Source organism: Oncorhynchus mykiss, chromosome 31 (genome assembly GCF_013265735.2).
Source record: "Oncorhynchus mykiss isolate Arlee chromosome 31, USDA_OmykA_1.1, whole genome shotgun sequence".
NCBI classification, from domain to species: domain Eukaryota; kingdom Metazoa; phylum Chordata; class Actinopteri; order Salmoniformes; family Salmonidae; genus Oncorhynchus; species Oncorhynchus mykiss.
Window position 1 is genome coordinate 33,971,010 of NC_050571.1, and position 288,358 is coordinate 34,259,367.

A 288,358-nucleotide genomic window follows, 5' to 3' on the forward strand; every position below is an offset into this window, starting at 1 on the left:
ATTGCCCAAATTATGATTTGATTATCATAGGAAAAGATCCACATGATGCGAGGAGCTTCTGAACCACTGAAAGTCCAACTGTGAGAAAACATGTCGTCATACCTCCAACAGGATGCCACCATCTCATTAATATCCCATCTCTGCGCTCCATGGAGATTTTAGATATTTAATTTTCCCTCCTCGACGATGTCTGACAGCTGCCAAGGTTTCTCCTGTCACGGTAGGAAAGAATTCCCTGTGCAGGAGCAACACTTTTTGTCTGCAGAAAAGCAAGAGGAGAAAAGTGACATTTTATCCAGATGCCTACTTTGTTACAGGGGAGGAAATGAAAGGAGAAGCCCAACGGAGAACCATGTTGAAACCATCAGGCACATGTGTCTGAAATGAAGCACTCTCAGCGGCATCAAGAGTAATAGTGTACTCTTTTTAAAAAACAATTTGACAGCTAGAACTAGTTGAATTCACTTTGCATAGATTATAGATCGCAGCAAGATTTTTGACATTTTAAAGTAGCGAATGTCGAATTGAATGATCAAAATTGTACTTGTGAATAATAACTTGTTTCAGGTTAGGGTCATGAAATGTTGTGTGGATGAAGGGCGGGTGGGTGGCAGGCAGGTTGAATAAAGAAAAAACAATGCAGATGTACAATTCTTGTACAATTCATACAGGCTACATTAAGTTTTTCCTTCCATTATTTTTATTTTGCGTTATTGCATTAGCATCGGCCTAAGCTTTAGGGCCTAAATGTAAACTCGTCAAATACACAGCAATTCCCAACATCTTTTGAAAAAGGTCAGCGCTGATCCTCTGTGACAAAAAGTTTAATTCTTGAAGAGAAACGTTGCAAAATGGGTGCTGAGGAGTGTTTTTCTTTACTCTGCTGATGATTACTTTTATTCGCTCATACAGGAGTAATAAAGGCCTAGTTCAATAATTTTGTGGAATTTTTTTAATACATTTTTTATTTCATTTTATCAGGGGTGCTGCAGCACCCTCAGCACCCCTATTTCCTGCGGCTATGGAGAGGAGGGCCAGAACAGTAGTCTAATGTTTGGGAAAGATTTGGTGAGTGGTAAAAGAGGATGATAGCAATGTCGGCTATGTTATGTGTGATGATTATGAAGCACTACGCAAAATCGACAGCCTCAAATGGGGACTTTAAAATGGCATGGCAAGGGAACTGTAAACTACTGTTCAGATGGATTAATGGAATAGTAGACTGAAATTTGGAAACTGACTGTAGGTCTATAAACTTTCACATAGCCTAATATATTTACTCCTGCTGAATTAAGCATTTCTTGCAATAAAATTATACACAATGTACATTTTGACTGGGGAACAGGAGTGGAGAAATATGATTTCTTTCTTTCAGCATCTTAAAAGAATGATTGTGCAGTTAGGGACCGTCTGTAAAGGAGCTATCGTTATTAGCATCATAAAAGCTGAAAGTATTTCAACCACATAAAATGTGCATCTAAGCTGAATTCAAATGGTATCAGAAACATGTTGGGTAGTATTTACAGATTTAAATTTCCTTCAAACCGATGTAATTTGGACATTTTGCATGATAAATCTTTCCCGTAATTTTTTTTTTGTGCATTTTCTCCCAGGTCACTAAAATAATTTGCTGTGGGAGAAAAGCACATATGAAAGGAAACTTTACCAATGTTTACTAGATTGAAGCATTCATTCTATCAACATATGACATTATTCTGAGGAAATGTTTATTTAGCCAATTAGCATTCAAGCCCTGAATGCTGATTGGCTGACAGACGTATATTTGTACTGCTCTAATTACTTTGGTAACCAGTTTATAATCGCAATAAGGCACCTCAGGAGTTTGTGGTATATGTCCAATATACCATGACTAAGGGCTGTATGCAGGTACTCCGCATTGCGTCGTGATTAAAGAACAGGCCTTAGCCGTGGTATATACCACACCGCCTCGTGCCTTATTGCTTACCTATAGGGCAACAAGTAATGACAGAAGAAAAGCTGCATGTATCTAATTACAAACAAGTTTACTAACAAAAAATGCACCAAAATGTATGAAAGTAACATAAGTCTATCTAAAAAGGCCTGTTGAAATATAAATAATTGCTCCACCATCTCTGACAGTTCATTTTCTATCTTTGCGGGTTAGGGTCGGGTGCAAGGCAACAGATTTCCACTTTATCACATACAGTCCGTTCAGAAAGTATTAAGACCCCTTCCCTTTTCCACATTTTGTTACTCTAAAATGGATTAAATTCAACATTTTCCTCATCAATCTACACACAATACCCCATAATGACAAAGTGAAAACAGGTTTTTAGAAATGTTTGCAAATAAAAAACAGAAATACATTATTTACATAAGTATTCAGACCCTTTGCTATAACACTCAAAATTGACCTCAGGTACATCCTGTTTCCATTGATTATCCTTGGGATATTTCTACATATTGATTGGGGTCCACCTGTGGTAAATTCAATTAATTGGACATGATTTGGAAAGGCACACCTGTCTATATAAGGTCCCACAGTTGACTGCATGTCAGAGTAAAAAAAAAGTCATGAGGTTAAAGGAATTGTTTGTAGGCCTACTAGACAGGATAGTGTTGAGGCACAGATCTGGGAGGATTGAAGGTCCCAAAGAACACAGTGGCCTCCATCATTCTTAAACAGAAGAAGTTTGGATGCACCGAGACTCTTCCTAGAGCTGGCCGCCCGGTCAAACTGAGCAATCGGGGGAGAAGGGCCTTGGTCAGGGAGGTGACCAAGAACCTGATGGTCACTTTGACAGAGCTGCAGAGTTCTTCTGTGGAGATGGGAGAACCTTGCAGAAAAACAACCATACGACAGCCCACTTGGAGTTGACCAAAAAGCACCTAAAGGACTCTCAGACCATGAATAACAAGATGTTCTGGTCTGACGAACTCTTTGGCCTGAATGCCAAGCATCAAGTCTGGAGGAAAAATGCCACCATCCATACGGTAAAGAATGGTGGTGGCAGCATCATGCTGTTTTTCAGCAGCAGGGACTGGGACACAAGTCAGGATCGAGGGAAATATGAACGGAGCAAAGTACAGAGAGATCCTTGATGAAAACCTGCTGCAGAGTGCTCAGGACCTCAGACTAAGGAAAAGCCAAGACAACACGGGAGTGGCTTCTCTGAATGTCCTTGAGTGGCCCAGCCAGAGCCCGGACTTGAACCCGATCGAATAAGTCTGGAAAGACCTGAAAATAGCTGTGTAGCGACGCTCCCCATCCAACCAGACAGAGCTTGAGAGGATCTGCAGAGAAGAATGAGAGAAACTCCCCAAATGCAGGTGTGCCAAGCTTGTAGGGTCATACCCAAGATGACTCAAGGCTGTAATCGCTGAAAAAAGGGGCTTTAACAAACTATTGATTAAAGGGTCTGAATACTTATGCAAATGTGATAAAGTTTTTTATTTTTAATACATTTGCAAACATTTTAAAAAATCAGTTTTTGCTTTGTCATTATGGGGTAACGTGTGTAGGTTGATGAGGGAATTTTTTTAAACACATTTTAGAAAAAAGCTGTAACATAACAAAATGTCGAAAAAGTCAAGGTCTGAATATTTTCCGAATGCTGTGTATAGTCAAGCGGTTGCGGATGGATTATTAGCAATTGTGGGCGGGTGCAACATATAACTTCCAATTTGAGCATTTGTGAAGTGAATTGATGTCGAGAAACAAGCCCGCAGCCTCAGAATAATTCTACATGCTGTGGAAGACCAAAGACGTCTAGCGTACTCCTGTAGAAGACCTTTGTTTAAAAATGGCAATTTTACTGTTTGTCCCTCTTGAGACGCCGTAGCAACATAGCCAGTAACACTTCCCCAAAATGTTATTAGTCTAAGATAAATCAAGAAATCTGTTATTCAGTTTTACGTTTTTGCCAAGGGGGTCTTAGTCGCACAATTTTAACTAAGATGATTGGTGCAGTATTTCAATTAACAAATGTACAGTAAAAGCTAGTCATCTCTCAAGTAAAAAAAAAAAAAAAAAAAAAAAAGGTATGACAATAAACAGTTAATTGAAGAATCCTGTCCATAGTTCCCAATCCTACTAGGAGTAGTACTGTTGACCAATCACCAATGACGGGGCGTAGACTTTGGCAATATGACTTGCCTCCAGAAAAACATTTGTGTGCACAAACAGCATCATTTTTTTATTGCCGACGACCAAATCGAACAAAAAAACGTCACAAAGTTTCATCATAATATATGCGCAAATTGTTTTGACTGGGAAGCACTAACGCCACACTAACAAGCAGAGAGACACAGAAGGTTCCCTCAATTTCCTGTGACAATATGACAGGCACATCTTGCTGTTGGAGATTGTTCAGGGTCTGCACATGGAATGATTCTTTAATTGAACACTCCATTGAAGCATAGTGTTGGATATATCATTTCATAGCAGTTTTGTGTTCTTCAAAGAACAAAACCACAAACAAAATGTAAAACTCAAAGTTTTGAATGAATTCATATGGCAAGTAAGATATAGTCTAATTCATTGGATAGATTTTCCCAGTGCTATGGAAGGGTATTTCACTGTGTAGTCAGACATGTTGGCCTAGTTACACAAGCTTGACGGGTTGTCATATCCCAGAGGAAAGAGGAAATCAATTATTCACCAGGCCATGCATTCTATGAATCTAAATCCATAAAATGTTCTCTTCTATCAAACCTCCACAGTATTTACTGATCATACATCACTTTGAAAGTCAATATTACCTTGGCGCAAGAGTGATTTGAAAGAAGGGCACCCAAAAAGATGGATGACAGCTGCACAACTCATGCCTTCCCGGCAGAATACCACCCACGCCTGTCCTCTACTACACTCCAAAGGCCAGTACTAAGAACACACTGTCATGCTATACACTAGTCATACAGGTTGTCAGTTCAGCCATTGTTGCTCTGCAGTACTTTTAACATCCTTCTAAATAGAAGGGAAAGGGGGGGTACCTAGTCAGTTGTACAACTGAATGCATTCAACTGAAATGTGTCTTCTGCATTTAACCCCAACCCCCAGAGAGGTGCAGGGGGGCTGCCTCAATCGACATCCACGGCACTGCCTTGCACAGGGGCAAAATGACAGATTTTTACCTTGTCAGCTCGGGTTGCTGGACCAACACTCTAACCACTTTTTTGGGGAACGGCTAACTGTTGCCCCCAAAAAAGTATAGCCAGTGGTGTAAAGTACTTAAGTAAAAATACTTTCAAGTACTACTTTAGTTTTTTTTGGTATCTGTACTTTACTGTCCTACTTTTATTTTTGACAACTTTTACTTTTACTTCACTACATTCCGAAAGAAAATAATGGACTTTTTACTCCATACATTATCCCTGACACCCAAAAGTACCCGTTACATTTTGAATGCTTAGCAGGACAAGGAAAATTGTCAAATTCACGCACTTATCAAGGGAATATCCTGGTCTTCCCTACTGCCTCTGATCTGGCGGACTCACTAAACACAAATGCTTCGCTTGTAAATTATGCCTGACTGTTGGAGTGTACCCCTGGATATCCGTAAATAAAACAAACAAGGAAATGGTGCCATCTGGTTTGCTTAATATAAATTATTTGAAATGATTTATACTTTTACTTTTGATACTTAAGTATATTTAAAACCAAATATTTTTTGACTTTTATTGAAGCAGTATTTTACTGGGTGACTTTCACTTTTACTTGAGTCATTTGCTATGAAGGGATCTTTACTTTTACTCAAGTATGACAATTGGGTACTTTTTCCACCACTGAGCATAACCCTTGTTACTTGTGCATTTTATGTCGTTGGCAAAGAAACGCCTCAAAGTAGCACGAAAGAAGAAGATGCTTTGAAATGTTTTAGTGTGAACTCCTCTGACCAACTGTTTGATCAAAGTTCCTTACCAGAACACCAACAACCCAAACCCTACCAGAGAGCGAAGAAGTCTACTCGCAATAATAAAAGATATGAGGGAATTGATTAAAAACATGATAAAAAGCCACCAATGTTACAAGGGCCCACTTCTGAACCAACAAGGGGCCATGTTGCTTTAGCAGTTGATGACCAACAGTGCCTTAAAGCAGGGGTTCCCACATTCTTTCACTTGGGGGCCCCCCTTCCAGCATTCCTCCTGTGTGTGCGCGCGCACGCCACGTCTCTTTCTATGAGCTCAAGCACTGTTCATGACACAAACTGTTCACACTGTTATTGTGGGTGGAGATCATTTTGCAGGTTTAAAGCTTATTTCTAATGTGTATTCATGCTATATTTGAGTGACTAAAAAATGACAACAATCCATGGGATAAAAAAACGGCATCAAAAACCGTTAACTGACATGGGCTAGTTGATCGGAACATTTCTGACAAGTTATCCCTGTGCCCCCCTGCCGACACCACAGTTTGGGAAGCACTGCCTTAAAGGATTTGCTGAGATGTTTTGGGTGACAGTGACAAAATTGACAGTTTAATTATTCATTTGGATCATAACATGATAATTAAAAGGGGGAAATTAATGAGGGGGATCACCTTTGGTTCGGTGCATCAATTTGTTTCCCGCTTTCAAACCACTGTGAGGAGGATAGGATTGATAAACAGTTGCGCTGTGATAAATGATAGGAACAAGTACCTTGTTCTGAACATTTTCTCATGCAGGCTTTTTGGTAGGTATTGATCTCTCACTCTCTCTCTCTCTCTCTAAGAATGATTGTGCTCTTACTATTCTTGAAAAGCACATTGGTCTCCTGCTGTTTTCCAGGGCCCGGTTTCCCAAAAGCATCTTAAGGCTAAGTTCATCATTAGAACCTTTGTAAGGGGCATCGTTTGAGCTGTTTCCCAAAACCGTCGTTATTAACGTTGCACTTGAAAACGCTCTTGATCTAACGCCTGCCTCAGATCACTCGTTGAACAGCTATGTGTGGCGTTAGATGTTTCATTTTATACACAAAATATCTCCACTAAACATAGAATCACATGGTTTGTCCATGTCTGTGACAGCTGATAACTTCAGAACAAAGTTGACTACAAATACAAAGTTGCCAGTGTCTTTGAAATTGATATAAACAAGGGAAGTATAAAAATGTTTCAAATGAAAACCGAGATGACCGCATTAAAATATAAATACAGTAGGCTATAGGCCTATTTCAATCATATTGAAATACATTTCATGTTCAATGAATTGAGTTCTATTTTGCTAGTAGTAGGCTACTGTCTGTAATTTGTCTCAATATATTTCACATACACTGTATTTCACGTGCAACCTAACGTGCGCAATGATGTGCCAAATCTGTGAGTTTGTGCATTTTTATTGGGAAATGCATTACAATAAGCCGAGTCAATATTTGCAGCTGTAGGTGATAATATCTCTCTAGGAGTTGATCCATCATCAGTATTGTGAAATAATTATGTTAGCGTAAGATTTTAATAGAAAAAGCTGGTCCGATTTCGAAAAAGCTGATTTCTTTCGATCCTATCAGTATTGACACATGATCCAACGAAGGACTTAGCAACCGTTCTATCTGCATGGTGTTTTGGAAAACACATTTTTGGCCGTTGTAGGAAAGATGCATTGTTACAACACCAGTAAGCCTAAATTCCATTGCTACGGGGAAACAGGGCCCAGGTCTGCAAGTCTTGATGGGCAAGATTATCAGCAAGGCAGTGGAACATGAAGGACAGCAGTATCTTTCCTATCTTTTATCCCCTGAAACAACAGTGTGAGGTGGGTACTAAGCAGGTAGTACTCTGACGAGTAGCCAACATTTGACATTCCATCATTAACATCACCCTGACGCCACAAACCTTATTCAACTTTTGATTGGTCAGACATTCACACTTGACCTTTATATATGGCTGCCACCCCTCTCTAACTGTTTGCATATTTATTTTGCCCTAGAATGGTTGCCTCTGTAAAGGTAACGATAACATGAAAGGTCAACGGAGTTCATCGTTCCCATTTGTAGATGGGAGAAAGGTTAATAAACATACATAAACTGCAGGAGGAACACCCACATTAAAAAAGCCCCGAAGGGGGCAAGGCGAAACCGTTCTGCATTCCAATTTGCCAAAGATGACTTTTGACTTCCCCTTGCAATATTAATGGGCAAATGGACAATTAGTTAAATTATGTGATCTTTAAAGTTCACAGCTTACCTTCATTTGTTACCTGAGGCAGACCTTCACGGTTGACTGCCCATTGACTTGCCAGACACTTTTTTAATGATGTTTTGGAATGATGGGGGGGGGGGGGGGGCTGAGGACAGTGCTCTAACATTTGTCCACTGGGTTGATGGGTCCTGATCCTTTTTTGATACATCTAGTTTTATTCCTATTGATTTATCCCACACATCATGTACAATTCCTTCAGAATGTATTCACACCTCTTGACTTTTTCCACATTTTGTTGTGTTACAGCCTGAATTTAAGATGGATTGAATTGAGATGTTGTTTCACTGACCTACCCACAATACCCCCATAATGTCAAAGTGGAATTACGTTTATTTTTACAAATTAAGAATGAAATGCTGAAATGTCTTGAATAAATAATTATTCAACCCCTTTGTTATGGCATTTGCTTAAAAACTCATATAATAAGTTGCATAGACTCACTCTGTGTGCAATAGTAGTGTTAATGTAACGCTTGTCGTCTGGGGAAGGAGAGGAGGACCAAGGTGCAGCGTGGTAAGTGTTCATATTTTAAATATTTTAATGAACACTGAAAACAAAACAATAAACAACCAACGAACAGTCCTGTAAGGTGCAACACAACACTAAACAGAAAATAACCACCCACAAAACACAATGGAAAACAGGCTACCTAAATATGGTACTCAATCAGGGACAACGATTGACAGCTACCTCTGATTGAGAACCATACCAGGCCAAACACAGAAATAGAAAATCATAGACAAACTAACATAGACAACCCACCCAACTCACACCTTGACCATACTAAAACGAAAGACAAAACAAAGGAACTAAGGTCAGAACGTGACAGTACCCCCCCCCCCCCACCACTCTACCATAGTCTTTCTCCGCCTCCTTAACCGCCTCCGTGGCCTCTTAAGAGCGGCAACCTTCGCCGCCGACCTCGGACTGGGGACCCTAGCCACGGGTCCCGAATGGACGGGAGATTCCGGAAGCGCCGGAGTGAAGGACGACTCCGGCAGTGCCGGACAGGCGGGAGACTCCGGCAGCCCAGGACAGGCGGGAGCACCTGTAGAGAGAAGACGGAGAGACAGCCTGGTGCGGGGGGCTGCCACCGGAGGGCTGATGCGTGGAGGTGGCACCGGATAGACCGGACCGTGAAGGCGCACTGAAGCTCTTGAGCACCGAGCCTGCCCAACCTTACCTGGTTGAAAGCTCCCCGTAGCCAGGCCAGTGCGGCGAGGTGGAATAGCCCGCACTGGACTGTGCTGGCGAACCGGGGACACCATGCGTACGGCTGGTGCCATATTGTACACTGGCCCGAGGAGACGCACTGGAGACCAGTTGCGCTGAGCAGGCTTCATGGCACCTGCCTCGATGCCCACTCTAGCCCGGCCGATACAAGGCGCTGCAATGTGCTGCACCGAGCTATGCACACGCACCGGGGACACTGTGCGCCTCACGGCATAACACGGTGCCTGCCCGGTCCCTCTCAGGTAAGCACGGGGAGTTGGCTCAGGTCTCCTACCTAACTTAGCCACACTCCCCGTGTGCCCCCCCCCAATACATTTTTGCCTCTCGGTCTTCCTTGCCAGCAGTGTTCCCTCGAAGCGCTGGCTCCCATTACCTGCTTCCTCCACTCTCCTGGCTGCCTCCACCTGTTCCCATGGGAGGCTATCCCTTCCAGCCAGGATCTCCTCCCATGTGTAGCAACCCTTGCCGTCCAAAACGTCCTCCCATGTCCAGGAGTCCTGAGATCGCTGCTGCCCGATACCACGCTGCTTGGTCCTTTTTTGGTGGGTGGTTCTGTAACGGCTGTCTTGGGAAGAAGGTGAGGACCAAAGGGCAGCGTGGTAAGTGTTCATCTTATTTAATAAATAAACTGAACAACAGCGAAACAACCAAAACAGTTCTGTCTGGTGCAGACACACAAAGACTGAAAATAACCACCCACAAAACACAAACGAAAACAGGCTACCTAAATATGGTTCTCAATCAGGGACAACGATTGACAGCTGCCTCTGATTGAGAACCATACCAGGCCAAAAACAGAAATAGAAAATCATAGAAAAACGAACATAGACAACCCACCCAACTCACGCCCTGACCATACTAAAACAAAAGAGAAAACAAAGGAACTAAGGTCAGAACGTGACAGTTAAACATGATTTTGTTATGACTTCCCCATCTCTGTACCCCACAGATACAACAATATGTAAGGTCCCTCATCGAGAAGTGAATTTCAAACACCCGATTCAACCACAAAGACCAGGGAGGTTTTCCAGTGCCTCGCAAAGGAGGGCGCCTATTGGTAGATGGGTAAAAAAAAAGCAGACATTGAATATTCTTTAAAACATGGTGAAGTTATTAATTACACTTTGGATGGTGTATCAATACACCCAGTCACTACAAAGATACAGATGTCCTTTCTTGCTCAGTTGCTGGAGAGGAAGCAAACCTTTCTGGGATTTCACTATGAGGCCAATGGTGAATTTAAAACAGTTACAGAGTTTAATGGCTGTGATAGGAGAAACCTGAGGATGGATCAACAACATTGTAGTTACTCCACAATACTAACCTAAATGACAGAGTGAAAAGAAGGAAGCCTGTACATAATAGAAATATTCCAAAACATGCATCCTGTTTGCAATAAGGCACTAAAGTAAAACTGCAAAAGCTGCAAAGAAACTGACTTGATGTCCTGAATACAAAGTGTTATGTTTGAGGGAAATCCAACACAACACATCACTTGTCACGCCCTGATCTGTTTCACATTTCCTTGTGATTGTCTCCACCCCCTCCTGGTGTCACTTATTTCCCCTGGTGTATTTATCCCTGTGTTTCCTGTCTATCTGTGACAGTTCGTCTTGTCAAGTCAAGTCAAACAGAGTGTATTTCCCATGCTCCTGCTTTTCTATTCTCTCTTTTGCTAGTCCTCCAAGTTTTGACCCTTGCCTGCCCTGACTCTGAACCCGACTGCCTGACCATACTGCCTGCCCTGACCTCCTGGACTCTGACCTTGTTATGATCTTTTTGCCTGTCCACGACCATTCTCTTCCCTGCCGCTTGGATACTAATAAATATCAGAGACTCAAACCATCTGCCTCCTGTGTCTGCATCTGGGTCTCGCCCTGTGCCCTGTACCACTTTTCAAATTTTCAAGCATACCCATACCCATGCACAGGCAAAGTCCTAGAGGAAAACCTTGTTCAGTCTGCTTCCCAACAGACACTGGGAGATAAATTCATCTTTCAGCAGGACAATAACTTAAAACACAAGGCCAAATCTACTCTGGATTTGCTTACCAAGACGACATTGAATGTTCCTGAGTAGCCTAGTAACAGTTTTGAAATTGGCTTGAACATTTATGGCAAGACATGAAAATGGCTGTCCAACAATGATCAACAACCAACTTGACAGAGCTTAAATAATTATTTTAAAGAATATTATGCAGACATTGTACAATCCAGGTGTGCAAAGCTCTTAGAGACGTACCCCCAAAAGGCTCACAGCTGTAATCACTGCCAAAGGTGATTTTAATTAAGATATAATGCTCGAGAAGGTGGTGTTTGGAGGACATGGGTGTTGTTAGGCCCGAGACGAAACACTGGTTTCGAGGAAATGATCAATTATCACTTTTAACGGATTACCAACATATTCAAATAATGATTGACATGTTTTCAGAAAAAAAACATTATTTTGATTAATTTATTCATACTATTTCATCGTTCCACAAGATACAGTCCCGATACAAATCTATGGTTGCTACCGAAGCTGGCTGGTCGTTCGTTCTATCGGTTGTTAAATCTTTTTGTTCTAAATCTATGGATGACCCAGTTATTAGTTCTAAATGTTCCGTTGCCATGATGGCTGGCAACGTTCTTATCACTTGCTTGCTAGCTAGCCAACCTTGGCTAACACAGTCAGGTGAAACCGTGCACCCAAAAAAAAAAAAAAAAGTAGCTGCACTTGCGTTTGTTGAAGCTGTTTCCTAGTGATTTTGGGGGGAAAGATCCATAATAATAATGTGCAATTTCGCCTGGTATAGAAAATGTGCTCTTTTGCCAGGCCACTGTTCAGAAGAGATAGCCAACTACACAGCTCACACAGTCACTTCAAACTGGAGCTGGAATGACAGCAAACCAGCTGCATTTTGTGTTTTCTATTGACATTTCTTTATATATATCCATACAAATGATTTCGACTAGCTGAGAAAAGCTGCCAGCCTGCCTGTCTCATCCCGACTCCTGACACATTCATTACCATAGGACAGCTGGAGATCGAATTTCAATATTGAAACAATGTTGCAAATGTCGGTGAGACAGACAGCAAGGTTATTACAAATCTCCACTGTTGAAAACCAAATGCTGGTCTAAAATCAATGAGAGATAATGTCTAGATGCTTTTTATAGTGTGTATCTAGTACACTACATGACCAAAAGTATGTAACATGAAGCAAACATTTAACGCCTTTCCTTCAAGCACATGACATCCCTGTTTGGACAGGAAGGGTCAGTGGAAACACGTGTGTTTAGCAGAGAGGAATAACCTATACTACATGGCCAAAAGTATGTAGACACCTGCTCGTCGAACAAGTCATTCACATTAATATGGAGTTTGTCCCCCCTTTGCTGCTATAATAGCCTCCACTCTTCTGGGAAGGCTTTCCTCTAAATGTTGGAACACTGTGGGGACTTGCTTCCATTCAGCCACAAGAGCCATGGTCATTGTATGTCATTGGTATTGTACGCGGCAGGTAGCCTGGCGGATAGGAGCGTTTGGCCAGAAACCAAAAGGTTGCCAGATCGAATCCCTGAGCTGATAAGGTACAAAATCAGTTGTTCTGCCCCTGAGCAAGGCAATTAACCCACTATTCCCCAGATGTGAATGTCAATTAAGGCAGCCCCCTGCACCTCTTTGATTCAGAGGGGTTGGGTTGAATGCATTCAGTTGTACAACTGACTAGGTATCCTCTTTCTTTAATTGCATGCTATAGCTTGAAGATTTCCCTTCACTGGAATTAAGGGGCCTAGCCCGAACCATGAAAAACAGCCCCAGACCATTATTTCTCTTCCAGCAAACTTTACATTTGGCGTTATGCATTCAGGCAGGTAGCGTTCTTCTGACATTCATCAAACCCAGATTTGTCCGTCGGACTGGCAGATGGTGAAGCGTCATTCATCACTCCAGAGAACAAGTTTCCACTAGTCCAATGGTGGTGAGCTTTACACCACTCCAGCCAATGCTTGGCATTGCACATGGTGATTTTAGGCTTATGTGCGGCTTCTCAGCCATGGAAACCCATTTCATGAAGCTCCCGACAAACAGTTATTGTGCTGACTTTGCTTCTAGAGGCAAATTGGAACTCTGGAGTGAGTGTTGCAACCGAGGACAGACCATTTTTAGTTACTACGTGCTTCAGCGCGGTTCTGTGAGCTGTGTGACCTACCACTTCGTGGCTGAGCCTTTGTTGCTCTTAGACGTTTCCACTTCACAATAACAGCACCTACAATTGACCCGGGCAGCTCTAGCAGGGCATAAATCTGACAAACTGACTTGTTGGAAAGGTGGCATCCTATGACGGTGACAAGGTGAAAGTCACTGAGCTCTTCAGTATGGGCCATTCTACTGCCAATGTATGTCTATGGAGATTACACGGCTGTGTGCTCGATATTATACACCTGTCAGCAATGGATGTGGCTCAAATAGTGAAATCCACTAATTTGAAGGGGTGCCCACCTACTTTTGGCCATGTAGTGTATATACAGTGCATTCGGGAAGTATTCAGGCCCCTTCACTTTTATCATATTTTGTAACATTACAGCCTTATTCTAAAATTGATTAAAATGTTTGTTGTTTCTCATCAATGTACACACAGTAACCCATAATGACAAGGCAAAAACTTGTATTTTGTTGTTGCAAAAAAAAAAATTGGAAATATCACATTTCCGTAAGTTTTCAGACCCTGTACTCAGTACTTTGTTGAAACACCTTTCGCAGCGATTACAGCCTTGATTCTTCTTGGGTGTGGCGCTACAAGCCTGGCACACTTGTATTTGAGGATCTGCTCTGGAGATCCTTTCAAGCTCTGTCAGGTTACTTATTTTCCACCATAATTTGCAAATAACTTTATTAAAAATCCTACAGTGTGATTTTCTGGATTTTTTTTCCTCATTTTGTCTGTCATAGTTGAAGTGTATCTATGATGAAAATTACAGGCCTCTCTCATGTTTTTAAGTGGGAGAACTTGCACAATTGGTGGCTGACTAAATACTTTTTTGCCCCACTGTATATGTCTATGGTTGCCTAGATTGGTTCTCAATCAGACGCAGCTGTTTATCATTGTCTCTGATTGGGAACCATATTTAGGTAGCCATATTCCTTGGATAGTTTGTGGGTTGTTATTCTATGTTTAGTTGCCTGTTTGCACTAAACAGCGTGTGTGGGAACTCCTTCAAGACTGTTGGAAAAGCATTCCAGGTGAAACTGGTTGCTAAGAGTGTACAACGCTGTCATCATGGCAAAGGGTGGCTATTTGAAGAATGTAAAATATAAAATATATTTTGATTTGTTTAACACTTTTTTGGTTACTGCATGATTCCATATGTGTTATTTCATAGTTTTGATGTCTTCACTATTACTCTACAATGTAGAAAATCGTAAAAAAATAAAGACAAACGCCTGAATGAGTAGGTGTTCTAAAACTTTTGACCGGTAGTGCAAGATCGTCTTGTCGGCTGTTGCATAAACAAACCCGAAATGTAAAGCTGTCTATTCATAACAGTAACTGTCCAAATTGTACTTTAAATAGGTACTGTGCTCTTACATAACAAATTCTATGCAACAGCAAGGTATAAGTGCAACAATCTGTCCAAACCCAACAGGGCCAGTCTACCAGATGTTCGTCTCACTGCCAACAAGCTGCATCTAGGAAAACAGAGAAGGCCTACATACAGGCCAAATGCTGAGCCGGTACCCAACAGGAACTTGGTGTTTCTTTATTCTACCAGTCTGTCTGCATTTGCAGCTAGCGGAGATCGGTCCATGGGTCCATGGGACAGGGTTCACAACATGCCTCCCTCACTGCTGGTAGGGCCTGTGTGCGCTGGGTGTGTCATTGTGCTTGTCAGGAATGCGGGTGCTGTCAACCCAAGAGATTATCATGTAACGTGCAGCCAGCTTCAGGAGACAACAGGAAGAGATCATGTCAACGCAGGTGGTCTCCTCACACTGAGGCATCTTTGTACTGTACTGGATTTGTGTTGGTGTAACTGCCATAGCCTCTGGAATTATACATCCTGGCAGAAACCTTAACATTTTTGTGATCTGACATTTCTTCTCCTAGAAGAAGGAAAGGAAACAAAAGACAAAGAACAAAACCGCTGAGTGCAAATCGAATTAAATGTCAACAGGAGGTAAACCAAAAGGAATAAATAAAAACACAAGAAGGCTAGGTCTGTATCCTGATGTTTCGCAACAGATTTCTGCAAGGACATCCAAGGCTGTTATGCCAGGACAGATATAAACTTCTCTCCACTATCTGACACCCCAAAAGGGTGAGGAAGACAGCAGGCCACATCACTGGCCATTGGCCCTGTCATCATGTAGCCTGTGGACAGGGTGCCTCACCAATACGGTGTCACGCGGATAAGAAGGGAGGCTATGTGGGGGTGTAGGTGGGGGAAGGATGGGGACGTGGAGAGGACAGGAACAGATGCTGGTCCTGCAGTTGCCAATGCTGTATAAGGAATATGGCAACATAACTTTACTAACAGTAACTGTGATACTACTTACTTCTTATTTTAAACGTTTGTGCTGCTGCTAATGTCGATCACTAGACCTGTATGTGTTTGTATTGATGGCTGTCAGCCCTATGACTAATAAGCTCAATGTACTGTACTGTTTTTTTACGTCTCATGTTGTTTTTTATGCTCCTCTGCCGCAAAACCAATTGTCCTCTGGGACAAATAAATACATCACAAAAGGAGGAAAAGTAGACCATTTTTGTTTTCTCCTCTTTCTTGGGACATTACTTCTTGGGACCTGGCCCCGCAATGCAGGTTACACTTTTTTTTGTCATGAATCTTGTTCTGGAGGCAGCTCTGCAGAGTGGTCACTAGCTGGCTATGCCACAAAGCCATAAAATCTGATTTTAAACGTAACAGTAACTTAAACCCTAACCCAGATCCTTAACGTTAACTGGCTTGCTAGCTGCTGTAAGAATGGCATGTCATTGGAGTGACTGACTTTTTCCCCTTATATAGTTTTTCGATGGCTACAGCTGTGAATCCCTTTGCTAGCTAGCTATGCTGAACTTGAATGACCGTTGTCCACAGATAGCATATATATTAGTTGTCAATCAAATGTATTTGGCATTGATCAAATGGGCAAGCAGGCAGGCAGGCTCCCATGTATTGGCAGGCAAGCTGCAGAAGGGCGAGCAGGCTACTGTTCTCCATCGTTGATTAGTGCTATTTTGACAGCCAACTATCTGAAAATGTTTGAGAGGGTTTATTTAATGTTCCCGCGTTAAATTTGAGCTCCTCCAGCTCTGGCCAGCATTAGTTGTGATCTTGTTGTTGTAGATGTTCTTGGGCAACTGAGGGAAACATAGCCTACCTTTTCATGGATGTTTGATCAATAGGACTGTGAAGTTCTCAAATGTAAGAGGACTCCCGGGGAATTTACATATTTGCAGAAATCCATTCAGGTGTATTTTGTGGCTTTTGGCGAATGTGTTCTAATGATCTAAAGTCGCACTGTTGCTACTGCCTGTAAACACACAGTCCAGTTCAAAGTGAATGATGGCAGGCCCGTGTGGCAAATGTTTTATTTGCATATAGGCCTACTGTAGCTCTGATTGGCTATGGCGCACCGGTCTGCCCAGACTCCGGTCCTGGACAAGACAGATGTTTTAATTCTGTTTTATTTACTGCAGTGTCTATTAATTGTCCAAACCCACTGCCACTTTCCCCACTCTATATGTCAGGGGGAAACAAAAACAAAAAAATGGGTACAATTCTTCCTGGGGTTGTATATGAACAGATTTGAATGAGATTTCACGTTGCCTAAATGCTGTCAGTTCCACTTTAAGTGTTTCAGGTTTTAATGTCACTTGCACATGTACAGTTAAAATTCCTTTCTTGCCAACCCTAAACCCCAAAATGCAGTAATCAATAATAATGTAATACTGAAAATAACATAAGGTTGAATAAAAACACATGAGAAATAAGAAGAACACGAGAAAGTAAGTAAGCTTACAGGGTCAGTCAGTTCCAGTACCATATTCACAGTGTGCAGGGATACTGGAGTGATAGAGGTAGATACAGTATGTCCTGTTATAAGACCGGTTGATGTGCATCCACTGGACAGGTACATCATTATCTTCATAACACTTCAGTAATTGTTCTTTGGGTGGTTTAAAATCAAATGTTTATTTGTCACATCCAGCTTATGAAGAAGATAGAAGTGTAGATACAGTTAATAAGTGTGATGAAATCATACTGTGAATGATAAATATTGGTTTTTAGATTGAGTATGAGGGGTAATGGTAATGAGTATGATATTAATACCATTTTAATCTTCTGTTTTAGCTTGCATGAGATATATTTGCTGATAGACTTTGTGGATTGTGTTAATGAAAAGTGAAAGGATGAAAAGTAAATCCCTATTTTTCTTACTTTGTTATCAGGTAATGTGGTAACATTAACATTGAAGTTCATAATTTAAAGTGCAACTTCCTGTTGTAATAATCTTAATTCAAAAGAGTAATGTCTGCAAAATTCTTACCTGACTGCGTACTATAGATAGTAATGAGTTGCAGTTTTGTGTTACCAAAAAAGAATGTGCCACACTGGGCACAGACAACCGTTAAACATCTACCTTTGATTTACATTTGGTTGAGTTGTCAAGTAACGTGAATTCAATGTCATATCAACAAAACATTTCCATGTCATTGGATTTAGGTGAAAAGTTGAGTGAAAAAAAATCTAAATTCCCTTACATTGATAACTTTAAAAAAAATATCCAATCGGTTTTCCACGTTGATTCAACGTCATCACATTGACATTTTTGGTTGAAATGTTGATTCAACCAGTTTTCAAATTTTTGCCCAGTGGGTACTCAAATACATCCATCCCTGTACTAAAAACACAAGAGGATGTTTCTAGAGAGTGACTGCTATATATATTTTAAGATAGAGCAAAGCTTTTACAAATAGGGTCGTTCAAATGACACAATGTATAGATGTTTGAAGTAGCACTTGCTTTGAATAAATGGCTCGGGGACATACCTCTGATTCATGCAAGAATCCTTAGATATTCAACGAGGATGAAAAACTAAGGGAGAGGTAAAAGAATAAAGGCCTGAAGATGCTTAACAGTTTTTCACCATGTGAACGTTGATACTCTCCCTCCGGCTTCAGAGAGCACAATGTTTACATGCAGGCCTGCCTTTGAATCAGCCCAGATAACAGGGAAAAAAGATCTGCTCTTCTCCCTTTTGAAGCAGAGAGAGAAAATAACCTGAGAGACTTGGAAAGACTGCAGCTGTGTGAGAGCTGAGAGGGAACTCTCCCTGATGACGCCATGCCACCTTTGAAGTCCGGTGATGATTTCATAGCAGCCAGGGAGTCACTGCTGCTCACTGAGCCCAGACAAGGCCTCTGTACTTACCCTTTAAGCTAATGCCAATCATAGCTCACTCGCTCCTCTGCAGAAAGGAGACAGCAATGGTGTGGCAGTGTAATTGCATAAAGGAACGACAGACAAGACTTAGCCATCACCCTGGCCCGTTTTTCAGTGCACTAAAGCCTCACCATCTCAGGGAGGGAACAAAATAATCCAATCAACTCGGTTTCATGGACTTCATTTAGCGTTAATTGACAGAGGTCATTCGGTACGTCAGAGGCTAGACAAGGGCACTACGCTACATCTTCATAATGGCTGGATTCCCAGTGGGCTCGGCAGTGTGACCTCACCTCGCAGTGCACCACCGCCGTTCCACTTCACAGAGTGCAGCCTACAGCATGTCAAAGAGTGTTATCCCGCATCACGCCACCCGTTTAGCACCGCTTGCCATCTGCCATTAGGTATTTGGACATGCATGTTTTTTTTGTGTGTACTGCAGAGCGTTGCCAAACCTGTAACGTGCCTCTGGTTTACCCCCAAAGAGATACCATCTCCTCTGATCCACTCTACTCTGATCAAGGCCGAAGCCGAATGAAAGAATGGGGAGTTGGGAGGAATTCTCAACGCACCTCTTACAACATACAGTATGACTCACCCTTTTGAGACCTCATTTTCTGTTTTATAAGCTTCTATTGGGGCCCTCAGGAGCATTTGAAGTGCTTTAAGTCAGGGGAGGATTAATGAAAACACTTTGCAGGAACTAACTGTATAGCTTAGCATTGATACAACCGCTTTGGTTCTTAGTGGTACTTTTATATATATATATATATTTTTACATTTCACAACTTGTGTGTTGTGTTCTTCTTCTTTCTGCGTCATGCATTTCATCCCAGAAACAGAATATGGTGTTAGAATGTTTAAAGCATATGCTTATTTCCCAGTTTACCCTCCGTGGAGACAGAGAAGAGAGCAAGAGAAGGGGTTGCTCTCTGCAGTGCGTGTACACAGATGAACTAGATTGTTCTGGGGAATACATTACATTACGCATGGAGGAAACACTGAATGAATAGCAAGTCTCCCCTATCCGAGTGATAATACCATATTGTGCAGCTTCTGAGTAGCGAGCAAGGGGATATTATAGTAGATCACAGGCAGGAATAATGCATGTGATGGATTAGACCTGAGAGAGACATGAGAAATAAATAAAACAGATTATTACCTTAACAGTTGCAGTATGTATATTATACACAGACCATTTTAGTCCTTTGAGTTAATAATAGTTTCAGGGAAATGCCATATACAGAACCTAAACTGAACTTACAGTAGGCTACCCAACATAATGCTGCTCGTTACCATCAAGAAATGACCTGGACTCAACAATGGGCTGAGTGTTCTTGTATAAAGCCCACAAAAGTGTGCCACAGAAACTACAACGGTGTGTTTCGACACACTGAATTCTGCCAGAAAAGCGAAGAGGAATCACAGAGCGGATGTGGCCTTCTCGGGGAGTCCAGGGGAAGAGACAGTGTGATCGATAGGACGGTTACAGTTATGAATTCACTGAGGAGTCAACAACAATGGCAAAAGAGAACAATGGAACAAATGGGAGTTGAGACAAAATGGGGGGCCTAAGAATTGTGATGGATGGCGAGGTGTCTTCCTCTCGCCCCCCAGCAGTTGGAAGGAGAATCCGGCGGGGTGGGGGGGGGTGGATGAGTAATGAGAAGGCATTATTTTCTGTTACCAAGGCTTATTTCCCTGGGATTCAAAGGCACACGGTCCTGGAAGAGGAATAAAATTAAGGTGCAATACTTTGTGGGGTAGAATGACCAATAATAGGATGAAATTAGATACTGTGCATGAATGGCAATTATTTCAAGAATTTCTCTCCCCTATATTTGATATGGTATTGCAATATCCTGTTGGTATTTGATCATGTAAAACATGAATTTCTTTATAATGAAATACCAACTTTATTGATGTGATATTTTCACCAAATATGAGACAATACATTATGTGTTTATTTAAACCAATATTTGCTCTTCTATAAAGTAGATTACATGAAGGGTGGGCACAGATTTTCCTTTGGCGCTTTTGAATGTGATTGAGCGTCGGTTTTCTGCTATCCCCTTGACAGGTCTAGACTTGAGACTTGAGACCTTTCGTGTGCCATAGCTGTCAACTTTCACAACGCGCCTTTTCACGTTCACTCTCTGAGATGTTAGGCAACCCTAATAAAGCTACAGTCTGTCTGTGGATTTCCAAAATCTCCTTCAAGGTCAGGGAACATAACATAAGGGAGGTCCAAGAGAATTTAATGATATTGTAGTGAAGCATTGAAATCTCTGACTCCCAAATCAACTCTCAGGCTAGAATCTCTGAATTTGGAATCTCTTCATATCTTCTAGAGCTTTGGGAATGATGGAACACCATTGGAATAATACATGCTGGTACAGAACTGTAGATGTCTGGTTGCCCTCAGAGGCACGGAATGTAAATGTTTGTTTATGTATGTTCTACCTCTCTACCTACAGGCCTAAATGCAGTATTGTTAGCTATTGTGACATGAAAGAGAGCTTTGGGATGAAATGCTAACTTAGCTGATTGACCGGTTGTTTGGATCCTACAAGCAATCCGGGTTGGTGCCAGACTCACTAGATCGGCTTCATCTAGCCATGTCCCGATTACATTGTTACGTTTATTGGTACAACAGTGCACTGAAATCCTTTCCCAACAATGCAGTGATAATAATGATCATAAAATAGATAATAATAGAAAATAGAACTTTAAAAAAACACTTCTTTATTTCTTCATATTGTCTCATTGAGACCGCTTGAGTAATGTGACGCACAACTCTTTTGGACATTAGCTATCGCTAATTCACTTAATTATCTATGCGAGGCAGCTGGGACTCGAGAGCTATGTCGGCTAGCCCCTGCCCTCACTTAGCATACAGCCCAGTGACCCATGCCATGCACCAACTAAACGTCTCCCTGGTTAAGCCCTGCACGTGTTGCCGCACAAGACACGCATCTGCTGTGTACAGCGGCTGTATTTAGATGACGCACAGAGCGCCGACGCTTAACCCTTCCTGTTCTAGAGGCTAACGCAAAAGGGATTCATGCTTTTATCGATATCTTAACCGCTGTTAGCCTTCTTCCAAGGCAAGGTCATCCTAGAGGACAGGAAATGATCGATTGTAATGATGGAAGTCTGACACTTAAGCTCTGCAACTAAAAATATGAAACAAATGGGGAATTATGGCTGTTAATATTCAGCAATACTCTATTGAGTATTGGTGGCCTCTAACAACTTGACCATGGACAGTCGATTGAAAGTTTGCTGAAAAACCTTCATCTTCTTCAGAGCCCACTGTTCTGTCTTCCCATCAAAGCATGACAACCACAGCTAAATGGCTTACTCACTCATATTCAAACATGCAAAGATGAGTAAATAAAAGTTGAATGGCTTGCACAAGCTTTTTTAATCAGTGGCGTTCTTTAAGAGCACTCAAAGCCATTGAAGTGTGTTGCATCTGAAAACTGCAACATGTTTACTTAGGCCTGAGAGAAATGATGAACAGTTCAAGTCCTTAGTCAATACCACACTGGTTGCAAAAGCACTCGCCAGTAGTTACGAAAAGTCAGGAATACTGTAGATCTTTTCATACAGTACGCAAATGCTGTTTACATTTTACTCTTCACTCGGGATCTGTGAAATACAAGGCATTTTCTTCAGAAGAAAGTTACAAATATATTTAAATATTTTAAATGGTAAAGCCCTTTCTATGGTAAAGCCCTAAGTTCAAAAACAAGGCAGGAACTTGTTATACGTGTGATAGTATATGCACCACATTTATGAAAGTATAGTCTTTGTTCCCCATGCAGGTCACGAGCCAACAAAAACACAGTGAGTGGCAGTTCTGCTTTGTCCATGACATTTACTAAGAGCCAGATAAACACTGTGGCATAGCCCACCGGAGCCTGTTTCAAATGGAAAACCGTTTCTATTGAATTACCACAGCGGGAATAGTGCCATACTAATTCGAATTGAATTGCGCTCTTCATTTTTTTGCTCTCTCACTCTATTGCCACGTTTTCAATGGCTTTGGCAGTGTCACATGGACAGAGATCGACAGCCATGACAGCTACAGCTACAGGCACCTGGGTGTCTCTCGTCATTGGCAATCTTAATTTGAGGTAAAAACACATGCGTGGGACTACATCTGGAATAACCTCATCTGGAAGGTATTCTGTCTCTCTCGCAAGTACAGTTTGTTTTACCCATCCTTTTTTTTTTGCAGCATCAATGCCTGCAGTAAGTCTGGGCCGTTTTTTTGTTTCAGGCAAAGACAGATCATGAAGGTCTTGGTAATAATGGCGTCATAACTGTAACTGGCTTTGCTATTCATAAAGAAGAGTATACTGACTATACTATAATGAATGAGAAAGCAGCCATTTTGACTGTTGACGTTCAGAGGCAGGATGATAGGCTAATGGTTAACAGCCCGACTATTTCTACTCACCAATGAATGTTACCCGTGTAGATCGTAGCACATGTGGTTATTGATTCGTTTCTCGGTGCTCTGGAATTGATTCGAATCGCAATGAGGAGAAGACCGTCCAGCAGCACTTAAATGTGACCTTTGTTATAGACTCATCGCATGAGTCAATACTAAGGACAGTTTTTAATTCTGAAGGCAGCAAGTCCTCGCATTAGAAATACAAATAAAATGCAACAAAAATGTGTTCAAGATGAGGGAAAAGATATATGGAGAAGTTTGAAGACTGAGGTAAGTTAACACTCACTTTTGGTAAAAGTTAACTCCGTGTGACAAAAAAAAGAGGTCCTGTTTATTGGGATGTTTTTGTCTGTAGGAGACTGGAACAGGTCATTTGAGGTAACAGCTGCATCTGGACTGGAAAGACATCTGGACTGGAAAGTTTCCTTAGGGAAATGTGATGAGGAAATCATAGGAATGGTGCTGATGAACTTCAAAGCAAAATATCTTTTCAATAATGAATACTTGTTATGGGTACTGAAGCTCTTAACCAGTCGGATCGAAATGTAATTATATTACCCGACAAAATAGTATTAAAACATCGTTCAGCAGATAAATATTTTCTAATTGATACTTTTATCTAAAATGGATAGTTTTGAGCAATAATCTCTCCTGGACAGACATAACATAACTGCTATTGTGGCGTCTGACAACATTGTGGCATACAATGACTAACGATTCATCGCATCCATCACTGATCATTTGGACAAATCACGATTTCGCAGGTGTTTTTGTCTACAGCATTCCTATGAAGGTAGAATAATTTCTGTAGACAGAAAAGTTCAAAGCAATTGAACCTGATGAAGAGAGTAAATTGCAGTTGTGGTTATTTTCTCGGTCTTTAAAGGTGTTTCCATATATGAAAATAACCCAATTGAACAGCATAACACAGTACTGTAACATATTCCAGGTGACTTCACCCCTACCTACATGTACAAATTACTTCAACTAACCTGACTAACCTGTACCCCCGCACACTGACTCGGTACCGGTACCCCCTGTATATAGCCTTGTTATTGTTATTGTGTTACTTTTAATTATTTTTAAAATTATATTTTACTTCAGTTTATTTGGTAAAAATAAAACACTTCTAAAACACTTCTTGCACTGCACTGTTGGTTAAGGGCTTGTAAGTAAGCATTTCACAGTAAGGTTGTACATGGCGCATGTGACAAATAAAGTTTTATGTGATTTGAAGATTGTGCCCAGTGCTTGACTTGGACTAAAATAGGTAGTCATTTTGGGTGCCAGTATTGTTTATATTTAGGTGCAGGAGCGCCACAATACTTTTGAACATACTGTATATTCTGAACATACTGCTTGCTGCATTTTCTAACACGCCTGCCTCCAGAAAGTAATTTAGCATCTGATGCATTAAACGCGTCAGATGCTCAGTTATTCTTTTATTGAATGACGAAAAAACACGAAGAACACTTAAACAAAAACAACAAAACGAATGTGGCGCTATGACAACAAGTGCAGACACAGGCAACTACACATAGACAATAACCCACGAACTACAATACAACACAGGCTACCTAAATATGGTTCCCAATCAGAGACAACGACAAACACCTGCCACTGATTGAGAACCATATCAGGCTAAAACACATAGAAATAGACAAACTAGACATACAACATAGAATGCCCACTCCTCTCACACCCTGACCAAGCAAAACATAGAAACAAACAACGCAAATCATGGTCAGAGTGTGACAATGACAAGATGCCAATAATCTCTGAAAACACGGAATCAAAATCTTAGTCGCTCGCTTAATATCGTAAACCCAGAACTAAAATCTCACGTAAAGAGATTTTAGGCAACTTGTCGGTTCAGGGTTAATTGCCTTGAGTATTTTGACACAATCAGTGCTTGACTTGGGCAGGAGCTCACCGGAGCTGAGTACCAGCATATCACATTTTCTACTGATTGAGCTCCTGTTCCTCTTATAGAACATATTTTCAAAAGCATTGTGGAGCTTCTGCACCTACATATAAACAGTACTGGCACACAAAATGAGTACCGGAACCTATTTCAGTCCAAGTCAAGCACTAGGCACAATATTGCAAGTCACTAGCAACCTGCAATTGTGTTATGATGTGCAATTGGGTTATTTTCATGTGGAAACCCTTTAAAGACAGAAAAAGTAACCTCAACTTCAATTTACTCTCTTTATCAGGTTCAACTGCTTTGAACTTTTCTGTCTACAGAAATTATTCTACCTTCAGAGGAATGCTGTAGATAAAAATTTGAGACTGCATTGGCATATATTAATTCGACTCATTTTAACTTTGTTGGGATGTTGAGCCTTCAGGGAAGCCGTCTTTGTTTGTTTCTATATAAAGCAGCCAGTGAGCGAGCTCTTTGAGAAACCCATCTAGCCGAGAGGTGGTTAGAAAGCCTGCTGAGAGCCTTGGTGCACATGCTTGCCTGATGTGTGTGTGTGTGTGTGTGTGTGTGTGTGTGTGTGTGTGTGTGTGTGTGTGTGTGTGTGTGTGTGTGTGTGTGTGTGTGTGTGTGTGTGTGTGTGTGTGTGGGTGCACGCTCTGGATACCCCGAGCACTTCATTTTCGCAGACTGCATGCCATTTCAGTCAGACACGTTAAACCCCACTTTCATCTCCCCGCTCTGCGGTGCTACACTTCAATCCGAATAGGCCTCTTTTGTTCTAACTTCTAACTTATACTTGCTCTCTGTTTGTGAATGCTGGCTTACTGCGCCCTGAGAAAGAATCTCCTGTTTAATATTTTAGGAGAGTCTCCTCTGACAGCACAGAGGCAGCATCTGGTAAAATGACGGCAACGAATCCAGACTGTCACAAAGTTTCCCATGTAAGTTCAAAGGTTGTTTCAATCCAATCAAATACCCCAACACCATAAAGAATGTACATGCTTGTTATTGTGACACTGATGTGGGAGTAAAAAGTGCTTTGCAAACAGTTCCCAAACTATCGCGTTATGCATGTTCATCTGCTCCTCAGAGCATTGGTCCGACGAAGTTACCTATACATCTGACAACGTGGTGGATTGGAAGTCAAATGGCATTTGTTTAGCGAGCACCTTCCTGTCACGGCATGCATAAAGAACATCTCTAATGTGCGCGGTTAACTTGACCTTTCCCTGGCATGACTGATGTGAACAGTGGGTCTGGAATGTGCAGTCCAGCCCTTCAAAAGAGAGCCAGACCAGGACTAAGAGATTCCGTTCTGTTTGTTGCTCAGTCGCCTGGAAAATAAACACTTACACAACCGATAGAGAAAGAGAGGAGTGTCTGAGCATGGCAATGGATTCATAAGATATCATATTCAGCTCAGCGTGATCCGTTCAATCATATCATCCATTCCATATTCTGTTCCAGGTGACGTAATAGGTTTATAGTAGTTCCTCTACTGGGATAGTTCAGAATTCATACTAACACAAATTGATGCAGATGCCATATCTTAATTTGATCATCCTGTTGTTGCAGGGATTTTCCTGTACAGCAGGAAATGCAATGTGTAGTGTATTCAAGGTTTAAAAAGGCTTCCAAAAGTTTGTCATTTACACTTTACAATTTCAGACTTGATCAACCCCTACACAAAATGACCATTCATTATAATCCGCATAGCAATTCACATGTACTGTTGCTGCAGGATAATTTTCCTGCTGTGTGAAACTGGCTCCAATTAAGATAGGTCATCTGTACTTTTCAATGTCGTTCACCCTTATTCTTTCACACATACTGTATGTTTCAATGAACAATGGACATATCTCAGGTCCTGAGAAGGCAGTGCTCAACAAAGCAAACGTTGGGAATTCATTCATTATTGTAATGTCCAGTTGCTGTACATGGTAAGGTATTGAGTCAATACAAGTCAATACTGCAGTGTCATTGTGTCCTTGCTATGATGCTGAGGCGGGACCAAGTCATTTGGGTCATGAGCAACACACTGGGCAGAGCCATCAGTTTAACATATAGTTTTGATTGATATTTGGTTGAGTTGTAAACTAACTTGAATTCAACTTGAAATCATAAAAACATTTCGCCATGTCATTGGATTTAGGTTCAAAGTTGGATGGGAAAAAAAGACAAAATGCCCTTACATTGATGACTTTTTGACATAGACATAGACATAGTTGATTCAACCAGTTTTTACCCAGTGGGAAGTCTCGAGTCACAAGGTGTCAGGATTTGCCCAGGATTGTTCAGGTTTTGGTCACTAGATGCTCCCATTGTGCTTTTTTGACCCTTTTGTTTTTCCCTTGTTCTAGTTATTAGTTGCACCTGTGCCTCATTTCCCTTGAATGTATTTAAACCCTTAGTGTTCCTCAGTTCTTTGCTCTGTGTTTGTATGTTAGCACCCAGCCATGCTGTGAACTTTTGTTTCTCTAGTTGGATTTTCTTGAGGTACTCTGGTTTTGTTCTTGTTTATTTTGGATTATTCTTTTGAGGTTTGTTTTTTCCCTGCTGTTCTTACCACTTTGTGGATTTTCCTTGTGTCTTGGAGGACATACATTTTTACTTTTGACGTTGTGGATTAATATTTTTGCCTGAAGATCTTTTTCTTTATTAAATCATCGTCTCTAGTACTGCTGTGTCTGCCTCATCACACATTGATGTCAGACATGCACCTACCCCAATGCTCTGTTGCTGATGACTGGGATGAATGCAGGAGCAGGTTTCAGGAACAGGACAAGACACCCTCTTTTGGACTGATGAATGACAGAAGGGCATGTATGTGATAGGCCTATCTGGCTTATAGGATTATGATGGTCATAATGCTTCTTGACAGTGTCATAAAGTGTAGTTTCTTAGTCCAAGTAAAGTGACACAGGATGGTCATAATGCTTTTCTGCAAGTTATTTAAAATATGATGGGGGGGATAAAACATGACTAAAGAATTCATTACAACAACAAAGTTCTGAATAAATAAACTTTCAAACGAAATGAACCTTCTTGGCAATTAAAAAAACATGTGAATAAATGTGGGTTTTGACACTCTTATGTAGGTGTCATAACCAGCCATAAATTAACGCAATATATGTCACAACAGGTGTCAATATAGGGGTCATGACTGTGTTATGACCATATTATGACAGGATAAGTTATGTCAGCAGTTATGACATATTATGACATGATTATGACCGTGTCATAATGTGTTTTGACGCTGGGTGTCAAGTGTTACCATTTTTTTTATTTTTTACAGTAAACAAATACATTAATAATTTATCGAAAAAGCATACACCCTTTAATGCATATTTTATACCGACTGCATCAGCTCTTTGACAGTTCCTTTGTCATCGGTGGCTTGTCATTGTACTATTACAAGGGCGGGCCATAAGGGTTCAGACACACCAATAGCATTTGCTGGCCGAGAGTACTTAGCACCTCTGAACGTAATATGCGAAACAAGTGCGCACATTTTTTACATGTAGAACTGTCTGTCGATCGCTGAACGATTGACAGATGAACGCTAGGTCCACATCCAATGTGACGTGTGCAAGCCTTCAAAGAGGCGTGACTGAGCACTAAGTGAGAATCCATGAAACAGATGACAACAAATCATGAATGAATCATTACGCCTCAGACTGTACCCCACAAAGCAGTTGATGACAAGTGAACATGGAAATAAGCATTAGAACAACTGTTATGGCATTCTCAGCTAATACCACAAGTCCTTTATCCATCTGCATGAAGCTGAAGTTGTGTTTCCTGTGGTTGGAGGTGGATCGTCAGAGGGGCTTTGAGGCATTACTATACAGTAGATCACCTCCAGGATAACCTCCAGTATCAATACCCACATGAGCAGGATTTCATCTCTTTCAGGAGAACAGGTATTATCTATCAGTTTCACTGTGTCTCCTTCCAGTTCCAGGCTAATGTTTGGCTACGCGTGACATTCACCACATTGCAATTCCATGATAGAACCGCTAAGGTTTAGTGTGCGATGGATGAATGGCAATACCACATGTGTTAGCTAGGGAGCTTCACTTGGTTATGAGATTATTCATGTACTAGCATATTAACTAACACTGTAGCCAGGATGACGTGTCAGGTTTTGACGCATAGTCCTGGGGATCGCAGTGTGGCATCTCGATGGCCAGCACAAAGCCAGGGCCATCTACAGTATCACCGATGCCCTACACTCTTCCAAAATGGTTCTGTGGTGACTTTGACTGTCCCCATAGGAGAACCCTTTTTGGTTCCAGGGAGAACCTTTTTTGGTTCCACATAGAATCGTTTTGGGCTCTGTGTAGAACCCTCTGTGGAAAGGATCTTACATTGAACCCAAACGGGATCTACCTGGAACCAAAAAGGGTTCTCCAAAGGGTTCTCCTATGGGGACAGCCAAAGAACCCTTTTAGGTTTAGGAGTCTAGTCTTGACCTCTGCTCCTTATCCTCTCTGCCAAAAGCTTCACTGACAGCTGAAGGCCATTCACCTTCTAAACAGAAACCAGGCTTAATACCATGTGTTCTTTGTCTCTGAGTAATACCCTGTTATTACTACAGTTATACCCTCATAGTGGTGGTGTGTATGGTAGTGGTAAGGAATGACTAATTTACATTCACAATGTGTAAGGCTGCGCAGCGTGCTTTAGGGTGGGCTGCCAGGTTATTGTTTTGAGTCAGTTGGGCTTTGTAGGTTTGGTTTACAGAGAATACCAGTGTTGTATCATTGATAAGCCTGAAATGTATCCTCTGCTGGTGTCAATTCATTCATGCGCTGTTAAACAGTTATTACATTAGGTAAATGTATGGCAATACCTTCGTGGACGACTAGTGTACACTAGTACTCTCTGTTTGCGCTCTCTGTTAATAGTCATCTGCTTAATTTCTGAATCAATGAATAAATTCGGAATGGTTCTTGCCTCAAAATACAAAATAATATTGGCTGAATAAAACGATTGGTGACAATGCAGCATGTTGCAGGGGCTTAGTATTCAAGGACGGCTCCTTTTCAACCGTTGTTGTCTCTAATAAGCTTTTGGGAGTTTTCTCAACTCGTCACTGCATTCTGTCTTAGTGAGCAAGGATTGTTGGGGATGAATCAGAATAAGTTAGGTAACATTGATAAATACGATGTTTTACATAATAATGCTTATGTGAGATATTTGTCATTAGGATGTCTTCTTTTGGATAATACTGTTGGCAGTTTGCAGTTATCCCTTCTCTGCTAGGGCTTAGTCACTTGGGGCCCAGAGAGGGGAGAGGTCAGGCTTGTCTTCATATGTCAATGTATCTGTTAAACCATGTGAAGGGCTCCACGATGTCTGTACACCAGTCACTCCCTACTTTTCCCATTTGGGGGAAGAGTATGGCAGTGTCTGTAACTATTGTATGTCTCCTCTGAGGTTGCCTTTATTCTTGACCTAGTATATGACCTAAGAGGCTCACTGTCTTTTCTGATCTTGTCCAGGAGCGGGTGTATTTGAGATGGGAGTATCTAGAATTGACAATCGATATATGCCATTAGATGAGGTAATGTTTTGGTAATATATTGTACCAAGAACAAGATAAGAACTTCGTTTAGGAGACCAAACTGAACGATAATTTATAGCTAATGCTATCTGGCTATGGGGTACTCCTCTTTCAAGTAAAAGGCACTTTGTGAAGTTCCTATTATCTGTGGTTTGTCATGTCGAATCGGGGGTGGATCTTTGCTATAAAAGATCTCAGTTGCCATTTTGTAAACACTCTCAGAGAATTCATTTATAGACACTGAATTGATCTGAGAGTCACAGGGCTATGGTGAGGCTCATATATAATTAAAGATGGACTTTAAAATATAACTCTGACTTGTGTGTGGTTTGCTCTCTCAATGTTTAGTAATACAGGAAATTACCACGACATGATCTCTGAGTGAACACATTTGCCGTAATTAAAACAGTGACTTGTTGAGCGTTGGATTGTTTTGAGATTTAACCCTCAGACAATGTTCATCATAATTGTGATGAGGAGTTGTTTTTGTCTTTTCAAATAGGATTTAGATGTGCTTCAGTTGGTTTAAACCTACACTTTTAATCTGGTTTACTCATGTACTGTGATACAGGGTTCTCTATCTGTGCCCCTCTTTGTTATGTTGTAATCATTTGGTCTGAATGAAAACTTCTGCATCTTGGCATTTGAATTGGGGGTAGGCCTCATGGGGTATCCAGCCTTCATGATATTATGCAGCTTTCATTATATTTTGATGTGTGTCTAAAAAAAAAGGCCAGATGGCTCTTAATATTGCTCCCTCCCGACCCTTTCAGCCTGACACAGGCTTGGGATCAATCTATGGAATAAGATCTTCCCTTTCTCCAACAATATCTCTTATCTTCTGATGCATCACTGCAAAGCCAGCCGGTGACTGGAAAGGAGCCTGTGGTGGAAATAATCACCACTGCGAGCTTCTTCCTGTTTACGTGGACACCATCTAATCCGACATGTTATCTGGCACGGGGAGTGATTAGTTTCCCTTTCATCTGGACAGCATCCATCACAGAACCTATCTACTATACGTTTCTCAAAACACACCAGAACATTTCCATTAGGTTTTTTTCTCCATCCATTGCTGTATAAGTGCCTCTTAGCCATGTCCTGGGTGATTGATCAGCCACTGGGTTGGTATCGATGTGAGAAGATGTATCGTTTGCAGTTAGCTAGTTGGTTGCCAAGACAGCTGCACGTTCACTACTTAGCAGGTCTGCAGTGAACATTTGCCAAAAATACCAGCTTTCTTTTTCTTCAGCCGATGAAGGCCACTTTGAAGACCTTGCCAGCCAACTTGTTATCTGCACAGGATTGATAGATCATGTACAGTGGGGTTCAAAATGATTGACACCCTTTATTAAAGATGAGCAAAAATGACTGTATAGAATAAATCATTCAAATTATGAGTTATATTGTATGCAATTTTTATTATACGTTATAGTAATGAAATTGCTCAGGGAATTAGAATTAGAATGATTTTTTCTCAAAAAGGTAGGGGTCAAAATGATTGACACCCTTGTTTTTAATACCTTTCAAACTTCAACTGGCGAGGATAACGGCATTGAGCTTTTTTTCTAAAATGTTTATGAGTTGGACATCACATTGGGAGGGATCTTAGACCATTCCAACATGCAGAATCTTTCCAGATCCTTGATATCCTTTGTCTGCGCTTATGGACTGCCCTCTTCAATTCAAACCACAGGTTTTCAATGGGTTTCATATCCATGGAATGAGATAGCCATTGCAAAATGTCGAATTTGTGGACAATTAACCATTTCTTTGTGGATGTTGATGTGTGCTTGGGGTTATTGTCTTGCTGGAAGATCCAGTTGCGGCCAAGTTTCAGCCTCCTGGCAGAGGCAACCAGGTTTTTGGCTAAAATGTCCTGGTACTGGGTAAAGTTCATGATGCCGCTAATCTTAGGGCCCCAGGACTTGCGGGAGCAAAATAGCCCCATAACATCAAAGCTCCACCACCATACTTTACAGTAGGTATGGGGTTATTTTCTGCTCATGCATTCTCATTTCGATGCCAACCCACCACTGGTGTGCCTGGCCAAAGAGCTCTATTTTCATGTCATCAAACAAACGTAAATGCCTGAAGTGTGCTAAAAGGCATTGGCACTTTGATTAGAACCAATGCTTTGGTCAGATAACAACGAATGAAAATTAAGCTCTTGGTCATGCGCACCAGTGATGGGTTTGGCGGCAAAATGAGAATTAGTTATTCAACAAAATCTCTTTCTCTGAGCAATTGAATTAGTGTAAAATAATATAATTGTTTGCTTACAATATAGCCCAGTATTTGAATGATTTATTTTATAGAGTAATTTTTGTTCATCTTTATCACAGTTGACAATAATTTGGAACCCCACTGTAAACATACTGCATATGTAAATACATGTATACATACTGCATATGTAAATACATACCATAAACATACAGCATGATAGTATATTATACACATCTACAATAAACAGTATTACAACAAGTTTAATAAATACATACAGTATATCGTGTATGCATGCATGCATGTAATGTGCCATTAACAGGTCAACAAATAGCATTGTTTAATAAACATTGCTGGAATGCAATGAGTTAAGTCTCAACTGCGACATGTACACCATATAAGTCTAAACTGTGATTTTTACACCATATAAATCTCAACTGCGATATTTACACCATATAAGTCTCATCTATAATATTTACACCATATAAATCTGCAACATTTACACCATATAAGTCTCAACTGCGACATTTACACAATTTTTTTTTTACTGAACCGCCGACCGTCGCCAGAGGCGCCGGACCTGGGACCGTCGCCGGAGGATCCGGACCGGGGACCGTCGCTGGAAGCTCCTTGCCCTGGATTTTCACTGCAGGCTCTGGGCCATGGATCATCACTGGAGGCTTCATGCCATGGATCATCACTACAGGCTCCGGGCCATGAATCATCACTGGAGGCTTCGTGCCATGGATCATTACTAGAGGCTTCATACGTGGAGCCGGAACAGGTCTCACCGGACTGAGGAGACGTACTTGAGGCCTGGTGCGTGGAGCTGCCACAGGGCTTACCAGGCTGGGGAGACATACTGGAGGTCCGGAACAGGTCTCACCGGACTGGGGAGATGCACTGGAAGCCTGGTGCGTGGAAAAGGATACCGGATACACTGGTCCGTGGAGGCGCACTGGAGGTCTCGAGCATAGAGCTGGCACAACCCGTCCTGGCTGGATGCCCACTTCCATCCCTAACTATAACATTTTCCGACAAGATAGAACTGCCAAAGGGGGGGGGGGGGGTTGCAATCTACTGCAGAGATAGCCTGGTAGGGGTATCCACTTGGAAAGCATGGCCAGCCTTAGAAAAATGCTTATTGAAATTCTAAATTTTAGTGGATTTATCGGTGATGACAGTGTTTCCAAGCCTCAGTGCAGTGGGCAGCAGGGAGGAGGTGCTCTTATTCTCCATGGACTTTACAGTGTCCCAGAACTTTTGGGGAGATTGTGCTACAGGATGCAAATTTCTGTTTGAAAAAGCTAGCCTTTGCTTTCCTATCTGCCTGTGTATATTCGTTCCTAACTTCCCTGAAAAGTTGCATATCGCGGGGGCTATTCAATGCTAATGCAGTACACCACAGGATGTTTTTGTGCTTGTCAAGGGCAGTCAGGTCTGGAGTGAACCAAGAGGTATATCTGTTCATGGTTCTACATTTTTTGAATGAGGCATGCTTATTTAAGATGGTGAGGAAAGCACTTTTAAAGAATAACCAGGCATCCTCTACTGACGGAATGAGGTCAATATCCTTCCAGGATACCTGGTCAGGTCGATTAGAAAGGCCTGCTTGCTGTGTTTTAGGGAGCGTTTGACAGTGATGAGGGGTGGTCGTTTGACCGCAGACCCATTACGGACGCAGGCAATGAGGCAGTGATCGCTGAGATCCTGGTTGAAGACAGCAGAGGTGTATTTAGAGGGCAGGTTGGTCAGGATGATATCTATGAGGGTGCCCGTGTTTACGGATTTGGGGTTGTACCTGGTAGGTTCATTGATAATTTGTGTCAGATTGAGGGCATCTAGTTTAGATTGTAGGACGGCCGGGGTGTTAAGCATGTCCCAGTTTAGGTCACCTAACAGTACGAGCTCTGAAGATAGATGGGGGCAATCAATTCCCATACGGTGTCCAGGGCACAGCTGGCGGCAGAAAATGATCTATAACAATCGACAACGGTTAGAGACATTTTTCTGGAAAGGTGGATTTTTTGAAGTAGAAACTCAAATTGTTTGGGCACAGACCTGGATAGTATAACAGAACTCTGCAGGCTATCTCTGCAGTAGATTGCAACTCCCCCTATTTGGCAGTTCTATCTCGTCGGAAAATGTTATAGTTAGGGATGGAAATTTCAGGATTTTTGGTCGCCTTCCTATGCCAGGATTCAGACACGGCTAGGACATCCGGGTTGGCAGAGTGTGCTAAATCAGTGAGTAAAACACATTTAGGGAGGAGGCTTCTAATGTTAACATGCATGAAACCAAGGCTTTTAACAGTTACAGAAGTCAACAAATTAGAGCGCCTGGGGAATGGGAGTGGAGCTAGGTGCTGCAGGGCCTGTATTAACCTCTACATCACCAGATGAACAGAGGAGGAGTAGGATAAGGGTATAGCTAAAGGCTATAAGAACTGGTCACCTAGTGCAATCGGAATAGAGAGTAAAAGAAGCAGGTTTCTGGGCGCAGAAGAGTAGATTCAAGGCATAATGTACAGACAAAGGTATGGTAGGATGTGAATACAGTGGAGGTGAACCAAGGCATTGAGTGACGATGAGAGAGGTTTTGTCTCCGGAGACATCATTTAGACCAGGTGAGGTGTGGGAGGTGCATGTGTGGGAGGTGAAACAAAAGGGCATATTCAGCAGAGCTGGAGGCTCTATAGTGAAATAAGACAATAATCCCGAACCAAAACAGCAATGGACAAGACATATTGACATTAGGGAGAGGCATGCGTAGCCGAGTGATCATAGGGACCAGTGGGTAGCTAGGCAAGCTGGAGACATGGCGATTCAGACAGCTAGCAGACCGGGGCTAGCAGAAGGGCCTTAGGGGGACGTAGCAACGGAAGAAGTCTGTTGTAGCCCCCTCGGACGGTTACGTCGGCAGACCAGTCATGTTGGATTGGCAGGGCTCTGTGTAGGCAGTAAAAGGGTCCAGGCCAATTAGCAAAATAGGTATTTGCAGCTCAAGAAATTGGCTGAGGGTCCTCTTCAGCTAACAGTCCGATATGCTGCGGGCTGCGGCTGGCAGGCTAGTGGATGGGCCTTCAAGGGACATCGCGACGAAGGAGTCTGTTGAAACCCATCGGGCGGATTACGTCGGGAGATCAGTTGTGTTGGAATCGGCGGGACCACCGTGTCAGCAGTAAAAGGGGTCCAGGCCAATTGCAAAATGTGTATTGTAGGAGTGGCTGATGGACCTCTTCAGCTAGCTGGGAGATGGACCTAGCATGAGGCTAGTTCCAGGCTCACTGGTGCTTGCTTCGGGACAGAGACGTTAGCCAGGGTGTAGCCACTCGGATAGCAGCTAGCTAGCTGCGATGATCCAGGTGAAAAGGTTCAGAGCTTGCGGTAGGAAACTGGAGATGTGAAGAAAAAGCTATCTGGTATGCGCTGTTTTGAATCGCGCTGTGCAGACTGGCAGGAGTTGACCGGGCTAAGGTTAGCTGATGACCGCTAGCAGTGGCTAACTGACTACTAGCTAGTAGCTAGTTAGCTGGCTAGCTTCTGTTGGGGGTTCCGGTTCTAAAGTATAGAAAATAGCAGATCCTTACCACATTGGGTGAGGAGGGTTGCAGGTGAGTATGTTGATACTGAGGTTAAAAATAGAAAAATATATATATACAAAGGAAAAAAAGGATATATACACAGGACACGACAAGACAAAGACGTCTGAACTGCTACGCCATCATGAATTATAGGGATTATAAATCTCAACTGCAATATGTTAATGTGATGAAAACAACACATAAAAAACATGCAGCCCATTAGTTTACTGTGTTAACAAGACGGACAATTAAACAGTGATGATGGTAAGTGACCTTTCACACCCGCGTGGAAGCCAAATCAACTTAATGATCTCTGGGATGCCCTGTGGTGGAATAATCACCCAAACAGGGACGTGAAACTGAAGGTAAACATGTCAGAAAGGGGTTGGGAGCTCTGTGGGACACTCAAGGTTGGCTGCTGATTGCTTTCTCTTTCCGCTCTCAAATCAAAATGTCAGCCAGCAGGAAGACAGTGGTCCTGCTGTGTTCTGTAATAATTAAAGTAGTTATTTTCCGTTCTGACATAAGAAAACAAAGCCGCAACCTAAGTTTTTAGAACATTTGTATGCTTAAAAAGACACGCCAGATTATAGTACTTTAAGGCTTAAGAAATTGCTGAATGTTGGCAAGCTTTTCTTTTTTGGTCCATTAAAAGGACCACAATGTGTAGTCTAGTCTTATGGTTTCTAGTCAAGCCGACCATTGTCATTGCTAGTTGCCGCTTGCAGGAAATGGTTCATTCAAAGAAAGAGGCAGGCCATCTGTGTGTCAGTTCCACATTTATTTGAAATCACAAAAAGATATTACAAGAAGAATATGTCCTGCATATGGCAAGCTGGTCAGGTTCACAGTCACAGGGTAGTAATACTCCACACCTGCAGCTCTCTACACTATCCATCACGATACTACATGGAAGAGGAGCCTTTGTAAAGATCAGAGTCAATGGATAGGACCCACAACCACATTTGTAGTTACCTCAGTAGGTCAGAGAAAAAACATGAGCGCAGCATGGATGGATAGATTAAGAACTGCCATGAATCCTAAAGTAGACAATGTTCTCCTCCACGTCATGACGTTCCACCTCAAGACTGCTGAAGATGGATCTGGGCTAAGAAAGGGTAGGAGAAATAGGATTAATCTTCAACTAATTTCCTTCCTGTTTTAATCTCTGTGGTATACCTAGTGAAAGCAGGGCACACATGCATTATTGTGGTTATACTGTAACATGACTGGAGGCTCATGCTCAACAGGTTGTACATGGTCTTTTGGGAACCATGTGTGGTGCTTTCTAAACACTGCTGTTTTGACATTGTGGTTTGCCTATTCTTATTTTTTTGGTCCTCATATAACAAACGTCCATTATCCACCTTTGCAGTTGCAGCTGAGGGAAACCTTGTTTTCTTCTCAGTGCTAAATGGCTCTGATGATTATCGCAAAACACAAGACCTCATTTATCAAACAGTTTGGGTGTAATCTGAATGAAAACATTAAGGTAATTCAGAGCACACATTCCTCAGAACTGCTCCCATCTCATTTCACCAGCCTAGCATTACAACACGCCGTTTTCAGTCTGAAACAGCGGCAGGTGCTCTTAATGAAAGATTGGACAATTTTGGGAAAACGATCATTTGTGTGCTTTTTGGCAGTTACTCTACATCACATGCACTTGGCCACATTCTTGTGGCAACATAGCGATTTCTCGTAGGACAAAAGTGTCCAGTTTAAGGTTTGAGCCCCAACAATTCCCAGTAATCTTCAAAATGCCTCTAGTAGAACTAAATTCATCCTAATGAGAAGCTATTAACATGTGTCACACCCTATTATCATTAACCTACTTGTCTCTAATTATGTTTAGCTCGGCGACACTACTGGGAAATGCTTCCCCTGATCTTTAAACCCACTGTTATTTTCAAAAATAAGAAACAAGGCCTTATCATTAGACTGAGGGAGGGTGTAAACCTGAACAAGATGGATGAGGTGGAATATATAGGAACTAGATAATGGTTGTGGTAATTACACACCGGCTAATCTCCCTTTGTTCCAGCTTTTATTGTGGTTGAAAAATACTAAAGGCTGATCCGGGAGGAGCATGTGCAGTAGCTTCCTAAAGTATTCAAACCACTTGACTTTTTCAACATTTTGTTGTGTTACAGCCTGAATTTAAATTGTGGCCTACACACAATACCCCATAATGTCAAAGTTGACAAATTAATTAAAAATGAAAAGCTGAAATGTCTTGAGTCAATAAGTACTCAAGCCCTTTGTTATGGCAAGCCTAAATAAGTTCAGGAGTACAAATGTGCTAAACAAGTCACATAATAATTTGCAAGGACTCACTCTGTGAGCATAATAGTGTTTAACATGATTTTATAATGACTACCTCATCTCCGTACCCCACGCACACAATTATCTGTAAGAGCCCTCAGTCGAGCAGTGAATTTCAAACACAGATTCAACCACAAAGACCAGTGAGGTTTCCAATGCCTCGTAAAAAAGGGCACCTATTGGTATATGGGGAATAATTCAAAAGCAGACACTTAATATCCCTTTGAGCATGGTGAAGTTACACTTTGGATGGTATATCAATACACCCAGTCACTAAAAAGATACAGGCATATCTTTCTAACTCAGTTGCAGGAGAGGAAGGAAAACAACTCAGGGATTTCACTATGAGGGCAATGGTGACTTTAAAACAGTTACAGAGTTTAATGGCTTTGATAGGAGAAACTGAGGATGGATCAACAATGTTGTAGTTACTCCACAATACTAACCTAATTGACAAAGTGAAAAGAAGGAAGACAGTACAGAATAAAAACCTCCCAAAGCATGCATCCTGTATGGAAAATATATTTATGCCTCTAACTTTCTCACTCATTATTCACGATTCATTTAGGACTATCCATAATCATGATAGCATCCACATTAATGCAGAAGTGTTTATCTAGCTAGCTAACAGTATGCTTTAACTTACAATGAAAACAATTTCCTGACAAAATTAGAAACTTATATCTGAGAATGTAGCTAGACTCTTACTGGCATATGTGGATGAATGCTTCACCCTCTCTGCCATGGTTGCCCTTAGTTTGAAGATGTAAACCGGAGACATGTGTTTTATACAACAGCCTACTGTGTTCTCTTTTCGACTCCAACCACATTTGCAATCATACTCTGCTTTCACAGGGCATTCCACTTATTTCAAAACTCGGTCAACTTCTTCCGTGACACAACACTGTTGATCGTCATTTCTTCCCCATCACAAGACTCTACAATGTCTGGTTCAATGAACATGTTTTTACCTAAATCAGGGATTTCCTCATCGTCTGACAAATTTTCAGTCAGAGAGAGTCAGCACGGCACAGTCGTCCTCCAGAAAGTAATCCATCACAACTTTTTCCGACTGATCTTTGTTGATAGCGGCTGTTAAATTCAGGGCAGCAACTGAGAGCAGTAGCAACACTTCTGCAGTACTTCATGATAGCTTTCAAAAAAGCTGCGGTAGAAAGGACTATCTACACATCAAATCATATCAAATGTTATTGGTCACATACACGTGATTAGCAGATGTTATTGCGGGTGTAGCGAAATGACTGTGCTTCTAGCTCTGAGAGTGCAGTAATATCTAACAAGTAATATCAAACAAATTACACAACATATACCCAATACCCACAAATCACAGTAGGAATGAATTAAGACTATATAAGGCTGAAGTCGGAAGTTTACATTCACTTAGGTGGGAGTCATTAAAACTTGTTTTTCAACCACTCCACAAATGTCTTATTAATAACAAACTATAGTTTTGGCAAGTCGGTTAGGACATCTACATTGTACATGTAAGTTTTCCAACAATTGTTTACAGACAGATTATTTCACTTATAATTCACTGTATTACAATTCCAGTGGATCAGAAGTTTACATAAACACAAGTCGACTGTGCCTTTAAAACCTCTTGAAGCTAGGGGGGCACTATTTTTATGTTTGGAAAAATAACGTCGGGGCACTATGCTATTCAACGTTGCTGATGACAAATATACCGGATCCAGTTAGGAAATTTCCAGAAAATTATGTCATGGCTTTAGAAGCTTCTGATATGATAACTGACATCATTTGAGTCAATTTGAGGTGTACCTGTGGATGTATTTCAAGGCCTACCTTCCATCTCAGTGCCTCTTTGCTCGACATCATGGGAAAATCAAAAGAAATCAGCCAAGACCTCAGAAAAAATTGTTGACCTCCACAAGTCTGGTTCATCCTTGGGAGCAATTTCCAAACTCCTGAAGGTACCACATTCATCTGTACAAACAATTAACAAGTATAAACACCATGGGGACATGCAGCCAGGATACCGCTCAGGAAGGAGACGAGTTCTGTCTCCTAGAGATGAACGTACTTTGGTGCGAAAAGTGCAAATTAATCCCAGAACTACAGCAAAGGACAAAAGTATCTATATCCACAGTAAAACGAGTCCTATATCGACATAAGCTGAAAGACCGCTCAGCAAGGAAGAAGCCACTGCTCCAAAACCGCCATAAAAAAGCCAGAGTTTGCAACTGCACACGGGGACAAAGATCATACTTTTTGGAGAAATGTCCTCTGGTTTGATGAAACAAATATAGAACTGTTTGGCCATAATGACCATCGTTATGCTTGGAGGAAGAAGGGGGAGGCTTACAAGCCAAAGAACACCATCCCAACCGTGAAGCACAGACGTGGCAGCATCATGTTGTGGGGGTGCTTTGCTGCAGGAGGGACTGGTGCACTTTACAAAGTAGATGGCTTCATGAGGATGGAAAATTATGTGGATATATTGAAACGTCATCTCAAGACATCAGTCAGGAAGTTAAAGCTTTGTAGCAAATTAGTTTTCCAAATGGACAATGACCCCAAGCATACTTCCAAAGTTGTGGCAAAATGGCTTAAGGACAACAAAGTCAGGGTATTGGAATGGCCATCACAAAGCCTTGACCTCAATCCTGTAGAAGTTTGTGGGCAGAAATGAAAAAACGTGCGCGAGCAAGGAGGCCTACAAACCTGACTCAGTTACACCAGCTCTGACAGTAGGAACTTATTGTTGGAAGCTTTTGGAAGGCTACCCAAAACATTTGACGTTTGACCCAGTTTTGCACGAATGCTACCATCTATCCACAGTTTCTGGTTAGGGTAGGATTTAATAGTCACAGTGGGTACTACATCTCCAATACAGTTCCTTATAAACTCAGTCACCGTATCCTTGAATGCGTCTAGATTTCTTTCGCAAGCTACTCGGAACATATCCCAGTCCACGTGATCAAAACAATCCTGAAGTGTGGATTCCGATTGGTCAGACCAGCGTTGAATGGTTCTTAGCATGGGTACTTTCCAACGCTTAGTCCAATGTAATATTTTCCTTTCAAATGTTTGTATTTTGATATAATAAAAATCTAAAACGTGCTTATGTATGTGTTTGTGTTATTTTTGGATTAACAAACTGAAATGGAATTTCTGTCTGACCTGTTTGAACTGCAGGAAGGAAGGGATGAGCAAGATAGAGCCTTTGTCAGATTTGCCAAAAGGAAAAGTACAGTCGATATGTTGAACTTCGGCAGCCTAGTCCTCAAATGTGCTTTGTTAAAATCCCCGGCAACAATAAATGCAGCGTCAGGATATGTGGTTTCCAGTTTACATAAAGTCATGTGACGTGATTTGAGGGCCGTCATGGTATTGGCTTGAGGGGGATGTAAACGGCCGTGGCAATGATGGAGGAGTATTCTCTTGGGAGATAATATGGTCGGCATTTGATTGTGAGGTATTGCAGGTCGGGTGAACAAAAGTACTTGAGTTCCTGTATGTTCCTAGAATTACACCATGAGTCGTTTATCATGAAACACACTCCCCCCGCCCTTCTGCTTCCCAGAGAGATATTTATTAATGTCTGTGCTATGTACTGAGAATCCTGCTGGCTTTACCGACTCTGACAGAGTATCCCGAGAGAGCCACGTTTCCGTGAAACAAAGTATGTTACAGGCCCCAATGTCTCTCTGTAAAAAAATCCTTGCTCTAAGCTCATCAACTTTGTTAACCAAAGACTGAACATTAGCGAGTAATATACTTGGAAGCGGTGCGTGGTGTGCGCGCCTCCTAAGTCGAACCAGCACGTCGCCTCAAGTGCCTCCATTCCGTCGGCACTGTTTGGGGTCTGCCTCTGGAATAAGTTAAATTGCTCTGGGGAGAGTGAGAAAAGGATCTGCTCCAGGGAAGTCGTATTCCTGGTCATAATGATGGTAGTTCTGGTGAGTTACCGCCGCTCTATTATCCAATAGTTCTTCCCGGTTGTATGTAATGACACAAAACATTTCCTGAGCTAATAATGTAAAAAATAGTATATAAAAAAACTGCTAAGTTTCCTACGAGCTAGTCGCAATGCTGACATCTCTGTTGGCGCCATCAGTCTCTACATACTAAGCAGCTCATGTTATGAAATCAAATAGGCTCGTAATTTAATAATTATATTCGTATTGTTATTAAGGCACATTAAAGTTTCTACAAAAGGCTAAATACAGAGTGCAGTAGAATGAGACTACCTAAATATTATAAATGTCCTTAATTAAACATAACGGTATGCATGCACAGACAATATGAACAAATATATATAATTACTGAACCAGTCAAAAGTTTGGACACACCTACTCATTCAAGGGTTTTTCTTAATTTTTTAAAATGTTCTACTTTGTAGAATAATAGTGAATACATCAAATCTATGAAATAACATATATGGAATCATGTGTTAAACAAAGATTTTACATTCTTCAAAGTGGCCACCCTTTGCCTTGATGACAGCTTTGCACACTTTTGGCATTCTCTCAACCAGATTCACCTGGAATGCTTTTCCAACAGTCTTGAAAGAGCTCCCACATATAATGAGCACTTGTTGGCTGCTTTTCTTTCACTCGACAGTCCAACGGATCCCAAACCATCTCAAATGGGTTGAGATCGGGTGATTGTGGAGGCCAGGTCATCTGATGCAGCCCTCCATCACTTTCCTTCTTGGTCAAATGACCCTTACATAGCCTGGAGGTGTGTTGGGTCACTGTCCTGTTGAAAACAAATGATAATCCCACTAAGCACAAACCCAAATGGGATGGCATATTTCTGCAGAATGCTGTGGTAGACATGCTGGTTAAGTGTGCCTTGAATTCTAAATCAATCACAGACAGTGTCAATAGCAAAACACCCACAGATCATCACACCTCCTCCTCCATGCTTCACGGTGGGAACCACACATGCAGAGATCATCCGTTAACCTACTTTGCGTCTCACAGAGACACAGTTGTTGAAACCAAAAATCTTAAATTTGGTCTCATCAGACCAAAGGACAGAATTTCACCAGTCTAATGTCCATTGCTCATGTTTCTTGGCCCAAGCAAGTCTCGTCTTCTTATTGGTGTTCTTTAGTGGTGGTTTATTTGCAGCAATTCAACCATGAAGGCCTGATTCACTCAGTCTCCTCTGAACAGTTGATGTTGAGATGTGTCTGTTACTTGAACTCTGTAAAGAATTTATTTGGGCTGCAATTTCTGAAACTGGTAACTCTAATGAACCTATCCTTATGAATTTATCCTCTGCAGCAGAGGTGACTCTGGGTCTTCCTTTCCTGTGGTGTTCCTCATGATAGCCAGTTTCATCATAGCACTTGATGGTTTTTGCGACTGCACTTGAAGAAACACTCAAAGTTCTTGAATGTTTTTGTATTGACTGACCTTCATGTCTTAAAGTAATAATGGACTATCGTTTCGCTTTGCTTATTTGAGCTGTTCTTGCCACAATATGGACTTGGTCTTTTACCAAATAAGGCTATCTTCTGTATACCCCCTTACCATGTCACAACACAACTGATTGGCTCCAACACATTTAGAAGGAAAGGAATTTGTCAAATTAACTTTTAACAAGGAACACCTGTTAATTGAAATGCATTCCAGGTGACTACCTCATGAAGCTGGTTGAGAGAATACCAAGCGTTTGCAAAGCTCTCATCAAGGGAAAGGGTGGCTACTTTGAAGAATCTCAAATGTAAAATATATTTGTATTTGTTTAACACTTTTTTGGTTACTACATGATTCCATACGTGTTATTTCATAGTTTTGATGTCTTCACTATTATTCTATAATGTTGAAAATATTGCAAATAAAGAAAAAACATTGAATGAGTAGGTGTGTCCAAAGTTTTGACTGGTACTGTATAAATAATAGATGCATATACATTTACACTACCGTTCAAAAGTTTGGGGTCACTTAGAATTGTCCTTAATTTTGAAAGAAAAGCGATTTTTTTGTCCAGTAAAATAACATCAAATTATTCAGAAATACAGTTTAGACATTGTTAATGTTGAATATGACTATTGTAGCTGGAATAGAATAGCCTTCGTTTCTCAGAACAAGAATAGACTGAAGAGTTTCAGAAGAAAGTAATTTGTTTCTGGCCATTTTGTGCCTGTAATCGAACCCACAAATGCTGATGCTCCAGATACTCAACTAGTCTAAAGAAGGCCAGTTTTATTGCTTCAGCAAAACAGTTGTCAGCTGTGTTAAAATAATTGCAAAAGGGTTTTCTAATGATCAATTAGCCTTTTAAAATGATAAACTTTGATTAGCTAACACAATGGTCCATTGGAACACAGGAGTGATGGTTGCTGATAATGGGCCTGTACACCTATGTAGATATTCCAAATAAAAAATCTGCCGTTTCCAGCTACAATAGTCATTTACAACATTAATTTACAACATTGTCTACACTGTATTTCTGATCGATTTGACGTTATTTTAATGGACAAAAAATGTGCTTTTTAAAAAACAAGGACATTTCTAAGTGACCCAAAACTTTTGAACAGTAGTGTATATAGACTATCCAAAAACGAGGCATGTGGTACACATCATTACGAGCTAGCATGACTGGCTAACATTTTGGCTAGCTGGCTAGAAGTAGCATGAAGCACATGGAAAAGTAATAACTCTATAAACCTTATTAAGGTGGTAAATACTCTACTGGTTTAGCAACACCCAACTGAAATCCCAGTGACATGTCCGACAGTACTTACAATTAGATGCACACGCTAAACACAGGTCAAATACAATGAACATGAGGATTAGTCCAGCGAGTCCATTCTCTAATGACCGGGATCTCACTCTGACTGCAGGAGTCGGGTTCAGCGAGGTGCACGGGGAATGGTGAACTGTGATTGGCTGCTACAAGTGGGGTGACTTGGAGGTACCACTACAGTGAGAAAATAAGGGGTGTTGGGCAAACACAACAACTACTAGAATATAAGAATTATCAGACTTAGCCCCATAGTTGGTTAAGAAAGTGTACCTTTGACCCCTTGGTGGAAGCATTCATCACCACAAGTTAGAACTACTGTATGGAACAGATGATTACATGGCAACAAAATGAAACAACAGAATTTTACACAAATCATACTATGAAACGTCTGCAAAAATTAAGATAGCTACAAACCCATCCGCTGAATTTAAATAGCACGCTATTCAAATGAAAGGTGTGTGTAGTCAAGCCAGAGTGCTGCAGGCCAGTGATCAACTAGTGCTGAAGTGAGTCATTAAATTGTGTTACGTAAGCTATTCACAGCCACACGGCCATTGTTCGCCTGACCTCTGTTGACTTACTCCTCATGAGGCAACCCTCTGTGTCACGTAGAAGATGACTTGATGAAACAAGACGTGCAGAAAATCTAAAACAGCAGTACCCAATGGAGATTTTCATTTAAATGGCCATTGATGTCAGATGCTGTCAACTCGAGAGGAATTGTTTGTTTTAGTGACTCAAAGAGAGCTCTGAAACTGTCCCTCAGAAAATCATATCACATCTTCACCAGAGAAACATTAACACCACTCAACACTAGCAGGCATGCCATCTGGACTCCTGGACAGTTTCTGCTCTATTATGAAGACAAAAAGCTCTTATTTGTGTACTGTAACCTGTTTGTTCTGGTGTCATCTTCTCCCCACAAACAACATGGACATCAACCCGATTTTCTCCTGCGTTTTTGTTGTTGAAGTTTGAGTCTTTAAGCAAGTACTTGTTGGTTTCTGGTGAAAACTCGCAGCTTAAATGAGAACTGGAACTCTGGGAGCCAAGTCCCGCCGACGCATCGCTCCAAATAGAGTGTTGGATTACCAGTGCTCCCCTACCATCTGTAACCCAACACCCACCAGCAGCAGTAGCACACTCACTGGCGGGGGTGTGGGTTAATTAATGAAGCACCTTGCATGAAAATAATGAGCATATGCATTAATCATCTCATCTATATTTAATAGTCGCAACACTTCCCTAAAGCCTGGGTGTAATGGAACTCGATGACTGCTTTTTTCCTCTCTTCATGATACTCGTCTCAATAGAAGTAAACACTGAATAGGTTGATTATCTCTCCATTGTACTCTCACAGTGTCCTAATCAAGCAATACAAATGCATACACACACATACACACACACACACACACACACGGGCGCACATGCCCGCACACACACGCGCACACACACACACACACACACACACACACACACACACACACACACACACACACACACACAGAGGACAGAGGACAGGGTGCAGATGTGTCCCTCCCTGGGGCTCTTGCGTCTAGCCAAGTCAGCAGCAATATGGTTTCTTTCTGTGTTCTCTCTTCCAGCATCCTCCCCTTCGTTTATGGAGGAGCGAAGAGAAAGACAGATTTAAATGAGTGTCCTCGCCATGCCTTTTATACCAAAATCACCTACAGTACACAATTCATCATAGGAGGTCTCCCAACCACTGTTAATGTCTTGAAATATCTATTAGTCTTGTCTCAACCACCACCTTGGTTAGAGACAGACTGACATATATAAAGGTTTCCTTTCTCTCCATGTCTACAATCTGATTGTGTTTTATCGACAATGTGGCTATTAAAGGCAATGTTCCCACAAACCTAATTAACGTTTAATCCTGCGTATGTCGGCATATGTCGGCTCCAGCAGAAATTACCTTTAAATGCTGCATTGTCGGGCAAAGCATGATTAGATTGAATCCAGGCACTTGTATTTGATATAGTTGTTACCACGCTCAAGATTAAATTATTTATTTGGTTGAACTACTTCATGCCATGGTACAGAGCTTTCCACAATGCTTGACAAGTTTTAAATAAAATTGTTCCAAGCTCCTCCGCTCAGATCAGGTAAAATAGGTGACGTGCCAACAATCCAACACATTGTCTTTCATGGCTATACTGAAGGCTTGCAATCGATTTGGATGTGCATCTTTTCAACCTAAACGATCAATGCTGAATACATGTCGATTACATAGTCTATCCCACAGGTGTGCCGCACGTCAGCATAAATGCCAGAATGGCCCCGCTTCAAGCTTCAAAACATCTGTTTTTCCTGTCATGTAGCATATTATCTGCTACTGCTCTCACAAAAGTCTATAATAAGACTTTTGGGTTCACCAGTTGTAAATATGAGTAGGTTTGCTGTATAGCAACAGCCTAGAAAACGGCATCTTGCCGATGACATTGATATTGTTAGTGCGTTATATGTTACATAATTGTTGCTCACATTCCAAGACCACCCTTTGTCCTCACAATGGCACAAGGTACTAATTACTCAGCAATATATACACGTTGTTACCATACAGTAATTATCTAGCACTGTATAACCTTAGCAAACATACATCAATTACAAGATGTGGCACAGTCGTGCCGGACTTGTTAAATAGGTTGCTGTCAAGTATTATTTGTCATAGTTACTGTTGACGAAATGAACACTGGCATGAAGTGGAACTAGCGAGGTCTCTGAAGCCTTGAGCTCGTTCTGTGTTCCATAGAGGTTGTTCTATGTTCCTAAACCAACAGGATCCTACAAGTATATGTGGTAACACTTTACATTAAGTTGCCTCAATTACTATGTAACTACACAGTAATAACTGTAATAACAACACAATATTTACATATATTTTACTATATTATAATATGGTAATAAGGTTGTAGTGCTATCAGTTATTACACAATTACACATCCACTTGCTACAGGTTATTCAACATGTGTAATTACTGATATTATAACACATTTTCTTGTTTCACGAGGTAACTAATGTTTTGTAATACAAAATATATACAGACCAGTCAAAAGTTTGGACACACTACTCATTCAAAGGCTTTCCTTAATTTGTACTATTTTCTACATTGTAGAATAATAGTTAAGATATCAAAACTATGAAATAACACATACGGAATTATATAGTAACCAAAAAAGTGTTAAACCAATCAAAATATATTTAGATTCTTCAAAGAGGCCACCCTTGATGACAGTTGTTGATGACAACTTTGCACACTCTTGGCATTCTCTCAACCAGATTCACCTGGAATGCTTTTCCAACAGTGATGAAGGAGTTCCCACATATTCTGAGCACTTGTTGGCTGCTTTTCCTTCATTCTGCGGTCCAAATCATCCCAAACCATCTCAATTGGGTTGAGTTCAGGTGATTGTGGAGGCCAGGTCATCTGATGCAGCACTCCGTCACTCTCCTTCTTGGTCAAATAGCCCCACTAAACGCAAACCAGATGGGATGGCGTATCGCTGCAGAATGCTGTGGTAGCCATGCTGGTTAAGTGTGCCTTGAATTCTAAATAAATCACAGACAGTGTCACCAGCAAAGCACCCCCACACCATCACACCTCCTCCTCCATGCTTCACGGTGGGAACCACACATGTGCATGTAACAGTGTTGCTTCCGTCCCTCTCCTCACACCTACCTGGGCTTGAACCAGGGACCCTCTGCACACATCGACAAAAGTCGCCCTTGAAGCATCGTTACCTATCGCTTCACAAAAGCTGCTGCCCTTTCAGAACAAGGGAAACAACTACTTCAAGGTCTCAGAGCAAGAGATGTCACCCATTGAAACGCTATTAGCGCGCACCCCGCTAACTAGCTACCCATTTCACACCGGTTACATAGAGATCATCTGTTCACCTACTCTGCGTCTCACAAAGACACGGCGGTTGGAACCAAAAATCTCACATTTGGACTCCTCAGACAAAAGGACAGATTTCCACTGGTCTAATGTTCATTGCTCGTGTTTCTTGGCCCAAGCAAGTCTCGTCTTCTTATTGTTGTCCTTTAATAGTGGTTTCTTTACAGCCATTGGATCATGAAGGCCTGATTCACACAGTCTCCTCTGAACAGTTGATATTGAGATGTTTCTGTTTCTTGAACTCTGTGGATTTATTTGGGCTCTCTGAAGGATTTATTTTCTGTATTGACTGACCGTCATGTCTTAAAGTAATGATGGACTGTCGTTTCTCTTTGCTTATTTGAGCTGTTCTTGCCATAATATGGACATGGTCTTCTATTAACCTATCCTACCTTGTCACAACACAACAGATTGGCTCAAATGCATTAAGAAGGAAATAAATTCCACAAATGTAAATTTAACAAGGCATATATGTTAATTGAAATGCATTCCAGGTGACTACCTCATGAAGCTGGTTGACAAAATTCCAAGAAAGTGCAAAGCTGTCAACAAGGCAAAGGGGGGCTACTTTGAAGAATCTCAAATATAAAACATATTTTGATTTGTTAAATACTATATGATTCCATATTGGTAATTTCATAGTTTTGATGTCTTCACTATAATTCTACAATGCAGAAAACAGTAAAAAATAAAGAAATACCCTTGAATGAATAGGTGTGTTCAAACTTTTGACTGGGACTGTACACATAAACTCAGCAAAAAAAGAAATGTCCCCTCCCTGTCAACTGCGTTTATTTTCTGCAAACTTAACATGTGAACATAACAAGATTCAACAACTGAGACATAAACTGAACAAGTTCCACTCTTGACATGTGACTAACAGAAATAGAATAACATGGCCTTGAATAAAGGGGGGGATCAAAATCAAAAGTTACAGTCAATATCTGGTGTGGCCACCAGCTGCATTAAGTACTGCAGTGCATCTCCTCCTCACGGACTACACCAGATTTGCCGGTTCTTGCTGTGAGATGTTACCTCACTCTTCCACCAAGGCACCTGCAAGTTCCCAGACATTTCTGGGGGGAATGTCCCTAGCCCTCACCCTCTGATCCAACAGGTCCCAGACGTGCTCAATGGGATTGAGATCCAGGCTCTTCGCTGGCCATGGCAGAACACTGAACGAGCAGTATGGCTGGTGGCGTTGTCATGCTGGAGTGCCATGTCAGGATGAGCCTGCAGGAAGGGTAACACATGAGGGAGGAGGATGTCTTCCCTGTAACCCACAGCGTTGAGATTGCCTGCAATGACAACAAGCTCAGTCCAATGATGCTGTGACACACCGCCTCAGACCATGACAGAGCCTCCACCTCCAAATCGATCCTGCCGTACAGGCCTCGGTGTAACGCTCATTCCTTCGACCGTAAACATGAATCCGACCATCACCCCTGGTGAGACAAAACCGCGACTCGTCAGTGAGTACTTTTTGCCAGTCCTGTCTGGTCCAGCCACAGTGGGTTTGTGCCCATAGGCGACGTTGTTGCCGGTGATGTCTGGTAAGGACCTGCCTTACAGGCCTACAAACCCATAGTACAGCCTCTCTCAGCCTATTGCGGACAGTCTGAGCACTGATGGAGAGATTGTGCGTTCCCGGTGTAACTTGGGCAGTTGTTGTTGCCATCCTGTACCTGTCCCGCAAGTGTGATGTTCGGCTGTACCGATCCTGTGCAGGTGTTGTTACACGTGGTCTGCCACTGTAAGGACGATCAGCTGTCCGTCCTGTCTCTCTGTAGTGCTGTCTTATGCGTCCCACAGTACGGACATTGCAATTTATTGCCCTGGCCACATCTGCAGTCCTCATGCCTCCTTGCACCATGCCTAAGGCACGTTCACGCAGATGAGCAGGAACCTGGACATCTTTCTTTTGGTGTTTTTCAAAGTCAGTAGAAAGGCCTCTTTAGGGTCCTAAGTTTTCATAACTGTGACCTTAATTGCCTACTGTCTGTAAGCTGGTAGTGTCATAACAACAGTTCCACTGGTGCATGTTCATTAATTGTGGGAAACAGTGTTTAAACCCTTTATAATGAAGATCTGTGAAGTTACTTGGATTTTTACGAATGATCTTTTAAAGACATGGTCCTGAAAAAGGGACGTTTCTTTTTTTGCTGAGTTTATATACTGAACAAAAATATCAATGATTTTACTGAGTTGCAGTTCATATAAGGAAATCAGTCAATTGAAATCAAGTCATTAGGCCCTAACCATAGGCGAACTAACAGGGGAGCCAGGCCCAGCCAAAACTGCACATTTTGAGATAAATATGCTTTTTGGGCATATGCATATTTTGTGCATTTCTGGACCTTTTACTTCAGCTCATGAAACATGGGACCAACATTTATGTGTTGTGTTTATATTTTTGTTAAGTATACTGGTCCCATGTTTTATTGTCACATACCCCCTGATAGGTGCAGTGAAATATGTTTTTTTTACAGCTTTTCTGCTACACATAAATACATTTTACATACACATTTTGCAAACATATTTTACATACATACTTTTACATACATGGTCACATAACATTAATACATTACCAAACATAAGTTCTTTAATCCCACCCCTCCGCCACTCTCAGCCCATCCCACCTCTCACCATAGACCTCCCTTGTTTGGTTTCCATGTGCCATATATTTTTAAATTGTGCTGTGATGTTTAACATACATTTTGAACCTTTCTAATCAGATAGTGCCCACAGATTGTGAACTAAAGATGAAAACCTTCCCTATGAGTATTATTATGTTATTTATTGACTGACTATGGCTTTCGAAATCGCCCAACAGTGCTATTTGTAAAGTTAATTTTAAGTGAATGATGTGATTTTTTAACCATTGCTGAACCTGTGTCCAGAAACAAGCTACATAGTGGCAATACCAGAATAAATCATCTAATGATTCTATCTCTTCACAGTGAAATCTACAGAGCTGAGATTGTTCAATGACCCATATATATAGCATTCTGTTGGTGGCAAGAATTGTATATAATAATTTTAATTGAAAAACATGAAGTGTTGAATCAAGTGTTGTTTTTTGTACCAGTTCATAAACCATGTGCCATGGAATCGGTACATCGAAAATCTCTTCCCATTTATTTTGCAACCTGTATGGTGCAGCTGTCAACATTTTTGTCCTCAAATGAAGCTGGTATATTGTTCTAGTTATGCCAATTCCTTTCAGCCACTTTATATATTTAATATTTGGCAGGCAAACAAGTTCCCTACCTTCTCCCTTTTCCACTTGCCTCCTCCATTTTTGTGGTAATGCTGCAATCAGTTGGTTTAAGTTTGGATTGAGCAGACATATTTTCGATAGCTGCATATGTGACATTACTCCTTCGTTTCTATTTATAATATCATTAATAAATATAATACCATCGACAAAAAAAAAATGCATAAGTATATTTGAGTTTAACCATAACTGTCACACTCTGATGTGTTTCACCTGTCCCTGTGCTTGTCTCCACCCCCTCCAGGTGTCGTCCATCTTCCCCACTTATCCTCTGGCTATTTATACCTGTGTTTTCTGTCTGTCTGTGCCAGTTTGTCTTGTTTATCCTGTCAGCTCCTGTCTTTTCCCAGCCTCTCTTTTTCTCGTCCTCAAGGTTTTTGACCCTTGCCTGTCCTGACCCCGTACCCGCCCGCCTGACCACTCTGCCTGTCCCTGAGCCTGCCTGCCATCCTGTAACTTCGCTCCACCTCTAGATTACTGAACTCTGCCTGTCCTTGAGCCTGCCGGCCATCCTGTACCCTTGCACCTACTCTGGATTATCGACCCCTGCCTTGACCTGACGTTTGCCTGCCCCTGTTACAATAAACAGTGTTACTTCACAGTCTTCACTTGGGACTTACCCTGATGCCTGATAATAACATTTGTTGTAGTATTTGTTCTATCTTTTCTGGTGGATAAGACTGAAATTGTAACCAGCTTTGTATGGCTTGTTTAAGAAACTAAATGTAAATGAAAATGAGTAATCTGTATAAGGGCAATTTTTGAACAAAGGATGAGCCTTTCTTAATAATCTACTGGAGAACCATTTTAAGTATAAGTTATGTATGAGTGAAGCTTTTTGTGAGAGGTTTAAAGCTTTAATATTTAATAATGTTATCCCCCAACTCATATTCATAATTAGGTTTTAGTCCAGAGAGACTAGAAAAGTGATCAAGTTCTTCAATGAGACTGTGCAGGGATCCAGATTGCGGACTTAAGAAAACAATTGAGTTTGTTGTTATCCCCTGGATTTCTCACCCCTTGATGTTCTTGTTGGATCTAATTTTAACAGCTAGCATTTCAATGGCCATAATAAATATGAGGACAACGGTCAACCTTGTTTTACTCCTCAAAGTTCAATACTTTCTGAGAAGTAATCATTTTTTACTATTGTACATCTGGGGTTGCTGCACGTCACTTTAACCTATTGTATAAGAGATTCACAAAATTTAAAGTACACCAGGCATTTTATATACATTTTACATGGACGATATATTGGAGATCATATAAGATATAATTACTTGAAACAATTGAACATGATGAAATATCAAAGATACCAGGCCTGGTCTTTATAGCCGAAATCATGATCTCCAATATATCGTCCATGTAAAAAAGCTGTCCGATCAGGATGAACAATATCTGATAAAACCTTTTTTTATGCTACGTGCTATGCATTTCGCAATGATTTTCGTATCACAACATTGAAATGTAAGAAGCCTCCGGTTTTTTAAATGGACCGGATCTTTATACTTACCACCTGGGTCCTGTTTTAGTAGTAATGAAATCAGACCTTGTTGAGTACCTGAATGTCTACCATTTTTATAGAAATAATTCAAACATGTTAGTAATGGATCTTTGAGTACATCAAAAAAAGGTCTGATATACCTCTACTGGTATACCATCAAGCCCAGGTGTTTTTCTAGATTGAAAAAATGTAATTTCCTCAAAAGGTTCCTCTTCTGTAAGTTGGCCTTCACACAGGTCTTTCTGTAAATGTGTTAATTTGACATTATTATAATTAATAGGAAAGAAATCTTTACAGTTAACATCATTCAGTGGAAATGGAGGAGACTGAAAAGAAAACATATGCTTCAGATATTTTGCTTCCTCTTTCAAAATCTAATTTGGTGAATCATGAATGACTCAATCATTTGTAACGAGTTTCTGTAAATAGTTTTTGGAGCATTTCTATGTTGAAGATTTTTTTAAATGTGTGCATTTTTCACCATTTTCAATCCAAGTCGCTTTATTTTTGTGATTACAAGTGATACATCGTTCTTGAATAAGTACCTCCAATTCTTTTTGTTTTTCCACTTAAAATATGTTGTTTTAATGACACATTTGAAAGTCACCTGTAATTTACCATGTTAATAACTCAAACTAAAATCAGACTTGGTGACATGTAACTACTACATGGTGCCACTACCATCGAATCCACATACAAGGCAAACCCTTTCCTTAACTACTGGTCACTTTCAATTTGTTTATTTCTATGTTATGACCTGGCTCCAAGGCTATAAGAACAAAGAAGTTACATAAGATATACTTGTAATTATATACCTACACAGGAGCAAGTAACTTAACATAGCAGGTAATAATGACAATTAAAACAATACTGAATGAACACTTGTTTTAACTTAATTTAATACATCAATAAAATCAAATAAGCCTCAAATAAATAATGAAACATGTTCAATTTGGTTTAATAATGCAAAAACAAAGTGTTGGAGAAGAAAGTAAAACTGCAATATGTGCCATGTAAGAAAGCTAACGTTTAAGTTCCTTGCTCAGAACATGAAAGCTGGTGGTTCCTTTTAACATGAGTCTTCAATATTCCCAGGTAAGATGTTTTAGGTTGTAGTTATTATAGGAATTATAGGACTATTTTTCTCTATACCATTTGTATTTCATTAACCTTTGACTATTGGATGTTCTTATCGGCACTTTAGAATTGCCAGTGTAACAGTATAGCTTCCATCCCTCTCCTCGCTCCTACATGGGCTCGAACCAGGAACACAACGACAACAGCCACCCTCAAAGCAGTGTTACCCATCGCTCCACAAAAGCCGCAGCCCTTGCAGAGCAAGGGGAACAACCACTCCAAGTCTCAGAGCGAGTGACGTTTGAAACGCTATTAGCGGACACCCCGCTAACTAGCTAGCCATTTCACATCGGTTACACGAGCCTAATCTCGGGAGTTGATAGGCTTGAAGTCATAAACAGCTGCTAGCAAACGCACAAAAATGCTGTTTGAATGAATGCTTACGAGCCTGCTGGTGCCTACCATCGCTCAGTCAGACTGCTCTATCTTATCATAGACTTAGTTACAACATGATAACACAGAAATACGAGCCTTAGGTCATTAATATGGTCAAATCCGGAAACTATCATCTCGAAAACAAGACGTTTATTCTTTCAGTGAAATACGGAACCGTTACGTATTTTATCTAACGGGTGGTATCCGTAAGTCTAAATATTCCTGTTAAATTGCACAACCTTCAATGTTATGTCATAATTACATAAAATTCTGGCAAATTAGGTGGCCCAAACTGTTGCATATACACTGACTCTGCGTTCAATGAACGCAAGAGAAGTGACACAATTTCACCTGGTTAATATTGCCTGCTAACCTGGATTTATTTTAGCTAAATATGCAGGTTTAAAAATATATACTTCTGTGTATTGATTTTAAGAAAGGCATTGATGTTTATGGTTAGGTACACATTGGAGCAACGATACGCACCACATCGATTATACGCAATGCAGGACACGCTAGATCAAATAGTAATATCATCAACCATGTGTAGTTAACTAGTGATTATGATTGATTGATTGTTTTTTATAAGATACGTTTAATGCTAGCGAGCAACTTACCTTGGCTTACTGCATTCGCGTAACAGGCAGTCTCCTCGTGTAGTGCAATGAGAGGCAGGTGGTTAGAGCGTTGGACTAGTTAACTGTAAGGTTGCAAGATTGAATCCTCCGAGCTGACAAGGTAAAAATCTGCCCCTGAACGAGGCAGTTAACCCACCGTTCCTAGGCCGTCATTGAAAATAAGAATGTGTTCTTAACTGACTTGCCTAGATAAATAAAGATTAAATATACTTTTCTTTTTTTTAATTGGCCAAATCGGTGTCCAAAAATACCGATTTCCGATTGTTATGAAAACGTGAAATCGGCCCTAAGTAATCGGCCATCCCAATTAATCGGTCGACCTATAGAAACCACGTTTGACTCCGTTCCATTTACTCCATTCCAGCCATTACAACATGTCCATCTCACCAGCCTCCTCTGATATTTATAAACATGCTATATTGTTTAGACAAAACTCAAACACTACAGCTCATCTCTTTCCACATTTCCGCAGTGTCATCTGTGCACGCGCACAATTAGGAACGTCTTCTACTTCCTAAAGAAGCGCATCGTTTTTTTACCATACATATACACTTTCTCCTAAATTCAAGAACAAAAGCCATATCTCATAATTGAATATGTCCCTAATCCAGTGAGCACCCTTTTTGAGACTTTTTTAAAATATATGACTTTACTGTGCACTCCTTATTTTCCCTCTCTACCACAACATGGAGCCCTTTTTACATCATCAAAGTGCTTACACTGAAAACAAGCCTAAAACCCCAGAGAGCAAGCAATGCAGATGTAGAAGCACTTCTTATTTTTGTTTCTCTCTACTAACAACTTCCACAACAGCTTCGAGCAAACACTCCAGTAAACAGCCTTTTATTTCAGTCGCCTTTGTTTCTGTAGGTATTCAATTAATTGCACCTTTTTCAGAGGCCTATAGCTTTGCAGACAAGTTTGCGATCTTCAAGCACTCTATATACTTAGGCTTGTTGACAGTCTTCTGTTTCCATCATTAGGTTTTGAATAACAACTTGTTGTACATTGATTGTTGAAGGAAAGTACTGTATGTATTACAAACTGGACTAAATGGTGTTCCACTACTCATAACAATTCATTTTCTTTATTATTCTAAAGAGCAAAAATTAGATGCAAATGTGTTTTCTGCTAATCAAAAATATGAATTTATTCTCCATCTGTCTGAATAGCAATAGTGCATCTTAAAGGCACTTTATCAATATAACATTTGCTTACTTGTGTCTGTGGAGCATTAGAGCCTCAGGGGGCACTCTTTAAAATGATGATTTAGCTCGACATGTGTACAATGAGTTGAACTCTCCCGAACGCTGCACTGTCAATGATATTGACTCTGATCAAAGTGCTCAATTTACTCAGATGCTATTTCTACCCCATTGGAATGCAATGAGGATGGAAAAGCTAGTTTGCAGAAAGCATCTTTATTAGAATGTTTGTCCATTTGCAAGGGATACAGAGCCTGAGCAATGGACCCATAGTGGGCCCTTGAGGCAGAGAAAAGGGTAAATGGCAAGTGGAGTCCAGAATTATTGACACCCTTGTTAAATATGAGCAAAAATTACTGTAGAAAATAAATAATTAAAATACTGAGCTGTGCTCAAAATGATGGGGGAAATTACATTATTTAATACTAATAACATTGCTCAGAGAAAGAGATTTTGTTTAAGAAGTAATGCTGTTTTCAATACCTTGCAAGGATAACTGCACTGAGCCTTTTTCTCAAATGTTTTATTAGTTGGAGAACACATTGGGAGGGATCATTACACCATTCCTCCATACAGAATCCTTTCAGATCTTTGATATCCTTTTTCTGCACTTATTGACTGCCCTCTTCAATTCAAACCACAGGACTTCAATGGGTTTCCGGAGTCCGGAGAACGGAGAACGAAATGGCCATTGCAAAATGAAATAGCCAATTAACCATTTCTTTGTGGATTTTGATGTGGGCTTGGGGTTATTGTCTTGCTAGAAGATCCACTTGTGGCCAAGTGTCAGCCTCCTGGCAGAGGCAACCAGCTTTTCGGCTAAAATATCCTGATAAAGGGTCAAGTTCCTGATACCGTTTACCTTAACAAGGGCCTCAGGACGAAAGCAAAATAACCTCATAATATCAAAGATCCACCACCATATATTACAGTAGGTACGGGGTTCTTTTCTGTATATGCATTCTCATTTCGATGCCAAACCCACCACTTGTGTGCGTGGCCAAATATCTTTATTTGTCATGTCATCCAACAAATGTAAACACCTGGAGTTTGCTAAACGGTATTGGCACTTGGATTGGAACTGGTGCATTGGCCAAGCACACTAGTCAGGGTTTGGCATCAAAATGAGAATATATTATTAGGGCTGTGGCGGTCACGAAATGTTGCTTTTGCAACAGCTAATGGGGATCCTAATAAAATACCAAAATACCAAACATCTACATTTTAAAAGTCTAAAGTGTAATAAATCCATTGAATTGTCTGTACACCATCACAATATATCCATTATTTATTTTAGGCAAGTCTTTCATATGAAACTTTATAACATGAAGAGGTGCCATTATTTTATATTATATTATTTTACAGTAAGATGAACTTCGCTGAATAAAACACAAAGGATATTTTTTTCAGCGCTAGTGCACACATGGATCGTTTATTCTGTGTTCAGCTTAAAAAGTGATCATTTGAAACAGGTTATATGCTTGATTTTGAGTTATTTGGCAACTTTAGTTGTGAACGACACAAACCGCGGAATGGCTTATGAAATCAAAACATACATGGGCAGCATGATTCCACTATATTAATGATGTAAAAAACTAATTTGGAAAAAAGGCATACACCATTTCTTGTCGCAGTGTAATTGCTTATATGCGTGAAATGATTTGCGATTTCAAATGGCCAATTATCAGCATTATATTATGATTAAGCTGCTATGATTTAGCATACACACAATTTTATTTATGGTCTTTTTAAAAACATTTTTTTACTGAAGGCAACAAAATTAAGCATGGTGACATCAGCATTGTGACAAATAGTGCCTGTAGGCAAATTTGGCATTCATATAGGAATTTTCGTCTTTTTTATTTTTTATTTTAAAAACAAGTTGGTTATAAAGCGCACATGAGGAACAAATAATTAACTTGTAATTATGTAAATCAAAAATAAAGCCAAACGTAAAATAATACATATTTTGCGCTCAAAGTTTAAGCTGCCTGTTGCCGATAACGGCTATTGTTTCAGTACACTATCATAGGCTATAGCACTAGCCAAAGTTAATGTGAGTCTGGAAGGAGAGTTTACAGTCTAACCAGACACCTAGGTATTTGTAATGTGTCCACATATTCTAAGTCAGAACCGTCCAGAGTAATGATGCCGGACGGGCGGGCAGGTGTGGGCAGCGATCGGTTGAAGAGCATGCATTTAGTTTTACTTGCATTTAAGAGCAGTTGGAGGCCATGGAAGGAGAGTTGTATGGCATTGAAGCTCGTCTGGAGGTTAGTTAACACAGTGTTCAAAGAAGGGCCAGAGGTATACAAAATAATCATCAGATGGGGGGGATGAGAGGAGTTATGGGGCCCACATGGGTAACTGGGGGGCCCTGCCTTGGTTAGGTAACTGATTAATGCAAAATACGTTTTGAAAAGAAATGCATAATAAATACATGGGAGTATGCTACTGGTAAATTGTGTGAGATGTGTCGATTCATAATCCAATCAGAAAGCTGTTAACCAAATTTGGCACGTATTTGTACATGTACGCAACGTGTACATGTACACAACGCGGTTTTCGTTGTCTGCCGTGATCATGAGAAAAAAAATATTGCTAACTATGTTGGGAAAAAGTGAGAGTGGCTTGAGTGGGGCCCAGAATAGGAAATTGCTGAAAATAAAAGAACAGCAGGAGCAAGAATTTAGACAAAAAAATACAGAAAAAAACAGACTGAGATCCACGATAGGACAGGAATAAGGTATTTCTGTTTTTTATTTGTAATACATTTGCAAACATTTATAAAAACCTGTTTTCGATTTGTCATTGTAGGGTATTGTGTGTAGATTGCTGACTGATTTTGTTTTATTTAATCAATTTTAGAATAAGTCTGTAACGCAACAAAATGTGGAAAAAGTCAAGGGGTTCCCGAAGGCACTCTATGTGATACATGGTTGGGATACGACTGTGATATATGGTTGTCTTACCTGGCAATCTTAAGATGAATGCACTAACTGGGGGTCGCTCTGGTTTGGAGTATCTGCTGAATGGCTTAATTGTAATATCAATGTAGTGCTATTTATATTTATGGGAATTATGTATTTTATTTCTTATGTTGTTTCCTGTTTTGGACCCCAGGAAGAGTAGCCGCTGCCTTGGCAGCAGCTAATTGGTGATCCTAATAAATACTAAACACTAATCTTCCTTAAGACTGCTGTGTATTAAATTACATGGAAAAGGCTCCCATGGGTCTCCCGCTGATTATAATGTTAGGGAGTGAGACACATATAATGTGCCAACTTGTTGTCCAAAATGTCTCATGTGCTGCTCAATCCTTTCGGGTAATTTTACTGAACTTAAAACAATCATGCTTCGGGTTCTTGTATTGTCGTTGCTGGTCATCTGATTAGACGGAGAGATTATACCTCAGTCTTTCAGATCATCAATATTCAACCCTTGTTCAAGAACTGAAGGGAACGCTACTGACAGCATAACCTTAAAGCTACTTTCAAGGTTGATATCTGTGGGTATCCAAACACTTCAAAGTGCATCATTTACACAATGGGAAACCGCAAAACATGTTCATTTTCCACTTAGCATCCCATCATGGGACCACCTCATCCTCGTTGTGCGCGCATGCTAATGTGAAACCAATGGAGTGTGTCTTCACATTGTTTCGAGCCACAGAAGTCAGCCGACCCTTAGCAGACTCATTAGTTAGTGAAAGAACGCAGGTAATGAGAGGTATGTGCCTGGTGGTACACCACCATGTATAACATTATGACTGTGTGTGTTTTCCCAGTAATGCTATGTATCGTATCCAGCTGCTCTCTAACCTAAAGCAACCAGTCTCTAAAGGTCAAATCGAGGTAAAGGCTCGATTGATATCATTGGTACTCTCAGACTATCATGTGACACTAATACCCATAATCCCCATTACTTGTGGGGCCTAATTAGTGGCTGACCAGGATAAGGGGGAGGCAGACAAGCTGTCACGCCCTGACCATAGTTTACTTTGTATTTTCTATGTTTTGATTGGTCAGGGTGTGATCTGAGTGGGCATTCTATGTTTCATGTCTTGTTTGTCTATTTCTATGTTCAGCCTGATATGGTTCTCAGTCAGAGGCAGGTGTTCGTCATTGTCTCTGATTGGGAACCATATTTAGGTAGCCTGGGGTTCACTGTGTGTTTGTGGGTGATTGTTCCTGTCTATGTGTTTTTCACCAGATAGGCTGTTTTAGGTTTTCGTTACGTTCATCACGTTCTTTATTTTTGTAGTGTTTGCATTGATTCGTGTTTTACGTTTGTTCATTAAAACATGGATCGCAATCTACATGCTGCATTTTGGTCCGACTCTCCTTCACATATAGAAAACCGTTACACAAGCGGCAACCCTGGATGTCTTTATTGCACCACCCAAGAGCCAGATCGATAAGATCATCACCCAGAGTTTGTGCTCATTACAGCGCGGGGGCTCCAGGACTTGGGCTGTGACAGATACTGTACCACTGGGACAAACAGAGTCCACTTGTATTGATTAATATCATGGTGTCAATAACCCTCCTGATTCTTTCTCCTCAGGTCTGGACACAGAGCAGGGGCCACCCAATTGCTGTATGATCTGGGTCGATGTTTTGACATTCAAATCAAGCTTTATTTATACAGCACATTTCAGACATGGAACGCAACACAATGTGCTTCACAGGAAAAAACGAATAAAAACTATTAAAATAAAAACTGAAATATTTACAACACAACAAACATAAGAGGATAAAACAATAAAAACGAAACGATTGAAAAGCAAAGCTAAAAAGTTGTCTTTTAAGATCTCTTTTAAATATGTCCACAGTTTCAGCCCCCCTCAGGTTCTCTGGCAGGCTATTCCAGGCTGGGGGCACAGTAACTAAAGGCTGTTTCTCCATGCCTCTTGGTCCTAGGCTTTGGGATCGTTAAAAGGCCAGTGTCAGAGGACCTGAGAGACCTACTGGGTACATTACTTAAAAACATGTCTGACATGTATTGGGGTGCACAATTGTGGATTGAGAGAATGTATTCTAAAACATTCACCCCTGTGCTGAAGTAATTTTACGTAGCCTATGAAAAATAAGTTTGTTGATGTGTCTAAGTGAAATGATAAATGTATAGTATTGGGTGATATATTATGCATAGTGTTTGTTATTGTTCTTTGTCCACAAAGGCGTTAAATGTCAATGATTATCAACGTGGGCTGTCACGTAGCCTTTTAAGCATACGGCAGTGATTTGGTATTCTCTAAAAATAGAATCATTAATCATTTCCGCTGTCTTTAGACTTTCTTGATTTGATCTAAATAACAAAGCATGCACACAATGTTCTGAAAGACTCGGTAATTACCTATCTGCATATTCCTTAAAAATAACTCCCATGCTATAGAGCACAGAAATGGATAAAGTATTCTTATGAACTTTTCAGATTAAGTGCCGATTAAGGAACACGTGGCTCTTCTGAAAAATACTGCATCCTTTTGACTAATGACGGCTCAGCACTTTTTTACTAGTGCCAAGTGCGCGAACAGATCTCCTTGTGAATGTGTAAGTAGTAAAAATGGACATGGAGATGAATAATGAAAGGTAACGTAAATTAACTCTATTTTAAAAAGCTGGCAAATTTCATGGTATCAAACTAGGTAGCTAGCTAACTGCTGATCTAGCTAATGCTAGCTGGCTAACAATCTAACAACCTATCCGTTAATGGAGTAGTTCCGACTTTGCAATCTGATTGGTTAAGAGTCATTGGTTATTCATGATATACCATACCCTCTTTATGGTAACAAAGAGTTATTGCTTTGTTAAACAGTGTGTTAGCGTTTTAATCAAATTCCGCTTAAATTGTTCTGAAATGTCTGTTACTCTCAACAGAACTGCCAAAATCTTGAAAAAGGATGGGAGAATTGTGGGATGGGGCATCATCATTATATATAAGCGGTCATTTTCACTTTTTGTTTTGTCTGCTTAGATGAAGAAACGTGTACCACTTTACTTTTCTCTGCACACAGTGCACTGACTCCGATGATTTTAACAGGTCGCATTTAATAAATTATTGGAAGTTGAAAGAAAACGGAGACACTTTTGGAAAGCCAACGATCTCTTCATTTCAATAATACTCATGAGCCTTTCTCTTGAAATGACATGATAGGAAAATAATGGAGCAAATCTCATTTCGGGCCACCACTACCAAATAAGTGTGGAGGAATCACTGCGTCTACTTTTAGTAACCTGTTGAAGTCATTTCCAGTTCATTGTACTTTTGTTTCATACACAGCTAAAGACAACTCTACAAAGCTGAGGCTAATTAATGTCACCCCAGACTTCAGGATTAAATATGAAGTAAGTTCGGTGCCCAGACCTTTACTTACTCTTATCTTATGCGAGATACAGTATTGACAACCATATGTCAAGACCAAGTCAACCCTTTTTTTCTGTTATTAAAATAATTCAATTTCATTATACATCTAACAGTTGTAAAGCAATGTGAACAAGACTGCATATTTTAATGCAACCACACTATCTGTGTTGTGTCTGTTTTACAGGAGGGCCAGTATCTGTGGTGGAAAAGCACTTGTGTGTGCCCTGAAAGAAGTAGAGGGGGGGGGTGGAATAGAGAAGGACGAGAGGGGAAGAAATGAGAGAGGGGGGGAAGAGAGGAGGGGGAGAGGGGGAGAAAGTAGAGAGAGAGAGGGGAAGATGAGAGAGCAAGTAATGAGAGTGATGAGGAGAGAGGGGAAGAGAGTAGAGAGCGGGGGAAGAGAGAGGACAAGAAATTGCAGAGATAAAGGAAGAAAGAGGAGAAAACAGAGAGAGAGAGGGTGAGATCAGAGAGAGAGAAGAGACACTTAAAGCAAGCTGTGGGGGGGGCAAGGAAAAGTGGTTGGCAATATGTTGACTACGGACCTCCAAAAGCATTTAAGCCCATTTCAGGGAAGCAGCAAACAGCTTTCACCTGTTAAATAAATTTGAGACTGTAGCTGTGTTCGAATTCTCATACTAACCTCACTAACTGTACCATTGTGACGTGAATTGGGTATATAGTATGCTTATTGGTCATAGTATGCATATAAACTCAGCAAAAAAAGAAACGGCCCTTTTTCAGGACCATGTCCTTAAAAGATCATTCGTAAAAATCTAAATATCTTCACAGATCTTCATTGTAAAGGGTTTAAACACTGTTTCCCATGCTTGTTCAATGAACCATAAACAACGGAACGGTCGTTAAGACACTAACAGCTTACAGAACGGTAGGCCATTAAGTTCACTGTTAGGGAAAATTTTGGACACTAAAGAGGCCTTTCTCATGACTCTGAAAAACACCAAAAGAAAGATGTCCAGGGTTCCTGCTCATCTGCGTGGCTTGAGTGCTTGACTGGGGGTCAGAACGCTCAAATAAACCCTACTCCTCGGCCTGAGCTTCCAGTGTGTGCTCCGAGAGCAAAATGCTCTGAATTTACAAACGGACAATCTGACAACGCGTTGAATTTACGAAAGCACTCTGGCACTCCAGATTGAATTCAACCTCTCTGAACCACCCATCCCGGATCCGGTATAATTGTCATCAGCAACGCTGAATAGCATAGTGCCACAGTCAAATAATATTACTAGAAAATATTCATATTCATGAAATCACAAGTGCAATATTGCATAACACAGTTTAGCCTTTTGTTAATCCACCTGTCGTCTCAGATTTTGAAATTATGCTTTACAGCGAAAGCAATACAAGCGTTTGCGTAAGTTTATCGATCGCTCGACAAAACAATAAGTACACTTAGCATCAGGTAACTTGGTCACGAAAATCAGAAAAGCAATCAAATTAATTGTTTACCTTTGATGATCTTCGGATGTTTTCATTCAAGAGACTCCCAGTTAGACAACAAATGTTCCTTTTGTTCCATAAAGATATTTTTTATATCCAAATACCTCCGTTAGTTTGGTGCGTTATGCCCAGGAATCCACCGGAAAGAGCGGTCACGACAACGCAGACAAAAATTCCAAATTATATCCATAATGTCCACAGAAAAATGTCAAATTTATTTCAGAATCAATCCTCAGGGTGTTTTTCAAATATCTATTCGGTAATATATCAACCGGGACAGTTGGCTTTTCACTAGGACCGGGAGTAACAATGGCCGCCTTTCTCTTTTGCGCACAACTCACTCTGAGAGCCCCCACCTTTTCTCTTACGCAATGTGGTCGTTCACGCTCATTCTTCAAAATAAAAGCCTGAAACTATGTCTAAAGCCTGTTGACACCTTAGGGAAGCCATAGAAAAAGGAATCTGGTTGATATCCCTTTAAATAGGCAATAGGGATGCTAAAGAACAGAGAGGTTTCAAAAACAGGGGCACTTCCTGATTGGATTTTCCTCAGGTTTTAGCCTGCAATATCAGTTCTGTTTAACTCACAGACAGAATTTTGACAGTTTTGGAAACTTTAGAGTGTTTTCTATCCCAATCTATTAATTATATGCATATTATAGCATCTGGTCCTGAGAAATAGGCCGTTTACTTTAGGAACATTATTTTTCCAAACATAAAAATAGTGCTCCCTAGCTTCAAGAGGTTATTAAGAACACACCTGAAGTCGTAAAATGTCTAACTAGTCATTTATTATGCTAACTAGCTAGCAAGAGGTTGCAGAGCAACAGCATCAACTTCCGGTAGACAGGTGAAGAGCTAGTACGCTCAACTGAAAGAATAGAGGTTAATTGGTTTCAATTTTGCAATTAATGAAAATTAAGGTGAAATATGCATGATTTGTAGGGGGTAAAGCATCTGAAAACCCTTACAACAAATCATAATCAGTGTTTACAGGGTTTTTTAAGGGGAAAAACATACCTTAATACCTGTGGTTTCAGAGGCATTTTACCCCTTAAATACCCTGTAAACTCTGTTTAAGGGGTCTTGTAAGGTGTTTTGATACCTTTAAAAAAACACCTGGTTTTGCACAGAATGTACATTCATTTCATAAATTAAGGAAAAGTTAAGACACACATTCAGGAGTACTGAAATTATATTAAGGTTGGTTTAACCCCTGTGTAGTCTTAACATTTTGTATACTCCCCTTGTCCTAAGGGTAAAAAATGTCCCACCTTCACTAAACCCCTAAAATAAAGCAGCTTAATTGAATTTTAAACCCCAAATCTATTTTGCATGAAGAAATAGCCTGTCAGTCAACACACCTGTCATAATGGTTTTATTATTATTATTATTATTATTATTGCTAAATGTACTGCATAGGTGTAAACATTCATTTTTTTTTAGCAAGAGATAGCACTTGTATAGCCTAAAAAAGTGGCAGAAATGTGCAGTAAGTAGTTTTGAATGCATTTTATTGAAGGGAAACAACAACAGTCTTGAACTTTTTTGGCAACATAGTGATACATTGATATATACTGTATAATGAGGAATTCCACTACAAAATACTAGTCTTCTCCCATTTGTTGAACCATTGCCCCCCACCCACAAGCTGTATAAACATCAACAATAAATAAGAATAAAATAAGACAATAGATACAAAACAAAAACGTGAATAACATAAATCAATCAAGTCTAATTAGCACATGTAGGACAGTATGTAAGTGTGTGTGCATGGACTTTGCAGATGTATTTCTCACATCTGCACATAGTATTTGTTTTACAGTCCTACAGTCCTTCTTTGGGGGGCAGAATTGGCATCTCCTCCTCTTGCCTGCTCCAGCTGCAGCTTCAGGTGGATAAGGACAGGATTCAGCACCCCTGAACAGCTTTCACAAGTGCTGCATAGGCTGCTGTGCTTCTTTGAATGTGTGGGGTTACAAGTGCCTTTCCCAGATGCTCCAGGAACACCCTCCTCTTGTTCTGCTTATCAGACATCCAGGTAGGGTTGATCTTGTTCCATATCACGAAGGCATTGCATGAGGACACATCAATGATATTATGGAAGATGACCAGGGGCCAGCGTTGTCCACGCCTCCTTTGTTGTGGTTGCAGTCCAGGATGATGGCTGGCTTCCTGTCCTCACGATCACTGATCACTGCCATTTTGTTCAGTGTGCTCAGGAGGACCACATTCTTGTTCCTCTTTGGGAAGTAAGAAACTAGAGTGGTGGAGGGGGTGAAGTCAAACATTGATGAGAAGGCCTCTCTCCCCTTGTTGCGAGGAGTGCAGGGGGAGCTCAGGCTTGTTCTTTCTAACTGTGCCAACCATGGTGATCTTCCTCTTCAGGAGCTGCTGGTTGAGTTCAATCAGTAGCACACATAATCTCAATTTCTCATTTTGTGTGTGTGTGTGTGTGTGTGTGTGTGTGTGTGTGTGTGTGTGTGTGTGTGTGTGTGTGTGTGTGTGTGTGTGTGTGTGTGTGTGTGTGTGTGTGTGTGTGTGTGTGTGTGTGTGTGTGTGTGTCACCAGATCTCAACCCAATTCAACACTTATGGGAGATTCTGGAGTGGTGCCTGAGACCATCAACAAAACACCAAATTATGGAATTTCTTGTGGAAAAATGGTGTCTCACCCCTCCAAAATCCCTCCACTTGCAGAATCTATGCCAAAGCGCATTGAAGTTGTTCTGTTGGCTCGTCGTGGCCCAATGCCCTATTAAGAAACATTATGTTGGTGTTTCATTTTATCTGTATTTTGCAAGACATTATTTTTTTTTCAACTGTAAGATGCTGATCAGATTCTATTTCACTGACTACTGGATGGATGGAATTGTATGTGCAAGGTGCGAATTTAGCATGCATAATTTTGCATGTTTTATTGCTGATATATTTAAATAGAGAACATGTGAATCGCTTTGAATATTCACATCGCCTTGATGTTGGTCTTTTGATGTTCATGACACCGCCTTGTGAGGAGCTGCCTTTAGGTGTTGTAAGAAGTATGTTTGCCTGATAACTCTGTTCCTGGCATCGGTCATGGAAATGGCGGGAAATTGCGCATGGGGAGGTGGAGGAAGACGCTGAAGGGCTGAATAACTCAGACGATCACCTTTGACCTCACTTTCCTTACAAATGATAATTTATTAACAACTACTAGGACCATTAGGAATTTTATAAATAATTGAACGACTGTGTACATTTGGTGTAGCTCACCAACTGCAGTGCCTTCGTAGTAACTGAAGTGACTTCCTCTGAACTTCGACCTTATACCAGTTGCAATCAGTGTGGTTTAATACGGCACTTGACATTTTCATGAGCGGTCAGGATGAGTGATGAGCCATTGATAGAGTAGTGGCTGTCATTAGTGATGCTATTCATCCGTGCCACCCAGGGGGCTGACATCAGGGAAAAGTTCCGCTCTCGAAATAAGCTTTCATTCCCTCTGCCCAAATACCTCTTCTCATTAGAGAGCAAGAGCTCAGAGATCCTGCCTTTTCAACATTGTGCCAAATTTAAAAAAAAGTTATTTTGAATTATTATGCTTTCTCACGCTCAGTTTCCCTTTGGTATATGGGCCTATAACAGTGCCCTTGGAAAATATAATATACAGCCTGAATTCAATATGAATTAAATATATATTTATCTCACCCATTTGCACACAATACCCAAAAATGTTTTTAGAAACGTTTGCAAATATATTGAAAATGAAATACAGAAATATCTCATTTACATCAGTATTCACACCCTGTTAGAATCACATTTGGCATGGATTACAGCTGTGAGTCTTTCTGAGTAAGTCTCTAAGAGTTTTGCACACCTGCATTGTACAATATTTGCACATTATTCTTTATATTATTTAAGCTCTGTCAAGTTGGTTGTTGATCATTGCTAGACAGCCATTTTCAAGTCTTGCCATAGATTTAAGTCAGAACTGAACATTCAATGTCGTCTAGGATTTTGCCCGTGCTTAGCTCCATTCTGTTTATTTCATACACATAACATGATGCAGCAACCCCTAAGCTTGAAAATATCGAGAGTGGTACTCGGTAATGCGTTGTATTGGATTTGCCCCAAACATAACACTTTGTATTCAGGACAAAATTGCTTTGCCTTATTTTTTTTTCAGTATTACTTTAGTGCCTTGTTGCAAACAGGCATGTTTTGGGATATTTGTATTCTGTTCAGGCTTCCTTTTCGCTCTGTCAATTAGGACAGTATTGTGGAGTAACTACAATGTTGTTGATCCATCCTCAGTTTTCTCCTATCACAAACTGTAACTGTTTTAAAGTTACCATTGACCTCATGGTGAAATCCTGAGAAATGTCCTTCCCCTCTGACAACTGACACCTGTATCTTTGTAGTAACTCTGTGTATTGATACACTGTCCAAAGTGTATTTAATAACTTCACCATGCTCAAAGGGATTCACTGTCTGCTTTTTGTATTATTACCCATCTATCAATAGATACCCTTCATCGCAAGGCATTGGAAAACCTCCCTGGTCTTTGTGGTTGAATCTGTGTTTGAAATTCACTGCTCGACTGAGGGACCTTACATATAATTGTATGTGTGGGGTACAGATAAGAGGTTGTCATACAACAATCATGTTAAACACTATTATTGCACACAGAGAAACGTATTATGTGACTTATTAAGCAAATGTTTCCTCCTGATTTAGGCTTACTATAACAAAGGGGTTGAATACTTGAATAGTCCTGACATTTTAGCTTTTCATTTTTAATTAATTTGTAAAAAATGTTTAAAAACAGAATTCCACTTTGACATTATGGGTTGTTGTACACTGAGCAAAAATATAAATGCAAATTGCTTCCTTGTTCCATGAGCCGAAATAAAAGGTCCCGGAAATGTTCCAAATGCACAAAAAGCTTATTTTCTCTAAAATGTGCACAAATGTGTTTACATCCCTGTTAGTGAGCATTTCTCCAACCAAGATAATCCATCCACCTGTCACGTGTGGCGAAGCTGATTAAACGGCATGATCCTTACACAGGTGCACCTTGTGTTGGGGACAATAAAAGACCACTCTAAAATGTGCAGTTTTGTCACACAACACAATGCCACAGATGTCTAAAATGTTGAGGGAGTGTGCAATTAGTATGCTGACTGCAGGACTGTCCACCAGAGCTGTTGCCAGAGAATGTATTGCTAATTTCTCTGCCATAATCTGCCTTCTACGTCGTTTTAGAGAACTTGGCAGTACGTCCAACCGGGCTCCCAACCACAGACCATGTGTAAGTAACCATGCCAGCCCAGGACCTCCACATCTGGCTTCTTCAACTGCGGGATTGTCTGACACCAGCCACCCGGACAGCTGATGAAACTGTGGGTTTGCACAACCAAATAATTTCTGCACAAACTGTCAGAAGCTGTCTCAGGGAAGCTCATCACCATGCTCGTCATCCTCACCAGGGTCTTGACCTGACTGCAGTTTGGCATCGTAACCGACTTAAGTGAGCAAATGCTTACCTTCGATGGCCACTGGCACATTGGACAAGTGTGCTATTCACGGATTAATCCAGGTTTCAACTGTACCGTCATATGGCTTTTCGCGGGCAAGCGGTTTGCTGATGTCAACGTTGTGAACAGAGTGCCCCATGGTGGCGGTGAGGTTCTGGTATGGTCAGGTCTAAGCGAAAGACAACGAACACAATTGCATTTCATAGATGGCGTTTTGAATGTACAGAGATACCGTGACGAGATCCTGAAGCCCATTGTCGTGCCATTCATCCAGCGCCATCACTTCCTGTTCCAGCACGATAATGCACGGCACCATGTCTCAAGGTTCTGTACACAATTACTGGAAACTGAAAATGTCCCAGTTTTTCCATGGCCTACACAAATTTGTAAAACATTGCACAAATTGGATTTGTAACATATCACACAAATTGCACAATTCGTAACATATCACACGAAATGAATGACGTACAGTAGTACACAATTGGCTGAGCACCACTTTAAAAACTTCTTAGGGATAGGCGTCCCGTCAACGGGACAGTTGTAAATCATGCAGCGCCTTGTGTCAGGATCGCAGATTTTAGAGAAACAAATGTTAATACAACTGCCCTGTCCAAATTATCTCAGAGATAACATGAAGTGTCGTTTTGTTTGATAAAATCATTTTTCCTATCCTAAAAAGGTCCATATAGAACGATCGATTTTGTATTTCCACTCGTTCAATTTGCAAAGAAAGGAACCTGTGAAAATCTAACCCTAAACGTTGTTTCAACCAGTCAAATCACGTCCGTATGTATTCCTCAGAGATCCTAGAACGTAAACAGACTTCACTATATTATTAGGGGTGTAGTATATCCTATAGGACACCAAATTTCGTCAGAGAGCGACGCCTTCATGGCACACAGATGACGCTTGCGGTCTTCACTTGAACGACTCTAACTTTGTCAAATAAGCACCAACCGGGGTCAAACAAAGCTAGCTAGATAGCCAATGAGCTGGGCTTTATGGGAGTATCTGGAAACCCTGTATCTGTCGCCAAATGTACCTGCTAACCTTGTACGACAGCATGCCTTTTCCTTTTGGACAAAAATTATAAGAATATTCAGAGTTATGAAGTTATGATAATTGGTTGTTTTGCAAATGTTGAACTTATAATATGGCTACTAATACTGGAAATGCTAAATCAAAGTCCAAGTATACAGATTAGACGATATTCTTGCAGAAAAATGTCATATGATTGCAAATGTCTCCTTCACGATTGCCCAAATGTACCTGGGTGACTTCACACAAACTGTCATGTAGTTCGCTCATACTTCAAGTTATCCATCTGAAACTTTGCACATACACTGCTGCCATCTTGATTTATATGATGAGTGTAGGGCATAGCATCTGACATAGGCATATTTTAAAATAATATCTACATCGTGACTTACTTCAACTTCAGAGGTTGTGTGCACAGCCATTTCAACTTGCCTATCGCACTGAGGCTTTTTGCACCAATATTAGTAATAATATGCAATAATATGCAAGTAATAATGATATATTGTTCTCTCGTGGTGTACAGTATGTGGACTAAGTAGATAGGGAGCCTTTTGATGTGGTGGAAGGTTTTCCCACAGCTGAGAGAGCGAGGCTTCCCCACGTGGGTGTCTGCTAGAGTCGGAGTAATCCTCAGCCACAGAATCCAAACACCCCACATCAAAGATGCAATTATAAAGCCTTATTTCAGATCAATTGAATTCTACCGCCGATAATTGGAGAATGTGTTCTAGTCTCAGTGTGGTGTTGTCATGTGTGAGCTTAGGACTGTGTCTGTTTGAGAGGACACAGGTGATGAACTAACTATAGCTCAGGAATACAGAGTAGATTTTATTCCTCATCTACTGAAAATCACTGCGCAATTTTCATTTTCCACAGCTCATTTGTCTATTGCAGTAACCTTTCTCGAAACATTGGGAATTAGGTCTATCAGGTGATGAAAGCATGAATTATGCCACTCAATCAAAATGAGATTGCGAGACAGGTTAGTCTTTCCACTTATCCTCAGCCCAGTGAACGAAAAGGTCAGCCCGGTGTTGTAGAATGATAAAGTCCATTTTAAAGACATTACTCATATTATAGAAATAGGTTGGCCACATAGAAATATTTCAATGAAGTGAAGAAATCTAAATCTAGATGCCCTCACAAAATCTGTTAGGAGAGGACTTTGACATATTTTTACTGAAATCAATATTTCACTCTTAAAACTTCCGTGTAAGCAACACCAAAGAAATCATTCTCCCACACTCCACATAATTAGCTCATGACAAATAATCTTGACGCATTGCAAATTCCACTGTCTAACTCCGAGAACCAAAGGCTAGGTGTTTTACTAGTCATCTAAAAGTCCTACTTCAGCTCTAACTGAGCAGTGAATATGTCACGCCTGGTCCCGCTCTCCCTCTCTGGCGCTTGAAGGAGCCAGGCTACCCATCATTACGCACACCTGTCACCATCATTACGCGCAGCTGCGCAATATTGGACTCACCTGGACTCCATTACTTTGTTGATTACCCACTCTATATCTGTATGCTCTTCAGTTTGTTTCCTGTGTCATTGTTGATGTTGTTATTTTGTCCCCTGTCCAGATGCAGTTCCTGTCCTGTTTCTTGTCCACCGTTTATTAAATGTTCTCCGTGTACCTGCTTCCTGTCTCCAGTGTTGATCTTCACAGAATATATAGTTTGCCTTAAGACATTTGCTTCTTTTCCTCTCTCAGATATTAATCAGTGATATCCACACGTATGCATTCATTAAATCTTGGAAATATGCCTCAGCTGCAGGAGGGGAATCGTTAAATTAAAGCATTAGCATCTCTGTTCAGGGTTTAGATTCCACAGCGTATCATTATGCAGACCGCCTTATTTCTCACTGCAAGCACGTATACAGAGGAAATCTAACAATTAATCCAATATGCTTGCATATGATGCAATTCAGTGGACAGCATTGGCAAAGCCTCAGCCCTTCCAGTAAAGACCATGTGTTTCAAGGTAATGGAACCTCTAGAATCACTGCAGGAGTAGTGTGGTTTGTTTAAAATATATGATGATTAAAGATCAACAAATACGCCCATAGCAAAAGGGGAGTGTTTCTCGTGACACGGTTTGGCTACGGAAAGAGGTGTTGCAACGTCAACGACTAATTGAAGCTACCAGATGCACTACAGACTTCAGTAGAGAGCATCCTTAAAGATGAATGGCACCAAAGCCAAACTCCCTCATTCACTCGACATTGTGAGATTAAAGTCTTGTCTTTGAGACTTGGAGCTCTACTTAAATCCTTATTTTACTGCTTTGATTTTACTACTACCTAATACTGTATGTTTCTATGAACTTTGTCATGATTTTGCCATTGTAACTCTGATCGCGGACTGTAGGAAGAGGAGGGTTGAACATGCCCCCATTAACATTGACGGTGTTGAAGTGGAGCGGGTCGAGAGTTTCAAATTCCTTGGTGTCCACAATCCCAACAAACTATCATGGTCCAAACACACCAAGACAGTTGTGAAGAGGGCATGACAACACCTTTTCACCCTCAGGAGTTTGAAAATATTTGGCATGGGTCCCCAAATCCTTAAAGTTATACAGCTGCACCATCGAGAGCATCCTGACCAGTTGCATCACCGCCTGGAATGGCAACTGCTTGAGATCTGACCATAAGGCGCTACAGACGGTAGTGCGTACAGCCCACTGGGGCCAAGCTTCCTGACATCCATGACCTATGTACTAGGAGGTGTCAGAGGAAGGCCCCAAAGAAATGTCAAAGACTCCAGTCACCCAAGTCATAGACTGTTCTCTCTGCTACTGCACGGCAAGCGGTAAGTCTAGGACCAAAAAGATCCTTAACAGCTTCTACCCCAAGCCATAAAACTGCTGAACAATTTAATCCAATGGCCACCAGGACTATTTACATTTAACTATTTATTGAACTGCATTGTTGGTTAAGGGCTTGTAAGTAAGCATTTCACGGTAAGGCTTACACCTGTTGTATTCGGCGCATGTGACAAATACAATTTGATTTGATTTGATTATACGGAGGCTTTCCCCTGAATGTAAAAAATACGGAATAGGATTTGATTTTGTCTAAATGTGTCTTTTAACAAAAGGTAAAGGAACGCCACAGAATAGAATGAGCTATTCATCATTTGAGAGAGAGAAGGAGAAAAAGATTAGAAACATGGTTAAAAAATATCAGCATATTCCAATAGAGCTCTGTGCTGCTGGCTTTCTCTGCTGGGAAACGATTCAGAAGATGATTTGAATAATGACCTTTCTGGAGCTCAATATTCCTCTTCTATTCACCTCACTCTGTGTTAGTTCTTAATGTAAAAGGGTAGTCGTGAAGAACACCTTTATAACCAGTGGGGGAAAAAGTACCCAATTGTCATACTTGAGTAAATGTAAATGTAAATAAGATCATTGTCGCCCTACAATTGCTCAGAGAAAGCATCCTTCTGTCTTTAGGCTGTTGATAAACACTTTCATTTTCCTTCTTTGAAGAATAAGTGCATATTTTAATGATCGGTATTATTTCATTCTTTATTTAAATGAACCCATAACTGTCAATTGAGCAAAATGTGGGTTGTATTAGTGGCAGACAACATGCTGACCCCCAAGCCTGAGTCATACATTTAATGAGAAATGCACATTTTATCAATACGTGTTCCTCTTAATGGCAGTTATTTGAGCACTGATTCTCAACTGACCTGCTGGGGCCAACTTATTGACTGTTTATCAAAACATCAACCTCATAAATAATGCAGAATTTCATTTATATTCAAATGAACATTCTCTTTCATTAAATAAAATCCAGTCAATATTTAATTGGATCGTTAATTCATACCATTTCTAGAAAATAAATTAAAACAATAAATTCCCTGTGGCATAATCGTAGAACTATGTTTGCATATTACCGTGTGATGCATCCCTTAAATCCCCCTTGAACACAGGGCAATGATGTAGACGTGATGTGTTCCCAGATGAAAATATGATAACATAATTACAGTAACACACTACACCTAGTCAGTAAAATGGACGGCAAGGCGAAACGTGTACCTATCTGTTCACCAAATATATTCTGTCAACTCTGACACCCGTGGAGCCTGTCTGGCTGCCATCGTACACGTGGCATACAAAGACAGGCATCTACATTGTTTTTGGATGAACGCCTGGAGACCATGTGAGCTGTGCTTGTGATCTGAGCTGGATTCGCGCACCAGACAAGCGGCACTTCCAAAGGTGTGTGTGGATCACACATGTAGCCCATTTCAGGTTACTCCACCGTTTTTTTTTTTGAGACGGTAAACTCGATAGTTTAGTGTTGACTTGCCCTCAATGTCACGTTGGAAATAGTCTTAATTAGGATTCCTCCCACACACAGATGCAAATGTGATGCATGCTTAGATTAGAATCTGTCCAAACTAGGCACAGACTGCTGCATATCTGTAAATTGCATGGGACGGAGTGGTTTTATTATACTTATCCACGGAGTTGGGAGAGTTGGCATTAGTGAGTGTTGTCCTTGTGTACGAAGAGGGTAAACAGGTCAACACATTTCACATGGTTGCTATGCAACTACACTGGCAAGCTAAAATACTCTAATAAACAGGCTTTGAAGTGCATGTTTCATATGGCTAAGCTCTGAAAGCATGTGAATCAAAACACACATAGATTTGAAAAATCTAAACACAGTACTACCCACATGAAAACATACCACAGTTTACTTTACAATACCACAGTACTTACTATAGAAAACTGTAGTATCCCTCTAACATGCATAGTACTTAATAAAGAATGTTGTAGTATACTGTAGAATACTATAGTAAATACTACAGTAATGTCCACAAAAACACTACACTTTTTAAGCTAAAGTAAACACTACAGAATTTACTCCGCAAAACAAATAGTGCATTTTTAAATGTTTTATTTTATTTAACCTTTATTTAACTAGGCAAGGCAGTTAAGAACTAATTCTTATTTACAATGACGGCCTACCCCGGCCAAACCCGGACGATGCTGGGCCAATTGTGCGCTGCCCTATGGGACTCCCAATCACGGCCAGATGTGATGCAGCCTGGATACCACAGTAAAGTCAGCAAAAACACTGCAGTAAATGCTATGTATTTGTAACATAGTATAGTATTTTTTTCATGTGGGATTTAGGGTATGGTATGCAAGTGCGTCCTAAAGTTGATGGGTTTATTGATTCTCTTTAAACTCTCTGTGTCAGCAACATGGAACAGGAATGGGGCCGGGCTCTCTAAGTGCTCCATAGGATTCATGTCCGTTCACTGGGAGAAGGAACTAACTAAGCACCCAATCAAAAGGTATCAACTCCCAGAGCTATCTATGAGATATCAGCAGTCAACATAAACTCTGAATGACAGCCAATTAACTCGGCTATTACTGCATCTCTGACGGCTGCCACATGAAACATTTGCTTATTACCATGCATTTCCATTGTGAGAATGCTACCCTTCTCTCCTTTGGCTGTGTTAATCTAAAAACGGCTTATGAAAACAGCAGCTGAATACCTTCCATATAATAAATCCCCAGGAGCCCTAGCACATGGAGGTGACGAGGCAAAGATGTATCTCACTGTGGAAAAGTAGCTGAGTGCTCGGGGGTAATCGCCGCTTTTGGATAGTCCCTGAGCTTGTGTATGGCATTGCAGCTAGCAAGGAAATAGGTTACTTTTTCCAACAGTGGTTTATTAGCATATGTCAATCATTGAGCTAAAGCAGGTGTGGCATTTCAGCCAAAATTAAAAAATGCCAGTCGCCTTGCTATATTGTGTTTAACACTGGGTAAAGAACCTGCAGAAGTATTTTCTAAAGATATATTAAACGGTGCAACAGATATTAAACGGTGAGCTTCTTCCTCTAATGACACTTTGGTTAGTGATTAGTGATACCTTGATTGGTCCATTTCCAGGGAAAATTATGCTAGACATGTCTCCATTGACACATCATGTACATGCAGTAATGAGGCGTTAAGTCTCATCCTTTTGTGAAATTCCCATGGCCGGCTCCCTTGTTTTGTTGCACACCTAGATGAGTGAATGCTCTTGATATCGAGCCTCTGGTGATTTTAATGTGGCGTTGACACTGCCTTCTTCGAAAGCAAATTAATGTCCCTAATTATAGTCCCTTGTTTATCTAAAAAAGCAAGGCATTCAGTATTCATTCTCAAGCACATGGAGATCACAGCAAGACAATGATTACACCCATAGGAGGTAAGTAGATGTTTCTTTGTTCTCTTTCAAATGCTTGCTTCATTCTCTCGCTATGCTTCATTCTCTCGCTATGCTTCATTCTCTCGCTAAGCTCCAGTCACACAACATGTGTCATAGACAGACAGGGAGCATGGCGAATAGTGGGGAACCCCACTCTTTATAAGATGCCACGGTCCCTCCTGGTAACTTCATTATTGTTTTCTCCTTAAGGAGGAACGCAAGCTCTATCTGACTCTCCTCAGCACGACTTGAACCACAAAGGGAGGGAACGTAGCATCTTATGAAGAGTGGGGTTCCCCACTATTCACCACACTCCCTGTCTGTCTCCATAATCTAGCATGGGTAAGATGGCTCAGTCAGATGACCATCCTACCCATGCTAGATTATGGAGATGTAATTTATAGATCGGCAGGTAAGGGTGCTCTCGAGCGGCTAGATGTTCTTTACCATTCGGCCATTAGATTTGCCACCAATGCTCCTTATAGGACACATCACTGAACTCTATACTTTGTTATAAACTGGTCATCTCTGTATACCCGTCGCAAGACCCACTGGTTGATGCTTATTTATAAAACCCTTTTAGGCCTTATTCCCCCCGATCTGAGATATCTACTGCAGTCCTCATCCTCTACATACAACACCTGTTCTGACAGTCACATTCTGTTAAATGTCCCCAAAGCACACACATCCCCGTGGCGCTTGTCTTTTCAGTTCGCTGCAGCTAGCAATGGTAACGAACTGCAACAAACCCTCAAACTGGACAGTTTTATCTCAATCTTTTCATTCAAAGACTCAATCAAGGACACTCTTGCTGACAGTTGTGGCTGCTTTGCGTGATGTATTGTTGTCTCTACCTTCTTGCCCTTTGTGCTGTTGTCTGTGCCCAATAATGTTTGTACCATGGTGTGCTGCTGCCATGTTGTGTTGCTACCATGTTATTGTCATGTTGTGTTGCTGCTATGCTGTGTTGTCAATGTTGCTGCCTTGCTATGTTGTTGTCTTAGGTCCCACTTTATATAATGTTGTGTTGTCTCTCTTGTCGTTAAGTGTCTTTTTGCCCTATCGCTGTTCTTGCCATAATATGGACTAGGTATTTTACCAAATAGGTCTATCTTCTGTATACCACCCCTACTTTGTCACAACACAAGTGATTGGCTCAAACGCATTTAGAAGGTAAGAAATTCCACAAATGAACTTTTAACAAGGCACACATGTTAATTGAAATGCATTCCAGGTGAATACCTCATGAAGCTGGTTGAGAGAATGCCAAGAGTGTGCAAAGCTGTCATCAAGGAAAAGGGTGACTACTTTGAAGAATCTCAAATATAAAATACATTTTGATTTGTTTCACACTTTTCTGGTTACTACATGATTCCATATGTATTCTTTCATAGTTTTGATCTCTTCACTATTATTCTACAATGTAGAAAATAGCACAAATTAAGAAAAACCCTGGAATGAGTAGGTGTGTCCAAACTTTTGACTGGTACTGTATACCATACAAGAATACAAGGCTAAATAACAATAGAATAAACATCATAATTTACTAATAAAAATACATTTTTAAAAAACAGACGCAATAAAGATGACAAACAAACAAACAGACAGACAAAACAACAACAATAAAAAATCAATAAAAGACCACTAATCAGTATACAGATTATAGACAAGCATCAGACTACACAGAGGTCAAGTATGCCAAAAGTGTACTAATAGCCTACATAGAGATCATTCTAAAGAAGCTGAATAGTGCCAGGCCAGCCAAGATAACCCTGAAATTAAAATGTTGGCTTTATTTTGTCCAAGGTAGTTTAAGAAGAGGTCCCACATCTCAAAGAACTGATAAGGCTTATTTTTCAACGCTGTAGAGAAAGCCTCATTGGGAATTAAATCACCTTTGTTCCCATTGACCTCATGATGGGGACCTTATCAGATAGCCACAGCAGAGGAATACATTTTCGTGCACAATGTAGTAATGTGTAAAAAAAAAAAAAGATGTGCATAACGAAATCTATGAGGCAACTCACCTCTAGTTCCAGAAACATTTTGATCCAAATCTTAAATCGATATGCCACAAGCTCTGAACAGAGAAGAAAAATGTGGAAGCTGAAAGTACCAAATTAGATAATTCTCCTCAAGGATACTTTTCAGCGTCATCAAAACAGATACACAACTTAAGGACTGTGTCCAGTACCAAATTCTCACGAGTGCAGCCAAAAAGTTGGACTTAAAGATGTCCTCCAGTAAAGAAAATACACTAAAGGGTAAAAAAGATATATATGTTTTGAGCCAAATAGTGTTTTTTAGACACAACTGACAACTTCATAGAGTAGGCCATTCAAGAAGTTGGTTTGACGGGAAGTCGTGATGTCATCGGCCTCCAAACCTAGCATGTGGGTGCCTTAAGGCTCAGAGAGTGAACGAAGGGATGGCTGAAGATATGAGGGGGACTGACATGTAGTATATCTAAGTTAAATACAGATGGTTTTGCAGTTCTGGATCATAGTGATCGTGTCCATCTTAAATAGTTGTAGACTCACAATAAAACTGTCTAGTGCCCTGAAAATGATGGTAGGTTTTGATATTCAGTCACGGGGACAATGGGACACATGTCAACTTGGATCTAATTTACATTGACGGATGTGATGCAGAAGAATGACTGTGATCTGCCTACATTGCTGTCTAATCTATCTCCACTCCAGGAGGCACCTCTGGCAGATCATCAACATTACTTTGATAAGACAACTGATTACAATGGGGTATTTTTGATGCGTGCAACACCTTACTTCATGTCTATCCAAATACATTGTTTTGCAACATTTACACCCCTATTTCTATTCTATTCAATCATTTAGACACCGTTCACTACACACACAAAGATATTTTGGTAATTATCTGATCAAACCTCTACAGCCAGAGTATTAGATGTTGTCACGTTATATGAATACCCTCCATCATGGTTGACACTCTTTGACATCACTACATAGTACACATAGTTCCCATTGTGAAATACGTCGTTTTTTTTTTTGCATTTTATTGTCTGGGTTGGCAGCTTTGGCTTCTCGTGCAATTGGGACCTGGGCTGTCAAATAGATTGCTTTGGAGCCATCGTCTCTACTGTTACAGGCGGCTCAAGTAGAGTGGTGCAACAAGGTTAAATTGCTTTAAAATCAAAGTGTGGAAGTACTGTTCAGACGATAGGATCACAAACCGGAGGATCGATGAAGAGTTATTAAGATCACAGAATCAATAGCCGCGACATAAAAGCTGAATCATTACATTGATGTCTTTTCTTTCAGAGTGGCAACAAAAAGGGCTAGCGCTGAGGAGATTATGGAGTTCAAAGGAAATGTCGGACGTCCTTGGTGTGCGATGGAACGGCTCTCCTCCCTTGGGGAAATAAGTATCATGGTTTCAGTCATACCTGAATTTCAGCCTACTGCAAATTAACTGAGCATAGTGGTTGCTGATACAAATGTTCTTTAATCCTATACAGCCCATTGTACCTTCAAAATACTATAACAAAATAATAACATTGCAAATGTTCCTCCAAATTATAGTATAATACCATTTAATGCCTGTGTGTAAGTTATCTGAATACATGCAGGTAACTATCTATAACGGCATTGTAATAACTCAAGAGGTTGGAAAACGAGCATATTCTCTAGCAAAACTGTAAGCTATAGTTATGTGCTATGAACAGTAATTACAGTAATTGCAGAGAAGAGCACATTAGACATGTAACCTGAGTTACAGTCAACCTCTGTATGTTAATAGAAACACCTACTGACAGCTTAGAATTTGATTGCGTTGGAAATCTATCAAGTGTGAAAGGGGAGACCAGTACCTATCACCGTAGCCTCGGGTAAGAAACACAGTAACACAGTAATAACTTGCAGCACGGTATGGTGTCGGAGAGAATAGTAGATGAGTTGCAGGCAATGTTTACTGAGATTTATGAGAGGTGTATGAGACTCTCGTAAACTTCTATGTGACGCTCCTAATTGTAACAGCGCTGAGTGTGTCTTCCCTCCAGTCCAGAGGTGTGTGAAGTGTTGCTGCAGGTTGGTGGGAGTGTTGACAGGCGTTCCTGCAGTTAGACTTACGCCGTGGCACTGAAGATGATCCACAGCTCCCCTGGGTGTTGTTACCCAGAGTTCACCTGAACTGACACTGGACACTGATTTACATCCAGCATCGTTTTACACAACATCGCTTCTGACACCACTACACAACTACCACTACTGCTTTCTTTTTTGTTTACTGCTGATGTGCTATTTTTTATATTGGGTTTGGACATACATACAGTGTACAAAACATTATGAAAACCTGCTCCTTCCATGACATAGACTGACCAGGTGAATCGAGGTGAAAGCTATGCTCCCTTATTGATGTCACGTGTTCAATCCACTTCAATCAGTGTAGATGGAGGGGAGGAGACAGGGGTTCAAGAAGGATTTGTAATCCTTGAGATAATTGAGACATGGATCATGTAAGTGTGCCATTCAGAGGTTGAATGGGCAAGGCAAAAAATGTGAGTTCATTTAAACGAGGTATGTTAGTAGGTGCCAGGTGTTGTGACTTTACGTTCAACAATCTGATGACTGTTATTTATCGAATCAACTAAATATGTTTAATTGTTTCCCATTTAAATTAATTATGTAACAATTAACTGATTAGGAATTTGAGGCACCACGAGAGCGGTTGTTTCAAGAGTTACCATCTCCCAAATAAACTCTAAAGGTCTTTACCTATTACATCCATAAAACAGTCAACGTATTAATTATAACCTCTTATCATATCATCATTCTGAACAGCCGTAACCTTCTTGGATCTGCAAATACCCCAGCCTTACTCATGATTAAGTTCTGCACAAATTGGTTTAATTATTTATATACTAGCTAACTAAATAATAACACAGAATAAACATACACACTTAATACATGAGAAAAAGGTCCCTAGCAAAAGGACACAACATATGGCTGCTTGTTACATAAACGACATGGAGAGGGAGAGAGAAAAAGAGAGACACTTATCGTTGATGCATTTTAGAAACTATTCTCACAGTGATCATGTACTTTGCACATGAACCGCCCCCCGTTTGAAGTAAGAAATCATGAATGTATTTAACGTTACGTGTGAATGCCTTCATTCGCCTTTTATCTATGTCGGAACCAGCCCTCCTTAGGAAGGTTGTTGGCCTTTCAGTGTCACGCTTGTATGGCTCTGATTGTCCGAAAGAGGTCTCCCCTTTCCTGTCTTCGACTGTTGTTCACTCTGGAAGATGCTCCTTGGAAGATAGCTAGCCAGCTGTGTTGACGGTTCCCATTGGTGATGAGAGTAGTAGGATACGGTGATTTGAGAATAGTAGGATGGTGCCATTTAAATTCGCTTTTCTAGATATTTGACTCAGAACAGCTAATCAGCTGTACTAGTGATTTTCCGAGAGGGGAGTTTTCTCCTCTATCCATCTTGTGTTGATAGTCAGAGTTTGAACCACTTTACACGCGCAGCTGCAGCCTGGCGATGTTCTGGTCTAATCTGGGAGGTGTTTTTATTTTATTTATAAGGGAATGGTTCCGTCAGTCTGACACGCTCCCTGACCACGGGGCGTGGCTACTTACTGTGTAAAGTTTATAGGAGATAGATTATCTTATGGTTCCTAAAATCACATTCCTATCTTAATAAAAAATATTTTCAGAATTTTACAAATTTCATATACTATGGTAAGGATGGAAACTTGACAGATAAAGGGGATATACTTTCCAAGTTACAGTATTTCCTTTATAACCTTTTTAATGATATCACAAAATAAAAAACAATATGACATTAGATTTCTATATATCATCTACAACCATTCCCCACATTCTTATGATAGCAGTATTGTTCCAGTATTCACTTTTTGATCATGTTAGAGTTTCAGTGGGATAAGGCTGTTCATACTGGAGGGGAAAATAGTCCACTTCTCCTGTAATTTACAAGAGGGCTTGAACTGTCAGCCCCCCAGCAGCTCCCTCCTCCCCTCTTCTGTGGGTGAGAGGAGGTCTGATTACTGTCATCCATTGCCAAGCTGATCTGACCCATTGGAGCCTCAAAGGACAGACATGACACAGGTGCACCAGTTTGTGTCAAGAACTGCAATGCTGCTGGGTTTTCAACCTCAACAGTTTCCAGTGTGTATCAAGAATGGTCCACCACCCAAAGGACATCCAGCCAACTTGACACAACTGTGGGAAGCACTGGAGTCAACATGGGCCAGCATCCCTGTGGAACGCTTTCGACACCTTGTAGAGTTCATGCCCTGATGAATTGAAGCTGTTCTGAGGGAAATAGGCGGTATTAATATTAGGAAGGTGTTCCTAATGTTTTGTAACCTCAGTGTATATTATACATTGAGTCATACACAATACATTACATAACTTGTGCAGAAGGGGAAGAGGATAGGTTGATTGAGCAGGTTGCTTACGGCAACAAGTTACTGTTGGTGGTGAAAAACTACATGATCCTATGCCAGATAACGAGTGGCCTACAGGGCAAACAGAGCTGTGAGAATACTAACTGCATACAGCTACTGCTGTTAGCATTCTAACATGACAGCATCTCCTTCACATAATTATGGTGGAATGGATATTGATGTTGATGTTAAGATTTGTGTAAGATAATCATATCCATTTGTTCAGTTTCGTTTAATTCTAGTCAAGTAGTCATCGAAAACTAAAGAAAGGTTCACTTGCCAGTGGGGAAACACATAGGCCATGTGCCCATCCTTAGAATACAAATGCTTCCATTTGCAATGAAGCTTTGTTTATTTTCAATGGTTCATTAGATCCCAGCGGTTCCAGTAGGTGTAGATAAAATGGTCAGATGTGAAATGAGACAGGGTATGACAACGTCATTGGATCATTAACCAGGTCCTCATTGGAAAGACATGATTGCAGAGTTTTTGGTGTGATATCGGTGTCAGCGTTTAGTACAGATTTGGATGGATGGACATCCCTGTGAGCCAACCTTGGACTCGGTTACACTGTGGCTTCAGAAAGTATTCACACCCATTGACTTATTCCACATTTTTTGTTACATTTTTTTATTTAAAATTGATTAACTTGAGATTGTGTGTCACTGGCCTACATTCAATACCACATAATGTCAAAGTGGAATTATGTTTTTCAATGTTTTCACAAATTCATTACAAATGAAAAGTTGAAATGTCTTGGGTCAATAAGCATTCAACCCCTTTGTTAAGGCAAGCCTAAATAAGTTGCATGAACTCCCTCTGTGTGCAATAATAGTGTTTAACATGATTTTTTAATGACTACCTCATCTCTGTACCCCACACATACAATTACCTCTCAATCGAGCCGTGAATTTCAAACACAGATTCAACCACAAAGACCAGGTTTTCAAATGCCTCGCATAGAAAGTGATCTATTGTCAGATGGGTAAATATAATAAAAAGCAGACATTGAATACCCCTTTGAACATAGGGAAGTCATAGGGAAGTCATTAATTTCACTTCGGATGGTGTAATAATACACCTAGTCACTACAAAGATACAGGCGTCCTACCTCAGTTGCCAGAGAGGAAGGAAACCTCTCAGGGATTTCACCATGAGGCCAGTGGTGACTTTAAAACTGATAGAGTTTAATGGTTGTGATAGGATAAAACTAAGGATGGATCAACAACAATGTAGTTACACCACAATAATAACCTAAATGACAGAGTGAAAAGAATGAGGCCTCTACGTAATAAAACATTTCAAAACATTCTTCCTGTTTGCAACAACGCACTAAAGTGTGGCAGGTAGCCTAGTGGTTAGAGTATTGGACTAATAACCGAAAGGTTGCAAGATCCCCGAGCTGACAAGGTAAAACGCTGTTGTTCTGCCCCTGAAGAAGGCAGTTAACCCACTGTTCCTAGGCCGTCATTGAAAATAAAAATTTGTTCTTAACTGACCTGCCTAGTTAAATAAAGGTTCAAATAAAGTAAAACTGCAACAAATTTGGCAAAGCAATGAACTTTTTGTCCTGAATACAAAGTGTTGTGTTTGGAGTACCACTCTCCATAATTCAAGCATAGTGGTAGCTGCATCATGTTATGTGTATGCCTGTAATCGTTAAGGACAGGTGTTTTTCAGGATGAAAAAAATAAACTGAATGGAGCTAAGCACAGGCAAAACCGTACAGTAAAACATGGTTGAGTCTTCTTTATACCAGACCCTGAGAGATGAATTCACCTTTCAAGAGGACAATAACCTCAAACACAAGGCCAAATCTACACTAGTTGCTTACCAAGAAGATAGTGAATGTTTCTGAGTGGCCGAGTTACAGTTTTGACATATCTGCTTGGCAGATATTTTCTACATGATAGAATAATAGAATAATAGAGAACACATCAAAACTGTGAAATAACACATATGGAATCATGTAATATCCAAAAAGTGTTAAACAAATCAAAATATATTTTAGATTTGAGATTCTTTGTCTTGATGACAGCTTTGCACACTCTTGTCATTCTGTCAACCAGCTCCATGAGGTGGTCACCTGGAATGCATTTGAATTAACAGGTGTGCCTTTTTAAAAGTGAATTTCTTTCCTTCTTAATGAATTTGAGACAATCAGTTGTGTTGTGTCAAGGTAGGGGGGTATACAGAAGATAGCCCTATTTGGTAAAAGACCAAGTCCATATTATGGCATGAGCAGCTCAAATAAACAAAGAGAAACGACATGAAGGTCAGTCAATGTGGAAAATGTCAATAACTTTGAAAGTTTCTTCAAGTGCAGTCGCAAAAACCATCAAGTGCTATGATAAAACTGGCTCTCATGAGGACCGCCACAGGAAAGGAAGACCCAGAGTTACCTCTGCTGCAGAGGGTAAGTTCATTAGAGTTAACTGCACCTCAGATTGCAGACAAAAAAATGTGTGAATCAGGCCTTCATGGTTGAATTGCTGCAAAGAAACCATTGCTTAGGACACCAATAATAAGAAGAGACTTGCTTGGGCCAATAAACACAAGCAATGGACATTAGACAGGTGTAACCTGTCCTTTGGTCTGATGAGTCCAAATGTGAGATTTTTGGTTCCAATCTTGTCTTTGTGAGACGCAGAGTAGGGGAACGGATGATCTCCGCATGTGTGGTTTCCACCGTGAAGCATGGAGGAGGAAGTGTGATGGAGTGGGGGTGCTTTGCTGGTCACACTGTCTGTGATTCAGTTAGAAGTCAAGGCCCACTTAACCAGCATGGCTACCATGCAATTCTGCAGCACTCAGACATCCTATCTGGTTGCGCTTAGTGGGACTATCATTTGTTTTTCAACAGGACAATGACCGAACACACCTCTAGGCCGTGTAAGGGCTATTTTACCAAGGAGAGTGATAGAGTGCTGCATCAAATGACCTGGGATCCACAATCATCCAACCTCAACCCAATTGAGATGGTTTGGGATGAGTTGGACCGCAGAGTGAAGGAAAAGCAGTCAAGTGCTCAGCATATGTGGGAACTTCTTCAAGATTGTTGGAAAAGCATTCCAGGTGAAGCTGGTTGAGAGAATGCCAAGAGTGTGCAAAGCTGTCATCAAGCCTTTGACTGGTACTGTATATATTTCATAATTCCATTATTTTACTTTTAGATTTGTGTGTATTGTGGTGAATTGTTAGATACTACTGCATTATTGGAGCTAGGAACACATTTCGCTACACCCGCAATAACATCTGCTAAATATGTGTATGATGTTGCACAATCGAGGTTTGGAAAGCTGAGACTGACCCAGAAAGACATAGCTGTAATCATTTCTCCTGTTTTTCATAGTGTCGATGTCAACATCTATTTCCTTTGATATTTTACAAATTCCAATTCGTATAATAGGTTTAGAACTTGCTATTTGAATGATATGTTACGAATTCCAATCTGTTGTTGCTAACGTTGGCTAGGTTAGCTAGGTGGCTAACGCTAGCTAGGTTAGAGTTTAGGGTTAGGTCAAGGGGTTAAGTTTAGGGCTATGGTTAGCAGGTAAGAGGTTAATGTTAGAGTTAGCTAACATGCTAAGTCATTAAAAAGTAGTAGCAAAGTTGCTAATTATCTAAAATGCTAAAGTTGTCTGTGATGTGATTCGAACGTGCAACCATTGGGTTGCTAGAAAATAGCGTTATACGCCCATATTTCCTGACCAACCTCCACCCTATCGTCTCTGTCTTGAAGTAACCCTCTGTCTTTAGTAACCACACCAAACGTAACATATCATACTAACTGGAGGGCTACAAATGTACATTTACTATGTTACATCTATTCTGAGCGACCAGGCTGTGTGAGCAATCTCTTTGGGATCAGACAGAGCAAAGACACCAAGGCATCACAGCCACTTTTAAAGGCATTTATTGATGAAATACACACTTAAGTTTTTGACAAAAAACATCCTTAATATTGTGTGTAACAAATTCCAGCCCAGTTCTCTACCAAAAACTCCTTTCATGTGGCAATGGAAATAAATAATCATATTACAAAAAAGAGAACAAGGAAAAGGACACCTGAATAAGTGCCTGTGTTTAACCCAGAACTTTTTTTCTGAGGAAATTTGTGTAACAGAGACATAAAATAAACAAGAGCGACAAGACCAAAATAAAATCCAGCCATTTCATATCCGGGTGCATTAGTGTGATCTGAGATTCCGGGTCACCCTCAAGACCAGGAAGGCATTTTTGTGACCTGAGGAATTGACTGGAAAGCCCAAAAAATACGTTAAATGGAATTTTTACTCTGAAACCTGGAACCATCTGAGAAAAGGATATTGCACATTTTCCTTGCAAATACAATTACCACATTGCCAGTTTTACATTAGTTTTAATTTTGCCAGACCTTGACCCAAAGAGGAGCACAGCTTGTGCTGTTGGTACACAGAGAGCATTGAGCAGACGCGATCACTTACAATACAAATGTATTTTTGTTTTAAACAAAACAAAAATAAAAATAATGAACAAAGGGAAGGATATCAAATCTCTGTATGTTTTTCAAAAACAAAAAGCTACTGCAGGATTCATAACTTTACAGTATAAATAAATAATAATAATACAAAATTCGGACAGATTATATCGATGACCAGTGCCACTGTGAAGGTTGGTTACTGTGGATTTATTTCCCTTCATTTTGAAGGAAAATATGACTGTAACATTTATCAGGCTAATGAACTCACTATGACATCCAGACTACATCTCTTTCCTCATTCCCAGAGTCGGGTCAAAGTTGCAGATGATAGTTAAACACCTTTGAAATAGACAATTGAAATGGAAATATCATGTTGAAATGAAAGCCAACTCCAGACAGTTGCCCCTCAATCGGAACCACCTGTGGGATTGTGATTCACTGCATGGCACCATCAAGAGCCAAGCTGCCTTTCTGAGTGGGTGCAGTGGTGCAGTGCTGCCCTGGCCAGACAATCCGTATTTGTGGAGTGTGTTTCATCCAGACTAGCCGCCTGAGTGACCCCGGTCAGACGTAGGGGTCGCCTGGGTGATTACAGAGCTTTACAGGAGAGCTCAGGGGGCCAGAGTGAAAAAGAGCCATCACACTCTCAGAGTGGAGACTGTTATTACAGGAACATAAACACTGGGCCATTTTGAGACCACCTAGGAATACGTTGGTGTCTATCCAGGGTATCCATTCAAAAATGACTGCCGCTGTTTCACGAAACTATTATTAAGACTTAATTGCTCTTTAAAAAAGTAGGTTAAAAGCCTCCACAGGTACCGTGGCTTATTCTGGTCTTCATAAGTAGCATTATGACATCTAAATTAGCTGGTAGTCAAGTTCAGGCAATCAGACTATCAGTTACGTACAGCTCGCCCCAACCGGGGTGTGGATAATTCGGAGATAACGAGAGGATAAGAGTCTAGAAAATGAGAAAAGAGGAGTTCATGAGTTGAGGCCTTGGCATGTCACGGTCTCCACACTGGCAACGGTTCAGTCTGGATACGAACCACGCTCTGCAGTGAGCAGAATAGGGAAGCATGTAAAGCCTCTTAGCCTAGCTGTCAACTGTAGCGACACTGATGTCTCAACGTAGGGCTGATAAAAGTGTGAAGATCGATCCAATCCAGTGCTCTGGAGGTGGAACCTGCCCCCGCGTTACTCCACACACCTCCCAGGCATGACTCCTGGGGTATGAGTTAACTTTGGAAACATTCTAACAACAATACCTGTGCCGGCACTATGCACTTGGCGAATGTCTAACTGCTAGAAGTCGTGAAAGTGTAGTGATAAAGAAGAGCTTTCTGTACTAATTCCATAGAGCAGAAAGGACAACTACAGCTAAAACAGGGATCCCCAAGCATTTCACTGAGGTTACTGTGAGTCGCATGAAAATAACTCCAAATAAATACTCTTTCTCTCTGAAGAAGAATCATTCAGGTATATAGCTACCTCAGCTTCTCCGCTTTTTGTGTGTTTTCAATAACAGCAACTTCTTCACGGTCCAAAACTTTATTTACCTTTCTCTCTATTCTGTTTTTCCAGAGCAAGCCCGGACCGCGGGGAAAAGCAAACAAACAAATCAACAAGAAAGAAACAGCACCTTTTTCATCTGCACAGAGAGAAAGTGAGACAGACACGACAAGACAACACACCCCTGGACTCCATCATGTAGGCACTAGGGCACGTCGTCACGAAGCCCGATTAGTGAGTGACTGAAGTACTACAGGCCGCGGAATCCACAGCACTCATTTTAACTCTCTGAAGCGGATTTGAACCAGATTGAGTTAGAGTTAGAGAAAAGATGTTAGCACCGTACTCAGCTCCAAGAAGAGAGAAAAGAAGAGAAGGCACCAGCCTTCACAGTGGCAAAGGCCCCAAAACAAAGTCCCATACCCCCCATTATGTTCCAGAGATCACATCACAGGGTTACTGAACAGCACTCGCATACATATAAAACAAGTAGAGAAAAGAACATCTGAATCATATAAAAAAAAAAACATGTAACATGCCTTTGTTCCAATTATACCAGTTCTTAAGAATACATAGGTTCTGCTGGGAAATAGTTACCTCATTGTTTACTCTGATAGCATTTTTGCGATAAGTAATGATTACATGGCTAATATGCTGTTCAAACAAAGCTAATGTAAATATATGGGGCCTGTAACACAAAATGAATATGTCATTCACACAGGAGCCAAGCGGTCAATTTTGACAAAAATACTTGCACATCTTTCAGCTCTTGGATGGGTAAGCTAAGGTCAAAGGCAGAAGGTAGTGATAAAAACAACAGGAAATGAGCCAGGCAGGCTTTACACATATTGTGTTGCCATATGCATACAAAAAAATGTTTTGCACTGTAAGACATCTCAACAAATATGGTCTTAAGTATGGAATTATTATTATTTTTTAAGTATTTATATCAATAGCATTTATGCATTTACTGATGGGGTGACCGTTAACCAAATAAAAAGGAGTTTTGGTTAAGCTGGTTTGGTAGAGACAGGTATGAAAGTATTTTAAAAATATAATATGCACCTATAAGACCTTATTTGGACTGTGTGTGAACAAGATTGACGGCTTTCCTTGCATAAATACAAGGAGGGGAATCAACCATTATTGACAGTAATATTGACAGCGCAGTGAGGTAATGCTATGTGAGGTCTGAAATGCTCATTTATGGTCCAGTTCAAGGAAAGCATATTTCAGTTGCACTGAAGAAAAAGGTGGCCATGACTATGAATTAAGACTGTTCTGTCCTTCCGTGCCCTGGTTCCCGTAATACACAGTTGAGCCATTAATCTCTGAAGTACTTTCTCCCCAAACTCTCATTAGACACGCTAAAATAAGCACCAAAATTAGAGCCACCTCAGAAAGGTACAAAAGTAATCCGATTTTGATACTATCATATCAAAAAATGCATTTATTTCATATGCTCAAAAGAGCATGTTAATCTTTCACGTCTGAGTGTGCTTCTTCCACATAATGAAAAAACTTCAAGCTCTTGTCAATTTAATAACGTCTCAAATGTAAGTGTTTCATATTTGACTCTCTGTTCCAAACAGCTTTATATCTCAGGTCCCATACTGCTGTGAAATAGATGAAATCTCATTGACTTTCATATAGCTGACCACACGGAAATGCAAGATTAAATCAAGGGGGGTTTTCAAGCCTTTGGCACTAAAGGTAGCGATGACATAGGGATAGAAGAAGTGGTGGGATGCTGCACTGTACCTAAAGGTAACCCAGAGGAATACATTCTACTAAGGACTGGGATGCTAATGCTATCAGCTGCTGGGTGCTCGGCCATCTCATATGCATGTGGCTGCACTTCCTCATCTCTCGAAACAATATGCAGGGCTAGGGAGCTGTGAAGTGCGGTCGAATAAACACGAGGACGGATTTATTGTGGTATGAATACCTAAAGAGAATAAATCAATACAAGTGCCTCCTGTCGATAGCAAGAGTAACAGTGGCTGCATAATATTACCTTGCAGGATTTTTGGACACAGATGTTTCGAACAATACTCCCAAGTTCTTGCTTGATTATACTGTTAGAAGAAACCAGGTTGATTTAATGGTCAATCGTATTTGATGGCAATGCAATTGAGATGAAGTAATCACTGGAATAGTTTAAAAGCGGGCTGCTTTCATAGACTGTCTCTAATTCATATCTTGTGCATGTAGCAATGCAACGTAATTTCAGACTATTTTCTTTTTTACACGGCAGAAGATTTGATATATTTGTTTTGTTTCTCTCTCAGACAACTAAAAGATGCCTTTCTATATACTGATAAGGAGTCTGCTCTACATTAAAAACCCAATATTACATATACAAGTAGCCCAACAATATACAGTGCATTCGGAAAGTATTCAGACCCCCTGACTTTTCCACATTTTGTTATGTTACAACCTTATTCTAAATGGATTAAATAGTTTTCCCCCCCTCATCGATCTACACACAATACAACGCAGTGTACTACTCCCTTCACAGAACAGAGCAAACTGGCTCTAACCAGAATAGAAAGAGGAGTGGGAGGCCCCGGTGCACAACTGAGCAAGGGGACAAGTACATTAGTACACTATTTTGAGAAACAGACGCCTCACAAGTCCTCAACTGGCAAGTTCATTAAATAGTACCCGCAAAACACCAGTCTCAACATCAACAGGGAAGAGGTGACTCCGGGATGCTGGCCTTTAGGCAGAGATGCAAAGAAAAAGCCATATCTCTGTCCTGTGTCTGTGTTCTTTTGTCCACCTTAATCTTTTATTTTTATTGGCCAGTCTGAGAAATGTCATTTTCTTTGCAACTCTGCTTAGAAGGCCAGCATCCAAGAGTCGCCTCGTCACTGTTGAGGTAGAGACTGGTATTTTGCGGGTACTATTTAATGAAGTTGCCAGTTGAGGACTTGTGAATCGTCTATTTCTCAAACTAGACACTCTAATGTACTTGTCCTCTTGCTCAGTTGTGCACCGGGGCCTCCCACTCCTCCTTCTATCCTGGTTAGAGACAGATTGCGCTATTCTGTGAAGAGAGTAGGACACAGCGTTGTACAAGATCTTCAGTTTCTTGGCAATTTCTCGCATGGAATAGCCTTCATTTCTCAGAACAAGAATAGACTGACAAGTTTCAGAAGAAAGTTTTGTTTTTTGGCCATTTTGAGCCTGTAATCGAACCCACAAATGCTGATGCTCCAGATACTCAACTAGTCTAAGGAAGGACAGTTGTATTGCTTCTATAATCAGAACGACAGTTTTCAGCTGTGCTAACATAATTGCAAAAGGGTTTTTGAATGATCAATTAGCCTTTTAAAATGATACACTTGGATTAACTAACACAATGTGCCATTGGAACACAGGAGTGATGGTTGCTGATAATGGGCCTCTGTACGCCTATGTAAATATTCCATAAAAAATCTGTTGTTTCCGGCTACAATAGTATTTTACAACATTACAACATTAACAATGTGTACACTGTGTTTCTGATCAATTTGATGTTATTTTAATGGACAAAAAAATGTGCTTTTCTTTCAAAAACAAGGACATTTCTAAGTGACCCCAAACTTCTGAACATTAGTGTAAGTATTCACACCCTTTACTCAGCACTCTGTTAGAGCACCTTTACAAGTGATTACAGCCTTGAGTTTTCTTGGTATGATGCTACAAGCTTGAAACACCTGTATTTGGGGCGTTTCTCCCATTCTTCTCTGCAGATCCTCCCAAGATCTGCCAGGTTGGATGTGTAGTGTCGCTGCACAGCTATTTTCAGGTCTCTCCAGAGATGTTTGATCGGGTTCAAGTTCGGGCTCTGGCTGGGCCACTAAAGGACATTCAGAGACTTGTCTCGAAGCCACTCCTGCATTGTCTTAGGGTCATTGTCCTGTTAGAAGGTGAACCTTCGCCCCAGTCTGAGGTCCTGAGCGCTCTAGAGCAGGTTTTCATCAAGGATCTCTCTGTACTTTACTCCGTTGATCTTTCCCTCGATCCTGACTAGTCTCCCAGCCCCTCCCGCCTAAAACATCCCCACAGCATTATGATGCCACCACCATGCTTCACTGTAGGGATGGTACCAGATTTTCTCCAGCTGTGATGCTTGGCATTCAGACCAAAGAGTTCAATCTGACATGTCCCTTTTACTGAGGAGTGGCTTCCGTCTAGCCACACTACCATAAAGGTCTGATTGGTGGAGTGCTTCAGAGATGGTTGTCCTTCTTTCAGGTTCTCCCATCTCCACAGAGGAACTCGGGTTCTTGGTCACCTCCCTGACCAAGGCCCCTCTCCCCCGATTGCGATGTTTGGCCGGGCGGCCCACTCTAGGAAGAGTCTTGGTGGTTCAAAACTTCTTCCATTTAAGAATGATGGAGGCCACTGTGTTCTTGGGGACCTTCAATGCTGCATAATTTGGTACCATTCCCCAGATCTGGGCCTCGACACAAACCTGTCTCAATTTCGAAACTCATAGCAAGTCTGAATACTTATGTAAATAAGATATTTCTGTTTTTTATTTATAATACATTTGCAAAAATATCTAAAAACCTGTTTGGGGTATTGTGTGTAGATTTGTGTGGACTAACATAGCAAAATGTGGAAAAAGTCAAAGTGTCTGAATACTTTCCGAATGCACCGTACTGAAGCACTTCTGTGAACCTTTCCTAACAATCTTAAGTATCTTTCTTACTCCTTTCAATCTCTCTCATAATGACATTTTATGTACAATATTGGTATATAGAACATAAATTAGTACACACATTTTTCCCCTATTCACAATCAACCTTCAGCAAACCCGAAGCAATTTTAAAGTAAAATAAAAAAAATAAATCAGAGGACAATACAACAACGCAATAAACAGCTTTGAAACAATGTCTTATTATATAAATGTATATACTTTCTTTGCTCCCAAGACTCGTTTGAGTGTAACCTGAAAAATAAAATGAACTGTTAAAAATCCTCGTCCTCGCCTTTTTATCAGTCAATGAGGGTCGGAGGAGTGAAGTCTGTCGAAAAAAAAGAAAAAAAAATATGGGCACACGATTCCCCGACATCTTGTTCATGTGTAAACAGAGCACCAGTAGTGTCTTGGTTCCATGTCTCATCTGTACAAAAGTATAAATATATGCTTTTTTTCTCTCAAATCTTTCACATATCTAGGATGTATAGCGGACAAAAAAAAAAGGTTGTTTTTTGATCTAAACCCGCCAGTGGTGCAGTATCTGTGCTGGGGTTTGTTGTTTGCTGGCTTGTGTGGACTTCTGATCTGGTGTGTTTGCTTGGTGTTGGGATTGATCGTCTCTGCATAAATAGTACGTTGCACAGTTCTGGGCCACTGGGCCAAAACAACCGTTCTGTCCGACTACAGCAAATCCATTTTGGGTCTGTAATGCAGCAGGAGGGGGGATTTCTGGAATGCAAACAAAACAAATGACAAATAAAGACTAACTGACTGAAAACAATACAGCTGGAAAAATGTCCTTCTCAACACAGACAGAGATAGATAGGCTACTACTTTGATTATATCCTTATCATAGCCCCTAGTATAAAACAATACAGCTGGAAAAATGTCCTTCTCAACACCGACAGAGATAGATAGGCTACTACTTTGAATATATCCTTATCATAGCCCCTAGTATAAAACAATACAGCTGGAAAAATGTCCTTCTCAACACCGACAGAGATAGATAGAGTACTACTTTGATTATATCCTTATCATAGCCCCTAGTATAAAACAATACAGCTGGAAAAATGTCCTTCTCAACACCGACAGAGATAGATAGAGTACTACTTTGATTATATCCTTATCATAGACTCTAGTATAAAACAATACAGCTGGAAAAATGTCCTTCTCAACACCGACAGAGATAGATAGAGTACTACTTTGATTATATCCTTATCATAGCCCCTAGTATAAAACAATACAGCTGGAAAAATGTCCTTCTCAACACCGACAGAGATAGATAGAGTACTACTTTGATTATATCCTTATCATAGCCCCTAGTATAAAACAATACAGCTGGAAAAATGTCCTTCTCAACACCGACAGAGATAGATAGAGTACTACTTTGATTATATCCTTATCATAGACTCTAGTATAAAACAATACAGCTGGAAAAATGTCCTTCTCAACACCGACAGAGATAGATAGAGTACTACTTTGATTATATCCTTATCATAGACTCTAGTATAAAACAATACAGCTGGAAAAATGTCCTTCTCAACACCGACAGAGATAGATAGAGTACTACTTTGATTATATCCTTATCATAGACTCTAGTATAAAACAATACAGCTGGAAAAATGTCCTTCTCAACACCGACAGAGATAGATAGAGTACTACTTTGATTATATCCTTATCATAGACTCTAGTATAAAACAATACAGCTGGAAAAATGTCCTTCTCAACACCGACAGAGATAGATAGAGTACTACTTTGATTATATCCTTATCATAGACTCTAGTATAAAACATCGGGGTTTAAAATGACAAGCTCTGATCGTAACATTCACTTCCATTCATCTCTGGGTTTTGTGTCACCATAGCACATCGTGAGAGAAAAGGTCTCTAAATAGTTCTGGTAGAGCAAGCTGTCCTCTCCACCGAGACTTGTGTGTGTGCACAGCTTATCAGCATGCAACTCTGTGGATGATCTATGCAGAAAACATAGATTCAACAGAACCGGAAAAGCCATATTTTAGTAGACTTATTCTACCCCATACTCTTTTATAAGTATTACCTTAAATCTCCATCTTGTCACGACAACAAATTTCAAAGTGTGGTCCTTTCCCAAGATTTCCTCATTGCATAAAATGTCCAGCTGTGAATGGGAGATATAAGAATGATGCATTTATTAACAATTCACTGGAAGGGAAATCCGCTGCACTGCATATAGAGAATAAATACCTTTAACCTTAGGAGTGTGTAATGCGTGTGCTGTAACCCCCACACGGTCAGAAACAGGCACTGTTTTGATCATATTTTATATATTGTCCTTCTGATTCAGACTTGAGGTCTCTCTGTGCTGTCAAAATATCTACATTTCTTTGAGAGGAAACAAAGACGGAAAAGTATATTTGCCGGTGGGCCCTTAGCACCTTGCGCATGGGGGTCTTTTGGAAAAGGACAAAAAAACTTCATTGTAGCCAATAGAATCAAAGACTTCCTTGCCAATCCACTCCTCCTCCGTGGATTAAACATTGATATTCTGTGAGGCGGCTGCCCGCATCTGCATTCGGCCAATCAATACTCTCCCCAACACAGACACTGAGGGGCTGAGGGGGGAAGGGGAGAGAGGAGGAGAGGAAGCCAGTGTGAAGCAGCACTGCCACAGCAGCACCTACTGGTAGCTGGCTCTTCCTTCTAACTGAGAGACATTGCTTTTGCCTTGATGTTATTTTATCTTGGTAACAGAGTAAAACCGTCTTGCCACAGCAAGAGTTACAGCAATAATAGACAGCATGTATTAGAGTATTTATTCCATTGTTGATAATGTCATTAATAACATAACACATTCCCTCTCCCCATGCGTACATGTGTTTGGGCGCTGAGGGACATGGCAACAAGTTTGAAAACAAATAAAACATGATGAAACACATGGTGTGGGTGACGCAACGCATTCAGCTCATGTGGTCGAATACTCTTCTCCATGGCTTAGTGAGGCACAGTGATTTAATAAATACTCTTCTCCATGGCTTAGTGAGGCACAGTGATTTAATAAATACTCTTCTCCATGGCCTGGTGAGGTCTGCTGAAATATCAAGATGGATGCTCCAATTATCCTATGGATATAAATATAACCCATGGGAAAGCGACGCGCTGTGCGTTGTCACAGCAGGGACTGTTGACGTACACCTCTATGTTTAGTGTTGAAAATAGATTTTGAATGAAGAACGGCTCTTGATATTCAATAGACAACAACAGAGCAGCTGACAGCTGTATTGCGTCACAGACGTTGGTGATGGAAACATACGCTTTGAAGACATCACACACACACACACACGCACACACACACACACACACACACATCTTCAAGACAGACAGACAGACAGATACGAGATAAAAGGCAAATTGAACACCGGCTTAAAAGTTACATCACATCTCCCGCATACAGTTGTGACAGGCGACTCACAATGACAAGACAGAAAGCAAATTATATTACAAGGGCATATTTTACCCAGAACATAAGGTGAATGGCAAAAGCGTTGTGAAGAATAATGACAGCGGAGGAAGAGGATTGGATAGTGTATGTGATGAGGCAAACAAATGCACTGCCTTGAGAGAACCAAGAACGCCTTGTTAAAAGGGATCATCTTTCAGTTTAAAGTGCATGGGAAGGGCTTAAAGAGACGGCTAGTCAAAACTACATCTTGGGGCCTCCTTAAAAAGAGGTCCTTCGTCACTAGACGAGCTCAAATTCGCCTTACTGCAGGAAAATCCCCCCCCCCCCCCCCCCCCTTGCCTTAAAGTGGGTTAGCCATACCTCATTGAACGATGTCAGGTTAAGCTTTTTGGCGATGAATTTCTTGAGGTGAAGGACCGTGGCTTGCGCCGAGCAGCGGATCCACTTGCGCTTCAGGCCACGGAGCTTGCTGCTGTTGCACTCCAAACAGATGCTGACCTGCAGGAGGGAAGACAAATGAACACGCATTTAAAAAATGACTGAGGTGGCACTTGAATTTTCCTTCCAGGCTTCTCAGTATTCTGCAAATACTGTACATGAAAGTGATATCAACCACTACGTTGAAAATACCATTCCACATGAGACTTGCTGTCTTCCATGGTGACTGTGTGCCATGGCATTCTCTCAAGAAGCCAGGAGATGGAGAGTGGCACACTTCTGAAGCATGGCAAGCGAAGACCGTACCGCAGGTGGCTTGGCAAGTCTGTGCCTGAAGGAGTCACGTTGCATTACCAGCATCAGGCCTCTCCCTCTGACTGGCGCAGAGACAGACAAAGTGCCCTGGTAAAGTGGCTTTATACTGCCATTTTCAGGTGATTTCTGGAGACCCAGGGATGCATTAATAGAAACAGATGGCATTAGCAACCCCTGTCTTTCTCCCTAAAACATCAACAGAGCCAGTAAAAACACGGGTCTCCAGAGTTATGCTCAAATGTGGAAAATCATCCGCGAATAAATACTCAGCGGCAATGGAACCTATCGAAAGCAAAGACTGCTGTAAAGTGTAAAGACCGCTGTAAAGTGTAAAGACCGCTGTAAAGTGTAAAGACCGCTGTAAAGTGTAAAGACTGATGTAAAGTGTAAATACCGCTTAAAGTGTAAAGACCGTTGTAAAGTGTAAAGACCGCTGTAAAGTGTAAAGACTGCTGTAAAGTGTACATACCGCTTAAAGTGTAAAGACCGCTGTAAAGTGTAAAGACCGCTGTAAAGTGTAAAGACTGATGTAAAGTGTAAATACCGCTTAAAGTGTAAAGACCGTTGTAAAGTGTAAAGACCGCTGTAAAGTGTAAAGACCGCTGTAAAGTGTAAAGACTGCTGTAAAGTGTAAAGACTGCTGTAAAGTGTAAATGGTTGGTTTTCAATGGAACAAACAATGAGGGGAACATTGTGATGCAAACAAAAGCTTTCCATTGAGAGAGTGAGTCACTGAGAGTTAATGGTAGTTCGACAGCAGTCTTCAGGGCCGTTACATTAGTGGAACCATTAGGGAACTGCCGCGCTGGTATGACTCGGAGCAAATTCACAGACATGACTAATGCAATAGCGTAAGGCATTGAGTAAAATTAAGGTTTTTGGAGCACCACCCCGTTTCACTCTTTTTGAGCTTTGTAGCGAATAGCAGGTATCGATTACTTAAGAACAAAAAATGGCTTGATAGATTCAATGGCTAAGGGAGATTATTAAATATGTTACATTTATATTCCAGTGAAACAGTTACAGTCGAAGTTGGAAGTTTACATACACCTTAGCCGAATACATTTAAACTCAGTTGTTCACAATTCCTGCATTTAATCCTAGTAAAAATTCCCTGTCTTAGGTCAGTTAGGATCATCACTTTATTTTAAGAATGTGAAATGTCAGAATAATAGTAGAGAGAAAAATGTATTTCAGCTTTTATTTATTTCATCACATTCCTAGCGGGTCAGAAGTTTACTACATACACTCAATTAGTATTTGGTAGCATTGCCTTTAAATTGTTTGACTTGGGTCAAACGTTTCGGGTAGCCTTCCACAAGCTTCCCACAATAAGTTGGGTGAATTTCGGCCCATTCCTCCTGACAGAGCTGGTGTAACTGAGTCAGCTTTTTTCAGTTCTGCCCACAAATGTTCTATGGGATTGAGGTCATGGCTTTGTGATGGCCACTCCAATACCTTGACTTTGTTGTCCTTAAGCCATTTTGCCACAACGTTTGAAGTATGCTTGGGGTCATTGTCCATTTGGAAGACCCATTTGCGACCAAGCTTTAACTGATGTCTTGAGATGTTGCTTCAATATATCCACGTAATTTTCCTCCCTCATGATGCCATTTATTTTGTGAAGTGCACCAGGCCCTCCTGCAGCAAAGCACCCCCACAACATGATGCCGCCACCCCCATGCCTCACAGTTGGGATGGTGTTCTTCGGCTTGCAAGCCTCCCCCTTCTTCCTCCAAACATAACAATGGTCATTATGACCAAACAGTTCTATTTTTGTTTCATCAGACCAGAAGACACCAGACACTTCTCCAAAAAGTACGATCTTTGTCCACATGTGCAGTCTGGCTTTTTTTATGGCAGTTTTGGAGCAGTGGCTTCTTCCTTGCTGAGAGGCCTTTCAGGTTATGTCGATATAGGACTCGTTTTACTGTGGATATAGATACCTTTGCACCTGTCTCCTCCAGCATCTTCACAAGGCCCTTTGCTGTTGTCCTGGGATTGATTTGCACTTTTCGCATCAAAGTACGTTCATCTCTAGGAGACAGAACGTGTCTCCTTCCTTAGTGGTATGACGGCTGCGTGGTCACCTGGTGTTTATACTTGCATACTATTGTTTGTACAGATGAACGTGGTACCTTCAGATGTTTGGAAATTGCTCCTAAGGATGAAGCAGACTTTTCTGAGGTCTTGGCTGATTTCTTTTGATTTTCCCATGGTGTCAAGCAAAGAGGCACTGAGTTTGAAGGTAGGCTTTGAAATACATCCACAGGTACACCTCCAATTGACTCAAATTATGTCAATTAGCCTGGCAGAAGCTTCTAAAGCCATTAAATCCTTTCCTGGAATTTTCCAAGTTGTTTAAAGGCACAGTCAACTTAGTGTATGTAAACTTCTGACCCACTGGTATTGTGATACAGTGAATTATAAATGAAATAATCTGCCTGTAAACAATTGTTGGAAAAATTACTTGTGGTATGCACAAAGTAGATGTCCTAACCGATTTGCAAAAACTATAGTTTGTTAACAAGAAATGTGTGGAGTTGTTGAAAAACAAGGTTTGATGATTCCAACCTAAGTGTATGTAAACTTCCGAATTCAACTGTGTGTCCATATTTAGCATCCCAAAATCACCATACAAGAACATATATAGTTATATATTCTGATGTCATGTCTTTCTAAAAATCATTTTATCACATTATCAAGCAGTGTCCTCGTATCTTTTTTAATTGGGAGCTAATTTCACTTGAAAATAACTAACACCGAATACACTCACTCCATTGTCTGTATATCCTGGATGTGAAAATTCAAACCTTTGTGCCTCTGCCAACGTGAGCAGACGTTCATTACTCTGCTACATTTTGCTTTCATGGTTCTTCCTCTTTTCAATTTCAGTGTTGTGCTGCTTTCATTAGGCTGCCTTGGCTTCCCTCCCCACCCCAAGGTCAACCTTTAGAAGGTCACCCAGCAGACATGGTGGAAGAAGTCCAAAAACCAGCCATGCATAGCCCTCTCCTGCTGTTATTACTATAACCAAATAGGGTTGAGTGGCTGTTCAAAATTCACACGTATAAGCAGTGTTGGGGGTAACGCGTTACAGTAATCTATTACTTTTATGAATAATATAACAAGTTACTTGTGTTCAAATATTGTAGCATTATTACAGTTACTTTTTCAAGTAACGTTACTTTTAGATTCAAGTCTCTACTGGCATGTTATACCCTCGGTTTCTTTACCTCAGCTTACAGTTGAAGTCAAAAGTTTACATACACCTTAGCCAAATACATTTAAACTCAGTTTTTCACAATTCCTGACATTTAATCCTTGTAAAAATTCCCTTTATTAGGACAGTTAGGATCACCACTTTATTTTAAGAATGACAAATGTAAGAATAATAGTAGAGAGAATCATTTATTTCAGCTTTTATTTCTTTCATCACATTCGCAGTGGGTCAGAAGTGTATATACCCTCAATTGGTATTTGGTAGCAATTGCCTTTAAATTGTTTAACTTGGGTCAAACATTCTAGGTAGCCTTCCACAAGCTTCCCACAAAATGTTGGGTGAATTTTGGCCCATTCCTCCTGACAGAGCTGGTGTAACTGGGTCAGATTTGTAGGCTTCCTTGCTCACACATGCTTTTTCAGTTCTGCCCACAAAATTTCTTTAGGATTGAGGCGCAGTGGTCTAAGGCACTGCATCACAGTGCTAGCTGTGCCACCAGAGACTCTGGGTTCGAGCCAAAGCTCTGTCGCAACTGGCCGTGACTGGGAAGTCCATGGGGGGACACAATTGGCCTAGCCTTGTTAGGGAGGGTTTGGCCGGTAGGGATATCCTTGTCTCATCGCGCACTAGCGACTCCTGTGGTGGTCCGGGCACAGTACGCGCTGACCAGGTCGCTAGGTGCACGGTGTTTTCTCTGACACATTGGTGCTTCTGGGTTGGATGCGTGCTGTGTTAAGAGAGACCTTCGTCTCTCCTGAGCCTGTATGGGAGTTGCAGTGATGAGACAAGATAGTAACTACTAACCTACTGAAATAGGGGATTTTTTTTTTTTAAAGAATACCTTCACATTGTTGTCCTTTTTGCCACACCTTTGGAAGTATGCTTGAGGTCATTGTCCATTTGGAAGACCCATTTGCGACCAAGCTTTAACTGATGTCTTGAGATGTTGCTTCAAGATATCCACATAATTTTCCTTCCTCATGATGCCATTTATTTTGTGAAGTGCACCAGGCCCTATTGCAGCAAAGCACCCCCACAACATGATGCTGTCACCCCCATGCTTCACAGTTGGGATGGTGTTCTTCGGCTTCCAAGCCTCCTCCTTTTTCCTCCTAAGATAACGATGGTCATTATGGCCAAACAATTCTATTTTTGTTTCATCAGCCCAAAGGACATTTCTACAAAAAATATGATCTTTATCCCCATGTGCAGTTGCAAACCATAGTCTGGCCTTTTTCTCCCCAATTTCATAGTATCCAATTATTAGTAGTTACTATCTTGTCTCATCGCTACAACTCCCGTACGGGCTCGGGAGAGACGAAGGTCGAAAGTCATGCGTCCTCCGAAACACAACCCAACCAAGCCGCACTGCTTCTTAACACAGCGCGCATCCAGCCCGGAAGCCAGCCACACCAATGTGTCGGAGGAAACACTGTGCACCTGGCGACCTTGGTTAGTGTGCACTGCGCCCAGACCACCACAGGAGTCGCTGGCGCGCGATGAGACAAGGATATCCCTACCGGCCAAACCCTCCCTAACCCGGACGACGCTAGGCCAATTGTGCATCGCCCCACGGACCACCCAGTCGCGGCCGGCTGCGACAGAGCCTGGGCGCGAACCCAGAGTCTCTGGTGGCACAGCTAGCGCTGCGATTTAGTGCCCTAGATCACTGCGCCACCTGGGAGGCCAGTCTGGCTTTTTTGGAGCAGTGGCTTCTTCCTTGCTGAGTGGCCTTTCAGGTTATGTCGATATAGGACTTGTTTTACTGTGGATATAGATACTTGTATACCTGTTTCCTCCAGTATCTTCACAAGGTACTTTGCTGTTGTTCTGGAATTGATTTGCATTTTTCACACCAAAGTACACCTCTCCTTCCTGAGTGGTATGACGGCTGCGTGGTCCCATGGTGTTTATACTTGCATACTATTGTTTGTACAGATGAACCTGAATACCTTCAGGCATTTGGAAATTGCTCCCAAGGATGAACCAGACTTGTGCAGGTCTACAATTTATTTTCTGAGGTCAAGGCTGATTTCTTTTGATTTTCCCATGATGTCAAGCAAAGAGGTACTGAGTTTGAAGGTAGGCCTTGAAATACATCCACAGGTACACCTCCAATTGACTCAAATGAGTTCAATTCTCCTTGCAGAAGCTTCAAAAAAAGCCATTATATCCTTTTCTGGAATTTTCCAAGTTGTTTAAAGGCACAGTCAACTTAGTGTATGTAAACTTCTGACCCACTGAAATTGGGTCCAAAAACAATTTTTGTGTCACTTGTGTCATGCGCAAAGTAATGTCCTAACCGACTTGACAAAACTATGGTTTGTTAACAAGAAATTTGTGAAGTGGTTGAAAAACAAGTTTTAATGATTCCAACCTAAGTGTATGTAAACATCCGACTTTAACTGTATGTGCTCACCCTCCATTCACATTTATCACTGTCAATCGTAAATGACAGGCTTATTCTTCAAGTTTTACCAGTGAAATGTCCATGCAACATCACTCATGCTACATCACTCAAGATTTAAATGCATATTCTCGTGAAACTGATTGATATCAAATGGTTGGCATGCAGTTCACAAACTGTAGCCTACTTGTGTTTTGTTTCAATCTGTTTTGCCTTGTGTCGTGTACTGTTCAGTTTTGGCTGCATGAGCAAACAATCGGACCATTCGCACAATCATCTTACCATCTCATAATAAAATGTGGTGTTTTTTTTATTTACAGTAACGTTATACTATTCGGTTCGACTATGTAGAACACTATCATTATGTGATCTTGCAGACATTCAGCTTTGATCTAACTTTATTAAACGAGCACCATTCTCCAATCATGTTCTGAAACACTGAATGGAAAAACGCTTGTAGCCTATATTGAAATGGAATTGTTCCACAAAAATGGGTGAAAGAAGAGACATACAGTGGGGCAAAAAAGTATTTAGTCAGCCACCAATTGTGCAAGTTCTCCGACTTAAAAATATGAGAGAGGCCTGTAATTTTCATCATAGGTACACTTCAACTATGACATAATATTTGGGGCGGCAGGGTAGCCTAGTGGTTAGAGCGTTGGACTAGTAACCGGAAGGTTGCGAGTTCAAACCCCCGAGCTGACATGGTACAAATCTGTCGTTCTGCCCCTGAACAGGCAGTTAACCCACTGTTCCCAGGCCGTCATTGAAAATAAGAATTTGTTCTTAACTGACTTGCCTGGTTAAATAAAGGTAAAAAAATAAATAAATAAAAAAAATAATAAAAAATGAGAAGAAAAAAATCCTGAAAATCACATTGTAGGATTTTTTATGAATTTATTTGCAAATTACGGTGGAAAATAAGTATTTGGTCAATAACAAAAGTTTCTCTCAATACTTTGTTATATACCCTTTGTTGGCAATGACAGGGGTCAAACGTTTTCTGTAAGTCTTCACAAGGTTTTCACACACTGTTGCTGTTTTTTTGGCCCATTCCTGTTGCTGGGCAAAACAGACTATCAACTCCCTCTAAAGATTTTCTATGGGGTTGAGATCTGGAGACTGGCTAGGCCACTCCAGGACCTTGAAATGCTTCTTACGAAGCCACTCCTTCGTTGCCCGGGCGGTGTGTTTGGGATCATTGTCATGCTGAAAGACCCAGCCACGTTTCATCTTCAATGCCCTTGCTGATGGAAGGAGGTTTTCACTCAAAATCTCACGATACATGGCCCCATTTATTCTTTCCTTTACACGGATCAGTCGTCCTGGTCCCTTTGCAGAAAAACAGCCCCAAAGCATGTTTCCACCCCCATGCTTCACAGTAGGTATGGTGTTCTTTGGATGCAACTCAGCATTCTTTGTCCTCCAAACACGACGAGTTGAGTTTTTACCAAAAAGTTATATTTTGGTTTCATCTGACCATATGACATTCTCCCAATCTTCTTCTGGATCATCCAAATGCTCTCTAGCAAACTTCAGACGGGCCTGGACATGTACTGGCTTAAGCAGGGGGACACGTCTGGCACTGCAGGATTTGAGTCCCTGGCGGCATAGTGTGTTATTGATGGTAGGCTTTGTTACTTTGGTCCCAGCTCTCTGCAGGTCATTCACTAGGTCCCCCCGTGTGGTTCTGGGATTTTTGCTCACCGTTCTTGTGATAATTTTGACCCCACGGGGTGAGATCTTGCGTGGAGCCCCAGATCGAGGGAGATTATCAGTGGTCTTATATGTCTTCCATTTCCTAATAATTGCTCCCACAGTTGATTTCTTCAAAACACGCTGCTTACCTATTGCAGATTCAGTCTTCCCAGCCTGGTGCAGGTCTACAATTTTGTTTCTGGTGTCCTTTGACAGCTCTTTGGTCTTGGCCATAGTGGAGTTTGGAGTGTGACTGTTTGAGGTTGTGGACAGGTGTATTTTCTACTGATAACAAGTTCAAACAGGTGCCATTAATACAGGTACCGGCTATCAAGTCACAATAAGGCCGACTTCAAATGCTGACATCAAAACTCAAATGACGCGTGGGTTAAATGACGGCGAATGCAAACTGTCAGACCGATCCTGCACATAATAACGCATTGAAATATAAAGCATCAAATGAAAGAGATTACTTATTAAGGACAAAGCAATACCAAACAATGGCGAAAATCACAAAGTAAATCTAAAAGTTTGCTTATCCGTACTGAATGGACGGCGTAAAGAAATAACTAATATAACAAATAATATTTCATATATTACTGTTCCGAGTAACGAATCTTAACACTGCCTTTATCAGTCCTCGTCATCTTTTGTTTCTGTTCTTTTTTCGGTTATCAATTCGTCCCTTTCTGCATAACCTCCCCCCTCTGTGTCCTCTCTTTCTCTCCCCATTGCCCTGATCTCTCTGTTTCTCATTCCTCTCTTCACCTGAAATTGTTAGGTTCGATTACTTGTTAGACATTACTGCATGGTCAGGAACTAAAAGCACAAGCATTTTGCTACACTCGCATTAACACCGACATCAAATAAAATTTGATTTGACCTCCTTCTATCCATCCTTTTCACTCACGCGCTTCTTCATCTCCTTTACAATTCCATAGCAGCCATGTCATTTTAGCAGACTCTCTCACCCACGGTGTCTTAAAGGGCTTCTATCTCGACCCTCCAAATCTTTTTTTCTTTTATCTCTTTCTCACATCCTCCCCCCGCTGTCTCCTTTTCACCCGCTCCCTTTCTCCCGTGCCTCACATGACGCTGGACAGCAGTTCTCCCCTCCGCGTATTCTGTTCACAAAGCTTAGCAGCTCTATTAGCTATTCGTTCAACACTCCACACCTCTGCTGAATACCAAAAGAGCGGGACCTTTGACCTCTGGTACAATCTCCCGGCCAAGTAGAGAGGACGTGGCGCTTGGCTGCAAGTCGACACTGCGTGTTTTTTCAAAAACATGTTGATATTTTCTTTTTGGAGACAATAGCTACATGTTAAACAGCCAATCACCTGAAGCTATATAGTGGTGACGCATGTACGGCGGCTCTTTTCTGGAAAATACTGTTTGTGAATACAATGGCGACGAGCAGAGACAATAAAAGCTCTCTGCATTATTGATATCGTCCACAGAGCTGAGAATGTACTGGAATACAAATGATCATCAAGACGAAATTCGTGTAAAAACCTTTCCGTATTTTAAATGAGCTGTATGTGCGGCATGCTGGGTTGTCTACTTGTGGATATACGACTCAAAACAACTATAGGTCTACCATGTAGTGAACTGGTCATTACAAAATAGTTCACCTAAATCAAATCAAATCCAAATCAAATGTTATTGGTCACATACACATGGTTAGCAGATGTTATTGCGAGTGTAGCGAAATGCTTGTGCTTCTAGTCCCGACAGTGCATCAATATCTAACATGTAATCTAACAATTCCAGAACAACTACCTAATACACACAAATCTATGTAAAGGAATGGTCTAAGAATATATACATATAAATATTTGGATGAGCAATGACAGGCAAAATGCAATAGATGGTATAAAATACATTCCCCTATAACCTAGGATAATGTTTATGAGATTCCACTTGAGCAGACAAAGCATGGGGCCTGTAATTTCAGGGCACCCGGACAGAGAAAATGAAAGAAGAGCTCAGACATGACTCCTTCCTGTCCTGCAGGAAATGAAGGCGGCGTGTGGTGGACGTCCACCTACCTGCTCGTCGCTGCGGTGATAATCGTTCTCCTCCTCCTCCGGTTTCTCCTCCGCTGTTTCCTTATTTGCCGTGTCCTCCGTTTTCACCTCACCTGTTGTCAACCAATGAGAGGAGCGACAGATAGTGGTCATAGAAAGCCTAATAAGACTTTATTTTAGTTGCCATCTACTGTATTCATCATTTCAATGTTTTAACACATTAACGAATATTACTTCATACAGCCATGGCTCTATATAAGATTACCAGACAATTATGAGTGAATGACAAGAGTGGATCACTCGGAGTGTGTTCAACCTTTAATCTAGTCGACTGGACACAATTGACTTTCATACCTGCTCTCTTTATTAACTAAACACAAGCAATGCTCATCTGATGGCAAGAAACGGGGCTTTTTTTTCTAATGAACCAAATGGCCTGTATCCATTCAACTGTAGAATTACATTTATTAGGAATTAGGAACTGCTTGACGTGGCCCAACGCGTCAAGCAGTTTACTTGATTTGTCCACCGTCTGAGCGCGGTCATCCAAACTGATCTTTTGCCTTTGTGATTGCAAGGGGGCTAAAATCAGACCTCTTCTCTGGTTTAATTGGCCTTGGGGAACCATTTGAGCAAAGATGGAGGAATAGGAAAATTGAGATGGAGAGAGGTCATTATAAAGTAAGGGCCGATGGTCACTGGCAAGAGGAAGAGAGAAATAAGGCTTCTACACACAGCGAAATAGCTAGGCTGAGGGAAATAGGCGTGGAGCGGTGAGAGGGAGGCTAGCTCCTGTTAAATAAACCTGTTGGCTCCGGATGTTTGGTTCACTGTGATGGAAAAGATCTTGGGAGAGAGGGCCTTGAGAATCTCCCAATACCCTGAGTTTTCAATTCCGTCCCAGCGAAGCAAGGGGCCATTATCTGAGCTCAGTTGATTAGGTTAGCCCCTTGTTTGTGGACAAACATTTCCTCCCTCTCTATGATTGGCGATGGGACTGGGGCCCAACCATCTTCTATTGTTCTCCCATTTGCTCTCCACGGTACATTCCAAAGGGGATTGACAGTGAGGCTTGAGAGCACTCTTGTACTAGCCCGAGCTAATCTCAAGAGTAAGCAGAGTGATTACTGTTCAAGTGAGGCCAAATTGGTTATGATACACCTTCAGCCAACCTGAAAATAACTCAATGACACTAAGTATAAGGTGGACTTTGTTTCCATTTTGAAACAATTCTAGGAAACAAGACACTGATATTATCGAGTCTTACAAACAAGAAACTGGTGGGCTGATCTGAGCACTATATGTCACAGAACATTTTATTTTTCATTAGCTTCTACATAGCATACGGCATTGTTTACCATCGAAAAACCACTCACAGAGGACATTGTCATAAAGAGCTGGCATGTAAAATACTAATGTGATTTTTCACATAAGTGGGTCTTTATGGAGACTTTGGCATTAATGCACACTGAGTGTACAAAACAAAGAAGGATTTTTAAGCCTTGAGACAATTGAGACATGGATCGTGTATGTGTGCCATTCAGAGGGTGAAAGCGCAAGACAAAAGATTGAAGTGCCTTAGAACGGAGTATGGTAGTAGGTGCCAGGCGCACCGGTTTAAGTGTGTCAAGAACTGCAACAGTGCTGCGATTTTCATGCTCAACAGTTTCTCATGTGTATCAAGAATGGCCCACCATCCAAAGGACATCCAGTCAACTTGACACAACTGTGGGAAGCATTGGAGTCAACATGGGCCAAAATCCCTGTGGAATGGTTTCGGCAGGGTTGGGCGGTATCGTCATACCGTCCTTCTCTCACCACGGGATTTACAGTATTACCGGTTTAGTACATAAGAGGGCGTAAAAAACGTTAAAAAAAGCCCATTGAGCATCTATTATCAGAATGCTAACAAAATCAGCACAATAGTGAATTTGCATTGAGGCTGCTAGCTAAATACGCTAACGAGCTCAAACACAAATAAACAAATTGCAAAGACAGGCAATCCAGTTCATAATGTTATACATAAATAGGTAGGAGCTGCCGAATGTCATTTTTGGCGAGGGGAACGAGGGGCATTATGCAAATGAACAAAGTTTTGAAGCATGCAGTACTGGCTCTCCAGCAGCATGTCTACACACTGTGTTTGAGTGGACTGTGAAGTCTGGAGTCGCTAGGGCAACGGGCCTGCCTGCTCTGCTCAGAGAAGAGAGGGGGGAGGAGCAGACAGGCCGAGAACAGAGGAGAAAAAACACAAGGAAATCAAGAAAGCCTTGGGCAACCACTACAAATAACTCATCCAGAGGGCTTTGACTTCTCAAACAAGACAGAAAGCTTACACAATACGATGCCCCGTCACCTTACTAATCCAGCCACTTACTTAGATAGCATGTTAAATTTAAGGGTCGTGTTAACACGAAATGCAGCATTTTTCACAAAGGAAAAAATATATAAAACACAAGACATTTCTTGCCCCCGTTTTGTGAACACAGATCTAAATGGCTTCTTATTGTAATTTCTGCTCGGCATCAGACTCATTTTGTGCTTCAGTTGCACTTCTAAACTCAAATGAGAATTCATGAACAGCATTCTATCAGCAGACAGCGCTTCTTTTCTCCTGAACTTCTCTCGGTGTAGCCAGCCTATTTTTCTCTGGTAAAATGCAAGATTAACTTTAAGCAAAACATTAGGAAATGTAGTTGGCAACATTCTCTCTATAGGCCTAAACATTATAAATATTTTTGCTCATTTACTTGCGGCTGCCAGCCAAATAGCGTTGCACTTCTGTTGCCATCTGATAAAAATGAAGCTATTTTATTTTGAATGTGTTGCACTAAAGTATTTTCTGTGAATGAAAAGAATAGTTGCACGTCCCTGATCACTCAAAAAAACACTGTTGACTTTCAATATAAAACGTGACTCGTCAATACACACTCGTCAATCTCCTGTTGTGCTTTTACAAACAAACACGTGACTTACTCAATTGTGCTGGGAACTTAAGCTTCATAATGTCAAATAATGTGACAGGTGAAATAAGAAAGCAATCTGCTTTATTTACTAACGCACTGCACTAGTTGACTGCAGGTATCTACATAAAACGTTGCTACAAATATGAAAATTTAAACATTTAAAAATGTAAACTATTTAAAATAAATAGTTTCAACAGTATTGACGGTATTGACAAACCATCCTGTGGCTATTTCCAAGCACCTCCAAACACAGTATATACGGTGTCCTTTGACACCTTGTAGAGTCCATGACCCCAACAAATTCAGGCTGTTCTGGGGGAAAAGGAGCTGCAACTCAATATTAGGAAGGTGTCCCTAATGTTCTGTACACTCAGTGTATATGAGAGAGAATGAAAGAGAATGAAATAGAATGTTAGAGGTATGAGAGAGAGAGAGAGAGAGAGAGAGAGAGAGAGAGAGAGAGAGGGAGAGAGGGAGAGAGAGAGAGAGAGAGGGACAGAGAGAGAGAGAGGGACAGAGAGAGAGAGAGAGGGACAGAGAGAAAGAGGGGGGGGGGACGAGAGATAGAAGTGAGAGAGAGAACATGAGAGAAAGGAATAGACAGAAATAAAATTAGAGTGAAAGCCACTTTTTGTGCTCTTGAAGTGAAGGTGATATTATAGAAGCTGTCCATTAGCACACTCATGTCATTCCCCACTCCGGGGTTTGGCTCTCAGGATATCTAGGAGCCGGAGCTGTCGCCTGTTGTTAGCCAACAAGCTCCGCACTATTTCTGTTTTGCTGGGCAGTGAGTGTTGACAAGGGTTCCATTTCTGCCAGAATTCTGTTTAAACGACCTCCTAAGGATGTTAGCCACAGCTCAGCCCAACGGGGGGGCAAGAGCAGTTCCACTTCCATTTGAGCGTTAATTACAAGAAATCAGAAAGGGTTTTGAGCGACCAATTAGGCCTGCTCTGCGACGACTCTCTGGGCATGCGTTTTACACCTCGTTGTCGGGCTGGATCGCAACGCCGCCGTGCTTCACAAGCGCCGCCACTTTCACACTCTGATTCGCCTGGGCCGAATCCAGGAAAGAGGTGATACTAAGTAGGGAAAATAGAGGGGGGAAATGGACCGTACCATTGCGCTGAGGATCTAGATGTTGTTTCATGCTGCACAGCTCTCCTTTGATGTCCCCGGGCACTTCCATTCCCAGCTTCTGATAGAAGTCTCTTTGTTTTTTTATCTCCGCTGCAGGAGGGGAAAGGGGATTGAAAGAGAGAGAGACACAAGGGAGAATTAGGGCCTTGCTTTGGCTGAAGGTAACTGTCACTAGGGCTTCTTTAAATTTGATGGCAGACTATGGAGTAGGATTTCTCTCATTACAGTCTGTCAGATAAATAAATAAAAGTCAAATCCATAGATATTTCAGGGCTATGTGCTTTGGGATGTTTGTTATTCAGTCATTCAGCCCCAATCTCACCAAAATAAAAAGATTCAAGGCGAACTGGGGTTGGTTTGGAAATGTATATGGGCAGATTCAAATATATATATTTAATTTTTTGGGGAGGGGACAAGGAAGGAGAGAAACCAAAGTGAGACACTTGCCCTCTTGTAGTCCCGGCACCAACTTGTAGACAATGTCTTGCATTGTTCGGTCATGGCTAAAGGGGAGAAATATTTTTTTTTAAATTACAAATCTGACAATGCTACATTTATTATCACTAATAGCTGATGACATGTGGTACCATGCTTATTCTGTGTTTTGTTTGGAAATGTTGCCTTTAATGATAGACATACAGTGGCAAGAAAAAGTATGTGAACCCTTTGGAATTACGTGGATCTCTGCATAAATTAGTCAAAACTTTTGATCTGATCTTCATCTTAGTCACAACAATAGACAAACATAGTGTGCTTAAACTAATAACACTCAAATTATTGTATTTTTCTTGTATATATCGAATACATCATTTAAACATTCACAGTGTAGATTGGGAAAAGTATGTGAACCCCTAGGCTAATGCATAAAGCTGGAAAGGGTTACAAAAGTATCTCTAAAAGCCTTGATGTTCATCAGTCCACGGTAAGACAAATTGTCTATAAATGGAGAAAGTTCAGCACTATTGCTACTCTCCCTAGGAGTGGCCGTGCAGAATGCTCAACGAGGTTAAGAAGAACCCTAGTGTCAGCTAAAGACATACAGAAATCTCTGGAACATGCTAACATCTCTGTTGACGAGTCTATGATAGGTAAACCACTAAATAAGAACCGTGTTCATGGGAGGATACCCCGGAAGCAGCCACTGCTGTCCAAAAAAGACATTGCTGCATGTCTGAAGTTCACAAAAGAGCACCTGGATGTTCCACAGAGCTTCTGGCAAAATATTCTGTGAACAGATGAAACTAAAGTTGAGTTGTTTGGAAGGAAGGAACACGCAACACTATGTGTGGAGAAAAAAAAAGCACAGCACACCAACATAAAAACCTCATCCCAAATGTAAAGTATGGTGGGGGGGAGCATCATGGTTTGGGGCTGATTTGCTGCCTCAGGGCCTGGACAGCTTGCTATCATCGACGGAAAAATTAATTCCCAAGTTTATCAAGACATTTTGCAGGAGAATGTAAGGCTGTCTGTCCGCCAATTGAAGCTCAACAGAGGTTCGGTGATGCAACAGGACACCGACCCAAAACACAGAAGTAAATCAACAACAGAATGGCTTCAACAGAAGAAAATAAGACTTCTGGAATGGCCCAGTCAGAGTCCTGACCTCAACCCCATTTAAAATGCTGTGGCATGACCTTGAGAGCGGTTCACACCAGACATCCTAAGAATATTGCTGAACTGAAACAGTTTTGTAAAGATGAATGATCCAAAATTCCTCCTGACCGTTGTGCTGGTCTGGTCCGCAACTACAGAAAACATTTGGTTGAATTTATTGCTACCAAAGGAGGGCCAACCTGTTGTTATACCAGTCATATACCAGTATCCAAGGGTTCACATACTTTTCCCACCCTGCACTGTGAATGTTCATACGGTATGTTCAATAAAGACATGAAAATGTACAATTGTTCGTGTGTTATTAGTTTAAGCAGACTGTGTTTGTCTATTGTTGTGACTTAGATGAAGATCAGATCAAATTGTATGACCAATTTATGCAGAAATCCAGGTCATTCCAAAGGGTTCACATACTTTCTCTTGCCACAGCATATACAAAACATGTACGCTTCCTTAATGCCAGCAGCACATGCTTCTTGACATTCAAAATTCCCATGTTTACCATATGACAGCATGAATGACATCAAAACACCGCGCATTTGTCCACTACCCAGCTGTGACGCCCACTTTGTACTGCAACACCTGGGCCTGCAGTGTGACTAGCGAAACTCAGCGGGGTGTGCGCCGTCTGGAGTGAAGGTCATTCTCTCTATCCTATCCTGCGCTCAAGACCATAATTAGCTGATTTTCACCACCCCCTGAGGCAAGTGAGAGCTGACCGCTTACCACTGCGGTGGCCAAACTCTGCTTCGCCCCAAACACAGCGAGCGCTGACGCCTTATTGACAGGGCCTTTGGTGCACGGGAGTGCGGGGATGGATCGAGGCTCAATTAGCTTTCACCATCTGAAAGATGACCTAATGCTCGTTGATGATTTTGGCTACTCCTAGTTGACCTATTATGAATCGTTCAAGTTTTATTAGTCTTGAAACACTAAAGATAAGTGCCTACAAGCTTATAATAACCCTTAAATGATGTATGACTTGAAATAGGGTTAGAAATATGCTTGTGTTTTCATCTTCTCGGCAGCAGGCCGTAGTAGTAGCAGCACTCGTTGTTGTTGTTTTCACACCTAGTTTGAACCTGTTCATTGTTTTATGCTTCGAATTTTGACATTTTTGATGTGTCTTACATCTGTTTAAAAGTTTTCGTTTGGCACATTTATTCGCTTTTTATTTTCATTTCAGCAAACAACTACTCAGAGGGAAATGAAGAGAGCAGTGCATTTCAAATGTGTTCGAAATTGGGTTTTTTTCCATCAAAATGGGGACATTTTTCTGGGCTGCAAAATGCTTATGACTAAATAGCTGGTAGACATTTAGGCTGGCGAACATCCCCATTGGCTGTACTATTAATCAGACACTACTGCACAAGCCCTCATAGGGCAGATGGACAACAGTCCCTTTACTTTGTGTGTGTGTGTGTGTTTGGTTTGACTATCCAGAAATCCTCACAGGGAGGGTAAAAAAAGGAACATTCGAACAGGTGGGGACATTTCACCGGTCCCCACAAGAAAAAAGTTTAGCGTTCAGGAAAATAGGACTTTGAATGGAAATCAATTGTTTGGTCCCCACCAGCGCACATGCGCATTTAAGCAAATATGCATGTATGTATTTATTTAATTAGAATATTCATGTTGTTTTGTTTTCCCCCTCCTCTCCCATCTCCTTCGACGGTATTGTTTTTGGACAGTGCTGCTGCCCCGTAGTGGTGGCTCTCTGTTCTGCACACTGATGAAACAACTGAGCGGCTAAGGGGAATGTGGTTTGGTGTCCAGGCTGCCTACTGACCCGATGTACTGCAGTGGGTGGCTCTGGTGAATGACAATCCTGCACGTGGGACAGGTGTTGTTCTCTTCCAGGTACTTCACTAGACAGCTTCTGCAGACTGGAAGAGAGAGAGAGAGAGAGAGAGAGAGATGTCAATCACATGATAAGCAATACGGGTATCTTGTTCTATCTTTTGGTGTTGTTAAAAAAAGTGTTGCTTTTTTGAGAGACCAGTCTCGCTATGATGTGTCCGATAGCTATCCGGACATGATGTGAGTCTCTCTGTTTCATCTCTGAGGGGGGTGTGAGAGAAAGTAATTTCCAACCTGAGGATTGCGATTGAAGCTCTCCACTCGACATTGACATTTGGTCAACTGGGACTTTCCATGTATGGTACAATGGCGCCCTCTAGGGCATGACTGACCGATTACATTACTTGCACTGCTGCTGACATTTACTCAAGACTTCTCTTGTCTCCAGTACAACTAGGCCTACTTTGTGGGTGGGGGGTTGCTTGATCGTTATGATAATTGAACTTTAATGAGACAACAAAAATATCTATTGCCGTATGAAGCCACATGCATGAAGCCCTCATGAAGATACATGATCAGTGTTAAGATGTGAATGATGTGTGTCGGAGTATGAGTACATGCTTGTGTCATCAGCAGGTACTCACAGGTATGCAAGCACTCCGTGACAGTAGTGGCGTCTATCAGGTACCCCTCGCACAGGCGACAAGTTATGTGGGCGTTGATGTCCCACAGCTTGATCTTCCTGGTTAGCATCTCGGGGTTCTGGGGAGAAGGAGGACAAAACAATTTGAGTCGTTCTATTCTGTGCATTTTGCACATTCTAAGGGTAACCTCTAAATTCACTTTTTTACAAAAGAATACAGGATAAAGACACATGTCAACTGTACAACTCATTGGTTTCAAGGTTATGCAGAGTACCTTTTTTGAGAGAGTGACAGACAGAGAGAGACAGACAGAGAAACAGACAGAGAGAGAGAGAGAGAGAGAGAGAGAGAGAGAGAGAGACAGACAGACAGACAGACAGACAGACAGACAGACAGACAGACAGACAGACAGACAGACAGACAGACAGACAGACAGACAGACAGAGAGAGAGAGAGAGAGACACAGACAGACAGACAGACAGACAGACAAAGACATAAAACTCTATTCACGGTGGATGCTTGTTTTAGCTTACCCCTAATGACGCCATGTGTTGACTGAGGATGATTTGGCAGCCACGTCTATTCCTGCAGGCATGCAGTGGTGTTAGCTCCTCATCATGGATGCCCTCTCATGTGGCTAAAGGGAGAACACAGACAACAACACAGTCAGAATTCATTGGGCTCTACAGCAGTGGTGATGCCCCAAAGTTCCTTGTGCCATGGTGAGCCAACAAAGACCCTCCAGATGAATAAAACAGTGTTTCTAACCCAGGGTCCTCCAACCCTTATCCTGGAGAGCAGTGCTACAAGTGTGGAACAAAAGCCTGCACACACCCAGTAGCTCTCCAGGACAGGAGTTGGAGAGGCTTTTCTAGCCTTAGCCTAATCATGAACTAACCTAAAACCAGACGAATATTGCAGAACAGAATAAATCTGTCTGATCTCAGGCTTATATTGAACCGCAAACTCTTAGGAGTAGGCTGAGACCCACCATTTTTTGAGACACTGCTCTGCAGAACTCAATTAAAACTGGGAAGTGCTGATTGCACATGCCATTGCTACTGTAAAAAGTCCATTCATATTTGAAACATCTGAGACAACATTTACACAATGAGACCATTGTATGGAGAGGAGACGTCCCTGAATTAACGTAACAAAATAAGAACCAGAGACATATTTAAAGTAACTTACAATCCACCAAAGCCTAAAAAAGAAACAAGAAAAAGTGGTGCCCCCACATGACACAAGGAACGACGTACTGCAGTACTTAGTCAATCCATTAGACATAGGCCTAGAGAGTCATTACTCTCTAGGCAGACAGCTTTGGAGTTGTGAGCCCGAAAACCCTCTTCGACTTGGCTCCCACTACTCCCACCACTTTTTTTTTTGGCCTCTTGATCCTAAATGTGCATTCTCTTTTACTCTGTCTTGGACAATAAGAGTCTGCCTGTGTGTTTTTGTCTGCGCATCAGATCATGAAATTAGCCCATTTACTCCATTGAGATGAGTGAAGGAGAGCTGCTGCGGATGTATTAGAACCCTAGCCTGCGCTGTTTGGGTTCAAACCTGGGCTGCATCCAAAATCATGTATCAGAGTTGTTGTAACAGTTGCCACACTGTCGACTTGAACAAGTGCATTCAGTTGCAGAGCACTTGCAAGTGTGTTGACAGGACGTGTCAACATAAATACGGGCTAATAAAGAATACTAGTACAGAACAGGAAGAGCCGCACACCGTTAAGGCTCCCAATTCACCCGCTTTATTGACCGCGTTTCCATCCGAAACGGATCTTCGTCAGGTCAAGCACACTGAGTGTTCACATCCCGAAATATACACATTTCACCTCACATGACCATTGCGGACGTGACGCATGGTGGGTGCAAAAGAAACTGCCTGATCAACATGACCCAGCGTTGTAACCCTGTGAAATAAATAGCAACGGATATTTACCAGCAAATAGGTGCAGTTTCATAATGCTAGTGCTACGTGCAATTAGTCCAACATTTTGTTAAGTTGCAGAATTGCATTTGGAATAAAAGAGTACTTGGCCCTATTTTTTTTAACTTTAGGTAGCCTGTGCCTGCGGCCGGAGGGGAGGAGCTGGAATTCGGGGTGGAGTGAAAGGGAAGAGACAACTGCTATTTTATTCACCTTCTGGACGCCTCTGCCCAGATAGAGATGATAGGTCTTGCTGTTTTCCCGGAAGTCCTGACTATCTTGCCCAACCTATTTGTCTGTGCAACCTTGAAATTCCAAAACCAGCGGGTCAAGCAGTAGGACAGAATGCTCTCAATGAATGATTTATAAAAGAGAACCATGATGGTTAGATCAACCTTAAAAAAGTACAGTTTCCGTCGGAAATACAGTCTCCGTTGGCCTTTCTTAAAAAGAGCGCCAGTACACTGATCCCAGGACAGCTTGTTGTCAATGACTAGCCCAAGGTATTTGTACTCCTCCACTATTTCAATGGGCTCACCTTTTATCAGTGATGGTGTGTGCATTGTAGTGTTCCTTCGAAAGTCAATCACCATGTTCCATTGTTTTTGATTTATTTCATTTCAGATGGGATGACTTGCAGAGACAACTGAACAAGAGTGCTTCATTAATGAATGTGCGACAATTCAAAGTTGCTAAGATGATAAACTGTCATAACCAAGGTGACAACTTTTCCATTACAATAGAAGACGGTAATGAAGGTTTGGTTCCAAACGCCTGCAGGTTCCTGATGAAGGAACAGTCATTCAACACGACACAGGAAGACTCACATTGACACACCATTGGCAAGGCACTCTAGCCAATCTAGCCAATCAAAAACTGGTCTGCATGAACTAAGCCTATAACTATTGTCCTCCTTAACACACATGCAATGTGATTGACGCTGGAGCTGGTACTCTGTAACCTCTGAAATTAGTGTTGAGCTATGGTGTTTAAATTGCTCTTTTCAATTCAGAATATTTACGGTGTATCGGCAGTGATAAATGAATGAAGCTGTTCCTCTCAGGACGTCACGTTATTGTGAAAACAAAAAACATGAACATCCTGAGTGGATTTTTTTATTTGCAGATCGTGAATCTGAGAACGTTGATCTTTTATGACAAAACATCACAAAACTGGCACTATAATTCCTCTTGGATCACTACAAGTAAGATCTGTGGTTACTTACAGTGCCTTCAGAAAGTTTTCAACCCATTGACTTATTCCACATTTTGTTGTGTTACAGTGTGAATTTTGTTTCCCCTCTCGCACATCTACACACACTACACCATAATGACAAAGTGTAAACATGTTCATAGAATTTTTTGCACATTTGTTGGAAATTTACATAAGTATTCACAACCCTTCGTCAATACATCTGGGTAAGCATCTAAGAGCTTTGCACAATATTAAAAATATATAAATCTGTCAGGTTGGTCGTTGATCATTACTAGACGGGCATTTTCAAGTCCTGACATAGATTTCCAAGCAGATTTAAGTCAAAACTGTAACCAAGCCACTCAGGAACATTCAATGTCGTCTTGGTAAGTATATTTGGCCTTGCGTTTTAGATTATTGTCCCGCTGAAAGATGAATTTGTCTCCCAGTGTCTGTTGGAGAGCAGACAGAACCAGGTTTACCTCTAGTGCTTCCAGTGCTTAGCTCTATTCTGTTTCTCTTCTGTTTCTTTGTTTTTATCTAAAAACATAATTCCACTTCGACATTATGCGGTACTATGTGTTTGCCAGTGACACAAAATCTCAATTTAATCCATTTAAAATTCTGGCTGTAACACAACAGAATGTGGAAAAAATAAAGGGGTGTGAATACTTTCTGAAGGCACTGTATCTATTTCATATTTATTGTTATGTTTATTGATCAGATACTATGCATTTTACCACAATTTCCACAACTACCAATTTAAAAAAAATCTCATTACCATAATAGTTTCAATGTCCCAAAAAGTAATAAACAAATCAATTGCTAATATGTTTTTACATTGCTAACCAAATGAAAAGGCCTGAGTTAAGCATAACACTGAAAACAAATACATTTAAAATGTAATTGAACAGATGTATTTGTAATTTCTCATTACTGCAACACATAACCTTTCTGAATTTAGTTAATTCGTCATAATTACTTGTGTATTCAAGGCGGGGCGAGCACGCCCCATTTTCATCGACTGGGCTGTAGTGGATCAGGTTGAGAGCGTCAAGTTCCTTGGTGTCCACATCAACAATCAGCAACAAACTATTATGGTCCAACAAAACCAAGATCGTCGTGAAGAGGGCACGACAATGACTATTCCCCTCAGGAGACTGAAAAGCTTTGGCACGGGCCCTCAGATCTTCAAAAAGTTCTACAGCAGCAACATCGAGAGCTGCATCACGGACTGGTATGGAAACTGCTCGGCGTCTGACAGCAAGGTACTACAGAGGGTAGAGTGTATGGCCCAGTGCATCACTGGGGCAAAGCTTCCTGCCATCCAGGACCTCTACACCAGGCGGTGTCAGAAAATGGCCCTAAAAATTGCCAAAGACTCCAGTCTTGCTAATCATAGACTGTTCTCTCTGCTACAGCATGGCTGTAAGGGTTTTCGTCTTCCTCCTCTGACGAAGAGGAGTAGTAGGAAGGATCGGAGGACCAATGCGCAGCGTGGTAAGTGTCCATATAGTTTAATAAGAATAATGAACAAAACAATAAACGACAACGTGAAATAACAAAACCAAAACAGTTCCGTGTGGAACAAACACTGACACGGAAAATAATCACCACAACTTAAAAGTGAAACCAGGCTACCTAAGTATGGTTCTCAATCAGGGACAACGATTGACAGCTGCCTCTGATTGAGAACCATACCAGTCCAAACACAGAAATCCCAAAACATAGAAAAAGGAACATAGACAACCCATCCAACTCACGCCCTGACTAAAACAAAGACATAACAACAGAACTAAGGTCAGAACGTGACAACGGCAAGCGGTACCAGAGCGACAAGTTTAGGTCAAAAGGCTTCTTACAGCTTCTACCCCCAAGCCATAAGACCGATGAACAACTAATAAAATGGCTACCCTAGCAGCATAATTCAATGTAGTGTCTAAAGCATTGACAAGATCATTGACAACTAAAGTGGTTGCTGTAATAGTGCTATGCCCAGGACAACATTTTACCACATTCAAAATACATTTCTCAGATTAAAAAGAGCAACGTTTTACATTTATCAAAGATTCAAGAATCTTATCTTGAAAAGGAAGCCTTGAAAAGGGGCAAAAATGATTAAGATCACTACTATCCCCGTCCTTATGAAGTGGCAGCACAAGAGCTGATTTCCATACTTTTGGAATATTTTCTGATAACAATTTTAAATAAAAAATGTGGGGTTTTGAGCAAAAAACGATGGGCGCTACACTTAAGCAGACCGGGATCCAATTAATCGGCCCCCGTGGATTCCTTCTAATCTATTGCTAGTAAAGCATCCAGTATTTATGTTTCTGTAAATAGCCTAAAAGAAAAGCTTTGACTATCATTTCTCTGATCATTCAGCAAGTTTCCCCTATCAGTATCCAGCACAATATCATTGTGAATAGACTTAGAAGTTATTTCAAAGAAATAGCCTGCTGAAATAAAATGCATCAATGATAGCATATTTTTCAGTTATGAGGCCAGTGTCTGAATTCATTTGTTGTGGCAGAGAGGAGGAAGTAGAACCCTTCAGGGATTTGACAGTTTTCCAGAATTTAACCGGGTTCCCATTACAATCCGGAAGAGTGGTTACATAATAATCAGATTTAGCCTTTCTGATTTGTATTACACCATCATTCCTCAGTTGCTTAACCTCTTGACGCTAGGGGGCACTATTTTTATGTTTGGAAAAATAATGTTCCCAAAGTAAATGGCCTATTTCTCAGGACCAGATGCTAGAATATGCATATAATCGACAGCTTAGGGTAGAAAGGGTTAGGGTAGAAAACACAAGTTTCCAAAACTGTAATAATATTGTCTGTGAGTATAACAGAACTGATATTACAGGCGAAAGCCTGAGAAAAATCCAATCAGGAAGTTTGGACTATTGACCATTGAAAGGGATATCAACCAGATTCCTTTTTCTATGGCTTCCCTAAGGTGTCTACAGCCTTTAGACATAGTTTCAGGCCTTTATTTTGAAGAATGAGCGTGAACGACCACATTACGTAAGTGGTCAGGTGGGGGCTCTCAGAGTGATTTTTGCACAAAAGAGAGAGGCGGCCATTGTTCCTCCCGGTCCTAGTGAAAAGCCGACTTGTTTTGTCGAGCAATCGATAAACTTACACAAGTGCTTGTATTGCTTTCGCTGTAAAGCACAATTTCAAAATCTGAGACGACAGGTGGATTAACAAAAGGCTAAGCTGTGTTTTCCTATATTGCACTTGTGATTTCATGAGTATGAATATTTTCTAGTAATATTATTTGACTGTGGCGCTATGCTATTCAGCGTTGTTGACGATCCGGGATGGGTGGTTCTAAGAGGTTTTAATGTGACCAGTGTTCAATGACTAGAATACAGTATATACAGTACCTTCAGAAAGTATTCACACCCCTTGACTTTTTCCACATTTTGTTGTGTTACAGCCTGAATGTAAAATCAATTTAAATTCAGATTTTGTGTCACTGGCCTACACACAATACCCCAAAATGTTAAAGTGGAATTATGTTTCTAGAAATGTTTACAAATGAATAAAAAATGAAAAGGTTGAACTGTCTTGAGTCAATAAGTATTCAACCCCTTTGCTTTGGCAAGACTAAATACATTCAGGAGTAAACGTATGCTTAACAAGTTACATAATAAGTTGCATGGACTCACTCTGTGTGCAATAGTAGTGTTTAACATGATTTGTGAATGACTCCCTCATCTCTGTACCCCATACACCGGTAAGGTCCCTCAGTCGAGCAGTGAATTTCAAACACAGATTCAACCACAAAGACCAGGGAGGTTTTCCAGTGCCTCGCAAAGAAGGGCACCTATTGGTAGTAGGTTAAAGAAAAATAAAGCAGATGTTGAATATTCTTTTAAACATGGTGAAGTTATTAATTACACTTTGGATGGTGTATCAATACACCCAGTCACTACAAAGATACGGGCGTTCTTCCTAACTCAATAGCTGGAGAGGAAATAAAACCACTCAGAGATTTACCCATGAGGCCAATGGTGACTTTAAATCAGTTACAGAGTTGAATGGTTACTCCACAATACCAACCTAAATGACAGAAGGAAGCCTGTACAGAAATCAAATATTCCAAAACATGCATCCTGTTTGCAATAAGGCACTAAATTAAAACCGCCAAAAGTGTGGCAAAGAAATTAGCTTTATATCCTGAATACAAAGCGTTATGTTTGGGGCAAATACAACACATCACTGAGAACCACTCTTCATATTTTCAAGCATGGTGGAGGCTGCATCATTTTATGGGTATGCTTCTCATCAGCAAGGACTAGGGATTTTTTTGGGGGGATAAAAAGAAACAGAATAGAGCAAAGCACAGGTAAAATCCTAAAGGAAAACCTGTTTCAGTCTGTTACGCCTTCTTTACCACGCTGTCTGTGTGAAGAGACCTTGTAAGGTTGTCAGTGGTGTGGACACTAGAGGTCGACCGATTATGATTTGTCAACGCCAATACCGATTATTGGAGGACCAAAAAAGGCCGATACCGATTAATCGGATGATTTTTTTATTTGATTTGTAATAATGTCAATTGCAACAATACTGAATGAACACTTATTTAACTTAATATAATACATCAATAAAATCAATTTAGCCTCAAATAAATAATGAAACATGTTCAATTTGGTTTAAATAATGCAAAAACAAAGTGTTGGAGAAGAAAGTAAAAGTGCAATATGTGCCATGTAAGAAAGCTAAAGTTTAAGTTCCTTGCTCAGAACATGAGAACATTTGAAAGCTGGTGGTTCCTTTTAACATGAGTCTTCAATATTCCCAGGTAAGAAGTTTTAGGTTGTAGTTATCATAGGAATTATAGGACTATTTCTCTCTATACCATTTGTATTTCATTAACCTTTAAATATTGGATGTTCTTATAGGCACTTTAGTATTGCCAGTGTAACAGTATAGCTTCCGTCCCTCTCCTCGCTCCTACCTGGGCTCGAACCATGAACACAACGACAACAGCCACACTCGAAGCAGCGTTACCCATGCAGAGCAAGGGGAATAACTACTCCAAGTCTCAGAGCGAGTGACGTTTGAAACGCTATTAGCGTGCACCCCGCTAACTAGCTAGCCATTTCACATCGGTTACACAAGCCTAATCTTGGGAGGTGATAGGCTTGAAGTCATAAACAGCAGAGCTGCCGGCAAAACGCACAAAAGTGCTGTTTGAATGAAGGCTTACGAGCCTGCTGCTGCCTACCACCGCTCAGTCAGACTGCTCTATCAAATCATAGACTTAGTTATAACATAATAACACACAGAAATACAAGCATTAGGTCATTAATATGGTCGAATCCGGAAACTATCATCTCAAAGAAAAAAAAGGCTTTATTCTTTCAGTGAAATACGGAACCGTTCCATATTTTATCTAATGGGTGGCATCCATCAGTCTAAATATTCCTGTTACATTGCACAACCTTCAATGTTATGTCATAATTACGTAAAATTCTGCCAAATTAGGCGGCCCAAACTGCATATACACTGACTTTACGTGCAATGAACGCAAGAGAAGTGACACAATTTCACCTGGTTAATATTGCCTGCTAACCTGGATTTCTTTTAGCTAAATATGCAGGTCTAAAAATATATACTTCTGTGTATTGATTTTAAGAAAGGCATTGATGTTTATGGTTAGGTACACATTGGAGCAACGATACGCACCACATCGATTATATGCAACGCAGGACACGCTAGATAAACTAGTAATATCATCAACCATGTGTAGTTAACTAGTGATTATGATTGATTGGTTGTTTTTTATAAGATAAGTTTAATGCTAGCTAGCAACTTATCTTGGCTTACTGCATTCGCATAACAGGCCGGCTCCTCGTGGAGTGCAATGTAAGGTGGTTAGAGCGTTGGACTAGTTAACTGTAAGGTTGCAAGATTGAATCCCCCGAGCTGACAAGGTAAAAATCTGTCGTTCTGCCCCTGAACGAGGCAGTTAACCCACCATTCCTAGGCCGTCATTGAAAATATGAATGTGTTCTTAACTGACTTGCCTAGTTAAATAAAGATTAAATAAAGGTGTACAAATAATAATAATAAATAAAGAATAATTAAAAAATCTGCCAAATCGGTGTCCAAAATTACAGATTTCCAATTGTTATGAAGACTTGAAAATCGTCCCTAATTAATCGGCCATTCCAATTAATCGGTCCACCTCTAGTGCACACCGAGGAACTTGTAGCTTTTGACCCTTTCCACTGTGGCCCCGTCGATGTGGATGGGGGACTGCTCTTTCTGCCGTCTCGATCAGCTGCATCATTTGACGTTATTTTCCTGGAACCACTCTGCCAGAGCTCTCACCTCCTCCCTGTAAGTTGTCTAATCATTGTTGGTAATCAGGCCTACCACTGTTGTGTAGCCAGCAAACTTGATTATTGAGTTGGAGACATGCGTGGCTCGCAGTCATAGGCGAACAGGGAGTACAAGAGGGGCTGAGTACACGCCCCTGTTGGGACCCCATGTTGAGGTTCAGCGTGGCGGCGGTGTAGTTGCACACCTTTACCACTTGGTGTCGGCCCATTAGGAAATCCAGGACCCAGTTGCACAGGGAGGGATTCAAATCCAGGGCCCTGAGCTTAGTGATGAGCTTGGAGGGCACTCTGGTGTTGAAGGCTGAGCTGTAGTCGATGAACATAAGTCTTAAATAGGTATTTATCTTGTCCAGGTGAGATAGGGCAGTGTGCAGTATAATGGTGATTGTGTTTCCCGTGGATCTGTTGGGGGCGAAATGTGAATTGTAGTGGGTATAGGGTGTCGGGTAAGGTGGAGGTTATATGGTCCTTAACTGGCCTCTCAAAGCACTTCATGATGACAGAAGTGAGTGCTATGGGACGAGAATCGTTTAGTTCAGTTACATTCGCTTTCTTGGGTACAGGAACATTGGTGGACATCTTAAATAAAGTTGGGACAAAAGAGACTGGAATATGGAGAGATTGAATATGTCCGTAAACACTCCAGCCAGCTGGTCTGTACATGCTCTGAGGATGCGGCTTGGGATGCAATCTGGGCTGGCAGCCTTGCAAGGGTTAACAGGCTTAAATGACTTACTCGCGTCGGCCACAGAGAATGAGACACAGTCCTCGTAAGCGTTAGGGGCCCGCGTCGGCGGCTCAATGTTGGCGTAGGTGTCTACGACGTGGCTGGTTTTCCCTTTATAATCTGTGATTGCCTGGAGTCCCTGCCACATACATCTTGTGTCTGAGCCGTTGCATTGCGACTCCACTTTGTCCCCGTACTGTCGTTTTGCCTCTGATTGCCTTACGGAGGTCATAGCTAGTCTGTTTGTACATGTCCATGTTCCCAGTCACCTTGCCATGGTTAAATGTGGTGGTTTGCGCTTTCAGTTTTGCACAAATTATGCCCTCTATTAGAGGTCGACTGATTAATCGGAATGGCCGATTAATCAGGGCTGATTTCAAGTTTTCATAACAATCGGTAATCTGATTTTTTGGACGCTGATTATGGCCGATTATACTGCAAATCCACAAGGAGACTGTGTGGAAGGCTTACCACCTGTTACACGAGTGCAGGCAACAAGGAGCCATGGTAAGTTGCTAGCTAGCATTAAACTTATCTTATAAAAAACAATCAATCTTAACGTAATCACTAGTTAACTACACATGGTTGACGATATTAATAGTTTAACAAGCTTGTCCTGTGTTGCATATAATCAATGTGGTGCCTGAAATTGTGTCACTTCTGTTGCGTTCAGTGTAAGCAGAGTCAGGGTATATGCAGCAGTTTGGGTCGCCTGGCTTGTTGCGAACTGTGTGAAGACCATTTCTTCCTAACAAAGACCAAAATTAATTTTACCTCAATTTTACATAATTATGACATAACATTGAAGGTTGTGCAACGTAACAGCAATATTTAGACTTAGGGTTGCCACCCGTTCGATAAAATACGGAACGGTTACAGATTTTACCATATTAATGACCTAAGGCTCGTATTTCTGTGTGTTTCTTATATTATAATTAAGTCAATGATTTGATATTTGATAGAGCAGTCTGACTGAGCGGTGGTAGGCAGCAGCAGGCTCGTAAGCATTCATTCAAACCTGTCACGCCCTGACCATAGAGAGCTTTTTATTCTCAATGTTGGTTAGGTCGGGGTGTGACTAGGGTGGGTCATCTAGGCAATTATATTTCTATGTTGGCCTGGTGTGGTTCCCAATCAGCGGCAGCTGTTTATCGTAGTCTGTGATTGGGGATCATTTTTAGGCAGCCATTTCCCCATTGTGCTTTGTGGGATCTTGTCTTGGTATAGTTGCCTGCGAGCACTTCTTTTGAGCTTCACGTTTCGTTTTTACGCTTTATTGCATTTATTATTTTCTTTGAGTTTCACTTCATAATAAAGAGGATGGAACCATACCACGCTGCATCTTATTATAACGATCGTGACAAAATCGCACTTTCCTCCGTTTGCCAGCAGCTTTTCGCAATGCTTGAAGCACAGCGCTGTTTATGACTTCAAGCCTATCAACTCCCAAGATTAGGCTGGCAATACTATAGTGCCTATAAGAACATCCAATAGTCAAACGTATATGAAATACAAATGGTATAGAGAGAAATAGAGAAATAGTCCTATAATAACTACAACCTAAAACATCTTAACTGGGAATATTGAAGACTCATGTTAAAAGGAACTGCCAGCGTTCATATGTTCTCATGTTCTGAACAAGGAACTGAAATGTTAGCTTTCTTACAAGGAACATATTGCACTTTTAATTTCCTCTCCAACACTGTGTTTTTGCGTTATTTAAACCAAATTGAACATGTTTCATTATTTATTTGAGACTAAATAGATTTTATTTATGTATTATATTAAGTTAAAATAAAAGTGTTTATTGTTCATTGAGTATTGTTGTAATTGTCATTATTACAAATATATGTATAAAAAAATTGGCCGATTAATCGGTATCGTTTTTTTTTGGTCCTCCAATAATCGGTATCGGTATCGCCTTTGAAAAATCATAATCGGTCGACCTCTACCCTCTATCCACGGTTTTTGGTTTAGATAAGTTCTATTCATCGCAGTGGGAACAACATCCTCTATGCACGTATTGATTAACCCCATCACCGAGTCACTGTATACATCGATACAATTCTCAGAGGTGACCGGAAACATACCCCAGTCCACGTGATGAAAACAATCTTGAAGCATAGATTCCGATTGGTCAGACCAACGTTGAATCGTCCTTACCACGGGAGCTTCCTGTTTAAGTTTCTGCCTATAAATGGGGAGGAACAGAATGGGAGCTTTTGCTTCATTCATTTGCTGAAGGGAGGGTGGGGGAGGGCCTTGTAGCAATGATCCAGGGTCCATGTTGCACATGTAGAACAGGAGATGTGTTGATAGAATTTCGGTAGCATTTTCCTCATATCTCCTTTATTAAAGTCCCCCAGCTACAATAAATGCGGCCTCAGAATATGCGGTTTCCAGTTTGAACATAGTCCAGTGTACTTCCTTGAGAGTGGACGCAGTGTCGGCTTGGGGGGGGAATACACACGGCAGTGACGACGACCGAAGACAATTCTCTTCGAAGGTGATGCGGTCGGCATTTGAAGGTGAGGTATTCTAGATCGGGAGAACAAAAGGTATTGAGTTCCTGTATTTTAATACAATCACACCATGAGTTGTTAATCATGAAACAAACCCACCCTCTTTTATTTTTCTCTAAGAGTTCTTTCTTCCCATCAGCACGATGGACAGAAAACTCCGCTGGCTGAATGGACGGGGTTCCTGGTACTGGGTCAAGTTCATGATGCTGTTGACCTTAACAAGGGCCCCAGGACCAGTGGAAGCAAAATAGCCCCAAAACATCAAAGATCCACCACCATATTCTAAAGTAAGAATTAAGTATTTTATTGTGTTTCCATCAGGAGTGTGACACTAAAGAGTTGTGGCGAGCAGGATCAACAATCTCTCCATCATTCAAGACTGTTGCTTTGTGAGAAGGTGTTACAGTTCACAGTTAGCCTTTGTTATGTAAATGAAAGCTGAAAAGTACCCAGGGCCTTGCCTTGGCCACAACTTAGAGCATGTCTGCCGGAGTCATGGCCCAGTGAGACACGGGTGCCGGCAGGCATAGATGGAAACAGAAAAGTCTGAGCCTTTGGGTAAAACACTGGGGTAAATTCTCAATTGAAATTGGGCACACACAAACACACACACACATGCAAACACACACACAGACACACAGGCACAAAGAGCCCCTGTTGGCAGCCTGTGGGCAGTGGAGTGTTTGGGTCCAGTGTAGACTGGGCGACAGCCTGGGAGTAGGACACTGAGGCCTGTATCAGCAGAGGCAGCCAGGAGGAGAACACTCTTGTTGTGGCTGATGCATTGGATTCACTTCAAACACACATACACACACACACACACACACGAGTGCACGTGCACACACACACACTGTTTATTCTACCCTTCTAAATGCTCTCTGATGGTCCCAACTGACTCATGAATGAGAGTTGGTGCCAAAAGGGATAGACAGACCAAACAAGTGTTCAAATGTGAAGCAAGCTGCACTAATGTGATGAGATGCCAGAAAGCCTTCTTATGTGTTGTTATGTGTCATGCAGTGGCCAAATCGGAATAATGAGTTATGAAAATGGTGTGACCATTTTGGTTTGTGAAGTGGAGTTGTCTGATTGGGAGAACACAGCTAGAAACATTTACGCAATATGACATGGACTAGCATGAGGAAATCCTCAGAATTGATCACACTTGTCAAACAGTGTAGTGCGTTTAGGCCCTAGCTGATTCCCTGCCCAGTTTAGGTACTGGGTAATGCAATGGACAGTGTCTGCTGTAGATTGAGACAAATTGATCTTGGGTAGTGCGCAGGAACACACACATAGTCAAGGAGCTTGTGAATAAACCCTATCATCATCAGCAGCAGCAGTTGCATCAGACTACCGCAACAGGAGTGAGACAGGAGGAGGAGATAAGGAGTAAACAAGGAAATGTGGATCCTTCAGGTTCTGTTGAGCCATGTTGTTGTCTTTCATTAACTAAGAAGCACAGCTAACAACTTTTCAGCTAACAAAGTTTCAGCCATCACCGTTTGTTTACACTAGACTCTATCACCGATCAGGAACAACTATTATTGTTTTATACAACCTTTCCTCCGGTTAAGGTGCACTTTGGTCAAGCAGTTGGGTTTCCCTTGAATGGCATTGCTAGATAGCTAGAGGCCCTCTTCAGAGACACTGGGCTTAGGCCTATGTGTCTTGAAATGTGTCTTGTAGAGGATGTCCACATTGTCAGCATAGTGTAATTTACACTTAGGAGCTACATGTTCAGTCTATAACAATGCTCTCATAATGTGTCTGGTGCCACTGCCTCTGTACTTCAGCGTGGATTTCGATAACGTTCCCAAATCATTTAGGCTCTATCAGGGATTCATGGCGCGATCCCTCAGCGCATGCTTGTTGTCACCTTTGCATTATCGCAACAAATGTATACCTTTGAGTCTTGATATAAAGTACATTTTGTATTTTTCAACTAAAATATATACTGTCGGAATGGGGGAGGGGGGGCTGGTATAGGTGTGACACTGTGCGTGAGGAGGAAGGGGGACGGTGCAGCAACAGTCTCCGATTTGGAGATTTAGCCAAAAAAAAAACACATTTGAAAAATACAACTTTCACCTCACATCAAAAACTAGGAATTTTAATGACTTCTAGTACAAAACATTGATGTATTTCCTGTCATGGAATTTGTTTTAATCAGCAAAGTACATGCCGGGGGGGGGGGGGGGGGGGGGGGGGTGTACTCGTGTTAATATTGTAATGACTTTGGGCAGCCCTCTTGTCATTGTTTAAAGAAATCACACACAAAGCTATATTCAGACGTAAGACTAAAAGGCAGTTAGTTGTAAACTAACAAATCCTAAAATAGAACCTTAACTAACAGCCGTTACACAACGAGGGTTGGCAGTGGCACTACATAAGCAAGTCACCGCCTATTCGGTTCATGAACACAACCTAAACCTTCTTCATTTGACCCTTTTTAGCCCATCTGAAAGCCCATCTAACACACAGTTGAAATGTATCCTTACAGAATTTAGGACAGTACTTTACAGTACAACACAGACTAAAGTGGTAATAACATGGCAATAACGGGGTAATAAGTTATAAGTGACACACTGAAAATGTACTCCTCTCAGACATCCACAAGAATATAGGACGTAGGGTATAGTGGGTGATTTGGGATTGGGTTACTTGAATTGCTTCACAAAGCCTTCACATTACCACTTTCAAATTGGCAAGTGTTCCTGGATTCAGTCCAGTGCCCATCAGTTAACTAGCATTTAGAGATTTTGCTAAATGCATGAATGATAGGCCATATACCATGGCCTGGGTAGGCATCAACAGGCTAACTAGCCCCCTCTGTCAAACTCAGAAAGCAACAGCCAGTGGATCATTTGTTCCCTAAATCTTGGTTCCCTAAATCTTGGTTCCCTAAATCTTAGTCTGTGTGTGTGTGTGTGTGTGTGTGTGTGTGTGTGTGTGCGTGTGCGTGCGTGTGTGTGTGCAGTGAGTGAAAACCACTGGATTAGCACAATTGGTTGTGTGAACCAGTTTTTCAGGATGTTGGCATACAACAGCAACAGTCGGGGTAGTGAACTGATACAGTTAGGACCTACTTCCCTCTATGGGTGTAATCCACTCAAGAGTGTAGAGAAACTCCTACACATAGTGCAGAATGTTGAGTAGGTCTGGTCTTGTTCTTAAAATGAATAGGATTTGTACATTCACAAGGTCTATAACCAACATCGTGTGTTCCCTTTTTCATGTGTCTGCATAAGCTGACATAATTTCAAAGAAGGGATAAAGTGGGATATGGTTCAAAGAGGTGATATCTAGTGTCTTGTCCATCTGTTGTTTTGCTCTGCTGGTCACTGATCAGCGATTCTCATTAACAACAATCAACACACCTTGACAAAGAAGGTGGTACGGAATGGAACTGAATGGAATTGAACCAAATCCCCCAAAATGTTGGTAGATTCCCCTAATAGTTTGTATTTTGGCATTTCAGCAACACTTATTGATAGCCCTAACACTTGTACTATGACCAAAACAAACTCAACTACATTACAATGTAAATACTACAATGTAACAACAAGGTCGATGTGGTAGTAGGCTAATTACAGCGTTACCACAAGTATAAGAGCAGCTTTACATATGGGCTATTCTATACACAGCTGGGCATACTAGCCATGGCATCATGGATAGAGAGACTGCCACAAAGCTGTAGCCTAATGGCCAGTAGGTGCACCACTGTCAAGGGGCCATCAACATGTGGAATCTTTGTATGGCTACCTTAGTTCTTTGTAAAGTGTGAGTGGGTGTGTTTTTTATTTATTTATTTGACTGTTCATAGCAAAGGCTGTTATGAAGAGAAGAACAGCCTTCTTAATTTGATCTAAGGTAGGTTTCATGACCAACGATATTGAAAATAGCCAACGGCTCTCTGCAATTTTTCCCCCTGATCAATCAATTTAAGACAAACCAGGAATGAAGAAGCTGTTCATGTTTAGATATATTTATTACTTCAAAAGCAAAGTAAGTAATGCTACAATAAAAGTTCAGTAATTTTGTTCCTGTCTGACTTTTTAAACTGTCTTGTGCTATTATGCAAGTCATTAACCATTGAATCCATATAGTCTGAAGTCAGGAAAACCCACCCATGTTTAGCTTCTTAGCCACTTATATTGCTATATTGTGCCATGACCCACAGAGTAATTTACATATTGCTGTCCCTGATTACAAGACATCAATCTACCAAAAGAGAGACTTGTTGGCTCGACCCTTCACCAAAACCCCACAATGTAACAGCTCCATACAGTCAGACGGGGCCGTAATAGCCCCGAAAAAGCAATAACTTTCTTTTGTCTAGATTAAATCATGTGGCGACAACTACACCATCGTGCATTTAACACCGAACTTTCGAAACCCGAAGGCGTTAATGTTGGACCATGGTTTTTCAAGAACATTCCAGGCAATGGGGAAGATTGGTCTCTGCAAACAACACAAATATTATGGGAGACATGTGAGCGTCTACGAGAGCTCCCTTCCTAAAGAACAAAAAGCGTGCTTCGCTGCTATCCAAACCCTCCGGTATAATGCACTCTTCCTTGAAAAGGATCCCGGTGCCTAACTGCAGGGCCCGGCGCCGCCATACACTACAACATTGGCACATACAACAACACGTATGGCATGTCCATACCACCAAGCGGAAAAGACACAGACACAAATGAATAAGAACAATACAAATCGCAGCCATAAATCAATAAAAGACGCATTAATGCATTAATACGCCTGAAATATTTCAAGTCAAACGAACTAACCTGTTTGAGAACAGTACAGTCCGCTGGATATTGGGTTGAACGCGAGTTAAATGCACTATCGGTAAAACAAAGAGGCGAAAATGTACGGGCAATACCGAAACAGGCCGAAACACCATTTGGAGCTTTGCTGAGCATGCGCTGATTAGTCGAGGGGGAGGGGGGGTTGAACGAGAGTCGACGAAAAGGTAACATTATAGGGAGCGCCCCATTCATTTAAAATAATTCACAATTTTGATACATTTCTATACATTTTAGAATTCCGGGAAATGACCCCAAAAAACACACAATGAAATCGAGGGTAATTTGTGGGCAAGACCTGCGGACTATGTTGTCAGAATAAGTTTATTTGCTAATAGCCCACTACTGTATTAGGAGTTATGTATGTCATCTCAGTCAATTTGATGATGATAACACTATACATTGATGTCTGAGATGTAGCACATTAGGATGTCAAAAGTAAAAGGTGGATACTTGTGCTAAAATGTACCCTGATGTAGAATGATGTTGACAAAAATAGCAATATTTATTTAATATTACTGCAAGATAGGGTGTTTATAAATCGCCCTGTTATCACACTTCCAATAAGTTTGAGATGTGTTCAGTGTGGATTGAGTTTCGAAGTAGGACCGGGCTCATTTGGGGAGATTTTAAAAGTCCTCCAACAAGTTTAACATATTAATCCAAATTTGTATTAATTCAGACAATAACTCAGAATAGCGTTATGCCACTCTACCAATAGAGTGCCAGTTGGGTAGTGCTATTTGGTTAAGATAAGCAAATTATTTAACCTGTATTTAACATTCTATGATAAAGAGCTTGTGTTCAAGTTAATAAAAAACATGTTTTCACATCTCCAGAGGTTCAATTAAGAAAAATTACTATAAAAGGTGGCAATTAAAGTAACCGGGTTGATTGTAACAGGGTTGGAGTTTTCATCTTAAATCAGTCATACTCCCATTGTGACGGGGTAATGGAATGTTGTGAGCAACAGGGAGGAGCAAATGAATGCAAGCTTCACAAAAAATAGCAATTATTAAAACATTTGTAGCCTATCTATGGTTGATGTGTTATCAAATCAAATCAAATGTATTTATATAGCCCTTCGTACATCAGCTGATATCTCAAAGTGCTGTACAGAAACCCAGCCTAAAACCCCAAACAGCAAGCAATGCAGGTGTAGAAGCACGGTGGCTAGGAAAAACTCCCTAGAAAGGCCAAAACCTAGGAAGAAACCTAGAGAGGAACCAGGCTATGTGGGGTGGCCAGTCCTCTTCTGGCTGTGCCGGGTGGAGATTATAACAGAACATGGCCAAGATGTTCAAATGTTTATAAATGACCAGCATGGCAGAACAGTTGAAACTGGAGCAGCAGCATGGCCAGGTGGACTGGGGACAGCAAGGAGTCATCATGTCAGGTAGTCCTGAGGCATGGTCCTAGGGCTCAGGTCCTCCGAGAGAGAGAAAAAAAGAGAGAAAGAGAGAATTAGAGAGATCACACTTAAATTCACACAGGACACCGAAAAGGACAGGAGGTTTTTCAAGAACATTCCAGGCAATGGGGAAGATTGGTCTCTGCAAACAACACAAATATTATGGGAGACATGTGAGCGTCTACGAGAGCTCCCTTCCTAAAGAACAAAAAGCGTGCTTCGCTGCTATCCAAACCCTCCGGTATAATGCACTCTTCCTTGAAAAGGATCCCGGTGCCTAACTGCAGGGCCCGGCGCCGCCATACACTACAACATTGGCACATACAACAACACGTATGGCATGTCCATACCACCAAGCGGAAAAGACACAGACACAAATGAATAAGAACAATACAAATCGCAGCCATAAATCAATAAAAGACGCATTAATGCATTAATACGCCTGAAATATTTCAAGTCAAACGAACTAACCTGTTTGAGAACAGTACAGTCCGCTGGATATTGGGTTGAACGCGAGTTAAATGCACTATCGGTAAAACAAAGAGGCGAAAATGTACGGGCAATACCGAAACAGGCCGAAACACCATTTGGAGCTTTGCTGAGCATGCGCTGATTAGTCGAGGGGGAGGGGGGGTTGAACGAGAGTCGACGAAAAGGTAACATTATAGGGAGCGCCCCATTCATTTAAAATAATTCACAATTTTGATACATTTCTATACATTTTAGAATTCTGGGAAATGACCCCAAAAAACACACAATGAAATCGAGGGTAATTTGTGGGCAAGACCTGCGGACTATGTTGTCAGAATAAGTTTATTTGCTAATAGCCCACTACTGTATTAGGAGTTATGTATGTCATCTCAGTCAATTTGATGATGATAACACTATACATTGATGTCTGAGATGTAGCACATTAGGATGTCAAAAGTAAAAGGTGGATACTTGTGCTAAAATGTACCCTGATGTAGAATGATGTTGACAAAAATAGCAATATTTATTTAATATTACTGCAAGATAGGGTGTTTATAAATCGCCCTGTTATCACACTTCCAATAAGTTTGAGATGTGTTCAGTGTGGATTGAGTTTCGAAGTAGGACCGGGCTCATTTGGGGAGATTTTAAAAGTCCTCCAACAAGTTTAACATATTAATCCAAATTTGTATTAATTCAGACAATAACTCAGAATAGCGTTATGCCACTCTACCAATAGAGTGCCAGTTGGGTAGTGCTATTTGGTTAAGATAAGCAAATTATTTAACCTGTATTTAACATTCTATGATAAAGAGCTTGTGTTCAAGTTAATAAAAAACATGTTTTCACATCTCCAGAGGTTCAATTAAGAAAAATTACTATAAAAGGTGGCAATTAAAGTAACCGGGTTGATTGTAACAGGGTTGGAGTTTTCATCTTAAATCAGTCATACTCCCATTGTGACGGGGTAATGGAATGTTGTGAGCAACAGGGAGGAGCAAATGAATGCAAGCTTCACAAAAAATAGCAATTATTAAAACATTTGTAGCCTATCTATGGTTGATGTGTTATCAAATCAAATCAAATGTATTTATATAGCCCTTCGTACATCAGCTGATATCTCAAAGTGCTGTACAGAAACCCAGCCTAAAACCCCAAACAGCAAGCAATGCAGGTGTAGAAGCACGGTGGCTAGGAAAAACTCCCTAGAAAGGCCAAAACCTAGGAAGAAACCTAGAGAGGAACCAGGCTATGTGGGGTGGCCAGTCCTCTTCTGGCTGTGCCGGGTGGAGATTATAACAGAACATGGCCAAGATGTTCAAATGTTTATAAATGACCAGCATGGCAGAACAGTTGAAACTGGAGCAGCAGCATGGCCAGGTGGACTGGGGACAGCAAGGAGTCATCATGTCAGGTAGTCCTGAGGCATGGTCCTAGGGCTCAGGTCCTCCGAGAGAGAGAAAAAAAGAGAGAAAGAGAGAATTAGAGAGATCACACTTAAATTCACACAGGACACCGAAAAGGACAGGAGAAGTACTCCAGATATAACAAACTGACCCTAGCCCCCCGACACATAAACTACTGCAGCATAAATACTGGAGGCTGAGACAGGAGGGGTCAGGAGACACCGTGGCCCCATCCGAGGACACCCCCGGACAGGGCCAAACAGGAAGGATATAACCCCACCCACTTTGCCAAAGCACACCCCCCACACCACTAGAGGGATATCTTCAACCACCAACTTACCATCCCGAGACAACCCACAAAGATCTCCCCACGGAGATCACAGCCCACAAAGATCTCCGCCACGGCACAACCCAAGGAGGGGGGGGGGGGGGGGGCGCCAACCCAGACAGGATGATCACATCAGTGACTCAACCCACTCAGGTGACGCACCCCTCCCAGGGACGGTATGAGAGAGCCCCAGTAAGCCAGTGACTCAGCCCCTGTAATAGGGTTAGAGGCAGAGAATCCCAGTGGAAAGAGGGGAACCGGCCAGGCAGAGACAGCAAGGGCGGTTCGTTGCTCCAGAGCCTTTCCGTTCACCTTCCCACTCCTGGGCCAGACTACACTCAATCATATGACCCACTGAAGAGATGAGTCTTCAGTAAAGACTTAAAGGTTGAGACCGAGTTTGCGTCTCTGACATGGGTAGGCAGACCGTTCCATAAAAATGGAGCTCTATAGGAGAAAGCCCTTCCTCCAGCTGTTTGTTTAGAAATTCTAGGGACAATTAGGAGGCCTGCGTCTTGTGACCATAGCTATGTTATGTAATCTGTATTTAACTAGGCAAGTCAGTTAAGAATAAATTCTTATTTACAATGACATCCTACCCCAGCCAAATCCAGACGACACTGGGCACTGCCCTATGGGACTCCCAATCAAGGCCCGATGTGATACAGCCTGGATTTGAACCAGGGATTGTAGTGGTGTCTCTTGCACAGAGATGCAGTGCCTTAGATCGCTGCACCACTCAGGAGCCCCATGCTTGATCTGCTCAGTTTTCCTCCACATAACACCAGAAAATGGTCAAAAAGAGTAGAATACTCTTTTGATACTATTTGACAATTCAATGTTTCTTTAGAAAAAATCATTTAAAAAGGAACATTTTCACCATATTAAAATGACAGTTCAGTTCACGTAACAGAGTTGACCTTAAAATGAGGGACAAACGTAAATTAATCACTAATCGCTTTAAATAAATATGAATCTTCAAAAATGACTGTCAGAGCAACAAAGTAACTAGGCCTTTACAATGATGGAAAAACTTGGGGACATTTCTGCACTAAGTGGGTTAAAATCTTCCTAGAAGTCAGAAAAACATGAGGAGGGACACGTCAAAATGCTGATTTTTGGCACTTCAGCAAGTAATTATGCAAAACAAAATCACATTTATCAAATTGTCCATGTGGTCTATATTGAAATAAAGTTCATTTATATAACAGGAATTTAAAATGCAATATTGGTGCACAATTTCTACTTCATATATCAAAGGGACGCAAAAGGCACTTTCTTCCTGGAAGGACCCAACTGCTTAGAGGGTGGTTAAGGGCTTATGCCAGGAGATTAGGTCAACCCTTATCAGAGAATATTTGCTTTTTCAGTATGTTTCAACATAGGTACACAGTTTACAGGTAGTCCTACACACATCCTTAACATGAGTAATCAAGCACCAGAATGAAAAGCCTCTATTAATCAATTGTGTTAACCTGACTAGCCACTTCCAGTGGCCTACACAAAGACATAACAAAATCCATGTGACAACACATGTGACAGCCTATCAGTGGAGTCTCGTCAGAGGAGGAAGGGGTGGACCACCCCCCTCAGTGAATTTCATAAAAATAAAAATGGTAAATTGACCATATACCACACCCCCTCGTGCCTTATTGCTTAATAAGGCCATGCTCATGAAAAAAATCATGGTCATCCCTCATCTTAAACAGCACAGACCTCCACTGCAGTCTATCATACTCATCTCATATCCTTTATCTGATGGTAACTCCTCATCTTCAGTATGAACATGAATTTTGTCACTTATAATAATTGAGCAGTTGAATAATAGAATTAGGTGTGTTAGTGCTGGGCTAGAACAAAACTGCACATCCTCTACCTCGTTCTCCAAAGCCGAATGAGCATTGAACTAGACTATCACTAGGACTCATTTTTTAGGGCTAGCCAAAGGGAGGGGCATCCGAATTGCAGTATTCCTGCTGGGGTGTAGTCATTACGCCGATTCTGTTGCAAAACGTTTCGTCTGTTACAAAACGTTTTCCGTTAACTTTAAACGGAAAACGCAAACGGGAGTTTCTATTGGACAAATTAAGGTAGGTCCCTCGCCGTTTCGTTACGTTTGGTCTGTTTGCTCCATTTGGTTCTTAAACGGTAACCGGTTTCCGTAATGAATACCCGTCCCCACTAAAACACTGTGCGGTGTTGTTGATCTCAAACCAGCTGGTTGTGTTGCTTTTTCGGAATGACAATGTAGGATATGTTTTAAATAAACGTTTTAAAGGCACTATACCCTTGGTTCAAATATGCTCATTTGATATTTTAAAGTTTACTGCATCAGGCTGGATACAACACTACTCATGGCAGATGTTAATGAATTCCGGGAAGACGTCATTCCGATTAAACCCAATCCAGTACTCGAAAAATGTATTGTATTCAAAGTTTACAAGAGGAGATGGTTCATTCTGTTCGTGTTGTGCTTGCTAAATTGCTCAAACTCCATAGTAAGTGGCTTTAATTATCATTTGCTGTCTCATACATTAACTTGGCTGTAATCTGTCAATAAATTAATGGTGTGATTTTGTAACTTTTTGTAGCAATGTAAAACTCACTGTGACTCAGATTGCTACAACGTTACACCAATGTTATAATCTCTCTTTCTCTGATTGCTACAATGTTACACCAATGTAATAATCTCTAGGGCTCAGATTGCTACAATGTTACAACAATGTAGCAATCTCTATGGCTCTATTACTACATTGTTTCAAAGGTAAATGAACTGAAGAAGCATGTGACACTGACATGTAGCCTACAGGTTACTTTTGAAAAGTCTGACCTCTTTCTATTGTTTGTGATCCTGATATAATATGGTATATTATGTGAATCCCTACTGCCACATTTGATAAATGAACTAGTGTAGCCTACAGCCATATGGTGTAGTTTATAGCAACAATGCATGCTATTCTGTTCTTCTGAAATAGACTACATTTACTTCATATCATGTTTCTTTAGACCTGTCTAGAATAAATAATGGATTTATTGTGATGGTGTAGGCTATATTACATGAATTTATTAGACTTTTTAAAATGTAGATGTTCTCGAGCAGCATTATGTCCAGGAATTTTCCGAATTGGATTAATTGTTCGTACCCCCCAGGGGAATTGAACTGATTCCAGAGGCTGATCCAAAACACCCCCGGCAGAGAAGAGGTATTCGGATTGGACTCCTAATCCCGATTCAGTAGGCGCGCTCACCACCCACCGCTTCCGAGTATATTACTCTCTAATGTTCAGTCTCTGGATAATAAAGTTGACGAGCTCAGGGCGAGGATCTCCTTCCAGAGAGACATCAGGGATCGTAACATACTTTGTTTTACGGAAACATGGCTCTCTCTGGATATACTGTCGGAGTCCATACAGCCAGTTGGGTTCTCAGTTCATTGCGCAGACAAGAATAAAGATCTCTCCGGGAAGAAGAAGGGTATATGTTTCATGATTAACTACTCATGGTGTGATTGTGATAACATACATAAACTCAAGTTCTTTTGTTCACCCGACCTAGAATACCTCACAATCAAATGATGACCACATTACCTCCCAAGAGAATTCTCTTCGGTTTTAGTCACAGCCGTGTATATTCCCCCTCAAGCCGTTACCACAACGGCCCTCAAAGACTTACACTGGACTCTATGCAAACTGGAAACCACATATCCTGATACCACATTTATAGTAGCCAGGGATTTTAACAAAGCTAATCTGAGGAAAACGCTACCAAAGTTCTACCAGCACATTGACTGTAGCACTTGCTCTGAGAAAACATTGGACCACTGTTACTCAACTTTTCGAAATGCCTACAAGGCCCTCCACCACCCTCCCTTCGGCAAATCTGATCACGACTCTATTTTGGTCCTCCCTTCCTATAGGCAGAAACTCAAACAGGAAGTACCCGTGCTATGGACTATTCAATGCTGGTCAGACCAATCGGAATCCATGGTTCAAGATTGTTTTGATCATGGGACTGGGATATGTTCTGGGTAGCCTTTGAGAATAATATCAACGAATACATGTATACGGTGAATGAGTTTGTCAGAAAATGTATAGGAGATGTACCCACTTTGACTATTAAAATCTTCCCAAACCAGAAACCGTGGATAGATGGCAGCAATCGCGCAAAACTGAAAGCGACACCGACGTCTTGCTTCCGGACAAGCTAAACACCTTTTTCACCCGCTTTGAGGATAACACAGCCCAGACGGCATCCTTAGCTGCGTCCTCAGAGAATGTGCAGACCAGCTGGCTGGAGTGTTCACAGACATATTCAATCTCTCCCTATCCCAGTATGCTTTCCTGGACAAGAGGAATACCTATGTAAGAATGCTGTTCATTGACTATCGCTCAGCATTCAACACCATAGTACCCTCCAAGCTCATCATTAAGCTTGAGGCCCTGGGTCTGAACCCTGCCCTGTGCAACTCGGTCCTAGACTTCCTGACGGGCCGCCCCCCAGGTGGTGAAGGTAGTACACAACACCTGCACTTAGCTGATCCTCAACACATGGGCGATACAAGGGTGCGTGCTCAGCTCCCTCCTGTACTCCCTTTTCACCCATGACTCCCGTTTCACCCACACCTCCAACTCAATCATCAAGTTTGCAGACGACACAACAGTAGTAGGCCTAGTTACCAACAATGACGAGACAGCCTACACGGAGGAGATGAGGGCCCTGGGAGTGTGATGCAGGAAAATAACCTCTCACTCAACGTCAACAAAACAAAGGAGCTTATCGGGGACTTCAGGAAACAGCAGAGGGTGCACCCCCCTATCTACATCGACGGGACCACAGTGGAGAAGGTGGAAAGCGTCCATTTCCTTGGCGTATACATCACTGAAAACTGAAATGGTCCACCCACACAGACAGTGTGGTGAAGAAGGCGCAACAGAGCCTCTTCAACCTCAGGAGGCAGAAGACATTTGCATGGCACCATAAAAACCTCACAAACCTTCACAGATGCACAATTGAGAGCATCCTGTCGGGCTTTATCGCCGCCTGGTACAGCAACTGCACCGTCCACAACCTCAGGGCTCTCCAGAGGGTGGTGCGGTCTGCACAGCGCATCACCGAGGGCAAACTACCTGCCCTCCTGGATACCTACAGCACCCGATGTCACAGGAAGTCCTTCTATTCTATTCTACTGTATCTTGGTCTATGCAGCTCCAACATTGCTCGTCCAAATATTTATATGACCTAATTGAATTCCTTAATAACTTTAGATTGTGTGTATTGTTTTGAAATGGTTAGATATTACTTGTTAGATATTCCTGCACTGTTGGAGCTAGAAACACAAACACGTCAATACACCTGCAATAACATCTGCTGAACATGTATATGTGATCAATACAATTTCATTTGATTTGATTTGGACAGACTGCTGCAGATCCTAAATTAGTGTTTACCCTTCACTATGAAATACAGTAGCTTAGCAGCCTATAGTGACATTTCAGGAGTCATCATGAACCCCTTTAGCATATCACTCATTGAGTCAAAATGCATTTGGTTCAGACTTCTACAAGGGTACTGTGAAGGTACCTGCCATATGGTGCACCCTAATATTTCAGAGAATGTAGCTAATGTACCCCTGGGGCTATTGCTTTAATAGGGGATGTGTGCCTTAGGGCAAATCACGCCTGACAATGTAAATCGAAGCCCCATCTTCCACAGGTGATAAACCCAAGACACGGATTCATTCCTTCAATTCTTCCACTCTTCACCTCTAACTGAGCAGAACAATTCACACAAAAATTATAATATTGGAATGCAAAATGTATCAGGCTTTACTCCAATTTAACTGTCCAAGAGGGCAGACATACTTGGACTCCCGAGTGGCGCAGGGGTCTAAGGCAGTCCATCTCAGTGCTAGAGGTGTCACTACAGACCCGGGTTTGAGTCCAGGCTGTAACACAACTGGCTGTGATTGGGAGTCCTATAGGGTTTTGGCCAGGGTAGACCGTCATAGTAAATAACAATTTGTTCTTAACTGACTTGCCAAGTTAAATAAAAAAATAAAAAATCCTGTACTCCTTCTGTACTTTATATATTAAAGTTTAATAACTAGTTTGGTGAAGTTCCCGACCAATTTGCTAGTTATTCTTCTGCCTGTTTAGCCTGGCTAACGCAACCAAAACGACGAAGGCGGGTTCAGGTTCAGTGGTCCATGTGACCAGGGACCAGGTTCCCTTGGCAAATTTGCCCAAATAAATTAAATGATACTCACATCTTGTTGTCTGGTATGTCTTGGAGCAGTGCATGCTCTTGCTGCCCCGGCTCAGCTTGTGTGTGAGATGAAGGGACAGTGTCAGTGGCTTGCCCTGTTGCCAAGTCCATGTGACCAGGTTCCCTTGGCAAATTTGTACCTTTATTTAACTAGGCAGGTTAGTTAAGAACAAACTCTTATTTTCAATCACTAGGAACTGCCTTGTTCAGGGGCAGAACGACATCAGCTCGGGGATTTGAACTTGCAACCTTTTGGTTTCTAGTCCAACACTCTAACCACTAGGCCACTCTGCCGCCCCAATGGGTAGAATTCTTAGGACTTCCTCTCACAGGAGCCTCGGCTGGGTCTGAGTTATGGGAGCCATGGACTTAAATGTTCTTGTCCCAGCAGAGGCAGTCTGGTTTCCGGTTTTGCTTGGCCTGATTTTGGCTGGGTCACATATTGCATTTTCACCAGTGCCTGCGTCAATTGGGGATGTTGGCTTCTATGATGCCCATGGTTGCCCTCGGGCTGTTGCTGATGCAACCTTTTCAGCGGTGGGTGATAGGCACATGGACGCATCACGCCACCTAAATTGGTCACTCCGGGTGGCCCCGTTATGCCAATGGGCTTTGTTGTCGCTGGGGACCCCCATGGGATGAGTTATATCCCGCAAGGTGATCACGACAGACGCATCCCCTGAGGGCAGCTACATTTGGGGGTTGCTGGCATACATCAACAGACAGGGAAGGGTGCAGTCTCTAACCATCTTATCCTTGGCTCGCTCACTACTGCTGTGGAGCAGTGCGCACTTTCCCTCACCCCGGGCGACGCATCCCCCCGGGTGCCTCAATACAGGTGTGGATCTGCTATCCAGGGGTGCACCCGTTCTCTGGGATCTCCCAGATATGGGAAATGTTTGGCAAGGATGACGTAGATCTTTACTCATCATAAGAAAACGTGCGTTGTTGGCTGGTTTTCTCGATAAGGGCTCTGGGTGCTCCTTGACGCATTTCCCCCTGTGGACCTGATTCAGCCCACGCTGGAAAGGGTGCATCTGGAGGGATTGTCATTGATCCTTGTGGCTCCCCGTTGGCCCAAACAACATTGGTTTCACGGAGATCATTCTCCTTTTAGGCGGGGACCCGGATTCTAAACCTATTGCACCCATTTGGGATTTGGCTTTGGTTTTGGATGTGCTCTGTGAGGCCCCCTTTGAACCAATGGAGTCATTAGATCTGAAATCCTCTCCTACAAGACCGCCCTGCTCGTGGCTTTGGCCTCAGCCAAATGTGTTGGAGATCCCCACATGTTATCCATTCACCCCTCTTGTATAAAGTTCACCCTTGTTGACTCTAAGGTGACGTTGCGTCCTATTGCACCCTTTGCTGCTAAGGTCATGACTATGTCCTACAGGTCTCTAGCTTTGAGCTATTTCCCTTTTCACCTCCTCCATTTGCTTCTGAGGAGCAGTGGAGGTTACATGCCCTGTATCCGTATGAGCTTTACGCCATGTTTACATACCCTACATTACTCATCTCATATGTATATACTGTACTCTATACCATCTACTGTATACTGCCATCTTGATGTAATAAATGTATCACTAGCCACTTTAAACAATGTCACTTTATTTAATGTTTACATACCCTACATTACTCATCTCATATGTATATACTGTACTCTATACCATCTACTGCATCTTGCCTATGCCGTTCGGCCATCACTCGTTCATATATTTTTATGTACATATTCTTATTCATTCCTTTACACTTGTGTGCATAAGGTAGTTGTTGTGAAATTGTTAGGTTAGATTACTTGTTAGATATTACTGCATGGTCGGAACTAGAAGCACAAGCATTTCGCTACACTCGCATTAACATCTGCTAACCATGTCTTATGTGATAAATACAATTTGATTTGATTTGTACATTGAGCGGCATAGGGGTGTACGTTTGAGTGTCCAACTTTTTGTCTGTTTTGCTAATCCGGATAGTTTTAGGGGGCTTTCTAAACTGCAGCTCGGGGGCTATTTCTCTGGTCTGCTATGACAGCAAAAGGCAAGAATTACCTAACGGTGCATGTGCCCATTTCACCAGGGGTTTGGCAACGTCTTGGGCGTTGTTTAAAGGGTTGCCTTCAGGAGATATCTGTTCTACGGCGAGTTGGGCATTACCAAACATTTTTGTGAAGTTTTATTGCTCGGATTTCATTGCCCCCTGTGTAGCCAACTGTGTGGTTACCGCTGGGTCAGGAGAGGGTCATTAAGCAGCATGCAGATTGCACAATACCCGGGTACCGCAGGTTTTCCTATCGGGATGGAACTCTGAGTGGTCTGCCATTGGCAATTTCATTTGGTGCCCCCTGGGGTCGGCCTGGGGTGTGATTTCATGTCCTCATAGCTTTGTTGTACTGAGTTGAGTGACTGAAAGGGAAGGTACAGTTATGACTATAACTACTGTTCCATGAAGGAGGGAAAGGAGGCAAAACACCTGTTCGGCCATGAACATCTGTTCGGACAGTTCTGGGCACGGTGAAGAGCGGTACTGAATTGAAGGAATGAATTCGTGCCTTCATATTTGCGTGTTGTAGCTTAGACTTTACTTTAAATCATCTGAGGTTTTAGTGTTGTGCCCGCCATCGGTTGAGACACAACATGCTCTTGAGTAGGCTGGAATCTAGTGCTCAGAGGCAGATGAAATTAAAACTTTGTCTGGATAGGCCAGAAAATGTGACACGTCACTCCCTATGCAAATGTTGGGTGTGAAACCTGACACTTCAAGTAAGCTCCGCTGATTGAGAAGTAGTGGAAAGCAGACAATTGGGGTTTACTGGCACTATAAGGTACTGGACCCTGCAACGTTCACAGGGGGCTTTGTACACCAAAATGTAAGTTGGAACCGGTCCACAACCGCTCAAAGTCTCCTATATAAGGGACAACATCTAAGAGGTTAAAGTTAGGTTAATCTTTGAAGGAGAGGGCACAGGGGTCAAACTGTATATGGTTAACATGCTGTGATTGTATCGGCCTATCACTGTTTATTGGGCTGGGATGGTTGGTCTCTCTCCTCAGCATAGGAATTCTACATATTCATTTTGACCAATGAATGACAATATAAATCATAGACTGTTCTCTCTGCTACCGCACGGCAAGCGGTACCGGAGAGCCAAGTCTAGGTTCAAGAGGCTTCTAAACAGCTTCTACCCCCAAGCCATAAGACTCCTGAACAGCTAATTAAATGGCTACCCAGACTATTTGCAAATAAGCCTATGTAAACACTCCATAGTAGCCTGATTTGAATAGTCCGGCCTAAAGCTGGGTCATACGCTAGTGCCTTGTGAGTCATTGCTTCTGTTTTCACGTGACTTGGAGTTCCACAAGGCAAGGCTGTGGTTTACTTCCTGCTTAGAGATGTATCTTTTTATCACATGATCACATGTATACCAGTGGGTTGCGTTTGTCATGCAGTTTTGCCATATCTTCCTTGGGAAAGAGGTATTCAGTCCTTAATAGGACTTCCTGGTTAAATAAAGGTTAAATAGAATAAATCAAGCTTTACGTCTCATTGGTTGACGTCTTGATTGGACTGGAATATTAACAGATGGTGTCCGATCAGACACTTTTGTGTCACTGCATTGTAACATTGGGCAGATAGAATGATTGAGGAAATATCAGTGAAGAACATTTGTGTACAAGCAGCAAGTTGTAAACAATGTAATAACACATTTATTGTATATATAATCAAATGATCCTAAAACACCCTCTTCCTTTGTGTTTGTGCTTGTGTCCTCAGTTATGGCTGACCTTTGCTCCAGTGGCAGACCATTCAGCCCAGTTCATGGGTGTCACCCTGGACCAGATCAACTGGCTGTCCATGATCTACATGGTGGTGGCCATTCCTCTCAGCTTTGGGACCACATGGATGCTGGACACCTTAGGACTCCGAATCACAGTATGTACAGTCTGGTCAAGGTAGACCACACACAGGTCTCCTGACCTCAATGGGACTTCCTGGGCAAATAAAGGTTAAATTAATAAAACAGACCAGATTCCATTAAATCTGCCTTGCCTACAGTATCTCGCAGAATATTTGTTTACAACGCTGTGCACACACTGAAAACAAACCTGTGAGGGGAGTCTGTCCAGTGCTTGAAATGAAAGATACAGACTGTTCCTTTAAGATATGCATGAAATAAATATGCATGAAAGAGATATGATGAAAGAGATATGGATGAGAGGTGTAAGAGGGATATTCAGTAAAGTGTGAATGTTTGAGTTTGTCTGGAAAAATCTCAGATAGAAAGTGTGTGGGCTTTGTATATGAAGTCTGCTGTCAGTGATAGAGGAAGCTGCCCACATGCAGATGGCACTCTGATTTTTTTACTAAACCGTGCCCATTGTGACATTTTGCCTTTCTGACTGTTCTATAGCTGGTGCTGGGTTCCTGGCTCAACATGTTGGGAGCTGTGCTGCGTTTCGTGGGCATCATGAGGAACCTACCAAGTGCAGCCAATTTCCCCGTGGTGATGGGGGGCCAAACCCTGTGTGCCCTGGCCCAGCCCCTGGTTATCTTCACTCCCACCAAGCTGGCAGCCCTCTGGTTCCCAGAGCACCAGCGAGCCACCGCCAATATGATAGCCTCCATGTGTGAGTGAGCTATGGTTGCTGTCCTGTCCACCACAGATTTTCCCATCAGTTACTCTGTTAAAACTACCTGTGTCAAGTCAGCATTATTGGTTTAGTCACCACTTGCCATATGTGTTTTGAATTGCCAACTGCTCCTCTTTCTGTCAGCTTTCTGTCAGCTTTTCAGTCAGCTTTTCCGTCAGCCTCAGTCAGCTTTTCAGTCAGCTTTTCAGTCACAGGAACTGAGATCCCCTAAAAAGTAGGAAGAGAAAGTCCAAAATGTCTGTTCGTTTAAGCTCCAAATGACAATATCATGGCGGACTATTTTAAATTTTTTGGTTGTGTTTCTCTATTTCTCCTTTCAGCCAATCCCCTTGGGATTCTCATTGCTAGCATCTTTTCCCCTATGATTGTGGGGACTACCAACAACATCCCTTTATTGGTGAGTTAAGGAAGAAATAGTAAAACAGATTGTCTTGACTTTAGATTGCATATATATTTATCACTACAATTATACTTTTTCCGCGTTCACTGATCTTCCCAGCTGTTCATATATGCTGTACCAGCAGCCATTACCTGTCTCCTAGCAACAGTGGGGATCCGTGATAGTGCCCCCCCAACGCCCCCCTCAGCCAGTGCCGAAAGCTCCAACTCAGAGCCCTTCCTGGAGGGAATCAAGCTGGTGAGGAGTTATACACACAAAGAATGACAATACTGTACTAATAATATTTGTAGTCCCCATCAACATTTAATTCACTCCTGATGGTACTGAGGTTCAGACTCATTATTCTTCATTTGAGAGGGGTAGCAGCATCCATATTGCATTGTATATTTGGTGTTTATTAGCAGATACTCTTCCTTTCTTACTCTCTGTCCAGCAAAATGAAGGCAGTTATACCATTTTAAAAACATTAACAATAGATTTCACAACACATTAAGTGTCTGCCTTTAGGCCCCGACTCTATTACCACATATCTACAACACAATATCCATGTGTACGTGTGTGCATATTGTGTATGTTATCGTGTGTGTCTGTGCCTATGTTTTTGTTGCTTCCCAGTCCCCGCTGTTCCATAAGGTGTATTTCTATCTGTTTTTGAAATCAAATGTTACTGCTTGCATGAGTTACTTGATGTGGAATAGAGTTCCATGTAGTCATGGCTCTATGTAGTACTGTGCGCCTCCCATAGTCTGTTCTGGACTTGTGGACTGTGAAGAGACCTCTTGTGGCATGTCTTGTGGGGTAGGCATGGGTGTCCGAGCTGTGTGCCAGTAGTTCAAATAGACACATCGGTACATTCAACTTGTCAATACCTCTCACAAATACAAGTAGTGATGAAGTCAATCCCTCCTCCACTTTGAGCCAGGAGAGATTGACATTCATATTATTAATGTTAGCTCTCTGTGTACGTCCAAGGGCCAGCCGTGCTGCCCTGTTTTTAGCCAATTGCAAAAAAGTCCCTCTTTGTGGCACCTGACCAAACGACTGAACAGTAGTCCAGGTGCAACAGAACTAGCGCCTGTATGGCCTGCCTTGTTGATAGTGCTGTTAAGAAAGCAGAGCAGCGCTTTATGATGGACAGACTTCTCCCCATCTTAGCTTTTGTTGTATCAATATGTTTTGACCATAACAGTTTACAATCCAGGGTTACTCCAAGCAGTTTAGTTACCTGAACTTGCTCAATTTCCACATTCTCAATTTGCAGTACGTTTGCCAATCGGTTGTGCAGCCAGACTTATTTGCCATTCTTTTTGCCTCATCCCTCTCAACCATACATTTTTAAATTCCTCATCAATCCAGGTGGATTTAACAGTTTTTACAGCCATTTTCTTCATGGGTGCATGCTTATTAGTAACTGGGATAAGCAATTTCATAAATGTGTCAAGTGCAGCGTCTGGTTGCTCTTCATTGCACACCACAGACCAACAAATATTTTTTACATCAATCAACGTAGGAATCACTGCAAAACGTATTGTATGACCTCTTATACACTATATTAGGCCCAGCCTTTGGAACTTTGGTTTTCCTAGATATGGCTACTATATTGTGATCATCATATCCGATGGATTTGGATACTGCTTGAAATCAAATTTCTGCAGCATTGAAAGATCCCTGATGGCTATCTTCTAACAGGAACATCTGTAACCCACTGTAACCTGTGCCTGTCTGCCTCCTGTTCCTTTGTAGCTCCTGAGGAACAAGGCCTACATGATTCTCCTGCTGTGTTTCGGCTCGGGGATCGCTGTGTTCACCTGCTTCTCTACACTGTTGGAGCAGATCATGTGTGTCCGAGGGTACACTAATGTAAGCACCCATCAATGATCCCAAAGGACCAACAAAATTAGTTTTTCATTGCAAAATATGAAAAAATATGTCCCATGAATTGGTTTCCTGAACAATATTTTCAATGTGTGTTGTTGTTGCAGGACTTTGCAGGACTGTGCGGAGGTCTCTTCATCGTGTTCGGTATAGTCGGAGCTGGCTTCCTGGGTCTCTACGTTGACAAGACCAAGAAGTTCACTGAGGTCACCAAGGTCAACATGAGCCTCTCAGCGCTGGCCTGCATTGCCTTCTCAGTGGTGAGTCGGGATCAAACCTCAGGGTTATCAGTTTCGTACCTCATGAATAGGTGTGATGATGAAACAGTGATGCATGTTCCAAACTAAGGTTTGGGGTGGAGGAAAACAGCATATATTTTCAGTTTTTCTTCTTTCAAGGTATCAAATCAAAATGAATTGGTCACATACGTGTTTAGCAGATGTTATTGCGGGTGTAGCGAAATGCTTGTGTTTCTAGCTCCGACTGCAGTAATATCTAACAAGTAATACCTAACAATTTCACAACATACAGCCTATACTCACAAATCTAAGTAAAGAAATGGAATTAAGAATATATAAATGTATGGACAAGGAATGTCAGAGCGGCATAGACTAAGATACAGTAAAATAGAATACATTAAATACATATGAGATGAGTAATGCAAAATATGTAAACATTATTAAAGTGACTAGTGTTCCATTTATTTAAATGGCCAGTGATTTAAAGTCTATAGGCAGCAGCCTCTAATGTGCTAGCGATGGCTATTTAACAGTCTGATGGCCTTGAGATAGAAGCTGTTTTTCAGTCTCTCGGTCCCAGCTTTGATGAACCTGTACTGACCTACCCTTCTGGATGATAGCATGATGAACAGGCAGTGGCTCGGGTGGTTGTTGTCCTTGATGATCTTTTTGGCCTCCCTGTGACATGGGTGCTGTAGGTGTCCTGGAGGGCAGGTTGTTTGCCCCCGGCGATGCGTTGGGCAGACCATACTCTCCAGTACCAGGTGACAGGATGCTCTCAATTGTGCATCTGTAAAAGTTTGTGAGGGTTTTAGGTGCCACGCAAATTTATTCCACCTCCTGAGGTTGAAGAGGCGCCGTTGCGCCTTCTTCACCACACTGTCTGTGTGGGTGGACCATTGATGTGTACGCCGAGGAATTGATGTGTACGCCGAGAACTTTAATCTTTACACCTTCTCCACTGCGGTCCTGTTGATATGGATAATAGGGGGGTGCTCCCTCTGCTGTTTCCTGGAGTCCACGATCATCTCCTTTGTTTTGTTGACGTTGAGTGAGAGGTTATATTCCTGGCGCCACACTCCGGGAGCCCTCACCTCCTCCCTGTAGGCTGTATCGTTAGTGTTGGTAATCAAGCCTACTACTGTTGTGTTGTCTGCAACTTGATGATTGAGTTGGAGGCATGCGTAGCCACGCAGTCATGGGTGAAAATGGAGCACAGGAGGGGGCTGAGCACACAGCCTTGTGGGGTCCCAGTGTTGAGGATCAGCGAAGTGGAGGTGTTGTTTTCTACCTTCACCACCTGGGGAGGTGGTCTGTCAGGAAGTCCAGGAGCCAGTTGAACAGGGCGGGGTTCTGACCCAGGGCCTCAAGCTTAATGATGAGCTTGGTGGGTACTATGGTGTTGAATGCTGAGCTATAGTCAATGAACAGCATTCTTACATAGGTATTCCTCTTGTACAGATGGGATAGGACAGTGTTCAGTGTGATGGCGATTGCATTGTCTGTGGATCTATTCCGGCGGTAAGCAAATTGAAATGGGTCTAGGGTGACAGGTAAGGTAGAGGTGATATAATCCTTGACTAGTCTCTCAAAGCATTTCATGATGACAGAATTGACTGCTATGGGTCGATAGTAATTTAGTTCAGTTACCTTTGCTTTCTTGGGTACAGGAACAATGGTGGACATCTTGAAGCATTTGGGGACAGCAGACTGGGATAGGGAGAGATTGAATATGTCTGTAAGCACTCCAGACAGCTGGTCTGCGCATGCTCTGATGACGGGGCTGGGGATGCTGTCTGGACTGGCAGCCTTGCGAGGGCTAACACGCTTAAATGTCTTACACACTTTGGCCACGGAGAAGGAGAGCCCACATTTCTTGGTAGCGGGCCGCGTCGGTGGCACTGTGTTACCCTCAAAGCGGGCGAAGAAGGTGTTTAGCTTGTCCGGAATCAAGACGATGGTGTCTGCGACGTGGCTGATTTTCCTTTTGTAGTCCGTGATTGTCTGTAGACCCTGCCACATACGTACGTTTCTTGTCTGAGCTGTTGAATTGCAACTCCACTTTGTCTCTGTACTAACATTTTGCCTGTTTGATTGCCTTACGGAGGGAATAACTACACTGTTTGTATTCTGCCTTATTCCCAGTCACCTTGCCATATTTATAAATGCAGTGGTTTGCGTTTTCAGTTTTGTGCGAACCATGCCTTCTATTCACGGTTTCTGGTTAGTGTAGGTTTTAATAGTCACAGTCACAGTCACACATTTGAGTTTCTGCCTATAGGAAGGGAGGAGCAAAATGGAGTCATGGTCAGATTTGCCGAAGGAGGGCGGGGGAGGGCCTTGTAGGCATCCCGGAAGTTGGAGTAGAAGTGGTCGAGTGCTTTAGCAGCGCGAGTACTACAGTCAATGTGTTGATAGAACTTCGACATCCTTTTTCTAAAATTTGCTCGGTTAAAATCCCCAACTTCAATAAATGTGGCCTCAGGATATGTGGATATGTGATAAAGTCCTGTGAAGTTCTTTGAGGGCCGTCGTGATATTGGCTTGAAGGGGAATATACACGGCTGTGACTATAACCGAAGAGAATTCTATTGGGCGATAATACGGTCAGCATTTGATTGTGAGGTGTTCTAGGTCGGGTGAACAATCACACCATGAGTCTCTAAACACCACCACACATCTTCTTCTTCCCGGAGAGATATTTATCCGTGTCTGCGCAATCAACTGAGAACCCAGCTGGCTGGACTTCCCCATACAGTATATCCCGAGAGAGCCATGTTTCCGTGAAACAGAGTATGTTGTAATCCCTGATGTCTCTCTGGAAAGAAATCCTCGCTTTGAGCTCATCAACTTTATTATCCAGAGACTGAACATTAGCGAACTAGAAGACCACTCCGAGTACCTCTCCTCTGCCGGCGGTGTTTTGGGTCGGACTCTGGAATCAATTAAATTCCCCTGGGGGGTGTGAACAAAGGATTCGCTTTGGGAAAGTCATATTCCTGGTTGTAATGCTGGTAGTGCTGGTGAGTTACCTCCACTCTGATATTCAGTAGTTCTTCCCGGCTGTATGTAATAACACAAAAAAAATGTGGGGTCTAATAATGTAATAAATAATACGTAAAAAAACTAAATACTACACATTTTCCTATGAGCTAGAAGCACAGCAGCCCTCTCTGTTGGTACCATTATCCTCTTTACAATCTTCTATTTTTACCAAGCAGTTTTGTGTGTAACGCCTTCTCATCCTTGTGTGTGTGTGTTTCCCCCTACCAGGTATCTCAGATGCGGAATCAGGGAATAGCCGTGGCCGTTGCTTGTTCGCTCTTCGGCTTTTTCGGCTTCTCCATTTACCCGGTTGCCATGGAGTTGTCTGTGGAGTGCTCCTACCCGGTTGGGGAGGCCACCTCAGCAGGCCTGATATTTATATCAGGGTACATCTGTCTGATACACTGTTTCACACAAGAAGAACATAGACTAAAGAGCAAGAGTGTGAATAAAGGGCTAAGTGTTAATAAGAATGTGCTTGTTTTTGTTTTTTTTCAGACAGATCCAGTCAGTTATCTATATACTGCTTCTTCAGGGGTTGACCAAACCAATGGCCTACTCGCCCTTCTCTACCTGTTCTGTAGGAGGGGATGCGGCCTTGAGTTGGAGGGGTAAGTCAAGAACTACCATATGTATCGGAGGGATTAAAATAGTATATGCATGCTAATTGAGGTATGGTTGCCCACCATTACATTTCTGTAGGCAATTACAGCTATTGGTTGTTTTGTTAGCAGTTAAGACTTTGCATTTGTATGAAAATAACACAAGATGCATATGGCAGACCGAAATGTTGGCTGAAACAGCATCCTAGACAACACATGGTTTGCCACAGCTAACAAAATACAGTACCAGTCAAAAGGTTGGACACAACTCATTCCAGGGTTTTTCTTTATTTTCACAATTTGTTACATTGTAGAATAATAGTGAAGACATCAAAACTGTGAAATAACACATGGAATCATGTAGTAACCAAAATAAGTGTTAGGTAGAGGTGGTATACAGAAGATAGGCCTATTTGGTAAAATACCAAGTCCCTATTATGGAAAGAACAGCTCAAATAAGCAAAGAGAAACGACAGTCCATCATTACTTTAAGACATGAAGGTCAGTCAATTTGGAACTTTGAACGTTTCTTCAAGTGCAGTCGCAAAAACCAAGCGCTATGATGAAACTAGCTCTCATGAGGACCGCCACAGGAAAGGAAGACCCAGAGTTCCCTCTGCTGCAGAGGATGAGTTCATTAGAGTTACCAGCCTCAGAAATTGCAGCCCAAATAAATGCTTCACAGAGTTCAAGTAACAAACACATCTCAACAAATCAAATCAAATTTTATTGGTCACATACACATGGTTAGCAGATGTTAATGCGAGTTTAGCGAAATACTTGTGCTTCTAGTTCCGACTGTGCAGTAATATCTAACAAGTAATCTAACAATTTCGCAACATCTACCTTATACACACAAGTGTAAAAGAATGAATAAGAATATGTACATAAAAACTGTATGGATGAGCGATGGTCGAACGGCATAGGCAAGATGCAGTAGATGGTATAGAGTACAGTATATATGAGATGAGTAATGCAGGGTATGTAAACATTATATAAAGTGCCATTGTTTGAAGTGACTAGAGATACATTTTTTTTTACATCCAATGTTTAATTATTAAAGTGGCTAGAGATTTGAGTCAGTATGTTGGCAGCAGCCACTCAATGTTAGTGATGGCTGTTTAACAGTCTGATGGCCTTGAGATAGAAGCTGTTTTTCAGTCTCTCAGTCCCAGCTTTGATGCACTTGTACTGATCTCGCCTTCTGGATGATAGCGGGGTGAACAGGCAGTGACTCGGGTGGATCTTTTTGGCCTTCCTGTGACACCGTGTGGTGTAGGTGTCCTGGAGGGCAGGTAGTTTGCCCCCGGTGATGCGTTGTGCAGACCTCACTACCCTCTGGAGAGCCTTACGGTTGTGGGCGGAGCAGTTGCCGTACCCGGCAGTGATACAGCCTGGCAGGATGCTCTCAATTGTGCATCTGTAAAAGTTTGTGAGTGTTTTTGGTGGCAAGCCAAATTTCTTCAGCCTCCTGAGGTTGAAGAGACGCTGCTGCGCCTTCTTCACCACGCTGTCTGTGTGGGTGGACCATTTCAGTTTGTCCGTGACGTGTACGCCGAGGAACTTAAAACTTTCCACCTTCTCCACTACTATCCCGTCGATGTGGATAGGGGAGTGCTCCCTCTGCTGTTTCCTGAAGTCCACAATCATCTCCTTTGTTTTGTTGACGTTGAGTGTGAGGTTCTTTTCCTGACACCATACTCTGAGGGCCCTCACTTCCTCCCTGTAGGCCGTCTCGTCGTTGTTGGTAATCAAGACTACTACTGTTGTGTTGTCTGCAAACTAGATGATTGAGTTGGAGGCGTGCATGGCCACGCAGTCATGGGTGAACAGGGAGTACAGGAGAGAGCTGAGCACGTACCCTTGTGGGGCCCCAGTGTTGAGGATCAGCGGGGTGGAGGTTGTTTCCTATACTCACCACCTGGGGGCAACCCGTCAGAAAGTCCAGGACCCAGTTGCACAGGGCGGGGTCGAGGCCCAGGGTCTCGAGCTTAATGACGAGTTTGGAGGGTACTATGGTGTTAACTGCTGAGCTGTAATCGATGAACAACATTCTTACATAAGTATTCCTCTTGTCCAGATGGGTTAGGGCAGTGTGCAGTGTGATTGAGATTGCATCGTCTGTGGACCTATTGGGGCGGTAAGCAAATTGGAGTGGGTCTAGGGTGTCAGGTAGGGTGGAGGTGACATGATCCTTGACTAGTCTCTCAAAGCACTTCATGATGACGGAAGTGAGTGATAGTCGTTTTGCTCAGTTACCTTAGCTTTCTTGGCAACAGGAACAGTGGTGGCTCTCTTGAAGCATGTGGGAAGAGCAGGCTGGGATAGGGATTGATTGAATATGTCCGTAAACACACCAGCCAGCTGTTGTGCGCATTCTCTGAGGACGAGTCTAGGGATGCCCTCTGGGCCGGCAGCCTTGCGAGGGTTAACATGTTTAAATGTTTTACTCACGTTGGCTGCGTTGAAGAAGAGCCCGCAGGTTTTGGTAGCGGGCCGTGTCAGTGGCACTGTATTGTGGCACTGTATTGTGGCACTGTTAAGAGGAGACTGTGTGAATCAGGCCTTCACGGTCGAATTGCTGCAAAAAAAACACTGCTAAAGGACACCAATAAGAAGAAGAGACTTGCTTGGGCCAAGAAACACGAGCAATGGACATTAGACCGGCGGAAATCTGTCCTTTGGGCTGATGAGTCCAAATTTGGTTCCAACCGCCGTGTCCTTGTGAGACGCAGAGTAGGTGAACGGATGATCTCCGCATGTGTGGTTCCCTCCGTGAAGCATGGAGGAGGAGGTGTGATGGTGTGGGGCTGCTTTGCTGGTGACACTGTTAGGGATTTATTTAGAATTCAAGGCAAACATAACCAGTATGACTACCACAGCATTCTGCAGTGATACGCCATCACATCTGGTTTACATTTTGTGGGACTATAATTTATTTTTCAACAGGACAATGACACAACACACCTCCAGGCTGTCTAAGGGCTATTTGACCAAGAAGGAGAGTGATGGAGTGCTGCATCAGATGACCTAGCCTCCACAATCACTTGACCTCAACCCAATTGAGATGGTTTGGGATGAGTTGGACTGCAGAGTGAAGGAAAAGCAGCTACTAAGTGCTCAGCAAATGTGGGAACTCCTTCAAGACTGTTGGAAAAGCATTCCAGGTGAAGCTGGTTGAGAGAATGCCAAGAGTGTGCAAAGCTGTCATCAAGGCAAAGGGTGGCTACTTTGAAGAATCTCAAATATAAATTATATTTTGATTTGTTTAACACTTTTTGGGGGACTACATAATTCCATATGTGTTATGTCATAGTTTTGATGTCTTCACTATAAATGTACAATGTTGAAAATAGTAAACATTAATAAAAACCCTTGAATGAGTAGGTGTGTCCAAACTTTTGCCTGGTACTGTATGTTGCAAATACATTATTTCCATTGAAATTGAGGGGACAGGTGCCGTGACAAGCTATAGTTTATTTTACAACAAATACGTTAAAAAGTATTGCCCTCCAAAAATAAAATACGTGCACAAGGCCAAAACACAGTGATGCCAGAGGTTATGTTCAGTTAAATTGCCACTCTTTTTCTAAATATAACATAATGAAATCCTCTGGGGACTTGATAAAGAGGAACAAGCCTGTATTGTTATTGTCTGGTGCTTTGCAGTGGCTCTAGCAGCGTGATTCTCTCGAAAACACACACACTGTGATTAGTTCCTGTAGAAATGTCTGAAAATGTCTTAGCTCGTCATTGACTTGTCTTTTTCTGTGTACGTCTCCACAGTGCCCGTGCTGGTGATGGCAGGCCTGTTCAGTGTCTTTACCTGCTGCTTTGTTATCTTCTTCCACACGAAGTACAGGAGACTGGATGCTGAGGCACAGGCTGGTGGAAAAAAGCCAACTCTGGCAACCTGTGACAGCACGTCAAACTCTGACCAAAAGTAGGAACAGGTCAGGGGTTAACTGAACTGCTTTGAGATCACTAGCATCATTTCAGAAGCACAACAATTCTCACGAGGCCAAGTGTATTGACTTACCATTACATTCCTTAATAAAGATTATTTAGGTTTTCGGAATGTAACTGAAAGGTAATTTCTACCTTTGCTATACTGCTTCATTCTCTCGTCCCAAGTGAATGATTACAGTTTTGACAATAGCGATATTTAATATTGCTTAAACGGTGGTGGTAAAAAGTTACTCGATTTGAAACGGGGCTTTCCTTTTATACAGGTATGCTCTAAGATGAATAGCATCTTATGCACCGCACCGTTTGTACTGATGCGGAGCAGAGTGGAGGTCATTTCGGCTCGGTCTGTTAAGTTGGACATTAAATGTATGATGCAAAAGTAATCCAATACCTGAATTGACTGAAATTTCAATGGAATTAAACTGTGATGGTAGTGGACATGTATGCTTGTGGGGTGTACAGACTAGTTCATAAAATAATATTCCAGGTATTTGAATGATGGCACATTTTTTGTCAGTACCAAATTATTTTACACATTCAATTGTAGTAAATTTGGTATTTTAAACTACTCCTGTAAATATACTTTATAGTCAAATAAACCACCATGTCAGTCATTGGTTTAATTCACTTCTAAATACATACAATTTAGTGAATTGTCAAAACACTTTCATTTCTCCTGGATACTATTATGTGCCATTTACCACATGCATACACCCCAACCAAGATACAGGCAGCTGATAAAATGAGCCATTTATCTAAAAGTTCTAAAGTTAAGAAAGAGAATTGTTTTTAAAGAGGAAGCCGTTTCAGTGTATTTATTTCATCACTGTTCCAAAGTGTTACACAGTGACAAACAGAACTGCACTCCCCTCAGTAGACACCATACAGATAATACAGGCAGATAAGACTCTACAGGAGTTTGAATCATTTCCCCAATTTCAATTCACATAAAATACATATAAAAAAAATAGAGAACTCTGGATTCAGGCTCGCCTGAGCAAAACTGAAAGCCACCCTCTGCCTTGTTGCAACCTCAGTTCTTTTTTTAAAAGAGCCACCTTAATAGGGCTACGAGTAACGTGGTAAAAATGAACAGCAAAATGAAGGGGGAGAAAAAAAAACAATACAAAGAAATGGCATAAGACCCGAGAGACAGATTCTAACATCTGTCAAATGTACTACTTCACCAAGTAAACAACTCCTCCTTCAAATATGGTCTTTTAAAGTTAATACCGTCAATGGCACTCACACATAAAATACAAATTAAAAAGTAATGAAGACATCTTGATGCAAGTGTGGGTCTGTGTGTGTGTGTGTATATATAGAGTATGGCATATGTAAAGTAATGGTGTGTGTGCAGGGTCTCAGAGCTGCAGGGCACAGAACTGCTGGTAAACAGCTAGGATGTGGTGGTCAAGCTCGGCGGTGAACAGCAGGTTCTCCAGGGTCCCCATGTACTGCTGGATGGTCACATGATGCTACAAAGAAAACACAAAAGAGCCACATGAACATCAGTTGACCTTGAAAAGACATGGAATTGAACGAACAGGGCCCGTCAGACTGACGGACGAGGCGAGAAAGGCTAGCTAATACCATGAGGAAGATCTGCTGCAGCCTCTCGATGCAGTTCTTGTACCAGGGCGTGCTGAAGTCCACACTGCCTGTCTCGCAGCGCACCAGGTGCTCCGTCAGCATCATGATGAAGCGCTGCGGGGACAGAAGAGGGACAAAGATTAGAAGGGGAAAAAAAGGATGAAATCAGGCTGGGTACTATGGACTCATACAAAACACGTTGGAGTGACATCCTGTCTACTGTCCTCTCCTCAGCATCACTGAAAGCGCTGAACAGTTGAAAACAAAAACAGGAAACCATGTTGCCGACATTGTACATTTAACTTCAAAGATGTATTGCCCATGCACTACCTGGAAGATGACCAGGAAGAGGTTCTTCTGCTCACTCTGGGCCGACTCCACCTTCTCCTGCAGACGCTCGATCTGCTCCTCCAGCTGACCGTCCTCATCTTCACTGTTCTTCTCCATGTCCTCCTCATCGCCACTGTCCTTCTGCTGAGATAGGGAGGGGAGAGAGACAAACACACAAGAGAGATTGAGGGAGAGAAAGAGTGATCTTATTTTGCGTATTTGGCTCCTCTCCTCCCTTTAAAATGGTGGCAGCACTGACATCTACTGGTAATGTCTATTATCAGCAAACACAGACTAATTCAAATGTTTTAATATGTTTGAAAGGGACAGTGTGTCCATTCAAGGCCAAATTAAATGTGTTGGGTTGAAAATACCACGTGTGATGCATGTTTAGAAAGCAAAACTAGTGCACAATCTAAAAAGGTCACTATATATAGACAAGGGAACATTCTGCTTTGTGCAAACCTTGGAAGAGAAACTACTGGCACAATCAGTACAATATTCAGAGCAATGCGGCTGGTCGATTCGTGCATTTAAAGAGTCTATAAAGAGGCATTGTTTACAGCAGCGGTTGATAGGACACACTCCTGCTGCCTACCTTCTTATGCTGTTGCCTCTCCAGCTTATCCTTGGCCTCCTCCAGCTCTTTCTGAATCTTCTGGACGTGTTTGTTCATCTTACGGATGGTGGAGTGCAGAATCTCCCACACGTAAAACCTGCCCACCACACGACCAAGCATGGAGTAACAATGAGTTTGCTAATTTCAAAACAGTGGATTTTTTTTATACTGTAGTACATATTAGGATAATTGAAAACTATTGATCGAGATATTTGCATGACCTGATTTACAGCAAAGGAAGACACAGCAAACGTGTGTGTGCGGGCACACACGCAGAGAGGGTTTAACACCCACCTGGTAAATTCATGAGCCATGTTTGGAGAGAAGAGCCAGTTGGCTACAGCTGCACAATCCACAATCTGTGTACGGATCAACTTGTCCACCAGCACAGAGATCATCTGCACAGACAGAGAAAGGTCATATTTCTCCATACACCCTATGGTCACATCACAATTCACAAAATCTATATTAACTCTGTGGAAATGAGGGTTCTAGTGTAGGTGACGGAGATGGGTGGTCGGTCTCACTTGTGGGTGGTTCCGCCAGACCTCGTAGACCACCCGGAGGATGTGCAGCTTGCCCTCGTCACAGTCCGTCAGGACCTTCAGAATCTCATGGAACCTGGCAGATGGAAACAGGACACTTTAGGCGTTGTACACGCAGACAACACGCGCAAAACTCAACAGAAGACGGATTCCCATCGTTCATTCAACTGCCTGGTATCATAGCGATGCTACACTAAGCCTCAAGGCTGAACAATGCCACCCTTTTCTGTGGCACAGAGGAGGGCACAGAAATGGAGGGTGTGGGTCAGCATAACAGGCACTCACTTGGCCAGGGCACTGAAAGAGTGGCTGAAGGACTTGGCAGCCAGATGGAGGAGTGTCTGCAGGAACACCTCTATCTTTAGGGGGTTGAAGCCCTCACCCTCATCTGGAAACAGACAAAGGAGGAGCGAGTGAGAAATGAGCAGAACATATCCCTATGGTGTACAGTACTGTAATGAGTGTATGTAGGATATAGGGACACTGAGAAGGTGAGTGCTTTGGGGCTAACTGACCATCGTCATCTTCCTGGTTGGGGTTTGGCACGTCTTTGAGCACGGTGAGGATCTCCTCATTGGAGGCCCGGTTCTTGATGGCGTTGCCCACCGTTATGGCCACGGCATAGCCTGGCAGCGCACCTGGACAAAGGCAGAGGTGTCGTGTTGTATTTCCGATGGTGCTTACGCCAATAGTTCAACAGTAGGAAAAAAAGAAGACTGTGCACATCGTATTTACTTAGATTACGCTGAGTGAACTTCTTTCCTGTTACAGGCTAATTACATCTGTTCCATTACAGTTTCACTGGAATAACAACACTAATGTGAAGTGTTACCCCCCTGGGGTTTATTTGAGCTTTACCCTCAAAAGGCTGCTACTTGTGATCACACTCTTACAATCCAACAGAAAAAAAATACAAATAAATGGCAGACCAATTACGAGCACATTAGAGTCATCTTAGTCCCCAGGCTATGATGCACCAACAGACAGAAGTTTACAGAAATACATTCAAGAATACATAAATGAATGGCCCCTGGAGAGGCAGTGTACTTACTGTTGGCCTCATCTTGGTATTTGTAAAAGAAGATGGGGTCGGCTGGGATGAGGGCTGAGAAAGTGGGCGGGACGATGTCCACTATCCGCTGATGATAGGAGAGCCTGGAGGTCGAGAACAAAAAGCCAATTGGTCAGTTTACAGGGACAGACTCTATAACACATCCCTCCCCATGTATGATTTAAAACAAGCTGGGTGCAACACAGTTATAGTGGATCTGAATGGAAATACCTCATGCATTTCTCCAGAACCTCCTTGACAAACTTGGGCTTGGGCTTGTCTGCATCCAGCGCTAAACAGTCCGTCCTTTGGAGAAGAACATGTATTTGTTCTGAATAGTAAATAAGTATTTCAATATAATAAGTAGAGGTTCCAACTAAATAAAATGAAAAGCTGTGTGAAAGACAGCTGGTCTTACCAGTCGTCCCAGCTCCATCGGAACTGAAAGTTGCTCAAATGGTGGGAGAACCAGTTGAGGAGTCGGTCTATGCAAGTAGTGTTCATAGTGTCCAGTCTCATGTACATCATCTCTGTGGCTTGGGCCAACTGGGATGAGGCTGTTAAGGGGTTAACGCTCACGGTTGATGTAAAACAGGTATCCAAGCCTGACAAAATAATTACTTGTGGTCAAAAAAAATTGTAGGGTCTTTCCCATGCCATTTTGTGTAACTTGGTTTCCCACTATTCTCAAATGTTGGCATAGGACAAAAATGTATTTCTTAAGAATTCAAAATAAGCATTTATGTGATGGACCACCCATTCAGTGTGCCCTTTACTAGACTGTAATGGGTAGTCCCAGTAGTGGGGAGAAGGATACAACTTGAGGCAGGGAGCCTGGCTGCAGCTTGCAGAGCTCGATGAGCAGTGTGGTGTACATGACGTCGATGTGGGGGGGACAGGGCAACTGGAAGAGCTCTCCAAAGATCACCTGGCAGAAGAGAGGGAAAGAGGAACCGAAGCGTCGACTTCGATCATGTCCTCTTAATGATATGAAACCTTGATATGAAGCAGTAATGGGCTTACCTCCACAATGTGATAGTTGAGTGGGATCTTGTTTTTCCCTGGATAGCTGAGCAACTGCGCAGCACTGGAAACAAATAATAAGTTGTTCGATCAATTACGAGGCAGAAATGACTCACTCGCACAACAAGAGGACACATAAACAAGTCAACTGGAAAGTACAGCAGCTCACCAGGTCTTCCTCTCTTTCCAGTGGGACTTGATGATGTTGTGAAGGTTATCCTCAATCACAAACCTCTCCACTGAGTGGCTGCCTGGCATGACGGGACCCTGTGGTCAGGGAGAGAGAAAGACTAGTCGGAGCATTCCAAAAAGGCCACCCCATCCCCAAACATTCCTCTTTCTCTGGTCTGAGCGAGGGAGTACTACACGGTACCTCAGGGGCATCGGTGTAGTCGAACATGCGGAAGATGACGCGGGGCATGGGGTACTGGCAGTCGGGCATGTGGGCAGGCGGGGTGAAGGGTGGCAGGTTGTGCTGCAGGGCCTCACACAGCACGCTGTCAAAGGCAATGTACGGCCGCAGGATGTGGCGCTCCTGCCAGCGGTCCTTCTTCAGCTTCTGGATCTGAGCCCACAGGCAGTCCAGGTACTGAGGGCGAGCGAGGAAGAGGTGAAGGTTATGATGGTTATGACAGAGGAATAACATATATGAACACATATCTCTTACTTACCTCCTCTTGTGGGTGTGGCTTCTCTGCTGTCCAAACCTGAAGCATGGGGACATGAGTCTTCAGTCGCCTCCTAAAAAACAGATTGGTGTCACCATGACCGTCTCACCACTATTGAGTGCAGTTGACAAAGGAGTCTCCCTCAAAATACTCATGAATTTCAGTTGCATTACATCATGCACAGTTCCTCAACTAGGAAAGAGCCAGAATGACATGTTAATACCAAACTAAGAGGGGGGAAAAAAGCATACTTGAGGTAACCGTCAATCTGGTTTAGGAGCCTGTCCATCTCCACGTCCTTCTTCTCATAGAGTTCCTTCCCAACCCAGGGGAGACTGGAGAGTACAACATAGACAAACCAGTCCGAGCGCACCTGGGAACAGGGAAAACAGTCCAAATGTACCAATCCTAAAACTAAACTGAATATACTTTCATACAATTCAAGGGTTTAAAATGCATCAATAAGATGTTACCTGTGGCACATCTTCCTCCTGAGTGACACTAACAAAGTTCTCAAACATGGCCACCATGGAGGGGGCAGCGATCACGTGGCAGTTCACCAGGTCACAGAGGAAGCGCACCTGGAGAAAAGAGGGAAACCAGGGTGTCGGAAACCATTGTTTAGCATAACGTCAAACATGATTGTAAGCATCTGTAATTACTTTGAAAGAAAATTGCCTTGGTGAGCCTGTGGACTAATTATTTTATCGCACCAAACACTTACTAGGTAAAGCGCTTCGGTGTACAGGTTGGCCTTCAAGGTCTCTTTGAGTTGTCGGATCATGGCCTCCACAAACTCCCCGCCAAAGTTGTAGTTCCTGGCATTGAGAAGGCCCACTAATGTTGTGTACACTGTCAGCTTCTCGGGTAGAAGTCGAGCCCTGTCAAAACCAGACACACAATTACAGTACCAGTCAAAAGTTTGGACACACCTACTCATTCCATGTTTTAATTTGTTTTACTAAAAGTCCTTCAAATGTATTAGAATAACTTCCAATAGCTTACACAGCACACAAAATGCGGAGGATTTTGTTTTTGTAATTGGGGAGGTCGGCTTCCAAGACACCTGCAAGACCTTCCAAATTGCTTTCCAGGGAAGAGGTACTCTGCAAATGAAGAAATTGTTGTAGGGCAACATATCTGGTGATTTCTGGGGTCAAATCAGGCAAAAGAAAAGTATAGTGAGTGAGAAAATACACACATGGGTATCATGCAGAAAACATCCCCACACTTACTGCAAAGCCCTATTACCTTTTCTCCCACTCGACATATCAGTGATTCCAGGCGATCCTCAATCTCAATGGGCTCAGACGTTCTCCTTCTTTTGTGAGATTGGCCTCCTTGAAATCAGACAGACACATACAGGACGGATGATGGGGAGATGGACCATATACAGTCTGAGATAAAGCCTTCCTTCAATGTAGTATTTTGTGCTAGCTCAAATATGCTTAGCTCTTTAAAAACTGTATCCTTCAGTGGTGTAACAAGTTACTAACTAGTTAATTTCACTAATCATTATTTTGAACATCCGCTGTCTGTGGGGTAAATGGCAGAGGATAGCCAGCTAGCGAGATAAACAACTTTTTGGCATGGTTGCCGCCCCCAAGGTCTGAAATAATATTAACAGTTGTTAATTAACAACAAGATAATAATGTTAGCTATATATCACATTATATGTTGGTCAAATGTTTAACGTAATGGTAGGATAAAGAAGTGTTTTTGCTTTATGTGATGGGGAACGAAAGGTAGTTTGCTAGGCAATTTCTAGTTAACCGGTTAAAAGCAAGGGCTATGCTAATCCATCAGGCTAACTAGCTAGCCAATAATGGGGTGCTGGAAAACTGCCAATGACTTGCGAAAAACTTGTTTTAAATTGTCACATACAAGTATGAACCGATACAGTCACCGTTAGCTAATTGAAATGACTAGCTATAATGATTTAGTTAGCAATCAAGGTGGTTAGCTAGCTATTTGGCTAGCATGCACACATTGACAGAGCTAGCAGCATCAACTCTCGCGGGCTTCAGCAAACGTTATACCGTTAGCCTCGAAGTAACTAGCGACAACTTACCATCATCTCCGTCACTGTGCCGTCTTCTCGACATTTTATTGTTGACACCGTTGGATTAACAATTGTGTGCTGCTTCTTTTTGAATATGGCAACAATATTTTTTCGAAATAAGAAACCAAGTTATAAAGATTTGATTTTTTTCAATGGTTGCAAAAATAATAGCGGTCAGATTCAAGTCAGGCACATCCGGGGTGGAGGTTAACCAGAAGTACTTTGTTGTGTACTTTATTTGTCTTCCGAATTTCTTGTGTTTGGTTCCGTATTTGTCATCGCCGGTGTGTCCTAACGTAAGTTAGCTAGCTAGTAGTGTTAATTTATAGCTACATTTTGTTGGCTTTGGTGATAAACTCGGGTACAAAGGTTATTTGCTTCGTTTAATGTTTTAATTGCTGACATAAACTAAACAAGTCATGGGGGCTAGCTTCAACTGTATGCTAGGTGACATTATCTTTATTATCAACTTAGCAAATAACGTTATCACTCTAGAAAAGGTCTAGCCACAGAAAGAAGAGGGGACATGATGACAACCGATGATATGGCAGTTAATTAACATAGATGTTGACACCCCTGCCCCCCATGATTTAAAACAAGAAAAACTCAAACTTTCTGCAACTCTACGAAAGTACTACTCATTCTGTAAGAGGAGGGTGGGTGTAAGAAACGGTCTAATTTATTGGCTTGCTAAAGTGCTGGTTATTGTATGTCATAATGGAGACGTATCTCTCATCTTGCAGACATTTGGTACATTTGTGGCATCCAAAAGAGCTTCAACAACAGTTTGGAATTGCTGTGGCCAGACCTTCAAGGAACTTTCTTCCATCCACAAACGTGTGGCAAGGACTCATGACACTGACATTCACCAGCTTACCCAGTCCACATTTGAGGTTTTACTGAGCCAGATTGAGAAAGAAGCCACTTCACAACAAAAATCAACAGAGAAAGAGCCAGTGGACGTTTCCTCCTGGATACCTGACACCAGTCACATCACTGGTGACCAGCTTCACAAGTATGGGAGTTATTACATTAGACTGTATAGTACTCTATGAAATCAAGTCCTTCTCATGCTCTGTTTCTTGTAATCTGTATAGTGGCCCAGGCGAGGTTCTTCTGCTCTACTGCTACTGTCAGCTGGCAGATCCACAGCTCATCTGTGCTTGGCAAAAGGCCCTTTGTGAAAAGCTCCAGTTAACTGGCAAGGTAACAGAATGACAGAGTCTTGGCTTATAAACAGATATGTATGTATGTATGTATGTATGTATGTGTGTGTGTGTTTACATTGTTATCAAACAATTTCTACAGGTGAGAGTGGCAACTGAGGGGATCAATGGAACAGTTGGAGGCACAAAAGTGGCGACTGGCTTGTACATCAAGGCAATGTGCTGCCATCCAATCTTCAATATAATGGAAAAAGAAGACTTTAAGGTAAAAAAGAAAGGCTTCAGTTTGGGGCAAGTAAAATTGGCAAAAGTTATGAGAAAATCATGATAAGTGGCCATTTTTAGGCCCATTTTAGACCTTTACAGGCCTCCTGTGAGGCCCTATGATCCATGAGGCGTACATGATACAGACATCTTGGTGTCATTTTACCAGTGTAGTGGAGGGTATACTCAGGTATATGCTGTATATCCACTTGTTTTTCAGTGGGCATTGCGTATACTCACTTAATCCCTACGATTGCATATCAAAGTAGTGTAGTGGAGGTATACACCGTATCAATAAGGCTGATGGAACCGATCAGAATGTTCAGCTTAAAATCTTGAACTATTATTTCTTCACATTTTAGGCGCAGCAATGTGCACATGGTGGTAGGCCTATGCGCGAATGTTCAAAAATGCAATTCATGGGTAAACCCCCGTTATAAAATGCACATGGACAGAGATGAACATTTCCTTTAGAAATTTAGAAAAGATGCGACAACTATCATGGGTTGATAATGACTAGGATAATGCCTTTAACTGCTGGACAATGAAAGAAACTTGAAAGAACCAAAAGAACAGGAAAGGAAGTCATTATAAAATAATTACCTCCCCATTTCTATGGTGGGATTTTGTCTATAAGCTATACTGAACAAAAATATAAATGCAACAATTACAGTTCATATAAAGAAATCAGTCCATTTTAAATAAATAAATTAGGCCCTAATCTATGGATTTCACATGACTGGGTCGGGGTGCAGCCATAGGTGGGCCTGCGAGGGCATAGGCCCACCCTCTTGGGAGCCAGGCAAACTCACTGGGGAGCCAGCCTCAGCCAATAAGAATGAGTTTTTCCCCACAAAAGGGCTTTATTACAGACGGAAATACTCCTCAGCACCCCTCATCCCTTTGACGATCCAGCAGGTGAAGAAGCCGGATATGGAGGTCCTGGGTTGGACATACTGACAAATTCTTAAATAACGACGTTGGGGGGCGGCTTATTGTAGCGAAATGAACATTAAATTCTTTGGCAACAGCTCTGGTGGATATGCCAATTGTACTGTCCCTCAAAACTTCAGACATCTGTGGTGTTGTGTAACAACTGCACATTTTAGAGTGGCCTCTTATTGTCCCCAGCACAAGGTCCACCTGTGTAATGATCATGCTGTTTAATCTGCTTTTTGATATGCCACACCTATCTGGTGGATGGCTTATCTTGACAAAGGGTAAAATGCTCACTAACAGGGATGTAAACAAATTGTGCACAACATTTTAGAGAAATAAGCTTTTTGTGCATATGGAACATTTCTGTGATCTTTTATTTCAGCTCATGAAACATGGGACCAGCACTTTACATGTTGCATTTATATTTTTGCTCAGTATTCTTTGAAGCAAGGCAAGACATGCCTCACTATATGAAGTAAATGTCCAGTTTTAAACAATTAAAGAACAGGAAAAATATAGCGACACCAACAATAGGCCTAACCATTGTCTTGTAGATGGAGAAGCTTTCCCAAAAAATGTTCTCAATTAAATGTTAACTAGCTACAAAGTAGCCTATGCCTACCTGGCAAAATCAATCCAGTGGCTATTTGTTTTTCAAACTGCAACTCGTGCTACAGAAACACATATAACCAAACAGTGCTATAGGTGCCTGTTCGCTTGAATTAAAGGGTAACTACGTTCAAAAAAATAAAAATCTTGGCTTTTCCCCCAACCTCAAAAGTGGTCTCCTGATGTGGTTTAATCATTTTTATGGACATAGAACATCATCTTTTCTTTTTGTTGAGAGCAAAAATCCAAAACCTATGAATTTCTGACAGTTGATAGCCTGATTTATCTGTTTCAATAGTTGGCCTATTATTAGCCTACTGCACAGTACAGCTTTGGTTGGCCTGACTGTGAAAGACCAATATGGGATTTATCACGTTAGGTCATTGTGCGTGTCACTGTTTGTCATATTCACACAAGGTGCCTTTCCTTCGCCAGGCAGGACGTCTGGGAAATTTTTAGCAACATTTGAGTATACTGTCGTGGAAATTTCCTCTATTTACCAAATCATGGGAGCAAACCACACACACAAGTCAGAGTTAGTTATCAAAGTCCATCTTTAATTATATGAGCTCTATCACAACCCTGTGACTCTCAGATTGATTCAGTGTCATACCAGTGAATCCTCTGAGAGCCCCCTTACAATGCAACTGAGTTCCTTTAATAGCAAAGACACACATAGTCAGACAGCATAGACATAACTCATCGTTCAGCTTTGTCTCCTTTCCCAAACCCAGAACCATAAACCAATCCTCCATTACAACAGGCATATATCAAATTGTCATTTAGATACAACCCACTCTAAATACAAACTCCTGGACAAACTCACGGAGAGGAGGGTGAGGCTATAGGTTAAGATAGAAACAACATAAGAGGGAGCATAGAATGATTCCAGACACTGCAACCTTCCTTTCCCCACTATGGGAAAGGTAGAGAGTGAAAGATATGTTTACACATGATGACACTTTGACCTCTCCCCTCTCAGCGGCCCAGGCAACTTAGTTTTGACATAGAACAGATAACTGCAACCTCACCACAGAATTACACAAAAATACCATTCTGATGAGAATTAACTTACACATATTTGATGAATATAAAACATCTTACATATGTTACCAACAAATTCTGAATCTTCCCTAACAATACCCACTTCTCCAGGCACCATTACACCATTGCATTTTACTCCTTTAATAGTGTGATCTCAAATATGGAGTATGTCAAGATCCCAAAATAATAATGTTCACATTCATTTTTTCCACATGAAAAATATTAATATCTCAAAAGTACCCTTTTTGATTTAGCTTATTTTGTATTTATTTTTTATTTTTTACATATTGTTTGGAACGATATACTCTTCAAACATGTCAACTTTCCAGAATGGGTTCTCTGGTATATTTGATCCATTTAATGCTTAGAAATGAATGAAATCAAAAAGGGTACTTTTGAGAAATTATAATGAATATTTGTATTAAATGTTGAATAAATGAATGTTAAAAAGTGTGTTTCTGAATCTAGACAGACTCTGTTTGTTAGGAGTATAATGACACCAAGATGTCTGTATCATGTACATTTCACAGATCATAGGGTCTTACAGGAGGCATGTACAGTGCCTTGCGAAAGTATTCGGCCCCCTTGAACTTTGCGATCTTTTGCCACATTTCAGGCTTCAAACATAAAGATATAAAACTATTTTTTTTGTGAAGAATCAACAACACGTGGGACACAATCATGAAGTGGAACAACATTTATTGGATATTTCAAACTTTTTTAACAAATCAAAAACTGAAAAATTGGGCGTGCAAAATTATTCAGCCCCCTTAAGTTAATACTTTGTAGCGCCACCTTTTGCTGCGATTACAGCTGTAAGTCGCTTGGGGTATGTCTATCAGTTTTGCACATCGAGAGACTGACATTTTTTCCCATTCCTCCTTGCAAAACAGCTCGAGCTCAGTGAGGTTGGATGGAGAGCATTTGTGAACAGCAGTTTTCAGTTCTTTCCACAGATTCTCGATTGGATTCAGGTCTGGACTTTGACTTGGCCATTCTAACACCTGAATATGTTTATTTTTGAACCATTCCATTGTAGATTTTGCTTTATGTTTTGGATCATTGTCTTGTTGGAAGACAAATCTCCGTCTCAGGTCTTTTGCAGACTCCATCAGGTTTTCTTCCAGAATGGTCCTGTATTTGGCTCCATCCATCTTCCCATCAATTTTAACCATCTTCCCTGTCCCTGCTGAAGAAAAGCAGGCCCAAACCATGATGCTGCCACCACCATGTTTGACAGTGGGGATGGTGTGTTCAGCTGTGTTGCTTTTACGCCAAACATAACGTTTTGCATTGTTGCCAAAAAGTTCAATTTTGGTTTCATCTGAGCAGAGCACCTTCTTCCACATGTTTGGTGTGTCTCCCAGGTGGCTTTTGGCAAACTTTAAACAACACTTTTTATGGATATCTTTAAGAAATGGCTTTCTTCTTGCCACTCTTCCATAAAGGCCAGATTTGTGCAATATACGACTGATTGTTGTCCTATGGACAGAGTCTCCCACCTCAGCTGTAGATCTCTGCAGTTCATCCAGAGTGATCATGGGCCTCTTGGCTGCATCTTTGATCAGTCTTCTCCTTGTATGAGCTGAAAGTTTAGAGGGATGGCCAGGTCTTGGTAGATTTGCAGTGGTCTGATACTCCTTCCATTTCAATATTATCGCTTGCACAGTGCTCCTTGGGATGTTTAAAGCTTGGGAAATCTTTTTGTATCCAAATCCGGCTTTAAACTTCTTCACAACAGTATCTCGGACCTGCCTGGTGTGTTCCTTGTTCTTCATGATGCTCTCTGCGCTTTTAACGGACCTCTGAGACTATCACAGTGCAGGTGCATTTATACGGAGACTTGATTACACACAGGTGGATTGTATTTATCATCATTAGTCATTTAGGTCAACATTGGATCATTCAGAGATCCTCACTGAACTTCTGGAGAGAGTTTGCTGCACTGAAATTAAAGGGGCTGAATAATTTTGCACGCCCAATTTTTACGTTTTTGATTTGTTAAAAAAGTTTGAAATATCCAATAAATGTCATTCCACTTCATGATTGTGTCCCACTCGTTGTTGATTCTTCACAAAAAAATACAGTTTTATATCTTTATGTTTGAAGCCTGAAATGTGGCAAAAGGTCGCAAAGTTCAAGGGGGCCGAATACTTTCGCAAGGCACTGTATAGGTCTAAAAAGGGCCTTATAAATGGCCATTTTCATCATGACTTTCTCAAACTGTGATACAATTGTAAAAAGCATTTCAAACTTTCTTCGTCCCAATGAAGTTACTATGTGAAAATTGCTATAACAATCTGAGAAACCTTAAATATTTTCGGGCTGTACTGGCGTGGAATCGCCCAAGTGTTGTTTTCAATGCTCAATATGTCTTTCTGTTTCCCCTTAGACCAGCAATGGGGGTGCAGAGTGTTTTTGTGACCTGAGGGTTGGAGTCTACAAGGAAATAGTGCCAATGGGAGTGGGACCCTGATGCCTTCTCCTACAGTCTAGCAGGTAAACAACGTGTGTCTTGTGTACGTCTGCGTTGCATATTTGTAGGGTGCCGTCTTTCGGATGTGACTCTTGCAATGATACAATACTGCTGGACTGCCGGAACTTCTACGAGAGTAGAATTGTAAGTATTGCTTTTGACTGCATATGTTTGTATCCCACTTGGTTATTTATGCATTTTTAAAGTGTATCGTATAGAGTAATAAAGATAATGGCAGGTTAAATATGTTTTTGTTTTCAGGGCCAGTTCAGCCAATGTTTGGCCCCTAACATCCGAAAATTCAGTTACTTCCCCGATTACGTTGACCAGAACCTTGACCTCTTTCGAGACAAGAAGGTTCTTATGTACTGTACCGGTGGCATTCGCTGTGAACGCGGCTCAGCCTATCTCCGCTCAAAAGTAAGCCTACCTTTCAGGTTTTGCACAGTGACAGTATATAATTGGAATATTTCAAACACACTTTATCCAACCAAAAAGCTCAACCTAAACAAAGTGTTTGTGTTTCTTTCCTACTTCTAGCATGTGTGTAAAGAAGTTTATCAGCTGAAAGGTGGCATTCATAAGTACCTGGAACAATTCCCTGAGGGCTTCTATCGCGGCAAACTGTTTGTGTTTGACGAGCGCTTTGCAATCTCCTCCAACAGTGACATCATCTCAGGTCTATGTTAACTATGAATTGCCCTTAAGACTTTATGATCACCACAATGTTTTTTTTAATGTAAGCAGTAGCAAACCCAGCATTCCAACATATGGTTCACCATTCCTGTTAGAACGAGAGACCAGGGTCCAATTTCCTGAAAGCGATGGAATTTAGGCTTACGAGTGTTTTAACCACGCATCTTTTCTACAACAGCCAAAGATGTAACATGTGATTCCCAAAGCGCCATGCAGAGAGAACGTTTGCTAAGTGCGTCGTTGAGGCATGTGTCAATACTGATAGGATCAAAAGAAAGGAAGCACTACTCTAGGATCAGCATTCTGCCTTTCCAATCTTACCTTAACATTACAATTATTCCACAATACTTATGACGAATTAGCTCCTAGAGCGATATCCCCTATGGCTACAAATATTGAGCCGGCTTATTCTAATGCTTACGCTATAATAATGCACAAAATAACGATTTGGCACATCATTGCTCACATGTTACACATTAAATATATTGAGGCACAAATCAGACGGTAACGCACAAATTGCTAAATAAAACTCAATTGAATGAACATGAAATGTATTTTATAATAATTTAATATATAGGCCTATGTAGCCTAGACTGTATTTATATTTTAATACAGTCATCTCAGTTTTCACTTGAAGCCTCGATACCCTTCTCTTGTTATGCAAAGAAATCGTCAACTTTGTATTTGTAGTCGCGGTCACATTTGTTCTGAAGTTATTGGCCGTCACAGAAAGACAGATGAACATCTTGATTTTGTGTTTAGCAGAGATTTCTGTGTATAAAGTGATGTGGAAACGCAAAAAAAGCATGTAATGACATACTTAACTGTTCTGAGTGGTCTGAGGCAGTTGTTAAATAACAAGCTTTTTCAAGCGCAACTTTAGTAACAATGGTTTTGGGAAACAGCTCTGAGATTTAACAATGCTCCTACGAAGGTTTAAACGATGAATGCAGCCTTAAGATGCTTTTGGGAAACCAGGCCCTGTTCATCAACATTCCTCTCCCCTTCCTCTGTGTGCAGGGTGTAGGTACTGCAATTATCCGTGGGACCAGTACCAGCTATGCTCCACACACTTCTGCTGCCAGCTGGTCCTTTCCTGCTCTGCCTGCAGACAGGGCGGCCACACCGCCTGCTGCCCCATCTGCCAGACCAAGGGCAAGGGAGAAGAGCCCTCTGCCACACCTCCACAGAGAGAGGAGTGCGAGTGCACAGCCATGCGGCCCAGAATCCCCCAGGATGCATTGTGATGTGACATCACCAGTTTTAAAAAAGTTCAACAGAGCTAAGCGGAGACCTTACCTGGAGCTTAACCCATTCATGTATTTTAAATGGACAATCCTTATTCAATAGACTCTAATGTGATTGTGGTGACAATCGGCTTGTGCCTATTTTAATTAAAGTAATCCTCAACAGATCTGTTATTTTATTTGTTTGCCTTTAATTACTCACCATCATGAGTTAAAAATGCAATAACATTTTACACTAGATAGTAAATATGACAGAGACATATGTCCCTGATATCATCACCTGGTTTATTGTTTAATACAAATAAATACAACCTCTATATTCATGATTTAGAACAACAGAGAAAATAGGTGCTGATTTGACTAGCTAAATAAATAAAACAATTTCAACACTTGATCCAGCTCTTGCTCTTCTGCCTACTGACAGGTGGCGCCGTTATGCCATCTCTAGTCGCATAGAAACGGCAGCTTCACATAAGTGGATGAACCTCGTCGTCTCTGCTCGACAGCCATCGGAGTAGGGGACACAAAATCCTCAGCCAACAACTAGCTAGCAAATGGGAATATTGCCCTGGTGACAACCTTTCATGTGTTTTTGTCACCCTGTGCATTCGTGACCAAGAGACGGACCTGAAAACCCCTGTCGGTTACAGCATGAACTCTACGCCTAATGGTGGAGCAGCACCCCCCTATCAGAATGGTAAAACGGGCCGTGGAGATACGGCCGCTAGCTAAACTAGCAAGTGCCAGTGGTTGAAATAGCTAATGGCTGTGTGAAAGGGTGTTGCTTGGCTACCTATTGCGTCTGGTAATTAGCTTAGATAACTAACTTACGTTAGCTATAGCGTTATTAGCTAGTAAAAACGGAACAATTGTCCTTTTGTTATTAACTAGCAGTAACGTTAGCTAGAAACAGCTAGCAAACCGTTAGCCATCTACTGTACTGTAGCTAGCTTGCTAGCTAACGTTAAAGAGAAAGCTAAACTTTCTAGCGAACATCCATTCAAGCTTGCAACTAGCTAGTTGGCAAGCTATATTGAACAACCACATCACTAAAGTATTTGTAGTAATATTTGGTCATGTTCACAAATGGATGTTGCCAGAAATTATCTATCTTCTTTGCTTATTGTACTAACGCAGCCAGGGTCCATGGAGGGGAGGAACCTTTAGGCTAGCTAGAGTATTGACATGTCATTACTGGTAGGACAATACACCGGCAGCTAGTTAGCACAATTATGTTACTGTTGGTTTGAATAAGTCAGTAACTGCTTAGCTGACATTGACAGGTTTGACCCCTTCTATAGAATATTTAGTAATGTAGGTAGGTAATACTTTTGATAATGGTAGATTGATTACACATCGATGATCAAAAATCCATCAACAATATGTAAATTGTTCCGCAAACTCCTTTAAAAAAATTCTAACATGAATCCTGGTTTTGCTAACCTCAACTGTTATTCTCCACAGGTCCAGTAGGACAGACCTACCCATCCACATATCCTCCGGGGTACTATGGAGCAGGGCTTCAACAGCAGGGCTACCAAACCATTTCTGGACACTGTGCCCCTGCCGTCAACAAATCTCCCATTACGAACAATGACCACAGTGCTTACTACCACCACAACAGCCACCAGCAGCCTATTGCCGCACCTACTGTAGCCCCCTCTGCATACAGAGTAACTCAAGGCTCCCATCCTCCCTCTCAGCTCTATGGCACCCTTCCCACCTCAGTTGCCCCTCCAAACCCCCAACAGGCACCTCCATTCCAACAACCATCCCCCTACGCACCGCATGGGGCCTACCATGGACAGCAGCAGTACCTCCCCTCCCAAGCGCTAATCTATCCCCAGCAGCTTAACTTGGTGTCAGCGACCCCCAGCAGCCAAGGCACTCCCATGTACCCCATTGTCTCGTACCCCTCTGCACCAGGAAGCAGCCAGTATGGCACTTTGCGTTCCTCCCAGGCTCCCACCGGCCCAGGAGCCATTTCCAACCTGATAGGCGCTCCCCTCCACCAGTATCCCCCAGGAAATGGCACCAGTCACCCAGCATCTACTGCAGCGGTTCCCTCTGGGCCTAGCATGGCTCCACCCGGCCAACCAGCCACAGTCAACGGCCAGGGTAATGCAGGTACAGTCGACTCTGCACTGTTGTGATTGTCCGTACATAATCGATTTTGAGACACTTGTCAATCCCCTTTTCTTTTTAATTTATGCGATGACAATATTTGATATACTTGCCTCTGCCTTAATTGTCGTCTTCTCCCCAGTCCAAGCCCCAGTCCTCCAGCACTATGACCAAAGCCACCAGGGAGCCATGGCACATGACCACTACGGAGTCACACACAACACCGGGGGTGCTGACGGAGATAGACCACTTTCAGGAACCCCTTTCACTTCCTCCCCGGGGCATCAGCAAGGTAAATGGAGAAAAGAGAGGCTTTTCAACTTTTGAATTAGCCTCCATATCTCTACAGTAACTCTAAGTCCTCAATGGCATGCCCATCCATGTCTGCCATTTTAATGCAAGTTTAAGAGGATCCTGCCAAGGCTCTGACATTCATGGAATTTTGGATGATGGTAAATGACCGCGGTCTGTAAAATCCATTTTTATTAATTTTTTTACAGTTATGACGGTTACTTAATTTTCATGACGGTCTTCATCCATAACCGTCAGTTATACGGTAATTTTGCCTGCCCTAGGTCCTGCATTTTTATGTTTGTGTGGTTATCCGTCCTCACCCTGAGGACCTTCATTCAATGATTGATGAAGGGATCTGTATTTCATCTTTCAAACTCACTTCTTGTAGGCTTAGTCTAACTAAGTGAATGTAATAGGTCCTCTATCTCCTTTTTGTTCTTGTCCTGTCTCGCTTTCCGTTTTCTCTTCTCCATAGATACAATCCTACCATGATTTGTTTTTGTCTCAATTTGGTACAAGCTAGTGAGATGTGATGTTTCAACAGGCGAATCACAAGCATCCTAACCAACATTCCCACCACACAGACACAGATTTTCTAAATTGACAGTCCTCTGGCTCCGTCCTCGCCCCCTCCTCCCCTCCACATAGTTGACGGTTGTTCTGTTTTGTACCCTCTCCCACCCCTCTACAGGCATGCACTACGGATATGTAGCCAATAGTGGCGCTAGCTCTGCCAACGCCTCCACCAACGCTGCCCCCTTGTCATCCAGCTCCGATGAGGATGTTGATGAGGAGGAGGATGAGGAAGCAGGTCTGCTTATAGCTTTTATTCCCATCCCTGCCCGCCCGCCCGCCCCTCATCCCAACTCCAATAACCACCCAACCAACCCGACCCCCACATCAACCCACTTACTTTCCTTTCAACCCCAGGCACTTTGCATTCATACTCATGTCTCAAAGCCACCTCTGCCCATCTCTAGCAGCTTGCCTGCCCCCCACTTGCAGATCCATCTCTCTCTGCTGCCCATCTGACGCATTCTGACGCGTCCACGCATTCAACATCTACGCCATATCTTCTCCCAACATTATCACAGTGTTCCCAATAGATTTTTGTTTTTCGTGATGTGAGCTCGTTGTAACTAAAATCGCTGAAGCATGGCAATCAGAATGGTGTGGAGCATCTGATCAGGTATCCTAACTTCATCACAGAGGATAAGCCTCATTCGAACCATCGGTTCAAATAATGTGAGTACGGTGTAGTGTTTGAGAGTAAATGATCTGTTTTAGAATCTGTTTAGTCTTCTTGAAATTCAGGCTATGCACTCGTTCTTGTCCTTTCCAATCATGTCCTCAGTTTTCCTCTCACCCACTAACCATTTGGGAATGTCTGTCTGCATTTCAATTACAGGAGGGGGCATGATTGGTTTTGCATTTAGATAAACGGATGTTTAGAGCAGACATAATTGAACACAATTTTCAATAGACCCCCTATCTGGGCCAGTCAATAGCCACCAGTTGGTTTGGAACCTGAAATCTTAGCAACTTCCATAGTTATGCTATCCTGATAATGATATTATTCATACTACATTTCACATGTTGTTATCAGAGTACACGCCGTGTTTCAATGAGAAGGTGTTGATGAATGTCCTAGAGGCGCTGGTGGGTCCACACCCTTGGGTAGTGTGTTATTGTCTAGAGGTTAACCGCTTTTTATATATATAGCATGTCCCCTGTTACCACGGGCCAACAGGCTCTCTGCCGCTCACTGGTCTCCAATGGGAAAAGGGTAGAGGCTGAGGCAAGTCAGCTAGCACTCCTTAGCACCTTGGTTCAGTTAAGTGTGCTATGCCTTAACTCTTTGTCCTCTGCCCTTGCTCTCCAAACGCCTTCGGATGTCATTTTCATGCACTTTTTTTGCCACTGATGTTTCTCTTGTTTGTCCTATTTTTTTTTTTTCAAGTGGTTTCTTATCATTCTCTGTACATTTGGCCAATCATCATTCAGCCGCTCTCCATTTTTGGTCATTTTGATATGTCTAATTAGCTGAATTCCGATGTGTTAGGAGGGCTTGTCAGTCATAGTACATGTTTCCCCAGGCCCAGGTTCTTTAATATCTAGAGCACTTAATCCACTGGGGTGGCAGGCAGATTTAGCTGCCTGTGATAATTGGAGCTCATCCAATGAGGCAGCGCTATCTTGGTTCACTGTCACAGCCCTCCGTTTTGCCCAATTGGATTAAACGACTCTTTCAGAGCTTCCAGTGCGTGGGTGTGGGTGGCGAGACCTAAAATGACTTCTCTCAGAGATCTGGAAGGGAAGGCTGGATGATGATGATAACTACTGCCTGTCTGTCTATGGCTTCACCTATTTTCCTATTTCATCAGCATCACGTTCCCCCTGCCCTGCTTACACACGCCTAACATGTCCACCTTTCATGTGTCATTTTTCTCCCGCCTGCATGTGCACTGTATTCAACTTTTAAAGTTAGAGAGCAGCTCCTTAAATGTTTTTCTCTTCCTTCCCCCACCATCCCCATTCTCAGGTGGTGATAGTTCCTCAACTACCACTGGCAGTGCGTCCCCGGTGCCCAACAGCTACGACTCCCTGGAAGGCGGCAGCTACCCAGGTACATACTGTACTCGGCTCTTAAAAATCCAGCGCCACGTTGAGGCATTTGACACAATTGAACGATTCTGCTGCCACATTTCTCTCCGTTCAACCACAACCCCAAAATGCACTAAGTGGGCAGGCAGTCATCAATTTGGTACCTTCAACCCTAATGTTTGTCACTCTATTTCTAGAGTCCTCCATTCCCCCCTCCGCCGACATGACCAAACAAGCCCCGCCCTTTGGCTATGGCTACCCCAGCATGCAGCCAGCTTATCAGCAGAGGCCGTCCCCCAGGACAGACTCCTCCCCCTCACACGGCAGGTACAACCAAACTGGCTACCAGCATTTGTCACAGGTAAGATGTTCTGGTACAACTCACCTGGTTGTGTATGACTAAAAGAGAATATATATTCTAAATAAACTGGGTGGTTCAAGCCCTGAATGCTGATTGGCTGACAGCGTTGGTATATTTAAGCAATAATGTACGAGGGGTATATGGCCAATATACCACGGCTAAGGGCTGTTATTATGCACGAAGAAACCCGGAATGCCTGGATACAGCCTTTAGCCGTGGTATATTGGCCATATTCCACAAACCCCAGAGGTGCCTTATTGCTATTATAAACTGGTTACCAACGTATTTATAGCAATAAAAATAAATGTTTTGTCATACCCATGGTATACGGCTGTCAGCCAATCGGCGTTCAGGGCTCGAACCACCCAGTTTATAATAGACCGTACACCACAGGAATGACAAAACATGTATTTTTACTGCTCTAAGTACATTGCTAGCCAGTTTTATGATGGCAATAAGGCACCTCGGGGGATTGTGGTGTATTGCCAATATACCACGGCTAAGGGCTGTATCCAGGCCCTCCTCATTGCGTCGTGCATAAGAACTGCCCTTAGCCGTGCTATATTTGCCATATACCACACCCCCTCGGGCCTTATTGTGCAATTTTAATATGGTCCCTCATGAAATACATGAAAAGGAGTTGGCCTACTAAGACACTGCATGTCAATACATTTCTCTGGGGGCATATTAGTGTTGTGGATATCACTTCCTTTCTATCATGTTCATCTCTGCCCCACACCTGACCCTTGTGGTAATGATCTACCTGTCCCTAGTGACTGTTTGACTAACTGCCTCCTGTTTGTCCATGCAGCCCTTCCCTAACATGTCCCAGCTGTCTGCGGCCCTGGGGGGGCTGAGCGGTGTGCCAGAGCTGGAGGTGGAGGCGCTGCGGCCCGTCAACCTGCTGCAGGAGAGGAACCTTCTGCCCCACCGGCCCTTGGATGCCCCCGAACCCAACCTCAACGCTGACCTCAAGAAGGCCAACTGCAGCCCGGAGTAAGGGCAGGGGAAGTTTGTGGGTTTGAGGAAATGCTGGTATCTGGACACAACACTAACAGACAATATTCAGCGTAAACTGAAACACTAGGAATGACAAGTGCGATCCCAAGTTTATTTATAGGCTCAAGCAAAACACATATTGGGAACTTTTGTTGATTTCAAATGTACTTCTCCTCTATCTCCACACTGCATTGTTCCTCCATAGTCCCCGCTCACTCAATTGAACTTATTAGCTCATGCCTTTACAAAGCTGTGCTAAAAGCTCTTCTCTCTGGCCTCCACAGCACATTCAGGTGTACCCTGACCAACATCCCACAGACCCAGGCCCTGCTGAATAAAGCCCGGCTGCCCCTGGGCCTCCTCCTGCACCCCTTCAGAGACCTCGCAGTAAGAAGACACCCAGCCCTAATACAACCCGGGCCCTGTCCACAAACATCCCCTAGCCCCTAACTACTATGTACTGGTGTAGATCTGAGAGGATTGGATAGGTGTAAGCGACTGACATTTCAGGAAGCTACCAACTTGGAAGTGCAATTGAATTGAAACGCTACATTGAACATAGCACAAATGTTTGGTTGTGGAATTGAGTGAATATCATAGAATAAGACACTTCAGTGGTTATTTATATTGACTGTAGCGTTCAGTGCCCCTTAATAAAACCCTGTCAATATGTCATAGGAAGTTGACCTGAGTTCAGAAACAGAAAAGCAGGAGGCAAGGCAGAATGAGCTGGAGGGTGAGGAGGTGCAGAAAGCCATTATTTTAGTTTCATTGACAGTGTCAGGTGCAAGGTAGTAAAAGTACAAAAAGCAGACTGTTGATATAAAGACTTGACAGAAAAGAGTCCTCTCCTATAGATTGCAGACGCAGGTTCAATCAGGTGTAGAATGTAAATCATTTAATGAGTAACAAACCACAAATCAACAGTCGTCTTCATCTTTGGGCTCCCGTGTGGCGCAGCGGTCTAAGGCACTCAGTGCTAGGGGCGTCACTACAGTCCCTGGTTCGAATCCAGGCTGTATCACATCCAGCCGTGATTGGGAGCCCCATAGGGCGGCGCACAATTGGCCCAGCGTCATCCCGGTTTGGCCCGGGTAGGCCATCATTGTAAAATAATTTGTTCTTTAACTGACTTACCTAGTGATTACTTTTTTATTTTTTAACATCTCTTTCTCTCCATCCATAGCAACTCCCAGTGATCACGTCCAGCACCATAGTGAGATGTCGCTCCTGTCGTACCTACATTAACCCCTTCGTCTCCTTCCTGGACCAGAGGAGATGGAAATGCAGCCTCTGCTACAGGGTCAACGATGGTACGGATCCCTCTATTCAATATGTGTACTTAGGGCAGCACCGTCCAAAATGTGAGACATTAAATAGCATCTGCTAAATTACTTGAACGTGCATATTCTCCCCCTCACAGTTCCCGATGAGTTCATGTACAATCCCGTGACCCGCTCCTATGGAGAGCCTCACAAGAGGCCAGAGGTGCAGAACTCCACTGTGGAGTTCATAGCCTCTTCAGATTACATGGTGAGTGATTTAAAAAACAATAATAATAATAATACTTTTTTTAATAATAAGTTCAGTCATCCAGAAACAGTTTGCCCACAATCCTCTAGAGGGCAGGTCTCCATCAGATTCATGCAGTCACCAATGGCAAGGCACTGTGCTTTCCAATATCAGACTGTCAGTCTGCAGATGTGAACTGGTTGAATGTTTTGAGTAAAGCATGTGTATGGGTGTTGTCCCCAGCTGCGGCCCCCTCAGCCTGCAGTGTACCTGTTTGTGCTGGATGTGTCTCACAACGCGGTGGATGCAGGCTACCTGGACGTCTTCTGTCAGACCTTACTGGAGAACCTGGACAAGTGAGTAGCTTCGCACTTGGATTCATGTGTTCAATATGATCTGAGTTGCTTATAGCACTGCCGTTGACTCCTGATAAATTCACTTAGATAACCGATGCAGTAGCTATAGTTTTCCAGTCAGTTTATATGTATCTGACAAAGGCCTTTCCTGCTCACACCCCTACTATTAAGTAGTCAAGGCTCCATTTCAAAGAGAAATAAACAAATAAAAGCCATGGATCAAATGTGAAACAGGTCAAGCCCTACTATAAAAGTCATACTAGTATTGGCTGGCTTGGAAGTGCGTAAGAACTGGAGGCATATAAAAGTAAATGGTGATCGCTCTGTTGCTTTCTGTTTTAGTAGTTAAGTCCGTCAACATTCATACACATGGTGAGCAATAAGATTTGGTCAAATCTGAATTTAATCGGACAGTTCCTTAGGGAGCAAACCATTTTGAAGTGTATATACTTGAACTCTTGCCAGAAAAAAAGAAAAGAGAAACATGAAATACTTTAGCAGGACTGTCCTTCCTGTTTTTCTCAGGAAATTATCCTGTTCTTTGTTGCAACTATACAAAACTAGCTTTGACGAAGGTTCACTGCTGGTTCCGATGTCTGGAAAATCTCAGTCACGTCAACTTGAACTCCATAATCTCACATTCTGACGTGAAAAAGAGTTCACCAGAACTCCACACTCACACACATCTGGTATCTCTCAAACCAGAGAGTTATTCTGCCATTTTCTTGACCTGTTCCGTTGTACAGTACTGTTACATGCCGCGGCCAGGCTAACTCTCCGGGGGGTGTCTGTTCTGTGTCTCAGGATGCCGGGGGACACGCGTACCCGAGTGGGCTTCATCACCTTCAACAGCACCATCCACTTCTACAACCTCCACGAGAGCCTCTCGCAGCCCCAGATGCTGGTGGTCTCCGACATCGACGGTGTGTGTTCTGTGTGTGTTTCAGTCAGCTCTCCTCCATCTTTAGGTCCACTGCCAGTCAGTTTGTGCTCGAGCCAACATGTCGTTGTCTTACTAAACAACAAACAGCTCTTGGCAAGGCAACGGTGTTGTTGACTGCAGACTGACTACACCCTCCTCTCCCTCAAACTGACATGTCACTTATCCACTAATGGTAAAAATAACGTGTACTGTAGAGATGTAATGACTTGTCCTTCTGCTGGTGAATATAGTCATTTCTCCAAGTGAATTATCCCAGGACATTGAATGTGAGCTGTGGAGATGCAGTAAATGATTCAGTCTTTGTTCTGTTCTTGTAGATATCTTCATTCCAACCCACGACAGTCTACTGGTGAACCTGAAGGAAAGCAGAGCGGTAAAGGTTTTTCTTTGACTGAGAATGTGTGGAACTTTTTGTGTTTACCAGTGTCACCACAGGCTGATTTTATTATTTTATTCATGTATTTTTTATGACTGGAGGGTGAGAGTCTGTGTGTTTCTGACCATGTATGGTTGCTTTAGTGTGATAGTCAGTTTGTTTTCAGATGCTGGTGTGTGTCATTTTGACTGTTCTCTCTCTCCCTGATCTCTCATTTTCTCTCCCACTCCCAGCTGGTGAGGGTCCTGTTGACCTCCCTACCCGGTATGTTTAGCCAGACCAGGGAGACCCACAGTGCCCTGGGCCCGGCGCTGCAGGCTGCCTACAAGCTCATGTCCTCCACAGGGGGCCGCGTCTCCGTGTTCCAGACCCAGCTACCCACACTGGGTGCCGGCCTGCTGCAGTCCCGGGAGGACCCTAACCAGAGGTCCAGCACCAAGGTATGAGTGCTGAGTCGCACACACAGGCATGACACACACTGTCAGACCATATGGCTCTGTAATGTAAGGTTCCAGTTGTCTAAGAAGTCTGTTCTGCATGTCATGTTGTGACAGGGGGTCCAACACCTGGGCCCAGCCACAGACTTCTACAAGAAGCTGGCCCTGGACTGTTCTGGTCAGCAGATAGGAGTGGACCTCTTCCTCCTCAGCTCCCAGTACTCTGACCTGGCCTCACTAGGTAAGACGTGATCGTCCATTCCTTAGATTATATAATAGACAGGTTACTGTTTAGGAAAATGCTGAAAGTTGAGAAAGAGACCGGCGTCTTAAAGATAATTTCTATCCTCCTTTCTTTCCTTCCTTATTTTTCTCCCCCCCCCCCCACCCCCCCGCCCCTCTCGGATGGCCAGCGTGTGTGTCTAAATACTCAGCGGGTAGTATCTTCTACTACCCCTCGTTGCACCACGTTCACAACCCGGCCCAGCTGGACAAGTTCCAGAAGGATCTGGAGCGCTACCTCACCAGGAAGATCGGCTTTGAGGCTGTCATGAGGATACGCTGCACCAAAGGTAGGTCTATTTTGTTAGTTTGTTTCTTCAAATGGTTATGATTTTGCAAGGGTAAACTACTCCTAGATATTTCGTTTTGTATTGTCTGAGTAGTTTTTAAAATCTTTTTCTGAAAGGTACTGTTGTCACTCCACAAATGTTGTTAATATTTTTTTACGTGTTTTGCCTCCCCAATTTCATCATATCCAATTGTCCCATCGCTGCAACTCCCGTACAGACTCGTGAGAGACAAAGGTTGAGAGCTATGCGTCCTTCCGTAACACGACCCCTGCCAAGCTGCACTGCTTCTTGACACACTGCTCGCTTAACCACCAGCCGCACCAATGTGTCGGAGGAAACGCCGTACAACTGGCGACCAAAGTCGGCGTGCATTGTGCCCGGCCCGCCACAAGGAGTCGCTAGAGCGCGATAGGACAAGGACATCCCGGCCCGGCCGAACCCTCCCCTAACCCGGGCTACGCCTCATGGGTCTCCCAGTCGCGGCTGGCTGCGACACAGCCTGCGATCGAACCCGGGTCTGTAGTGACGCCTCTAGCACTGCGATGCTATGCCTTAGAGAACTGCGCCACTCGGGAGGCCAAACAGTACACATTTCTTGACAATTTCTAGATCGATTTAGCAGTCATCATTATTATGTATGTCTCCTTGGTAAACAGGCTTGTCCATCCACACATTCCATGGGAACTTCTTTGTGCGCTCGACGGACCTGCTGTCCCTGGCCAATGTCAACCCAGACTCGGGCTTCGCTGTGCAGATGTCTATAGAGGAGAGCATGGCCGACACCTCACTGGCCTGCTTCCAGGCTGCGCTGCTGTACACCTCCAGCAAAGGTGAACACCATCTCACCGTTTCATTCATTGTGGAAATATTTGGAGAAGTCATTGCCGACTTTTACTTAAATAATGAATAATTAGTCCCAGTTCTAGTACAAGAGTTGTTATTTTAATATCATCTAACAAAGACAAATTAATCTACCCTCATCTCTACTCCTATCCCCCCCCTCCCTCTGTCCTCCTAGGGAAGAGGCGGATCAGGGTCCATACTCTGTGTCTGCCCGTGGTCAGCCAGCTGAGTGATGTATATGCCGGGGCTGATGTTCAGGCCATCACCTGCCTCCTAGCCAACATGGGTGAGTGTATATATACGCACGCTGCATTTGTTCATGAGATCCGATTTTTGTTGTTGTGTATATTCATACATTTTAATTTTGAACAGCCATTGACCGGTCGATATCGTCAAGCCTGTCGGACGCCCGGGATGCCCTGGTGAATGCGGTGGTGGACTCCCTGAGTGCGTACAAGAACACAGTCTCGAATCTGCAGCAGTCTGGCCTCATTGCCCCCGCATCCCTCTGTCTCTTCCCCCTCTACGTGCTGGCATTACTCAAACAGGTCTGTCTGAACAACACACACACAGAGCCGTTGTATGCGCCGTATGTCTCCGTCACTAGTCAGAAGCCGTTTAAAGCTGTCAATGCTAACCCTTCTCATGAATCTGTGCTCCCACCTCTCCTCCTCTTTCCCCTTCCTCCTCCTTCCTCTCCACCTAACAGAAAGCACTGCGCACAGGGACCAGCACAAAGCTGGACGAGCGCGTCTTCGCCATGTGCGAGTTCAAGAGCCAGCCGCTGCAGCAGATCATGCGCACGGTCCACCCCGACCTCTACCGCCTGGACACCATTTCAGACCAGGTGAGAGGTCAACACTGCCCGCTCTGCTTTGAACAACTGATTCATCTCTCCAGCGTTCCAATGGTTCCTAGCTGGACACGTTGGTTTTGTTTTACCTGGTGGGTCACGAGTATACTGAAACGTAGACTGCTTTACCCTTTTCTGTCCACAGGGGGCGCTCCACCTGAACGACTGCATAGTGCCCCAGCCCCATCTGCTGCACCTTACGGCTGAGAAGCTGACCAGAGAAGGGGCTTTCCTCATGGACTGTGGCAGTGTAAGTCCTGCTATGCTCTTGTCAATTGACCGAAGTCCCTGAAGAAATGAACCTCGTCTCTGTTTGAGGACTTTTTAGCAATGAACTCCTCCATCCGTTCCTCCATGATGATAACAGATCTGACAAGGTTGACTAGGTGAAGGCAATATTGCAGCGTTGCAATTCTTGACACACTTAAACCGGTGCGCCTGGCACCTACTACCATACCCCGTTCAAAGGCACTTAAATATTTTGTCTTGCCCATTCACCATCTGAATGGCACACATACACAATCCAAGGCAATTATTTTTAACCTGTCTCCTCCCCTTTGTCTACACTGATTTTAAAGTGGATTTAACAAGTGACATAAATAAGGGATCATAGCTTTCACCTGGTCAGCCTGTGTTATGGAATGAGCAGGTGTCCATAATGGTTTTCACACTCTGTGTAGATCAGTGTTTACCTCAAGGAAGGGAATGGAGGAAAGATTCATGTATTGGAAGAAGTATCCTTGTTACTGTCCCGTGTAGAAATGTACACTTCATTGACTTCCTCACTGTTCTCTTCTCCAGGTGTTTTACATGTGGATTGGTAAATGCTGTAATGATATGTTCATTCGAGACGTGCTGGGCTGCCCAAACCATGCTTCAATACCCCCTAACATGGTTAGTGGGGCACTAACATTCATTTGACACAATGTGACACATTTATTGCTGTGTATAACTCTGTGCTGTGTCCAGCTGGTGCTTCACAATTAAATAGTACTGTACTTTAGTCAGTTCAGCCAGAGAGTAATTTACATTTTAGTAGGTTTGTTTATTTGGTTCTACTTTTTTTACAAAAGGCCCGTGGCTACCTAAATAATGTAATACCACACAACGTGGGTGTGTTACAACCCAAACACAGGCCGAGTAGCAATTGTCGAGGTTTTGTTTGCGTTTCTGATTCCATCTTTCGGGAGAAGACCAACACATCCCTAAACCACAGGCATTCCTCACATTCGGAACCACACGTACATATTTCACTAAATCACAAACACGTCAGACGTGTGGAGATCTGGGATTGAAACCAACCACTAGTTATCTTTAGTTTTTTCACACACGCACACACACACACAGACACACACACAGTGTAGACTGTCTTGAGTAGTAAAAACAAAGCTGTGGGTCTTGTTTTTTTCTTCTTTGTCTCTTATGAATACCAGACCCAAATTCCTGAGCTGGAAACCCCTCTGTCTGAACGACTGCGCGCACTCCTCGCCTGGCTACAGGACTCACGAACCTTCAGCTCAACACTTCACGTCCTGAAGTAAGTCAAGGACCCCGGGTCTGATGCATTGACGCGTGTGTGTTTGTTGCTAGTGAGTGTCTGGGTCCATGTCGTGTAGGAAGCCATCGGTGACCACATAGTGAGTGTACAAAACGTTAGGAACACCTTCCTAGTATTGAGTTGTAACCCCCTTTTCAAACTAGTGCGCCTGGCACTTAATTATTTTGCCTTGACCTTCTATATGGCACATATACATACAGTCGTGGCCAAAAGTTTTGAGAATGACACAAATATTAATTTTCACAACGTTTGCTGCTTCAGAGTCTTTAGATATTTTTGTCAGATGTTACTATGGAATACTCAAGTATAATTACAAGCATTTCATAAGTGTCATGCTTTTATTGACAATTACATGAAGTTGATGCAAAGAGTCAATATTTGCAGTGTTGACCCTTCTTTTCAAGACCTCTGCAATCCCCCCTGGCATGCTGTCAATCAACTTCTGGGCCACATCCTGACTGATGGCAGCCCATTCTTGCATAATCAATGCTTGGAGTTTGTCAGAATTTGTGGGGTCTTGTTTGTCCACCCGCCTCTTGAGGATTGACCACAAGTTCTCAATGGGATTAAGGTCTGGGGAGTTTCCTGGCCATGGACCCAAAATATTAATGTTTTGTTCCCCGACCCACTTAGTTATCACTTTTGCCCTATGGCAAGGTGCTCCAACATGCTGGAAAAGGCATTGTTCGTCGTCAAACTGTTCCTGGATGGTTGGGAGAAGTTGCTCTCGGAGGATGTGTTGGTACCATTCTTTATTCATGGCTGTGTTCTTAGGCAAAATTGTGAGTGAGCCCACTCCCTTGGCTGAGAAGAAACCCCACACATGAATGGTCTCAGGATGCTTTACTGTTGGCATGACACAGGACTGATGGTAGAGCTCACCTTGTCTTCTCTGACAAGCTTTTTTCTGGATGCCCCAAACAATCGGAAAGGGGATTCATCAAAGAAAATGTATTTACCCCAGTCCTCAGCAGTCCAATCCCTGTACCTTTTGCAGAATATCAGTCTGTCCCTGATGGGTTTTCCTGTAGAGAAGTGGCTTCTTTGCTGCCTTTCTTGACACCAGGCCATCTTCCAAAAGTCTTCACCTCACTGTGTGTGCAGATGCACTCACACCTGCCTGCTGCCATTCCTGAGCAAGCTCTGTACTGGTGGTGCCCCGATCCCGCTGCTGAATCAACTTTAGGAGACGGCCCTTGCTGGACTTTCTTGGGTGCCCTGAAGCCTTCACAACAACCGCTCTCCTGGAAGTTCTTGATGAGCCGATAAATGGTTGATTTAGGTGCAATCTTACTGGCAGCAATATCCTTGCCTGTGAAGCCCTTTTTGTGCAAAGCAATGATGACGGCATGTGTTTCCTTGCAGGTAACCATGGTTGACAGAGGAAGAACAATGATTCCAAGCACCACACTCCTTTTGAAGCTTCCAGTCTGTTATTCGAACTCAATCAGCATGGCAGAGTGATCTCCAGCCTTGACCTCGTCAACACTCACACCTGTGTTAACGAAAGAATCACTGACATGATGTCAGCTGGTCCTTTTGTGGCAAGGCTGAAATGCAGTGGAAATGTTTTTGGGGATTCAGTTAATTTGCATGGTGAAGAGGGACTTTGCAATTAATTGCAATTCATCTGATCACTCTTCATAACATTCTGAAGTATATGCAAATTGTCATTCTCAAACTTTTGGCCACGACTGTACACAATCCATGTCTCAAGGCTTAAAAAATATTTAACTTGTCTTTTCCCCTTAATCTACACTGATTTTGAAATGGATTTAACAAGTGAAATAAATAAGTAAGGGATCATAGCTTTCTCCTTGATTCACCTGGTCACTCTGTCATGGAACGATCAGGTGTTCTTACGTCATGCATTGTTGCACTATGAGCTATAAAAACCGCGTCGCACGCTATGTGTAAACTCCCAGTAATTTGTACATAGTGTGCGACTCTTTGTTTTTACAGCTTACAGTTTATTCACCTTTAGTCAGCACCTCTACACTGCTGTGAGGATCTGTTTGCTACAAATGTCTACAGGCCAGAGGACAATTCTTCATAGCAAATGGACATCTTACAAATTCAAAGAGGCCTTCTTTTTTTATTTTTTTTGAGTATCAAAGTAATTTCAATAGAATGTATATGTATTCGGACAATATGCACTCCTTCTTATTTCACATGCTTATTCATTTCATTACTTCTCCCCGTAGGGATGATGCTTCAGCTAAGACCAGCTTTTTCCAGCACTTGGTAGAGGACAGGTCGGAATCGGCCTTCTCCTACTACGAGTTCCTGCTCCACATCCAGCAACAGATGACCAAGTAGAACACACAGAGTAGAAGGCCCTTTGGGCCTTGTGTAGGAAAAAAAAAAACTGAATGTGAACGTGGCACATGGTAAACAGGAAGTTCCCTCAGACTTACCGTAGAGGGGACAACACAACCAACCCAACCCCACCCACCCTAGTGGTCCGGTCAACCACGGCCCATGACCCGGGGGAGGCAGGTGGAAGGACCAGAAAGAAAATCAAAAATCAGAGTGACAAAGTGAAGATGACTTCTGGAGTTGAAGTGAAGTAATATGCCGTTGGACTCACAGATCAAGTGGTGTGCTCTGAACGGGCTGCTTCTTCAACCAGCTCGCTCCCTTGAACATTTCCCCTATCGTCTCTCAGCCGCTGTCGTAGCTCCACGTAGCATCTCCAAGGGAAAGCCAAAGATGCTACTTCCTCATCTGATTAAGTTGACCCTTCTCTGATACGCCTCCGCATGCTGTGGTATGATCCACATTTTTTATTTATTTTTATTACCATACATCCTCCACATCCTTCTCCCATTTCCTCCCTCTTATCTTCAAACACATTTGACATAAGAGTACAGCATCCCCCCTCTTTGTTTTCAGTGTGTTCTGGAGCTACCTCTGTTACCATTGTGTTTGCTGCTGCTAGTCGGGTAATTGGCCACCCTCTGCTTAACAGGACGCTAGTCAACAGTGGTTGAATACCCCTTCTCTGCACCTCGACTCCTCTCCCAGCTGTTCAAATCCTGTGTCGTCAGATGAAACTGAATCCTTTGTAAACTGCCGCCCTCTTGTTTTTTTGATCCGCTACCAGACGTTGCTATCCACTTTGTAACTATTGAAAATAATATTTTATGTGCGATAATTTATAATTTACCAGCTTATTAAATAAAATGAAACAGTATTTCACTTGATTTTTTTTCCTCCTCATTCACATATTTTGCAGAGGGGTATACTAGAAAGCAGGATCAATGAGTTAGCCAGTTAACTTGTGGAAATATTCAGAAAATACTTTTCATTCTTTAGAAATATAAGCTTGAAATGGGCATGGTCTAATGACTCAGTAACCAAAAACACATCTAAGTTTATCTTTCTTAATGAACCAGAAAATCAAGTTATTTCTAGTTGTTTATCTGGCTATCTCATTAATCCTGTTTTGTAGAAAACCCTTCAAGTGTTGCAGAATTTGTCTGCTACATTAGAGGTCGCTTATCAATGTTTCATTCATGGTTTGTAGCGAATATTTACAGTTGTATCGTGTGACAGAAACTGTAGCTTTGGGGGACACAACAATGGTGAAGTGATTGGCAGGGACTTTGCAATTCTTTTGGATAAATGAACTATCTTGGCTAAACACATCTACATTCCCTACTGATTTCTCTAAGATGCCTATCACAGGAAAATTAGAGGCATATTGCATTTTTTTTGTTCAGAGGACTACTGAGAAAAGCCACAACGGTTAAAATAAATGGAATGGACTGTTTCCTTGATGGAAAGGTTAGGAATAGTACATATTTGACACATTCAATGAACCACTTCGCTAATGACTATAAGGATTTGTATCTGCGCTGCATACTTTAAAAAGCACTTCTGTTACTAAGTTCCCTGCTTTATTTCACCAGCTATGTATATCGTCTCACTCTCAGTAGTATAAAATGATCTAGGAATCCTTCAGCTTTATTCATGAAAAGGAAACAGTATTAACATCCATCCTTTTGTGTTCTCAGAAATTAGACCAATGTTTTTGGAAGACATTCTTACATTTTACTCACCATATGTCTCCTAGTAAACGTCTCATTTTCAAAGTTAGTCAACCTAGTCTTGGAAAATACACTAACTCAAAAGGGTGGGGGCATACCTCAGATGTACTAAAGATAACATTGTAAATATACAAAGAAATGAACCGTCCTGCCTCCCTCGTGGACTCCTTGGTCCTTCCTGGTCCATTTGCAAACATCTCTGGTTCCTACGGGGTACAGTTATTTTAGCAAGCCATAATAACAACGTTATACTGTTCCTTTATCACCATCCAACTGGAAAGAATGTTTTTCTCCATTGCATCAAGTTTTTTTTCATTTACTTTTGAGACAAACTCCCAATGCCACAAATAATTTTACATAGAACATATGTAAAAAAATTTCACGCTTCAAAAAGTAATAGGACCATTCAATTAGTGCACAAATGTTTTGTCACTGCAGGGTTCCAGGTATGTGCGCGCACACACAGTCCTTGAAAAAGCACATCAAGTCTAATGGTATTTCCTTTGCTTTTTAACTGAACCTACTCAGTGAGGTGTCACAGCACAATTCATGAGCCCCTCACTAACAAACAAACTACTGCTGTTGACCAGCTATATTTAAACACCATTTTGACTGGACGGCCCCCGGACACACCCACTTCAACACCCCCTTTCACTCACCACCACAGTACCTCAGATATTTTCATGGGGCATGATGTCACAGTTTCCCCATTCAGCCTTGCATCATGACTACATTTTCCCATGTTGATATCCAGAAAAAGGAGTTTCTACAGTAACTTCATGTCCCTGTGGTGGCTATTACTGCAAACTTACACCTGATTTGAGACCACTGTTTAAATATATGCTTTTCTCCCTCCCTTCTTCCGCTTTGTCTCCTTAAAGCAAACTGAAGTTGTTACACACACAGGCCCCTTATCTCATGTGGTAAGAGCTATCTACTAGTGATACGCTGCTTGTGGTTTTGAGGTGTAATCTTGGCTTCAACGAAAGGTATTTTCTGTGCTTGTCTTGTAAGCTTACAAGGGAGTATTGTTTGACAGGATAAACTGCAGAGAGTAGTGGTTGTCAAAATAGAGAAAAAAGTATTATTTGTAGTCCAGTGAAAAACTGCAGTTGAACCCCAGATAATATCAAATCAAATGTATTTATAAAGCCCTTCTTGCATCAGCTGATATCTCAAAGTGCTGTACAGAAACCCAGCCGAAAACAGCAAACATTGCAGGTGTAGAAGCACGGTGGCTAAGAAAAAAACCCCTAGAAAGGCCAAAACCTAGGAAGAAACCTAGAGAGGAACCAGGCTATGAGGGGTGGCCAGTCTTCTTCTGGCTGTGCCGGGTAGATATCATAACAGAACATGACCAAGATGTTCATAAATGACCAGCATGGTCAAATGATAATAATCACAGTAGTTGTCGAGGTTGCAACAAGGGAAAATTAGTTGGCCTGCGTCTTGTGACCGTAGCGTACGTATATAGGTATGTACGGCAGGACCAAATCGGAAAGATAGGTAGGAGCAAGCCCATGTAATGCTTTGTAGGTTAGCAATAAAACCTTAAAATCAGCCCTTGCCTTAACAGGAAGCCAGTGTAGGGAGGCTAGCACTGGAGTCATTTTTGGGTTCTAGTCAGGATTCTAGCAGCCGTATTTAGCACTAACTGAAGTTTATTTAGTGCTTTATCTGGGTAGCCGGAAAGTAGTAGTCTAACCTAGAAGTAACAAAAGCATGGATAAATTTTTCTGCATCATTTATGGACAGAAAGTTTCAGATTTTTGCAATATTACGTAGATGGAAAAAAAAGCTGTCATTGAAACAGTCTTGATATGTTCGGCAAAAGAGAGATCTGGGTCCAGAGTAACGCCGAGGTCCTTCACAGTTTTATTTGAGACGACTGTACAACCGTCAAGATTAATTGTCAGATTCAACAGAAGATTTCTTTGTTTCTTGGGACCTAGGACAAGCATCTCTGTTTTGTCCGAGTGTAAAAGTAGAAAGTTTGCAGCCATCCACTTCCTTATGTCTGAAACACAGGCTTCTAGCGAGGGCAATTTTGGGGCTTCACCATGTTTTGTTGAAATGTACAGCTGTGTGTCATCCGCATAGCAGTGAAAGTTAACATTATGTTTTCGAATGACATCCCCAAGAGGTAAAATATATAGTGGTCCTAAAAACAATAGTGGTCCTAAAACGGAACCTTGAGGAACACTGAAATGTACAGTTGATTTGTCAGAGGACAAACCATTCACAGACACAAACTGATATCTTTCCGACAGATAAAATCTAAACCAGGCCAGAACTTGTCCGTGTAGACCAATTTGGGTTTCCAATCTCTCCAAAAGAATGTGGTGATCAATGGTATCAAAAGCAGCACTAAGGTAGCACGAGGACAGATGCAGAGCCTTGGTATGACGCCATTAAAAGGTAATTTACCACCTTCACAAGTGCAGTCTCAGTGCTATGATGGGGTCTAAAACCAGACTGAAGCATTTCGTATACATTGTCTTCAGGAAGGCAGTGAGTTGCTGCTCAACAGCTTTTTCAAAATTTTTTGAGAGGAATAGAAGATTTGATATAGGCCGATTTTAGTTTTTTAAATCTTTTCTGGGTCAAGGTTTGGCTTTTTCAAGAGAGGCTTTATTACTGCCCCTTTTAGGGAGTTTGGTACACATCCGGTGGATAGAGAGACGTTTATTATGTTCAACATAGGAGGGCCAAGCATAGAAACAGCTCTTTCAGTAGTTTAGTTGGAATAGGGTCCAGTATGCAGCTTGAAGGTTTAGAGGCCATGATTATTTTCATCATTGTGTCAAAAGATATAGTACTAAAACACTTGAGTGTCTCTCTTGATCCTAGGTCCTGGCAGAGTTGTGCAGACTCAGGACAACTGAGCTTTGGGGGAATACGCAGATTTAAAGAGGAGTCCGTAATTTGCTTTCTAATGATCATGATCATTTCCTCAAAGAAGTTCATGAATTTATTACTGCGGAAGTGAAAGCCATCCTCTCTTGGGGAATGCTGCTTTTTAGTTAGCTTTGCGACGGTATCAAAAATAAATTTTGGATTGTTCTTATTTTCCTCAATTAAGTTGGAAAAATAGGATGATCCAGCAGCAGTGAGGGCTCTTCGATACGGCACTGTCTTTCCAAGCTAGTCGGAAGACTTCCAGTTTGGTGTGGCGCCATTTCCGCTCCAATTTTCTGGAAGCTTGCTTCAGAGCTCGGGTATTTTCTGTATACCAAGGAGCGAGTTTCTTATGACAAATGTATTTAGTTTGAGATAATACCCAGAAGTCTCCTTTCTATACCTCTTCTGTAGCTCAAAGCATCGAACCAAGAGCCTTGTTCATCTTCACATGGTAGCATATTGTGAAGTAATAGACTTGACAATATAGTAATAGCTTATTGTTCCATGGTAATGAACAGACCGCTACCACATCTGCTGTTAGCAGTTGAAATACACAAACCAACTTCTTTAGAACACTCAATGTTTGCATTACCGTGAACAAAAGGGAGCTCATGACGCTCTGTTATCGAGGTCATCATATGCAATTCATGCAAGCCTCATCACCTCTATTTGTGTATGGTTTAATGGGCCGAACAAACAACAGTGTTTGTACAGCTTTCCCGCAGCTTGACACAAACACCCCCCCCCCCCCCCCCCCCCCCCCCCCGCCCCCCCTCCATCAACCTCTCCAACCGTCAGAGAGAGAGAGTCGGCTGGGAGTTTATTTTGATGAGCACTCCTTGAACAGGCCTGACTTCTAAACTTTAACCATATGCAGAACGACCTGTGAGAGACTCCCATAGTGCCGTTGGCAGGAGGCTCTCATAGAGACATGGGGGCCCACAGTATATCAATTTTGTTGCTTACTCAGTCAATACAATATTTCTCTCACGAAAGGCAGCTTGGGTAAGTCAAATAGAGTTGAGTGTTCAGAATAGATAGCCTACCAAGATTTATTGAATTTCAAGCCATGTCATTGGGATTAAACACTACATTATTTATTTGTTTTGGAAATGCAGCAAAGGAATAGCAGTGCCTCCATCCAGAGGGGTCATGCCTATAGGAGGCACAGGGGCACTTGCCCCCTCAATTTGTCCTTTAAAAAAACAAGTGTGTTTGTTTGTTCTTTGTAATAATACTAGCCACTTGGCAATTTTATGACGTTGGCTTTAGCTAGGCCAATTAGACTACCTATTTTGTTTAACTATTTTAGCTGGCATGCCTGCTGGCAAGGTTGGTAGAAAAGCAAGCAATAATTAAATTTACTGAATAAGAAGCATTCCTCTCCATCTTCATATCAAATGCTATTAGTCACATGCACCGACTCTGAGGCCATTACAGATGCTCTTTAGACCTTACAGTGAAACGCTTACTTACGAGCCCCCAACCAACAATGCAGTTTAAAAAATATGAACAAGAATAAGAGATTAAAGTAACAAGTAATTAAAGAGCAGCAGTAAAACATATTTTACAACAGCTCTCTGCTTACATATTTTACCCAGATGTAAGCAGAGATTCAGAGAAGCAGTCTGGTGGGTACAGATCACTCGAGGTATGCTTAGATATGCAGAAAAATATACTTTTTTTAACCTACAATTAAACATAATGATTATGGCTCTAGATTGCAGGAGAAAACTTACTGATGTTTCAGGGGAAAATTGCAAAATTCTCCAACTAGCCCCCCTCACGTACTTTGTGCCCCCTCAGATTTTTGGGGTGCATGACGCCCTTGCCTCCATCTGTGTGACAGTAGCTATTGTTGTGCTTGGCCAGCAGAATAAGTAATAGTAAGACTCAACTCGGTCCCTACCCTGGGGCCTAGAGCAGTAGCCTATATTGGCCCCATCTTGACATCACAATGAATAAAGCTGCCCAATTGCGTAAGACATCCTGCCTTCGCACTGTTTAAAACAGAGCCACTCCACCCTTATACACATCTTCATTGGTCAGCTTACTAAGATCACAGGAAGTTGCTTCTTGCCATTTGCACAAAGTCTGGCTTCCCAGCATGACGATTTATTGCAGCCTTCTTTAGTGCTTCCTCCATGAAGGAGCTGAGTGTGCCACCAGAGAGAGCAGACCAAACGGGCACGCTCCAATGCTTCTCGCTCTGTCCCCAGCCCAACACTCCTCCATAATTCAGCAGCCTCGTTTCCTCCGCCAGGTCCAGGCGAATTTGATTCCTCATTTCCAGATGTTTCTTTTTCTGGAGGGGGAGGCACGAGGGAAGTGGTAGGGTAGAACCGGACTACTGTCATGTAAGGCCCATGTGATACGGCCCCGGCCTCCTTAAATAACTGACTTGTGCAGGAGCTCCTTCCAGAGTGACTCTGAGGCCATTACCGATGCTCTTTAATGGAAACAAGATGTTTGGCTCAGGGGGTTAAAGCCAGGGGGAGACGAGCTCTGTTTTCTCAATCTCCCGGAGACCTTAGAGATTTAGTAGTGGTATGGCCTACTACATGTCAGTGCATCTACAGATTTATTGTTGTTTTATTTTTGCATACTTGTACGAACATATTTCCTTTTCTGGAAATAGAGTTGGGTGTTTGTTTTAGACTTCCTTTATTATTATGTGGGTATCTTTCCTTATTCATCCTCCTGTTGTAGAAGGGTGGTCGTAAGGATGTGCGATAGGGACAGTGTGGATAGTGGAACATCCTGTTTTGCTTTTCTTGTTTTTGTCCAATTTATTTAGAGACAACAATACATCTCTAAACCAATCTAGTGTAAGTGTTGGTATGCAGTAAAAAAAAATATGTAGATGACTCAAGAGACCTTTCAACATTGGGCTGTCATAACAGTAGAATAGTGTCTGATGCAACAAATCTCTGTAGTGACTCGTGACAGTCCTACTATAACTATGTCATAGGACTGCTATGAGAGTAAATGATTGAATCATTCACTCATCAACAGTAAGTCTAACAGCTGGTATTAGTTGTCATGGAATGTTATGACACAAGCATTGTTTTTCTTACCACAACATTATTATCCGTATCATGTCAGAGTCAAACCGTACAGCGTGTTAGTTACCAAACATGGTAACATAGTTGTGTCGCGTGACATCACCCTCTCATTCACTAGTAAATACCCACATCTATACCAAGGGGTTATCCCGTCTCAGTCATGTCTATGTCCTCAGCGATGGGTGATTGTCTTAGGAATTTGCCACCCTAATTATGTTTCAAAACAACACCTTACCTCTGACCTGCATGTAGCAATAGTCTCGCTTTCAAGTCATAAAGACATGACTCTGGTCCCGGTAGAAGACGGTAATGTGTGATTATGAGTTACTCGACCTCTGTACGTCTACTAAGCACAATCACAGGATCAAGCTCATGTTATCCATTCCACTTAAATTTGCTTTAATTCATTTGATTGGATTATTTTGGTCTCAGTTAATCATTTTCGTTATGATATGTCATTTAATTTTGTGGAATGTAATTGAATTTGAGAAAATAGAGGGCATTGTTGTGTAAGTCAGGAGAGGATAGGCTGATTAGTCACACGCACACAACTCATTCTACTGGCAGGGAGGTCCTAACCCCTGATATATTTAGACAGGCCTCATATCCATTTTGAACTCAAAAGCAATTACCATATCTTTGCATATCTACAGTAGGCCTGCTGAAGTGGACAAACTGCTTGTGGGGCTGGGTACATTGGTGTTCCTGAATTCAACAAAGCTCAGTTCAATATTGTTGCCTATCAAAATGCATGGTGGTTATTTCTATTTGAATTGTTCAACATAATGTTTATGAACATAGTCCATTCATAATCGGTTCAAAATGTTTGCAACAGGTGCCAACCGATGTGTCGAATTCTGGATTGACCATGCGGGTACTACAAGTCTTATCAGTGATTGTGGCTTGTACAACCTGTCAAACAGGCTAGTGAGTAATACAAATCAAATGGAACTCTCTCTTTCACTACTTGAAACAAATATGGATCTTTGCCTTGTGATATAATAGTCCTAAATTGAAAGGTCGATGTCATTATAACATTTATATCTGTCGGTACTAAGGCAAAGATTTTAGTTTGCCAATCAATATTGCTGCTCATGGGTTTTATCGGTGTTAACTTTAAGGCATTTTAGTTACACTACATAATGTGACATAACAGGTGCAGAGTACTGCCAACACTAAAGATATGGGCAACATAAATAATCTATTTAGCACCTACTGTATATACAGGCAAGGCTGGGCCTTATCAATGGGTTTGTGTCCCTCTTTTCCAGCTGTTCATTGAGAGTAACTTAAAACGATGAGCCAAATCTGAATCTAAAAATAGCATTTAAAAGGAACCTGCTTTTGAAACGGGTGAACATTTGTGTGGCAGTATTGACTGTTTTCCCCTGAGAAAATCAACAACCCCACAAGGTCATCTGTTGTCATTTCAATTATAGCCAAGTCACCACTACAAAGGGAAACTTAGGAAAGAATAAATAAGTGAAGCTTCCATTGTAATGATTGAATGGTTTGTTACATGGTCCTCCTGATTTATGGTGTCCTGAGATAGTACACACATCGTTAACTTAGGCTATACAGTTCCTTTGGAAAGTATTCAGACCCCCTTGACTTTTTCCACATTTTGTTACGTTACAGCTTCATTCTAAAATTGATCAATGTACACACAGTACCCCCTAATGACAAAGCAAAAACAGGTTTATAGAAATGTCTGCTAACTTATTACAAAAAGAAAACTGAAATGTCACATTTACATAAGTATTCAGACCCTTTACTCAGGACTTTGTTGAAGCACTTTTGGCAGCGATTTCAGCATCAAGTCCTCTTGGGTATGACGCTACAAGCTTGGCACACCTGTATTTGGGGAATTCCATTCTCCCATTCTTCTCTGCAGATCCTCTCAAGCTCTGTCAGGTTGGATGGGGAGTGTCATTGCACAGCTATTTTCAGGTCTTTCAAGTCCGGGCTCTGGCTGGGCCACTCAAGGACATTCAGAGAGACTTGGCCCGAAGCCACTCCTGGGTTGTGCTGTTGGAAGGTGAACCTTCGCCCCAGTCTGAGGTCCTGAGTGCTCTGGAGCAGGTTTTCATCAAGGATTTCTCTGTACTTTGCTCCGTTCATCTTTGGCTCGATCCTGACTAGTCTCCCTGTCCCTGCCCTTGAAAAACATCCCCACAGCATGATGCTGCCACCACTGTACTTCACCGTAGAGATGCTGCCAGGTTTCCTCCAGACGTGACACTTGGCATTCAGGTCAAACAGTTCAATCTTGGTTTCATCCGATCAGAGAATCTTGTTTTTCATGGTCTGAGAGTCTTTAGGTGCCTTTTGGCAAACTCCAAGTGGGCTGTCATGTGCCTTCTACTGAGGAGTGGCTTCCATCTGGCCACTCACCCATAAAGGCCTGATTGGTGGAGTGCTGCAGAGACAGTTGTCCTTCTGAAAGGTTCTCCCATCCTTACAGAGGAACTCTAGAGCTCTGTTAAAGTGACCATCAGGTTCCTGGTCACCTCGCTGACCATGGCCCTTCTCCCCCGATTGCGAAGTGAGGCTGTGCGGCCAGCTCTAGGAAGGGTCTTGGTGGTTCCAAACGTCTTCCGTTTAAGATTGATGGAGGCCACTGTGTTCTTTTGTTGTTTATGTATTTTTTGTCTCTTGGGCCCCCCACGGGCCTGGGCACAGGGGCAACAGTCCCGGTAAGCCCATGCATTAAGCAGGCCCTTTAGATAGGTTACAGGTGCAGCTGGGGCAGCAGCTCCAGCGCACAGCATCATGTATTCCTGACATCATCAAGCATATGTTGCATATAATGAGGAGAGACAAGGCTTATCAGCAGTTGAGTTGAGAGAAATAAGCAAAAGAAAGCACTGTGGAAATATCTAAACTTCTGTATGTGTATTCAAATATGAGTATGTCACTTTTAAACTTGTTCATACTCCGTGGGGTCAAACTTTCATTGAATTTCATATAGAAGGGGAGTGTTCTGTTAAACGCTCTGAGAGAGCCACTGTTGACAGTAGTAGAGCTTTCACACGGTCGACATTCAGTCAGTGTGACATGCGTTTTTGTTGTTAGTTTTTCAGGGGCTGTAATTGCTTAGCGATTGCTGTTGGTCGTTATCTCCAGCATTATTTCCTAGTTGCCACTGGTATTTACTGGCAAACGGACGTCATTTGGATTGGAGCTTATACCACGAAGTGCTATAATTTTGAGCCTGTATCATAAAAACGACTTCTGTGGCTGAGAGCTCTTTTGGAGAGGTAACATGGCTTCAAATGGAATGGAAAGTATGCAGTTAGCGGAGGACCAGATTAAAATTCTGGAGGAGAATTTCAACAGAGTCAGCAAGCATCCCGACGAGTCGACGCTCATGTTGATCGCAGCTGAAAGCGGACTAACCGAGGAAGAGACAGCGGTGAGTGTTCAATTATGTTCTCGATGTTGTTTCAATAATGAAAATGTTACGCTCTATGGAGAGATTCGTTTTGTATGATGAAAACAATGTTGCGAGGAAATAAACTTTGCTGAGGATGGGGTGAATTGGCTAGAAACGGCCTAAAATGATCCACACACATTTATTGTCAAAACTCAAATTAGGTTAATGTGTAATGTGTCTGTCTTTTCAATGTGTAATATAATGTCAACAATCAAATGAATGCCTTGTTTATCTTGAAAATGAACATAATTTAGAGAGCTACACATATTTGGGAACCTATAGGCTATTGGCTACAATGTTGTTGTACACATAATTTAGTATCGATACATATCTGCGCTGGCGCAGGCTACCCCAGTGTACTTTTTTCTCATTTTTTTCCCACGCACCATTGAACAAATACTATGTAGAAATTTCCAAAGAGAGGCAATTGGTAGTTCATTGAATAGGCGTAATGGCGCGCAGATGAGTGGCCAGAAGAAAGATCGTTGTTTTGATCAGATATTATCTACCTCTATTAGGCTACCCAAATGTGTAGCCTAACTATATTTTGTGTTCAGTGGCAACGATGTCAAAAGAGAATAGCGCGATTCGGACAGTGCTGACAGCGCGCGCGTCCAGTGACGGCTCTTTGGTTCGCATGCCATGTCACTGTCCCCAAAATAACGCGAAGCTGACAGTTTTAAAGAGATTATTTACTCATTCCAGAAATTCCAAACATTCTAATAATACATCTGAACACCTGTGGTCCTTACATAACAACGTTGCCAGTTGTCAGTTTTGGATACAGTCACAACATACATTTAATTGAGTCAACGTTTGTTGTTGGACATGACTCTTGACTATGCAATAACCAAGCCATTGAGTAACCATATAGTATGACATAAACATATGCAAAGTTTCGGGGTAGGGCCTATCCTTTGCTTGAAGGCTGGGTCAGTGATACTCAAAGGTGTTGAGAACATGGTGGAGTTATGCAGACACCTCTATCTGATAGCATTCCACTTATGCGGAGGCTAGTTCTTCTAATTCCGTATTTAGGATGCTTGTTGTAATGCACTCTGTTGTTTGTTTCTCCGCTGACTATGCTAAAAGGACAATAATGTTGAGTTTCAGGGTTCACGATCAGTTTTAGGCTTCACATACATTCATTTGCTGTTGTTTTGGAGGAAGACGTGAGCTGGGATCATTTTTATACGCACGTTTCATAAACAGTGGTGTGTGTGACAGAGAAGAACGTAACCAACCCATTGCCTTGAGCAGATTTTGTCCTGCACATTATTTGCATGATCAAATGGAGGATCATCAACAACTACATGCACAGATCATCTCTCCTCTGTAAACCGGTTTGGCCTGCTCATTTCCATTGTATTTCCATTGAGTGCGCAAAGTTGGAAGAAGCCCAGCCAACTTGACTAGGCAAATGTGGTTCTGGGTGAGGTTGAGTACTTGGCCCTCTGACTTCATTGACAGCGGATGTTTTGAACCACCTACTGTTGTCTCATTCAGTTTGAACAAAGCACTGGATGTTTGATAGGTCTTACAGTACACCTAAGGGAAAGGGCACACCCTGTTACCACTCCCTCTCGTGCATAAAGAGCATTTGCAACATGTTTCTACCTCTTTACAAGGTGTTTCATACAGTACCTCATTATTAGACCTTCTGTGCTTTCTAAAGCACACGGAGGCAATGGGGTCGGTCATGTGGAGTTTCTTGCAGTGATTTCTCTGTGTAATCCATCTGGGAGAACAAAAATGAAGCACAATTTAGCTATAAAGTGTCAATTAATACTTCTAGCTATCTGTGAATAAACACCCATGACAGGTTTGATATAGGCTGTTCTGACCACTTTAGGGCATGGACATTTCAAATGAGAATCATATGTAGGTTTTCATTTGGATACCACTTATTCTCAACTGGTGTATTGCTAAAAAAACATTTTTTATATTGGCCCACAATAACACATTTCACCATCCACGATTTTGCTTAATGATTTGACCATCCATGAAATTCTGTCATTGTTTGGAATTCCAAGTTGTCAAGAGAATCCACAGCAATGATGGCATCATTCAGATAGAGTGGGGAAATCACAGTTGAGAACGCATTTCACAGTCGATGACACAGCCAAACCCTGTTTCCAGACACAACTAATTGTCCACAACGTTGTCTGAGTGTAGTTGACCTCCCCCAATTGCCTAGCTGGAAAAATACTGCTGCAGAAATTCCATCTGAGTTTATTTGTTTCAGTTGAACATTTAGATGTAAGCAGCCCTGGGTGTTGCTTTCGGAACCTCATCGCCCTGCATAAGGAAAAACACCTAGGGGAAGAATGTCATTTCTCAGGAATATTCATGTCACAATGACTTAATTGAGTTTGTAACCCGCCATTACCTCACCCAGGTCAGTTCAGGTTTTAAACAAATTGACCAATAATAAATGGTATTTGGAACTAATACCCGGTTGAACAATAGTAACAATGCCGTGGTGTGCCGTCATCTGTCTCTGACACCCCTCTTGGGCTCTTTTTGTTTGTTTCAGAAATGGTTTAGGCTACGCAACGCACAGTGGAGACAGGCCGAGGGCCTTCCAGCTCAACTGGGATCAGTGAAAGACTGAGATTGGAATGGCGTAGGAAACCTCCCCCTCATCCCGTTGCTCCTCCGACCCACCCACCACACCCTTACTGACCAATCCCCCCTTCCTTGAATCACTCTCTCTCTTTTGTATCTAAGCTATTTTCATTTACTGAATGTAAAGTGAGTCATTGTTTTTTTGCCAATATAACCGCCATGTTTACATATAATAATAAATAAACATATATTATATTATACATTATGGTAGCCTGCTTTCATACTTCATGTCATCTGTATAAGGGGGCTGCTGAATGCAATGAGGAAGTAGGGTACAATGACGGGAAGAGTTGGCGGGGGGGGGGGGGACTTGGTTGTGAGGCTTTGTTTTGTGTGTCTCTCAGCAGGGAGCGGGATAACATTAGGCTTTCATGGGACTATAAAAGTTGTGAGGTAGCACTCATTTTACGACAGATTCTACAGAATCGGCTAGCCATGTAACAGGGAAGATGGCAAATTTGGAGGGAAAGGCTTTAGACAAGTCAGCTGAGGTTAAGAGCAAACAGCCACCAGCAGGTGATGCCACCTACTTGTCGGTTCAGTTGTCCCAGTTTCTAAATATCTGTCTAGGGGAAATAACGTGAAGTAAAGAGAGAAGGGAGTGACATCCTGCCAACAAACGTAGGGTAATGATGGACTGATTGTGGGAACCGCCTACAACAAAAATATATACTAACTCAGGTACTTCTGGTCCTAATAAAACTCTCCTCTCTGTTTTACAGTGTATTATAAGAGATAGCTGTGTGGCCTGGCTGCACATACTGCACACACACAGTGGTATATACTGTTCTTCCTGTCCCGGTCTGTTTTGTTTCCCCTGTTCAGCTGACTGTGTAAAAAAGAGTCACACCCAAAGAGGGAAAAACAAGTGGGTTTGTTGAGAGTTGAGCAGCTAACTCACCAATTGCTGAACATTCATCAAGCTCCAGCTGAACGCTTATTGTCCCTTCTTGCACGGCACTCTTAAATCATTGCATGCCATCTTATGACTTGTGTTGCAGCTGCAAAACAACTACAATAAGTAAACAAACCACTAAAGAAATGGATATTTGAAGATCAGAGAAAAAAAAAAGTATACCCCACCTTTATTGATATGTGCTGATAGCTGGCAAAGTATATCAGGAAGATAATGCCATACCGCTTGTTATGTCATTTCCGAACCACAATTCAGTGGAATGAAAGGCCGTTAGTGCTCTATAAGAGGCCAATGTGGTGTGTATGGAATTTGAATGGGCCCTGCATTGTCTGTTGCTAAGAGGACTTAGCAGGCTTGTGTGGAATCTGTCACCCCAAGACTGGTGAGTGTCAGAGCCTGGTCCAGCTGGCCCCAGGAACTGACTCCAGAAGTGTCCAAACTGCACTCTGTCCAAGCCACACTTTCCAGGACTCAAGAAGCTGCTAGACTAAGAGGATTCACATGTGCTTCGATGTATGAGCGACAACAGTTCTCACAAGGATGACATTTTCTTGTCGATTTTCACTTTATTTAAAGTTCAACCGAAAGGGGCAAGTGAGGATGTCTTGGTTTGTGGTTATCCCTGCATTAGGAGGAAGTGCATGTGTGTGGGGGTTGAAGATGTAGGCCGACCACATATTTGAGATTTGATTTGATCAAAGGGTATTTTGAGTGCAGCCTTGAATAGTCAAGGATAATATGAGAAGATCTATCAAGGCCGATAAGACACAAAATGGACCATGACATTTGTTTGCATACTCAACTATTGAGGCAGTGAAGAGTTGATAGGAAATAGATGTGTGCAGACAGCTCTTCATAGGGTTTAAGTGGCTAAATGTGAAAGTAGCTAGTTTCACCCAGCTGTTAAAAATGTGATCTTCATTCAGGTGTTTAAAGAGGGGATATATTTACACACACAGTTTATTACCTATTACTACATCCATAATGAACTGTCTATAAACTAATTACGGACCGTTTAGAAGCCCTTTATAAAAAGTGCAGTTTAATATAGTGTTGCAGTTCTCTGCCAAAACCAGATCAGTCTCACTAATACTCTGCAAGCGTCAACATCTCATGTAACTGGCGGGATCCAGACAGTGAGACAGCCACCCCACTCAGAGCCTATCAGTGTCAGCTGGAGCTTGATGAACGTGTCAGAGCTGGCTGCCACACACAGACAGATAACCAACAGCATAGATCAGAGCTCCTCTTTAGGAACAGGTGCCCCATGGGAAGTGAGTCAACCAGTGGGAGGCACCAACGGTCATGACACTCCTCCTTCCTCCTCGGCCTCCTCCACCTTCCACTCTATCCCTCTTTATCCTGCAGTCCAAGGTCACGATCATTGCTGGCTTATCCAAGATTAGGTCCCAGTTGGACACTTGGATCTGATTTGAAGTCCAGCCTCCGAGGTCTGTTCGCCTCTCCGCTCGGGCCCTACACTCACGGCGGCTCCACCAAACCTCCCGCACCGCTCTAAATCCACATAGTCCCATTGAAAGCTATTGTGTCCACTTTTAGGTAATGCTCACATGTGCCTGTAGTGTAACCGGGATTACGGTGTATTTCAAACAGAGGTCACGGTGCCTTTTGTAAATTAAACAGTGGTCATATAGACTGGGAGGCTGACATTTAAAGCTCCTGGGGCGAGAATATGGTTTTTGAATCAATCTATGAGATTTCACTATCTCAAGGAAAACACGCGAGGCATCTTTACAACAGGTGGTTTTGATATAAACAGAGAACCCAGAATGATTGAAATGTCGAAACACATGTGGATCCTTTTATCATACCGTTGCTCTCATTTCAAAAGATGAAAACACATTCTTCTGGAAAGAGAGCCTACTGGAGCAAAGCAACAGTTTGGTTTGGCTGTTTGCTAAAGACAAATGTAATGTATTGCTTCGATGTCGTCAAAAAGAGCTCCAAGCAACACATCTCAATGCACATGATTGCAAAACCAGTGGGGGACAAAAGCGCCCGGTTTTCCCATCTCGTCTCTGGCGCCAAACAGATTTTAAAAAAGCACAAGACGCTGTTTTATTAGAGACCCCTTGAGTACTCTGTACCCATTTATTTTGCTTTTCTCAGTGGCCATTTTCCTAGTACATTGTGCACCGACATGGACCTTGATGGAGAAGCAAGCTCATAAAGGTGGCAGGTCTCTCAGAGGGATGTAGTCCTTATTAAGTCCCTTGGGAGCTGATAGAGTTTGAAGTCGTGAAGTTGCTGTGGCCTGACGGGCTCTCCTTGACACCTGTTGAGAATGCATGTTTCAGTGAGTTCTCTCCAAGGATCTAAAAAACTTATTTGAAAGCATACGCTTTCTCACGTCGCATCTTTCTTCAGATTATAGAAAAAAAAAAAAAATGTGCACATCACAACAACATTGAGACAATGTTACACATTGGTGCAGAGCATTATTCTAAGGTCTATGAATTTAACTGTTTTCCAGCGTGTTGTGTGGGTGATAGTAAAGGCGATGAGCTCACTGGCCAAATGGAGTCCTCTGGATGTCCTCGCTCAAAGAACATTTTACAATCCCTCAACTTCGGCAGTGAGAGCTGGTCCAGCCTGGGAGTGGTCTGGGCTGTTTTGGCAGCATAGGAAATGTATGTTTCCACTTTCTTCAAAAAAGAAAAATAAGTAAAAGATGAATCACTGACTTATGTATGGTTTCCCAATCAAACATGCAATTGTGAAAACGACCTCAAGCCTTGAAGGCAACCCCCCCTCCCCCCCCCTCCCCCTCCAGTTCTGAATAAGTTATCCAAATGTTATCCAAAAGGTACAGCAACTGTAAACCTTTGATATACACCTTTGGCAACACTTTCAATTACACTGAACTGAATGAATAACTTACCTTTCTTTCTAGGCACTTACCTCCCTGTTGCTTTTGAAGTTGAGGTGGTTCGCTTTGGGATTGGCTAGCTGTAGTAGCCGTGGAGTGGTCTCATCAGTTCTCACTCTGGGGTCTATGTGCCAGATGGGGCAGCTGTACTCACAACACGACGTGTGAGGAGGACTGTGGAACCACAGAGATTCTAATATTTCTATATGCAAGATCACCATAAAACAAACACAAACACCCCAACATAGCCCTCTGCCCTGAACTAAAACCTCTCATCTTTTCAGACCATTCCCAAGGGAGTGTGCTCCACAGAGGCATGAATACAAAGAGGCATATTGTTTTTTATATTCGCTCCAGTGTGCAGGCCTGAGAGTCCTTTCTAGAAGGCTTGAGGCCAAATGTGCGCTGCTGCGCTTTAAGATTTATAAAAAGACTTCCGTGGCCGTTTCTGAATGTCCCAGGGGCCTGACCTTTGGACAATAACCCCTATTATCTCATCATCGTCTCCTCTCTCTCCCAGAGCCACAACTCGCAACTGAAATAACACATGTCAAAATATCGGCTTCTTGGGCCAAGGAGGATCTGGGCCAAGTGGCATGCTTGCGTATACTCTAGTATTTAACAATGTGGACTGGGCACATTTTGTTATAGTCACGTTTTCCTGGGGATTTTACCCCATTTCTTGGGAGCTTCGGGACCTGGTCTTGGGTGTTGACAGGCGGACAACGAGCTCATACTGGGCTGTCTTGGAGGAAGAACGTAATGTCTTCCTGGAGGAGATCACCTCATCGTCTTTCCTGCAGAAAAATACAAGCAATTACTGTCCATTTCTTTGGACTAAAAAAAGTCTCATCATGCCAGAGGGTAAGAAACTTAACCTCCTGTCTCAATGGACAATTGAAAGGATTAAATGCATCACTAATGATGCAACGTTTTAGAGGGGTGAATACACAGATCGGACTGTGTTGAACCTGAACAATTTCATTTCACATTTATGCGAGATATAGATCATGACACATTGTGTGGGTGACATACCTCTGTTGCCTGCAGGCAGCTAAATTCACTTTTCCGTAATCTCATTAGACTTAATGGTTTAGTCATAAACTGAACATTTGAAGAATGCCAAATATCTGTCTCCTATTTCTAGTAGGTTGGTGAGGTTATGTGGTCAAACTACAACCACTTGGAACACTTGGGCATTGTTTCTCTGTCAAAACCACACAAAAAACGAACTGCAGCACATTAAAACATAAATTCAATGAGCACAGAAACAATGATGGCAGCTTGCCTGTGGCCAAACTGGCCATTCATTCTCACTTACTGGCAAATGCTGCCTTCTTCAATTCAACAAATAGCTTACAAGGCAGGGCTTCCTGAGAAGAATTTTGATTAAATGATTTGTCTAATGTTGCTTGCACGTTTAGCTTGGCAGCTGAATGATAACCTACTTTCTTTTTTTGTATTATCTAATACAGGTCTGTCTAAATCTGACGAACAGACATTTCTCGATTTCGAATTGACATCTCTGTAGCAGTCACCTCCAATGAGGATGCAGGAAATTGGCAAGTAGCCTTAACATCCCTTTTCACTCTGGAGGACCATTTCCTGCGCTTGAGCTCAAAGCCAAATGTACTTTATATTACGCAAGCTTATGGAGCAGACCAATATAAGACTTAGCAAACATTTTCTCTGTTTTGTGGTGACACTGCACAATAAAATGGTAATGTATCGAGTATACCTACTTACAGTGTTTTTTTAGTCAAACTGTTGGCTCATACTTTTTTGAGTCATCAATAATGTTCAGCCTGGGTGTAATTAGTTTACATACATTACCTCAGGTGGTCCTCCCATGCTGAGAAGTCTCTTTTGTGCTTAGCTAGGTATTGGATTCTCTCTGTTGGAACTGCACCCAGCGCTGAGTAAGACAGAGGCCATATTGACTCCTGATTGCCCCAGGTAAGCTTTGGACTAGATCAATGAGGAAATCAAATAAACATCTCCACTATGAATGCTAACGTATAAACAAAAAAAGTACTTGCTTTAATGTGTTTTTTTTTTCCACTGATAGACTTGTCATAGAAACTATTTGCAAATACCAATACTCAAAAAGTAGCCTACTTACCAAGGTGTTGTGACCCACACTGTTTTGTTTTCTTTGTGTTGTGCAAGTTCCAGAATCCTACAAGAAATGTTTCATTTCATTATTCCCTGTTTAAAATGTATCTTGACAATACAAAGACAACCAACAACTGGACAGTAGTTGTAGTACCTTACTTTTTTTTTCGCACATCAGTTTGATCTGAAAGCAAGGAATTCATAAGGAAAAGATGTGCACCTGTTTGATGGACATGATCTGGATTCAAGTCCTACAAAAGAGAGGATTGTTCAGACAATAATATGCAATTGGGTTTAGCCCCTTATGATAAAAATGGAAATTCTATTTTTTTAAATTTAAATACCAACATTTAAGGATAACATTAAAATGGTTTTCAACATAAGCATTCGGACAACATGGTTCCCACCATACGTACCTTTTTTTCCAGATACCATATCTGCCTGATGGGAAGTCTTTATAAATGTACCCAGTTGAATTCACCTGCTGGGTCACAATGGTCTGTGTTGTTGCTATGGCATTGGGAGTCCCTAGCAACTTATCACATGACAGGACTGGACTACTTGAGTGTGGCGGGTTGAAACCGGAGTGTACAAGCCCCTTTTGAGGGTGCGTCTATCTTATTTCTTAAGAGTTCCGATACAGGATTTCAAATGAAAAGTGATATCGGAGGTCAACAATGACATAAATATTTATGGTTAGCTGTATTTTTAACTCCAAAAATAAACATATAGATATTTATATTTGAGGAGTGAGAACTAAATGTCAGCATAAGCCTATAGACAACAATTTGAGCCACGCAGGTATTTATAACCAGGTTTTTATTTACATCACCAGGTGCGACAAAACAGAAAAAGAGTGGGAAAAAAATGAGGTATTTTATGCTTAAATGACAGAAACAGTTTGGAGGTCTGTTATAGTCATGCCATACAAATAATTGTTCCATTGGTTTTTGAAATTCTGTAGTGCACTTCATACCAGCTTATTACTCAAGATTATACCGGTAGTTTTACAAGTGATGAATATGAAAATGAGTAGCACATTTTGTGCTCACATGTAGATTTATTCCTTAGTGCATGTAAACGCTTCAACCTACTCCAAGGCAAATCATTGTTAGCCAAATGCCCAGACACAAGTGAAAAATGATACTTTGGAATTGTTCAGTTTGCTTTGTTTAATTAAATATCACATCGGTTTTAAGAAAATATAACTATGTAGCAAGGTCCCTTTAAGACAATATATTCAATACATCACGTTCCTATGCAATATAAACTAAAATAATCCTATGTACAACAAAAGAGTCTTCAACATACTACCTAACAGCCATTTGTCTAAAATGAACCTGCATTATGCTCTGCAAGTTGTACATAACTCTACGAGAATAATATTTGATAACAACAAAGCATTACCAATTCAATCCCTATAGGTAAGGATGTTGAGACCATCCTTGAATTATTGTGTCTGAAAGTGAAAAACTACAGAGGCAAGTAAATGATAAAACTCTGTGCTATTGTTCATTTGTGCTAATACAATTGCCAGTGAATGAGTTTGACCATAAGAACCTTGTCAGCTTATGGCTTCTTTGGATGTGAATGAGGCCTTTCACTATCATGCAGTCTGTCAGTAGAGATTGTAGCTAGTGTTATCAAAACAAATGAAGGCAAGCCAGGACAGGGTGAAACTAAACTAACCTATCACCTCTCAGCAAGTGGGACATTCATAGCTGATGACTAGATGGTGAGTCTATCTACCATCCTGCACCATTTGAATGATCAGGTCCCGTGCGTCCTGCACAGCAGAATTCACCTCGGTGTCCCCCTTCCTTACATGGGTGCCGATGAGGAAGAGCTTGCGCTGGTCCCCCACCTCCTCCAGGGACAGGGCTTCATGGAGTGTTGTGATACTGCAGGCCCCCTGGTTATCCTGGAGATAAGGGGAATAACGGGAACAAACCCAAGGTGAGACACTGGAGCAGGTGCAGTATCTCACAAGGATGAAAAAGAGGCGACGAAGAAAGGAAACGCCACAAGACTATTGAAATGCAACTCTTGGCTCGTTCTCACGTCTGTCCTGGGTTCCTCATGTCCTTCCTCATCTCATTCTTAAAATTCTTGAAAAAGATCCAAGGTTACTCCCCTCTGACACTCCCCTTCAACGCGTTTTGAGAAGGAGGCGAGGAGAGAAGACGTGAGGAATCAAGGAAAGACAATTGAGATGCAAGCCCTAAATCAGTATGTCAGTCTCACCTGCTTGTTGGCTAGTACCACTAAGGGAAGGTAGAGGTCGGTTTCGAGCAGCTCGTGGAGATGCTTCTTAGCCAAAGGGAACTGGGCGGCGTTGGAAGAGTCCACCACAAATACGAGCACCATAGCCTTGCACATGTACCTCTTCCAATAGGGCTGCAGATTCTCTGTGCCACCAACTGCAAAAGATGGCATGTTTTAGTTAATTTCTTCACCATAAGGTATCAGAGCAGTAAGTCATTTTTTTAAACATTTATTAAACACAAGAAAATACTATGAATGCATATCGAGTGATGAACTCATGTTGGTCCTTCATATCATGGTCATCCAGATAATCAGTAACTGTACTCAATATTTTCATGTGCAAGTTGCATTTACTTTCTAGGAACTCAATCTGCAGGTCCTCTCTATTGATGGAGACGGCATTGAACCCCTGTGTTGGGGTCACATCCTGCTCCAGACTCCCCGAGGCAAAGCAGTGAAGCAAGCTGGTCTTCCCTGCCCCTTCGAGGCCAAGCACCAAGACTTGCTTTCCCGTGGCCTTTGTCTAAGATGGCACATCATAATAAAAGCACATCCAGATACACAAGTTAACACAACCTGGATAATAATATATTTAAACATTGCATATTAATACTTTTCTGTAAGTGCTGATCCGGAATCAAGTGTTTTGTGAACATTTATAAAGCTTGGGCCATGGTACTGGTCATTGCAAATAGTGAACCATCAATTTAAGCCCACAATGAAATTGTATTGCTTCATCTTTACTTCAGCCTTAGTTTTCTATCACCTAGAAGTCAAAGAGACTGAAGGGGGCGTAACTGAACTCACATTACAACAGCATGTGGTCAGTTCGCGCTAACCAATGCCTGCGTAAGAATAGACTAGTGCATGATAAAACAGTGCGGCAAGATTATAATGTCAAGATAAGACTTGGACCTAGCTACAGTTTGTACACCAGATGTGTGATAATTATGTTTCCTTTACTGGGTGTTACAGGTTAGCTTATACAAAACACCAGTAATTATCCTGCTGGCTAGAACAGCACAGGAGAGTTGAGCATGGTTCAGTGTGTATGTGTTGCGCTCGTTCACCGAGTTGTAAAGGCAAGCAGAGCAGAAACGGGATACTCTTTAGTTGACCGATGTGGCTGGCAAGGTAACTGCGGTTGAACTTTTAACAGGAAAAAACAAGTGTTTTCTTTGCAGTGCTGAGCTAGTATTGTAACTGACATGTAACGTTTCATCCCCTATCAACTGACGTGAATGAATTAGCTACGTTAGCTATTAGCTAGGACAGCCAGGTCAGCTCTAACCTCTGTCAGATAGATAGCTATATGAGGTGGCTATTATTACTAACAGTAGTTGTTTGTATAGACATGTTTTGTAGCCTTTGTTTGGTCCCGTTTCAACAGGAGTAAATTAACTTGGCTAGCTTTCGCCAGTTGATGTACAGTTAGAGAGAGCTGGCCAAAAGTTGGCTAAAGTTAGCTATTATTTTTGCCTCAATCACACTAGACCTGAATCAAATGATGGAACCATCAGCCAAACGATTAAAGATTTATATTCTGGAATTTTTTTCAGTGCAATGTACGTTTTTATTAGTCAGTATGGCAATGTAATGTTATTGATCTGTCAGTTCCCGAACTAATTCCCTACTTTTCACACTTACACAGTAATAAACCGCTATTAGGTTAAAGGATTCACTGTCATGGTGCACAGTAGAGGTCTGCGCAGGACCGATTTCTTCATTCCGCTCCCGCCCCCATCCGCAGCTTTTCATACCGGAATCAGCGTCAGCTGTTGGCTTTCTGTCTGACTCCCACCCGCTACCCCAAGAACTGGTCCCAAACCCAACTCCAGTCCCGCAATGTTATTTTAGGCAGCTCACATGCGCCCTATAGGGAATATCAAATGCAAAAATTACTTAAGAAATTGTTTAAATTCCTAGAGATTCTTATATTAGACCTTATATTAGACTATCTGTATTACTGGGCTATATCGGCCAAAATGCTAGATGTAGTTTGAAGAGAGCAGAGTACGAAAGACTTCCACATTCTCTTGAGTTATTTTCATAGTTCCCTTTTAGTCTGAAAATCTTCCCACTCCTGAGAAATATGGGTGATCAATATTTAGGCCTATTTCGAGGCAACATAGTAAGCTATTTAGGAAGTACATTTCCTTGGAAAGATAACTGCCTGTGCTTCTCCGCCCATGTATAGGATATAGCCTACTCTATTTAATTGAGACCACACCTGATCTCACAGGTATGTCTACTGAACTGGATGCAGCAAGAATGATGACAGCGACACGTACTACATTTTTCATAGGCTTATAGGATATAGCCTAGCTTTTAGGAGGACACTTTGCAGGCAGAGACAAATAAATGGTTAATAAATCATTATTGAAAATGAAAAGGTGCAACGCTCGCTCACCATTGTAGCCTAACTAATGTGCGAGTTGTGCCTTTTCTTTTTCAATGATGATTCCATTTTTTGATTGCACGTCGACTCACATTGGTTGAGCACCCTCCTTTACTCCATTATCAAGCCTATTTATTTACAGACAATTTAGCAAACTACAGTCTAATCATATTTAAGTTAATTTCATATTTAAATTAACTGCCACGTAATTCCCCACCCACGTTTGCAGCCTACTCTATTTCAATGAGACCACACATACTAAGCGTCCTTGAACTCTCATTATCAACTAGGAGAGGTAGGCCACTTAAGAATGGCAGGACCTTGAAGCAGCGAATTCTGTGTGTGTGAATAATGCGAAAAATGTGGTTTTAATACAATAGGTAGGCTAACGCATACAAAGCAGAAAGAGGACCGTTTCCAAATAATCAGTGGATACAAAAATGCTTTCATCCAAAAGTCATCCGTCTGACCGCCCACAGAATGAAAAATGCAGACCGTGCCGCAATGATCTCTGTCGGGGCCCGCAGGTCCCGTGGGATGGCAGACCTTGAGTGCACAGTCAGTACACAACACTGCTCACCATGTCTTAGTAGGATCAGATGGTGACAGGGGTCCCAGCAGGGTCACACAGTCAGGGAAGCAGGGTCACACAGTCAGGGAAGAACAGTCTACAGAGCTCAGGTGAATTTAACAATATCAGTGAATGATACAAAGTTCCATTTTATATTGATGGGCATAGCTACAAAACAGCAGTTTAAGCTTAAAGCTACAGTCTAGGATCTGGGAATAATGGTAATTTCCATTATTGGACCATTATTCTATTATTGGATAATATACTGTATAAATGTTACTAAGGTAATTCTTTGTCATGCTTAATCTTTTATTGATTTATTTTTACCTTTATTTAACTAGGCAAGTCAGTTAAGAGCACGGATCAGATGGTGACAGGGGTCTCAGCAGGGTCAGGCAGCCAGGGAAGACCAGTTTGTGATGGAGCGGAGGTGAATTTTAAACCAATAGTCTAACAACCAATACAGACTTTTGATTGTTTATTAAGACATCCTCAATATCAAATTTCAGCCAGACCGACCAGCCAGCCCAAGCAGCCTGCACACCCGACCCACACCAGTCTAACGCAACTCTCTCCCAACACAATTTCCTTCCCAGTTCCCACCATTCATTTTATTTCAATTCCCAAGGAAAATGTTTGGAAATAAAATATAAAATATTGACCTAGTTCAGTCTTATTAATCACTTAAACATATTTAATAATGACCTCTCACCTAGCTTGATAACTGTGGGCATTTTTTATAACTTTTTGTTCAAATAGAGAAGGCATATTCGATTATGTAAAAATGAAGGAAATTAGCTTTAGATGCCCCAAAAAATTCCACCAGGTTATGCCTCCCCCCACTTCTAAAACCAAAGTGGCGCCCTTGTATATAGATATATTGCCTATCTATGGACCCTATTTATTATAAACTGCACAGGACATTTGCCTCTAGTTTACAAGTCTCAAGTTTGAAAAGTCTAACTTGTTTAATATCTTCACAAGTACTTTTCTGTGGCGGTGAGGTAATTTCCAATAGCAACCACAAACACCCGTCAAGTAGGCGTGCCTCAAAATAGACATTTTGTAAGCATAAGACGAACAAAAAGTACCTCTGTTACGATTGTTGGTGTTTGCTGTGCGGGTTCTGGTGCTTTTTGTGCAGTTTTTTTCCTAGTCTCCTTTTCTATTTTCTCTGGTTCTTGCTTTGGCTTTTCCCCCGAAGACGCATAAGTCCAGATTACATACGCAACTCCTCCGGTTACTGCAAGAGCAAGACCCACGACCGCAGCTTCTCTGACAACAGGCATGTTCGAAACAATGTTAGGAAATCTCGGAGAACTGTTTCACATGTCTTTATAAATCGTGATAATCGTTACGTATCGATAAGTTTGCATCCCCCCAGTTACAACAAGTAGATTAAGCTCTCAATGCGATAGGGGATATCCGGGGGCTTAGAGCACACAGGAAGTAACGTTAAGGCGCATACAGAAAATAATGTTTGCAGGAGCTAGAATAGATGAATATATAGAGATACAATATAATACATTTTCTAAATAAAAAAAACACCAAACGCAAGACATGAACGCTCTACAATGCAGCCAGTCACTACTATATTACACTCGAACTTTAATCTTCTCGAGAGTTGTTTCGGCTCATCAGTTTGATTGACATGTAGAGACTTGATACAAGTACCGTCAAGGGGGTGTATGGCTGCGTTTACACAGGCAGCCCAATTCTGATATTTGTTCCATCTTTTTACATAAGATCTTCTTCAGAGCTGATCTGAATGGTCCAATTAGTGAAACAATAACCGAATTGAGCTGCCTGTCTAAACGCAGTAGTAGCATCACAATTTCAAAGGTAGGACTGAAAAATAACATATAGAAAATCAGCAACATGAATGATGCAGCTAAATTATTCTTTCTTGTTTGCATTTCCATAGTAAGTCCACCAGGCAGCGCTTGATATCAAAGAGGGCACACTGCGTACAATGCCGATGAACAATGCTGATGAGATGCTCAATGATCAAAAAACAGGGTAAAAACTAATGACGAATATACACTAGACTGACAGGGTGTTGAAGCCACCCTGCTTCCATCTTAGCACTCAATTGGTAAAAAAATGTTAGAAGCTTTAGAAATGCATTTATTAATCTCTACATTTGTTTTTGACATGTTTATTTTAGTACAGACACCTTTAATGCATACTTATATTACATTGTGAGCTAAACATAAAAATATATTTTTAAATCCTTTATGGCAAAAAAAGATTTAAGTACTAATGTTACTGTCCCCACTACAAAAATACATGCATTTTTGTCCTTGAAACATTGAATTGAAATACTGTAGAATTCCATTTATTCCTTTGAAGGACTTCTTCTGAGTGCCAATATGTCTGACCGGTGGCTTCAAAGCCTCTCATTGGCCAATAAATACAATAGAAATCCAGGATTTACAGTGCATTCAGAAAGTATTGAGACCCCTGGACCCTTTCCACATTTTGTTACGTCACAGCCTTATTCTAAAATGAATTACATCGTTTTACCCCTTAATGATAGCAAAAACAGGTTTAGACATTTTTGCAAAAAACTGAAATATCACATTTACATAAGTATTCAGACCCTTTACTCAGTACTTTGTTGAAGCACCTTTGCAAGTGATTACAGCCGAGTCTACTTGGGTATGATGCTACAAGCTTGGCACACCTGTATTTGGAGAGTTTCTCCTATTCTTCTCTGCAGATCCTCTCAAGCCCTGTCAGGTTGGATGTGGAGTGTCGCTGCACAGCCATTTTCAGGTCTCTCCAGAGATGTTCAATCACGTTCAAGTCCGGGCTCTGGCTGTGCCACTCAAGGACATTCAGAGACTTGGCCCAAAGCCACTCCTGCGTTGTCTTGTTGGAAGGTGAACCATCGCCCTAGTCTGTTGTCCTGAACAGGTTTTCATCAAGGATTTCTCTGTACTTTGCGCCGTTCATCTTTCCCTCGATCCTGACTAGTCTCCCACTCCCTTCCACTGAAAAACATCCCCACAGCATGATGCTGCCACCACCATTCTTCACCGTAGAGATACTGCCAGGTTTCCTCCAGACGTGACACTTGGCATTCAGGTCAAAGAGTTCAATCTTGGTTTCATCCGATCAGAGAATCTTGTTTTTCATGGTCTGAGAGTCCTTTAGGTGCCTTTTGACAAACTCCAAGCGGGCTGTCATATGCCTTTTTTACTAAGGAGTGGCTTCCGTCTGGCTATTCTACCATAAAGGCCTGATTGGTGGAGTGCTGCAGAGATGGTTGTCTTTCTGGAAGGTTCTCCTCTGGAGCTCTGTCAGAGTGACGATCAGGTTCTTGGTCACCTCCCTGACCAAGGCCTTTCTCCCCCGATTGTGAAGTTTGGCCAGGCAGCCAGCTCTAGGAAGAGTCTTGGTGGTTCCAAACTTCTTCCATTTAAGAATGATGGAGGCCACTGTGTTCCTGGAGACGTTCAATGCTGCAGAAATGTTTTGGTACACTTCCCCAGATCTGTGCCTCGACACAATCCTTTTCTCTGAGCTCTACGGACAAATCCTTTGACCGAATGGTTTTGATTTTGCTCTGACATGCACTGTCAACTGTGGGACTTTGTACAGACAGGTGTGCCTTTCCAAATCATGTCCAATCAATTTAATTTACCACAGGTGGACTCCAATCAAGTGTGTGTCGATTGAGGAAACAAATATTTAATACATTTTAGAATAAAGCTGTAACGTAATAAAATGTTGAAAGTCATGGGGTATGAATACTTTCCATTAGCACTGTATATACACATCATTGATGGGTCGGCAGGTAGCCTAGTGGTTAGAGTGTTGGACTAGTAACCGAGGTTGCAAGATCAAATCCCTGAGCTGACAAGGTAAAAATCTGTCGAATAAGAATTTGTTCTTAACTGACTTGGCTAGTTAAATAAAGGTAAAATAAAAATTGAGAACTTTCCAAAGACAAAATTAACACAAAGATCCAGTTCAGTTAAAGAAGCCTATTTATTAAGACATAATGGGACACACATTTTGGCCAAAATCATTTGCTTTCATCATTTTCCTTAAAACAATACGCAAATGACGTACTGCTAACCAATTATAATAAAAAAATTGTCTTTTTACTTTAAACCAATGCAGGAAATAAATATATACTAACTTTTGCATACAAAGCTTGCCTCTTCAGTGGGCAACTCAAGGAAATTAGTTTACGGTCAAAGAACAGTTTTCAAAAACTCAGGCTCAGAGAACAGAAACAACAGTAAATTTCCTCTGCACAGAAGATACAAATTATAACTAGAGAACCCACTTGCCTACAACAAACAAATAAGGTCTCTGGCCATTTAAATTAGTTCTCTGACAATTGTTTCTGCGTAAAAAAATCTAACCGTGAAAGAACCAGGCAGGGAATTGATGCCCATTACTCAATTCATCGCATCCTATTCAACAACTACAAATTGGACAATGTTTGTGGTCTAAAAAAAAAAGAACAGGCTAATCAACTTAAATGACAAAGCACATGATTCTGTGAGTTCCGGGCCGTGTGGTGATGGTTGCCTATGTGTTGCTCCATATCTGCAGCGTTCTTCCAGTCTACCAGCCACTCTTGCTTCCTTTCTTCTTCTTCTGAGGGGCCTTCTTGCGGGCCCCTGGCCCTGCGGTAGCGGGCTTCTGCTGTCGTGGAGGGACCACGTTGCTGGCAGCGGGGGCCGAGGTGGAGGCAGAGGCTTGGGCTGACCCTGGCCGGGGGGAGGTGGGGGGGCTGCTGGCAGTCTTACTGGCATCCCTGGGAACACAGAAGAATGTGTTACCGACCAAATGCAACAGTACAGGTAAAAAGTAAAGCTGTGACAATACCAGTATTACATTTTTTTTTCCATTGAAAAAAATGAAAACACGAAGCAGCCCAAACTCTGTGGTCCTTTAAAAACCTGCTGTAAGTAAAATTGTGTGCCATAGCTACGAACATAATAATAATTAATGTTTGTTTCCAACATTAGGGCGGTTTAACTATACAGTCGTGGCCTATCATTGAGAATGACACAAATATTACATTTTCAAAGTCTGCTGCCTCAGTTTGTATGATGGCAATTTGCATATACTCCAGAATGTTTGAATGATTCTCTCGTTAACACAGGTGTGAGTGTTGACGAGGACAAGGCTGGAGATTACGCTGTCATGCAGATTGAGTTCGAATAACAGACTGGAAGCTTCAAAAGGAGGGTGGTGCTTGGAATCATTGTTCTTCCTCTGTCAACCATGGTTACCTGCAAGGAAACACGTGCCGTCATCATTGCTTTGCACAAAAAGGGCTTCATAGGAAAGGATATTGCTGCCAGTAAATTGCACCTAAATCAACCATTTATCGGATCATCAAGAACTTCAAGGAGAGCGGTTCAAATGTTGTGAAGAAGGTTTCAGGGCGCCCAAGAAAGTCCAGCAAGCGCCAGGACCGTCTCCTAAAGTTGATTTAGCTGTGGGATCGGGGCACCACCAGTACAGAGCTTGCTCAGGAATGGCAGCAGGTAGGTGTGAGTGCATCTGCACGCACAGTGAGGCAAAGACTTTTGGAGGATAGCCTGGTGTCAAGAAGGGAAAACATCAGGGACAGACTGATATTCTGCAAAAGGTACAGGGATTGGAATGCTGAGGACTGGGGTAAAGTCATTTTCTCTGATCAATCCCCTTTCCGATTGTTTGGGGCATCCGGAAAAAAGCTTGTTCGGCGAAGACAGGGTGAGTGCTACCATCAGTCCTGTGTCATGCCAACAGTAAAGCATCATGAGACTATTCATGTGTGGGGTTGCTTCTCAGCCAAGGGAGTGGGCTCACTCACAATTTTGCCTAAGAACACAGCCGTGAATAAAGAATGGTACCAACACATCCTCCGAGAGCAACTTCTCCCAACCATGGTTTGGTAACCAACAATGCCTTTTCCAGCATGATGGAGCACCTTGCCATAAAGCAAAAGTGCTAACTAAGTGGCTCGGGGAATCGCCAGGAAACTCCCCAGACCTTAATCCCATTGAGAACTTGTGGTAATCCTAAAGAGGCGGGTGGACAAACAAAAACCCACAAAGTCGGATAAACTCCAAGCATTGATTATGCAAGAATGGGCTGCCATCAGTCAGGATGTGGCCCAGAAGTTAATTGACAGCATGCCAGGGGGGATTGCAGAGGTCTTGAAAAGAAGGGTCAACACTGCAAATATTGACTCTCTGAACCAACTTCATGTAATTGTCAATAAAACATTTGACACTTATGAAATGCTTGTAATTATACTTGAGTATTCCATTGTAACATCTGACAAAAATATCTAAAGACAATGAAGCAGAAAATGTTAAATTTATATTTGTGTCATTCTCAAAACTTTTGGCCACGACTGTATATAAAAAGGTCCCACATGAACAAATCGGGAATCAGACAGGTCTGTGTTGATTTTTCCTGAATTAAACTATTAGACTCATATATATTAAGTGTTAGTGGAAGTGACCAACAATAAGAGACATGGATGCATTACTCACAGGTCGGATGCAGCTCCTGACGTGGCCCCCTGCGTGCCTTTTCCCACTTGTTCCTTCTTCTTGCCCTTCTTCCTGCCCCGGTAGTAGGTGCGCTCTCTCATGGGCAGCCATCTCTCCGGGTCAGGGTTCGCTGTTGGGTCGTAGTTCTTGGGCAGTTTGCCTGAACAGAGGCAGGAGAAAAACAGTGATTCCCCATCCCATTCAGAGATGCTGACTTTATTTAAATCAGATAAAACTATTATTTGGGTCACACAGCATGCAGATATTCACATACAACACAACTTGCAATACCCTTCTTTTTCTTCTTCTTCTTCTTTTTAACATCCCCCTGGCTGTGGAGAGAGATAATATTGATAGTGAGAGAAAGCCTATGTACATAGAATGTGTAGAACAGGTAGTATGCAGCTTAATTAAGTGTTTTAAAAAGCTTCAGGTCTCCTCACCCTTGTTCTTTGGGTGGGTTCTCCCCTGTTACTTTAGCAGCCTTCTTTCTGACATAGTTGGCTCCGTGAGAGTTCTCCAGCTCATCTACGTCCACGTTGAACGACATGCTTTCAGGGGAGGGGAGGTGCTTGCTGAGGCTGGGACAAATGGCTAAGGATATAACATGCCTTTCCATTTACTAGCCAGTTCTATGTACTTTAATGATAACAATTGGTATAAAAATATTTAGAAAATGACTTGACTGTGAATTTAAAACTGCACTAATCAGCGATAGTCATTCAAATACTCAGACTCATACTTATGTGTAGTTTAAAATACTGAGAGCAAAGAAAGGATACGACTTGGCTTTATCTTGATCCACCAAAGAATAAGCCGAGATAAGTTGTGCCAAAGTGTGGATGTCATTGGTGTTTTGCCTGTGGAGCGGGAGGGGGACTAGTTATTACATTGAATATCAAGCCCAGAGCAAGCAAAACATTCACCAGCATCACCACCGCACAACAGAAACAGAACGTTGCTCACTTCCACAGTTGTTCCAGGTCACTGATGGCTTCCTTTTTCCGTCCGTACTTCAGCTTGAAATCAGCGGCCTCTCGTACGAGCGCCAGGTGAACAGATGAACCAGGCTGGGATGGCAGAAGACAACAGTTGACAAGTAAGTGCACTACTATGGCATCACATTTTCAAAGTTACATCGACTTTGTGATGAATCTAAAAAGGTGCTCGTCTACTTATACCCCTTTCATACATTGGAAACCGCTAGTAACGGGTCGATAGCGACAGTTGATAACCTTTCAGACATTTTTTTAAAAGGGCATCATCAGAAGCATCTAACTTTTCCAAGCAGAATTCTGCTCCTGCATAGGATGTTCAGTATTGTTCCCCTGACAACAATAAACATTGCTGATTGATGTTTTTTTATGTTAGGGTACATAGATGTGTTTTCTTTCTACTAAATGTATTGTTAAGTCATTGTATTTAATGAACGTCAAAGTGGAGCGAGTGGTCTGCGTGCAGGCAGCAGGGTGGGCACAGGCAGCACGAGATCATTTGATTGACAGTTCTGGTAGCCTAGTGATGGATGTTATTCCCGCTTCAAAAGTGGAATTCCTTTACTGACAAGTTAAATGTCCATTCAGTGGCACTTCAAAACTATCGAAACTACTAAGGTTTCGTGGTGGTATTTAAAAAGCCATAGTGTACCCTTTCAGACAAACAAACATGCCATAGCCGAGGTGCTTTCAAGACGTCACATTCCATGTCAAAGGGGTATAATACCTGTTCAGATTGGTAGTACTGAATAGCTTGGCTGAAGACATCAATTGCGCTGTCAATGTCCTCTTCGTGGCTGTACATTGATACCAGAGCTGAGATCTGTAAAACAATGTCAATTTCTTAGTCTTATGATCCTTGTAATGTTTGTTCAGAAAATGTTACATCTATGATTAGATTAAGAGCAACAGAAGAGTATAAAAACTAACCATCCCTTGTTTGTGCTTGAAATCTTCGATCGACCTCAAGATGTCACATGCTTTTGTAACGTGACCTTTGGAGAAGACACCGATACATTTAATTATTATGAGGTTAACTTGTAGTCTGTCATATGCGCAAACACAACAGAATTAAATGCTGCCAAAACAAATGAAAAGATAACAGTATCAGGCATCAGTAAAGGCAATGTTTAGCACTAATCTAATCTAATTTATCTTCAATAGGCTTATTTTTGGGGTGTTTTACCCAGTGACAAAAAAAAGGATTTGGAAAGAAGTTTACCTTGAGACAAATAGAGTTGTGCCATCGTCAATTTGATACCAGATGCACTGTCTGGGTGCTGGTCTGAAAAACGCTTTAAAAACAGAATCACACAGTTAGCATTATACTTGCAGGATAAGGAAGATTTTTAGTTTTTGTGTGCGCACTTTGTACCCCCTTTTATCCCTAATTTTGTGATATCCAAATTATTAGTTACAGTCTTGTCCCATCACTGCAACTCCTGCACAGACTCGGGTGAGGCGATGGTCGAGAGCCATGCGTCCTCCAAAACACGACCATGCAAAGCTGTACTGCTTCTTGACACACTGCTCGCTTAACCCGGAAGCCAGAAGCACCAATGTATCGGAGGAAACACCGTCCAACATGGCCAAACCCTCCCCTGACCCGGACGATGCTGGGCCAATTGTGCACCGCCTCATGGGTCTCCCGTTCGCGGCCAGCTGCGACACAGCCCGGGATCAAACCTGGATCTGTAGTGATGCCTCTAGCACTACGATGCAGTGCCTTAGCTCGCTGCGCCACTCGCGAGGCAAAGGAAGAGCTTTCAATGTCCTATTTATATTCATACATCAACTACACTTATCTCAAGTTAGGATTTGGCCCACAGTGAGTACCTGAAGCAGCTCTATGGCCTTCGAGTGTTGCTTCTCTCTGCACAGCTGAGCCACCTGGATCAAAACTGGCCGCGGGTGGCCTGGGTTCTGGGACTGGAGGCCTGACGTCAGCTTTCTGCACTGGTCCGCCTGTGGGGTATAATGTAACGCACGTCATCAATGACTGTTTGGAATACCAGTCTAACCTATTCAGACTGTATAACTACGTGTAAAAATACAACTGAAGAGTTAATGTACTCAAATCCGATACCTGGTTAGTGTACATAGCCAACAGGGCTTTGTTGAATTCAATGGCCTGTAGCTGCTTCTTGGCCAGCTTGTACTCAACGCCATCGGCATTTGTCAGTTTCACCTTCTTCTTAGAGTCAAACACGTTTTGGTCCTGTGGGAGAAAAAAGGGATATGAGCAACAGCTCTGGCCCAGGATCAAAACGATGGGTTCAAACAATAAGAGAACACGGTCAATAACAGCAAAGCCTGTTTCAATGTTTAGTCGTTCCTAGCAGTACAGGGAATGGTCATGCATGTACCCACCTTGTTAATCGTAATGATGTTGTTAGCAGTCACAGCTAGAAGTCCCACATCTGACGGCCTAGGATTCAACAAAAAAAATTATGAGACACCGCTTCCGCTATTCTCTTCCTGTGCCTACAATTACACATCAGCTACAATGGAATGTAATGGCTCAATTGATTCCACTTTGGAGGAACACTCACTTGAGCTTGATGACTTGGTTATAGAGCTGCAGCGCCTCCTCTGTCCGACCCTGTAACTGCATAATGTAGGCCATCTGGGAGTGGATGACGGCCAGCTCCGACTCAACGTCCTCCTCAGTTATATCCTGCACGAACCAGACAAGCCAATTACGATTCAAAACATGAAAAAAAAGTTTGACATTTCTGTCTGTACGCTCAGCCATGACATTGTGGGCATATTTATTTCACAGGCATAGAGCACTCACCGAATCCTCTGAGAAGAAAACCCGACAAAGCTCTGGAAAAAAATATATATATATAGTCAACATTAACCACAAAAGGACTGGACAAAAACCTTAAGTGCTACATTATGTAGCAGGATGAATTGCAATACGTCTGTGGCCCTGACCTTCTGCTTCCTGTAGTTTGTTCAGAGCCTCCGTGAGCTGGCCTCGACCAATTAGAGTGCAGGCAGCGTTGTAGCTCAGCTCATATGTAGTCTCAGACAGGCCAAGATCATCCTGCAAAAACAGGGTGGAATGACATTTGGAAAGATTAAGGATGCCAGGGCTTCAATAACCAAGTGTCTCAGAGGACCATTATAAATAGAAGTCTGTTCTAATTGTGTGCAGAAGACCCACCGGAGAAGCCTTCTCCCATGTGCTCATAGCAGCCACCACTGCTGATAGGTTGGTCTTCCTCTCCTCTTCGTATTCATCCTGGGAGTTCCTGATCAGGTCCGTGTAGACAGCCTTGCACTCATCATAGCGCTCCATACGGTACAGCTAAGGTGAGAACAAAAGGGGAGGCCAGGGTTGTCACCAGTTACCACAATTGATTTAATAAGTCTCACGCTAAGGATATACTGCTTTCCAGAGAACAGGTTCAAATACCTGTCATTCGCGTGAAGAAATGGAGGAGAGACCGAGGGAGAAGGTTGGGATGCTTTGTTAGGATTCGTAGGAGAGTAAGTAAATCACCACTACCATCGGGTCTATTGGCAAACGTGCAATCACTGGAAAACAAACTCAAAACCCGGGGCGTGTACTCAGAGCATGCGAAGACCAACTGGCAAGTGACTTCACTGACATTTTCAACCTCGCTGTGACCGAGTCTGTAATACCCACGTTTCAAGCAGACCACCATAGTCCCTGTGCCCAAGAATGCGAAGGTAACCTGCCTAAATGACTAACACACCGTAGCACTCACATCGGTAGCCATGAAACCCTAGACGCACTCCAACTCGCATACCATCCCAACAGATCCACAGATGCAATCTCAATCCATACTGCCCTTTCCCACCTGGACAAAAGGAACACCTATGTGAGAATGCTGTTCAGTGACTACAGCTCAGCGTTCCAACACCATCGTGCCCACAAAGCTCAACACTAAGCTAAGGACCCTAGGACTAAACACTTCCCACTGCAATTGGATCCTGAACTTCCTGACGGGCTGCCCCCAGGTGGTAAGGGTAGGCAACAACACATCTGTCACACTGATCCTCAACACCGGTTCCCTCAGGGGTGTGTGCTTAGTCCACTCCTGTACTCCCTGTTCACCCACAACTGCGTGGCAAAGCACAACTCCAACACCATCATTAAGTTCTGATGACAACAGTGGTAGGCCCGATCACTGACAACTATGAGACAGCCTATAGGGAAGAGGTCAAAGACTTGTCAGTGTGGTGCCAGGACAACAACCTCTCCCTCAACGTGAGCAAGACAAAGGAGATGACCATGGACTACACAAAAAGGAGTGCCAAACAGCCCCCCATTTACATAAATGAGATTCAAGTGGAGCGGGTGGAGAGTTTCAAGTTCCTTGGTGTCCACATCACCAACAAACTATCAAGGTCCAAACACACCAAGACAGTTGTGAAGAGGGCATGACAACACATTTTCCCCCTCAGGAGACAAACTATTTGGCATGGGTCCACAGATCCTCAAAATGTTCTGCACCATCAAGAGCATTATGACCAGTTGCATCACCGCCTGATATGGCAACTGCTCGGTGTCTGACCATAAAGCGCTAGAGGGTAGTGCGTACAGCCCAATACATCACTGGGGCCAAGCTTCCTGCCATCCAGGACCACTATACCAGGCGGTGTCAGAGGAAGACCCCAAAAATGGTCAAACCCTCCAGTCACACAAGTCAGCTTCTACCCCCAAGCCATAAGACTGCTAAACAATTAATCAAATGGCCACCCAGACCATCCCCTTGTTTTACACTGCTGCTACTCTCTGTTTATCATCTATGCATTGTCACTTTACCTCTAACTACATGTACAAATTACCTCGACTAACCTGTACCCCCGCACATCTACTCGGTACCAGGCCCCCTGTATATATAGACTTATTATTGTTATGTAATTCTGTGTTACTTTTTACTTTATTTTAGTAAATATTTTCTTAACTCTATTTCTTGAACTGGATTGTTGGTTAGGGGCTTGTGAGTGAGCATTTCACAGATAAATGTGATAATTATTACTTTGTGGCTGAGGTAACTAGTGATGACTTGAGGCCAGTACATTGGGCCAGTTTACAGTGGCTGGAAGGATTATCCACTGAAGGGTAGACAGCCAAGCAGCGTTAACAACAACTCGTGTAATGTCTTATTTTCAAAAAGTCTTACCACTTGGCCATAGAGTTCCTTGAGCTTGTCTGTTTGTTCTGAAACACTTTCAATGGTCTTCAGGGCACTTTCAACTCTGTTCAATCGGTACTCACAGTAGGCTTTTTCAAACACAATAAGCTCACTGAGAAAGAACAAAAATCAAGTGTTCAACATTGTAAAAGGGTACAACCAGGAATTTCTCTGACCAAGTCAAGTATTTATACATTTTGATAATCTTGTAGCAATGCAAAATCTAACAATATGTCATTTATAGTAATTTGTCATATTCAACATACCTGCCAAGTACTTTTGAATAAGTGTTCATGACATTCAGTGCCTCTTTGAAACTGCAATTCTGCACTAGGCAAACTATTTTACAGTGAAGGGCTGTCACGTCTTCCTTGACTTCATGCAAAACTGTGGAAGAAATGCACTTCGGGATTACAATTTACATTAAAATGTATACCTTTTCTTCAGGTCAACCCTAGCAAACTAGTTATCTATAACGTAATAAAATCTCAATTTGAAGTGCACATGGAAAAAATATTTTTTGCTCAAATCTAGTAATCACAGTTTCCTGGTAGATGGGGCGGCAGGTAGCCTAACGTTAATGGTCAGAGCGCTGGGACAGCCCGAGCTGGTAAAAATCTGTCGTTCTGCCCCTGAACAACGCAGTTAAGCCACTGTTCCCCGGTAGGCCGTCATTGTAAATAAGATTTATTTCTTAACTGACTTGCCTAGGTAAATAAAGGTTAAATAAAATAAAGTGATAACTAAGCGTATAGCACGGTAGTTGCTATCGTGTGGCTAAGCTAGTAGTTAGCTAATTGGGACACGTCACAGTGTTGAATAATTAATATTGGTCAAAATGTGATATTACTGTCCTCAACAACATCTACGCTCGACTCCGACTCGTCAGTTGGCAAAATTACTCAAATATAAACAGAAACTAGTTAGCAATTGGCTTGAGTAACGTATAGTTGCATATTTCTGTTAACGCTTTAGCTAAGTGCTAACAGCTGTAGCTAGCTGTGTTAGCCAACTGCCTAACAAACTAGTCAGCCCTCAAACAATAGCTCATAGCTTGACAGTTACAAACATGTGAACAAGAGCAAAAGCCTACTTTTGTTGGCAGCTTTGAGGGCCCGAGTGAAGTCTCCATTCTGTCCACAGCGATTCACTTCAGTCCACAGCGAAGCAACGGAGCCTCCTCCACTCGACATGTTTCGCTGCATGCGAAACTGTAGCCGGAAGCAAAATGTTCTTCTTCCGGGTTGATAGAATCACAACTGTACCTAAAGAAAACAAAAGGAATTCCCATGAATTTACAAAGACAAACATCACAATACAGCATAATACACTAGCTTATTACATTTTTGTCAATAAAAATGGCATTGATATTAACAGAGTATTAAGAATAAGCTCTCTCATCAACACAAGGATAATGAGCTAATGTATAGATACTGATACAGGGTGGGGTTTAAGCATACAGATGCATAAGTCAGATGATTTTGTCTGCGATAAATTGATTATTGTCCATTTATTCAAAGACACATTTCTTGTTTTGGGTGACGGGTTTCGCGCATGCGCGATGCTAGCTACAGACAGCTCTTTGAAATCGTTTGCACGGTTTGATCCAGTAGCAAGGGTGTGTTGTTGTGGACTGTGTGACAACTTTATGTCTTACAGAAATGGCCGGAATTAAAGGTGAGGAAGTTACTATCATACTTTAAGATAATACATTAACTGGATTGCAACAAAAGTCATAAATCACACACACATATATAAACGCTGAAAGGATGCATGTGCTGCTAGCTATTAAGCTAACAACTGAGTACTAGCTAGTTAGCCGGCTAGGCTAACGTCTACTAGCTTTGACAGGCCGACAAATACTGGTGTAGCTAGCTAACTGTCTAAATAAACATTTTGCCGCTTAGCTAGCTACATATCAACGAGAGATGAAGCAGTATAGCTATTGCTAGCTAGCTTGGCACCAGGTTAGTTCTGGTAGCGTAGTTTCGAATGGTGAACTAAGCGAGCTAGCTAATGATTGCCATTCTGAATCAATGAAATCCACGTTAGAAATGATATTTGCCTTCCGGCCAAATCTGTGTTGTTATTGATTGGTTGTTATGTCAAGCTAGGCAATGACGATGGCGCTAACTAAGAATGCTATCAAGCTATGCAACGATGACTTCAAGCTAAGATTAGCTATACTTCGACAGAAATGGCATTGTCTCTCCTCACCAACTAGCTAGCTATAGCATTGTCTCAATCCTCACCAGCTAGCTAGCTATTAGCTAAATAACATGACATCCTGGATGTTTACAAATCAAACGCTAATAATAGCACCTAGCCACCAATTCACATAATAAATGGTAGCTGAAAATAATCAGCATCCCCTCGCCCAAGCATTAGGCCAACGGTCAGATTATCAATTATGACCAAAGGATTTAGTCTTACACACACACAGCTGCTTAGTTTCTTTACCACTCCTTTCCAGCTCTGATCAGCCTGTCCTTTGGTGGGGCCATTGGACTCATGTTCCTGATGCTAGGATGTGCCCTTCCAGTGTATGAGTAAGTATCTCCATCATATTCAACCTGACTGTCATGATGCAGGCCTTTGTAATATGATGCCGCCCAGATTTAGTATTCTTCCAGTCATAACTGCTGGGAACTTCTCTCTTCACAGTAAATACTGGCCCTTGTTCCTCCTCTTCTTCTACATCCTCGCCCCAATCCCTTACGGCATCTCCCGGAGAATTGTTGACGACACAGACTCGGCAAGCAACGCCTGCAAAGAGCTGGCTTTATTTCTCACAACAGGCATAGTGGTTTCAGCTTTCGGCCTGCCAATAATTTTCGCCAGAGCCGATGTTGTAAGTACACATTTTTGGGATTTTTGCGTGTGTAGGCTAAGTGGTGTTTGGCAACACTTTGCACTTATACCTGTGCAGTTACAACATTGCGTTAGCTTTGCTGTTAAAGTAATTGCTTTCTATTTGCATGCATTTTTCTTGTTACACAAATGGAATAAGGACCATTCCTTTTAAATCTTATAGGCTACCATTTGTGTAATAACAATAAATGCTCCATTACTAAATAACAGTTTAAAAGGGACTTTGTTTTGCTCAGTCCAAACTACAGATTGAAAGTGTGCAATGCAGAATTTTGTAACGTGCGTACTGAATTATTCATGTTTGTTGTTTACAGATTGCCTGGGGAGCATGTGCGCTTGTGTTAACAGGCAATGTAGTGATCTTCGCAACCATTCTGGGATTCTTCTTGGTCTTCGGATCAAACGACGACTTTAGTTGGCAGCAGTGGTAAAATTGGGAGCGTGAGGTGGGGGACTAAGTCTGAACTGTTTATATTACTAGAATTGTTATTATTATTATTGTCATTATGATTACTATTATTGTTGTTTGTTGTATATTTATGACCGCCCATCCACAGACGCATTAAACCAGTGCAATAATTTGATTTAACTGTCATGCGGAACGTCAGACTGACTTCAGGTGGATGTGCTGACTTTCATATGTACTTTTTGTTTGCTCCATGTTTGAGTCTTCTCCATTCATGTACTGTACAGGCTTATCTTTTGAGAGTCAAAATCTTTATAATGTTGAAATCATAAAAGTCCATCTTATCTGTAAAAATGTCAAACTCAATGTTAACCTGGACTCAGATCGACCTATGGGAGGGATTGGGATTGTCTGAAAGGTGGAAGCTTTTCCTGTGACAAAGATATCTAACTGACAAATGTTGTTACTCCTTTGGGATTGACGTTGTACAATAGCGTGCTGGTCAGTCTTGAGGAAAGTTTCTCCCTCCAAGTGCAGACAGCACAGGATATTTTGTATGGAGTATGTGTTGTTTTTGAAGAGCATATTGAAAGCTGTGAGCTTTAGTCTCTCAGATTGAAACCTTTCAATACTAACGTACATACAGCATACATTGATATTATACAATGCACTGTCACTTATTGCAGTGATCAATTCTAATGACTCAGCTATTCAAATACCTTCATTTGATACTGGCCTCTTGTGCTTTGTTGTTTAGCCTAGTGTAGCATATTCTGTTCCTTTTGAAAAATGTCTAGAAATCATTGTAACCCAGTGTCGTCTTTTCTCTCTAAAACAAAGTCAGCATCGATTTGTTGGACAAGGTTTAGAAATCATCAAAAACCTTCGTTAGACAGCCCAGGATTAGGGCTAGCCGGTGGACTCATGGCCAAATTAAGATCTAGGCTACTTATAACCATGGGTAATACTGCTAGGCCTGGATTTACCAGGTATTCTATTGGTTTCTATACCTGGAGTAGGAAACGAGGGCTGCTCTGTAATTATGGTTCAAAGATAAATGTGGACGAACCCCAGTGTTTACCGAGTCACATCCTGTTTTGGTCTTTATTTTGTATAGCTGCGCTAAAATGTACTCGCGTCCTCTTGTTGAAGGAAATGAGCTCGCCGTATAGGCCAAAACTAGTTTTGAATGTGTTTTTTGTATGCCTGCATTGGGTGTGCTGATACCATACATTCTCTTAGTGTAGTTTGTCATTAGTTAAAGGTCTCAGTGAACAGTGTGCTGCAGCTTTGGAGTTTGTTACATTTAACTGAATTAGTCCTAGCTAACCAAGGTATTAAGCAGCTGTCACCCCATCTGCACTGGTTTGTTCATCTGGGTGGAAGGATTGAGTGTTTATGATCTCTTTCTTTTCTTTTGCGGGAGAAGCAGTTATCTTTGTGAAAAGTGGTCTCTGGAGAGACAAATATTCCAGATATGACCGGAAGCGCTCATGAATCTGTTGTCTCTTTGTGTCACTCAGTTTGTCCTTCTTATTTCCAGTCTTCCAGAGACCACAACCTCAGTGAAGATAGTGATTGTATTAATTGTATCATAATGAAAACAATTTTTGCACCTTTTTGAGTTTAGCGGAACTTTTAAATAATATTTATTACCTTAATTAACAAAGGTAATGTCACAGCAAATGGCATTTGGTGTTTTTGTTATCCTTTTATGTAAGTCAAATTGAAACTAGAACTTTCCATACATCAAAACAAATAATCAAATATACAGTACAGTCAAAAGTTTGGACACACCTACTCATTCAAGGGTTTTTATTTGTACTATTTTCTACATTGTAGAATAATAGTGAAGACATCAAAACTATGAAATAACACACAGAATCATGTAGTAACCAAAAAAGTGTTAAACAAATAAATATATTTGAGATTCTTCAAAGTATCCACCCTTTGCATTGATGACAGCTTTGCACACTTGGCAGTCTCTCAACCAGCTTCACGAGGTAGTCACCTGGAATGCATTTCAATTAACAGGTGTGCCTTATTTGTGGAATTTCTTTCCTTCTTAATGTGTTTGAGCCAATCAGTTGTGTTGTGAAAAGGTAGGGTTGGTATACAGAAGATAGACCTATTTGGTAAAAGACCCAAGTCCATATTATGGCAAGACCAGCTCGAATAGGCAAAGAGAAATGACAGTCCGTCATTACTTTGACTGACCTTCGTGTCAATCTGCAAAATTTCAAGAACTTTGAATGTTTCTTCAATTGCAGTTGCAAAAAGCATCAAGTGCTACAATGAAACTGGAACGGTAGAATCAGCTACCTCTGCTGTAGAGGATAAGTTCATTCGAGTGACCAGTCATAGAAATTCTTCACATGGTTCAAATAACAGACACATCAAAACATTGACTGTTCAGAGGAGACTGCGTGAATCAGGTCTTCATGGTCGATTTGCTGCAAATAAACCACTACTAAAGGACACCAATAAGAAGATGAGATTTGCTTGGCCCAAGAAACATGAGTAATGGACATTAGACCGGTGGAAATCTGTCCATTGGTCTGATGAGTCCAATTTTGAGATTTTTGGTTCCAACCGCTGTGTCTTTGTGAGACACGAGTAGGTGAACGGGTGATCTCCGCATGTGTGGTCCCCACCGTTAAGCACAGTGGAGGAGCGATGGTGTGGGGTTGCTTTGCTGGTGACACTGTCAGTGATTTATTTAGAATTCAAGGCACACTTAACCAGCATTTCTACCACAGCATTCTACAGCGATACGCCATCCCATCTGATTTGCCCTTTGTGGGACAATATATTTTTTTGTCCAGCAGGACAATGACCCAACACACCTCCAGGCTGTATAAGGGCTATTTGACCAAGGAGAGCAATGGAGTGCTGCATCAGATGACCTGGCCTCCACAATCACCCGATCTCAACCCAATTGAGATGGTTTGGGATGAGTTGGACCAAAGAGTGAAGGAAAAGCAGCCAACAAGTGCTCAGCATATGTGGGAACTCCATCAAGACTGTTGGAAAAGCATTCCTCATGAAGCTGGATGAGAGAATGCAAGAGTGTGCAAACCTGTCATCAAGGCAAAGGGTGGCTACTTTGAAGAATCTCAAAGAAACACTTTTTTTGGTTACTTCACGATTCCATATGTGTTATTTCGTAGTTGGGATGTCTTCACTATTATTCTACAGTGTAGAAAATAGTCAAAAATGAAGAAAAACCCTTGAATGAGTAGGTGTGTCCAAACTTTTGACTGATACTGTACATTTATGCCTACAGCAATGCACTGATGGTATATCTACAGTTGTTGGACATCCAAGGTAATCCATACAGTTTTAAATCACAAAATGATTGTAAAAGACCGAGTACTACATAGTGAAAGTCTGAGAAATGTCCAACAAATTCCAATATAATTCAAAACAAACAAACTGCTGAATCAGGTCATTCTAATCATGGGATGGGTTTGTCACGGATTTCTTTTATGAAAGATATGTTGTTTCACAGACCTGAAATATTTTATTTATTTGTTTTAGCAGACACTGTGTAGATGTCCAATTGCCATTTTCTATCTACGAGTTTTGTGTTCGGAGGCAGAAGTCAGCATGGTGGTTTTCTTTTCTAAATAAATGCAATTTTTGAACATCTTGTCATTGAATTAATTGTTCATCAAACTCCAATATCAACACGTCCTAGTTGCATTCGGTATGAGACCTTTGAAGAGCCTCAGTTATTTAATGGTTCCTCCTTGACTACTGAACCTTCAGATCTCACAAGGATCCAACCATTGACTCTAAATAGTTTATTTTATACGTTCCACACATGTGTGTGATGTAAGGTAGTGATTGACATGTTTATTAACCTCACATGGAAGCAGGTAATCAAGTACTAACAAATGAGGAATAGCTGTGCTTTGTCTCCCCCACCTGGCAAGGAACTGACACATGAAACAAAGCAATACATAAGCTGATTCATATATAAACTCAGCATAAAATAAACTTCCTCTCACTGTCAACTGCGTTTATTTACAGCAAACTTAACATGTGTAAATACTTGTATGAGCATAAGATTCAACAACTGAAACATAAACTGAACAAGTTCCACAGACATGTGACTAACAGAAATTGAATAATGTGTCCCTGAACAAAGGGGGGTCAGAATCAAAAGTAACAGTCAGTATCTCTTGTGGCAACCAGCTGCATTAAGTACTGCAGTGCATCTCCTCCTCATGGACTGCACCAGATTTGCCAGTTCTTGCTGTGAGATGTTACCCCACTCTTCCACCAAGGCACCTGCAAGGCCCTCACCCTCCGATCCAACAGGTTCCAGACGTGCAAAATGGGATTGAGATCCGGGCTCTTCGCTGGCCATGGTAGAATACTGACATTCCTGTCTTGCAGGAAATCACGCACAGAACTAGCAGTATGGCTGGTGGAATTGTCATGCTGGAGGGTCATGTCAGGATGAGCCTGCAGGAAGGGTACCACATGAAAGAGGAGGATGTCTTCCCTGTAACACACAGCGTTGAGATTTCCTGCAATGACAACAAGCTCAGTCCGATGATGCTGTGACACACCGCCCCAGACCATGACGAACCCTCCACCTCCAAATCGATCCCGCTCCAGAGTACAGGCCTCTGTGTAACGCTCATTCCTTTGACGATAAACCCGAATCCGATCATCACCCTTGGTGAGACAAAACCGAGACTCGTCAGTAAAGAGCACTTTTTGCCCGTCCTGTCTGGTCCAGTGACTGCGGGTTTTTGCCCATAGGCGACGTTGTTGCCGGTGATGTCTGGTGAGGACCTTGTTTACAACAGGCCTACAAGCCCTCAGTCCAGCCTCTCAGCCTATTGTTGACAGCCTGAGCACTGATGGAGGGATTGTGCTTTCCTGGTGTACCTCGGGCAGTTGTTGTTGCCATCCTGTACCTGTCCCGCAGGTGTGATGTTCGGATGTACCAATCCTGTATATCCTATCACATTTTACAGTGTTCAAATTCCAAACCTACTGTACAGTGACTGAGAGAATCATTTGAATACGTAAGAGAAAGTTGTCCTCTGATGTGGAGGGATGGTGGTTAAGGAGGAGACAAGATTTCCATTCACAGGGTCGTCTTCTTTTGGTACGGCAGTGCTGGAGGGGGAATGCCTGGTGGCCAGTGAGAGAGAGGAGCCTGCAGAATGAGCCGGAGGCTCTGTCCGGACAGCTCTGCCAAGAGGAGCAGATCAACATAGCTAATGTTCAAACATGACCAACTGCTCTACAGGATTTATCATGAACAGGTTCGACATTGTGTACAATTGACGAATAAAGTGATCTTAATTGCATGGATTAGGAATCATTTACTTTTAGTATATCTTTCTAAGGGTCTACCTTCAATTGGCAAAACGTAGAATCTCAATGCCAAAAACAATACATTCCGATGCAATCGAAGCTATACAAAATGCCTCGACACATTCCTGTCAAATCTTAATTCTTTTCAACTATCAAGTATGGGCTCGCTAGCCACCTTTATCTATAGGTGTTTATGGAAAATACTCTGGTAACATCTCCAGAATCTGTCTAGTGGATGACGTGAATACTAATGGTGCAATAAAGGGAAATGTCATGAACATTCCTCCCATTTCTGAAAGAGTCTTTACCATAGCATGTGTTGAATACATATATTTTGTGTTCTTGCCTTTCTGTCTGTGTGGTTTATGTGGCCCTCACCAAGGATCTGGTTGTGTTCTTGCAGCAACGGGTGCATCTTGTGGTGTAGGAGAGCTCCAGAGACGCTGCACTGCTGGGCCTACAGCTGGAACAGGTCCACTCAGAGCTATGGCACTGGCAGAGCTTGAAGGTGCACCTGGAAGGCCTGGTGGAGGAGCTGCATACTGAGGCCCTGCAGAGGGCTGCACTTTCGAAGGGGCCTTCAAGCGCAGCTGTACAGGTAGGCCTACACGGCTCTGCACTGTGGGAAATGGCAAGTAAAATGGCTGTGTGTGTGTACCCTAACCCCCCTGAATGTTTAACACATAAGACATACTATTTAAAAAAAATGGCAGCAGTATTAAGCCAGCTGTACAAATGGACATAATGTAGTAGAGCCAGTCTCAGCAAAGACACATAAAAATTTATGAAACTCCTAACTTTTGATTGCCATCTCCTGCAAACACAAAGTGAAGCGGTACCCCACTGTTTTAAAAACATGTCGAACATATCTCCAGCTAGTCATATTGTCACACGTCAAATAAAAACATTGAGTTTGAATTTGTGATTCTATGTCAGCGAAAACACACACGCCCTTAAGCATGCTGTGCCGTAATTCGCTGACTTTGAATCCCCCGTTTGGAAAGTTGGCTGACGGTCAGAATACGTTATCACATCGTGACTCCAGCGGTACTCTGGCACTATGGGGATGATGGAGAGAGGGGAGTTTCACATGAGCTCAGCTCAAAACCCTTCCTAGAGCTGAAATTCATTGTTTGCCCGTGAAAGATAAACTGGGGAATCATAGTCTTTCTAAAAAATAATGTTTTCATGATTGATAGTGCAAGAAAATCACGTCAGCAGGGGGATAACATGTTGGTTGGATATATTGGCTGTTCATGCAACATTCAGGAAGGATGCCAATCAGAGGAAGGTGCAGGAACTGCAGCGGGAAATCGAGGGCAGCCTGAGGAAGCTCCAGGAGGCGGCTGAGCAGTTTGAGTGGCCGTGAACAGCAGCGCTATTGGATGTGCTGCGTCAAGAGGTAGCTATGCTCTACCCATCACTCTGTTGTCATTGGTTATGTAGCACAGACAGACAGATGGACGGACACAGTAAGTGCATAACCCCAGATTTGATATCTGAATAAAAACTACAGACTCCAAGACTGCCTGTCAAAGGAGAAGACGGCTCTGTTTCAGCAGGTGAACGGTTGGAGAAGGAGGTAGAGGAGTTGAGGTGGAGCTCACAGGGCTCAGAGAGCCACACCCAGATCCTGTGCTGCCCCCTACTGGACACTGACAGCCAGCACTGTGACAGGTAACAGCAATTTGTCCTCAATGAGCTCAGGCCTCCTTTAACAACTTATCTTTGATCAGTGTTTCTTCCTCAGTCATACCATTGACAGTCAGTTCAGTTATGTGACAGCAAAATAGTGTCCATAACAGTTATCTTAGACATAGCTAATGTAATTGGGAACAGCGGTTATAGACACAGGATGTTCTCAGTCACACATCTCCATGTGAACTTGTTTCCTTCCCTTTCCAATTCTGCAGAATTCCCTAATGGGAATCCGATGAGATGGCTGACCTGCAAACCCAGGTCGACAAATGGAGAGGGCTGTATATGAGGACTTACCCAGCCAGTTCACCACCCACCAAGTAAGCATAGCCTACACTGCCTTTGTCCAAACCATGGGCCACGGGTTGCACATTTCTAGTCTTCAGGGGCTGTAGAGAGTTGCGTCTTGCTGTGTATTACTAATTGATGAGTTTGACTGCTAGTTCGCTGGCAAGGTTTAGAATGAATGAGAAGGTACTACTAATATACCCTGACTACAGACAGGAGTTGTGCAGCACTGGTCTAAATGGACATGGCATGAGTAATATGACTGCCTAGGATCTAGGGAATCTTATGTTAAGTGAATTTTGATATTTCTTGGGCATGGATCTTTCTGGTTTTCTCAGGCAGTCTGTTCTCTGTATGGCTGTGTCCCAGGCAACGGGCTGCTCTTCTAAACCAATGGAAAGTGATGACTAATGACTGGAGTAGGTGTTTGCTAGTGGTCTCCTTGCTTTGTTCCCTTCTGACTGGCCCTAAACTTGACTTATCCAGTTGTGGCCCACTTTTTGGAAGCAAACCACTCTACGTTATATCGGCATAGAACACGTCACCCCCCCTAGGAGAGGGGATGACCTCGACATTTTATTGTTAAAATGAGAGGTTGCCTAGATCTTACATTTAAAGACCCTTGCTCCTATATGCAGACTTTGATCTATAGCCATTCTTGTGATTATTGTTTGCTATCCATTGTAAATAATGTTTGTAGGCTAATGTAGCCAAATTGTGTCTATGATCCTATGTTATCATTTATGTTTTTGGTATGTTATTTTTATATCTGAGAATTAACCAATGATATCAGGCCCCACCCGGCCATGATTACAGACACCTGTGTGTGTCCGTTGACACCATATAAACTAGTCATCCCGCAGTGTTTGTCATTATACCCTGATGAATACAGCTTCTCTGTCGAAACGTTGGTTATTAGGTTATTTCAATTATTGCATCTGAGCTCCTAGAGTGTGCCGCTCTCCTTTAGTTGTTCAAGTGTTCTACTCTGCTAGCCAGCGCCTCGCCTAAATAGGTGTACGTTTCTTTCGCCTCTAGTGTAGTCTCTAGTGAGCCCGAGAGAAAAGGAAGTTAGCTGGAGATATAGGAAGCGAGACAAGCGACCATGCTAAAAATCTATTACCATTTTACATGATTTATACGGTCGAGTCACACACGGGAGACCGGACTCATGTTGTGACTCTTAAATTTGAGGGAGATAAAAAAAAATATCATACCGTTACTTATATGAACGTTTGCAGAGAAAGCAGATGTAGAATTTTCCAGAATGCTTTTTCTTCTCACTGTAAATTGTGTAGGTGTGTGTGTGTGTGGTTTATGGTCATTGCCTTTGGCTGGGCTCACCTATAGTTTATTTTGCATTCTCAGAGGGGGCACGCTGTCGACTGATACCAAAAACCTCCCCGAGGTTAGAAAACCATGAAATATTTTTTTTCCTCTCTTCAACCCAGCGTAGGCACTCCTCAGTTTTGGCTGTTTGTTGCTTGCTATCCAACTGTTGCGAAGAACCATATAACCTCACTGTTCTATTGTTTTTGTCATTGTTTGTTTACCTGTCTTACATTTGACATTTACGTCATTTTAGGAGATGACCTTATCCAGAGCTACTTACAGGAGCAATTGAGGTTAAGTGCCTTGTTCAGGGGCACATTGACTGATTTTTCTCCTAGTCGTCTCTGGGATTCGAACCAACAACCTTCTGGTTACTGTCCAAACGCTCTTAACCGCTGGGCTTCCTGTCTTGAAAGCACTCCATGACTGTACTGGAGAGTGATATGCAGCTGTGTCACAGTCTAATGTCTTTTGCACAGTGCTTTCCTGTTTGGCCACACGTTCCGGTCATTGTCTATTTCCAGACACACTGGTGGAACATAGTAATCAACAAGGAAAAACATATAAACACACCTGTCTTGTCACTCTACCAATCCTGATGATGACTCTAGCTGATGAGCAGAAAACAACACGAGCTGATGATGCACGTTCACTCGTCTCATTCACCAATTCGCCAGGGGTTTGTTTCGAAGACGTGGTCTATTTCCTTTCTATGTCACCCACAAGAGGATTCCGTGTCACCGCCAGGTGTAAAGTCACATGACCTTAAGGTGTTCTGGAAGGCAAAGGTGTAGCCAAGGATTAACTATGTGTGGCAGCTGGAAACTCGTTGAATTTGCACACAATAAAAAGTTATAAACCCGACCATGCAGAACCCAACCTCTAAGAGCACTCTTTATGGGGTTTATTAATGGCACCATTATAAGTATGACAAGAATAGCATTTTTATGTTTAACCTTAGTCGCAGCCAGGGAAAACACATGTACATTTACACCAGGATAAATCCCCCCCCCAAAAAAAGTGAGACCCAGAGACTTGTATTTTGCTGTGTGTGTGTACTGTGCGTTTGTCTATTCGGCTGCTTGTCTAAGCGTGAAGTTCACACCTAGCGGTTGTAAATAGAAGTGGCTGGGAGTTGTTTGATTGTTTGTAAATGTTCCACTTCATGGGGGACACAGGGTTCATGTTAAGGAATGCCTCTACGTGTCTCCTCAGAAAACACTTCACTTCTCAACTCGTTCCTGACCTCTGGTTCTAACAAGCGACAGACATATGGCTTCTGGCAGAGGTTTCTTGCTCATTAAAGAGAAAATATCGCCAGAACGTTGAGACCTGTCTGGTTCCTCACGATCTCACAGATGAGGTTTCACCCTAAACGAGGTGAAAGTTGTTTACTGAAAGGTCTCACTTTTTGGTTAGACCAGATTCATTATTGTGGATGGTTTGGGGGGCTTTTTCTGTCTCTCTCGGAGGAAAAGACAAAGTCGTCGTCTGTATGTTAATGCACAACAGAGTGGAATGATGTGGTTGTTTGACACCGTGTTTAGAGGGATATATAAATGTTTAACCCTGGAGTGTGTAAACACACACAAGGGGTTAGGCGTTGGGATTTGGAGAGGGGCCACCCGGCCAAACTGTGACACCCACGTGGCGCTATGCTTCCACATGAACATCCCTGTGGCACCAACACTACCGAAAGCAAGATGTTATTCTTAGTCTTAAACTCTTAAACTCACAATGACATCACCCGCAGAACAGTTGCTCCGTAAAAACAAGTGAGTGGCTCTGTCAAGTGAGGATAGTAGTGGCGTTGATATCCAGTGTGCTAGTAAGCACCCACAGCCCCTCCACCTCAGCGGCTTCCTTTTGTCCAGCTTCAATGAGCGCTCTCCAAACAAAGAGGATAGCGCTCTCCAAACAAAGAGGATAGGGGCTCCTTCAGAGCTCGGGGTGCAAACAGAGAAGGGGTTGGTGAGGACTCATGGCTCGACGGAGAATTGTTGACACACCGTTGACCCCCCCACTGTTAGCGAGCGGGAGCAGCTTATTTTACAGCTGGCGGGGTGACCGGGGGGTGACCGGGGGGTGACTAGGTGGGTTTGGGGGGAGGGGTGATGGGACGCCCGCCACGGGCCTGCTAGTCAGGCAGCCAGGCCACAGGGTGAAGTGACGTAGGCTGGGTCATTACAACCTTCAGCTGGTGGGGAGAAACGACTCAGTTTACTGCTGTATAAGACGTATGTCAGCGCACCTCCAACTCTTAGTGTGTCTAGAAGACAGATGGGCTTTTTACGTGTTATGCAGAGGACCGTAGGCCTAGTTTTAGCAAAATTGGCTATTTACCCTGGCAAGAAGTAGTGCTTGATTTTACGCCTTACACGTTTCATTGTTAATTAAGTTGTAAAAATCGCCAATATTCTTGCAAATGGTCGGTAAATCACAAGAGAATGACCCCAACAAAAATCTCAGAGGTTTAAAGTTAAAGTATATGACCCTCAGGAATGTATGATACATTCCCTTACTTTTGAATTTCTAGTCCTCTCATTTTGGCTTGTTATAATCCTTTTGGATTTGCTATGGAATTGTGTGCAATAGAGTTGTACCCATCCCTTCATATGTCATTCCAGGTGTTGAGTAACATATACCTCTGAGTCACTTTTGGAACCCTGTCTACTACAATGACTTGCTATGAGTTGAATTTGCGTTTGAACGTGAAAACAGCAAGGTATCATTCCATCTGGCTGGCACCCATAAGGGATACAAGGTGCACCAGACTGGAGATATTTTGCACTGCAACTTTAGCAGCCATCTGTAATCTATTTTCTCACAGGGTCTAAATACCTTAGTGCCAGGCAGGTTCTGAAGCATCATTTCTGCTCAGCGTGTTTCTTTTCTTTTCATCTTCCCGAGCCTCCCACTCCTGATACCCAACTGGAATTTTTTTCAACAATAAAAGAAGGAATGAGGGAAGAGCCTGCTAAGTATCCTGGGGGGGAAATCTGGAGGTTCTGTCAGCCATCACTAAAGGGGGGGTTGTCTTATGGCTCTTGTCCTTTCCCTTTTTTCCCTCCCTCTCCCTCCTCCTAGCCATTAAAAACGAGCTCCCGCCCTTACCGCCCCCTCCACTCTTTGGGGAAATATATCATGGTGCATAGTAAGGCCTCTTCTCAGGCCAGTTGACGTTTTATTCTCATGAATCTTGCCCAAGAGGCAGAATTGAGCGATTTCCGCTAGATGGACCAGCTGCAAAGCTTTTCTCGGGACCCCTTAAATCACGATGATAGTCCACCAACTTGTAGAGTGTTGATAAAAGCAGGAGGATTCTGGGTATCAGGATACTGGGTATCAAAGCATTGCAGAACCTTTTTTTTAACACTGCTTTGTTACACACAACAAATGTAATGTTGACATAAGGTGTGCCGTCGTAAACAAGATTGCAAATGTTGGCATGTTTAGTTACTTAAAACCTCTTGAACGTTATGGCAAAATGTAGATTTCCCGCTTATTTTTCACGTGATGGCCATAAACAACAACTAGTAAGGGAGCGGTCGAAATTTACACAATTGTTACCCAGAGGAAAATGGGGGAGGGTTATGCTTTTTCAATTTCAGCGAGTATTTTTTTAAAATTGAGTCCAGGGGTGGGTCATGTAATTTGTAATCGATTGAAATGTCTTATTGCTCAGTGTTTGAGAATTAGTTGCTTATTATAGCTCTGTGTGCCCGATGCTGCCGCTCATCCCTGATTCTCCGATAGGCTCGCAATATGGGGTGCACCGAGTGTGGTTTCAATCAAATGACCCATAGCATATTCCCTCAAACTCAACTCTGGACCTCGTTTTTTCATTGCTTCCCTCTAATCAGGGACTGATTTTAGACCTGGGACACTAGGTGGGTGCAACTAATAATCATGGAAGAACATAAAACCAGCAGGCTCCGGACCTCATAGGGTACGAGTTGAGTAGCCCTGGCCTATACTATAGGCCTGGACTTATAAGGGTATGCTCGGAGAAGCACATGGCAAAGTTATATTTCTAAGAAAATGTCATTCCTGAGTTTTTGCGTTGCTGGGATGGATATAAAACTACACTGCATTACACACGGCAATGGATAGGCTAGCCCAATCATGAGCCCCGGCCTGCCCTGCTCTTGCTGATGTAAACCCTTTTGTGCTGCCTAACCAATGGCTGTGCTGTGTACGGTGACACTTCAGCAGGGGAGTCAAAGGCTTCTTCTGAAAATATTTGTTTATTTGTCCAAAGAATTCAATATCTGTGCGCGCGGACTAGGCCTACTGATGTCCTGATCAGTTCGAGAGAGAGCGCAAAGATGAGGAGGAGGACCGGAGGTAAGCTTGCTACTGCTATAGTTGACAGATGGATGAAGCTATTTATCCGAGTTATTGACCTCACAATAAGCCATATTCAATTAATATGCATAACTTACATTACTCTGAAGCGGCAGCTGCGAAGATGGATAGCGCATGGGTGCTGAAAGTAGGATCATTCGAGAAGGCCTAATTAATTTAAACAGTCTTTCGTTTTTATTTTGACTTTAGGCTACTTACAGCAAGAAAGGCTTTGTGTTGGAACCTATTTCTTCCTATTCAAGAAAGAACAGGTAGGTCTACCTGTTTTGACAGATGAAATCATAGTTTACTGTCCGTAGATTTTGTCAGCCAATTCCGCCAGACACCATGGACTCCTTAAATATCTCATTGTCAGTGAAAAGAAATGTATGGACCTGATTATATAAAGCGATCTATAACCAGTTAACAATGCTTTAGTCATCAATGCTTTATGTTAAAAACAAGCTGTAAAACACCGGGGAAAGACGTGCCTCCGGTGCATATGGAATTTGTCTTTATGACATTTGGAGGCTGCACTTCATCTTATTAAAAAAAAAAAACGACTTTGCTTGGGAAGTAATGTGTGATTCAGTCACTTTCAATTGACCATCAACTTTTAAACAGGCTATTAAACTACATGCTAACTCTAAATCAGTTGGGAGCAACTAAGAAGGAACGAAAATGAATTATTTAGGCTATATTATTATTATTATTTCAAGGCTATAGCCTGCCATTTAAGATACCAATTGTGAAGCATTTGTGACACGTTACAGGCTGGCAGGAGCGCCCAGCATTTCAAAAACACATCAACAACAGCACTTCAATAACGTGCCTGTAAATCTCTGATTTAGGCTGTGTAACGTTTTATGTAAAAAATGTTTTTTTTTACTTACAATTAAATAATAATTCAAGAAAAATGCCTTGTTAGGCTATGAAGTCATTCTACAGTGCATTTGAATTCACTTTTAGAAACACGAGTTTGGCAAGTCTTTGATTTGAGGATCATGCGGTGAGCTATGCACGCCTAGTTTGTTAATTTAGTCTAGCAGATGCTCTTACTGTATATTCCCATGCCCTAATCACAGTCAACACATGTTTTGTAATGACAATATCATCGAATAAAATAGAATAAGTTAGAAAATGCTAGTTTCCCAAATGAAAAAAAGTTAAGTGCATATAGACCCACCTAATTATATGTGGCTGCTATGTTAAAAACAAATGGCTTTTTTTTTCTCGAATTGATTGATGATCAGATACTTCAGTTGTAACTGGTTCTGTTCCGCTCAATTGTTACACTTGATAGACAACTTTAGCACTTGTCCAAACTTAGACTGTCCTCTTTTTTTAACAATGACCTGTATAGAAATCAAACGCCGTTGGTACTGCAACATGCGCTCATTTGTTGTCATGCTCTGTTGCGGTATTAAAAAAGATTCTGCTTCTCTCCAGTCACGTAAAATGAGGTAGAATTGCATGAAATGTGTTTATAAAAGCAATTTTTTTCTTCCGGACCGCAAATAAGATGATCGATTCATGCAGTGCTTTTATGATGATGGAGATATTTTTATTCTTTACCCTACCCTGTGAATCCACAACCTTCTGGCTACTTTGCCATGTAATGCTTACCAAATGAAGAACAGTTTCTAGAACTGCATATCTAAGGCTCTGGTCTGTCCTAGGAGTGAGGGTAGTAAACAGTAGGCATGTTCTCTGCTATCCAGTTTATGTTTTCATTATTATTTGGCGTTTAGGGTAGGGTCACTTTTTTTTAAAGCATTCAATATTTATTTTACTATTATTTCAGAGAGGTCCAATATTCTTGCTGAGATGTACTCACTTTTGAGGACACAAGCTCAAGTACATGATACAAATATGTAAATACAGGGGACTTTTAAAGCCTCTGTCTGCCATAGGGCATAAGCACTCACGTATGTGTTACTAAATGTAGAAGAGAGCCATGACAATAGTTGTCACAATGAGAATATGGTCAGCCAGGTCGTAAACCTTTAAAGGGGTTCCTTTGATTGGCATGTATCTGGCATCAACTGGCTATCAGGTTCTATCGGCACAGAAACAACATGAGGGTACAACAACAAAATAATAATAAAAGGCTCAAGCCAGTAGAGGTCCCTCTTTCACCAGTGTTGCTGTCTGTGGAGCTCTTTGGCAGCTGTTGAGACATCTCTCAAATGTGTCTTCAATTATAGAGCTCCACTCCACACCGTCCACTGAATCAGAATATCAGTTGAATTCAAGATAACCCCCCTCTTTTTCCCCCTCTTCTCCCTCATAAAAATCCAACAGGCGCATATTCTATTTGGACATCTTGACGTATTTTGTAAAGCAGATTCAAACCTATAGATAAAGGCACTTAAAAACACTTTTCACTTCAGTGTGCTGAAGTAAAACATACGAGTTATTTCCTATACATAAATATGCTTTGACAGAATAGAAAACCTTCTCTTCCCTGTGCACAGCTGCCTGATAACCTCTTAATGACGCTGAAGAGAAAATGAACTCAGTACTTTGAGTGAGATTCTTCAGCAGCAGGGAGCTCAGATGAAAGAAGGGTATGCCAGAACACACAAACAGGGAAGTGTGCACGCCCACATGCACACGCGGACACACACACACAAACATGGAAGTGTGCACGCTCCCAAGCGTGCGCACGCACAAATGGACACACACACACCTCAAACCCCCATCTCCGATGTTATTACAATGTTTCCCACCTGTCTACCCCTGTCAGCAGGGTTTTCTCTCTATGGATACCTTGTCTGTCTGCTCTGCTGCTCTGCTCAACACACAGTAGTCTACTCCCCAGCAGAAGAGTGGGCCTTGACTATTCCGATGACCGTCTCCTCCACCACAGGAATGCAGCCTCCCCTTTCACCCAAAATTAGGTATGACAACAAACTCTAAAACATTTGCAAAACAATCGGAAAACTTGAGCCTCCCCGAGTCCCTGCATACTAACACGACACAGCCCATCCTCTCCCAGAAAGGCCTTCAAGGGAAGGCAAGGGAGCCCATTGCTTTTTTTGGTCTCCAAAAAACATGATTAAGAAAACCTCACTCCCATGCCTTCACACGGTTTTCAAGAAGTATGTTTTGAATAACGCAAATTAGGGGCGCAAAATATGGTGCGTGGCACAGTGACCGTAGTAGCAATGTGAAAAATATCCATGGCATTACAGGGGCAGAGAAGTGGGGGCGGTAGGCACGAATGGTTTTCCTGTTGCCCCTGTGTCTCTGCCACGCAGACGGGTGACATGAGAATTGAACCGTCTGCATCTACCGGTCTGTCTGTCGGCCTGTGGTCAAGCGGTCTGTAACCCAGCCCAGCTGTCTGGGATGGAAAAGATGCTCCAAGCAAATGGCAAGAGAAGTACATAAGAAGAAAGATAAGTAAGAAAAAAAAATCATGAGTCAAGGTGCAGATGCAGATGTTACTTTCTTTAAGCTACCATCTTAACTCTGGCTGAATCTTTTCCGTCATCTCTTCTGTCCATTGTTGTCTTTGACGTGTTGACACCTAATTGTTGACACTTATCAGGTCGTCAATAGCTGAAGAACATAAAATAACATAAATCCCTCCCCACTTGCTTCTAAACAGTTTTTTTTGTATCAGGGAGTTGGCTAGCTAATGTGTCCATACGTTGAGGGCCTAGATTCCTAAAAATAGCATTTGAGAAATGATTGAATTGGTGTCAGCGAAGTAACTGATGGATAGGCAACTGGTGGCAGTTTGTGGAGGGATGGGGGTGGGGTTTCAGAAACACCGATCTACGATATAAAAATGTGTCAGACACTGAAAACACATTGAATAAATGGACACTGAAAAGGGACTACCTTGCTACTGTAAATCCTATATGGTTCTGTCACAGAGCTAAGGCCCAACTCGACAAAGCCCACACGCTTCCCAAAGAGAAACAACAATTATAGAACTGTGTATAAAGAATATCCATTCATCTAAAGGCCTTGTGTATTTTCTTTGTGGCATACCCTGATTTTTAAATCCTCCCTGTTTAGGCTTACAATTTTATTTATGAAAGGGTATTTTCTTTTCAGGTATTTTCATTATCAATGAACCTTTATGGATTGGAGTCATGGGGTAGCGGTTGACGTTTGCCACCCCCTGAGTAACAGACATTGCAGAGACTTTTTGGCAGTAAAAAGCGGGAAGAGTCCACTGGATGTTGAGCAGAGGGATGTAGTTGGCTCTGGACTCTGGGGTAGAACAACATATATTATTCCAAGGTCCAACCATGATGACTTCAAACCTTCTGCTTCTATACACAGACAGAGAAATTGGGCATGCTGCTGGGGAGGGTCAACACTAGGAAATCTGTCAGAACAAGACGATCCATGCCCTTTCCACGAGAAGACTAGTGAGGTGTTCCATGACATTTCATCAAGCTATAACACCCATCATCTCAGATTGTTCTGAAGTTGTAGTTAGAAACAGGTACGATTGGCATTCCCGGAACATTATTTTGAATACATCAAATGTTATCTCTGAGAAATGAAGGTAATTTATTGCACCCAAATTGGCCATTTTAATTTACAGGATGCAGATTATTTCAATAAATATAGTACCCGACATCCAATTTGGACCAAAAGTTTTCCTACCAATGAGTAAGACATGGGGAATCCAAAGAAATTGTCCAAAGCCATCCACGGACCTCCCACACCCCATGCCAATCCCAAGCCAATAACCAACAAACAGTAGCAATTTTCTATGTTTTTGTAGAATGAAGCTGTGACTTGGAGTATTGCTTCTCCATATTATGTAATGTATTCCCTGTGAATCTGGTTAGGTTTTTTTCACCGTGTTCAGAGAAATTAGTAATTGAAGTCGCTTGCATTATTTACCAGAAAGGAGTGTGAAAGTACCAAGTTTTGACCACTAGATGCCACTGTTCCTGCTATACCTCCACACTCTTTTCGATTTTGCTGGTCTATTGTGTTTATTAAATAGATCACAGCATTTTCTTTGCAGCTTTGGGTAGAAAACCAATAGATTTGGCTCATGATGAAATAAATTGTGTGGTCTTCCTCACAATTCAAGCTTGTCCTCCATAAAAGCAAATCAGTTTACTAATTTCTCTTAACAGGGGAAAAAACATCACCAGATTCACAGAGGTATACATTACATAGTATGGAGCAGCAATACTCCCAAGCCACAGCTTCATACTACTTGTCAAACCAAGATAACTTATACTGTATAGTGGTTGTTGGGGTGGGATTGGCATGGGGGTCTGTGGGTGGATTTTGACAATTGGTATGTTTGGTCCAAATTGGATGTTGGGTACTATAGTTATTCAATATTATCTGAATCCTATAAATAAAATGACACATTTGAGTGCAGTCAATTAGCTAAATATCTCAAATACCAAATTATATTTAAACAAAATAATGTTTCTGCAATGCTAATCATATCTGTTACTAACTACAAAAAATAATTTCAGAACAATCTGAGATAGTGGATGTCGAACACCTCTTTCTGGTGCTTTTTCAGGTGGAAAGACCCTGGTGTAACAGATTGGAGGTGATTAGGGTTGCAGGTAGCCTAGCGCGTAAGAATTTTGGGTCAGTAACCAAAAGGTCGCTGGTTCGAATCCCTGAACCGACTAGGTGAAAACTATAATTGCTCTTGTAAAGGAAAAAACTGAGGTCTGTTTCAAATCAAATCACATTGTATTTGTCACAGACCTCCCGAGTGGCGCATTGGTCTAAGGCACTGCATCTCAGTGTTAGAGATGTCACTACAGACCCTGGTTTGAGTCCAGGCTGTATAACAACCGGCCATGATTGGGAGTCACATAGGGCGGCGCACAATTAGCCCAGCGTCGTCCGGGTTAGAGTTTGGCTGGGGTAGGCCGTCATTGTAAATAAGAATTTGTTCTTAACTGACTGGCCTAGTTAAATTTAAAAAATGAAAAATGCTTTGTAAACAACAGTGTCTGCTAAATGACTAAAAATGAAAAAAATTACATTAACGATGTCTCTGCTGCATAGCTATTGTATGTGAATCTGTGGTTGTTAACTGAAGCCTTTATGGTGTTAAAGTGGCAATATGTATGTTTTTGTGCGAACCAATCAAATTCATATCGAAATGTGAGTTATAGATATGTAGTTCTCATTGAAAGCCAGTCTAAGAAGCGGCATATGTTCTCTATTCTAAGAAGCGTTCTTAGTCTAAGAAGTGGCATAATGTGCTCTATTTCTATGCTTCCAGTTCTTAACTTTCATTTTTGCGTCTTTTACTTTCGGTTTTGTACACCAGCTTCAAACGGCTGAAAATACAATATTTTGGTTTATGGAAAATATATTTCACAGCGGTTTAGATGATACTTTGATTCTCTACACTATACTAGCTTGTTTTGTCACATAAACTAAAATTAGACAAAGTATTAGAATTTTTTAGCAACCAGGAAATGGCAGAGCGATTTCTGCAGAGTGCAACTTTAACTAAGTAGTAGATTATTGTTAACTTGGTTAACATGGATAAAAATATTATTCATTTCTAATAGACTGCAATAAAGTGACAGTATCCAGGTTGCATAGAAACATGTATGGAGTCACCCCGTTCCAAATCTGAGCACTCTTATCCATTCAGTGAAAACAGTAACTCCTTTATTGTATTGTCATTATTATCATGCACATCGAAATAGTTACCAAAGAAACAAGTGTTTTCCCCAAAAACAATCACACTCCCCCAAATCTAATTCTTGACTATGGAAGCAATCACGATTTGAGTGAGGGCCAGAATGTAACATATTGAGGGCTGGTGAAGGATGGAGGACATAGCCCGAGGAGCCTTTGAAGTTGCATGTATTGGAATCGGACTAAGGTGGCTGCGTTCCCACTGTAAGCTGTGACCTCTGTGAAGGTGGAAGGTTCAGGCGGATCCAGAGCTCTCACAGCGGTCCACTGTCTGTCCTTCCAGCTTCTGTCTGTCCTCCATTTGGGAGGCAGTGGACCCCTCACTCACAAGAACGCAACCTCACTCCCCCCCCCCCATCAGCTGTCAATTGTCCTGCCGAGAATGTGTTTGACATGACAGGACGATTATCTCATGTATAGGCATGCATGCACGCACACACACACACACACATGCTCTGACAACTCGCAATGCTCCATAAAAATTACATATACACTTGGCCGGTGAAACATCTCTGGACATTCTGGAGTGTGCAATTCAAAATCCTCTCATTGACGTAACCAAAAAGCCTGTTAATAAAAGTCTCCCTGGACAAAGGCCTGAGTGTGGAAACAATGAAATTAGCACACAGAAGACTGTAATGAGAAAAACGGCCTCATACCCAATAATAACACTAATTGAGATCTGCTGTAAACCTGTAATCAGCATGACTGCTGTGTTTTTGGGCGCCAGGTGAAAGTGAGAGGTGCTTTTGCAAATCCTGGGTGGGCCTTTCCCCTCTTCAACTTTTCCGTCAGGGAGACAACGTGTGAATCCAAGGGAAAAGTCTCACATGTGTGTAACACTGGGATCTCTGAGAACATATGAATTTCAGTGTTGTTATGGTATAGACTGGAGGTTGGAAGATCTGGAATGACCCAACGGATATATCGGGCCATAAGTTCTGAAGAAAGAAAGACAAACAACACCCCATCTTTCAGTAGGTTTGTCGAAAAAATAGAAACATAAACCTTTGAAATGGACTGCCGCGTGCATTTTCCTCCCTCCTCCTTGGAGGCAAATGGCTTGATTTGTCCATTGGAACGGACTGATGCTGGAAACCAAAATTGGTTCTTAGGATTCTTGGCGGACTCTTGCTTTGGGAAGACTGCAGAGTTGCAGTCCTAATGTGAGGGCAAACGCCATTGGCTGTGCTAATGCTGGCTTAGACATGGCAGTTGAAGGGGAAAGAACAACATTTGCCGGAATAATGAGCATACATTGTCCCCACACAACCTGTGTTTATCTGACATAAACCTGCACTCGCCCTTATAGTCCTAAATTATTTATGGCAGCAGAATCTGGATTTGAACCAACAGCTGCTGTTTTCTTACCAGGAAACATTTTCTTGAGCTTCTAAGACAATAAACAACACAGCTCAATATTAACCAGAAGAACCAAGAATATGGAAACAATTATTGCAGAGAAAATATGTCTATACTCTCAATGCAATATTGGCCTGAAGTGTGAGCAATAAGAGTATAAAATCCTATATAACACAATACCCAAAGCCAATAGGCTCGGCCCAGTCCATGCTATTCAAACAAGCACAGATGTGTCTGATCGTTGTTCTGTGCTGCAGAATATCCAAGATAGATTGATGTCACACCTTGAAGCCTTTGTCAAACACTGTACAGCATATTAGAATCAGGCCTCTTCGAGTTCAAACTCAGACACTTGGTCATTGAGGAACGGACACATTTAAGAGAAGTAAAAAGTGAATGGCCTCTCCTGTTTCATACATGTGGCATTGCTTTGGACTGCGAAACATCAAATTCAATGTCCATCTTCAAGATCGGCTTTCAGCCGTTTATCAGTACTTCAAAACGGGAAAAAAGTCCAATCAAAACCTTTCATTTTGGAGAACACGTGTGAGGCATGAGAACTGGAAGAATAAGGAAGAATAGGCACTCTCTCATCCAACATGTAATTTTGTAGGTAGACCATTCAGAGAAAAAAAGTTCCCAGAGGATTTGGGCTTGGAAAAGTGTTTCGGATATGCCTACCATGCATATTTTTATGATGTGTATTTGTTTAATGGATGATTTGGGATTCTGTATGGTAGAGGCCACCTAAGATAACATAAACAGTAGTGCAATAAAAAGGCCTCTGTTTTACTGTCAAAATTGGCATTGGTGGTTGAATAAAAAACACCAATGTCTTGTTCTGTTAATGTTTTATTTTGACCACCAACAACCATCATTACTCCTTGCACTTATTATTAAGCATAAACACTCCCTTTAGAAATCTGTTGTGTGTGCAAATATTCACATAAGCTGGAAAGCAAGATAATTTCCCTATATTGTGTCTATGGCAACAGACAACAGTGACCTTTGAACCCGGGCAGGAAAAGGGCCATGGCTGAGATATAGCTTTGGAAACTCAGCAGGTCCTGTTCAGCAAAGCCTCCCAAAACAAATAGCTCAAGACCCATGTTCTTTGAACCGGACTGCTTCCCCAGACCTCCAAGGTTAACTCCGCTCTTATTGTGGATCGTGATCTATAGTTTCACATCTGTCGTTTTTGTAGAGCCTTTTGCTCTAGGGGTTACGAGGGGTCATTTCAGAGGGGGACAACATGAAACATACAGTGTCATTTAGCCTATTTTGTTCTCAATTACATTTACTTTTACGGAAATGTGTTCGTTTGAAAGTGTCATTATCCATGGACTCTTGCCTATTATGGTCTTCCACTTGAGACGAAAAGCACTACCTACACACATAGTACTTCTGTACTAAATACAAACATTTTTATACCAATTTAAGTCAGAATTCCTGAAATATGGTGGACTTGAATGACTGTGTATTTACGTATTACTAGTTTGTTACAGGGTGATTATGTCACAGGCTTACAGGTGTGACTAATTACTTTGTTAATGCAGGAAGCAATCTGATTGATTAATTTGATGTTCCCTACTTGTATTTAAACCCCCTTGTGGTTGTGTTCCAGGCAGCTGCCCACAGGAAAGGATTCAGTCCAGAGGCACGGTGGAGCCCTGTTTTGCAGAGAGCATGTGGCAAGCGTTTGGTGGCCACTGATGGTTGTGACACAGATAGAACCATGAGACAGATATTTCACTGGATGTATAAATGTGAAGCATCCGGTTGGAGTTTTCACTCACTACCAGATATGGTAGTGAGAGGAAGCCTACTGCCGGGCAGTTGGAGAAGATGATATGTGAGTAATTTTTGACGAAATTCTGCACATTTTCTCATCAATTAAACATTTGATCTCAATACAGTTTTTTGTTCCCAAAACTATAATCTGTTATGAACAGAGTGGACTAAGTTTTGTAGACTTTACCCTTTGTAAAGGTTTTTAAAAATTGCGCTGTTTAGAAGGAGTGCAAAGGCGAATGGAGTTATTGCACACGCGCACTTCACAGAGTAAGCGTTCCCTAACGGAAATATGTAAACGTATACTAGAACGTGCCAATAGGATATCACTAGCACGTGCTTGGCTTTGCCCACTATGACCAATTTGTTCCTATTGGAAACGACAAGCTGTGGTTTATCTTGGTTTAGTTATAAAAATCTTTGGACTGTTTGAAGAAAATGGCCTCCTGGGCTGCACCTCTTCCTATGCCCCTGTTGGTTTGTCTTTTTGGTTTGTTTGTGTATTCATTTTCTAATGTATTATTTTTCTAATGTGTTCTTCAGCCAGAGAATGGCCAGTAACTGACATGAGCAAAAGTACATTTTGAAACGGTTGGAAACCATGCCTTATATGTATTTATTAAATCTTTGAAAATGGCTTTTGTTGTCTGCCTCCTCACTCTGCCTGCTCGACCCAGACCCAAACGAACCTGTCACTTTCCCACCTTGTGACAATTACACTGGTTATTACACTGGTATAAGACCTATATTATGTTAAGTGTGGCCCTATTCCATGACATGTCGTAACCCAGGCAAACACAGTCCTCATTTACGACATCATTAATGCCATAGTGTACAGACTATGGCAAAAGGCCCCTGTGATGTGTGTGGGAGAGCAGCAGTAGTCCATGGAAAAAGTGTGAGTCATGAATTTATGTGAAATGTTTAGAGGAGGAGTTGAACCACAGCGTCGTGTTAAGAGTATGCAAGGAAATAAATGCTCTGAGGAGGCTTCCTAATAGTGATTGGTGATGTCATTACTCCGCTGCTTGCTATCAACACTGATGTACTACACTTGGATTGGAAAGTTATTGGGGAGAGACATCTTGGCTTTCTCAAAGCACGAGATAGCATAGTACAGCATGGGGAGTTTTTGGTGGGAAGCTGCTCTTAGATATAACAAATAGCTCAATAACTTTGAACATGCACTTATGGTGAAGTAGTGCTGCTGCAGTCAGGGAGCTTGGGGTTATTACCGCGGGGCCTATTGACGGCCACTCAATCTTGCCATTGTTTGCTATGAGGATGCAACGCAGGTGCTCTTCAGTGCAATAAAGAATCTATCCGGACTTGAACCAACTCGAGGTCCGGCGGGAGAGAGAACTAGACTGCAGCTGCAATTGATGGTCATTTTCAAACTACGGTACATGTGTATATACCTGCATCCTGTCTGAATAGAGATAGAAAATGATTCATAATAGCGGTAACAATAATAAACACAATGGTGATGTACACTAGGATTATGAAAGAGACATTTTTTTTACACATTTTGGCCTCAAAATGATCCATGCTGCCAAATCAGGGCCTCTGCTCCTGTTGTGTGGGCAAAAAAAAACCTGGAAAGAGGCTGATTTCTCTGTGCCTGGTTCAGGATGAGAGCGGAGCTGCTGTCATAGCTCAATGCATCCCATATGGCAAAGACGTGAGGGCTGGGGAATGAGTTTAATGACTGCGGGGCTGAGACTGTATCCATCCATTCGGGTTACAAGGAAGTGTAGTGCACTTTGCATGATGCTACCAGAAGGTTATCACAAGTCATCCTGTGAGGTCCTTTGACTGCCAGAACAATTGGTATTTGGCATTTAATACACCCTTTTAGTCTTGTCCAAAAGGCTCGAGAGTTAGGTTATTCTCTGTAGAGTGATGGCATACATTGCTAGGGATCTTCTTTCTGTTTCCCTGGTTCATGTCCCATTTGAATGGAGGCAAGCAAGGAATCCCGCAAGCCGTTTGTATAGGCAAACGTTTCTGAGGCAATAAATCAAAAAGAATAAGGGGTTTCTTATAGCAGTGAGGAGGGGAACTCTGATCCGTTGCAGCTGGTGTTATCCGATGATTTTCCTCCCCCTCCGCTCACTGCACAGAGAAGCACAAACTTCCCTGATTCTTTGGGGAAAATTCCTCTCCGACTATACATTTTGCCTGGGAATTGTTTGTAGGAAGAGCTAAATGAGCCATAGCATTATCATAGGGCAGGTATTGGTGTAATTACCTCATTCACACATGGAATCCACAGCTCCGTTGAGATTGACAGTACTGTGCGTTTGTGATGTGTGCAGCTGTTAATGACTCTGCCTCCAGGCCTGATTTCCACAAGCGGAGAGGCTTTTGGCACTGCAACAAGTTGGTCTGGGGCGGAAGAGAAAATGAATCCACATATGATGATCATCCAGTAAGTCCCGAGTTCATCTCTCTGGCTTCAAGTATTGCTCTCCAGATTTCTCCTTTGGAATAATATTTGGATATTGTTGCGTCTATTGATAGTAAAGGCCAGATTGAATTAACATATTGGACCGTGAGAAACAGTATTTGCCATAACTTCCATTGTGCGAACTTCCCGTTTTCCTTAGTTCACGAATAAGGTACTTACACGTTATTAGCGTACAGGGTTGGGTAGGTCACTTTCAAAATGTAATCTGTTAGTTGTCCAAAATTGTAATCAGTAATGTAACTTTTGGATTACGAGGCATTAGAAGAAGACAAAAATGATCCATCAAATGCATTTGGTGTGTCATGATAATGACTTGTGGTCAGACTCGCTCAGGTCGAACAAACTTATACTTGGGCCTATTTTCAATGCTGAATTTAATGAATTTAAACAACAATTTAAAAGTAATCCAAGAAGTAATCTAGTTTTTCAAAAGTATCTGTAATCTGATTACAATATATTAGCTGGTAACGTACTGACTACAGTTACAGTTTTTTGCAATCAGATTACATGTAACCGATTACATGCAATCAGTTACTCCCCAACCCTGTGAGCGTACCAGCTAACGCCTAGGCTGGAACAGAAAAGCCCTTTCCTCTGAATTGGCTGTGGATCAGTTGGACTGAGGGTGAAATCCCTTGTCTGCAAACACGACATAGTCCAACCCGCCCTCCACCCTTAAAGGACAACCCCTTTTAATATCCTCTCTCACAGTCTTGTCTGGCCCTCTGACTGCAATTACATCCCAAAAACCCAACTTCCTTGCACCTTTCTGGAATCATCAGATGTCCAAAACATGTTCATAATAAAGTCCTGGCTGGATGATGGATGTTGGCCGAGGCCAAAATCTTGGCACGGTGTCTGTTTGATTTGGACTGGCTCTCTAAGCATCTATGCAGGTTTCATTTTCCTCTCTGCAGTCTGTGCACACATATTCTACCTCTTAACATGTTAGCTTTCTTTGATACTTTTCATCTACGGCCCCAAATCTATTGGTACAAAGAAAAGGCAGTGGTTGAAAGTACTAAATCCGAGAAATCTTGTGGGGATAATTGTTTGCATCAAGGTAACACGAAACTGGTGTATTTTATAGATTTGTGGTTTCGGATATGACAAGTCTTGACAGTTAAACCACAAGATAAATGAAAACCTCACACGGAAGGTTTCATGTATGAACCTCATCAATTTTAATACATTGTTATTGTGGTAAAAGTGGGAAAGTGAGAGTTATAGAGAACCAATGATTATGAGAATCAATCAAGAAAGCTTAACTTTGATATTGGATATTTAAATAACCTTTGTGGTGTTGATACTGTGAGTAGCTTAACCTGATGACTGAAATCAAGCTGTCATCATCACTGCCATTCGCTAAATCATAAATACCTTCTCAGTGGCTTCTAATCTTACCCGCAAAGAGACAATGTTTTTCCTGGCTTTCCGTCCAACCAAGATATTATAGTTTTGTGTTTATATGATAGTTTTTATTTCTATTTGTTTTTCGATGTTTATTAGAAATTCAGTTTAGTTTCAGTTAGTTTTCAGACCTGATATGCAAATTTTTTGTTAGTTGAAGGTGTATAAACATAGTGTTTTAGTGTTAGGAGCTACAGTTGAAGTCGGAAGTTTACATACACCTTAGCCAAATACATTTAAACTCAGTTTTTCACAATTCCTGACATTTAATCCTAGTAAAAAGTCCCTGTCTTAGGTCAGCTAGGATCACCACTTTATTTTAAGAATGTGAAATAATAGTAGAGAGAATTATTTATTTCAGCTTTTATTTTTTTCATCACATTCCCAGTGGATCAGAAGTTTACATACACTCAATTAGTATTTGGTAGCATTGTTTAACTTGGGTCAAATGTATTGGGTAACCTTCCACAAGCTTCCCACAATAAGTTGGGTGAATTTTGGCCTATTCCTCCTGACAGAGCTGGTGTAACTGAGTCAGGTTTGTAAGGCCTCCTTGCTCGCACACGCTTTTTCAGTTCTACTCACAAATTTTCTAGAGGATTGAGGTCAGGGCTTTGTGATGGCCACTCCAATACCTTGACTTTGTTTTCCTTAAGCCATTTTGCCACAACTTTGGAAGAATGCTTGGGGTCATTGTCCATTTGGAAAACCCATTTACGACCAAGCTTTAACTTCCTGACTGATGTCTTGAGATGTTGCTTCAATATATCCACATAATTTTCCATCCTCATGATGCCTTCTATTTTGTGAAGCACACCAGTCCCTCCTGCAGCAAAGCACCAACAACATGATGCTGCCACCTTGTGCTTCACGGTTGGGATGGTGTTCTTCGGCTTGCAAGCCCCCCCTTTTCCTCCAAACATAATGATGGTCATTATGGCCAAACAGTTCTATTTTTGTTTCATCAAACCAGAGGACATTTCTCCAGAAAGTACGATCTTCGTCCCCATGCAGTTGCAAACCATAGTCTGACTTTTTTATGACGGTTTATGAGCATCGGCTTCTTCCTTGCTGAGCAGGTTATGTCGATATAGGACTTGTTTTACTGTGAATATAGATACTTTTGTACCTGTTTCCTCCAGCATCTTCACAAGGCCCTTTGCTGTTGTTCTGGGATTGATTTAAACTTCTCGCACCAATGTACAGTGGGGAGAACAAGTATTTGATACACTGCCGATTTTGCAGGTTTTCCTACTTACAAAGCATGTAGCGGTCTGTAATTTTTATCATAGGTACACTTCAACTGTGAGAGAATCTAAAACAAAAATCCAGAAAATCACATTGTATGATTTTTAAGTAATTAATTTGCATTTTATTGCATGACATAAGTGTTTGATACATCAGAAAAGCAGGACTTAATATTTGGTACAGAAACCTTTGTTTGCAATTACAGAGATCATACGTTTCCTGTAGTTCTTGACCAGGTTTGCACACACTGCAGCAGGGATTTTGGCCCACTCCTCCATACAGACCTTCTCCAGATCCTTCAGGTTTTGGGGCTGTCGCTGGGCATTACGGACTTTCAGCTCCCTCCAAAGATTTTCTATTGGGTTCAGGTCTGGAGACTGGCTAGGCCACTCCAGGACCTTGAGATGCTTCTTACAGAGCCACTCCTTAGTTGCCCTGGCTGTGTGTTTCGGGTCGTTGTCATGCTGGAAGACCCAGCCACGACCCATCTTCAATGCTCTTACTGAGGGAAGGGGGTTGTTGGCCAAGATCTCGCGATACATGGCCCCATCTATCCTCCCCTCAATATGGTGCAGTCGTCCTGTCCCCTTTGCAGAAAAGTTTCCACCTCCATGCTTCACGGTTGGGATGGTGTTCTTGGGGTTGTACTCATCCTTCTTCTTCCTCCAAACACTGCGAGTGGAGTTTAGACCAAAAAGCTCTATTTTTGTCTCATCAGACCACATGACCTTCTACCATTCCACTTCTGGATCATCCAGATGGTCATTGGCAAACTTCAGATGGGCCTGGACATGCGCTGGCTTGAACAGGGGGACCTTGCGTGCGCTGCAGGATTTTAATCCATGGCGACGTAGTGTGTTGCTAATGGTTTTCTTTGAGACTGTGATCACAGCTCTCTTCAGGTCATTGACCAGGTCCTGCCGTGTAGTTCTGGGCTGATCCCTCACCTTCCTCATGATCATTGATGCCCCACGAGGTGAGATCTTGCATGAAGCCCCAGACCGAGGGTGATTGACTGTCATCTTGAACTTCTTCCATTTTCAAATAATTGCGCCAACAGTTGTTGCCTTCTCACCAAGCTGCTTGCCTATTGTCTTGTAGCCCATCCCAGCCTTGTGCAGGTCTACAATTTTTATCCCTGATGTCCTTACACAGCTCTCTGGTCTTGGCCATTGTGGAGAGGTTGGAGTCTGTTTGATTGAGTGTGTGGAAAGGTGTCTTTTATACAGGTAACGAGTTCAAACAGGTGCAGTTAATACAGGTTAATACTTTTGGAGTCAGAAATAATAGTTTCAGTATAGTTTTAGTTTTTAAAAGGGGTTTGTTAATTATTTTATTTTAGTGTTACTAAAGAGTTTTTTCATTATTAGTTGTCATTTCAGTTTTTGTTTACTATAATAGCCTTGCTTCCAACCACACAGTCATTCATGATTCTAACAATTTGAATAGAAATGTATTTAGGTCTAAGGTGTCATGTCAAAGCAGTTGAAGACGAGCTGCCATCTAATGGACAATTTAAATATTCAGGCTTTTCACAGTCAATCACTTAGTGTTTCCCTATTGGCTCAACGAGTCACAGGAGTTAAGGTTCTCAGGTGCTCCATTTTCAAATGTTCTTGTTCAAATTGTTCCCATCCACTCTGTTAGTGCCATGGAAAGCATTGCTTGTAAGTTAACATTCTTATTTTAATGCTTGAAACTGTGGTTGGATGCATAGCTATTTACTGTTAGAAAATTGAGATCGACATTTTTGCAACTGTGTAACAAAATATACTATTCATGCTAAAAATGCTAGCTAGGCTAGTGTTATATGCTGTAGGCCTACATCCTAGCTGCCCTATTCTTCTCAAGATAATTTTGAATGGAAGAAATTAGCTACATTTATTACTTTAACTGTATTTCACAGGCACGTGTTTAAATCAAATCAATGTATTTGTCACATGCTTTGTAAACAACAGGTGTTAACTAACGGTGAAATTATTACTTACGGGCCCAATGATGCAGAGAGAGAGAAAAAAGAAATGTAGTAACGTAATAATAAATGTAATGATAACAACACAATGAGTAACAATAACCATACACTGAGTGTGCAAAACATTAGGAACACCTGCTCTTTCCATGACATAGACTGACCAAGTGAATCCAGGTGAAAGCTATGATCCCTTATTGATGTCAACTGTTAAATCCACTTCAATACATGTAGATGAAGGGGAGGAAACAGGTTAAAGAAGGATTTTTAAGCCTTGAGACAATTGAGACATGGATTCTGTATGTGTGCCGTTCAGAGGGTGAATGGGCAAGACAACATATTTAAGTGCCTTTGAACGGGGTATGGCAGTGGGGGCCAGGCGCACCAGTCTGTGTCAAGAATTGCATCGCTTTTGTGTTTGTCGCGCTCAACAGTTTCCAATGTGTATCAAGAATGGTCCACCACCCAAAAACATCCAGCCAACTTGACACAATTGCGGGAAGCATTGGAGTCAATATGGGCCAGAACCTTGTAGAGTCCATGGACCAACGAATTGAGGCTGTTGTGAGGGCGCAACTCAATATTGGGAAGGTGTTCCTAATATTTTGTACACACGGGGTACCAGTACAGTGTCGATCTCGATGTATGTATGAGGTAATTATGTACATATAACTAGGAATAAAGTGAATAGGCAACAGGATAGATGATTTTTTTAAACCATTATTTAACTAGGCAAGTCAGTTAAGAACAAATTCTTATTTTCAATGACGGCTTAGTTGGTTAACTGCCTTGATCAGGTGCAGAACGGCAGATTTTTACCTTGTCCGCTCTGGGATTTGATCTTGCAACCTTTTGGTTACTAGTCCAACCCTCTAATCAATAGGCTACCTGCCTAGTGGTTAGGCAGGTAGCCTAGTGGTTAGTTCCTAGTGGAACAATAGCAGTAGCGTATGTGATGAGTGAAAATAGTTAGTGCAAAAAGGGTCAATGCCGATAGTCCAGGTAGCTATTTGGTTAACTATTTAACTAACTATTTAGCAGTCTTATGGCTTGGGGGTAGAAACTGTTCAGGGTCCAGACGTGGTGCATCAGTACCGCTTGCCGTACGGTAGCAGAGAGAACAGTCTAATGACTTGGGTGACTGGAGTCTTTGAAAATGTTTAGGGCCTTCCTTTGACATCGCCTGGTATAGAGGTCCTGGATGGCATGGAGCTCGGGCCCCAGTGAAGTACTGGGCCGTATGCACCACCCTCTGTAGCGCGTTGCGGTCCGATGTCAAGCAGTTGCGTACCAAGTGGTGATGCAGCCAGTCAAGATGCCCTCAATGGATTGATTGGTCTTCGTGTGAGGTGCTGATGCATTGAATGTACCGAACTGTCTGTTCAAGCAGTTGGCACACAGTTTAGACACTCAAGGGTATCACACAAGACATGCAACCAGAGGTCTCTTCGCAGTCCCCAGGTCTAGAAGAGAGGCTGGGAAACACACAGTATTAAATAGAGCCATGACTAAATGGAACTCTTTGCCACCCCAGGTAACTCAAGCCAGCGATAAAACCAGGTTCAAAAACCAGATAAAAGAACGTTTTATTGCACGACGGTGACTGTGAAGAGACACACAGGCATTTGTATGCATTTTGTATTGTATTTAGCATTGTATTATGTCTTGTATTATGTATGTGATATGTGGCTGGGATACGACTGTGATATGTGGTTGTCTAACCTGGCTATCTTAAAATTAAGGCACTAGCTGTGGGTCGCTATGGGTGGGAAAGTCTGCTGAATGGCTAAATTGTAATATAAATGTAGTGCTATGCATATTTATGTATATTATGTATTTTATTTGTTATGTTGTTTCCTGTTTGGACCGCAGAAACAGTAACCGTTGCCTCGGCAGCAGCTAATTGGGGGTCCTAATAAGTAGTAAATACAAAAAATGGTGCAGCTAAATAACTTTTTGAGGCTCTGAGGGCCCATGCCAATATTTTTCAGCCTCCTGAGGGGAAAGAGGCTTTGTCGTGCCCTCTTTACGACGGTTGGTATGTGTGGACCATGATAGATCCTTAATGATGTGGACACCGAGAAACTTGAAGCTCTCGACCCACTCCACCACAGCCCCGTTGATGTGAATAGGGGGTCTTTGGCTCTCCGTTTCCTGTAGTCTACGATCAGCTCCTTTTGACTTGCTGACATTGAGGGACTGCGATGGGGCGATAGTCATTTAGGCAGGTTACCTTGGCGTTCTTGGGCACAGGGACTATGATGCTCAGCTTGAAACATGTAGATATTACAGACTTGGTCAGGGAGAGGTTGAAAATGTCAGTGAATACATTTGCTAGCAGGTCAGCGCGTGCTCTGAGTACGCGTCCTTGTATTTTGTACGACCAAGTGGCCTTGCAAATGTTAAGACCTGTTTAAAGGTCTTACCCACATCGGCTACTGAGAGCGTGATCACACAGTCGTCTGGAACAGCTGGTGCTCTCATTTTTGGATCAGTATTGCTTGCCTCGATGCGAGCATAAAAAGCATGTAGCTTGTCTGGTAGGCTTGCATCAATGGGCAGCTCACGCCTGTTTTTCCCTTTTTAATCCGTGATAGTTTGCAAGCCCTGCCACATCTGACGAGCTTCCGAGCCGACGTAGTAGGAGTCGATCATAGTCCCATATTGACACTTTGCTGGTTTGATGGCTTGTCGGAGGTCGTTGCGGGATTTCGTATAAGCGTCCGGATTAGTGTCCCGCTCCTTGAAAGCGGCAGCTCTAGCCTTTAGCTTAGTGTGGATGTTGCTTGTAATCCAAGCCCACTGGTTGCGATATGTATGCACTGTCAATGTGAGGATGACGTCGTCAATGCACTTATTAATGAAGTCGGTGACTGATGTGGTAAACTCCTCAACGCAATTGATTAAATCCTGGAACATATTCCATTCTTTGCTTGTGTTTAAAGCTGTAGCCTATTCAAGCACTTTCTTTCTCTTTTTATTTCAGTTTCACAAAATAGGTATGAGTAAATATGAAGACTACACAGTAAAGTTGGACACTTTCAACCTGGTGCTGGTTCCTCATTGAAGCTCATGGTTATCTGATTACCTGAGAGCAGCTACGGCCATAATATAACATAATATAAGCAGAGAGGAAGAGGCGAAGCAAGATGCTTTACTCCGTCCAAAATATGTCCTCGAAAATAAGACCACTAAGTGAGGAATTTTTTAATGGAGGTCAATGAGAGTGTAGAATATGGTCAACAAAAAATTGAATTGATAATTTGCAATGTGAGGTTTATTTGATTGAATAGAAGTTTCATAATGGTTAGGTTGTTACGAATTCACTGATATAAGTGGACACACGTGGCATTTCGACAACATGAAAAAAAAAAAAATTGGATGGGCCTGTTGTTCACACACATATCTGCCCTCTCATTGGCTAGAATGGTCCCACCTGATCTCGTACGTGTATTTCCATTGTTAGAGGGTCACTCGACTATCTTGTCATTATAATAGATACGGTAAGTGATCTACTACATCGACTAAACAACCGTGTGCTATACGAGGTAGGTACATTTCCTTTGTTTCTGTAACAACTGGTTTCCAGTGGACACATACTTTGGAAGGCAGAAACTGGCATTGATCATTTTCAATCAAAAATGCTATTTGTGGAAAAATTAACAGTAGTAGGATATAAACTCATGAGGATTTTGCATCAGATATTCATGTTAGGCGTAGGGATACGGTCTCCTCGAAGCAGGCTTTCTCAGCACAGCACGAGCCAATGTGTTCTTTATCCAGCCACAAGCCTAATCACAGATCCTAAACTCCGGTGTGATCTGGCATTTATTTATGGCCCATCCACAGCCAGACCATTATCATCCTGCATTCACAATTTAAAAAGCATGGTCTAGTCACTCATTGCTATGCTATTTCATAGTCTCGAAAACCTGACCCTAGGAAACAGTGACTATGGCCTGGTTTCAATGATGGACTCTTTTGGTATAGAGGAACTGCGTCACAAGTTTATCCGCTTGAATAAAACACAGAAAAGTAGCTAACAAGATGGAGCTTACAGATGTTATGTTTAACGAGTGCATCTCACAAGTGGCTAATTTGCATCAACTACTTTCACTAAAACAACTGCAAAGGTTTAGCCTGAAAACGTTGTTTTTAAATTGCAACGTTCTGGCATGTCTGCCGTGATTTGTTGGGAGAGTTGTTTGTCTGAAAAAGACCAGCCCCGGATTTTTGTTAAAAAAAATCAACAAAAATATTGAAGTTGCCAAAAGCGTCCATCATTGAAACCAGACCCTCTAACTGTTGCCTAGCGTTGGGTTTTTTCGAGACTAGCTATTTCATGGCTACAATTATCCTGCAACTTTGGACACAACTTGAACATGTGAGGTCATCACCACTGTGGATCTAGTCACATATTTTTTGATTGCATTGACTGGCTTGGAGCTCCATCGCCATGAAATAACCTTGTAAATGTCAAATACAGGCGCTAACACCATTGACACGAGGGGATTTAGGGGTTATTGCCCATGTCTGATTTGTGAATCTGATACTTTCAGTAATAAAGAAATGTTTAAACATGGTGAGCCCCGATACTCCCAAATTGCCTCTTTTTTAAAAAACTTCAGTCTTATATATGATGATGACATATATGATGTTATTAGTTTCATGGCTCTTCTAAAATCTACACCATTTGGCCACCAATTTGAACATACACTTTACTACTATAATTTGCATTCATTGAATGTGTGGACCTTCACTCTTACATAATTCTAAGCTGTCCCTAAAAAAAAAACGTTCTGGAGATTCACATTGTTCATGAGATACTAGTTTAGGGGGGAATGAGTTTAGCTTGCTAGTTCAACAGCTTCGAAGTACATAAACATAATACTCTAAGCAATACCAAGCACACCCCCACATTCCGCCATGTTTCGCAGGATTGGCAAGGTTTGATACCATAAAGGAAGTATTGCTGTAACAAGGCAAGTGGGCAATGAAAATGAAATGACTACCTCACACCTTGGCTTCATCACACTGCCTGCAAAGCAAAAACAAACCAGTTTGTTGTTGCTGTAGAGGTAATGTTTTTTTTTCTCGATAAGGTTGTTTCAAACAATTGCTCCCACTCGGATAATGTCTAGACAAGTCTTATCAAGACATAGCTCCCTTTTGGATTTCCTGCTGTGGTTTTACCAGATTGGGCACAACTTTACTCCGGTTTCAATTCTCAGTCTGTATCAATATTCTATAACAGTACACATACTGTCACACCCTGACCATAGTTTGCTTTGTATGTTCTATGTTTTGTTTGGTCAGGGTGTGATCTGAGTGGGCATTCTATGTTGGATGTCTTGTTTGTCTGTTTCTGTGTTTGGGCCTGATATGGTTCTCAATCAGAGGCAGGTGTTAGTCATTGTCTCTGATTGGGAACCATATTTAGGTAGCCTGTTTTGTGTTGGGTTTTGTGGGTGATTGTTCCTGTCTTTGTGTTTGTTACACCAGATAGGGCTGTTTTCGGTTTTTCACGGTTCTTGTTTTTCTATATTGTTCTATTTTCATCCTTATTAAAGATGTATCTAAATAACCACGCTGCGTTTTGGTCCGCCTCTCCTTCAACAGAAGAAAGCCGTGACACATACACTCTATAAAGAGTGTTAAACATATACATATCAAAGCAATAAATCAATATTTTTTGCAGCTGAAGAAAGAGATGCCGAGTGGCACTCTGGTGAGAAAGGAATAAATGCTTGAATTAGGTGAAAATACCCAAGGATTTCTGACAAACCTCAGTTATTGTTGGAACGATTGAATTTATCAGAAGATGGGGGACAAAACTTCTGCTTTTGGAAATGTTCCTATTTACCGTACACTCGTAGAAAAAAAGGGTTACAAAAGGGTTCTTCGGCTGTCCCCATAGGAAACACCTTTTTGATTGCAGGTAGAACTCTTTTGGATTCCATGTAGAACCCTCTGGGGAAAGGGTTCTATGTGGAAAATAGTAGGATTCTACCTGGAACCAAAAAGGGTTCTTCAAAGGGTTCTCCTATGGGGAGAGCCGAAGAATGCTTCTAGGTTATAGAAAACACATTTTTTTCCTTTAGTATATGATTCACCATTAGTAATACATCAAAAAGTAAAATGGAAAAATATATTAATTCTCAGACTGAAGTCTCACCCATGCTTGCCAGAATTTCCATATTAACTAGTCTTTAATGCTAAATTCAGCAGATTTGACCACTAAAATATAATACGTCATGAAACTCAGAACTTTTATTTTGTGAAATCTGTTAAAACATTTGTTGATTAATTACTAATTAATTGGCAGATGCAAAGATCTGTTCATTCTTAGTGCATGTAATATAATGTGACCCTCTTTGCTATACTGCAGTCCTCATTATATGTTTGTAACCTCAGCTTGCTTTTTCAATACCCCCAAGCTTATGTGCGTCCTGTAACTAATTAAGAATAATTTACTTTCGGACTTGATGTAAACCATATTGATATTCCACCCTTTCTCCTCTGGAGAAACGTAGTGAGGAAAAACATGGACGTAAATGTTGTAAACATGAAGAGGAGCCCATGAATAGATAATTACAATCGTTATGATAATTCATCCATTGTGAAGTATGCAGATCGTATCCATGAACTCAACAACTAAATAGTCATACTGATTGAAGTGAAGGAATGTTGAGCCTCTTTAATTAATCATGTACAGTAAGCCTAAGTGTGTCAAAGTATACTCTGTGGGAGCCAGAGGTAACCAAGGTTCCAATGATAAAAGGACACTTCCCCCTTACTTAAGTGGTGCCTACAAAGGCATGACCTCAATATCTCATCACTGAGGCACATTCATCTTATAATCTCAGTATCATCCGGTCATTGATGCGACAGAGCGGTTTGGAACAACAAGATGGCTACTGTGCCATTGGAGTCTGAGATAGTGCGTCTGTCTGTAAAGGACTAGTGTCTCACCGCACCACATATGGTGACCTGCCTTCACTTCCCCGAAGTGGGGCCCATATGCTGACGCAGGTCTGTGGCTTTAGGGGCTGTCATCCTCCCTTTGAAAACGTCATAATTTAGCCGGACATGTCTGTGCCGTGTCAGGACTTGGAGACCGTTTCCCATCCCGGGGGCCATCACTACTTGGTCCAGAGCTCCGGGCTCCCCTCCACAGCTCTAGCTGGGTTTCCAGCTAAGGCGGCTTTGTTCTTTCAAGGCCGCGTCGGGCCTGCTAATGCAATCACCGCAAAGCTGGACGTAAAATATAATAGGGAAAGGAGCAGGAAGAGTTATAGGGCTGGGATGAATAGTTTCCCCTTTGAGTTGGTTCCCTTTTCATTCAATTTATTGCCCTCAGCCAGCTCCTGACCAGAGAGCACTCTGTTTGTGTTTCTGCTCTGAGCCGAAGGGTCCACTGAGCTTGTATCACAGTGAACGCATCTGTTTAACCAGACCCACGCTCTGCCTGTCCCTGTCCCTGTCCCACAACCACAAATGTGACTTAGTATTTAATCACAAACACTACTGCATGTTGTCATTTAATGGCCTTAATGTAAATGAATGTAAGTTTAAAGGTCTTTCGTTCTATGTTTTGTCCTATATTTAATAACAAATGAATCAATTTGGGATTTCTTTAGTGTTTGGACACATTGTTCCAATTCATGGGAAAACCATTTATTGCAACTCATCTTGTCCAGTCGCCTGAAGCAATCCTTTAGATTGTAACAACATAGGCTAGTGCCATTGATGCAATATTGCATTTTGGTACATATGGACTTCTGCTGTCCGAGCTATTCCTCATCCACAGATATATCATTCTATGTAATTCGTCAAACAAATCCAAACAAACTGGAAACGTAGCTTGTTTATACCCAGTACTAGCTCAATAATGTATATCCCACAGTTGTTATGACAGCGCTGCAATACTTTCACTTTTTTAACTGCTGAAGGGGGGTAACTGTAGCGACCCTGTGTTTACAAACGTGAATATCGACTGCTAATGCAGCATGTTTTCTTGACACGGTCAATGCCATGCAGGGCTATGGCTCAGAAGGTTGAGGGTTCGCCGACCACCATGGACCAGCTCACTCACCCTGCCGGTCTCATTAAGACTACGTACAGAGCCGGCTGCAGACAATGATCAGCTACGGGGAAGTCAGATTTAACAGTTTGATGCTAGCTATATTTATAATTACTGTATATAAAATGTATGCAGGGAATCCTCCACCAACAGGTTTCTGTGCCAATGCACCACACAACCAGTTAAAAAAGCATAACTGCATACCGATTACTGACTTTGGGTGCTTCAACATGAATGGATTGCATCTTCAACATCACAATCAAATACGGTATTATCAATCTCGAAAAACAGAAAATACATCCTTCGCTACCTTGGACCCAGTATCGAAGGCTTGGCATGACAATCTCTGAATGCCATTACGCTTTTTGGTAGTTTGTGACAGAGATCTCTGTCCATTCATCAAATGGCCGGTGCACACTTTGGATGCTGCAATGACAGCATGTTAGAGTGGAGTGGACAAACATGTGCAGGAAGCCTACAGGAGACTTTTGAAGTAGCCGAATCAGATTCAAACGTTGTGACTGATTGTGTTCAAGCCACACATGAAAGGGAATACATTTGAAAAGTGAAATGACAAACAGTGTGGCTATATTGAAGCGTTAGTTTCTAGGTGCGAGAGGAATAGCCACTCGAATCTGAGAGGAGGCAGAGCACGTGTTAAGCTTTCCTGAATAACTGGGCCTTCTGGGAGCATAGGCCTATGTGGCCAGTAGCCACATTATTATAGGGCGACATGGGAGAATGATGATCCGCAACAGGCAGCGCATCGCAGTATCATAAGTAAAAATACAGCCAGACTGTCCTGCTACTGGGCCTTTTTAGACCTTATAAACTGTTGACAGTAGACCAACAACTGATCCAAATGGAATGAATGGAATTAAACGTTCAAATTACATTTTTTCACTGTAGTTTACAGCCTAGAGTAGAGTTTTGTATTCACTTGAAAACAACAATGCAATAATTAATTGCATCGGGGTGTTGTAGGTTAGTCTAGGTAGAATAATTGTATTGTCTGTGACCAAGATCAATAGGGGAGATTTTTGAGCTGTGTGTCTCATGTCTTCACTATGATTTCATGCACACTGAGGCATCTGGCTTCTCCACTGTCTATCAGCTATTCCTCAAAAATCTTGTGAATTTATATTGAAAATTGGTGCAGCATTGAATGATTGTATGTGGGGTATGATTGCTACAGTAGTTAGCCTATTGCTCTGGCCAAACAATCCACCTACTTACCACTATTAGGTAGGCCGTCATTGTAAATAAGACTTTGTTCTGAATAGACTTGCCCAGTTAAATAAAGATTCAATAAACAACAATATTATCACTATGAATGGTAGATAGAGGGCAGGATAGACAGTTAGATTGGTGAACTATGTTGACCTGTGGTATAGTAAGCTCAGGGAAAAGCGCAGTGCGTAAGGGAAGTACCAAAAAACCTTGATAGGGGAGGCGCATACAAACAGATGAGGAAATTTGGCTAGGATGGAAGAAAAAACACACTACCCTCCCCTGTGCAAAAGAAAGTTAGACAACCCTCCCCTATTTTGGACAATAAGCATGAGATGTGTTTCCTTGACACTCTTCATTATGGAGGCATCGGAGGTGTTGCTTTGGTACTCGGAGAACCTAAGTGTGACGAGCATTCATTCGCATGTAAGTGATGATTGGCACACAATGCATCCAGAAATTCCCTTCTTTAGCCAAATGCATTAAAACAACATCTTCTACCAGAACAGTTGTCCTACTTAAGTGTGTGATTATGCCCTGGAAAGCAAGTGACCCGCAAAGTTTGGCCTCCTGGGAAATATACATTACTTGGATGAGGCCAACTGGAAGGGGTCACTCAATGACAAATGACCTCAATTGGCTCGTTAGGCTAACTCAACACATATGCTGATTAAAAGAACATGTATTTGGGAATATGACTGTTTGATATCCACTGCAAGATGTGTTTAGGTGTTAAAACATTACTCACCTCTTAATGTCCCAAAACTGCCAAACATCATTGTTTTTAGACTTCCATCGTCTTTAGACTCTCTCTATGGACCCAATTGGCAAACTTGTAGATGTAGAGCGACATCATTAGAATGCAAGGTGGGTCTTTTGGAATTTCTGGTTCCAATCTCTGTGAAACAGAATGCTTTCCACTGAGTCATATAGCTATGTTTGAGTGCTGACACATAGATGTTGTTTTCCATAACTTCACCAGTTAGCTAGCTACAGTAGTTTGTTCATTGGTTTGCTAGGAAGTTGCACCCTTGTGTTCCTAGCTAGCTTGCTAGTTGTAGTTGGCTTGCTAGCAAACAAGTCAGCCTTCACCTTATAAACAACACCCCTTAGCTGTCATCAATCCACAGCCCCTTAGAACACTGTGTCACAGGCTCTTGTGACTCATTGCTTTAACAGTACACTTGAAAGTAAGGATGCTTTCCAAACGGCACCCTATTCCCTACATAGTGTACTACATTTGACCAGAGCTTAATGTGACCTGGTCAAAAAATGTGTGCATCATATTGGGAACAGGGTGCCAATAGCCTAACTCTCGTCTTAGTTTTGCGCTTAGTTTTATTTAGTTGTTGTTCTGCATCACTGGCATTTGCACTTTAAGCAAGGTTGGTGAAATGTCCATCCAAGTTTCCTTCCCTTTTTGTCACCTTTATCATAATAAGTTAATAGGTTTTATTCCATGTGTCTGTTCCACCTCACAAAACCATTTTGGAACCGCCTTACCGTCTGGCTTTCATCACATTGCTGTTGAAGACCACTCATTCTGTCACTTCCACTCTAATATTGGATTAATTTAATAATTTCAGGAGTCTCGCATCAATGCAAGTGGACAGAGCTGTACGTACTTGTGGTACCTCTCAAGGATTTCGATGCGCAGACTAACCTGCGCACATAGATTCATTCCAACACTATTCCATATGTTAATAATGGCACAAAAAAAAACATGTCTGATCTTACACTATCGAATAAAAAATACAAAATGCCACCATTTGGTAATCATTGAGAGTTGAAATGTTACTTGAGATACTGCACATGCATGTTTAATGTAACTTTCAAGCACGTTTCCCATTGACGTCAACGCATGCAAAGCTCAGGTTCCGCGCAAACATCTCGAGTTCGGTTTCAGCCCTGAATGGATAACGTTTTGAGGTGAAAAGGAAAAAGTATTCACCGTGTTTTCCATTCTGGATCACAATTTGAAACGCTATTTGTTTGGCTGCTGCTGAAGGCAGTCAACTTAAAACGCCATTCCCTTGGTGTAACTTTGGCCGATGACACCCTTGGTGTTTCTCGCTCTAATAATGAACTACCCCCCCCCCCCCCCCCTCAGCTTCACCCCCAGGTTACTGAACACACTGTTAAGGGCAGCCATCTGTTCTCCAATTACCACTGTTTTTGGAAGAATTGATGTCTCTACTGCTGACCTCTGGTAGTCGACATCCTCTGGACCATCACTGGGAGCTGATTCAGGAATATCATTTGACACCCTAATAGACAGTAGATTAACATGAATCTACAGGCCACATCTGTCCTGCACTGAAGCTTATTTACCAGCAGATAAATTAGACTGACAAAAGGTCATGAGAGTTGGTGGGTTGTGTGTGGTGGTTGTGGTTGGGGTCCTCAGTCCTCCACTTTTAATGGTCCTCTGTAGGACTGAGCGCTGAGGACTCGCTTTGGGGAGAGCATGAGGGGTCTGTGTGTGTGCGTGTGTGTGTGTATGTGTGTGTGTGTGTGTGCGTGTCTCTCTGTGTGTGTGTGTGTGTGTGTGTGTGTGAGAGAGAGTGAGAGTGAGGGGGGGTTGTGAATGCATTCCAATGGGGCCACAATCTCCGGAGCAGATTTGGAGTATGAGCCGTGATGTAGCCAAGCCAGGGGAGCAGTCGAGAGCAGGCGCGTGATCCAGAGCCAGATCGCTGACAGGAGTGCCTGGCAGCAGGCAATTTGCCTTCTAATGCCTGAAAACAACCCTGGGTTGTATCTTGAAGAGGGAGGCCCTTTGAGTCCCCTGGGTAGTTTTTAATCATACTGTTGTCCCAACATCATGTAAAATATGAATTATAGATGCTTTTTGTTGCATGAGAATAGGGTTTCCTAAGCATCGCCATGTCATGCGATTGCTTTACGGTTAGCGTTTAGAATGGCATTGATGATGTCAAAACACTGGCGCCACAGATTCATAAAAGCACAAATTGGTTGCCATATTCATTGACTCCAAAAAAAATAATTCTTCCAGAGAAAGACTGTATAGTCATTAGAAGTAATACAGTGATTATTTTGATGGTCATGGCGTTGCAAGTTCCGTGCATTCGCCTAATCGAAACTGAGAAGCACCAGTGATGAGGTCTCTAAATTACATGATGTTTTGGCCAAACAAAGGATGCAGACCCAGTTGCAGACAGGAGCTCACACCATCTCTGGAGGGTTAGGGCAAATGGTCGAATAAGACACAAAAAAAGTATTTGTGGCCTGACCTCTCCGAATACTTCAAAGAGGCAGAGACTTTGACGTTGACTTTCGCAAGCGATCTCTGATTGAGTACAGATCTTCATTTCTTCCTGTCTATATGAGGAATTTTTATGATACCACTGCACCAACTGTCCGCAGAGAGTCCACAGTAAAGACAGACTGACTCGCAGCAACCCTCTATGGCCCCAGATCCTTGAGTAAAAAAATGCATTTTCTCCCTGTTATAAAAACTGTCCATTGTCCAACGAGTCCCCTTGGATGTAAAGGGAAGGGAATTCAGACAAGGGTTCTAAAAGTTCCAAGGGCATGATTTGGTGCACTACTAACCATCTAGCTTCTTCATGTCACGAGTTCTCAGAACTCTAACCTCATGTGGCGTGCCATTATTACAGCAGTGTTATGTGGGTTTTGCGAGCAAGGTTTAGTGAGAATCAAGTGAAGTGTTGCCTCTGAACTTTCTCTGATTTTATCAGAATGTTCTTGTACAAGTGCTATCACTACATTTGCATCTACTCTCTCCCACAACACTTTGAAAGGACAACTGCGTTATTAAACACATGCCAGTGAACAGTCACAACAGATAAGCACAGTCTTGAGGCACCCGAAAATGGCAAGCTGAAACAACTCTCTGTTGGTCTTTGAACATGCAGTCTGCTTTCCAACCAGCCCCCCAAAAAGTAGATTGATGCAGATGTATGAAACGGAGGGAGATCAATGCCTTTCCCTTCCTTTACGTCTGGTAGAGTCGTCTAGTGGACTTTCCTCACAGACAAAACCTTGACAGAACCTTGACAGAACCTCCCATGGACACTGAGCACATAGAACAACTACAGGGTTTCAACCCGGTTTCCATTTATAGCAAACCAATTTCATGGTGGCTGCAGACCAGCAATGAGAGGGAAAAATAGCAATGTAAACACGCAGCATTTGTAACAGCACATATTTCCTCACCCACACCTTTTGATATTTTTTGATACATTAGCTAGATCAACTTACCAAAGAGAAAAAAAAACAAAAAAAAAACGATTTAGTCTAGTTTGAAGACCATCTCCAATGGTCATTTATTTTTTACACAAAAGAAGATAAGTATTCACTCTCATGACGCCAGTTGCAACAAAGTCACTCCAACAAGACTAACAATGGTAATGGCACTCTAAACCTCTTCAACTTCCTGTAAAATATGAGCTTTTCCCGCAATGGCTGGTTTGGGGGTAATATGAGTTGAATACCTGAATACTAGGTGCTCCAGGAGCCAGTGAAGCTAATCAATTCAATGACTTTCTGCTAAATAAACAGACAGTAACAATTGCAATTCAAAACTGCAGTTCTACACATTTTGCCATGGGGCAGAGAGACGTTTTTTGAAATGTTCTTACAAATTTCATGCAATTCTCCTCATTTTTCCATGGGGTGGAGAGAAACAAAAGACTAGTTTCACAACTAATTTCCTGCAATTCTACACATTTTGCCACTGTCAGTGACTGACATAACAAGAGGAAAACTGCACAACCAAATTTCAAATTGCACCTTGTGCATTCTGCTATTCTAATGCTCAACAGTAAGTTGAGGGACCCCGACTGAGTTCCTCTTTGGCTGCATTTATGACACTTGATTTCACACAATCAATGATGCCATGTACAGACAGATCATACTTCTACTGTGTTCATAGAGCAGAACAAAATCTAACCGAATTGCTTGTTTCCCAAAAACAAGAGTCGTCTGCACAGTACATGCTTCTTTGTTGGTATTTATCACTGGTTTAAATCTGCTTTTTATATGTTTATGAATATCCTCTCCTGGCCTACATCCAGTACACTAAACTTCTTCGCCTCCAGGCTTTTTGTCAAGGAGAAGAATGTGTATCTGATATGCTGTGACAAAATTGGACACTGTTGTAGTAACAGTACACCAGTAGCCTAGGGCTAATTTGTCCATATGTAGTCTCACCAGCTATTCATACACTGTGCCTTGTGTTGTGCTATCAGTGCTTGTCCAAATCATGCTCTATTGACGACGTATGGACCAGTCTACTATGAATATGAATAGCTCATTCATAGTGGATGAATGTGGTGTATACACTCTAATTAGAAAATAATACAGCGCAATACAATCCTGATTGGTGTTTGTGCGTGTGTAAAAAGAGAAAACACACAACTTCAGTAATATACACACTACGTTACCGGAAAACAGCATGATGGCATGTTGTATGCACGTTCATCAAATTCCTCAATTACAATCCATCGTAGATAGTTTGTAAACAACTTCAGGATTTGAAGTAAATGTTTGCTTTAAGCTTGTGTCGACGGTGCCCGAATAGCAATGGAAATACTACTTTCACATGAAAATCCAATCTAGACACAGTATTCAGCAATTAGACTTGGACAACCATAAAGAACCACAGTGGCTGGAAAATACGGTTCCCTTACTCCATCGCAACAATGGAGACTTTCAGCTAGTTTTGATTCAGCATTTTATTCCCAGACGAAATTGAAATCTTAATCCTGAATGACTTTTTCTGACGTTTATATGTCTTCCAGGAGAGCGAAAGTGTTGTTTCATTTGGCATGGTCGAGATTGTTTAATCCGACGTAAATGGAGGATGAGGGTACCTTGTCAAGTGTTGCTCAGGCCAGAAGACTATTGCTCTCAGAAATTACATTCATAAGGGCTCTGACGTGAGAGGCGCTCAAATATGCACCCATGATACACTTCACCACTAACTGCACTCCTTAGGAGCTCTTTGTTTTGTTGAGTTGTAACTCCGATGATGTCACCTCTCCAGTTTGACGACTCAGAAAGTGTTGACGATGATGAGAAAACATGTAGCCATTGGCGTAAACCGAAAAATAAACCAGTCTGAATAAAACGGGCCTCGAGATGAGCTCAGGGAGGACTCCATGATTTGATTGGTTTAAGAAGACCCAACAGATGAAACAGTCTCAGTCTTGCTTGTTGTTTATGTAGGGCCGGGGTGCGGTGTCAGACTGGTCAACACGCTCTATGTCTGTGTTCTTGTCAAACACCCACGCTTTCATTTCCTCCCAGTGTGAGCGTGTCTGTGTGTGTGGCACCAGCTTCTAACTGTTGGCTTTACCTAAAGGACGTGTAATAGTGAGAAGTCGTTGACTGGCTCCAGTGTTTTGGCGAGACTTGCCCTCCATTTGGCATGCGATGACTTGAGCTTGACAGGGCAACATTTCAACAGCAAATCATGCTTATAAATCAATATTTGTATAAATTGCAAATTCCCCAAATTTTACAACTTAGTTAGGTCTGTTTTTATGATTGTTATTTAAAATTTCAGCTACATTTCGAGGTTATATTTCAGAATGACTTAGTAGCCGGGCGAATCAAGAAAATGACACTTTGTGTGACCGACTACTGGATATGGAATAAATGGTAAACCCTTGGTCGAGTGTTCCCTTCGCACGTCACATGATGTATTCTACTGTATGTTTGTTTTCTGAACTCTATAACCTCAATAGTCTGTGTTGCTCCGAGCACTGTTTCGGCCTTGCATGCCATCGGCCCTTGTGAGCCGTGGGATGAATTATATTGGCATTTGATGAGCAGTTGGGACATGCTTTACATGCACTCACACACCATTTCCTATGGCATGTGGCTGCGTAAATTAGCTGGTTGGTCTAACACTGTTTGTATTGGGAAGACTCACATGTATATTTGAAGCTGGTTTCTACTATAATTGGGTGGAACAACAGCAAACCACATGCCACCTGACAATGTGATTTGAGCAAGACATTAAGTTATGGGAGTAAGCACACATTTTTTTACCAACCAATCAAGGCAATGCAAGTATAAATATAGTGAACTTGAGATATTTTTCAATTCCCTATCAAACGTCATCCAGCCATAACAAAATATATAAAGTACATGTCACCATAACAATATGTGGAATGTGGTTTATTGAACTATTTTCAATAGTTCACTTTATGGTCAAGTTGGGCGTTCCAGATTTCAGTTGTGACCGCAAATTTCCACCAACTTCCTTTGAAACCCAATCGGGTCTTCCTGTTGCCCTTGGAATTCTAAGATAACGTTTATCCCCAGCACTGATTAGTAGGAAAACTAAAAACAAGGTTTTTTCCCCATTACTTTAAGTCCCATGTCTGGGATTGCCTTTGTGATTTGACTGGAAGTGGACTGAACTCCCATTGCTGCATTTCTCTGCTCACCACATCTGTCATGAAGGGTTGTTTTCCTGGTTTTTCATGCTACCCTAAGGTCAATTGTTCCCATGTCAATCACCCCCCTCCTTCTCCATTGAGCAACAACACCCAATTGACTATTTTGGGTCTTAATCTGTATTAAGACAAACATGTAGATTCAGGTAGGCTGTGGAGAAAAACACATTAGCAGATAAACAAATGAAAAGAGTTGGTCTCAGTTGCCACAGCAACAAATAATTGTATTTCACTTCCAATGTCACTTAATTCATGAAAAAGACAGATTTGCAGTTCTTAAATTAAATCTAACTTTAACTAAATGCATCTCAATACACTTAAAGAGAAGTCACGGAGTCTGCATTATCTAATTCTGTGTAACACCATTCGTTAAAAGGTGGGCCCGCTGTGTGCCTCTGTGTGCCAGCCTCACCAATGTTAGTGAGGAAACATTGTGCACCTGGTGACCGTGTCAACATGCACTGCACCCAGCAGGAGTTGGGACAAGGACATCCCTGACGGCTAAATCCTCCCCTAACCCGAACGACGTTGGGCCAATTGTGCGCCGCCCCATGGGTCTCCCGGTCGCGGCCGGCTGTGACAGAGCCTGGACTCGAACCTAGAATCTCTAGTGGCACAGCTAGCAGCACTGTGATGCAGTGCCTTAGACCACTGCGCCACTCGGGAGGCGGGAGCCTTATGTTTTGAGACTATTGTTGGTAATATTGAAGAATTCCTGTATGGTGGGCACTTTCTTATTTTCCTCCCAAGCCATCCCCTGGGTGAGTTAGAGCAGAATTATGCGAAGCAAACTACTGGCTACAGTAGGTTTCACTTTCAGGCATCAATCACGCTGCTGGGTTTGTGAAGCCCGCCAGAGATTGCCCATACCGCCAGTGTTTTTTCACCATGACACAGTGTTCATTTCCACCCTCAGACTCACTCAGTGTACATGCTGATCTTAGGAAGTGCTTCGCAGCAAACAGTAATGCAACGCGTCAGGAGTAAGAGTAGTTAAAAAAATAGACTTGATTTTCTTCCCACCCCCATGGTGGCAGCGATTGCACCCCCTTCCCCCACCCCAACTGAGCCAGTGTAATGCGCATATTCCAGCTGTTTTGTTTCACAGAGGGTAAATGTTAGGGCAGATTTAGGGAGTACCTGTTGCAGGCTGGAGGTAGGTATGCAAGGCTGAGGACACGAGCCCAGGGGCCACACACACACATCATCCTCCTGGTTTCACCCACTCTGAGAGTAGCAGATCAAGTGGTATGGGAGCGCCCAAGGACCATTCTAACAGAAGATGTTGGCCTCCACCGGGACACAACTTATAGGGCTGTGAACGGCAATTGAGTGCCATTCCTGTGGTCTGTGGAGATGCAGAGTACAGTACTCATCTGAGGATAATTGCTATGACTTCACGTTCAGGTCTCCCTCTGATTGGATCTGAGATAAGCACATGCACAAACAACTTGCAGAGCCTCTAAACCCTTACATTTCAAAACCCTTACATTTCTCAACCCTTACATTTCTAAACCATTACATTTCAAAACCCTTACATTTCTCAACCCTTACATTTCTAAACCATTACATTTCAAAACCCTTACATTTCTAAATCATTACATTTCTAAACCATTACATTTCAAAACCCTTACATTTCTAAACCATTACATTTCTAAACCATTACATTTCTCAACCCTTACATTTCTCAACCCTTACATTTCTCAACCCTTACATTTCTAAACCCTTACATTTCTAAACCCTTACATTTCTAAACCCTTACATTTCTAAACCATTACATTTCTAAACCATTACATTTCTAAACCATTACATTTCTAAACCCTTACATTTCTAAACCCTTACATTTCTAAACCCTTACATTTCTAAACCATTACATTTCTAAACCATTACATTTCTAAATCCTTACATTTCTAAACCCTTACATTTCTAAACCATTACATTTCTAAATCCTTACATTTCTAAATCATTACCTTTCCAAACACTTACATTTCTAAACCATTACATTTCTAAATCCTTACATTTCTAAATCATTACCTTTCCAAACACTTACATTTCATAATCATTACCTTTCTTAATCATTACCTTTCTAAACCTTACTTGTCTAAATCATTACCTTTCTAAACCCTTACTTTTCTTAATCTTTAACTTTGTAAACCCTTACATTTATTAATCATTACCTTTCTAAACCCTTACATTTCTATACAATTTCCCTCCCTGATAATGAGGGTGAAACCGCCCCTGGGGTAACAAACATTGAGATGATTCTCAAATCCTCTGTGATATTCATTAAAACGCATAATGTAGAAAAACAACAGTGGTCATGGAGACCATCCAGGGATCTCCTCTTTACTCAGTGGATATGGGCTCCTTGGAGAGTGAATGTTAAGGGGGGTCGGAGGTGGGATTGCGATGCTTGACAAATGTATTAAAAAAATCATTTTGGATCCTACTTTCTGGGTGGTTTGTCGATAATCTCAAACATGAGGTGATGTGGAGCGTGTCCAACGCAAACTTCTCTCAGACAATTGCAGGCCTTGGATGGTGTGGGGTTTGCGGACTCACAGATATCTGACTCCCTGAACAAATTTTTTTGGGAAAGTATGTGAGGAAAATACCATTCATAATAGGGCAGTAACGAATATAATGTAGAGGTCTGACTTCATAAGGCCTTGTAACTTGGGGTGAAAACCCCTTGTGGTGCATAATCCCTTATTATAAAATGGCCTAACATTTGTTACATTTGTTACATTTGTTACATTTGTTACATTTGTTATTACACTTCTCCTGTTCAACACAGACATGAAATTAATTTTGGATGCAGAAAAATCTCCCATCAGGTTTGAATGGAACCCCCACTGAATGGCGAGTCTGTTGTTGGGGTATGAGTGGTGCTTGATCTTTTGACAGTCTGGGGATGTAACTGTGAAAGGCACCCTGAGGAGCCTGCTTGTGTGTCAGGTATAGAGAGATCACCCTAATGCTCACTGACAGCTCATGGCTTGGGCTCAGCTGCTGGCGTTTATGAAGGCAGATCTTGGGTTTCAGGCGGCTCTGCTTCGAGCTTGGTAGGGTGGGCGTGGGGTCCCAGCCCCAACAGTAGCAGGAAGAGCAGCCATGCTGTGCCTCCACTGAGTCCTGCGAGGCGTGGCATGTCTCAATGCCCGAGGACCCCTGTCGGTGTTACATTTCAACACGTAATTAGATTGCTAATGTAGTGTGAAATGAAATGTGCGTTTTTCAACCAAACCGGAATTCTCTGAGGTGACTCCCTTTTTTCCCCCAAGGTGCCAATAAAGTGCATGGTTTCCTTCAAGGGCGATATTACAATGGAGTCATAAATGCTGCTCCATCTTTGTTGCCAGTATAAACAACCGCCTTATAATTACTTTATTTGACCCCCCCGTCTATCTCCCGGCTGTTCTTACCCTCATTTCAAGGTTATTTCAGAATAAAACAATTATGCATATAATGGATGGTTGTAGGTTTTTCCGAACCTCCCAAGCTTTGCAATAGCTTTCAGCTGTCTCTTTATGACTCTTTGGGAATATTTTTTAAGTCCCAGTCATTTGATAATAGCCTTACAGTTGACCAGCAGTCCTCCATTCCAGAGGTGAAAGATAATTGTCCCCATTCCGAGTTTCATGTTTTAAATGTGTTGCATGTGTACTTCTGTTGACTTTATGTTCATTCATTCACTCTGCCTTGGGTCTAATTTCATAATTGGCAGATTTAACTTAAGGTTTAACGTTTATCACATGAAATGAAACAATCAATTCAACGTGAAATTTGTGAAGTAGACAGATGGTAAAATACTGTACACTGGGTGTGCAAAACATTAGGAACAGCTTCTTAATATTGAGTCCGTTTGCCCTCAAAACAGACTCAATTTGTTGGGGCATGGACTCCACAAGGTGTCAAAAGCATCCCACAGGGATGCTGGCCCATGTTGCTTCCCACAGTTGTGTCAAGTTGGCTGGATGTCCTTTGGGTCGGTAGGCCATTCTTGATACACACGGGAAACTGTTGAGTGTGAAAAACCCGGCAGCGTTCCAGTTCTTGACAGAAACTGGTGCACATGGCACCTACTACCATACTCCGTTCAAAGGCACTTTTACCCCTCTGAATGACACACATACACAATCCATGCCTCAATTGTCTCCTCCCCTTCATCTACACTGATTGAAGTGGATTTAACAGGTGACATCAACAAGGGATCATAGCTTTCACTCTGAATGTCATGGAAAGAGCAGGTGTTCCTAATGTTTTGTCCACTGAGTGTATATCCATGCCAATGTTTTAAAAAAAATAAAGCTGCTAGAAAAATATGGTGGCTTGAATGAAAACCACTAGCTGTTGGCGTACACTCTTCCAATATACACAAGGAATACTGTGAGCAGGCTCTTTGTAAGAAAAATACCAAAGTTCTAGATAAATTAAATTTTCTGTGGGTCAGTGACCTAAGGAATGATTAAAACAGACCCTGAGCTGCAAGCCCAGGTAGGTGTGTCTATAGACATTAGGGGAATGGAATGGCTCATAATGTATTTTTCTTTAGGGAGAGTTTGTCGAGGCTCAGGCCCATTTTTACATCACATGTCATGTCCAAACGCCAGATTTCCACACTAACTGCGTGTCTCGTAAATAACGGCAGTTAATTTGCTTCCTCGATGCGTTTACCAATTGTTGAATTGCAAGAAACACAGGAAGGCATTAAAATGAAACTGTCCTGGGCCTTGCGCGCAGACAGGAAGCATACTAATTTCACTTGCCATTAACACCGCGAGCCATTGGGTGTTTCACAGCGAAAAGCAGTCTCTTCATTCGCTCACTCCGTCATGCGATACACTGTATGATGCAGGGGAGCACACATCTGGTGACAATCACGGGTATCTGTCTTGACAGCATAACTGTCAACACGCATCTCCTGCACCAAACCTCTGCTGGCTTTCATATGTTACCCCTACATTCCAGAACCCATTTCTTTGTTTTCTCCCTCAGGAGCTTGTTTGCACAGATGACTCCAGGATCTCCTGTTTTTCTCCACGGATAAAATACTTGACTCGGAGTGCATTTTTCAGCAGGCAGTTGTTGGAAACACACTGCACACATTTGGCTTCTTTGGATTAGTGGTATTTGTTCATGTGTTTACCGTGAACATGTCTATTAAAATAGAGCAGTAGTGGACATTCTGCTGGGAGTCAGTTGTTCTCTCTTCTGGTCATGGGGGAGCTGTTCTACTGCAAAGTGCAAAGTCAGAGAGAGGGTTGGCTCAAGGCCATGAGTGTGAAGCATGGAATCCTCTCCTCTATTGGCTGAATTGGCCGCTAGCGTCTAGGCTTGACAGAGTCCTGCTTGGTCTCAGGGGTTCATAAGTCTGTTGAATATCTCCAGTAGCTATGTCAGACCAATGATTTAGATGGAAAGAATGGTTAGCTATCTGAACAATGAGGTTTGATCATAATTGTATTTTGACAAATCCAGCAACTAGCGTCAGTGTGTAAAATGAGTTGTGTTTGGTTATAGTTTGATTTGCCTCACCTGACTCTGAGAGGTGGTGAAATTAATGCTTTGTTTGACCAGCGGCCCAGGTGAGTGAAATGAAGGTGCCCCTGCATTTATCCTGTAAGTTAGAGTGTAGAGGACTGGGTTTGCCATTTGAATGCCTTTAAATGTACTTATGACAATCATCAATTGCATGAATGCACTACGTAGACATGAGAAGTATGTTTTCTCTCAGACTGTGTAAAACTGATACCGACACACTATTTCTTTACCTTCCATAAATGCAGGGTGGAGACTGGCAACAGCAAACATGGAGAGCCACGCTGGCATTTGGCACTGAAACTGAAGACCACTTCCATCTTTCAAGGACCTCAAGTCAGTCTTTTCATTCCTTTGCTGTCATAAGCTTCTATTACTCGGTTGTCTGTTCTTTATTGTTAACAATAATTAATCAAACGTCAGCACACACTTCTGCAGGAAAGGAGAAACCATAGTCGAATTTTAGTTGGCAATCGCTTGAAGTTCTGCTTATTTTGAGTCTTTCTGGACCGTGAAAGCTGCCAAACAGCATTAACCTTCATCCAGGTGCAATATGGAAATAGGTTGGCTCCTCATTCCTTATGATATGGAGTGCCTAAAGAGGTTTACTGTACATTGTTGGATCAAGGTTTGCGGTCCTCTCAGGCTAACATCAACCTGGCCAGCTGGTCTTCTGGTGGTGATCGTTGGCATTACATTTTACTGGCCTTTAGTGAAACACCATAGTAATCCAGATCCATGAAATTAAATAATGAATAACAGATGGGTTAGGTGACAACGTCACAAAAAAGATGTGCACGCCTCACTGGGGCAGAAGTTTGTGATTTGTTGTGATTCTGGATGGCCAGATAGCTAGCAACAATGACAAGAAACTGCTATGTTTTATCTGGTTATTCAAAGATAGACAGAACAGACCTTGATTTTTACAAAGTAAAGACCAAACAAATAAAACGTATTGCGAGGAATGTGCAAGGGCTCCATGATGAAAAAAAAAGCATATAGTTCTTGAACACTTAAAGAGATTGTCAGCAGATGTGGTTTTCCTGCAAGAATTACAGAAGAAAATGAGAAATGTAATATTTAAAGAAGAGCTGGGTTAGATTGGCCTATGCTGCCACCTACTGTAGTAACAGCAGAGGTGTAGGCATCCTGATAAATAAGAATACACCCTTTCTCTTATGTCCCTGCACAGAGACAAGAAGGCTGTTTTCTAATATTGAATCATACCTTACATGGTGAAAAGTACACATAGATTTCATTGTATATCCCACCAGGGTCAAATCTGGTGTTTTTAGATAGAATTCAAGCTATATTAGATCAAATCCAGACAGGGACTATTATTGTAGCAGGCGACCTAAATCATCCGATAAGATTAGATTGACAGCCGTAGCAATAAAAAGTCAAATTCAAGGAATCTGAAAAAAAGTAATCTCTGCAAATAATTGACAGGACACCTGGAGATGACTATTCCCAACTCCAAAGGCTTTTCTTTCAAAGTAAGAAAAGCTATTCAAGAATTGGCTACATTCTTTAAAAAAAAATGCTCTCAACTATTTACTGGGTCCAAAAATCCATGTCGTATAGATATCAGATAATTCTCCTGGATCATGCTTAATTGCACCAACAGAAAATACACTTAGCGAAAGAATATGAAGAATGAACAGAGCGCATCTTCAAGACCCAAAATGTATTAAATACAGTGCATTCAGAATGTATTCAGACCCCTTCCATTTTTCCACAATTTAATAAGCCTTAACAGGTTTTTTGAAAATATTGCAAATGTATTACATATAAAAAACAGAAATGCCTTATTTACATAAGTATTCAGACCCTTTGCTATGAGACTCGATATTGAGCTCAGGTCCATCCTGTTTGATCATCCTTGAGATATTGCTACTACTTGATTGGAGTCCACCTGTGGTAAATTCAATTGATTGGACATGATTTGGAAAAGCAAACACCTGTCTATACAAGGTCCTACAGTTGACATTGCATGTTAGAGCAAAAACCAAGCCACGAGGTCAAATGAATTGTCAGTAGAGCTCCAAGACAGGATTGTGTCGAGGCTCAGATCTGGGGAAGGGTACCAAAAATTGTCTGCAGCATTGAAGGTCCCCAAGAACACAGTGGCCTCCATCATTCTTAAATGGAAGAAGTTTGTAACCACCAAGACTCTTCCTAGAGCTGGCCGCCCGACCAAACTGAGCAATCGTGGGAGAAGGGCCTTGGTCAGCGAGGTGACCAAGAACCCGATGCTCTCTCTGACAGAACTCCAGAGTTCCTCTGTGGAGATTGGATAACCTTATTAAAGAAGGACAACCATCTCTGCAGCACTCCTCCAATCAGTCCTTTATGGTAGAGTGGCCAGACGGAAGTCACTCCTCAGTAAAAGGCACATGACAGCTCACTTGGAGTTTGCCAAAAGGAACCTAAAGAACTCTCAGACCATGAGAAACAAGTCTGGTCTGATGAAACCAAGGTTGAACTCTTTGGCCTGAATGCCAAGCATCACATCAGGAGGAAACCTGGCACCATCCCTACGGTGAAGCATGGTGGTGACATCATCATGCTGTGGGGATGTTTTTCAGTGGCAGGGACTGGGAGACTAGTCAGGATCGAGGTGAAGATGAACGGAGCAAAGTACAGAGAGGTCCTTGATGAAAACCTGCTCCAGAGAGCTCAGGATCTTAGACTGTGGCGAAGGTTCACCTTCCAACAGGACAACGACCCTAAGCACACAGTCAAGACAATGCAGGAGTGGCTTCGGGACAAGTCTCTGAATGTCCTTGAGTGGCCCAGACAGAGCCCGGACTTGAACCGGATCTAACATTTCTGGAGAGACCTAAAAATAGCTGTGCAGTGACGCTCCCTATTCAACCTGACAGAGCTTGAGAGGATCTGCGAAGAAAGGGAGGATCAGAGAAGAATGGGAAAACTCCCTAAATACAGGTGTTCCAAGCTTGTAGCGTCATACCAAAGAAGACTCGAGGCTGTAATCGCTGCTAAAGGTGCTTCAACAAAGTACTGAGTAAAGGGTCTGAATACTTATGTAAATGTGATATTTACGTTTTTAAAATGGAACATTTCTAAAAACCTGTTTTTGCCTTGTGATTATGGGGTATTGTGTGTAGATTGATTTTAGAATAAGGCTGTAATGTAACAAAATGTGGAAAAAGTCAAGGAGTCTGAACGCACTGTATGTAAATGGCAAAATTGACCAAATGTAAAAACCTTTCACATTATAAATATAGACATAGAGGACAGAGAAAAGCCAACCCCCAATATAATTTGGGATGCTTTTAAGGCGTACATTAGGTGAATGATAAACTCATACTTGGCAAAAGTTCAATCTGAGTTAGAAATAAAAATG

General features: G+C 41.9%; 10 protein-coding genes and 1 long non-coding RNA gene across 18 annotated transcripts; 6 read left to right on the forward strand and 5 right to left on the reverse strand.

Moving 5' to 3' along the window:
* Positions 1-37,182: 37,182 nt before the first annotated feature.
* On the reverse strand, positions 37,183-135,802 carry LOC110505071 (polycomb group RING finger protein 3). 2 transcript variants are annotated; one of them, XM_021584026.2, is made up of 10 exons: positions 134,718-135,419; positions 117,713-117,816; positions 117,180-117,297; positions 116,525-116,621; positions 113,569-113,624; positions 113,101-113,211; positions 109,037-109,128; positions 99,265-99,402; positions 97,522-97,602; positions 95,092-96,192 (listed from the first exon to the last, which is right to left on the reverse strand). In XM_021584026.2, exons 2-10 carry the CDS (start codon positions 117,725-117,727, stop codon positions 96,145-96,147), a joined length of 756 nt encoding a protein of 251 aa, XP_021439701.1. In that variant the 5' UTR covers positions 117,728-117,816; positions 134,718-135,419; the 3' UTR covers positions 95,092-96,144. The 2 variants fall into 2 exon arrangements, with proteins under 2 accessions (XP_036825760.1, XP_021439701.1); XM_036969865.1 differs by lacking the exons at positions 95,092-96,192; positions 97,522-97,602 and adding an exon at positions 37,183-37,703 and having other exon boundaries at positions 134,718-135,802.
* Positions 135,803-140,480: 4,678 nt separating this feature from the next.
* Positions 140,481-159,511, forward strand: LOC110505073 (solute carrier family 49 member A3). 2 transcript variants are annotated; one of them, XM_021584030.2, is made up of 10 exons: positions 140,482-140,849; positions 148,390-148,548; positions 149,027-149,243; positions 149,588-149,664; positions 149,767-149,904; positions 151,411-151,527; positions 151,650-151,802; positions 155,055-155,212; positions 155,325-155,437; positions 159,215-159,511. In XM_021584030.2, exons 1-10 carry the CDS (start codon positions 140,706-140,708, stop codon positions 159,373-159,375), a joined length of 1,437 nt encoding a protein of 478 aa, XP_021439705.2. In that variant the 5' UTR covers positions 140,482-140,705; the 3' UTR covers positions 159,376-159,511. The 2 variants fall into 2 exon arrangements, with proteins under 2 accessions (XP_021439706.2, XP_021439705.2); XM_021584031.2 differs by lacking the exon at positions 155,055-155,212 and having other exon boundaries at positions 140,481-140,849.
* A 686-nt stretch (positions 159,512-160,197) lies between these two features.
* Positions 160,198-167,558, reverse strand: LOC110505072 (nuclear cap-binding protein subunit 1). Of its 2 annotated transcripts, none has more exons than XM_021584028.2 (22): positions 167,298-167,558; positions 166,478-166,566; positions 166,232-166,332; positions 165,951-166,107; positions 165,700-165,807; positions 165,478-165,599; positions 165,230-165,299; positions 164,932-165,147; positions 164,728-164,825; positions 164,559-164,622; positions 164,353-164,463; positions 163,954-164,081; positions 163,767-163,841; positions 163,536-163,639; positions 163,000-163,122; positions 162,770-162,872; positions 162,467-162,560; positions 162,234-162,337; positions 161,919-162,036; positions 161,321-161,461; positions 160,991-161,104; positions 160,198-160,875 (listed from the first exon to the last, which is right to left on the reverse strand). In XM_021584028.2, the coding sequence occupies exons 1-22, from the start codon at positions 167,329-167,331 to the stop codon at positions 160,762-160,764; spliced, it is 2,388 nt and encodes a 795-aa protein (XP_021439703.1). In that variant the 5' UTR covers positions 167,332-167,558; the 3' UTR covers positions 160,198-160,761. The 2 variants fall into 2 exon arrangements, with proteins under 2 accessions (XP_021439703.1, XP_021439702.1); XM_021584027.2 differs by having other exon boundaries at positions 161,321-161,464; positions 167,298-167,556.
* Positions 167,559-167,590: 32 nt separating this feature from the next.
* LOC110505074 (thiosulfate sulfurtransferase/rhodanese-like domain-containing protein 2) lies at positions 167,591-175,894 on the forward strand. The gene is given in 8 exon segments (XM_036970268.1): positions 167,591-167,944; positions 168,032-168,303; positions 168,386-168,494; positions 168,597-168,719; positions 173,703-173,930; positions 174,048-174,206; positions 174,327-174,465; positions 175,503-175,894. Coding segments are annotated over 8 exon segments (1,374 nt in total). The 5' UTR covers positions 167,591-167,827; the 3' UTR covers positions 175,730-175,894.
* A 244-nt stretch (positions 175,895-176,138) lies between these two features.
* On the forward strand, positions 176,139-192,767 carry sec24b (SEC24 homolog B, COPII coat complex component). 4 transcript variants are annotated; one of them, XM_021584035.2, is made up of 24 exons: positions 176,139-176,426; positions 177,194-177,856; positions 177,996-178,145; positions 178,839-178,958; positions 180,690-180,773; positions 180,949-181,112; positions 181,924-182,108; positions 182,396-182,498; positions 183,298-183,424; positions 183,535-183,644; positions 183,882-183,979; positions 184,784-184,902; positions 185,240-185,295; positions 185,532-185,738; positions 185,853-185,976; positions 186,149-186,307; positions 186,964-187,137; positions 187,326-187,436; positions 187,523-187,698; positions 187,860-187,997; positions 188,149-188,253; positions 188,805-188,897; positions 189,437-189,540; positions 191,766-191,929. In XM_021584035.2, exons 1-24 carry the CDS (start codon positions 176,381-176,383, stop codon positions 191,878-191,880), a joined length of 3,531 nt encoding a protein of 1,176 aa, XP_021439710.2. In that variant the 5' UTR covers positions 176,139-176,380; the 3' UTR covers positions 191,881-191,929. The 4 variants fall into 4 exon arrangements, with proteins under 4 accessions (XP_021439710.2, XP_021439709.2, XP_021439708.2 ...); XM_021584034.2 differs by having other exon boundaries at positions 177,194-177,847; positions 183,867-183,979; XM_021584033.2 differs by having other exon boundaries at positions 176,140-176,426; positions 183,867-183,979; positions 191,766-192,767.
* Positions 192,768-202,422: 9,655 nt separating this feature from the next.
* LOC110505076 (homeodomain-only protein) lies at positions 202,423-205,843 on the forward strand. Its single transcript, XM_021584037.2, has 2 exons — positions 202,423-202,994; positions 205,552-205,843. Exons 1-2 carry the CDS (start codon positions 202,845-202,847, stop codon positions 205,627-205,629), a joined length of 228 nt encoding a protein of 75 aa, XP_021439712.1. The 5' UTR covers positions 202,423-202,844; the 3' UTR covers positions 205,630-205,843.
* A 2,778-nt stretch (positions 205,844-208,621) lies between these two features.
* On the reverse strand, positions 208,622-212,072 carry LOC118946019 (testicular haploid expressed gene protein). Its single transcript, XM_036969903.1, has 8 exons — positions 211,981-212,072; positions 211,785-211,815; positions 211,572-211,628; positions 211,283-211,417; positions 210,124-210,246; positions 209,482-209,623; positions 209,091-209,225; positions 208,622-208,855 (listed from the first exon to the last, which is right to left on the reverse strand). The coding sequence occupies exons 1-8, from the start codon at positions 211,997-211,999 to the stop codon at positions 208,745-208,747; spliced, it is 753 nt and encodes a 250-aa protein (XP_036825798.1). The 5' UTR covers positions 212,000-212,072; the 3' UTR covers positions 208,622-208,744.
* A 294-nt stretch (positions 212,073-212,366) lies between these two features.
* LOC110505078 (ADP-ribosylation factor-like protein 9) lies at positions 212,367-218,397 on the reverse strand. The gene is made up of 4 exons (XM_021584038.2): positions 217,890-218,397; positions 214,184-214,352; positions 213,809-213,984; positions 212,367-213,485 (listed from the first exon to the last, which is right to left on the reverse strand). The coding sequence occupies exons 1-4, from the start codon at positions 218,085-218,087 to the stop codon at positions 213,306-213,308; spliced, it is 723 nt and encodes a 240-aa protein (XP_021439713.1). The 5' UTR covers positions 218,088-218,397; the 3' UTR covers positions 212,367-213,305.
* A 2,378-nt stretch (positions 218,398-220,775) lies between these two features.
* LOC110505079 (signal recognition particle subunit SRP72) lies at positions 220,776-230,733 on the reverse strand. The gene is made up of 19 exons (XM_021584039.2): positions 230,576-230,733; positions 229,749-229,869; positions 229,471-229,594; positions 227,481-227,624; positions 227,249-227,360; positions 227,106-227,137; positions 226,861-226,985; positions 226,679-226,736; positions 226,395-226,526; positions 226,145-226,273; positions 225,531-225,603; positions 225,239-225,303; positions 225,036-225,131; positions 224,280-224,383; positions 224,096-224,173; positions 223,757-223,894; positions 223,605-223,645; positions 223,314-223,473; positions 220,776-221,575 (listed from the first exon to the last, which is right to left on the reverse strand). Exons 1-19 carry the CDS (start codon positions 230,685-230,687, stop codon positions 221,383-221,385), a joined length of 2,037 nt encoding a protein of 678 aa, XP_021439714.2. The 5' UTR covers positions 230,688-230,733; the 3' UTR covers positions 220,776-221,382.
* Positions 230,734-231,001: 268 nt separating this feature from the next.
* LOC110505080 (leptin receptor overlapping transcript-like 1) lies at positions 231,002-233,564 on the forward strand. The gene is made up of 4 exons (XM_021584040.2): positions 231,002-231,159; positions 231,956-232,031; positions 232,147-232,333; positions 232,668-233,564. Exons 1-4 carry the CDS (start codon positions 231,144-231,146, stop codon positions 232,782-232,784), a joined length of 396 nt encoding a protein of 131 aa, XP_021439715.1. The 5' UTR covers positions 231,002-231,143; the 3' UTR covers positions 232,785-233,564.
* Positions 233,565-245,460: 11,896 nt separating this feature from the next.
* Positions 245,461-256,224, forward strand: LOC118946070. Of its 2 annotated transcripts, none has more exons than XR_005041241.1 (5): positions 245,461-245,764; positions 245,975-246,036; positions 248,242-248,334; positions 248,514-248,667; positions 255,420-256,224. It is a non-coding gene; the product is annotated as an uncharacterized LOC118946070 (long non-coding RNA). The 2 variants fall into 2 exon arrangements; XR_005041242.1 differs by having other exon boundaries at positions 248,517-248,667.
* The last annotated feature ends 32,134 nt before the right edge of the window (positions 256,225-288,358 follow it).

Excerpts from the sequence above, each read along its gene's own strand:
- LOC110505080 (XM_021584040.2), top strand. Across the intron at positions 232,032-232,146 it reads TGTGCCCTTCCAGTGTATGA|TAAATACTGGCCCTTGTTCC; the intron begins GTAAGTATCTCC and ends CTCTCTTCACAG. Across the intron at positions 232,334-232,667 it reads TTTTCGCCAGAGCCGATGTT|ATTGCCTGGGGAGCATGTGC; the intron begins GTAAGTACACAT and ends TGTTGTTTACAG.
- LOC110505079 (XM_021584039.2), bottom strand. The coding sequence starts at position 230,687 with ATGCAGCGAAACATGTCGAGTGGAGGAGGCTCCGTTGCTTCGCTGTGG. Across the intron at positions 227,361-227,480 it reads CATGGGAGAAGGCTTCTCCG|GATGATCTTGGCCTGTCTGA; the intron begins GTGGGTCTTCTG and ends CTGTTTTTGCAG. Across the intron at positions 223,646-223,756 it reads AACCCACCCAAAGAACAAGG|CCAGGGGGATGTTAAAAAGA; the intron begins GTGAGGAGACCT and ends CTCTCTCCACAG.
- LOC110505078 (XM_021584038.2), bottom strand. The coding sequence starts at position 218,087 with ATGCCTGTTGTCAGAGAAGCTGCGGTCGTGGGTCTTGCTCTTGCAGTA. Across the intron at positions 214,353-217,889 it reads CACCAACAATCGTAACAGAG|ACAAAGGCCACGGGAAAGCA; the intron begins GTACTTTTTGTT and ends GTGCCATCTTAG. Across the intron at positions 213,985-214,183 it reads GCAGATTGAGTTCCTAGAAA|TTGGTGGCACAGAGAATCTG; the intron begins GTAAATGCAACT and ends CATCTTTTGCAG.
- sec24b (XM_021584033.2), top strand. The coding sequence starts at position 176,381 with ATGAACTCTACGCCTAATGGTGGAGCAGCACCCCCCTATCAGAATG. Across the intron at positions 185,296-185,531 it reads ACCTGAAGGAAAGCAGAGCG|CTGGTGAGGGTCCTGTTGAC; the intron begins GTAAAGGTTTTT and ends TCCCACTCCCAG. Across the intron at positions 187,437-187,522 it reads CTGCCTCCTAGCCAACATGG|CCATTGACCGGTCGATATCG; the intron begins GTGAGTGTATAT and ends AATTTTGAACAG.
- LOC110505073 (XM_021584030.2), top strand. The coding sequence starts at position 140,706 with ATGGCAGATGTTAATGAATTCCGGGAAGACGTCATTCCGATTAAACCC. Across the intron at positions 148,549-149,026 it reads CCTTAGGACTCCGAATCACA|CTGGTGCTGGGTTCCTGGCT; the intron begins GTATGTACAGTC and ends ACTGTTCTATAG. Across the intron at positions 149,244-149,587 it reads CAATATGATAGCCTCCATGT|CCAATCCCCTTGGGATTCTC; the intron begins GTGAGTGAGCTA and ends TTCTCCTTTCAG.
- LOC110505071 (XM_021584026.2), bottom strand. Across the intron at positions 113,212-113,568 it reads GGTGCCGGGACTACAAGAGG|CGGAGATAAAAAAACAAAGA; the intron begins GCAAGTGTCTCA and ends CCCCTCCTGCAG. Across the intron at positions 109,129-113,100 it reads TCTAGATCCTCAGCGCAATG|GTGAGGTGAAAACGGAGGAC; the intron begins GTACGGTCCATT and ends GGTTGACAACAG.
- LOC110505072 (XM_021584027.2), bottom strand. The coding sequence starts at position 167,331 with ATGTCGAGAAGACGGCACAGTGACGGAGATGATG. Across the intron at positions 161,105-161,320 it reads TCTTCCTGGTCATCTTCCAG|CGCTTCATCATGATGCTGAC; the intron begins GTAGTGCATGGG and ends CTGTCCCCGCAG. Across the intron at positions 160,876-160,990 it reads TGCAGCAGATCTTCCTCATG|CATCATGTGACCATCCAGCA; the intron begins GTATTAGCTAGC and ends TTTTCTTTGTAG.
- LOC118946019 (XM_036969903.1), bottom strand. Across the intron at positions 211,629-211,784 it reads AGATCATGTCCATCAAACAG|GATTCTGGAACTTGCACAAC; the intron begins GTGCACATCTTT and ends CATTTCTTGTAG. Across the intron at positions 209,624-210,123 it reads CGAAGCTCCCAAGAAATGGG|TCCTCCTCACACGTCGTGTT; the intron begins GTAAAATCCCCA and ends GTGGTTCCACAG.
- LOC110505076 (XM_021584037.2), top strand. The coding sequence starts at position 202,845 with ATGGCTTCAAATGGAATGGAAAGTATGCAGTTAGCGGAGGACCAGATT. Across the intron at positions 202,995-205,551 it reads TAACCGAGGAAGAGACAGCG|AAATGGTTTAGGCTACGCAA; the intron begins GTGAGTGTTCAA and ends TGTTTGTTTCAG.